This window comes from Aythya fuligula, chromosome 23 (genome assembly GCF_009819795.1).
Source record: "Aythya fuligula isolate bAytFul2 chromosome 23, bAytFul2.pri, whole genome shotgun sequence".
Lineage (NCBI taxonomy): Eukaryota > Metazoa > Chordata > Aves > Anseriformes > Anatidae > Aythya > Aythya fuligula.
The window spans coordinates 6804778-7071412 of NC_045581.1; the positions used below are offsets into that span (position 1 = coordinate 6804778).

General features: G+C 54.5%; 25 protein-coding genes across 36 annotated transcripts in view; 9 read left to right on the forward strand and 16 right to left on the reverse strand.

Annotated features, from left to right (window-relative positions):
• Positions 1-2632: 2632 nt before the first annotated feature.
• Positions 2633-10847, reverse strand: HEYL (hes related family bHLH transcription factor with YRPW motif like). Its single transcript, XM_032202444.1, has 5 exons — positions 10426-10847; positions 7522-7588; positions 7029-7112; positions 6554-6635; positions 2633-5079 (listed from the first exon to the last, which is right to left on the reverse strand). Exons 1-5 carry the CDS (start codon positions 10503-10505, stop codon positions 4412-4414), a joined length of 981 nt encoding a protein of 326 aa, XP_032058335.1. The 5' UTR covers positions 10506-10847; the 3' UTR covers positions 2633-4411.
• Positions 10848-22562: 11715 nt separating this feature from the next.
• On the reverse strand, positions 22563-33007 carry NT5C1A (5'-nucleotidase, cytosolic IA). Its single transcript, XM_032202226.1, has 6 exons — positions 32872-33007; positions 26901-27068; positions 25996-26125; positions 25665-25787; positions 25033-25217; positions 22563-24757 (listed from the first exon to the last, which is right to left on the reverse strand). The coding sequence occupies exons 1-6, from the start codon at positions 32974-32976 to the stop codon at positions 24392-24394; spliced, it is 1077 nt and encodes a 358-aa protein (XP_032058117.1). The 5' UTR covers positions 32977-33007; the 3' UTR covers positions 22563-24391.
• Positions 33008-34998: 1991 nt separating this feature from the next.
• On the reverse strand, positions 34999-37795 carry HPCAL4 (hippocalcin like 4). Its single transcript, XM_032202342.1, has 4 exons — positions 37740-37795; positions 35854-36023; positions 35516-35731; positions 34999-35295 (listed from the first exon to the last, which is right to left on the reverse strand). Exons 2-4 carry the CDS (start codon positions 36013-36015, stop codon positions 35098-35100), a joined length of 576 nt encoding a protein of 191 aa, XP_032058233.1. The 5' UTR covers positions 36016-36023; positions 37740-37795; the 3' UTR covers positions 34999-35097.
• A 1323-nt stretch (positions 37796-39118) lies between these two features.
• Positions 39119-46145, forward strand: LOC116498061 (protein FAM49A-like). Of its 3 annotated transcripts, none has more exons than XM_032202273.1 (12): positions 39119-39168; positions 41739-41817; positions 42266-42346; positions 43937-44058; positions 44126-44231; positions 44397-44533; positions 44724-44801; positions 44917-45033; positions 45203-45282; positions 45371-45497; positions 45683-45753; positions 45847-46145. In XM_032202273.1, exons 3-12 carry the CDS (start codon positions 42277-42279, stop codon positions 45908-45910), a joined length of 972 nt encoding a protein of 323 aa, XP_032058164.1. In that variant the 5' UTR covers positions 39119-39168; positions 41739-41817; positions 42266-42276; the 3' UTR covers positions 45911-46145. The 3 variants fall into 3 exon arrangements, with proteins under 3 accessions (XP_032058164.1, XP_032058163.1, XP_032058162.1); XM_032202272.1 differs by lacking the exon at positions 42266-42346 and adding an exon at positions 43499-43578; XM_032202271.1 differs by lacking the exons at positions 39119-39168; positions 41739-41817 and adding an exon at positions 43499-43578 and having other exon boundaries at positions 42284-42346.
• A 2469-nt stretch (positions 46146-48614) lies between these two features.
• On the reverse strand, positions 48615-60926 carry TRIT1 (tRNA isopentenyltransferase 1). The gene is made up of 11 exons (XM_032202491.1): positions 60765-60926; positions 57081-57221; positions 56550-56648; positions 56210-56358; positions 55256-55398; positions 54868-54979; positions 54475-54587; positions 53438-53515; positions 51937-52046; positions 51491-51608; positions 48615-49164 (listed from the first exon to the last, which is right to left on the reverse strand). The coding sequence occupies exons 1-11, from the start codon at positions 60924-60926 to the stop codon at positions 48938-48940; spliced, it is 1452 nt and encodes a 483-aa protein (XP_032058382.1). The 3' UTR covers positions 48615-48937.
• A 3074-nt stretch (positions 60927-64000) lies between these two features.
• MYCL (MYCL proto-oncogene, bHLH transcription factor) lies at positions 64001-66476 on the reverse strand. The gene is made up of 2 exons (XM_032202433.1): positions 65984-66476; positions 64001-64560 (listed from the first exon to the last, which is right to left on the reverse strand). The coding sequence occupies exons 1-2, from the start codon at positions 66474-66476 to the stop codon at positions 64001-64003; spliced, it is 1053 nt and encodes a 350-aa protein (XP_032058324.1).
• A 5110-nt stretch (positions 66477-71586) lies between these two features.
• Positions 71587-80035, forward strand: MFSD2A (major facilitator superfamily domain containing 2A). The gene is made up of 14 exons (XM_032202183.1): positions 71587-71676; positions 71817-71939; positions 72333-72457; positions 75490-75613; positions 75722-75800; positions 76254-76426; positions 76509-76599; positions 77161-77282; positions 77418-77501; positions 78225-78308; positions 78559-78671; positions 78836-78979; positions 79174-79350; positions 79600-80035. Exons 1-14 carry the CDS (start codon positions 71587-71589, stop codon positions 79655-79657), a joined length of 1587 nt encoding a protein of 528 aa, XP_032058074.1. The 3' UTR covers positions 79658-80035.
• Positions 80036-80366: 331 nt separating this feature from the next.
• On the forward strand, positions 80367-90897 carry CAP1 (cyclase associated actin cytoskeleton regulatory protein 1). Of its 3 annotated transcripts, none has more exons than XM_032202114.1 (13): positions 80367-80413; positions 84218-84329; positions 84493-84593; positions 85185-85262; positions 86759-86902; positions 87010-87095; positions 87629-87734; positions 87841-88018; positions 88693-88880; positions 89077-89200; positions 89301-89383; positions 89934-90077; positions 90445-90897. In XM_032202114.1, the coding sequence occupies exons 2-13, from the start codon at positions 84236-84238 to the stop codon at positions 90526-90528; spliced, it is 1410 nt and encodes a 469-aa protein (XP_032058005.1). In that variant the 5' UTR covers positions 80367-80413; positions 84218-84235; the 3' UTR covers positions 90529-90897. The 3 variants fall into 3 exon arrangements, with proteins under 3 accessions (XP_032058005.1, XP_032058007.1, XP_032058006.1); XM_032202116.1 differs by lacking the exon at positions 80367-80413 and adding an exon at positions 81250-81301; XM_032202115.1 differs by lacking the exon at positions 80367-80413 and adding an exon at positions 83933-83977.
• A 1558-nt stretch (positions 90898-92455) lies between these two features.
• On the reverse strand, positions 92456-96477 carry PPT1 (palmitoyl-protein thioesterase 1). Its single transcript, XM_032202117.1, has 9 exons — positions 96378-96477; positions 96185-96294; positions 95299-95426; positions 94958-95028; positions 94053-94155; positions 93887-93977; positions 93319-93417; positions 93074-93145; positions 92456-92646 (listed from the first exon to the last, which is right to left on the reverse strand). Exons 1-9 carry the CDS (start codon positions 96475-96477, stop codon positions 92524-92526), a joined length of 897 nt encoding a protein of 298 aa, XP_032058008.1. The 3' UTR covers positions 92456-92523.
• A 497-nt stretch (positions 96478-96974) lies between these two features.
• Positions 96975-99877, forward strand: RPL11 (ribosomal protein L11). Its single transcript, XM_032202118.1, has 6 exons — positions 96975-97005; positions 97287-97437; positions 97717-97823; positions 98219-98350; positions 99048-99158; positions 99802-99877. Exons 1-6 carry the CDS (start codon positions 97000-97002, stop codon positions 99829-99831), a joined length of 537 nt encoding a protein of 178 aa, XP_032058009.1. The 5' UTR covers positions 96975-96999; the 3' UTR covers positions 99832-99877.
• A 704-nt stretch (positions 99878-100581) lies between these two features.
• Positions 100582-110012, forward strand: ELOA (elongin A). 2 transcript variants are annotated; one of them, XM_032202113.1, is made up of 11 exons: positions 100582-100714; positions 102300-102356; positions 102911-103029; positions 103844-105059; positions 105979-106093; positions 106468-106620; positions 106841-106938; positions 107211-107391; positions 107838-107949; positions 108245-108396; positions 108995-110012. In XM_032202113.1, the coding sequence occupies exons 1-11, from the start codon at positions 100643-100645 to the stop codon at positions 109054-109056; spliced, it is 2337 nt and encodes a 778-aa protein (XP_032058004.1). In that variant the 5' UTR covers positions 100582-100642; the 3' UTR covers positions 109057-110012. The 2 variants fall into 2 exon arrangements, with proteins under 2 accessions (XP_032058004.1, XP_032058002.1); XM_032202111.1 differs by having other exon boundaries at positions 106465-106620; positions 108995-109415.
• A 677-nt stretch (positions 110013-110689) lies between these two features.
• On the forward strand, positions 110690-113416 carry PITHD1 (PITH domain containing 1). Its single transcript, XM_032202293.1, has 6 exons — positions 110690-110881; positions 110993-111036; positions 111128-111205; positions 112124-112228; positions 112746-112854; positions 113227-113416. The coding sequence occupies exons 1-6, from the start codon at positions 110690-110692 to the stop codon at positions 113326-113328; spliced, it is 630 nt and encodes a 209-aa protein (XP_032058184.1). The 3' UTR covers positions 113329-113416.
• A 191-nt stretch (positions 113417-113607) lies between these two features.
• On the forward strand, positions 113608-117864 carry LYPLA2 (lysophospholipase 2). Its single transcript, XM_032202435.1, has 10 exons — positions 113608-113658; positions 114016-114121; positions 114527-114558; positions 115117-115182; positions 115336-115383; positions 115565-115635; positions 115728-115801; positions 115888-115989; positions 116122-116298; positions 116437-117864. Exons 2-10 carry the CDS (start codon positions 114044-114046, stop codon positions 116485-116487), a joined length of 699 nt encoding a protein of 232 aa, XP_032058326.1. The 5' UTR covers positions 113608-113658; positions 114016-114043; the 3' UTR covers positions 116488-117864.
• A 1085-nt stretch (positions 117865-118949) lies between these two features.
• On the reverse strand, positions 118950-121451 carry GALE (UDP-galactose-4-epimerase). Its single transcript, XM_032202278.1, has 9 exons — positions 121327-121451; positions 120657-120772; positions 120298-120411; positions 120044-120220; positions 119750-119930; positions 119576-119661; positions 119375-119452; positions 119151-119265; positions 118950-119059 (listed from the first exon to the last, which is right to left on the reverse strand). Exons 1-9 carry the CDS (start codon positions 121445-121447, stop codon positions 119004-119006), a joined length of 1044 nt encoding a protein of 347 aa, XP_032058169.1. The 5' UTR covers positions 121448-121451; the 3' UTR covers positions 118950-119003.
• A 407-nt stretch (positions 121452-121858) lies between these two features.
• HMGCL (3-hydroxy-3-methylglutaryl-CoA lyase) lies at positions 121859-125229 on the reverse strand. The gene is made up of 9 exons (XM_032202219.1): positions 125165-125229; positions 124853-124936; positions 124669-124776; positions 124181-124276; positions 123639-123787; positions 123439-123502; positions 122923-123111; positions 122660-122785; positions 121859-122368 (listed from the first exon to the last, which is right to left on the reverse strand). The coding sequence occupies exons 1-9, from the start codon at positions 125216-125218 to the stop codon at positions 122267-122269; spliced, it is 972 nt and encodes a 323-aa protein (XP_032058110.1). The 5' UTR covers positions 125219-125229; the 3' UTR covers positions 121859-122266.
• A 637-nt stretch (positions 125230-125866) lies between these two features.
• On the reverse strand, positions 125867-130983 carry FUCA1 (alpha-L-fucosidase 1). Of its 2 annotated transcripts, none has more exons than XM_032202397.1 (8): positions 130620-130983; positions 129928-130062; positions 129556-129693; positions 128780-128885; positions 128114-128314; positions 127723-127910; positions 126784-126883; positions 125867-126105 (listed from the first exon to the last, which is right to left on the reverse strand). In XM_032202397.1, the coding sequence occupies exons 1-8, from the start codon at positions 130961-130963 to the stop codon at positions 125965-125967; spliced, it is 1353 nt and encodes a 450-aa protein (XP_032058288.1). In that variant the 5' UTR covers positions 130964-130983; the 3' UTR covers positions 125867-125964. The 2 variants fall into 2 exon arrangements, with proteins under 2 accessions (XP_032058288.1, XP_032058289.1); XM_032202398.1 differs by lacking the exon at positions 125867-126105 and adding an exon at positions 126131-126251.
• A 1160-nt stretch (positions 130984-132143) lies between these two features.
• On the reverse strand, positions 132144-133208 carry CNR2 (cannabinoid receptor 2). The gene has a single exon (XM_032202492.1). It carries the CDS (start codon positions 133206-133208, stop codon positions 132144-132146), a length of 1065 nt encoding a protein of 354 aa, XP_032058383.1.
• Positions 133209-138883: 5675 nt separating this feature from the next.
• PNRC2 (proline rich nuclear receptor coactivator 2) lies at positions 138884-142147 on the forward strand. The gene is made up of 3 exons (XM_032202300.1): positions 138884-138959; positions 139688-139893; positions 140668-142147. Exon 3 carries the CDS (start codon positions 140686-140688, stop codon positions 141109-141111), a length of 426 nt encoding a protein of 141 aa, XP_032058191.1. The 5' UTR covers positions 138884-138959; positions 139688-139893; positions 140668-140685; the 3' UTR covers positions 141112-142147.
• Positions 142148-143333: 1186 nt separating this feature from the next.
• On the reverse strand, positions 143334-153754 carry SRSF10 (serine and arginine rich splicing factor 10). Of its 5 annotated transcripts, XM_032202151.1 has the most exons (7): positions 153611-153752; positions 151875-151979; positions 150086-150189; positions 148274-148436; positions 147912-147965; positions 147639-147740; positions 143334-144543 (listed from the first exon to the last, which is right to left on the reverse strand). In XM_032202151.1, exons 1-7 carry the CDS (start codon positions 153673-153675, stop codon positions 144525-144527), a joined length of 612 nt encoding a protein of 203 aa, XP_032058042.1. In that variant the 5' UTR covers positions 153676-153752; the 3' UTR covers positions 143334-144524. The 5 variants fall into 5 exon arrangements, with proteins under 5 accessions (XP_032058042.1, XP_032058045.1, XP_032058043.1 ...); XM_032202154.1 differs by lacking the exon at positions 147639-147740 and having other exon boundaries at positions 147912-147962; XM_032202152.1 differs by lacking the exon at positions 147639-147740 and having other exon boundaries at positions 153611-153750.
• A 956-nt stretch (positions 153755-154710) lies between these two features.
• On the reverse strand, positions 154711-157114 carry LOC116498186 (fatty acid-binding protein, liver). The gene is made up of 4 exons (XM_032202443.1): positions 157048-157114; positions 155887-156059; positions 155505-155594; positions 154711-154761 (listed from the first exon to the last, which is right to left on the reverse strand). Exons 1-4 carry the CDS (start codon positions 157112-157114, stop codon positions 154711-154713), a joined length of 381 nt encoding a protein of 126 aa, XP_032058334.1.
• A 2010-nt stretch (positions 157115-159124) lies between these two features.
• Positions 159125-184177, reverse strand: MYOM3 (myomesin 3). Its single transcript, XM_032202301.1, has 37 exons — positions 184129-184177; positions 181925-182051; positions 181689-181763; positions 180805-180964; positions 180411-180568; positions 179509-179604; positions 178779-178867; positions 177547-177591; positions 177205-177345; positions 176008-176169; positions 175571-175712; positions 175279-175478; positions 174894-174947; positions 174438-174565; positions 173390-173573; positions 172330-172504; positions 171569-171690; positions 170744-170931; positions 170442-170568; positions 169769-169947; positions 169578-169692; positions 169204-169360; positions 168744-168853; positions 168202-168246; positions 167934-168070; positions 166160-166304; positions 164942-165001; positions 164179-164246; positions 163780-163890; positions 163083-163170; positions 162718-162756; positions 162417-162522; positions 161435-161598; positions 160778-160814; positions 160630-160652; positions 160484-160539; positions 159125-159421 (listed from the first exon to the last, which is right to left on the reverse strand). Exons 2-37 carry the CDS (start codon positions 182029-182031, stop codon positions 159125-159127), a joined length of 4290 nt encoding a protein of 1429 aa, XP_032058192.1. The 5' UTR covers positions 182032-182051; positions 184129-184177.
• Positions 184178-189233: 5056 nt separating this feature from the next.
• IL22RA1 (interleukin 22 receptor subunit alpha 1) lies at positions 189234-195137 on the reverse strand. The gene is made up of 7 exons (XM_032202493.1): positions 195053-195137; positions 193853-193985; positions 192981-193162; positions 191587-191771; positions 190983-191118; positions 190627-190748; positions 189234-190244 (listed from the first exon to the last, which is right to left on the reverse strand). Exons 1-7 carry the CDS (start codon positions 195135-195137, stop codon positions 189234-189236), a joined length of 1854 nt encoding a protein of 617 aa, XP_032058384.1.
• Positions 195138-199249: 4112 nt separating this feature from the next.
• IFNLR1 (interferon lambda receptor 1) lies at positions 199250-203832 on the reverse strand. The gene is made up of 7 exons (XM_032202439.1): positions 203775-203832; positions 202972-203095; positions 202540-202721; positions 201969-202111; positions 201276-201432; positions 200380-200504; positions 199250-200158 (listed from the first exon to the last, which is right to left on the reverse strand). Exons 1-7 carry the CDS (start codon positions 203830-203832, stop codon positions 199250-199252), a joined length of 1698 nt encoding a protein of 565 aa, XP_032058330.1.
• Positions 203833-244249: 40417 nt separating this feature from the next.
• Positions 244250-261420, forward strand: GRHL3 (grainyhead like transcription factor 3). Its single transcript, XM_032202348.1, has 15 exons — positions 244250-244330; positions 245035-245096; positions 246665-247001; positions 247297-247376; positions 249216-249369; positions 250347-250458; positions 251159-251253; positions 253017-253175; positions 253813-253891; positions 254308-254441; positions 255302-255336; positions 256067-256155; positions 256300-256385; positions 257423-257487; positions 261306-261420. Exons 1-15 carry the CDS (start codon positions 244265-244267, stop codon positions 261418-261420), a joined length of 1668 nt encoding a protein of 555 aa, XP_032058239.1. The 5' UTR covers positions 244250-244264.
• Positions 261421-264623: 3203 nt separating this feature from the next.
• STPG1 (sperm tail PG-rich repeat containing 1) overlaps positions 264624-266635 on the reverse strand; it is a 12182-nt gene continuing 10170 nt past the window's right edge. For both annotated transcript variants that reach the window (XM_032202080.1, XM_032202079.1), the window contains one exon: positions 264624-264763. In XM_032202080.1, coding sequence (XP_032057971.1) covers positions 264687-264763 — 77 coding nt within the window. In that variant the 3' untranslated portion in view covers positions 264624-264686. The remainder of the gene's footprint in view (positions 264764-266635) is intronic.

Here is a 266635-nt window from a genome sequence, read left to right on the forward strand (position 1 = left end):
TAGGCTCACAGACGTTGCCCCACAGCACAGCCCCGGGGGCACCGGGATCGGGACCGGGATCGGGACCGGGATCGGGATCGGGACCGGCACCGGGCCCGGGCCGCAGCCGCGCTCGCCCCCCCCCCCCGCACCCTCCCCGGTCGGTGCCGGGCCCGACCCCACTCACGCGCTGCGGCCCCGGCGAGCGAAGAGGCGGCGGCGGGCGGCGGGCGGCCCTTTATAGCCGCCGCCGCGGCCAGACGGGGCCCCGAGCGGCCGCCAGGGGGAGGCGGCGGCGGGCCCGGCCCGCAGGGAGCGACCCCTGCCGCCCGCTGCAGCGACGCCAGCGGGGGGGAGGACCGGGGCCCGCGCCGCCATTTCGGGGCCTCGGCTTCTCCCCGGCCCCGGCCCCGGCCCCGGCCCCGGCCCCTCAGGGCAGCCCCGTCCCGCACGAGCCCCCTGTGAGGATGAGGGGGAGCACAGGGGGCGAGGCAGCCCCTCCTGAAGGGTTTTTGGTCGCTGCTCCGAGCTGTGTTTTCTGAGGTGTGAGCGGCAGCTGGGGTTGTTCCCACAGAGATCTATTTTCTCTATTTTTCCTCGAATAAACGCCGGTGCTGCGCCAGCCCCTGTCATGTGCTGGCCTGGAGCAGGACCGAGGGTCCTCAGCATCTCCCCTGGGAACCAGCTGGGACAGGAGGGGGATTCGCCCCCCTGTGCCACCCCACAGCACCCAAATTGCCGCGGTTATCAGCTCCCGGCATCTTCAGCAGTGTGAGCACAGGACCCAGGGGTTCATCAGTGACCTTCAGGCACCAGCGCCACGCTGTTAAGGGGAACTAAGGCAGTTTGGTAGCTGCTCTGCTGTGACTTCAGCTCTGCATCACGTTGCCTTCAATTTGCTTTAAAAGCAGGATACAATTTTATCATGAAAGTGGGCTGTGATACCTATCCCTTCCAATGGGATAATTGAGAGGGGTAGAATAAAAGGTAATAACAGCAAAGCAGTGGTAATAATCCCCATTTTGCAATATTTGGTGTGATCCCACGGCCATGCCGCGTGGCTGAGCGTGCCTCGATCACCAGTGGTCATCATAAAAGACATTAAAAGACATCCCTTTTTTGATATTATTATTTTTCCAACAAGGATGGCGAGTTTTGAACCAATCTCTGCCCCTGAGCTCGGGATTTCTTCCAGCTTCGGGAAATTACCAGCAGAGGGCAGGCCGGGACTGCTCCAGGAGCCAAAAAACGCAGCGGGGCCGGGCAGGGAGCGCCTCTCCCCGGGGAGAAGGAGAGGAAGGGGAGCAGGGGCCGTGCGGGGGCAGCCCCGGGAGCAGCGAGGGGTGCTCAGCACCCTCAGCATCCTCAGCACCCTCAGCATCCTCAGCACCCTCAGCACCCTCAGCATCCTCAGCACCCTCAGCACCCTCAGCACCCTCAGCATCCTCAGCCCCGGTGCTGAGCCCCGGTGCTGAGCGCAGCCCACGCGTTCCCCGAGGCCTCCTCAGCGTGGTTTGTGCCTGAAGAATGAGGATGGAGAGGAGCGCTCGGAGAGTTTGGGGATTTCCCCTACAGGGTAGATCAAAAGTTGCCCGGCTGCGTTACGGGAGCCGTGCAGGCGAAGGAAAACCCTGGGAAAAAAAGCAAAGATGCGGTCCCGGGCTGCTGCTGTAATCACCCCGGCGCTGTGGGGAGAAAACCCCACGGGCCTGAACCCGTGCCCTCCCACCAGCTCCAGCTCCCGTTTGATCAGCAGCGATCAGGAAGTGGTTTTCTCACTGTCTCTGTTTTGTTTTACCACTGCAGCCCGCGGGGCTGGTTTGTATGCCTGCCTCCCACGGAGGGCAATTTGGTTCCTCTCCGGCTGAGGCCACGCCAGAGCCCCGAGCTCCCGCCGCCGCCTCCAGCCGGGTCGGGGCAGCCGATGTCAATGGCCCCATTATTGCTCGGGAAGCCTCTGTGCGCTTCCAGACGGATGCTGCGTTCCCCCCATCGCAGCTGCAGTCGCTCCCTTCCAGCAATTCCCAGCGCAGCACTTAAGGCAGGGATTTATGGGCGGTTTTGAAAGGCATTTTGGAGCGAGAAGGAGTTATGGGAAAGGAAGCTGAATTCCCACCATTCCCCAGAAAATTCTCCCAGCATCTTTCTCCACCAGGATCGTTTACTGGGCCTTTCCCCAGAACAGAGGCGAGCTCTCAGCTGTGGCTTGGTCCAAAGCGTTTCCCAACAGCCAGAAGCAGCGGGGGTTATTCTGGTCCTGCCTGCAAAGGGTCAGGAGACAGAGGCCAGCCCTCGGAGTCTGGCTGCGAGGCTCTGCTGGACCCGTCTGGTTCCCTGGTGTTTTTGTGATGCTGGGAGCTAGATGAACTGATCTGCTCCCAAACCACAGGTTATTGCCAATCTCGGGGCAAGTGCTGCCAAGTACCCCGCTGATTTCAGCTCGTGTAGTGGTTTGCAAAGTAAAAAGCCACGGGACCAGTCACAGTGAGTGGCAGCTATAAGGCAACCCGTGGGGATGTTACCGTAAAGCTAAACCTTACCCTTTTTCAACCTTAAGGGGGGAACAAAAGTTTACCTGCTGCAAGCTTGCGCTCATCCCGGCAGGCCTGCTTGGCAGGACAGCTGCACACCAACACATTTCACAACGAGGACAGGGGTTTGAAAGACTTTATTGGACACCTTTGCTGGGTGCCGCAGCGTGTGAATCTAACAGCTCTGCGCAGCGTGGAGCGAGGCCGGGCTACTTGCTGTGAGCATCCGGCCAGCCGCAGGAACAGCCGTGGCCCACGGGCCCTCCGCCGGCTCTGCTGAAGGGCAGTGCTGGTTCCCGGCCGCGCTGGCACTTCGGAACGGGGTGAGGAGAAGTAGCGGAGGCATTTCTGTGTGTTAAGTGCGATGAGGTTCATCAAAACGCCTGGGAGGGCCTGACTTTGACAACAGCAGCGGGTGCACACATCGACATGCACGCGGCAGATACGATCTGCAGGAACGTAGCCACCAGCTCGCCCGCGCGGTCTGACCGGCTGCGCCTTCGACCTGAGGCACGGGGAGTCTCTGCCCTTCGAGAGAGAGCTTCTCCCTCCTTTTGTAGCTCTTTGTGCTGACCTCCTCGGGTTTTTCTCTTTCCTCATCACAGCGCTGCAGAGGCGGGTGAGACTCCTCGGGGTGGGCACGGTCCTGCACGCCTGTCCCGGCGAGCGAAGGCACGGAGCCAGGGCACGGAGCCAGGGCACGCAGCCGCTCAGGTCAGACAAGGAGGAGCTCCCCAACCACCCCGAGGACCAGGGAGGCAGCACAGGAGCAGGGCAGCTCGAGAGCTTCTTGTCTGTTCCTTCCTGCCCGGAGGAGAGGGGATGGGAAGACAGCCTGAGGAGCCGCGGCATTTGCTGCATCAGATGTCTTGGGGCACGAGACAAGGCAGGAAAAAGCTCTCGGGAGCCAGACAAGTGCAGACCCAGGGCTTGCTGAGGTTTGCGCTGCAGCATCCGCGGGTTTTGGTCCTGGCCCGGGAAAGGGATGCGCAATGCGAGACCAAAACACAGTGCTGAAGAAAGGAAACATTGTGGGAGGAGAGGGCGAGGATGTGGGACTAAGAGAAAACAGGGGGGAGGCACTTCAAAGGCAGGCAGGGTCGACCCGCTCCCCCCGCTGCAGTCTCATGCTCAGCAGGGGACGGAGGCAAGGCAGCTCCGGCAGGGAGAGTGGCAGAGGGAAGTGCTTTTCTTCTCACTTTGGCGTCAGAGCCTTCCCCTGGGTCGCAGGCGTCCCTTTGAAACCCTGCACCTCGCCTCTTCGCACCTGGGTGCGGGGTGAGGGCTGCCGGAACCCCATGCTGGCAGCACTCGGCCAGGCCCTGGGAACCAGTGCTGCCCGGCCCCTGCCCCACACCGAGGGCACGTGAGCGGGAGCAGCTGGGAGGGCAGCGAGGAAATGGGGAGCTCAGCCAGCCCCATAGGGTACCAGCAGCACCCATCTCCCTGCACCAAAACCTGGTGCTGTGGCTGGGGACATGTTGTGGGGCAGCGGCACGAGCAGGGCTCCAGGGGAGCTCCGAGTCCCCGAGGAAGCGAGGCCGTGCTTTGAGGCTGGCTCTTTTCCAAGGGAGGGCAGTGCCCGGCTCCGCAGAGGGGTTTGCAGGAGGAGGGATGGGGCCGGGGTCTGTGGTGCCCCCTCCATCGCAGCCGGGAGCACGGCCACGTGCAGATGAGCGTGGGAGTGGATGGGAGTTACGTTTGTGGGCGCTGTGAGGGAGAGGACGAGCGGTGGCGAGGAAGGCGGTGTGAGGAGGGAGGCAGGGGACAGTAAGGAGAATTTTCTTTCTGGGTCCTTGGCTTCTGCAAAGCAGGAGAGATGCCTGGTCAGCTGGGTTTGTTCTCAGGCCTGCGGGCAGTGAGTGCTGAAGAACTCCCGTCTCCGAAGCGGGGGGGGGGGGTCAGAAAGCCCCGATCTCCGTCGCCCAGGAGCGGCAGATCCTGGATGCCCCCACCCTGATCCCGGGTCCCTGCACGGCGGCGCCCAAGGCCCCAGGCGCCGCGTAAGCCGGCGGAACGGGGACGCCGGCGGAGGCCGGTGAGAAGAGGAAGGTGGCGATCTGGCTGCCCTTGGACGAGCCCTCTCTCAGCACGCCCGTCGGCGACGGCATCCTGGGCACGGCCGCGACGGCTGCGGAGGAGCCCGCGCCGCGGGCCCTGCGGCTGGAAGAGGCCATCCTGCCGGCCAGGAGGCTCCGGCGGGACGGCAGCATGTCGCCGGGGACGCGGCGAAGGGGAGCCGGCCTGACGGCGGGGCTCGGGTAAGCCAGGGAGGACGCAGTCACAACGAGCGGAGCGGGGGCGGCCTCCCGTCGCGGGACCTGCACGGGGCCGGCGGCGCCGTGGAGGAAGGACCAGGGCCACGTCTGGATGGGCAGCAGGGAGGTGGCCACCGGCGACGGCTCCATTTCAGCCACGTAATTATTCAGGTGGGAGAGGAGTCGCAGCCGGATGGGGTCGGCGGTGTTTTGTCCCTCGAGGACGCCCAGGTACCTGACCACTTCAGTGAGGCACTCGCGGAAGCCGATGCTCCTGTAATCGACAGCCAGAGCTCGGGCGTCTAAGAAGCCTGCAGGGAGAGGACACGGGTGACGGTAAGTCCAAGCGGCGTGCAGGAATGTGCCTTAGTCTCACTACCCTCTCTAATGCACTGTGTATTTCACTTGAGGCACTTTGCTGCCGGGTGATACGACTGAAGCAGACAGCCAAGTGGGTGTCCGAGAGGACTGGACGCTCGCATGCGTGAGAACAGCACCCGCGGTTATCTCGTCGGGGTAAAACTGCCAGGGTCATGAAGCCTCTTACTGCAGCATGTGAGATGAGTAAGAGGTTTCCTTAGCCATGCTCAGGAAGGAAATTTTTATTTTTTTTCTTTTGGGCTCTATCAGTTATTGTTGCTGGAAACATGCCTGCGGGCTGGACGTGCGCTGGGTGCCTCTTTCAGAGACCCCCCCGGGCCTGGCAGAGCAGCGGATGCGAGCCTCCTCGCACACCTCAGCACCACTTTCCTCTGCCTGGGTCCCAGTCATGTCTGGCTGCAGGACACAGGACAGAGACAGAAGCAGGACTACCGAGATGAGAAAGCTCCAAGCCACAAAAAGAAAAAAAAATAATAAAATGCAAACAACAGCTGATTTTTAAGCTTCTTCTCCCTGCTTGGAGCTTCATGAGGCGGTAAGCAATAAAGCAGAGAATGTCACAGCACGGCAAAGCACTGGACCACTTTGCTTGCCGGGGTCTCTCGGGACAATACGGCCCTTTGTTGCAGTGCAGTCAAACTGAATATCTAAACAAATGTTCCAGACCAAGTTACTGCTCTGAACCAAAGCCTGGATGCCAGCAATGTCTCCGGCAAGCCAAAAGTGGGTGGTAAGCAAGCCAGAGGCTTCTTTACTGGAGCTGTGATCTCCATCCTGTTAACTGGAACAGGACAGAGGGGCTGTACAGAGGTCTCGGTACAAATGAGACCTTTGTTGAATTTCGCACAGGCTCCCCCTCTCTTCTTATAACAACCGAGAGACAAAAAAAAAGAAAAAAAAAAAAAAAAAAAAAAGAACAGAAAGAGACAGAGAGGGAAAAAAGCCTTGTTTATTTGCAGAGTCCCCACGCAGAATTCAGCCCCTGCAGGAAATGTGTCCCAAGGAGGAGGCACAGACTTTAATGCTGTTTTTTTGGAAGCAGGCTCTGTTTTTGGGGAGGACTCAAACTCTCTGAAACTGCTCTGTCCGGGCAGCTCTTAGTGGGGTGAGCAACAGCGGCAGCAGCACCGTCCCCGTGGGTCTGTGGGGTGCGCCACCCGCTCTGCCAAAGCGTGCCCGTGGGATGCTGACCCACAGCTTCCAGACCAAAAAACCAGCAGGCTGGGAAGCGTTCATCTGCCCCCCAGGAAAAATATCTCCCTCGGGAAGGAGGCAAGGCTGCGTTTGTGCTGGTGCTGGCTGGTACCAGCAAGACACGGCAGCACCGAGACGTTCCTTGCCAAGGGGGAATTTCCCGGGATGTCACCTTCAGCTCCCCTACACGCTTGTAGGAGCGGTTCTTACCTGCTCCTCCGGTGGCATGAAGCATTTTTAAGTGATCTACTGTCATTTGTAGAATTTCTGCCTTCTCCAGCTTGGAAGAGCCCTGTGAGTTGGGAAAAAAGAAAAGAGCAGTTCTTCGTTTTGTGGTCAGGGCTCTGCGCCTCTCCGCAGCACCTTCCTGAAGCCCTGGAGCACTCAGACACCCAGATCTGGGCAGTGGCTCAGGTTTTTTTTTAATCAAGTGAGGAGAAAATGGAGCTCCTTCCCATGACCGCCCAATGCAAATCGAAAAATCCCCATTTCTGTGCCTCTTCCAAGCCGCGAAACGCTGCCTGGGTTGAATTTATCCTCCCTAGAGCTCCTGAATATCATTAGTACATTTGTTAATGGTGCTTCACCACCCAGTTCCACCGCCTGCTCGCTCCCTGAAGGGAGGATGACGAGGGAAAGGCAGCAGCGCTCCGAGGGCGCTGCCCTGCCCCGGCTCGGCACGCACCTGCTTCTCGAAGGCGGTGGGCACCAGGCGCCGCAGCTCCGACAGGCTGCTGTTGATGCGGTCGCGGCGCCGCTTCTCGATGATCTGCAGGAGGTTCCCGAGCAGGGAGAGGAAACCACGGTCACTCAGGGGACACCACACAGGTTTAAGCACGCACTAGGAGCTACGGCGGGTTGGGAGGCACCTTGAGGAGGGCCACGTAAGTAAATGTGCTGGGCGGAAAAGCCGGGCAAAGCCTTGGCTGGCTGGTGCGGCAGCACCGGGTGAAACCTCCCTCCTCCCTCTCAGCTCGGAGGCCAGACCTCTGCAGGGAACCCGCAGGCATCGAGGGAGTGTCCCGCAGGGGACAGCACAGAGCCCTGCAGCCCCGCCACGTCCCCAGGGCGAGGACGAGGACGCGAGGACGTGCCAGCAGCGCCGCGCACCGAGCCGAGCCCGCGGCGGGGAGGCACAGCGCAGCGCAGCCACCCCAGCCCTGGGGAACGGGACTCACCCCTCTGCGCTTCTTCCTGGCCTGTATCTGAGACGTCGTAGTGGGAGACACGGACCTGGACACATGGCTGCGAAGGAAGAAGAGGGAAGAGTTCCTTGCGCTAGCTGGAGAGAAACCTCGGTTGCACATATGCTTTACACACGTTTGCCATCTGCAGTTTTCCCCCCGGAATCATGTTTTCTGTGGTTCCCATCTCATTTTTACCCACAACACAGAGCTCAGCAATTAAGGACGGGGAGCCAAGCACAGTTCGAATCCCACTCTCCCCCCGGGAGGCTCCCCCCAGCCCGATTTCTGCACCAGACGGCCCATCTGCTACCAGGCACACATCTCCTTCGACCTCAGCCCGTGCCGGTGGCTCGGGGAGGCTGGAAAAGCAGCGATCCCAGCCCCGGAGTCACGGCCTCTTGTCTCCACGCGCAAACCTCCCGGCCTCGTGTCTGAGCCTGCCCTGTCTGCAGGGCTCCGCGTCTCGGAGCCGCGATAGCTCCCGAGGCACCTGAGCTCCCACCCAGGCGGCAGCCGGGGGCTGCTCGGGGTGAGGCTGGCGGCGGCGCTGATGTGGTTTCTGAGGGCTGCCCGAGGAGCCGGTTCACACCGCGCCGGTCCTGGGGTGGGCTGCGGCGTCCCGACGGCACGGACGCCCCGAGCCAGAGGGAAAGGAGCCCGGCGGCTGCGGGGGGAAGCCAGCAGGAGGTGACGGGACAGAGACCTGGCCCCCAGCCACGGGAACTGGGTCTGGCTCAGGGGGCAGGGACGGGCTGCGAAGGGCCCCACAAACCGTCCCGTGCTGGCCGGGTGCTGGTGAGGCTGAAACCACCAAGGGTCACCAAGAGAGCCCCATGCAGGGACGCTAAGGGACGGCCAGGCAGCACCCCACAGCCCCAACCTGAAGTACAGGGCTGGGAAGGGACACTCGGGTTCACCCCGCCAAGTCCGAGGAGCTTTCGGTTTGTGGAGCATTTTAACCACAGTCTGCTAAGGACGCTTCTGCAGAGACAGTGCTGCTTGCACAGCAAGCCAAGAACGAGACCGAACTCAGCCCGTTAAAAATACATTTTGTTGGGCCCGAGCGAGGTGCTTTCACAAGTGGTTTTGCACCAGCAGACCACGCAACACGCTCTGCACCCTGCTCCACTCAGCTCCGTGCATCGCCCTGTTCCAGCGTCTGCTGGGTGGGCTCTGGGCAGAGGTGCTGGCTGCCTTCGCAAGCCCCAACACGCACTGCCCGTGCACACAGAGGCACACACGATGAGCACGCATGGGGTGGGAACGGGCCCTGCACAGACGCTGCGACACGTGCAGGGGGTACTGAATTCGCCCGGCAGCGCAGGAATGCAGAGCGTGCACTCAAGGAGTCCGCAGCAGTGAATTTTGAAACCCTCTCTGCAGAGCTGTCCGAACGTGTTGCTCATGGGGAACTGCAGTTCCAGATGTGGAACTAGCAGACCTCACTTACTGCGAAATACATTTTTAAAATATGTTTGACTGACAGATGTGAACCAGAGTTGATACTGAGACTAAATTCTCTGATGGTTAAAACTTCTGCCTTGCTGCTTGTTTGGTTTTGTAATTTACAGCACTGTTCTTTTGACTGCTTATTTGAAACAAAAAGAGAAAGAAAAAAAAAAAAGGAAAAAGAAAAAAAAAACAACCCAAGTAGTATCTTGCACTTCTGCAGTGACCCCGGAGCCTAAACTCACTGCACGCACAGTGAACCGTGGCTCACACCCGCAGTGACTCATCCCCGCTGTACGGGGAACTGGTTTGCCCGAACCACACAAACGATCGGTGATGGAGCTGGGAACCCCATCCAGACGCTGGCTCCCTCCCTCGGCCCTACTCGCCAGACCTCCCTCCCCACCTGGAAGTGTTTCATTTCGCCTGAGCCTCACGTCCCACGCAGGGCTGCATCGCTCCGCGCGCAGACCCAGCAGGGCAGGAGGGGTTCTTTCTGCCATGTGTTTGCGTGACATGAGCCACAATGCAAACGTACACAAATACCACCACACTGCAGCACTGCCTGCCTCTAAGGCTGACTCGAGAAGATGAACAGATGAGCAGCAACAGAGAGAGATCAAAAATTCACTGTTACTGCTCACCGAATTAAAGCATTATAGAAATTCCTCTGTTTTTGCCCAGCGGGGTACTACAGACTCAGGGTGCCGCAGCGATGCGAAGCGATGGGATGTCTTCCATGTGCACCAGGAAGGCAGGTTAAATATTGATGCACTTGGAAACTGCGAGGGGTCAGTGAACTCCTGCAGGGTACGGGTGTCAGGCGTGCCCGGCTCTGCCTGGGACCGCGTTGGTGTGAGTGAGTTTGGTCCCTTGAGAACCTGGGCTTGGCACCGGGCAGGGCGACTCCTCTGCCGGGGACAGCGGGCAGCAAAGGGGAATTAATTCATCCGGAGCCCTGCTGGACGCGGCAGGGGGCACTTGGCTACTGAAACAAGAGCTCAGAAGCCGCTGAATTTTGGACGGGGACAAATGACCGAGCCCTTCCTTCATCCCAGCTAGGGGATGGGGGCGGCAGCTCGGGGGCTGGTGGGACCGGGGTCCGCGGGGAGCCCCGCTCAGAGGGCGAGGGGAGCCGGGCACCCCCGGTGAAGGGGTGCCGGGAACCGGGCACCCCCCGCGGCCCCGAGCAGCAGAGGAGAATTAGGACGGCACCAGCCGGGGAAGCGCTCCCAGCGCGAAGCCGCCCCCGCTCCCTCCACGTCCCCCGGGCGCCTTCGGGTCCCCGGGCAGCGCTGGGGGCTCGGCCGAGCCGGGGGCTCCCCCCGCCGTGCGGCAGCGGCGTCTCCGCTGGAGCCCCCCGACCGATCCCGAGCCCCAGCCCCGTCGGCTCGATGTCCCCCAATCCCCTCGCCCCGTCCCCGCGCCCCCCGGGGCAGCCCCCACCTGTACTCCTCCTCCTTGCCCACGTCGATGGTGCCGTCCGACTCCGTGTCCGAGGAGCTCTCCTCGCACAGCCGCTTCATCCTGGCCGGGCTGCCCCGAGGGGCTGGGGGTGGTGTTGGCGGGGGGGGCTCGGATCGGATCGGATCGGCTCTGCCCGGCCCGGCCCGGCTCGTCCCGGCTCTGCTCGGCGGCCCCACGCGTGTCCCGCAGCCCTCGTGTCCGCGCCGTCCCGGTGCGGGGATCGCTCCGAGCGGCTCCCCCGGTGCGTGCCGGGCTCGGGGCGGCTCCTCCCCTGCGCTCTGCCTCTCACACCCCCGGCTCTGCCTCGCTCTGCTGCCGGCACGTCCCCAGCCTCCTGGTTAATGGGTTAATGAGACATCTCCCAGGAGTGACGGATTACGCGGCCGCGCCGGCGCTCCCAGGTTCCCAGGCCCCCCCGCACCCCCCTCCGCTCGCTGCTCGCCCTCCGGAGCCTTCCTGTAAAAGGCCGGGGCTGTGTGAACCGCCCCGTGGCCCCCTCTGCCCGCCGCCCCCCTCCCCACGGCCCCCCTTCCACCCGCCGCACGTTGGCCTCAGCCCCAGTTTAAAGGGACCAGTGACCTCACTGGCAACAGAAAACCGTGGGAAAGAGATGGGACTGATAAAGCCCGGAGTTGTTTCAGGGAAAAATCAACATCCAGCCCCACACGCACACACATGTCTGCCCGGCTCTGCGCGGCGCAGCCACTTCGGGAGCCTCGTGATTCAGATGGAAACCAGCTCGCTGCGAGCGCCGAGCTGTTTGAGGACGCCGCTCCGAGGGCCCTCGCCTGGGATTCATCACGGGCAGCGGCCGAGGGCCGGGAGGGCAGCGGTGGCACCGCGCTCCGAGGCATCGGGATGAGCCCGGCACCCCGGCACTGCTCCGTGGTGGTCCCCAGCGAGGACCCCTGCCACGCTCCCGCAGCCTTGGAGCATCTTCAAGTGCTCGTGGCACTGCCAGGGCATCCTAGACCTAACCCGTAAAACAAACCGACCAAAGCCCAGCTTTAGGTTTTATGAGGCTAGGATGAATTGCTGGTTTCTGTCTCGTCCCACAGCGCGGGAAACTTTGACCCGCAGCCCGGCACCTGGAGAGCATCCCGCTTCCCCTGAGCTTGCGGGGAGGAGGTAGGAGGCTGCTCGTCAGACCCTGCGCAGCTAAAATCCCCCAAGGCACCGAAAACGTGCGCATGTGGGAGAGAGAGCGGGGCGGGGGGAGAGAGCCGAGGTGGAGGTTCACAGTACAAAAATAACGCCTTTTATTTTGAAAAAAAATAATCGGCGCTGAGATCTGGCAGCACGTGGGTTTCCCAAAGCCTCTTGCAAAGACCGTGGCGGCGATAACAGCGCGTCGCCGCTCGGGCCAGCCAAGCCGCCCGCCGCCCGTCTCCCGTGCGCGGAGGCGCCTCGCCGCACGCTCCCTATCTGCCGCAGCCATCTCGGCCGGCTCACCCGCACCGCACGCGGTCCCCAGCACCTCTCCACCTCTCCAGCAGCTCCCTCGGAAGCCGAATGCCCTCGCCTGTCCCAGCAGGAGGGCAGAGAACGGAAGAGACGGAACCGAGGCGTCCTCCCTCCCAACCCGAAACCGAGCCGAACCAGCTGGCCGGTGAAAGGCTGACGTCTCCGAAGTGTTTGTAAACTGAAAGAATTAAAAGAAAACATTTGCTTTAAGTTATAACACATTGTTTCTACAATTCTGATGTTTTGTTGTAATTTTCACCATTGAAATTGATCGAGAAACCGAGCTGTTAGGAGCCTGCATTTCAAAATTAGAAGTGACTTTGAACCAGCAGAATTAGAACCGTATTATTCTGGCAATTTTGAGACCCACTCCCCCTCCCTTCCCAAAGTGATTTCGGTTAAAAATACATACATCTCCAAACTAAACTTCCCATAAACATGTGTTTTTGAGAGATTAATACTCTTTCCACTGATAAAACCATTTAAATGGGATCCAGAGATTGGTTATTTCAGGCTCTTGCTCATATCACACTGAGCCTGAACCGAGCGGAGCCCAGACCTGCCACGGAGGAACACTTTTCTTCTCCATTAGAAAGGAATTCACTGTCCAGACTCCGTCTTTTCTGGGCCTTGTCTAAGCATCATTATCTGGGTTCAATTGAAGTGTAATTGGCAACATGTTTTTCTAGGATTACACTTCATTATGAACAGAGCGGGGGCCCTGAAACCCACTTCTCCTGTAATTGGATCCGTTTTCCAGCCTGTGCTCCTGGAGAGCCGTTTATAATCGCCCCCAGCGAGCCCTGGGGGATGGCGAGAGCCATCTGAGCCACCCCAGGAGCAGCCCGGTGGGAGCGGGCCGAGACCCCTCACGGGTCAGTTCAGTGGAGACGACAGGGGAGGATTAAACGGGCTTAGCTGCGTGCTGGGGAAGCCAGGCTGCAGTCAGCATCGCCCAGCTGTCTGGCAGGGGAGAGCCCACAGACGTGTCCCACCGTGGCCAAGGGGGACGCAGGATTTGGGGGAGATGTGCCCCCACGGGGACGGCGTGGGAACGGGGCCTCTGCCCTGCCCTCCTCCCTCCGAGCGCCGTGCAAGCCGCTGCACGGTACGTTGTCTTTACATTCTCTTGCGGTGGCAAAGCCTGGCCCCAAGCACAGGCACAGCCAGCGGGTGGCCAACCCCTGCCCACGGCCACTTTGCTCTTCCCCGGGGAGCTACGTGCTCGGCCAAGCCAAGCCAGGGAATTACCAGCGGGAATCTCTCCCCTAGCCCTGCGTTATCAGCCCTGGGCCAGCATTCAGGGCTCCTTCCCCTCCTGCACGGTCTCTGGGAGCTCAGCAAGCATCGCTGCGGTGCCTGGCCCTGTCCCGGGACCCCAGGAGAGCCCCCAGGACTCTGGCGGTGGGTGAGAGCCGCCCCCCCTGCGGCTGGCTGCGCCTCGGCGAGGTGGGAGCAGCTTCCAGAGGACGGGTGTCACGAGGACGGGGCTAAGCCATCCATCACACCCAGCACTAATTGGCTACCCGGCTTCAGAGGCCAAGGAATAAGTGAGCTGCGAAGATTGATGTCCCTTCTCTGCAGCAGACAGAGCTCCCCGGGCCAGGGCTGCGGGTGGATCCCTGCCAGGGACCCGGGGCTGCCCAGCTCTGCCCGCGCCAGCTCCCGTCGGGGGGCGCGGGGCTGCAGCCCCCAGGCCGGCGGGGGGCTGCGGGTCAGCCCGGCCACCCACCCCCGTGCGGGGACCGCGTCCCCTCCCTCCCCTCCCTCCTCCTCAGCTCTGGGAAATGTCCCCGGAGAGCGGCCAGCTGTGAAAAGCTGCAGCAGCTGGAATGTGGGAGGGAGGGCAAGGCTTCTGCAGAGCCAGAGGCGGCGAGGAGCAGGACGTATCTGTTACCTCCCGGTGAACTGACACCTCTGCTTTAACCCCGTGCGTGCCTGGAATGCCCTGTCCGCACGTCTTCAGTCAACATCACCTCCTAACCTCAGGTCCCACCGCTGGCTGCCAGACCCACAGCTGTAATTTCAAAAGCAGAGGCCTCGCAGGGATGCTGGCCGGGATTCCTGGCTGCAGCGCTGCGGACGGGGCCGTCTTGTTCTGTGGCTAAGCAGAGGGATTCATCACATCACGGGCAGGAGAAACACGCAGGGCTTTCGGGAGGTGATTTGGGATGAAAGCATGTAGGTATGAATACGGTATCACCTCGTGCTTTGTCAGATGTGGAGCGCTGCCAGGAGAGGATTGTTTGCCGTGGCTGCGCTCCAAGCCAGAGGCACTACAATTGTTCGCCCCCCCCCCCAACTTCCCCAGCCCACGCAATTCAGAGCCGGCCCAGCCGACTGCTAGGGGCAGTCCAGGGGAGGGAAAAACAACATTTTCCCACAAACCCGCGGCCTCACCCTTCCCCAGGCAGGGACAGGGCAGATCCTGGATCTGCTCAGGGCCCGGCAGAGGCTCGGTGCTGCCCTCGCCGCCCCGGCACGGCCGTCTGCGTCCTCACGCCTACTGCCCCGCGGCGGGTCTGTGCCTGGCCAGGAATGCTGCCGGGCCTGGGGGAGCCCTGCCCGGCCTGGGGAGCCCGGCAAGCCCCATGGGACATGGCCACGAGGCTGCACCTGCCGGGCTGGCAACCGGGGCAATGCCCTCTGCAGGGGCTTCAGCCCCAAGTTGCTGCCTGCCCCCTGAGCCCATGCCCGGGGCACGCAGCCGAGTGCCCGATGTGCGGTGGCTCTGCCACCACGTCCACGGGTCGGCAGGGCTGGGGGTGGTCTGGGGACAGGACCTCATTCTTGTTCCAGAATAAGCGCATCCTGTTGGGGAGAATATCAGGCATTTTAGTCCTGACCGCCCTTCTGATGCCTCAGTTTCCCCACCCGTAATGATGCTATTGCACCAGGCACGCACTTCACGGCGAAGCAGCAATGGGTGACAATTAATATTGCAGCAAACCTGCTGACAGCCGGGGTCATTGGCTCACCCAGAAACCCAAGCCGAGGTCAGGGTTACACAGACAGGGCCCCAAAAATTACTGTGTAGACACAGGTCTGGAAAGAACGGTGTGGACACGGTGGGGGGCGGCGGTGCGGGGTGGTCTGCGTGGCCACGACAGCCCTGGGGGTGCGATGGGTTCCCTGGCTGCCGGCTGCTGCCTGCGCCAGTCCCGTCCCCGGGTGCTGGAAGGACACGGGTGGCCTCAGGGCTGCACCCGTGCTAAAGCAACAACAGGAGCTGGGATGGGAAAACCAGCCCCCGGTGAAGCTGGGCCCTGGCCTTCCCCTGGGGCCAGTCCCCAGGGCCCCGGGGAACACAATGCCTTTGTTTGTGACTTGGCCTGCACTGGGAGCCCTTCCCTCGCTCAGCCCCAAAAACACCAACCCTTCAAAAGGCCTGGTCCCCCTCCCTCCCCCCAGCAATGCTAATGTGCCAGGCCTCTTCTCATGAACCCTGGGAGAGATCAGGCTGGTAGACAGTTTCACCACTTGTTAAATGTGTGTTTAGCGATCTTGTGAGTAGACAAGAACAAATACAAACAAGCCGGGCTGGAGAGCCCCTGCCCCTCCGCCCTGCCTGGAACGCACCAGCCCAGAGCCTTTCTTCTCTAACCACTTCAAACTTTCATTTCTTCTGAAGCCACAACAAGGCACACTTTGTAAAGCAAATGAGTAAACAGCAACTTTCAGCTTAAAAGGAAAACAAGGGGGAGGGACTGTTTTTAATTACTGGATTTTTAAAAGGGCTTTATTCGGTTAATTGCTTTCTGTTGTAAAATGTTCTTCTGCGCACAGCCCTGGTTCTAGCTGCATTGCTGCTGGCCAGATGGCATTGCAGAGGTAATGACAGCATGTGCGTTCACTGCTTGGGTACACAAGTGCCTTTAACATTCACAGACATCCCCCCAAGCCCTCCCGGCCTCATGGAAATGACACGAGGCACCAAGTTTTGCTCAGACATGACCAGTGGTTTGGCGTGTCCGACTCACGGCACTTCCAAAGGACCGGAGGAAGAGCAATCGGCACGCACAGAAAAGCCTCTGCAGCATTTCAAGTCGAGTTCCCCAAAGGGCTAATTGCTGTTGATCGTCTTGGCTGCGGCGCGTTACCTTCCTCGGCTGGGGTAATAACTGCTGTTCGTGCGAGGTGCTGTGCTCGGCTCGGTCCTGCCCGACAGGGCGCCTGGCTTCCCGAGCAGGGGAGCGACAGCGCTGCGCCGTCTGGCACGGCACCAGCGTGCGTGTAGGCATGTGAGCACAGCCGCGTGCGTGCGCCTCGGTGCAGCAGCGCGGAACGGGTTCCAACTGTACCCCTGCTGATCACAACCATCTTGGAAGATACCCCGAGTCCCTGTGGAGACAGGGGGATTAAAAATAGAGAGCCAGCTAAGAGGTGCACGAAAGGACCTTGAGCGGGAACACCGCCAGCGCAGAGCTGTGAAGCTGTCGCTGTGCTGGGGACAGATGGCACGGGGACGGGACGGGAGCGGAGGCAGCGGGAGCCTCGTCTGCAGTTGGCTCAGCATCAGGCGGGGAAGAGCAAGGAAAGGAAATGGAGCAGGAACAGCCTTGGGCTCCGCACGCGTGGAGCTGCCAGGGCACCCCGTGGCTCTCCCTGCAGCCTGTGAGCTGCAGGGCTTTGCAGGAGGCCCCAGCCAGCGGGTGCCTCCCGGGGGGCTCAGCGCCGGTGCTGAGGAAGGTGGAGGCAGGCTGGTGGTCAGACACGGAGCTCACAGGCATGTGGGCGCTCTCCTGCCTTCTAACCTGAAAAACAGCACGAGGGAGTGTGCACGTGTGGGGCAGCGAGGCTGCAGAGATGACAGGGACGGGGCTCAGCCCCTGCTCCTCCACACCCTGGCAGCTGCTGGCTCAACCAAGGCAAGCTCGGAGCACAGCAACGGGGAAGGGCATGACTGAGGGGGCTTTCCAGCACCACCATCCTTCAGCCACAGGGGCCACAGGGTTGGGGATTGCAGAATTCAGGGCAGAGGCCCCTGGGGGAAGCCGCTGCACTACCGCTCCCTGCAGCCCTGCGAGCTCACGGCTCTCCTGCCTCAGCATCCCCCCTAACCTGCAGTGCTTCCAGCGTGGCTGCTTTGAACAGGCCATCTCCTTCCCCAAACCGACCACAGGCAAGGACATCAACTGCAGAGCGGGGCAGGAGGGAAGCACCCAGCCTCGCTTAGAGGCTCCCAGGAGCAGCGGCGGCAGCTGAGCGTGCGGGGAGCTCGCCGTGCCCGCGGCAGCTTTCCTGCCACGGAGAGCTTTTCCTGAGCCTGCCGCGGCGGGTGGGTCTGTTCCTGCCAGCAGCCAGCAGCTGGTGATGAATGCTCACTTTCTCTAATTGAATAGCAGGAAGTTAAATCTTGTTTCTTTGCCTTTCAGGCTGTCAGCTGGAACAATTGCCCACCTGTGGCACCACCCCGGGGATATAAATAAGGAACAAAACACAATGCTGCCAGAGGAATGGACTGCGTTCCCAGATCTCCTGATACTCTGTGCCATATTGTGTGCCCACATGAGAGAGGGAGAGAGGGATCCGCAGGCAGCCGCGCAGGCAGGGCTGTGGGAACGGGCTCGGGGTGTTGGGAGCGAACGCGCAGAAGGCACGCACAGAATGCAGCTGTGGCATGCCAGAAGGTGTGTGCACGAGCAAGCGTGTGCACAGGGGTTTGTGCACAGCTATCTAAGTACTCATGGGTCAGGACAACCACCAGAGATCCACTACCAGGCCAAAATCCCCTGCAGCAGCTGGGGTGGCTGCTGCTCCCGTCCTGCACGCCGAGCTCGTCCTGCAGCTGCTCTGCATCCCCGGCACCAGGCGCAGAGGCGAGGGCGTGCTGGGGGCTGCCCCGTGTGCTCGCTTTCCCGTTTCACCAAGCGCTCTGCCAAGCAGGCTGCAGAGCCGAGCGCTCCTTCCCGCAGCCGCGCTTTCCCTCGCCGCCACCCAGTGTGCTTCCCCGCCACCTCCTGCACTCGCACCATCAGTTCACAGCCGGGCCCCGCTCTCCGGGATGCTCCCGAGGCGGCCGCGGCAGCTGGGCCGAGCCTGGCGGTCACACACAGCTGGAGGGAGCCCGGCTGGGGGCGAGGATGGAGGAACCACCGTGCTGCAGACCCTCCGTGCACAGCAGGAGAGGGGGGGGGAGCACGTCTGGGAGGGCAGCGGGGAGACACCGGCACACACACACACACACACACAGGCCGACATTGTTGCCGTGAGAGGAAATTATTAATTTGCTGGGAATAAAGTCGGCATCGAGTCAAAAAAACCCATCCTCCCGGAGCGCCGGAGAAAAGCCTCTCCTCCCTCCCCCTCGCGCCCTCCCTGCGAGCGGCCCTGTCGCCTTTGTACTGCGAGACAGGCCCGACACAAGGGCGTCTGTCTGGGCACCACGTCCCCACGCCGGGATGAAACGCGGCCCGGGCTTCACCCAGACACGCCGAGGGCCCTCGCTCCCCCCGCGGGCTCGGGGCGCCCTGACCCGTGCTCCTGCCTCCCCGGCCCCGCGGCAGGGGGACGCGGCCGCGGCCCCCTCGCAGACAGCCCGCTGCCCGCCAGCCCTTTGTCAGTCGCTGTGGTAACAGCCGGGGCACAAATGCCGCTTCCCTGTTTGTTTTCCCCCTGCCTCCGTGGCGGGGGCGGCCGCAGCCTCCCTCCCTCCGGCTCCCCGAGCGGGAGCCGGGGTATTCAGGGCTCAGCAGCCTGAATGAAGCCAGATCCCTGGACGCATTCCTGTGGTTTTTTTTTTTTTTCTTCCTTTTTTCTCTTTATTCCTCCCTCCCCCCCCCCCCCTTCTTCTCCCTCGCTTGGCACAAGCTAAAGGATTCAAAAGGAAGCCAGGCTTGGCAGACACAGGGGGAGGAGGGAGTGGGGAGATGAAAGAAGGCCTCTCTCCAGCTTTCTCTTCCAGTTCCCACACTCAGCCCGGCGCAGAGCGCTCCTAATGATTCCCAGCCGCACCTGGAGGAGGCCGCCTGGCCGCCGAGGAAGCGGGGGCCTATTTATACAGCCAGCAGGAAAGGCCCCCAGCACCCCAGCCATGCTGTTTGGTGGCCCTGCAGCCCCGCAGCCCCACGGCCTGGCCACCCCGGGCTGCTCGGTGCCCGACACGGCCATCCCGCCACCGTCCCCAGGGTGGCCACCCTGCCATGCACCCGAGAGGTCCATTGTGCCATGGTGTCCAAGACAGTCGCCCTGCCTCTGCACCCAAACGGCAGCCATGCCGCAGCACCACCGTGCCCGAAATGGCTTCTCCGTGCCACGCCGGCACCTGCAGCCACGGTGCTGCATGTGGAAACTGGCGCTGAAAAGAACAAGAACGCGCCATGTTCCCAGCTCAGGGGGCTCCCAACAGCCGCCCTTCCCCATGGGGCGTGAACCCCAACGAGGCGGTGTGCTGGGGGCAGCGATGGCCACAGGGCTGGGGGCAGCGATGGCTGTGGGGGCAGTGATGACTGTGGGGGCAAGAGATGCGGGGCTGGGGGCAGCGATGTCCGTGGGGGCAGCAGTGGCCGTGGGGGTGATGGCTATGGGGCTGGGGGCAGCTCTCCCCAGCCGCCCTCCTGCAGGAGCGAGGACGCCCGTGGGGGTCCGCAGCCCCCGGCGCCCCCTCGCGGCCCCCTCCCGGCACCGCAGCCGGCCCCGGCCCGGGCCCCGCCGCAGCCCCGCTCGCTGCCGGTGCCGCCGGGGAAGGCTCCGCCGGCTCCGCAGCCCCCGGCCCCTGCCCAGGGAACGAAGGCTCCCGGTGCTGCCTGGCACCGTGCTGCCGGCGGAGCTTTTGGACGCAGCTTTTGCTGCAGGAATGGGAAAATGAGAGGAAACATCCCCAGCTCCATCTCCCTGCCCTGGGCAGAGCCAGAAAAATGAGGCTGGTTTTCAGTGCTCGGCTCCGCTGGTGGGAAGGGGACACAGCTGCCTGCACTTAGGGGGGCTTTGCCATGTGCGTTTTCTCCAGCCCCGGGGTTCTCCAGCCTCAGGGTTCCCTCAGCAGCACGGAACAAAGGAGGAGCTGAGCCCACTGCCAGGCTCCACACCTGGCTGAGCCCGGGCTGGGGGCAGGAGGAGCGGCAGAGCGACCCCCGCACCCCACCGAGGCCTCCTGCCAGGGGCCATGGATTTGACAGGAGCGCTCGCTGCGTGCTGCAGGGAGCCAGCGGGCGCGGGGCTGTCTCCTGGCAGAGGGACAGGCCTCCATCAGCGGGGCGAGGAGCAGCTCACACGCGTTCCCTTTGAGTCACCGCTTCGTTGGTGGCCTCCCCGGCGCAGGCGGCTCGGCCCCGCCAGCCCAGCACCGCTCGGAGAAACCATTTTAGGCTCCGGTGACAGAGGCATCAGCAAACACTGCTATAAATAGCGGTGTCGAAGGAACGAGGTGGTCAGGCCATCCAAATCCTGGCACAGCCCCACCAGCGCTGATAGCGAGTGCCCTTTGCTTGTTCTCCTGCCGCCAGGTCCTCTAATCTATTCTTCCAGCGCCGGGTGTTTCTGTCATCCTGTCACCGGCTCTCCCCTGCCCTGACATTTTACTCTCCGGCGATGGCTGCGGGTCCCTGGCCGCATGTGTTGGCTCCTGTTCTGTGCTCCAGAAAGGACATAAATGACGTGCACTGCGGGGACGAGGTGCAGCCCTGCCAGTGCAGCCTGTCCCTGCCAGCACTGCGGGGACAACCCTGCGTTTGCATGGCCCCTGCACGCCAGGGGGCACACGGGCATCACCACAGGGATATGGGGTTTCACTGCACTTAGGAGTACTCCTGGATTTCTGCTTTTCTTCTGCAAGGAGCAGGAGTCACCCTCCGGACCTGATGTTACCGCTGGATAATTCTGCGCTCTGTTACGGTGATGGGGAAACTGAGGCAGGGAGGTGTCAGGACCTGCCCTGCCTGCACTCTGCCCAACCTCCCTGCCGTGCAGCTGGTCATCGGGGCATCACACCCTCACCTACTGGCCCCACACGTTCTTGGGGTTAAATCGTGGGCTTGTCACGAAAAGCAGTTCTTACTGCTTACAGCCACAACCACCTTGTGAACATCTGCGCTGACAATAGCTGAGAGGCAGCATAATGCTCCCTCAGTTCTGCCTCCGCTTTCTCCTCCTCCATGTCCTTTATTTTAAAGCACTCTCACTGCAAAGCCCTTCGATGCCTGATGAAGGAAAAATCTCAGAAAACAGGCAACAGAAACAAAAACTCAGGCTGGCAGCACCCCAATGACAAACCCTCCCCCTTCCCTCCTTGCACAGCGCTGCCCCATGTCTCTCCGTGGCTCACGCTGGTCCCCAGGAGCTCTGGGTGGCCTTTGCACGGACGTCAGAGCCAGCTCCTGGTGTCTGCGTGGACATCCCGACCTCTCCGGGCTGGGTGGGTCCCTGGACTTCTGTGGGTGCAGTGGGGGACTTACTGGACTTACTGGTGCTGGAGTTTGATTTTCCCTCCAGGCAGCTGGAGGATGGAGGTGCAGAACTGGGGGTGGGCACAGGGAAAGCGCCCCCAGCAAACAAGTCTGCTGGAGAACATCCTGCTGAGGGCCATGCAGAGATGCTGCCCTGGGGGCTATGGACATTCCTCAGCTATATTTGGCGAGGGATGGAGAATTTGTTGCTTCCCCTTAACCCATCTGTTCTCTTTATTGGCGGGGAGGAGCCAACACCAGAACTGCAGTGTCGCTATTCGGATAAACCCGGTACTTCAGCAGCAATAAATCTCTTCTAAAAAGCTTTTGCTGCCTCCCACCTGTTGGATGGGAGAAGATCAAGTTGACAAAAGTCTTCTGCCAAATTGTATTTTTATCCAGGACTTCATCACCAGTCCTGGTTTCAATAAAAGCCCGTTCACGGAGCAGAGGGAGGTTTCACAGCACATCTCTCTGCCTTGGAATCCCACCACTCTCCAGCTCCCAGGTAGCTGCTTTTGTTACATTTTCTGAAATCCCTTAAGTCCCCAAAGGCCCTTTTTCCTCTAATCACCCCCATCCCTTCACCATAAAGCCTGGGAGGTCCCAAGCAGGGACCCCAGACTCTTGCTGCCTGCACCAGGGAGCCAAAATACCCATTGTGAGAACTGCAATAAAGTCAGGCTGGGACCAACACAGTTTATTACAGAAAAACACCCAAAGGGGTTTCATTATCGTAGCAGTTCGTTTACAAGAAGAAACACTGGAGAACAATGAGGTGAAACTCGCAGCAGTGACATGCAGCAGGGAAGTCCATTTGGTGGCCAGCGCGGAACAAAAGGCACGGCCGCACGGGCGGTCAGACACACAGCCAGCCCCAGCAGACGGCACGGGTGGGCACACGAGGACAGGACACAAGCAGCAAACCCACGCCCGCCGGTCAGTGGTGGAGGAGAAAAAACACGTCGGAAGCCACACGGGTGAAAGCAAACGGAGCAGCCATCGCGGGAAGGGAAAATCCTAAAATCCTCCCAGTGCAGGAGGGATGCAGGAGGTGCAAAGGGGGCTCGTCTCACCTGGGGAGCGTTTCCTGAGCCCCATGTCCCCCGAGCTGCCCTGGCAGCAGGCAGACCCTAAGCAGAGTCCCTAACACAGCTGCCCACACTGTGCTGCTGCCCTCAGGCTCGTGCCCAGCTCCCTGCACATCCCAAGGCCATCCCATCCCATCCCATCCCATCCCATCCCAGCAGCACCCTGCCTTGCCTCCCAAGGGCTCACTGGTGATGCCGTTCCCCTCGCAACATCACCTCCCGGTCTGGCAGGAGCCTCTGCGAGCTGAGCTTGGCCAGGCTTCCAAAATGGGGTCTTCAGGAAACACCTTGGAAATGTTTACTGGGAGGCCAGGCTGTTATCCTCCGCCTCTGCCAAAAAGGGCTGCGAGATACCGTTCAGATCCCAGTATCTGGGGTTCACATTAAAAAACAAAAAAAAACAGGACCTTTTTATAGACCTGTACATTAACAGATGTGTTACTGCAATACTCATTTCTTTCAAGCCTTCTTTTTGTTTGGATCTCAGACCTTCCTCCAAGGCATTTGTCACCCAGGTGTGACAAATAACAGTCTGTCAAGGTGAAGGAGTCGGGGAGTGGAAAAGTGCAATTTGTTTTTCACTGCTAGAGCAGGATTTAGTGCAATGAGAAAACAGTCTGCAGGGCCAATGAGGGTATCGTTAGCTTGTTGGGGTATTTGTCAGAAGCGCAATAACCGCCACTCCAGCCTCACTGCTGGGAAAGGCTGAGCTTTTAGCTGAAGCAAAGTCAAGCCAGGGGCAGACACATACCTGGGGAAACTTCAGCCCACAGAACTGGCGTTTGCAAAGTTGGAAGCAACTGAAAATACCATCTGATACCCATGGGCACCCTTTGTGCCCAACCGTGGCATGCTCTGCCTTGAAGAATTAAAAATAATAATAATAATAAAGCAAAACACAGCAGTGGTATTCTTCACATTTTCATCCTGAGTGTGTCCTTCGGGACATGGCTTTGTGCAGTAATGTCAGTGTCGTTTTCACAGGGATTTTGGAGCAGCACTCCAATTGGTTTCTCTTCCTGATTTTTAATCAGAGATTTGGTTCTTTCTCACAGCATCACGAGCAGAGGTGTCTATTTTAGGAAACACTAGAGGTTTTAAGAAGCTGAGGAGAAAAAGATTGCCAATTCCTACGGGCTCAGCTTAGAGAGGGGAAAAAATCCTTTAATTAAACCCCCAAGGCTGAAATTCTCTGCAGATTTATCTAAATGGACTTCAAATGATGTCCCTAATATGTTGGGGCCTGCTTTTACCTTAACTCAAGCCCTAGGCTTGTGTCTGCAGACCCTGGAAGGCACACGCAAGAGCTGGGCTTTGGATGTCTTACTGAGATGGTTTTTTCCGTGCCAACTCATCCAGCCCTGGAACCCACATTTAAAAACCTGGGCCCATAGCACGTTGGCCCAAAGCTCCAAGCAGATAAGTGTTTTGTTTTGTTTTTAATATGTGTTTGTTTCTATTTTTCTGAATTCCAGTGTATGAAAGAAAAGCTGTGCAGCTGACAAAACCTTGGTGGGAGGACAAAGCCATGAGAGGTTTTCTCCTTGGGGAGCAGGTGCCGGATCTCCCTTGGGTTTCCCAGCAAGGGAACAAAGTTAGGGGTTCACTTTACTGCAAAGGGACGGCATTTTGCTTCAAAGCTGCACAAAAGGTGGTTTTTTGTTTTTTTTTTTTTGTGTTCCTAACTTTCCAGTTCAACAGCTCACCCTGAACATTTGCTCTTTAAATCAAAACTTTTGGAAATCACCCGGGGTTTGAAGAAGGGTCAATAAGGTGAAACCTGCCCGGCCTGAGCAGCGCACAAAAACCAAGACCCGTCCTCGAGAGAAGCAAGTGCGGACGAAGGGGGAAGCGCCTCGCGGGAGGCAGCACGAGGGAAGGGGACAACGTCACGACACCGCAAAAACACTGAGGCTGAAGGAGGCTGCGGCAGCCTCCTCCTCCTCCTCCTCCTCCGCCTGCACCGGGCTCCTGCCGGGATCGGCCCAGCTCCGCGCGTGCTGTTCCCTACTTGCTGTTCTGGGGCTGCTTCTCCTGCGCCGGCCGCTTGTGCTTCTGGGCGACGCCGTAGGGGACGTGGGCAGCGACGGTGCCCATCTCCTTGGCTCCCTCCACGTGGAACATCTGGTCGTCGAAGAAGATGTGGGGCCGGATCTTCTTCAGCAGCGGCCCCTTGGGAGCCCCGGCCAGGAACAGCGCCTCGTCCGTCTCCAGGCCCCAGCTGCGCAGAGTCTTTAGGGCCCGGGCTCCCGAGCTGGCGGCGCTCCGGGCCGTCACCAGGTAGGTGCGAATGGGACACTCCATCCTCAGCCCCTTGGAGTAGAACTTCTTCTGCAGCTTCCCCAGGGCCTCCAGGAAGCCCTTCAGGGGTCCCTGCCGGAGCAAGAGGCAGCCGTCACTCCGAGACCACCGTGCTGACCCCTGCTCCCGACACCCAGTCCCACCAGGACTGGGCACACTTTCCAAGCCCTTCTCCCCACAGCCCCCCAGAAGTGGCACCGAGGGGCAGCCGGAGCCATCCCACAGCCCCAGTCTGGCAGTGCCAGCCCCCCAGCCCCATCGCACTCCCCGTGGTGCAGCCGTCCCTGCAGGCTGCCTCTCCCCCAGAGCCTTTTCTGGCTGCACCGTGCCAGGACGCCCAGCGCTACCTGTGCCAGAGGCTTGTTCTCGTGAGCCTTTTCATGCTCAAAGAACATATCCAGGCCGTGAGCCTTCACGATCTGCTCCGACTCATCCGAGAAGAGCACGGCGTCACCGTCGAACGCCACCCGCAGCTGGTTCTCCGACACCTCCAGGTCTTTGCTGGGGCTGAAGATGGTGGCTGCAGCAATCCCTGGGGACACGAAGCACACGGTGAGAGGTGGCACCTACCTGAGGACCCAGCCACACCGCTCGTCTGTTGAGGAGCAGAGCAAAACACAGCAGGCTGCAAGCAAACACAGGGAGGAAATGCACGCACCAAACAGCGCCTGCAGCTCGGCCCTGAGACCTCTCACAGCGAAAACAAGAACTGAAATGACAGTGCTCACTTTGCATGCAAGAATTAAAGGGGGAAGACAGCGCCTTTGCACCAGAAGAGCTGTGGAGCCCAAGGAAAGCCTTATCCCCATGGAAACTGGAGGCTCTTTGGAGCATCAAGGACATCCCATCCTTGATGGGACGTGGTGCAAGCCACCCCACCTGCACATCGACACGGGGACACCGGAGTTATCGCTCCTGGCACCGACCCCTGTGGGCTCTGGGCATCCCCCCCAAGCCCCAGGCTGGACCCCAGACTCACCCTCTTCAATGGCCCCACTCACTTTCTCGGCGTCGGAGGAGAGGTAGAGGTTGGTGTGGTAAGCCTTGAGGTAACAGATGGGGCTGTTCCCTCCCGTCATGCAGAACCTCTCGATGAACAGATCTGAGGGCAGGTGGACAGCGGGGTGAGCCCGGCTGCCCCCAAAAAGTGCCAGCTTCCACTCAGAGCCCAGGAAGATTGGGAGGAGCGGGCTCAGCACGCGGTTTGGTGGAAGAGACAGGAGCAAGCATCTCCTTAACCCGCTGCCCAGCCACAACACCCCCCCAAAAGCTGGCAGCACCTGCACGAGGATGCTTTGTGCTGAGCTCACCGTAGTGGTTGATGCTGTTGATCAGCCGCACCCCGACCTGCGCGTGGTTGTTGGTCATGAGGACGATGTCGAAGAGCTCCTCGCTGTCAGGGTAGAGCTCGCGCAGCTGCGTGTTCACTGCTTCCAGCGCCTGCAGCACCGGGGACAGGAGGGTCAGCGAGCCCCGGGCACGGCCCTGCCGCCCTCCTCACCGAGCACAACTCCTGGTCACCAAAACCAGGGACCTGCCCCAGCTGCGCCCTGAGCCACGAGCACACCAGCGAGTGGCTTCAGCTGGGAAAAAAGGGGCTGCACTGGGGAAAAAAAAATAAATCACACAGCCACCCTTCTACTGCCTGAAACAGGCTTCGAGTTTCTGATAGGAGCTGAGATTGCATCAGCTCAGAGTTACAGAGAAGGGCTTCTCAAGCAGTCAGGAAGGGAGTAAGTCTCTCCCCACCAAGGGGATTTGCTTATTCATTGGGAAAAGGTGAGAGATGGCTCCAGTGAGGGCCAGCAGAAGAAACTGCACCAAATCCAGCAAAACTGGGGCAGAAATTGGAAAACATATTTGAAATTTGAAATGCCTCATTTTGACATGTCAAAATTAGAAACTGGCCAACTGTGCAGCAGGACTAAATTCAGCCAATTTTATTGTCAGAGAGCGAGATGAAAATTCCCTAAATGGAAGCTTTAGATATGATCCAAAGAGATGATTTCTGCAATTCTCGGGCTCGTTGGCCAATCTGGAACACTCAGCATTCCCCCAGCCCTGGAAGCAGCACATCCTCGCCAGGTTTATCCACACTGCTTGCTGTGTGGGTATGTCCCTCATTTCCCATCCCTTCTGCGTGTGCAGCGCCCCGCTGTGCCCCCTCGCCCCAAAACTCGTGGGTGGGGTTCAGCTTACGCGGGCGGGTGCTCACCTTGACGAAGGGGAAGGCAGCCCCGGGGAGGAAGGGCTCGTTCTCATGGTCCAGCTGGTATTTCACGTAGGCCTCCACCCCTTGCTCGTTGTAAATCTTCTGCTCCTCCTCCATGCGGAAAAGCGCCCGCGACGACACCGCAATGGTGATGGCATTCTCAGGCTTTGGCTGCGTGCAAAGGGTGAGAGTGGGGGGCAGCCCACGCTGGTGGCCCCCCTGCTTGGAGGCAGCAGCCAGCCCCCACCAGGACAGCCCAGCCTCTTTGGGGTGGCTGCACTGACCAGGCAGCTGCCCCCCTCATCCTCCTCTGCTCCAGGGGAGAAGCCCTGCATGCACCCTGACGTGCTGTCCCCACGCACCCGAGGCCCCTTTTCTGAGGCTTGCACCGTGTTCAAGCTCTCCCATGGCCAACAGGCTCCTGGGACACGTCCAGACCCAAGGCGCCGCCCCAGGTGAACCACTTGACCCCGCGCAGAAGGAATTTGTGTGGCTTTTTCCTTCCTGCCAGGAAAAACCACACGCTGCGGCTCGGCCAGATCCACACTCCCGTGCTGCCGTCCAGATGTGACAAACAGCCCATGCCAGCTGAGCGTATAAACACACTCGATATAGTTATTGTGGGCGGAAACACGACAAACAGGTGGTGCGAGCAATGATTTATGAGTCATTATTATTAATGCTCGTGCACCTGATCCAACATCCACTGAAGTCAACAAGGGGCCGTCGGTGGGACTTGGCAGCCAGAGGGGGGCACCACAAAAGTCAGGCTCCTCTTGACCCCTGCCGGTCCTCCCTCTCCCCTTGGAAGGTGTTAATCCCCATCACCACCTGCAGTCTGAAAGCCAGGTCATTGCTGATGGCCAAGAAAAATCCCCTCTGCCAGCAGAGCGGATCCCAGGACGGAGGGCAGCAGAGGCAGCCCCGCTGCTGGGAGCGGCTCGGGGTGCTCGGGGACATCCCCGCAGGGAGCCCGTGAAATCCAGGCCGTCAGCACTGCGGAAACACCTCGCCCTCAGCTCCTCCGTGATTTCCAGGATCACGCAGCACATTGCCTGTGAGTAATCCCCCAGCGATGCCGCTTGCCCGGAGGCGGAGGGTGCCTTCTCCAGCCTGCTCCGCACACCCAGGTGCTCCAAAGTTCAGGCTCCCACCCTGCGGAGGGCTGGGCTTTGCGAGAACAGCAGCCTGGCAAGGACGAGCTGCCCCATCCGCACTGGGGACCTTCTCTCCCCGCAGGGCTGGGCCTGCCCCGGGGCTCGCTCTGCCCCACGCTGGCTCTGCCGATCCTGCCCGGCACAGACGCACCCAGCAGTGACTCACAGCAGCCCCCATGCCATTCCCAGCACTGCACCACCCCACAGGCAGCGCCCGGGGCCAGCCCTGCAGCGTGGTTGACGCCTCTCTGAAGCCGCATCAGTACCCAAAATCCCCAGCAAGCAGATTAAGCAGTGGGCGATTAGGACCAGATACAGATTAGCTCAGTCTGAGAACATCACTGTGACCAGAGGGACCCTTGTAGAGAAATAAAATCCCCTTTTGAGCCTGCTCTTTTGGGAAAGAGGCGTTTGTTGTTCTTTTTTTTTCCCAAACCAGACTTTTTTTTTCCCCCCAGCTTTTAGGTTGGATATCAGGAGAAGTTTCTGTACCGAAAAGGTTTTGCAGCCATGGAGTAGCCGCCACCATCCCTGGAGGTCTTCAAGAAACAGGTGGATGCAGAACTCAGGAGCATGGTCTAGTGGTGGACTTGTTAGCACTAGGTTAAAGGTTGGACTAGATGAGCTTAGAGGTCTCTTCCAACCTGAATGATCTGTGATTCTCTGAACAACCCCCAGGACACGCAGAGTTATTCAAGCACATGTGGGAGCAGAGCAGCAGCAGCAGCATCACCCCCAGGAGCGTCTCAACCCCACCGCACACTCAGCTGCCTGGTGGGTGTTAGCTATTAACTGATTATGGGCCAAATCTCAGCACTCTGCCTCACTAATTAATAACTCCGGTGTCATGGCCCATTTATTACCTGAAAATATTAATATTAATAACCTCTAAAGGCTTTGGGGCATCCGGCCGTTAGCCTTCAGCAAGGAGCGCGGCCGCTCCGCGCGGTGTCTCCGGGTAAGGAGAGGTTTGCTCCCGGTGGCAGCGCAGCGCCTCCTGCCCTGCCAGCCCAGCACCGACAGCAGCTCAGCGGCACGCACAGCACCCAGGCGTGCTGGGGGGCTGGATGTGTGTGCAGGGCCCCCGGGTGCCCGGCCCGAAGCTGCACCACGCTGCACACACCTTGCAGCGGCGGTGCCAAGAGCGCAGGCACCTTGCGCAACGGCAGCGGGCTGCTCAAGGTCCCTTCCCTGCCATTTAAAGGCACAAGCCTCCAGGAGGTTAATTTAAGAGGTAATAAACACAGCAATAAAAATAACCGTGAGCTCGGGGCCTTCCTCTGCCCCGGCGTGGGCTGCCGGAGCCCCAGCCACCTGCGGGAAGCCTTTGGGAACGGGACCTGCCAGATCCTGCTCGCGCCCGCCGAGGAGGCTTTGCCCCTTTGAGCACCTTCTGCAGGAAAAGCCTCGGCCAGGCACCAGCACAGCTCGCAGCCCCGGCAGCCCTGCTGCGCTCTGGGAAACGCTGACTGTTCGGGAACAAGGCAATTCTGCTCTGCAGGGAGGGGGGATGCATTCTGACATTGCTTTGAAATGGAGATTTCATTTGGAAGCGTTCCCTCCTCGAGGTTGTTTGGATGCATCTCCATCCCCGCTGTTACTGCAGATGGTCATTACCACGCTCGAGAAGTGGCTTTTGGGAAGTCACAGCACTATGGGAACCACAGCACCTCAACTCCTCCACCAGAGCTCTGTGAACAACCCAACAGCCCCCATTTTGCCTGTGAAACTCCACAGTTCTGGGAGAAAATACCCTTCATTTTAATAGAAAGCGTGCGCATCCCACAGCCCTTGCTGGGCTACGTTTAGTCCCACGAGGCTCGTGGAGCCTGCACAGGGCCCCATCCCGACACAGCCTCCAGCTCCAGCAGGTTTGGGCACCCCAAGTGCCCTCGGAGCAGCACCCAAGGTCATCCAAGGCTGGTTGCAGCCCAGTGCCCCACAAAACCCCCAGGAAGCGGCCGTGGGGCTCTGCTCAGCCAAATCCAGCTGAAGCTGTGCCTGGGGATTCAGGGTCAGCTCCTCTCCCCTCTTCCCTTCCCATGGGAAGCCACATCCAGCCCTGTCCTGAAGCTCCCCCAGGAGATGATTGAGGTGTTTAACAGAGGTGTGAGCAGGATGCAGGGGGGGGTAAGGTCCCATCATAACCCCGGGTGCATCTCTGGGCTCAGCCCAGACAGGAGGGACCCATGCCGACAGCCCAGCCCTTGGCACAGCCTCAAGGTCCAAACCCCACCCCAGACACAAGTGACCTCCCAACACGCTCCAGCTCCTCAAAGCACCAAACCCAGCCCAAACGCTTCAGTTTAGATGTAAAGGTGTGTCCTGCAGTGAGCAGAAACGCCACGTTTTCCTCCGCAGCCCCAACAGCTGGCAGGCCTTTAAACCGCCCTCCTAATCGCACGCAAATCCTGAGCGGCCCCCCAGGGATTAGAGGCAGACGTTTGGAAATCCCACACGTTCCCAGGCCACGCAGCGGAGCCGTGCCCTCCCAGCCCAGGTGCCCCCCGTGCCCCCAACACCGGCAACTCCCGCTGGCACCCCCCGAGGCCAGGCAGACCCAGCCTGCAGCCCGGTGCAGCAGGTAATTCTGCACCGCCTGGGGCTGATCCTGGTCCTGCGGGACAAACCTCTACCCAAAACCCTGGAGCGATGCTGCTGGCTCCTGGCTGGCTCCTGCAGAAGACCTGGTGGTGAAATTCAAGGCTTGGAGGTGAATTTTGGTGTGAAACTTGAACACAAAAGGGAAGCTGGGGTCAAGCACAGGTCTCCTTGCAAGCTAAAGCGTCCCAAAAGTCACTGCACCCAACACCTACGGAGAGCCCAGCACAGGAGGCACCCCGCTGGGCTGGATGGGTCCCCACGGGTGCAGGGGACTGGAGGGGCAGGGGACGAGGGGTACCCAGAGAAGGGGAGCAGCAAAGCACAGCTCCCAGCAGCCTGGCCTCTCCTCCCCACACGGTGTCACAGGAGATGCTGGGGGACATTTTCCACATTGCTGAAGGGTGACAAGGCTCACTGCTGACCTCCCCCAGCTGGCAGGAGCGAGGCTGGAGCAGGCGTGGGAGCCAGGGCGCGGGAAGAGCAGAGACCCCTGCAAAGCAGGGAGCCCCCCGGGCTCTGGGGATGCTGTGTTAGCCCATTCCCCAGCCAGGAACGTGCTCCCAAAAATGTACCCCAAATCACCCTGCCTCCTGCCAGCCCACCTGCAGGAGGCAGCAGGACAGGAGGACAGACAGACCCAGCAGCACCCGCAAGGGCACAGGCGGACGGCAGCAAACCTCATTTCCCGCAGGCACAAGGAAGCCCTGGGAGCTGCGAGCCCCCTGCTCAGGATCAGATTAAAGTTCAGGGCAATGGCTGGGATGTTTCTGAGTTTTCAGAACACATTATTTATAATGCAGAAAAGTGCTCAGCAGCCATCCATCACGGGGCACGACAGCTGCCTGGCAGGGCTGTGCAGCCCAGCTGTGTGCGAGGGCGGCCGAGGTGCCCGGCTGCGGGCACGGGGACGCAGCCTGTCCTGGGGAAGGGTGCGGGCATCGGCCCCCGTCCCGCACGGATGGGGGGCACAGCCCGACCTCGGGGCCTGAGCACCTGGATCCTGGCTCTGCCCCTGGTTTGCCAAGCGAGCAAACCACGCCATGCCCCGTGCCTCAGTTTCCCCCCACACACGGCAGAGACGGGCACGGTGGGCACCGAGCGTGCTGCCAGGAGAGGCTGAGGAGGAGCTCAGGCAAACGCCTGCAGGAGGCTGAGAGCGTGGGGTGGCAGAAAACCAGCTGCATCCCCCCCCATGCCAGCCTGCCCCTGTCCCACGGGCAGGGCGAGGTGACAGCACGGATCAGGGGTCCCCCACGGGGAAGCAGGGGGTGCCCCCACTTGGGGGCTGCAGAGCGGCCTCCTGGCCAGCTCCTCTCGCTGGGGGTCCCCCCCCAGGAGCCTCACCACCACAGGCCCTGCGTGCCCCAGGTCCCGTGGTAGCGGCCCCAGCAGTGCCCCCGCTCCGGTGCCCGCAGCTCGCAGGCAGTGGGGCCAGGGCCAGCCGGTGGCCGCCTCGCCAGGCTGCCAGCACAGCGCTGCCACGGCTATTCTGAGACACAGCACAGCTTCCAGAGCTCCCATTTTTAAACGCAGCAGGGCTCAGCTCTGGTTAGATAACGCAGGCTTTGCTCTAATCTCCCAGAGCGGGGGAGCCCACTTGGGGTGGCACCAGCGCCCCCAGGCAGGGATTCGTGCTCCGGGCTGTCCCCCTGCTGTGCCACGGCCACCTCCTGACCCTGGCCACCAGCTGGGTGCAGGGGACAGGCAGCTCGCAGGCACCGAGCAGCTCCACAAGGACATCTCAGCCCTGGGGGGACACAGGGACAGTCCGGGGACATGCAGGAACCCGGGGGATCGGGGGCTCTGGAGAGACCTCAGGCAGCCAGGGGCAACGCAGGGATGCCACGAAGGAGCGGGGGGCACCTGGAGACATCCAGGGCTTCCCCCGGGACCCTTAAGGAGACGGCCCCCTGGGGGGGGGGGACCAAAGGAAAACCGGAGAGACACAGGTGGAGCCCAGGGCACCTGGAGGAGACAGGGCACCCAAGGACCGCAGGGGACCTGGAGGAAGGGGGGGTGCTCAGAGGGGGACCTGGAGGAGATGGGGCACTCGGAGGGGGACCTGGAGGGAGAGGGGGCCGGAGGAGACGGGGCATGCAGGGGGAGCACCGCAGCCGGGGGGTATCGGGCAGCCACCCCCCTCCCCGGGCAGGGGGCTCCCTCCCCGGGCTGGGGGCCACCTCGGCGGCAGGGGCGCATCCCGGGGCTCTCACCGATTTGGGTTTCTTCTTGGGGGCGAGGTTGTCGTAGAAAGCCTTGGCGTCCTCCCAGGGCCGCCCCGCCGCGCCCGGTGCCCCGGCGGTGCCCGGCGGCTCCATGGCGCGGCGGCTCCGTGCGCACCGGGCGCTGCCGGCGGGGCGCTTTATAGGGCGGCCCGCGGAGCTCCGGGCTCCAACCCACCGGGTTAACCTCTTCGGCACCGGGCCCGCTGCCGCCGCCGCCCCGCACCCCCCCGGTCCCCGGTAACGGCCGGGCGGGGGCGCCCCGCAGCCGCCCCGGGGCACCGGCAGCCCCCGGGCAAGCAGGGACGGGGCCGGGGGGGGACGCGGAGGGGCGAGAGGCGGCACCGGGGAGCGCACCGGGGGGTGCTGCCGGTGCCGGCGATCCGCTGGGCTCAGCGCTCGGCCGGGGGCTCAGAGCCCAGCCCTCGGGGCCGCCCGTCGGGGAGCGCAGCCTCGCCCCGTGCCCGTGGCACGCTCCATGTCCCCAGGGCCCTCGCGGGTCTCCCCAGCAAATACCGGAGCTTCCTCGGGGGTGACACGGAGGGAAGCAGGAGCTTCACAGCCCAGGATCGCGGCGACTATTCTGGGAGCCCCCTCTGGAGCTCCAGCTCCTGCCCTTTCGCACGGCAACCCTGGCACAGGCCCAGGCTCCCAGACCCGTCCTCCCCCAGCGTGCAGCCCTGCACACACACACACACAGCCCAAATGCCCGGAGCTGCCCCCCAGCACCCCCCCTCTGCCTGCTCAGGACGCAGGGGATGTGGGTGCCACGCGGGGTGGAAGGAGCCGTGTGGCTGCGGGCACAGCAGGAGCCAAACCCAGCCCCTTAACCACGGAGAGACATTTACAGTTGGTGCGAGCTCCTCAGCAACAGGCCCCATCTCTGCAGGTTGCTGATGAAGAAGAAAGGCCAGAGGAGAGAATTGTGCTGGGAGGATGGGGGTGGAAGAGATGAGCAGCAACAGTCCCGGGGGTGATGGCACCGGCACGGGCCCAGGGCACTGCCACCAGCTCCCCCAGCAGTGCCCCTGAATAAAGGGGCAGCCAGGGTGCAGCTCCTGGGGGACAGGGGAGACCCAGATCAGGGCCAGGGCTGCCTGTTCCTACCCATGTCCTGCAGGATAACGTCATTCCCTTCCCCAAAGCTGCCTGCACAGCTGAGGGGTGACCTTTCCGTCCATCTTCATGGCTCTCCAGGCAGACCCCCCACCCCCCGCTGTCCAAGGGCCTCTCCATCTCCTGGATGGCACGGGCTCCCAGTAACCATTCAGGGGAACACCACACACGGGGCACATTTTATTTTTCCATTAAAAAAATAGATACCAAGTCCACAGCCTCCTAACAGACATTACAGACATCAACACCACAACGTGCAGACTAAACACCCTGACAACATCCCTGCCCTGGGCAGGAGGGACGGAGGCAGCAGGCTGGAACAGCAGGCACCACGTCACTTCTCAGGAAGGCCAGAAACTCCACAGGCACCCCAAACACCACCAGGGCAGTTTTGGAGGTCCCCCACTGGCCCCACCAGCTCCCACAGGCGATGGGATGGAAGGTGGCTTCTGGGATCAGACACTGGCCATGTCCAAGGGCGGATCTGGACACTTCTGCTCTTTCTGAAGTCCCCTCACCAGCCCTGGCCATTCCCAGCAGCAGAAGCAGAGGCAGCAAAGCTAAATCTGGACAAAGAAATGGGGGCTGCAGCTTCCTGGGGCCAGCCCCGAGCCCCCAGACAGCCCCACGGGGAGCTGCCAGCAAAGGAGAGAGCAGGGACAGGACCCGGAGCCTTCAGCCTCCCTGGAGGCACCACGAGCAATGGGGTCAGTGCACAGAGCTGCTCTCGGGTGGGATCAGGAATGGGGCCAGGCAGAGCAGTGGGGACAGCAGGCAGCGAGCAGCAGGGGCATGGGGGCGACCGGCCCGGGGAGCTGGGACCTCGCTGTCAGCCTCAGGGAGTCCAGCTCCAGGCCGGGAGAGGTCTGCTTGGAGAGGTCTGCTCTGGGGGCACCCCAAGCCAGTGGTGCCCAGGGCAGGCTCTGCCCATCGAGGGAGAGACACAGCCACCGAGGTGGCCAGGAGTGGAGGCAGAAGGGTGGCAGCAGGGACAGCGTGGGTCACAGCCGGGGCCAAGCGGGCACAGCAGAAAGAGGGGATGGAAACTGTCACGGGGAGCTGGGGTGGCCACAGCCCGTCCAGCCGGGAGCCCTCGGCGCCCTACTTCTGCATGTCGCACTGCAGGAGGAGGACGATGGAGGGGTCGCTCTTCGCTGCCTCCTTGAACTCCTCCAGGGAGATCTGGTCGTCCTTGTCCTTGTCCATCTTGGTGAAGATCTTGTCAACGCGCTGCTGGGGCGTCAGCCCGTCTTGGTTCATGCGCATCATGATCACAGTCCCCACCATCTTGTAAATGGCCTGCAGCGAGGAGAGGAGCACCAGGGGGGGAGCGTTGGGTGGGCACAAGGTGCCAGGACAAGGCAGGGGCAGGACGGCTGCCTCTCTGTGCCCTGCACAGCCACACCTGGGTGCTTTTCAGACAAGGTTTTGGACAGGAAAACCCATTCTTTGGTGGGCCCAATACCCGCGAAAAGCCTGGAACAACGCAAGCTACCCCCACTTATTTGAGCCCCGGTACCTCAATGATCTCCAGCATCTCCAGGCGTGTGATCATCCCGTCCCCGTCCAGGTCGTACATCTCAAAGGCCCAGTTGAGTTTCTGCTCAAAGGTCCCCCTGGAGGTGACAGACAGGGCACAGATGAACTCCCGGAAATCGATGGTCCCGTCGCCGTTCTTGTCAAAGGTGCGGAAAGCGTGCTGGGCAAACTTGGAGGCATCTCCGTAGGGAAAGAACTGCGGGGAGGAGAGGAGAGAGAGATCGAAACGGGGAGGGGAGCTGGGCGCAGAGGCTGCCCCAGCAGGGTCAGGGTGCTCCAGCCCCGCAGGCAGCGCGCAGGCCCCCAGCCCAAGCCCACCTTGATGTAGAGCTGCTGGAACTCCTCCAGGTTGAGGATGCCGGTGGGGCAGTCCTTCAGGAAGCCCTTGTACCACTGCTTCAGCTCCTGCTCGCTGAACTCCGTGCTCCTCACCAGGTCATCCAGCATCTCCGGGGCCAGCTTGCTGCTGTGCTTGCCCATGGCTGCGCCTGGCGGGGGAAACGCGGGGCTCCTGCGTGCCGGCCGTGATCCTGGGCCCTGCACTGCCCCGTCTGTCTGCTCTCTGCCCAATTTCACACCAGTGACCGCAGCACCAGGGCTGGGCTCAGCACCGACGCTCAGCCGTGGTCCTTTGCTGCAGGAGCTGCCCAACAGCAGCCCCCAGCACAGCCACGGCATCACCTCCAGTCCCCCCTTCAGGCTGCAGGAAGATGCTCAGAGAGCAATGAACACCCAGAATAGCTCCTCATGTGCTCCACCAGGCCACAACGGCCAGGCACCCCTCTAAGGATGGGACAACAACAACACGAGACTCTGCACACCAGGAGAGGGGCACAAGGTGGGGACATGTCCCTGCTGTGGCATCAAAGCAAGGACAAACCTCACCAGCACCGTGCAGCCTGCAGCACCCCGCTGGTGCCTGACCCTCGTTGAGGGGCAGCTCCGCAGCCTCGCCCCCCGTCCCTGGGGCTGCCCGCGGTGCAGCAGGGCGCTGCCGAGCCCATGGGTGCGTGGGCAGCAGGCGGAGCGGCTCCAAAACGCGCCGTGCCCGCTCCCACGCAGCCTTGGCTGCCGGCGCCGCTCAGCCCGAGCAGCAGATGGTTTGCTGAGCGCTCCCGGAGCTCCTCTCGCCGTAAAGTTGAGGAGAAGTTCACCTGGAGCCCGACCAAGCCCCGTTGTTGCCCTTTGCACAGCGGATTTCCTGGCCACGTGGGCTCGCGGGACCTGGGGGTGCCCTGGGATGGGCAGAAGCCCCCCCCCAGCACGATGCAGGCTCCTCGCCTTCGCCGCCAGCCCCGCTCCCAGCAGCTGAGGCTGTTTCCTGCCCAGCATCCCACCAGCATCTGTCACCGCCCGCGGCAGCGCTGAACCCACCAGCCCTCGGCAGCCAGAGCCCAGGAAGCGTCCGGACGCCCACGGAGCTCAGCGCTAACCCAGAGCCCCCCGGCACGGCTGCGGAGCTGCGCCAGCCTCCTGGCACCGCAGCCCAGCCCCAGGGACCCATTAACCCCTAGGATGTGCCATGCTCACGGCCCCCCCGGTGCCCTCTCAGCCACACAAGAGCTGCGGGAGGCTCCTCTTCCCAGGAGGGAGCAGCGAGGAGAACCTTTGCCAGCAGCACCGCACCTCAGGAGCTCCTCATCCTGCAAGTGAAGCCCCCAAAGAGGCCAGGGCACAAAGGCTCCTGTGGGACACAGACCCCGAGCACCCATCCCGCTCAGGACCCCGCACACACCGTGCCAGCCTGGGGGGCAGCAGCTGGGGCCAGAAGGGCCCTGGCACCCCTGACCCGACCGAACCCCCTCCTCTCACCGTACCGGTACCACCGTGGCCACTGGTTCCAGAAGAGGAGCCCTAAGGGGGTCGCTAAGGATGCCCCCCAGGCCGGCACCCTGGCAGCGCAGGGCACCCAGGGGGCTGTGCCCCCCAGCCGCACCCCAAGGAGGGAGCAGGGCTCGGAGCCCTGGGGATGGACGGGGCGGCCGGGCTGGGGCAGGGGCACTCGGGGGGGTGCTTGCCCCCCCCCGGGGGAGGCTCCGACCCCGACACCCTCCGGAGCCGGAGCCGGGTCCGGGGGCAGCGCTGCTCCCCGCCGCCTGCCCGACACCGGGGCCCGACGGCGGAGGGGGGGAAGCGGCTCCCGGCCCCGACGGCAGCCCCGTCCCGCCCCGGGGGGGGCGGCTCCCGACCCCCACGGCCCTTACCTGGCGGGCGGCGGCGCCGGGCAGGAGCGGAGCCGGTGCCGGTACCGGAGGGGCCGCGCTGCAGCCCCCGGCCCTGCCCCGCGCCGCTCCCGCCCCTCTTGTAGCCGCGGGTCGCCCGCCCCCCCCCACGGCATCGCCCACCCATTGGCTGGGAGAGCTGTCAATCAGCGGGGGGGGCGGTGGGGTGGGTTACTGGGGGGGGCGTACTGGGATGCTGGGAGGAGAAACTGGCACTGGGGTGCTGGGGGGGGCGGGTCTGGGCCGCCGGGGGGTGCTGGCCGCAGGCAGGGCTGGGACCCCCCCGCGGCCAGATGCAGCTCCCTTGGTGTGTCCGGGGCCGGATCCCCACCGGGACGGGGGGGGGGGCAGGATTTGGCCCCTCGGCACGGGCCGGGAGGGGCGGGGAGTGGGGGGCACCCGGGGACGGGGGCTGCGGCACCCGGGGGGGCCGACACCGGGCAGCCCGGGGGGGCCGCTCCCGCTCCCCGCTGCCGCAGCGACCCCCCCGGACCCCGGGTGTCCCCCCCCCTCCACTGCCCGGTGCCTCCCGGGCCCCTCAAGCCCCCCCCCAGCCCGGCCCCGGCGGCGGATGCGAAGGGCTGCAGCTTCCCCCAGCGGCTGCGGGCGGCACCGGCACGGCCCGGGGGGGGGGGCGAGCCCTCGGGGGGGGGCCGTGCCCTCGGGGGATGTGTCTGTGAGCCATGGGGTGCGCGGCCCCACAGAATCCCCCCCCCCCTTTTCCCGGTGCCCGGGGCTGTTCCAGCGCACCGCAGCCGCAGCCGGATCGTGCCCCGCGGGCAGGGCTGGGTGCCCCCCCCCCAAAAAAAAAACCTGCACCCGTGGGGGCGCTGGGGCTGGGGGCAGGGGCACCAGGGGGCCTCTCGCTGAGCCCCCCCTGATGCCCAGCACTGCCCTGGGAAGGGGAGGTTTGAGGTGTCAGGGTGGGCACACCCCGCGCTGGGGGTCCCCGGCCGGGCAGCTGAGCCCCCCCCCCGGCCCCACCGCCCCCCAGCCCCCGCCTGGCCCCGCTGCGGGGGTCGCGGCGCTGGGGCGGCCCCGACCCGGGGCGGTGCCGCTGCCCCCAGGGAAGGGACCGGGTGGAGGGGGGGAGCGATGCACGGGCAGCAGCAGCGAACGTGGGGGCTCCCCGTTCCCCCCTCCCCAAATTCACAGCCCCCCCCCCAACCCCCCCGCGGCCCGGGCAGGCCCCAGCGGTGGTGCTGCCGGCACGCAGCGGGTTAAGCGTCCCCGGCTCCTCGCACTCGAGACGTCACCGTCCCCGGTGGCGTGGGGGGGCCGGGAGCCATGGGGGGCTTTGTGGTGCAGCCGGCGCAGGGCTCGCACGCAGGCGGCGGGCGGCCCCCCCCCGGCACGGCGCTGCGGGAGCACCGCAGGCACCGCACGGCCGCCGCCCGCCCGCGCCGCCACGGTGAGCCGGGGGGGGGGGCCGGGGGGGAGCGGGGCCGGGGGGGGGGCCGAGGGGGGTGGCCGGGAGCAGCCCCCCCCCAGCATCACCCCCCCACCACCACCACCACCACCGGGCTGCCGCGGGAGCCCTGCGGGAAAACGGCCGCAGCGAGGCCCCCGCACCGCTGGGTTGGGGGGGGGGGGCTCGGTCCAGAGGGGTCCTCAAGGCGGGGGGGGGGCTCGGCCCCACCCTGGGGGCTCGCCGGGGGTCCCCCCCGCCGTGGGGCGCCCCGGGGTGAAGCCGCCGGGAACGGCTGCGGATGCGGCGGGGATGGGCGGGGGGCGAAGGGGGGGTGGGAGGGGGGGGCTCGGCGGTGGCACCCGGCTGGGGAAGGGGGGGGGCGAGGGGAAGCGACCCCCGGCACGGCCCCGAACCCAGCCCGCGGGTGGGGACGGCCCCGGTGGCCGGATCCGGAGCATCGCTGCCCCCCCGGTGATGGGCAGAGCACGGGGGGTTTGGGGGGGGGGGCAGGATCAGGCCCTGCCTGGGGCAACCCGGTCAAAGCGGGACGCCCCCCCCCCGGGGCAGGGGGCTCCTGGGGTGCGGGGAAGGGCCGGGAGGGAACCTGGGGCCACCCCGGGTGTGGCCGGGGGCTCCCCGCTGCCCCCAGCCCTGCCCCGCTCTCCATCAGCGCCCCTCGGGGCAGCCCCCCGTGGGGGGTGGGGGTCCGTCCTGGTGGGTTTGGGGTGTGTGTTCCCCTCGGGGCAGCCCCCCAGGAGGGGTCCATCCCGGTGGGTTTGGGACACGCGGTGCCCTCGGGGCAGCCTCGGGGCGAGGGGCAGCCGGCACGGGGGGGGCACCGCGGGGTGTGGGCAGGGGGTGAGGGCACGGCAAAAACCCGGCACTGAGCCCCAAACCTCACGGGGGACATGGGGAGAGCCCACAGGGGCCCAGCCCCGGCGCTGCCACACGTCCCCAACCCCCGGCACGGGGCTGAGGGGCTGCGGCCGTCCCCGTCCCCCCCAGCACCCAGCCCCACGCCAGGCCTCGCGCCCGGTGTCCCCATGGCAGGGGCCGTGGGGACCCGTCCGTGCCCCTCCCCGGGCACCGTGAGGATGTGGCGGTGACAAACCCCGGCCCTCGGCCGCTCTCGGCCTGTCAAGGACAAGCTGGGTGCGGGCAGAGGATGCCGATCACAGAATTTATGCAAATGCCCGAGCAGCGCCAGTGCGAGCCTCCCGCCTGCCCTGGGGGCTGCAGACCCCCCCCAGCCCCACCATACAGGGCCCAGCACCCCCCCAAAAAAACACCCGGAGGGACAAACCCCGGGGTCAGCACCCTGGGGCAGCCCTGGGGGGGCTTTGTGGGCACGGGCAGCGGCTGCCGGGGGGGAAACTGAGGCAGGGGGGGGCAGCGCTGCCCCCAGCGCCCCGCGCAGACCCCTGCCGGCAGCGGGCAGGAGGGGAGGCCGTGGAAAGCTCTCGGCAAGGCCTCGGGTTGCGCTGGAGCACGAGGTCCCAGCAGGCAGAAATTCATTTTCTCCTGAGGAAAATGGGCTTTCTGTCCGTCAGGGCCTGGCATGGATGCTCTACCCCCCTGCTGAGCGCCTACCAGGCCCAGGAGGAGGAGGAGGAGGAGGAGGAGGAGGAGGAGGAAGGCAGAGCCATCAGTGTCGCCGCTGAGGGGCTGCGGTGGGGCTGAGCAGGGGGTGCTGGGCTGGGGGGCCGCAGCCCCATCCCGGGCATGAGGCAGCCACATCCACCCCTCTGCTGTGGTCTCCTCCAGCTCCCCCCTCCCCGGCCGTATTAATTAGACCCAAGCGATTAATTACAACCTGCCGAATCCCAGTGCTGCTTCCCAGAGCCCGCTGACAGCAGGGATCAGAACCCAACCCAAACCCTCCCGCAGCCCCCGTGCCGGGAGCTGGACCCCCAGCGCCAGCCCCCCCTTAGGGCCTGGTACGGCTGCTTTTGCACAGCTGGAGGCTGGGTTTGGGGGGAGCCCCGCACCCTGCACGAGGGCTGGGCCACCCCAGGCACCCGCATGGTGCTGGAACCGGGGGGCTCAGGGGATGGGGGCGGCATCCCGGCACCCGCAGGATTTGGGGTGCAGCTCAGCAGCAGCATAAAGCGCCCCTCGTGCAACGCATGGAAAAGAGCAAACCCAACCAGCAGCACGGGGAAAGTCATCGCTGACATCTCTCGGCTCCCCAAGGCGGGCGATGGCCTGGCCCCAGGGTGCCTGCCCCGCACCCCAGGGTGTCCCCAAGCTGTCCCCGAGCCGTGGGGTCACCGCGAGGGGCGTGGGGGGCTGGGGATGCTCGGCCCGTGCCTGGTGAGCCTGGAGATGTGGTGGAGCGCACCGCACCTCTAGGAAGCGCTGGACGGCTTCCAAAACCACCGGCTGCTGGCAATGAACAAATAACGGAGGCAAATGAGGTGACGGCTGGCGGAGCGGCGTGCGGGGCCGCCGGGAAGGGCCACGCGCCTCCGCCGCCAACCGCCCCCGTGGCTGCCAGCCGGTGTCCCACGGCACCTCCCCGCCTGGTGGGGGCTGCTGGGGGGGTCCTGACCTCGTGCCTCCCCCCGCAGGTCCCTGCCGGCCCATGAAGTGATCCAGGCGCGTGGCACAGCCCCTGCTCCTGCCGTAGCCACCGCACCGGGCACCAAGGTAAGGACCCGGGGCCACGGCCGCGGGGGTGGGCGGGAGGTGCCAATGTGGGTGCCAGGCCCCCAGCCCGGGTCTGTGGGGCAGAAATCCCATCCCATCACGTAGGGACATGGGGTCACCCGCGGTGTCCCCTTGGTCCCGGCGGGCTGGGGGCCGGGCGCCTCGGCGGGGGCGGCGCGGCCAGCGGCACCCACAGGAAGCGCGACGCTTGCGAGCCCGCGCCCCGCTTCCCTCCCCGCCTCGAGAAATAGAAAGCAGAGCGGTGCCGGGACGGCGGCCCCGTTTCCGCAGCCTCGCAGCCGGGAGGGTGCAGTGGGGGCCGGGGGGGGCGCAGGGCCCGGCAGGGTGGGTGCAGGTAGGTGCCGTTGGCGGCGGGGGGCTCGGGGGGTCCGGGGTGTCCAGCGGCCGGTGCCGGTGCTGTTCCACTCTGTTTGTTTCTCTCGCTCAGGTCTGCTGGCCATGGGCAACCTGATAAAGGTATTGGGCAAAGATTTAGAAAACTGTCCTCATTTTTTCCTGGATTTTGAAAGTAAGTCCCGTGAGCAGGGCGGGCGTGGGGAGGGGACCAGGGCCACCGTGGTGGCTGCTCCCCAGAAGATGGGGACGGGCGCAGTGTCCCCGAGCAGCCCTGTGTCCCCACTCGCTCCCCGTGGGTCCTGCGTGGGGACACGTCCCCAGCAAGTGGCAGGGGTGCAGGGGACATCCCAGCAGCAGGACCTGGCCCAAGCGGCCCTATTGCCTGTTGCCATTTCAGCTGGTGGCACCGGGTGGTCGTACGGCACGTCCCCACCACCTCCATGGTGGGGACAGTGCGGGGCTGGGGACAGGAGGGGGGCAGGACGGATCCGTGCTGCCCACCAGGCCGGGGGGTGTTGGTGGCAGCCTGCACCCATGGGAAGGGGCTCGGGGACCCCAACCCAAGGTGGCCCAGGGCTAACTGGACCAGGGGAGCGTGGCCTGGGGTTGCTGCAGGCTGTGTGGGGATGTTACGGGGGTGCCTGGCTCGGTGCAGCTCTGTGGCCCCCCTTCCTGCCTCTCCCCCTCCTTCCTCCAGGGCTAGAGCTCAGAGCAAGACCGAGGGGTGTAAAAATAGTGCAGCAGCAACCACCAGCCCCGGCCCGGCGGGGAGAGGGTGTGTGCAGCTCGCTGCGTCCCCAGCACCGGCACATCCCAAAATAGCCACGGGGACCGGGGGGCTGGGGCCCTGCAGCCACCTCAGACCCAAGGCACGGGACCTGCCCGGCTCCCGGCGGGTCCTTTGGGTGCGTGCAGCCCGCGACCACCCCCAGCCCTCTCCAGCCCCCCCAACCCCAGGGGGATGGGGCTGTGGGTGCTCCCCAGGACCCCCGTTTTTGGGGCCAGCTCCGCAGCCAGAGGGGAGCCACCCGCAGCCACGACCGTGGGACTCGGCACCGCATCGCCCTCCTCGCCGGAGCCCGGCGGCTCTGTCCTCCCTTCGCTCCTTCCTCTCCATCACCCCATCCGCAGCGCCCATCTCCATCGGGGGGAAGAGGCTGCCGCCGGGGCCGGGAGCTCCGCGGGGTCACCGGGAGCGCCTCGAGCCCCCGGTGCTCGCGGGGAGGACGGGGCTCTCGCCGCCGCCGCCGCCCGCAGCCCAGCACCTCTTCCCCGAGCCCCACCTCACCACCATGCTTTTTTCCTCTTGTTTCTTCTCTTGCAGGTTTCACATGGGGAACCTTCTTAAAGTGTTGACTTATAACGAGCTTGACCAAGGCCCTAATTTTTTCCTTGACTTTGAAAGTGAGATGGGATTTTTATTTTCCTTTTCGTTTTACTTACTCTGAGTTCCACATCCACGCCATTTTGAGTTCCCGTCCCCGCCGCCCATCGCATCGCGCCCATCCCAGACGTCCTCCCCCTCCCCACTGTCCCAGGGGCTCCCCGGGGAGGGGGCTGCAGCCGCCGGGGCGGACCCAGGGCCGGGAGCTATCGCTCTGCCCCTCTCCCCCGTAGCCCCCTGCAGCCCTGGGGGCTCGGCCCGGGGCTGGGGGCCGCCGGGGGGGCCCAGGGCACCCGGTGTGCAGGCTGGCAGGGCTCCGGCTGCCCGGGCCCCGCTCAGAGCCCTCCGGGTTTCTCTCCCCGGGGCGCTGCCCTGCAGATGCGCAGCCGACGGAGGCCGAGACGGCGGTGTGGAACCAGGTGAACGCCGTGCTGGAGGAGGCGCAGGGCGTCCTGGCCGAGCTGCAGTCCTACACGGGCGCCGGGCAGGAGATCCGAGAGGTGGGTGCTGCCCCCCTGCCCGCCGCCCGCCCCGCGGCTCGGGGTGACCCCCCCCGCCCTCCCGCAGGCCATCCAGAACCCCGGGGACCTGCGGCTGCAGGAGAGGGCCTGGAGCGCCGTGTGCCCCCTGGTCGCCAAGCTGAAGCGCTTCTACGAGTTCTCCCTGCGGCTCGGTGAGGGCTCTGAGCCCCCGTTCCCCCCCCCTGCACCCCCTCCTGCATCCTGTGCCCCCCCCACAACGAGCAACTCCAGGGGTCCCCGTCCAGGAGGTGCCCTGCCCCGTGCCTCAGTTTCCCCAGCCGGAGCTGGGGCGGTGACCGGTGGTGCTTTGTCCTCAGAGAACGCCCTGCGCAGCCTGCTGGAGGCCCTCACCAGCCCCCCGTACGCCCCCACGCAGCACCTGGAGCGGGAGCAGGCCCTGGCCAAGCAGTTCGCTGAGATCCTGCACTTCACCCTCAGCTTCGACGAGCTCAAGGTACCCCCGTGCCCCCCGTGCCGGTCCCCCGGTGTCCCCACGCCCACCCCCGCAGCACTGCAGCTGATTTTTTGCACGGTGCCAAGATCCGAGGGCTGGGGGGGGGGCACTGCTGCCCCCAGACCACGGGGCTCAGCCCGGGGATGCCAAGACAGCCCCAGCCCCTAACGTGGACCCCCCCCCCCCCCAGATGACCAACCCCGCCATCCAGAACGACTTCAGCTACTACAGAAGGACCATCAGCCGAAATCGCATCAACAACCTGCAGGTGAGAGGCCGGTGCCCCCCCCCCCATCCCCCGGGAGTTGCCTTCCCCAAGCAGGGCTGGGGGTGTCTGGGCTGGGGGCAGCGGGTGCAGCCCCATCTCCCCCCGTCCCCTGCAGCTGGATGCGGAGAGCGAGGTGAACAACGAGATGGCCAACAGGATGTCCCTCTTCTACGCCGAGGCCACCCCCATGCTCAAAACCCTCAGCAACGCCACCACCAAGTTCGTCTCGGAGGTGAGCGGGGCTGGGGGGGCCACAGGGGGGGCAGAAGGCTCAAGGCAGCGGGGCCGAGCCCCCCTCTCCTGCTCCAGCTCCGTGCGGGGACCAGGCTGGGCTGGGGGGCCGGGCTGTGCCCCCCCGGGAGCTGTGAGGGTGACAGCCCCGGGGTCCTGCCTGGTTTCAGAACAAAACTCTCCCGATCGAGGACACGACCGACTGCCTGAGCACCATGGCCTGCGTCTGCAGGGTGATGCTGGAGACCCCGTGAGTACCCCGGGGGCGTTTCGGTTTCGGTGCTGGGGTCCCCGTGTTTCCCCCTCCCCAGGCTCACCCAGCCCCTCCCGTGGTGCAGGGAGTACCGCAGCCGCTTCACCAACACCGAGACCCTCCTCTTCTGCATGCGGGTGATGGTCGGCGTCATCATCCTCTATGACCACGTCCACCCCGTGGGGGCCTTTGCCAAGACCTCCAAAATCGATGTGAGTGGCGTGGGGATCCCAGGGGGTGCCACAGCCACCCTGCTCCTCCCAACGCAGCCGTGATGCCCGCGGGGTCCCTCCTGATGGAGGCCCCCTGGGGACATCCCCGGGCTGCTCGAGGGGAATTAGTCCCCCTGGGGGGGCCGTGGGCACCTCCCCTCACTGCCTCTCTTGCTCGGTGCCAGATGAAGGGGTGCATCAAGGTCCTGAAGGAGCAGCCCTCCACCAGCACCGAGGGGCTCCTGAACGCGCTGAGGTGAGCGGGGGGCCGGGGGACACGGGGCCACGGCTCCGGGGGCTGCAGGGGGAGCGGTTTGGGCCCCCCAAGGTGACCATCGCCATCCCCCAGGTACACCACCCGGCACCTCAACGACGACACCACGTCCAAGCAGGTCCGGGCCCTGCTGCAGTGAGCGCGGTGCCCGCGGCCACCAGCGCACGTCACCGAGTTATCTACGCCCATGACCATAGTGCTCGTCTGTACAGGGGGAGAAGGGACAGAATAAACACACAGAAACGTACAATTAAATCCAAACGGCCCGAGGACACCCCTACGGCCTCCCCCCCTCCCCCCTTCCTGGCCCCCTCCCATATCAGCAGCCGCTTCTGGGCACAGGCTGCGGGTGGCACCGCGGGGGCACAGCGCCCGGGGAGCCCGGGCTGGGGGTGCTGGGGCCGGGCAGGATGCGGCCCGGGGGGGGGCACAGCGATGGGGCTGGGGCTCGTTTTGGGGAGGGGGCTCGGGGCCGGAGTCGCCCCCATCCGTCCCCCCCCATCGTGGGGCGCGGGCATTGCTGCGGCTCGGCCCCACGCGGGCGATGTCCCGAGGAATTCAGTCGCCACTCACCTCTTCTTTTGTACATTTCTTTTATTTTTCTCTCTTTTTTTTTTTGGGTGTGAAATAAAATGGCATTTAACCCGTTCGTGGCCGGAGCGGGGCCGTCTCTGGTGCGTCCCGTCCCGGGCAGGTCCCGTCCCCATCCCCGTCCCCATCCCCGTCCCCGTCCCCCCCCCGTCTCTGCCGGTGCCCCGGGGCCGCCGGGGGGGGGCTGCTCCCCAGGGTCCCCCCCCCCCCCGCTGCCGGGGCTGTCCCCGGGCCAGCAGCCGCTGCCGGCAGGTGGCCCTGTGACACCGCACACAGACACACGGTGCCCCCCCCCCCCCCTCCTCGGACCGGCCCCACCGCGGGGGGGCCCCGGCGGCTTCAGGGCGGGGGATCGGGGGGGATCCCCCCGCGGCCCCCCCCGTGGCACCGGCACCCCCCGCAGGCCGGCCACCGCCTCTGGGGGCTGCTGCAGGAACCCCCCCGGGTGTCCCCCCCCGGGACCCCTCCCCGAGCCCTGCCGATGACAGCGCAGGACCCCCCCCGCCCCCCCGCTGTTGCACAACCTCGGCCAACGGCGCTTTTATTTTTAGGCTCTTGCGACACGGCCCCCCCCCAGCCCAGCCCCCCCAGCCCCGACCCCGCGCCCCCCCCCCCAGTCCCTGCAGGGCAGTGGGGACAGGATCGGGCCCTGCCACCAGCGGGGGCAGCAGGACGGGAGCAGCGAGGGGGAGCGGTGAGGGGGCCAAGGAGCCGTGGGGGTGTCAACCCCGCCCCGGGCTGAGCTGGGCATGGTGCAGCACAGAGCACCCAGGGGTGAAGGAGAGCCGGGAGGTGCTCTCCGTGCCACGGCACCTCCGGGACCCGGTCAGCCCCATGCCTGGCACCGAGCTCTGCTGGTGGCTGGGGACCCCCAAAAAACCCCAAACCCCATCACCCAGGTGCCAGCACCCCCAGGGCCCAGCTCTGCCCCCCCACGAGCCCTCATGCCCAGCGCTGGGCCCGGCCGGGCAGAGGCTGCAGGGGGGAGCCCCGCCACGCCACGCCAGGCCCGCAGGTTTCCTAATCCCGCTGTAATTAATGACCTTATCTTTGGCCAAAGCCATTTAGATTAAGTGGCTGGTGTGATGGGCTGGGTGGCTCCGGCTGCACAGATGGAGGAGCTGCGTTTGTCTGGGGATTAGCGGCGGGCAGATGGAGCGGGGCCGGTCCCTGGTTCCCCAGCCCCAAAGCGGGGGCCTGGCGGCAGCCCGAAACCCAAAACCACACCGACCTCCTCAGCAGGGCCCAGAGCCCAGCATGGAGCTGGAGGCAGCCCCTGCACGGAGCTCGGGCACAGGCCCCGAGCTGAGTCCTCCCCACGGCAGGCAGCGGCCTCGGCCCTGGAGAGCAAAATCGTAGCAGACGCTGGCCCTGGCTCTGCAGGAACACCAACCTGTGCTCAGCTGCCGCTGCACAGACCCAGCGACACCACCGTGGTGCCTGGCTCTGCACAACGCTGGCAGAGAACAGCAAACTCAAAAGTCCCCTCTGGTCTGAGCTGCCAACACACACGTATCAAGTGGCCCCAGGCAGCTGCCCCATTACAGAAATAATCCAGCGCTGGGGAACACGAGCCTGAGGCCAAACCTAATCCCCAGAGAGAGCGCGGCAGCAGCTCTGCCCGCAGCCCCTTCCCTCACGGGCTGAGAGGTCTCTTGCCTTGTGGTGATTCGTGAGCAGCTGAAGGAGAAATCTGTGCTCTCCCACCCCAAAACCTTCCCAGGAGGGACCATCGTGATTGCCCTTGCCAGAAGAATTCCACACGTCCTGGAAAGGGCCCTCGTGGCTTTCACCAGAGCGGCCCCTTGGGGAGCGAGGTGGTGCCGAGGGCGCTCGCGTCCTCCAGGAACAGCGCCGAGACAGCCCCGCGGCACGAGGAATGTGCTGCTCAGCAGCAGGGATTCAAATGCAGGGCCAGTTCCCTCTGCCAAACCACAGTGTAAACCCCTGGGAATTCAGCTCTAACTAGGACAGCCTCATCTGTTGCAAACCCGATGAGATCATTCCCAATTCCTGTTTAACAGGTGCCAGCTCTTTCTGCACCTGCTACGTGCATACGGAGCGCCCGGCCTCTGCCGAGCTGGGAACATCTGCTCGGCTCCTCCAGGAGCTGCAGGAAAGGTGACTGGGAGAAGGGGCCAGGGCTGGACATCCTCCCCTGGAGCAGGGAATCTGGGCCGGCTGAAAATAGAGAGCAAGAAAGCTGAACTTTTTAACAGGCAGGGGAACCTGCCATCATCTTGCGGCTTTATTTCCATATAAAAGCAAAAAAATATCCTCTCCACAGTAACGGCAGTAAGAACTCACTCAGCCCCTGAGCTGCACTCCTGGCCAAGCCGGGGGAGTGCAGGGTGTTTGTGTCCCTGAGAACAGCACATCCGCATGCCAGCGGGAGAGGCTCGACCCCCCCAAGGACAACGCTGCGATTCGGGCAGGAGTTAACGCTGCGCACGGGAGGACGCTCCCCGCAGCCTTGCCCCCAGCCCAGCCTTTTCCAGGTGCAGAAGCACAGAAACACAGCAGGACAAGGCCACGTGAGAGGCTCGGACACAGCCTCGGGTTGTCCCTTTGTCACTCACACACCCGCCTCGTCCCCCCGCGGTGTCTCAGCTCGCTCGGGCTGAGCCCACCCGGGGCCCGGTGCCTCCTCGCCGTCCCGGCTCCAAGCCCGTGGCACAGGCACGCTGCGCTCCTCGCCCGAGGTCTCGGTGCCCTCAGCATCCCCCCCTGCAGCACGGCTGGCAGCCTCCAGCTTCCTGCTCTTCTTCAGATGGTGCAGGTGGGATTTGGATCGCGTGTGAGCTGGGGGAAGAGGCAAACAAGCATTTAGCTCTGGAGCTTGGAGAAGAGAAGGCCCGAACTGAGCCCCAGCGGGTACAGAGCACCCTCCGTTCCCATTCTCCCACTCAAGGCCATTCCCACAAAAAAAATGAACTCCCCGGCCGTGCCCTGAATGTTTCTCAGGGCACTTCCAGGCCAAATAATCAGGGCACCGAGGGGAACAACCCTTTCAAGCCTTGTCACGAGCAGAGGAAGGACTGGGAGAGGGACAAACGCCCGGGCTGTACACAGAAAGCTCCAGACCGCCAGGGTTCAACACCCCAGCACCTCCGAGCCGAGACCCAAGCGCCGGGAGCAGAGAAGAAAGGCGAGTGTTACCCAACGGGCGGCACCTTGCAGGATGCAGGCGAGGTTGTGCAACTCGCCCCCAGCCCGTGGAGCGCCGCCAGGATCATTTGTAAGCCCAGCCCAGCCGCCTGCGCCACCGCAGCACGGGGATAACCCGCACGGCCACGGCGCCCGGAGCACAGCCCAGCTTTTGCATGGCTGCAGGGCACGGCTCGCAGCTACCGGGGCTCTGAGGGAACAGAGGCGTGACCCCGGGGAAGCAGCTTCTACTGACACACCGGGGGAGAGAGAGCTGCGTTTCTGCTTAAAATCACAGAGTTACGGGCAGCAAAACCTCCCGTATCGGTGGCATTATCTAAACAGAAGACGCTTTGTCTGAGCAGACCGATGTAACATCCTAGCAGGGCGGTTTTGCTGTTTCCAAGAGATCAGAGCAGCAATTAAAGAGCAAACTTTCCAAGCAGGGCCTTAATTAAACAAGGGTACGTGTTTGCCGAATCGAGGCCCCGAGGTGCTTTCCAGTCCTCCTTTTCTGCCAAAGGATGCAATGACATGCAAAGCTGCTGCTTTATCACAGCGCTGTAGGGTCACCCCCAGCCTGAAATGAAGTCTCACCTCTTGCAATTTGTTGCAAGCAACTCCAAAGCTTGCAGCGGCTGCAAAAAGCACTGATTTCAGCTGGTGCCTGGGGAGGCGTGCTCTTTGAAGTCCATACAAATTGCAAAGTTAGATAAAATGTAAAAACCTTCCAGAGCCAGCGAGGGACTGGGAAACAGTTCCCAGAACTATCTGTAACTTGTCCTAGGGAAGCAGACCAGATTGCAGATTGACTCAGCCCCCACTGCTGTTTTCACTTCCCTCTGAGCTCTCACATTTTGCAGTTACACCCAGGTTTGGGGCCATTTTTCTCCTGCCGTCTGAAGATTTGAGCCAAATTCAGCAAGATGCAGAGAACACCCAGTTGGGGTGGGGTCAGAAAGGTGTCCTCACCCAGGACCTGGAACAACATCCCCAGGGGGCTGGCTCTCACTGCTGGGGAGTTTGGGGTACCCTGAGGAATTCCAGCTCTGCCATAAACCCTGTGGAGCTGGCAGGCTGCAGGGATCCTGACCGCTTCCACAGCCCCCGGTTGTGGAGCAGGCAGAGCTTCTTCGGAGCACCTCGGAGCTAACGCAGCTCAGACTGGCTACAGCAATTAAACTGCTCTCGCTGTAACGAGCTCCCTGCTCTGAGCCACCTCCCAGCTGCTTTCGGCAGCTCCCCAGATCGATAGGGATAAACGGCTCGTTCAAAGCCTGGGCACAGTTTCTCTGTGCATTGTCTCTGCACTCGGGCAGCACGCGGAGATTTACCAGGTTCATTTCTGCTGCCAGCTTCTCGGCTGCTTTTTGTTTCTGGTTCTCAGCATGAGCCTCGCAGTGCAGATAAATTCACTGAGTTAATCTGATTCCAACTGAGCTCTTTTAAAAGTAAGTCTATTGAAAACAGAAAATCCTTCCCTATTGCCATTACAGCTAGGAATACCTTTTTTTCTTTTTGAAAAACACACAAATAGGAAGAATACACAAATAGGAAATATTGGAGCGTAACTGAGCTATTAAAAACATCAAGAAACTTCCGCTTTACGCAACAACGTTTTAGGGGGAATAAATTTGTTCCTTGCCTTTTGACAAAAGTATCTGAAGTGCCGAAAGGGGCCGGCAGCCCAGACTAAACACGGGCAGCTCGGAGGTTTGATGCCGCGCCGAGCCCCCCGCGTCTGGCAGGCTGGCAGCCGGGGAAGGGGGGCAGCCCGGCAGATGGCTGCTGTGGCACAGCTCCTGCTCCCCCCCCCCGACTTGCAAATGTCTGCTTTCACAGCCGGGCTGTAAACAGTCCTTGAAAGCCCAAGATCATGCGCCGAGGGTCGGCCGGCTGGGCACAGGCAGCCAAGGAAGCTGCCCTGCTCTGCAGAGAGCCTGGGCACAGCCCCGAGCCTTCCTCCCCCCCCGGGCCCTACCTGCCCACTCCCGGTCCCCGATGATGACCCTGTGGCAGAGCTCGCACACGCGGTGACGCCGTTTGTCCTCGTTCGCATCGAACTCCATCCTTACGGGCTCCGCTGGGGGCTGACGTCCCTGTGGGTTAAATAACACCCCAAATAACTTGCTATGGAGAGGACTTGCTGTGGCTGCGCTCGCTTTGGTTAGGATTCAGACTGAATTTTCTGTGCTCAGACACCAAGGCAGCGGGACAGGGGCTGCAGTTTTACCACGCAGGACAAGCGGAGTACTGAGCATTAGGAGAAATTCTCAGCTTCAGCACTGCCACTGCAGGTAACCAAAGCCCAGGGCTGGACACGCACACAGACAGCCCCAGCTGTGGGAGCTGAGTTATGGGGCCTGGAGCAACCGAAGTACGGGCTCCACAGCCACAGCTCGCACGTTAGCTCTGGCTATCCTGTACCTGGATGAAGCTCTCAACAATCTCCAGAGCAGGTTTCAGCACATCCTCCTCCCACCGCAAGTGATCAGACACCTCCAGGCCATACACCGGGGGCACGTTGGGGCCGGGACCTGCAGGGAGACAACGGCGGGTGGCTGCCAGCACCGCAGCCGGGGGCACCCAGCACCCCCAGCAGGGTCCCCAGGGGTCTGCGCTGTGCCACAGGGGATCTGTTCTGGCATCGAGCACTCAGAAGGGCACAGCACCAGCCTTTCTGGAGCCAGAATTAGCAGAGACCTCAGCTCGTGGGCAAACAGTGAGAACAGCTACGACCTAGGGTGAGCATCTGCACGGCTGCCTGCCTTCAGGACAGCGTTACAACAGCAGAGCACGCCGAGCAAACGCTTCAGCGCTACTGCAGCGCACTGCAGGCTGCAGAAGATCAAAAGCTAGATCCAGGCATGAAGCAAAGCTGTGCTGACAAGATGCACTCATGGAGCCTGAGTGGGGATCTGCTGGTGCAGGCTCCTGATCAGCTCACAGCTCAGAGCTGGAGCTGCCTGCAGGGGCCAACGCGCTCAGCTCACAGCAGCAGGGCACAGCAGGAGCCTTTCCCAGTGCCTCCACCTGCCCAGACAGTTTCAGAGCCACCCCTCTGGTCCCCCTGAGCCCAGCACGAGGGCACAGGGTGCTGGCTGCAGCCCCGCGAGGTGAGGAGGCTGCAGATGGGGAGCACCAGCTCCCACCAGCGATGTCGCCGCCCCACCACGGCTCCCCTGCCCGCAGCAATCAGCCCCGCAGGGACAAAGCCATCAAAGGGGCCGCGTGCCGGCCCCAGCAGGTGCTGCCTTTATTGCTGGCACCACCACCGGGCTCCCGACAGCGCCGATCTGCAGCACACCTGCCACCAGGAAGGTGAGCCACAGCCACCAAGCACACGGCTGCCGGAAAGCTTTTGCACCCAGATCAAAGCCTGTCTTTTGACTCACGTTCCCCCCCCTGCCTTTTTTTTTTTTTTTTTCTTGTTGTTGTTGTTGTTTTGCCCCCACCGAGCAGCTTTCAACAAGTGCCCGGCTCCCAGCTGCTGCTGCTGGCCCTGCTCCAAGGCTGGGGCTGGGGCAGGGCAGTCCTGCTGGCTCCCTGCCACTGCAGCCAGCGGGGCCCGGAGCAGCCCAGGGGCTCCCATTCCTAATCCCAGGGCAGCTGGCAGCTGGGCTTTTCGGCCGTGCAGGGGGCGAGCGTGTGGGTACTGCTGGGCACCCCCCCAGCCTCTTGGGAGCCATCGGGGGGAGGCTGCAGGGACACTGCGGCCATCGTCACCTGGGCACGGGGCTGAGCGTTCGCTTGCTTTGTTCTTGGGAGGGGGAAATCCTCCCTTGATGAGCACCCAGGTACGGGAGCAGCAGGGGGAAGGAGCTGGCTTTGTGAGCGTCCTGGGGTGAGAGGAACGTGCACAGCGCCACAGCCAGGTGGGAGATGTGAGGACAGAGGTGGCGAGGCAGCGCGGGGGCACAGCACTCACGTCTCAGGAAGCGGTTGCGGACCCATTTGTTCTGCCTCCGGGCGTACCTCTTGGTCACCTGCTTCAGGGCCTGGATCCCTTGGGAAACAGAGGAAGCAAAAAGCCTGGAGTTGGGCACAGCTCCACGAGCGGGGCGAGAAGAGGCTGCTGGATCCGGCACGGGGGGAGCACACGAAAGGAAGGTTTGTTCTGGGGGCACCGTGCTGCTGTGAGGGAAGGGTTTGTGGTGCCAGCTGGGAGGTCCCCAAGCCAGCAGCGAGCAGCAGTCACAGCAAAGCCACCAAACCCTGCCGGACAGAGCAGGGGCAGCCCAAAAGGGACGGACAAGGTGTCCCAGAGAGGGCCCAAAACCACTGCCCCAGAAGCTTGTAGCAGGTAGGACGACCTCTGAGGGCTGCACGGTTCTCCTGACACCTCACGGGAACACTTCTCTGCCCAGACAGAGCCCAGGACTCCTCGTTGTGTTTGCAGCAGGCCCAGAGGACGGTTTCCCACTGTGCAGCCTTTCAATATTTAGTGCCGGACTTATCGTATCCCTCTGTAATCTCCCCGTTCGCAGACACAACAAGCCCCCCCTGCACCAGACTTGTTTTCAAGCCCTTTATCACACCCATGGTTTCCTCGGCCTCCAGCTCCACTTGGCACCAAACCCTCCTCGACGGCCTGACGCTGCCCAGGACCGTGCTGAGCGGAGCAGCTCCCTCCTCCCCTAACAGCAGGGTCTGCCTGGACTTTCTGAGCTCTGTTTCATTTCTTCTCCCTAGCCCTGTTCTCCCCAGCAGTCGCCGCCCAGCCGGGATCCCCTCACCCACGTTACTGCCGCTCCAGATCGCAGCTCCCCCAGTGGGGCAGGAGGGAGGAATTGCTCTGGGGGTGCTCAGGGATGCTCTGGGGCACTGCAGTCCCTGCCCCTCGGGCCTCGAAGTGCAAACTGCGTGCAGGAAGGTGCAGCTCAGCCCCCGTGGGACCGGTCCCGGGTTTGAGCTCGGCTCCGTGTGGGGCAGGGGGATGGGGGGCACGCGGGGCGCTGCTCCCACCTCTCTGCAGCAGCAGGGCACTGGTCTCGGGCGAGCAGCTCCCTTCGCTGACGAGGTACTCGTGGAACTCCTTGAAGCCGATGGACTGGAAGATGCCGTGCTGGTAATCCTGGCTGGAGAGCAAGGCAACAGGCAGGGGTTAGGGCCGTCTCCTTCAGGACGGGGAGATCTCAGCCCTCCACAAACAGCCGGGATCCCTGCGTGCCGCCCAGCTCTGGTCTGGAGGAGGCCCGGGACAAATAAATCCAGAGCCGAGCCCCAGCAGGGGGCTGCTGTTTGGCCAGCCCTGGGCTAAGGACGGGCAGGGAAAGCCAGGGAGAGGAGCTGGCTGCTGCAAACCTGCCCAGGCAGGGAGGGGGGACTGGGAGCAGGGGGAGCTGGGGTCTCACCCACCGGTTTTCGGCCACCTTCTGTTGGTTGTAGCGGCGGTGGAAGTCCCGCAGCTCCTCCAGCAGCCCCGCGGCCAACATGTCATCCACACGCTGCTCCAGCCGCCGGTCCAGAGCTGGGAGGAGGAGGAGGAGGAGGAGGAGGAGGAGGAGGAGGGCAGGAGGTGCTGAGCTGTGCCCTTGGGGGGCCCAGAGCCGGACCTTCGGCACTCCCAGCCCAGCCGAGGAAGGCAGAGCCCAGCAGACGGGGGGAGCGACTCCCCTGCCGCTGCTGCTGGTGCCAAGGAATTGCTGCCTCGTGCAGGGAAGAGGCTGGGGCAGGAGCAGGGAGCCAGCCCTCGCCCCCGTCGCTGCGCCCACTCAGCCAGGGGCTGTGCACAGCCCACCCTCACCTGCCTGATCTGCATGGAGCCACAAGATACAAGAATTTGGGTATTTCAGGGGCCCCCCCAGGGGTCCTCCACCTTCCTCCTCCTGCTGCCGGTGCAGGATTTCACTGTGGGGGATCCCTGTCTCTTCAAACACTTGGAGGCTCCTGCAAGCAGAGACAGACAGAGCTCAGAGGCTGGGTGAGGACGAGCTTTCCCATTCCCCTAGCAGCCCCGGGGGCTGCAGCACAAGGAACCGCAGACACCCGCCGTGATCCAGCCCTCTCATGTGGGGGGGAGGGCAGGTTTCTGCCCCCTCCCGTGCCCGGCACCCTGAGCACACCCAGGTCCCGGGGGCACGGCGATGGCACCCCAGGAGCCCAGAGCGCAGCCACCCCCTCCTGCCTGGCAGCGGCACAAGCCCTGCAGGGGACGGGCCCCTGGCTCCAGCCCTTCCCTTCCCAGGCAGGGCTGCGGGGAAGGGCCCAGCGCTGCGGGAGGCTGCGAAGCTTCGCCCCAGCCCAGCCCCAGCCCTGCCAGGGGGGTGGAGGAAGGTGCACGGCGTGCCCCAGCCCTCCGTCCCCCCGCACCCACCGTGCGAACGGGGTGGGCGGCGTTCTGCTCCCCCCAGGCCAGGGCTCGGCCGGGATGGGCCCAAGGAAGCAGCAAGCCTGGTCTTGCTGCCCCTGCTGTTCCCACAGAGCTCAGGTATGTGACTGAGCCAGCACGGCAGCTTGCTCTTTAAATAGCTCCAGATAAACCCTGCTGCTGGGGAGCAGCCCCGCCGTGCACGAGGCGCTGTCCCGCACCCCAAGGGCAGCTCGGGCTGGGGGTAACAGGGCTGAGGGTCTGAGATCGGTGCTGCGAGGTCCTCAGCAGGCTCGGGGCACCCACTTGGGATGGGAGAGCCCCTCCTGCCGTGAGCCCAGGCACGCAGCTCCCTCGGGACGGGTGCCGTGCTGAGCACGCCGGGCTCACCTGGCCACTTTGCGCTTGTCGTGGGGGTGCAGCTTGGCCGCCATCTCAGGGTCCACCCGGCTCAGGCGGCGGTGGAGCTCCACAACGTCCAACTGCTCCAGCTCCTCCTTCCTGTCAGGGGCCGGGCTGGGGGCTGAGCTGGCCTTCTCCTGCGGGGCACAGGGCAGCCCTGAGCACAGCCGCTCACCTGCAGGCCTGCCAGCCCCCAGGACAGCCCCCAGCCCAGCCCCCAGGGGTGCAAGAGGAGCCTCTGGCTTTCCCTGCCCCCTTTGGCACAGGAGCACCATGCCCAGCCGTGGGCTCCCCCCTTCCCAGGGCTCTGGCAGCCCCAGCTCGGTACCTTGGTGCTGACGAGGACCTTCCAGAGCAAGGACTCGATGTAGTAGTTGGTTCCTCCCACAACAATCGGGATCTTGTCTCGGGCGAAGATGTCCTCAATGTGCCGCAGTCAGGGAGCACAAGCAGAGGCGCAGGGTGCGGAGGGCTGCAGGCAGCGCCTGCTGGGCCTGACCCCTGTGGCCACCCCACGACATTGGGGCCCAGACCCCCCCCCCCAGCCCACAGAGCCTCTGAGGCTGCAGAGCAGGGCCGTGGCTCGCCCTCATCCCCCACTCGTGCCACCAAGACTCAGGGACATGCAGGGACCGCCAGGGAGGGCAGCACCCGGCTCAGCACGGCTGGGCACAGTGAGGGGCCTGCCCAGGGCTGCAAGAAGCTCAGAGCCCCCCTTGCCAGAAGCATCCTCTGGAAACAAGTCAGCTCCCCCGAGGAGCCCAGGGCCGGGGCAAACACCGAGCTCCCTCTCAGGGCTGTCTGTGGAGGAGGGAAGCCCGAATCTGCCGGGCCAGGCAGCCCGCAGCTGGAAGGATATCAGAGCCACGGCTCTGTCCCTGAAATCCACCACCGTGTAGTTGGAGACGAGGGGATCCACAAAGCTGATCATGTGGTGCCTGCAGAGCTGCTGCTCCTGGGGAGAAACCTTGTTTGTGATGATGTCCAGGCCCTTGTACACCTGGGGAAGAGAAGAGCCCATTGCCCACCTCTGTGTGTGCGTCCCACGAAGCCCCCCTGGCCCTGCTCCTTCCCCCAGGCCCAACCCCAGCCTGCCCCCACCGCCCCCAGCCCCGTGAGGTCTCCGAGGAGCGGTGCAGGAGGCAGCAGGAGCCCCGTCCCCACAGGGCAGAGGGAACCCTGCCAGCTCCTGCCGGGGCCGGGATGCCTCTTCTGGTGCTTGGCTGAGTTGACAAAACATCAACAGGCAGGGACGGAGCCAGGACGCCCACAGTGGCCGTCCCGAGGGGCTGGCAGCAGGCAGGGGGCACACGGAGCCCTTCTTGCTGTGCAGGACACTGGCCTCACGCCAAGGCCCGTGGTGCCAGGCACAGGGAGGACGTGGGCAGCTCCCGGCCTGGGACAAACTGGGTGTGGGGAGAAGGGCCTGCAAACACCCGCAGCCATTGCCTCCTCCATCACTCAGGAGCAAATTTCCCCCTGATCCCCCTGAAGAGCTGCCAAGCCCCCAGCTGCAGCACGGCCCCCACCTGCTGCCACCCCCGGTCCCCGGCAGAAGGCCAAGGTGAGGCAGAGGTGACCCGGGCAGGAGGCGAGGAGCAGCGGCTGGGATGAACTGGGGTTACTGGGGCAGGGAAGCCCGAGCCCTGCTTGTCTCACGAGCTGGGGCGGCTCAGCCTGCGGCCGCTCCCTCCCTGCCTCTCCCACCGCAGCCTCGACCGTCCTGGAGAAAGGCTGCCCCGGGGGCAGGAAGCGAGGGGGGAGCGGGAGGGCAGGGAAATGCTCCTCTTTCTGCCCTGCAGACACCCGGCTGGCTCCAGGGGCCGGGAGGCAGCTCTGTGCCAACGTGCCCTGGGGCTGCCTGCAGCCTGGCCATCACCTGCCCATCCAGCCCAGGTCTCTGGTGGACACCAAAATCCCGATCCAAAGCCTTTGAACCCCACAAGCTTTGGCTCGGTGCCTTCCTGCCCCAGCTCTCCCAGCACCCCAGCTCCTGCTGCCTGCGGTCGCAGCCGATGCGCACCCCTAACCACACAGGCAGGGCTGGGGCTTGCACTTCGTGCTCAAATCCCCCAAGGTTCCCCTGGAGATTAAACACCGAGAGCCTCCCTGGATGTCTGGAAACAAGAGGAGGAGGAATGCGGTGTCTGTGTGGGCCGGGAGGGAACAAAGGCAGCCTTCACTCCCGCGCACAGCCTTCCCCCAGCTGGCCAGGCCGTGCTCCGAGCCCTCCTCCCTCCTGCCGCCCGCTTCTATTTCCAGCGAGCGGCCCAGATAAGCCCTCGGTGCTTCCTAAGGCCCCAAACAGATTAGCAGCAGCCCGGAGCAGCAGCCCTCCGAGCCACCGCGTGCAGGCTGAGGGCTAAAGATACTTAGCCCTGGCGGTGCCCTCCCACCTCTGCCACCGAGGGCCCAGCATCGAGAACCCTGAGCCATGCGGAGGGTGCGCAGCAGGGACCCCATAACGTGGCCACGCCAACCCCACAGCACCACGAGGGACCAGGGATGGCCCAGCTGGTTAGGGGCTGGAGGAAGGCCCCAAAGCATGCCCCAGGGTGAACGGGAGGCAAGGTTCGCCCCTTTCTCTGTGCCCTGCCATGAGGAAGCTGTCAGCAGAGCTTTCGCCAAAGCCCTTAAGACGTCCCGAGGTGACACACTGACTGACAAACACACCCAGCACACACAGCAGCCTCCAGAGGACCTCATCACCGCTCCGAGGGTGACACCTGGATGGGACAGAGGGACCAGGAAGAGACAGGACCCTCCAGTATGCTGGCACCACAACTGCTGTGCTCTCACCAGGAAGCGAGGCTGGATGCACCCTGCAGGGGAACGGCTTGCTGCTGCAGGGAGCTCCTGGGATGACAACCAGCACCAGAAAGGGCAAAAAGAGAGATTAAGGGGCCATCAGATTAACCAGGGCCGCGTGCAGGCAGCAGCTAAGTCTGGAACTTCACCACGGTGACCCACGGCGCTGACGAAGGCGCCCCGGAGACGGAGGGTGCCCTGCCAGCTATGCCAGCTCGAGCAGCTGCCCCCAGACACTGCCAGCGTCTGCCAGACCCCTGCGGGGTGCAGCCACGAATGCACAGAGGGGCTCGGGGCGACTCGGTCGGGGGCAGCTGTCGGCTGGGAGCGAGCAGTGGGGTTCCTTCGCCCCATGACTCCTCTGCGAGGACGCTGGTGCCAGCTCGGGGATGTGCAGCACCGAGACTTCTTCCCCAGGAATAAAGCTGCCCGGGAGGCAGACCCAGCTGGCTGCTGCGGCCGCCTGAGCAGGGCACGGCGGTTACTGGGGCACAGTGGGGGCGGCACGGCACGACGTGGTGTGCTGCTCGTGGCCGTGCCTGCAGGCAGCCGGGGGCTGGCCGAAGCCACACGGGAGGCAGGAAGATCCCAGGGGCTGCTTGGCTCTCGCTGTGCAGTCACACCAGGGGGAGATTAAAAGGGAAGGAGGACGAGAGCCACTCGGCCTGGGTGCCACTGGGCGCCTGCAGCCAGAGGCCTCCCAGTGCCTGCGTTCCCACAGAGGGCTCCGAAAAAAACAGAGCACAACACACACGCTTCAAAGCGTCCAGGGGCATGAAATAAGGGCCCATGGCACGCCTCCAGCCCCCGCCACCTCCACAGAGCTCGGGGAGCAGCACGAGCCTCATGGTCCCAGCAGAGCTGCCCCGGAACAGAGCGGGCATCCCGGCACCACAGCAGGCCCAAGTGAGAAAAATAATAATAAAAGTGTTGATTAGGAAGGAAAACACGTTGCTAAAACAGTAACACAATCCCCACGATGGCTGAACTCCACATTTTGTGATGAAGCTCTTAAATCTGAAAGCAATTAGAGGCAAAACACTGAGGCTCAGTTCCCTGCTCTACATCTAGGCGTCTTTTAAAGACCTCTGGGGATGGTGCCTGGACCACGTGCAGGGAAGGGGAGGCTGCAGGCCATGTCCCTGGCAAGCAGCAGGTTGTGATAATATTTTAATATTATTTTCCATATTTTGCTGACATCCTTTTGCTGAGTGAATGGGGAAAGGAGGATTGGCCTTTCGGCTGCTGCATCGAATCCTCACCCATCCCCACGTGCTGTCCCGTAGCACAGACCCGCTGCCAGCCCTGACCGAGCAGCACGCAAAGCACAACGCGGGGACACGGACTGCCACGTGTGCCCTATGGCTCTGCCCCAGGACTGCTGCAAACCTGCACACAGCACCCTAATTTAGTGGGAAGGATTGCTGCCAAGCCCCGCGTGGGTCCCCACACCCCAAGGTCCCCCCCAGCAGGAGCAGCCCCACGCGGATAACCCCACCAATGCTTCCCCCCAGCCAACACTCCCAGTTTTTATTCCCGAGTTAAAATCACAACACGTTTGCTTGCTTTTCCCCAAAAAACCTGCCTCTCCCACCCCCCTGCCGGCAAAACACGCTGCTAAACCCCCCAAACCACCCCCAAACCCCCCAAACTCCCCTCCCGGGACGCAGCGGCCGCGCTCCCGGAGCATCCCCCGGCACCGTCCCCACCGACCCCGGGCTCGGGGCCCCGGTACCTGCATGGAGTCGGCGCTGACGATCTCGCCGCCCAGGCGCAGCCCCAGCTGCACGGCCAGCGCCGACTTGCCGGTGCCGGTAGCGCCCAGGATCACCACGAGCGGCCGCGGAGGGCCCGGAGGAGCCCGGCCCGTGCACAACGCGGCCGCCGCCGCCGCCATAGCCCGGGCTGCCATAGGAACGGGCGGGCGGGACCGGGGGCGGGCCGGGGGAGGACGGGGAAGGACGGGGAAGGACGGGGAAGGAGGGCGGCCCCGGAGCCCTGCACCGCCCCGGGGCCCGGCCCTGCCCCGTTCCTGCCCGGGGCTCCGGCCGCTGCCCGCTCCCGGCCCCTTTCGGGTTCTGCCCTGGGCGGGGGGCAACTGGAGGGGGGAAGGATGCTATTGCCGTGGCAACGGGGCGAAGGGAAGGATGCTGCTGCCGTGGCAACAGGGCAGGAGAAGGATGCTATTGCCATGGCAACAGGGCGAGGGGAAGGATGCTGCTGCCGTGGCAACAGGGCAGGAGAAGGATGCTATTGCCATGGCAACAGGGCGAGGGGAAGGATGCTGCTGCCGTGGCAACAGGGCAGGGGAGATGGGGCTGTTGCCATAGCGACAGAGGAGCTCGCTGGCCTGGCAACCGGGAGGCAGAACTGGTCGCCACGGCAACACGGGGAGATGCGGAGGGGGCGGCTGTTCCCATGGCAACAGGGGCCGGAGAGGCAGGGATGCGTCGCCGAGGCAGCGGGGGGGGGATTTGGGCAGCATCCTCTGCCCTGGGACAGGATAGGGACACAGCTGTCTCCCCCCTCGCAGGCACTGCGGGTGTTGGCGCCTTGAGAAGCCGCCCCAAAAATTTGCCAGGATGAGCACGAAGGCGGGCACGGCCCCGCGGGGGTGCTGTGGGGTCCGAGAGTGAGTGAGGCACTGCACGGGTATGGCAATAAACCCCTGGGCAGCGCGAGCTGTGATGGCCACAGCCACCTGCAGGCAAGGGAGGACGAAAAGGCTGAGTTCCTTTGTGCACCTGACAGCACTTTGTCTGCTTTCTTACCACGACAATGTGATAACAGACCTCTGCTCTAGTAACCAGGGGAGTTTGGGGTAAATATAGACACGTACAGGGGCTTTAAACAGGAGAACTCAAAGGTTTGGGTAAAACCAAAACTGCTCCATCCAGTCTGAGAGCAGCTTTCCCTTGCTGATGGGCTCAGCTCAGGCACGGGATCTGCACACCACTTCCAAAAGAGAAACACTTTAACCATCCTGCATGCCTTCAGCACGAACAGAAAAAGTAAACCTGTCTGAAAACCTTACAGGGTGGGTCACCTTGAGCTGTGACCAGTGCACCGGTCTGTGAGTTGCAGCGCACACACCACGGAACTGAAGGGCCGGGTACATCGGGGCTTTGTTTCCTGCTCACAGGCGAGGTGTCAGATTTAGGTCACCCTGCTCGGTGCTCAAGCTGCAGCTCCCACGAGCACCTTTCAGTACAACCCTAACGCGCTCTGACATGGCACGATGCAACGCGCAGAGAGCGTGAAATATGGCAGGAAGCGAAGGGAGCGGGCATCCACGAGCTGCTGTGCAGAACCGCTGCGTTTCAAGGCTTGTTTCCCCTGGGGGACCGCGGCTCCTGCAGCAGCTCTCCCGACGTCTCAGCGGTAACAGGATCCCGGGTCCCTCCTGCACTTAGAGCAGGACTTTTGCCGCCAGCATGAATAAAACCCCGAAGCATCGAGCCCAGGGAAGGGGGGAGCACACACACATATATATAATTTCATCCACTCGGCAGATCCAGCTGTACAAAGTTCTCCCAGGCCCCTGGAAGCGAGGGGGTCGCCTTCCCCTCCCGGCTCCCCTATAGGGTTACGCAGCCCCAGCAGCGAGCACCAAGCCGGCCCCGAGCCCATTAGAGGGGTGTACGGTTACAGCAAGGCCCCCGAGCCCAGCGCAGGCTAAACCCACTTAAAAGGAGGAAAAAAGCCAGGTGTTTCGTCACCCCAGCCCCACCACCACAGCCACTCATTTCAATAGCCAGGAGAAAGCCGGGACACATCTCAGTGGGGCTGCCAAGCCCTGGTGCAAACCCCTTTGTGGGTTTGTGTAGGTGAGCAGCGGGACCCCCCCCAGCACAGCACCCCCCCAGCACAATGCATGGAAACCCGCAGCCACCTGCATGGAAAAAGCCAACCCAGGCTGTCTTTGCAACTTATTTATTTATGAAGTGTGAGGTAATGAAGAAAGTGCTAAATCCGACCACAGTGTTAACTCTAACGGTTCTCAGCAGGTCAGCGGGACCCGGCGGGGCCGTCCCTGCCAGCACCCCGGGGTGCCCCCCCATCGGGCACAGCCCAAAGCGCCGCCAGGGATTTTAAGCGGCTGCTGGCCAGGGGGTGCTCACAAGGATGGGGGGGAAACGAGGAAAAACCCCTGTTATTGCAAGAGGGTGGGATGGAGAGCTGCAAGGTGGGAAGCAGCCCCTGCCAGGACTCGGCTCAAGGGTCCAGCAGGAATGAGCCCCTTCCTGATCTCCATAAAGTGCAGCAGGACGGAGCCTTCCCTGACAGCAGGAGCCCCCCACCCCTCCAAAAAAGTTTTTTATATATATATAAAAAGCAAACTCTTTACCAATACTTCTCAAAAAGTGGTACAAAAATACAGTATAAAAACACAGCCTCCAGTATAAGACTCGCAGTTACAGCAGCAGGTTCTAGAACACAAAAATCCAAGACAAGCTACTGCACCAAGTGGTAGGAGAGTGAGGTACGGTCCAGCCGAGCCACGGGCACGCCACGAGCAAGGGGATCATGGCTGGGACACTGCTCAGAGCGGGTCGCATCCCGCTGGGATCCCCCTGAACACGCTGGGACCCACCGAAGCAGATTGTGGTGCTTTGGGGTGTTTAGGCAGGGTGGGGGCCTGGTGCAGCTCCCAGCAGGGCTGTTAGTGACCAGCAGCCGGGGGCTGCCAGCAAGGTGGAAGAGTGGAGCCCCTGAATCAGAGAAGTCACTTGAGGAAGCTTCACCAGGAGATGTCTCCCAGCTCTCAGTGCCCACAGGCAGCTGCAGGCAGGGGGGTGTCCCAGGGGGGCCCTACCTCCATCAGCAGCGCCGCAGCCGCCCCTTGTGCAGCGGCCACCACGCGCTCCTGCCCCCAGGAGCGAGAGTTCGACAGCTAACCAAAAATCAAAAATGTGCAAATTGAGAGGGACGCGGGGCTGGTGCGAGGGCCAGGGTGGGGGCGGGTTCGTGCTAGTGCCCCTTGAGGTGAGCAATCCGTCTGAGCAGCTGGCTCTGCTGCAGCCGCAGCTGCTGCTTCTCGGCCGCCATCCTCCTCTCGGCACTGATGAGCGACTGCAGGTACTCGGAGGACTTGCTCAGGATCACCACCTTGGGCGTCTTGGGGCAGCTGGCCAGCCCGGGCACCTGGTCCCGCAGCGCCAGGAAGCGCGAGCGCAGGTCGTTGCGCCGCTTGCGCTCCAGGTAGTTGTGGTTTTTCCTCTTGGCCACGTCCTCGCTGTCGGAGCCGGGGCTGGTGCCGGCTTTTGGCAAGCCGGGCTCGGGCAGCGTGCCAGGAGGGGTCGGCTCCGTGGTGCTGAGCGGCTCCTCCTCGTCCCGCCGGGGTGGCTCCGGCTGGGGACAGGTGTCTGGTGGCGAGCGGGCGGCGTAGTTGTGCTGCTGCTGGTGGATGGAGATGTGGAAGCGTTTCATGCAGGGGTCCAAGGGGTCGGCGCGCAGCGTGATGGTGACCGGCTGCCTCAGGCTGAGCGACTGCCTCTTCTCCACCGTCACCACGTCGATCTCCTCGCCTTCTGCTCAGAAGGGACACGGCAAAGAAATCCCTGTGAGTTGGGAGCCCCTCGTGGGCTCCCCACAGCACCATACACCCACCCCACCAATGTTTGGTGATGCTCTGCAAAAGCATCCCATGACCTCTGGCAGGGATTACACGACTTGGAGGCTCTCGCAGTGCCCCCACACCGGAGGATTTCCCTGCACATCCACACACCCCGAGCCCAGGCTGGGGCCTCGCTTCTGCACCAGGAGCAACGCGTGCAAAGCAGCAACAGGCGAGAAGTGCCCGAGCCCACCTGCGGGAGGGGTCAGCGGGATGCTGGGGGCCAGGACGGGCCCTAACCCCATGAGCAGCCCGCTCTGAGGCCCCCCCGTCCTGTCGGGGCTGTGGATGGGGCCGTGGGGCAGCGCTGCCCTTTGTTCCCCCGGCTCCTGCGACCCCCCGGGGCCCTCCCAAGCCGTGAGCCCCCTCGCAGCCGGGGCCAAGCCCCCGGGGGGCCAAGGGGAGCCCTTGGGGAGGGGGCAGCGGCGAGGCCCGAACACCCCCCAGCCCCCAACTCGCCCCCGCGCGGCCCCGCCACGTGCGCGCCCCCGTGCCCCCCATTCCCATTAATAAAAGTCGGGCAGCGAGGCCCCGCCCTCGGATGGCTCCCATTGGCTGCCCGGCGGTGCCGGCCCCACCCCGCCGGTCCCCCATTGGCCCCCGCGCCCGCCCGTCGGCGGGCATTGTTCGCACGCTGTTGCTTTTTGTTCGGCGCCCACGTGGCGAGGCCGGGCCGGGACCCCCGGCACCGGGACCCCCGCGCCCCCGGCCCCTGCCCCCGCCGGGCCGGGCTAAGCCTCTTAGGGCCGACCCGCTTACGGCCCGCGGGCCCCTAATGCCATTAGTGCCCGCCCCGCGCGGGGCGCCGCCGCCGGCAGATTTCTTAACGGGGTCACGGCACGGCGGGGCCGCGCTACCGGGCGGCTAACGGCGGGGGGGGCGGGACAGGACCGGTGCGCATCCCCCCCCCCCGGCCTCGGGAGGAGGGGGCGTAGGAAAGTCGGAGCTGGGGGCCCCGCACAGCCCCGGGGGTGCCGCAGCCGTCGGGGAGGTCCCGCCCGCCGCGGAGCAGCCCGGGGCTGCCTCGCCTTTTGGCCCGGGGGGGGCTGCGGCGGCTCCCACCGGCAGCAGAGCCCCCCCGCAGGGCCGGGGAAAACTTTCCCGAGCGAGGCGTGAGCTCGCCCCTCGCCAGCGGGGACGGCGAGCGGGGGGCCGGGGGGAGCCGCCTGCGGGGGGGGGCACGGAGCCACCGAGCGGGAGCCCCCTGGCAGGGGAGCGGCCGAAGGACCCCGCGTGGGGGGAGCCGGGCCCGGGGCTCGCCCGGAGCCCCCCCGAAGGCGCTGCCCCGCGGGAGGCCACGCGTGGGTGCGGGGGGAGCGCCGCGCCCCGCTCCTTACCGGAGTCGCTCTGCCCCTCGGATCCCGAGGATGCGGGGACCTTGCTGTCAGCCAGCGGGCAGAGGAAGACGGCGGCGGGGTCCACGCAGTCGCTCACCGAGCTGCTGAAGCCCAAATCCTGGCCGAAGGAGGGTTTGTGGGGGGCCGCCCTGGGCGGGCCCGGGGCGAGTTTCTCCGTCATGGCCTTCTCCAGGCGCTCCCGGGCCGAGAAGCCGCTCCACATGCAGTCCCGCAGGATGAAGGCGCTCAGGTTGCCGAAGATGGGGCCGGGGCCGAGCAGGTACTCGGGCTCCTCCGGCCGTGCCGGGCCGCCCGCCCGCTCCTCCGCGCCCCCTCCCCAGCATTTATCGCCGGGGGAGCCCAGGGGCGAGCGGGGGGGCGTGGGGACGAGCTCGAACTTCTTCCAGATGTCCTCGCTGGGCGCCGTGGAGCGGTGGAAATCCTCCCCGGCGTCGTGGTCGTAGAAGTAGTGCGGGGACGGGTCCCGCTCCATCTCGGCATGGGGGGGGTGGGGGCGGAACGGGGGCACCCCCGGGGCTCCCCCAGCCCAGCTCAGGCCGGGGGCGGCCCCCCCGCACCCAGCTCGCCCGGCGCTGCGGGTGGCGGCGGCGGCGCCGGCAGCGGGCACCGAGCCGGGACGGCGGGGCATTGTTCCCCCCCCTCTCTTATAGCCTGTCTGCGGCCGGCGGCCCCGCCCCTCGTCCAATCGTCGCACTTAGATTTGCATAAGGGGCGTGGCCCCGCCTCTCGCCCCCGCCCCCCCGGTGGCCGTGCCTCAGTTTCCCCGGGCGCGGGGCGCGGCGGAGCCCCCGGTGCGGCGAGGCCGGGCGCAGCTCGCTGGGGGGCAGATTCTTGCCCTGGACGCAAATTTGCACGATTCCAAACCAAATCGCGGCGCGGGGCGTGAGAATGGAGCAGGGCGGGCCTGAGGAGAGCAAGAGCATCACCGCGAGCCGCGGGGCTCCTGCATCCCATGGACCCCCCCCGGGGGAATGAGCTGCACCGGGCAGCACCGGGCGGGCTGCGGGGCGCTGGGGGGGCCGGGGCTGTCCCGCTGAGTGCAGCTCCCCTCCCGGCCCCGGGAGAGGTTGGGGTTCGGGGACCCCCTTACCAGCACTGCGGAGCTGGGATCCCTGCAGGGAACACCGGGGCTGGGGGCACCCGGGCCGAGGGGGGGGCGTGCAGCCCTGCCACCAAACTGGAGCTGGGGACAAGTTGTGGGAGGCTTCGCCCGCTGCCGGACAGCCCCGGGGGCCCCTTCCTGCCCACCTCGTACCTGCGCAGGCTGAGCCGGGAGCTTCGCCACCAGCTCCCACAGAGAGGAGGCCAAAATAAAGAGGGGGGGGGACACGGGAATGCCAGAAAACCGTCACTGGGAGCCGCGGAGATCGGCTCTCTGCTGGAACCTGAGAGGCAGGGCTGGGCACTCTCTGCCTCCTGGGGACGTCCCCGCCGGCAGCAGGGGGCACAGAGCTGGGAGCCAGGGGCTGCGCAGGGTGCAGCAGAGCTCTCTCCATGTGCAGCTCCCCCAGTTTGTGCCTCTCCAGCACCGAAGTCCTTCTAGAAAGGGCTACGAGCACCACGAAATGACAGCAGCGTTGTCACAGGTGTCACCACACAGCCTGGGATGAGCAGCTGCCCCCAGCACTCCCCCACCGCCCCGTGTCCCCGCAGCGTCCCGGCCCCACTGGACCCAGTCCCACAGCCCATGCAGGGGGCGGTTGGCAGTGTCCTGCTCAGCACCCAGGGGTGTCAGGGCTGCAGGATCGGTCCCAGCCAGCACCGCTAGGAGCCGTGGGGCTGGGGACGCGTCCCTGGCTGCATCCCTGGCCCCACAGAGAGCCATCGCCCCTGTCCAGGACCAGCACGGACCAGTGAGGCCAGCCCAAGTGCGGCCCCGCGTTGTCCTGCGTGGCCCGGTACAGCCCAGCACAGCCCAGAACGGAGCGGCAGAGCTCAGCGCTGCCCAGAATAGACCACAATGGTCCAGCACAGGTCGGCATCAGCCAGTACAGCCCAGGCCAACCCCACACGGACCTCCCCATCCCCTCCCCATCCCTCCCCATCCCGCCCCGGCCTGTCCCGGCCCGGCCCGGCCCGTCCCCTCGGGGCTCAGCAGCCGCCAGCGGCGGGCGCCGGGCGCCACCTGCCGGGATCGGGGCTCGGCTCCAGCCCCCAGAGCCCAGCTCCAGTCCCCAGTGCCAAGCTCCAGCTCCCAGTGCCCAGCTCCAGCTCCCAGCTCGGGCTCTGGGTGCCCCCAGCTGAGCAGGAGCAGGGTCTCGGGGGCTACGCACGGCTCCGTGCCTCAGTTTCCCCGCTGCCAAACCGGGGGACAGCCGGGGGGAGGCGGGGAGCAGGGCCTGCAGCGGGCACAGGGCTGGTGCCTGCCCCACTGCCCCGAGCATGGGGGATGCCCCAGAGCTGCCCCAGCCCCTTCCAGGCTGGGTTGGGGTGCAGCTGCACCTACAAAGCTTGGCCAGCCCCAAACACCTGGCTGGCACAGCAAGGGGGTGCTGAGCCTGGCAGGAGGGGGCTGGCAGAGGGAGAGACCCCACACACTGTGCTATGGGGTCCCAGTGATGGCCCCAGCACCCCACATGCCCTCCCACCCATTCAGAGCAGCCCTGAGCATCCCGATCCCCCCCACAGGCCCCGCACAGCCCAGGGAGTGCAGGGGAAGCCCCCCCTTTCTCTCCTAAACACATCTCCTTCAGCAGGCGCTGAGCTGCCAGGGGGCTGCGGAGCCTCCTCCTGCCCCTGTGCCACGGGGGCGAGCTGGGGACGGGGGCTCAGGGCTGGGGACAGAGCTGGCACTGCCCGGAGGCACCAGCAATGCTTCTCCGTCCTACAGCTCATGGCCACGTCTCCATCCCCCTCCCATTTCCTTCCCCCTCCCCGGTGGCCTCGGGACCTCTCCCGGTTTTCCCAGGGCGCGGCCGGAGCTCGGCCCAGCTTCAAGGAGCTGCGGATGCTTTGAGGGTGCGGAAGCACCGCTGGAGAGGGGCTGGAGGGGCCACGCAGCCCTTTGAGCCCAGCCTCACCAGGTGCTCGGCAAACACGATCTGAGAGCCTCTCGTGGCGCCAGCCCTGTGCCAGCTGTGCAAACAGGGGCGGGCGGGCGGGCGGCTGCTGCGGGGCATCCAGCAGGGCCAGGAGCTGCCACGGGCTGTGCAGGCTTCTCACCACGCTGCCCTGGGCTGGCACGGATCTGTAGGGGCTGCTGCAGCCCAGCCAGCAGCTGGCACAGCTCCAGTGTGCGACACCTCGGTGCCCTTTGGATCCCCGCTGACAGCAGGGCTGGACTTTGAAGCTCTGGACAGCAGCGTTTCCCCACGGGGCACCCCAGTGGGCACCCTGAGCTCCAGGCTCTGCCTCTGGCCAGCCCCATCCTGAAGCAGCCTTCGAGCCACCCTGCTGTCCCCACGGGGCTCCCAGGTCCCCAGGGGCAGCGAGGCTGCGAGCCCCCTACTAACGTGCCCCCCCAGCCCCCTCCTGTCCCCCCAGCGTTGCGACACGCTCCCCGGGTCCTGTGGGAGAGGTTTGGGCAGCGCAGGACGCGAGCTGCGTGCTGCCGTGCACCGCATCCCCTTTGTCCCCGTGGCCGTGGGGGCTGGCCAGGCCCTTGCGAAACGCCTGTCTGAGGCCCTGCGGGGTGCAGGAGCACCACAAAACACAGCCCGTGAAACACGGCCTGGCTGCACGGGGCCAGCGCTCAGAGCCCCAGGGAGCTGGGGCTGGGGCACGGCAACGCGCCCTGAATCCTGCAGGCAGCAAAGTCCAGCGAGCACAGAGGGAAACACGGCCCCAGCCCCGGCCCTGGCACCTCTTTGCCCCCCCAGGACACATCATGCCCATGGCACACCCTGCCCCACACCAAGAGGTGCCTCGAGCTCAGGGGGTGCCCTGCAGCTTGGCTGGGCTGTGCCCGAGCAGGGGAGTGGTGCCACTGCCAGCAGCAGCCTGTGCCCCCCGAGTGGCTCCAGGCTTGCTGCTGTCTGTCCCCAGCCTCCCCTTCCTGTCCCCTGTCCCCTGTCCCATCCTGTCCCTGTCTGGTTTCGGGTGTGCTCACACTTGCTCAGCCCGGCTCTGAGCCGTGCCAGACCCGTGACACACGCAGGCAGGGCGGCAGGCGTGGCAGCAGAGCCAGCACCCGGCAGAGCAGCCCTCAGCCCCATCCCTGTCCCCATCCCCGTCCCTGTCCCTGCTGCAGCCACATTCCTCGGGGCTGGCCCTCGGCAGCTCCTTTATTGTTGTGAGGATTCCCCGGAGCATCAGCCTGGGAGGAAGGTTCAGCATCCCCCCTCCCAGATATTGTGCGGGAGAAAATCCTCCTAATCCCGGGAAATCCTGGTCTTTCTGCCTCTCCTGCTTCAGACGCGAGGCAGGGCTGCGCCTACCTGGCAATCTCCCCACGAAAGGGCCGCTCATTGTTCTCCCAAAGCCTGCGCCTGCCCAGGAGGCAGCTCCAGCACTTAGCTCAAGGACAGGAATGCCGAAAGTGTTGGGAGTGCTCGGCCCCTCCAGGCACCCCGTGAGTGCCCTGTGCTCCCCCAAAAGGCGCTGTGGTGAGGGAAACTGAGGCACAGAGCGGGGTACTGCAGATCCTGGCTGATCACCCCCCCGCAGCAGATCCCTGCTTACACACGGCCGGGGAGCAGAGCACCCCAGGCACTGATCAGGCCATGGTGCTGCTGTGCTGGGTGCTGCTCTGGGTGCAGTGCTGGGTGCTGTGCCAGGTGCCACGCTGGGTGCTGTGCTGGGTGTCACCTTGGGTGCTGCTCTGGGTGCCACACCGGGTGTCACGCCGGCTGTGCTGTGTGGCCCCATCCCATGGCGCGGCTCGGTGCGATCTTTGGACCCGGATGGCCTGAGCAGAGCAGGGCTGGCGGCTGCCATGGAGGTGACACGGCGCTGGCACTTTGGTTTTGTTGGAAGGGGCCACCAGAGGCCAAGCCTCAGCCCCTGCCCTCGGCCTTCCCCTCGTGGGACGCCGCAGCACCCCGGGGTGCCTGGTGCCTGCTGCTGGGACCTCTGCGGCTCCCACTGCCAAGGCTGCTTCTGGAGCCCTCAATGTCTGGAAGTGTTTTAAACAAACAAACCACAAAGCCAAGTTCCTCACTGCCAGGCGATTCCAGGAACTGGCTCCTTAAGAGAATTAACTAACCTGGGGCTTCATGGCAAAATCGGGATCACACTCGCTGGTTTGGGAGGAGGGCACCGGGCGTTGAAGTGAGTGCATGTGTCTGCACGGGGGCTTCGTCCTGGTGCTTCTGAAGCGCCCCCATAACACCACCTCCCCTCTTGTTTCTCCCCATTTGGGGACTATTTGGGGCGATTCGAGCTGGAAGGGGCTTCTGAGGGGCGCCTCGTGCAACCCCTGCAAGGGACGGGGACAAAGGGGGGGACAGGGGCTGAGCGGGGGGGGGCAGCAGGAGGGGGCTGGGGGCTGGAGGAGGCGGCAGGAGGAGGAGGAGGAGGAGGAGGAGGAGGAGGAGGAGGAGGAGGAGGAGGCAGGGCCGGGGGGGGGCGGCGCAGCCGGGGCGGGGCGGTCCCGGTAGAAGCCGGCCGGGCGGCGGGGCCGGGCCCCATTCATCGCGCTCGGCATGGCCGGGGGCGGCGGCGCGGAGCGGGCCGGGGTCGCGGTGGCCGCCGCGGGGCTCCTGGCGCCCGCCCGCCGCCAGTCCCGACGCAGGGTGAGCCCCGTCCCCGTCCCGTCCCCGTCCCGTCCCCGTCCCGTCCCCGTCCCTTCCTTCCCGGTCCCTTCCCGGTCCCGTCCCCGTCCCTCCCGTCCCTCCCGTCCCGTCCCGGTGCCGCTGACCCCGCCGCGTTTCAGGAGTGCCGGGAGCGGCTGTCGGTGTGCAGCAAGCTGTGCTACGCCGTCGGAGGGGCCCCGTACCAGACCACGGGCTGCGCGCTCGGCTTCTTCCTGCAGATCTACCTCCTGGACGTGGCGCAGGTACGGGGGGGGCTGGGGGCTGCGGGGGGCTGGGGGCGAGCGGTCCCGGTCCTGGTCCCGGTCCCGGTCCGGTCCCGGTCCCGCCCGCGGCCGCCCCGTGCCTCAGTTTCCCCGGGCTGGGACCGGGACGCGGCCCCTGGGGAGCTGCGGGACCGGCGGGGGGGGGGGTCTGGGAGCCCCGGTACCGGCTGCTGGGACCCACCATGGGGCTGTGGGAGTGGGGAGGGCCCACATCGGTTTCCCCGGTCCTGTGGGGGGAGGCACAGAGGCCCTGGGACCTGATCCTGCTCCCCAACGGACACCAGGTCCCATGGGGGGGCAGCCAGAGGGGTCTTGGATATTGGCGGGGGCAGCCCGGGGGCTCTGCCCTCACGCAGGAACTCATCCCTGCAGCTGGACCCCTTCTATGCCTCCATCATCCTGTTCGTGGGGCGAGCCTGGGACGCCATCACGGACCCCTTGGTGGGCTTCTTCATCAGCAAAACCCCATGGACCCGCTTCGGCCGCCTCATGCCCTGGTAAGAGCCGCCTGCAGCGCCCGCTGCCCCTGCCCAGCACCGCCAGGTCCGTGTGGGGCAGCCCCTGCCCGCAGCCCCCTCACCCCAGTAGGGTGCTGAGTGCCCCACAGAGCCTGAGGTGCTGCCAGCAGCAGGGGGTTGCTGTGCCCTGTTATCCCCCCCCGGCCCCATATGAGCTGCATTGGGTTTTCCTCTGCTCCACTACTCCTGGAGCTGCTCCAGCCCCCGGAGCTGCCCTGGTGCCGTGCTCGGGCGCTGGGCTTGGCTCATGCGGCAGCCACCGACCTGTGCCCGGTGGCAGGGACACGTTGCCAGCAGAGCAGGTGGCATCGTGGCCGTGGGGAGGAGGGACAGGGGTGTGTGTGCCGACGTGGGGTGCTGGGGCACCAGCTGATGGTCACGAGGACGTGGCTCCAGCAGGAACAGCAGCGGTCCGGCCCCGGTGTCTGCACGTGGGTGCTCACACCACCACTGGGCGCTAACAGTGGGGCTAAAGGGGGGGTCGGGGCGGCTGGGGGTGTTCACAAAGCCCCGAAGGGACTGTGCGTGGGACGAGGCAGGACGTCCCCAAACACCTGCCCTGTGCGGGACAGCGAGCGTTGCGGTCCCAGGAGCAGGAGAAGGGCTGCAGGGCAATAATGCCCGAGTGCGGACCTGGTGGCACGTCCCGTGCCGAAATAACGCCCGCGGGATCGCCGAGATACAGCACAGCGAAGGGGCTGGGCAGGGGGGGTGCAATTAGAGCCCTTTCCCCCGCAGATTATACCCTCTGCTTCCAGGGCTCCCAGGAATAGCTCCGGGCAGCGGTGCCGGCTGTTGTTGGAGGCAGGCTGGGCGCATGGCCCGAAATAGCTTCCCCCCAGCCGCACGGGTCTGGGGCCGGAGATTAGCGCGGGGCTGGGCGTGCAGGATAGCCGCGCTCGGCCGCGGCTCCGCGCTCCCTAATCTCAAGGAGGGGGTGGGGACGGAGCCGCCGCATTCCTCCAAATGGCTCTCGCCTCGTTAAAATTAGCCAGAGCCTTCGCTGAGTGCCGGGCCCCTCGGCGGAGCTGGGCGAGGAGCGTGCAGGTGGTGGTCGGGGCTCGGGGTGAGAAGCTGAGGCCGACCTGGATGGGGCTGAGCTGCCCCCAGCTGGGTGGGTTTGGGGTCCCCTGGCTGTGTGGGGACGCGGCCGCCCTGGCTGCAGCCCTGCCTCAGTTTCCCTGTGTGTGAAGCCAGGAGCGTGGTGCTGTGGGACGTGGCTGTGGGACAGCCTCAGAGGCTGCTGCCCGTCCCCAAACCCTCGGTGTGCCCCGGTGTGGGTTTGCTGCCCGATGTCCTGCTGGGCTGCCCGGTGAGGCTGAGCCCGGCCGGGTGCCGGTGGCTCTGGCTCAAGGCACGGGGCTGCTCAAGATGGAGAGCGAGCTCAGATCGCCTCCCAGCCCTCCAGCTTTCTTCAGAAGTTCTCTTTCATCACGTTTCCTTCCGGCACCTCATCTCCTGGCTTTGCCCTCCCCTGCCCCATTCCCGGAGCCTTTTCCTGCTCCCCAACCCCCCCACCCGGCTTCCTGGTGACCCAAACTTTCCCTTGACGTGGAGGTGACCTCAGAGTTCCCGGTCAGCTCTGACCCCTGCCAGCTCCTCGTTTACAAACGGTTAAGCGCCAAGAAAGGGGCGTGCGAGCGCCACAAAGGAACACGCCATCACACGCGGCCAATGAGCGGGCGAACGCGCCGGGGCTGCCTCCTCCGAGCCGCTTAGCCGCCCTGCCCGGCCCGGGGTAACTCGCAGTCACTCGCCCCCGCGCCCTCCGGGGCTCAGCCGGGGCTCAGCGCCCTCGTCCCGGCGCTGGGGGCCCGCCAGGAGGTCCCGTGGGGGCTCAGGGCCGTGCGCGCGCTGGCAGCGTGGCAGCCGTGACGTGGTTCCCACGTGCGGGGTGACTCACTGAGACCCTCCCCAGCTCCACGGCTGCGCGGCTGCGAGCGCGGGAGAGGTGTGGCTGGGGCTGCTTCGCCCCTGTCCTCCCCCCCGGGGTGACGTGCACGTAAAAAAATGTGCATGTGTTGGGTCCTGCCGGGTCCTGTGCGGCGCGTCTGCCTGCTCTCCATCCATGGAGATTTGGTTTCGCACCGCCCCCCCCCCCACCCCCTCCAGCTTTAAATTTAAACTTTGCGTCCTGTACGTCAGCGGGGTGGAAAGATCTGCCTGTACCCTCGCTGCGGAGCGGCCGAGGGAGAGCCCTGACCTTGCGCAGCCCTGTCCCGCATCTGCTTCTGCTGGCTTAATTCTCGGACACAGCCTCCCTTCAGCAGTTTGTGGGGCACGGGGTGCTGGCAAATCCGCGAGCAAAACCGGCCTCCTAAACCGATCTGGACGCGGCCTCAAGGCTTGGATCAGTTCCTCAGGAGGAGGAGGGATTCCTCCCACCCCAGCGCCGGGGGACCCGGGAGCTTTCCCCGAGCCGTCCCCATCTGGGCTGCAGCGGGACGGGGGCTGCGGGATGCTCCGGGCGGCTTCTCGCTGCCACCCCCCCGCTGGCTGCCCCGCCAGGGCTGCCAAAAGCTCGGTGCTTGAGCAATCCCCCGCGAGCCCCAGCTGCACTTTGCGAGGAGGGAGGAGGCAGCCCGCTGCTCGCCCCGTCCAGGGGAATGGGGTGACGGGGGGACGCGGGCTCAGGGCCCCCAGCCCTGCGGGCAGCAGGAGGCGACTCCGTCCCGCTGCCTGCGGGGAGGGCCGGGGCCGGGCTGGAAGCCGAGGGCAGGAGCACGCCGATCCCCTCCGCTGCGGCGGGGAGGCTGCCGGGGCAGAAGCTGCTCTTCCCTGGAAGTCTGAGTCAGCCCTTTCCCCTCCCAGCCCCTGGGACCCGCAGCTGGGCTGCGTCACCCCCTGGCACCCACCTCCTACCGCGGGTTAGAGCGGGGGGGGCTGCCCGGGGCAGCTCGGGGACCCCCAAAATCAGGTGCCCGAGCCCCCACTGTCGGTGCAGTGGCAGGGGGAGCTGGGCCGATGGGTTTGCCGTGAGCTGGTGAGGCTGACGCTGTGTCCTCCCCAAGGATCATCTTCTCCACGCCGTTCGCTGTCATCTCCTACTTCCTCATCTGGTTCGTGCCGGACATCTCCAGGGGCCAGGTGATGTGGTACCTCGTCTTCTACTGCCTCTTCCAGACCCTCGTGACGGTGAGTCGGGCTCTGCGCCTGCCGGAGCGGACGGGGCACGCGGCGGACACCCCCTGAGCCCCGCGGTGCCCCCCGCTCCTGCCCTGAGCTCTCCCTGTGCCGCCGCAGTGCTTCCACGTGCCCTACTCGGCGCTCACCATGTTCATCAGCAGGGAGCAGAGCGAGAGGGACTCGGCCACCGCGTACCGTAAGCATTTCCTTCCCCTCCCCACCGTGCCCGGGGGGCAGCTGCTGGGGGCTGCCCTCGGCCAGGAGCTGGCAGGGCTCACCTCTCGCACCCCCACCCCGAGGTCTGGGGGGGACCAGCATCACCCAGGGCTGCTCCAGCCCTCCCCGCTCCCCTGTCCCCGCTCCTCCTGCTCACAGCCGAGTGCCCGGAGCAGGGGACGGCAGCCCCGAGCCCCTGAGATTTTCCTGCTGCTCTGCCCCGTAGCAGAGCCGGGCCCTGCTTCACCTCCCTGCCTCAGTTTCCCAGCAGCTGCTCTCCTGCCCTGCACACGCGGGGCCTTTCCCTCGGGTTTGGATGGAGCTGCAGGAGCGCTGTGCTGGTTCAGCCCCGCCGGCACAGGGCAGCAAATTGGGGAGGGGGCAGCAGGGGGGGGCTCGGAGCCCTGCGCTCAGTCCTGCTGCCTCCCCCCAGGCATGACGGTGGAGGTGCTGGGCACCGTGCTGGGCACCGCCATCCAGGGCCAGATCGTGGGCAAGGTGGTCACCCCCTGCATCCAGAGCCCCGTCTTCGTCAGTGAGAGCAACGCCTCGGCCTCCATGGGGGACGTGAACATGACGCACTACACCGGCTCGCTGACGGACATGGTGAGCCCAGGGCCCTGCCCTGCTCCCGGGCAGTGCCAGCTGCCGGCACGAGCCCTCCCTCACCGCTCCCCTTCTTGCGCAGAGGAACGCCTACATGGTCGCCGCGGGGGTCATCGGGGGGCTCTACATCCTCTGCGCCGTCATCCTGTCGGTGGGCGTGCGGGAGAAGAGAGGTGAGGCTGCAGGGGTGCGGGGAGGCACGGGGCTCCTGGAGGAGGGCTGCTGCACTGACCCGGCACGAGAGGCAAAGCCTGGAGCCTCTCATCCAGGGTCCCTCAGCCCCAAGGGGGGGGACAGGCAGCGCTGGGGTCCCCCAGGAGACCTGGGGAGGCTCTGCAGAGTGGCAGCGCTGTGGGCAGGAGCACAGAGCATCCCCGGCGTGTTGCAGCGCGGCCCCGAGGACTTAGCTCTGTGTGCTGGCAGATAAACCTTATCTCGCACAGCTTCAGCTGGCCAAGGTCGCTGGTGCCAGCTGGGGCATCCCCGAGTGAGGTGGGGTCCAAAGTCCGGAACTTTGTCCCTGCCATGCCTCTGCTCTGCGCCTGCTGCTTGTCCTGGGCAAATCAGCCCGGCCACCCCACGCCCCCCGGGGCCGAGGGACCCTGTGTGAGGCCGGGGGGTCCCTTCCCACATTGCAGGGAACTCAGCCACGTGGGGTGCTCTGCGGGCTCGGGGTGCTGCACCCCAGGGTGCTGTGCCCGTGGGTCTAATGCTGGGCTCGCTCTGCTCCCCAGAGTCCTCCGAGCTGCAGTCGGACGAGCCCGTCTCCTTCTTCCGGGGGCTGAAGCTGGTGATGAACCACGGCGCCTACATCAAGCTCATCACCGGCTTCCTCTTCACCTCGCTGGCCTTCATGGTGAGCGCCGCGGGGCTCAGGGGTGGTGGGAGCCCGGTGGGAGCCCGGTGGGCCGGGGATGTGGGGGGACAGCGGCCGCTGGGCTCTGCTCGGGGCCGGGGGTCTCCCCCTGACCGCTCTGCTCCTCCTTTGCAGCTGCTGGAGGGCAACTTCGCCCTCTTCTGCACCTACACCCTGGGCTTCCGCAACGAGTTCCAGAACATTCTCCTGGTCATCATGGTGCGTACGCTCCCCCCAGAGCCCCCTGGCTGGGGCAGTGTCAGGATGTTTGCGGTGGCATCCAGCATCTCCCCTGGGGGCTGGCACGGGGAGGGAGGCCGGGGGCTGCGGGGACAGCGACCGAAGGTCCCCCGGGAGCAGGGGAGGGAGAAGGAGCCGCCGAGTGTCCTGCGAAGGCCGTGCTGGCTGGCAGGAACAGCACCGCCTTTGTTCCCACATAAAGGCAGCCAGAGATGGGGAGGACAGGAGCCGTGGGGGCCTTTTGTCCGAATCTGGCCACTTATCTCCCTTCCCCCCGCCTGAGAACAGGAGCTCGGTGCTGGTGCCAGGACGGGGCACAGCAGCTCCTCGGGAGCCCTTTCCACCCTCCCGGCCCCGTGGGGTGGGGAGGTGCGAGGTGCCAGAGCCCTGCGGGACCTGGCTGCTGGCCACGCCGTGCACGCGGTGGTGGCCGGATCGGGCCCCTTCCCACGCCCGGGATCAGCCGAGCCCTCGCCCGTCCCTGCGGGCTGGTGCTGGCCTCGTGCCCATGCCAATCCCCGGCTCTCCTGACCCTGCGTGGGGCAGGCGAGGGATGGGGTGAGGGATGGGGTGAGCACGGAGCAGGCGGTGCAGCCACGTGCCAGCACCTGGAACCTGGGGTGCTGGGTGGGGGTGGGCCCAGGAGCTGTGCCCCTGGGGGGACCCAGGCCAGTGGGTGACCCCCTGGCCCCTCTTCTGTAGCTCTCGGCCACCTTGACCATCCCCTTCTGGCAGTGGTTCCTCACCCGCTTCGGGAAGAAGACTGCTGTCTACGTGGGCATCGCGGTGAGTGGGAGCCCTCCAGCATGGCTGCGGCCTCTCCCCGTGGGCGAGTGGTGCTGAGACCCTCCTGGGGGGGTCAGAGCTGGGCAGGGGCTGCGGCCACCCCATCCCAGTGCCTGCCCCTCGTCCTGTGCTGTCACAGACGGGGCTGAGGCCGGTGGAGGTGGCTGCAGGCTCCGGCAGCACCGCTGCTCCCCGGCCATGCCTGGGCCGGGTGCCATGGAGGCTGACCTGGGATCTGTCCCCCCTGCAGCCTGCCATCCCCTTCCTCATCCTGGTGGTTCTCCTGCCCCGTAACCTCGTCGTCACCTACATCGTGGCCGTGGCGGCCGGGATCAGTGTGGCGGCCACCTTCCTCCTGCCCTGGTGAGTGCAGGTCCCGGTGCCGCCCTGTGCCAGGAGCGGGGCAGGTGCTCCCCGGTCCTCGGGGGGATCTGGGGACGGTTTCAGCCCCAGAGGGGGGATCTTGGAGGGAGATGCTCCCGGCAGGGACGGGCGGAGCGCTGTGCTCAGCACCCTGCCCTGCGCAGGTCCATGCTCCCGGATGTCGTAGACGACTTCAAGCTGCAGCACCCCGAGTCCCGCGGCCACGAAGCCATCTTCTTCTCCTTCTACGTCTTCTTCACCAAGTTCACCTCGGGGGTCTCCCTGGGCATCTCCACGCTCAGCCTCGAGTGAGTTCTTGTGCCGAGGGGCAGGGAGGCCGCTCTTGTGCCCCCACCCAGGGGTCCCTGCTCCCCAAAGGGGGTGTGTGTGTTTTGGGGCTGTGTTTGTGTGTGTGTCGGGGGTGCTTAAATCCCATGGAGCTCCCTGCAGGGAGCAGGCTGCCTCCTGCAAGCCTTCTGCCTGAAGACCCCTTTGTGCACAGCTTCGCAGGGTACCAGACCCGGGGCTGCTCCCAGCCCAACGAGGTCAACTTCACGCTGAAGATGCTGGTGTCGGCCGTGCCCGTGGGCCTGATCCTGCTGGGCCTGCTCCTCTTCAACCTGTACCCCATCAACGAGGAGAAGCGGAGGGAAAACAAGAAAGCCCTGCAGGACCTGAGGTGAGCGGCGGCTCCGGGACCCGGTGTGGGGCGTGCGGGGGCAGGATCAGGCCCGGACCGGTCGGGAATGCTGCGGGAGCCGTGGGCGGCGGGGTGAGCAGCGCTGCCTCTCCCAATCCTGGGCTCCAGAGAGGTGGCGTGAAGGGCTCGGACCAGCGCGGCGCCCGCCCCGCTTGTGAAGGGCTGCACGGGGCCGTGAGGCAGCGCCAGGCCTTGCTTCACGCCCCCTTCCCCGCGATTTCTCCCCAGGGAGGAGAGCAACAGCAGCTCCGAGTCGGACAACACAGAGCTCCCCAGCGTCGTGTGACGGCGCCGCCAGCTCTGCGCCCGTCTGGGCCTGGGCCCGCAGAGAGCCGGTAGTGTACATTACACGGAGACCCCGGGGGGCTCCCCTGCCCCATGGGACGGTGCTGGTCCCACGGATGGTGCTGGTCCCACAGATGGTGCTGGTCCCAAGGGACGGCCCCGGTCCCGGGGGGCACGGAGCGGCGCGGGGCCGCGGCCGGGGGATGGTTGGTGTACATTACACTGTCGGTGTGACCGCGCCGAGGACGTGGGCTCACCTCTGCTGTCTGTACATATGACACTAATTTAGAAAACTGTTTTTTTTTTTTTTTTTTTTTTTTTTTTTTTATGGAGCTGAATTAACTTAATGATGTAAATATTAAACTGGTTTCTATTTGTACGTGTCTGTGCAGAATCTGAACTCCAGGGGCTGTTAATACGGATTCACACAAACGGGGGGGAAGGCTGCAGGCTGTGGGGGGGTGTCTGGCTGCTGTTCTGGGGGTGTCAGCCCCAGCCGGGTCCCTGTGCAGGGATTGGGGTCGGTGGCGGTGCCCGGCAGCCCCTTGCCCCCCTGCAGCTCCTTGCGTGGTGCCTGGCCGAGCAGCCCAACAAAGGCCCTATTATTTTCCCTCTTTCAAGAGGGAAGGGGGGCGGAGGGAGGAATGATATGAAAGTGCTGGCTGCGGGATCGGGGACCTGGGGCTGGCAGCAGCTGGGGAGCGGGGAGCAGGGCCTGCGGGTGACACCCAACACTTCCTCCCCGGCGCTGATCTCTGTGGGTATTTATACCTTGCTCTCACATTCCCCTCTCCAAGCAGAAATCCCAGCCCTGCCGTCCCCTCAGCAGGGGCAGGGAAGGGCCCAGGGCTGGGTGAGGACAGCTGGGAGCTGGGGCTGTTGCCTTGAAACGTGTGTCACCAACGGGGAACGAGTGGGGTCAGCACCCAAAGTCCCTCTGCAGGGCCCTGGGGCTCAGGGCTTGTGTTTTCTTCCACTTCTGGGTACCGGGATGGAGCCGGGGCTGTAAAAGAGGGAAAAGGCGACAGGGCTGGGAGTGCTGAAAGGGGTCCTGCTGCCACCAAGGCCTGGGCCAGGGGAAGGAGCTGGAGGGGACAGGTCCCACGGAACCAGGGGAGGCAGCCCCGGCCCCGCAAAGAGCTCCAGGGCCCCGGCCGGGTGTGCGAGGAGCCGAGCTGCTCCTTGGCACGGCTGCTGCCGGGGGATGCGCGGTGCCACCGTCCCCTGGGGTTTGAAAAATCGCCACTGCTTTTCTTTTTCCAAGTGTTTTGACAGAAAGCAGGGACATGCCATTCTTTGCCTCCTATTTTCTGTCTCTGTGGGATTCACAAGGAGTTTCTGCTCAAGATTTTTTTTTAATATTTTTGCAGCCAGCTGAAAGGACTAAAAGCATCCTGAGCTTGAACCCGGGCCCGGACATTCCTGGCTGAGCCACCTCCTCTCGTTGGGGCTTTTAAGAAAATGGATGGGGAGGAAAAAAACGGCCATGGGAGGTGACAGCACCGAGCCCTGGGCAGCTCTCCAGCCCCGAGGCGAAGCCCACGTCCTGCAGCCGTGATCACCGGGGGCTGTGTGATCACGGAGGGCTGTGATTACCGGGGGCTGCCGCTCCAGGCACGAAGAAACCCCCGGGCACGGGCAGCGGGTGCGGAGAAACCGGGGCTGGGCACGGGACGGAGCCGCTCCCCGCAGCACCGGGGGGCCCGGGGGGGTCTGCCAGGGTTGGGCCGTGCGCCCCGTGCCTCCCCCGGGGCCTCCGGTCTGGCTGTAAGCCCCTCCGACCCCCGGGTGGGCGGCGCGGGGACCCCCGGGGGGCTCGGTCCGGGCTGCGGGCACGGAACCGGGCACACGGCGGGGGCTCGGCGGGGCTGCGGAGCCCGCAGGCGGCGGGGGGGACGCGGGGACGGGGTGCGAGCGCTGCCGGTGCGGCCTCCCGGGGTCGCCGTGCCCCTGTGCCCCCCGGCCGCGGTCACCCCCGGGCAGCGCCCCCGGGGCCGGGGCCGGGCTGGGGGGAGGCGGCCGCGAGCTCCCCCCGCGGGCCGGGCCCGGCCCTGCCGCCGCCGCGAGGCCCCGCCCCCAAACCGAGGCCCCGCCCCTAAACCGAGGCCCCCGCCCCCAAACCGAATCCCCGCCCCTGCCCCGCCCCTCGCCCCCACCCGCCAATGGCGAGGCGCGGACCGTCGAGGCCCCGCCCCTCCGCTCGCGCCGCGCCGGGCCGTGCGCACTTCCGGCGCGCGGGGCGGGGGCCGGAAGCGGCGGGCGAGGGGGGTGCTGGGCGGCGGCGGCGGCGGAGCGGCAGCGGCGGGAGGTGAGCGGGGGGGGGCGGGGGGAGGGCTCCGGGCAGGCCCCGAGCAGGCCCCGGTGATGGGCACGGAGCGTGGGCGGATCCCCGGGGCCGTACCGGGGCCGGGGCCGTGTCCGGGGGCGCGCCGAGCCCCTCCTGGGCCTGGGGGCGGCGGCCGGGCCCCGCCTCGCCCCCGGCAGCGCCTCCGCGGGGAGCGGGGGGGCGGCCCCGGGGCCCGACGGGGTCGGTGCGGGCGGCGGCAGCAGCCCCGGGGGCAGCTCGGCCTCGGAGCTGCACCGGGGGCATTTAACGGGCCCCGTTCCCGGGGGTCGCCGCTTCCCCGCTCCGCGACCGGCCCCTGGGAGCCCCTCCCGGGATCCCCCCCCCCTCCTGCGGGGCGGCAGCTTCCCGGGGCCGCCCGTGCGGTTCCCGGCGGCGCCTCCTCCCCGCTCGGTGCGGGTCCTCCCCCGCAGACCGCCCGGCCTTGGGGCCGCCCGGTGCCCGTGCTGGGATTTTTTTCCCCGCTCGGTGCCGGTCCCGGGTCGCAGGCCCCGGTTGGCGGCGTCAGTGGGGCTCCGGCCCGGCCCCGGCCCCTTCCTGCTCCGCCCGGGCGGGGTCCGCAGCTGGGAGCGGGGCAAAGAGCGTGGGGAGGGCGAGGCGGGGGGGAGCGGGGCTGGTGTCAGCTGCGGGGCCCGGCACTGCCCTGCCCGTAGCCCTGCCCCCGGTGCCCGTTTCCCCGGTGACTCTCCTGGCATCTCGTCCCGGTGCTGCCCGTTAACCACAGATGAATCCCCCGGGCGGCAGCAGGCTCGCACCCAGCCCTGGGCTCGCGGCTTCCGCCAGGGGAACCCCCGGGGGCCCAGGAAGGACGCGTGGGGGGTGGGGGAAGGAGCCGGGGGCTGCAGGGTCGCTTCCTCTTCTGAAGGCACCGATCCCACGGCACGGCCGGGCCCGGGGCTGCTCTCACGGCGAGCCCTGTGTCACGGCAGCCCGTGTCCCAGCCCTGGGGGCTGCCCTGCGCTGGGCGCTGTGCTCGCTGTAACGCCCCCCCCGCGGTGTGCAGCTCGTGACCAGCACCGGGGCTGATTAGATTAGAGCCCGGTGGGGATCAGCGGAGCAGAAAGCAGCTCCCTGCGCCCCCCTGGCCTTCCCCATGGCCCCAGGGAGCGCCCCATGCCCTGCCGAGCTCCGGGGGCACGCGGGAGCTTCCCCAGTGGGCGGCTCTTTGGGGACAAAACACTGCCTTTAGCGAGTGGGGGGGGGGCAGAGCCCTGCTCTTGGCTGCGCTCCCGTTGTGGACGTGGGCCCCGCTCCGGATGCGTCCCCGGCTGCAGCAGAGCGCTGACGATCCTGCGGTCGGGGTTTCTACACTGTGCGGAGCCAAAAAAAGGCTTTCATTGCTGCTGATCGCACGGGCGGCCGCCCACGAGGTCCGGCCCCTCCGAGCTCACAGCTCCTGGAAGCCGCCACTGCCTGGTCCTGCACAGAGCAGGGCAGGGAAGCGGAGCCTTCCCCACAGAGCCTTCCCCACAGAGCCTCCCCCCCGGGGCCTCGCCGCTGCCGTGGGCGGGCAGGGCTGAGAACGGCTCCTTTGGTGCCGCTCGTGCCTAACGCTGGGCTGGGCTGAGGGGGCTTGGGAGGAGAAGCCAAGCAGCAGCGAGAGCCACGGGCACAGCTCGTGAGGGGTTGCTGCTCTCAGCTCCTTGTGCCGAAGCAGCTTTCCTGTGCGGTTCAGATCCCCCGGCTGGTGGCAGGGAGGCCGAGCAGGGGCAGCCCGGCTCGGTGCGTGCCGAGCGGTGCCGGGGCTACAAACACCCCGGGGAGGCGTTCAAGGCTCCGGGAGGTCCCCGCGGGCTCCTTTGCAGAATGAAAGCACCTCGGCCCTGCAGAGCCCCGGGCTCCTCCCAGCGGAGCGCTGCTGTGTGATTTGCTGGGCGCTCACAACCGGGGCTTTGCCCAGTAAGCAGCCGCGGGAGGCTGGGCGCAGACCTTTGTTTCCCTGCACTGTCAGCTCGGAGCTCCCGCAGCCTTATAAGGGTAAGGAGCAGCGGGACGGGGAGGATGTGGCCTTTAAGGAGCGCCTGCGGCGATACCAAACGGCCTCGTGCGTGGCTGCTCACGGCCAAACAGCCCTGCCAACGCCCGGCTGCGTCACCGGGGCTCGGGGCCGGGTGGGATCCCTTCTGGGGCTGGCAGGGCTGGTAGCTGGCAGCCGACAAACACCGGGCACGCGGCTCTCCTGCTGCTGGAAGATGCGAACACGTTGTGTGCCTGCAGGTCGTGGACAGAGCAGGCATGGAGAGGCTGGTGGAGCGGCTGGAGAAGGCCGTGCAGCGCCTGGAGACGGTGTGCCAAGGCCCCGGCATGTGTGGAGACGGCTCCTCCCAGGGTAAGGCACCGCGGGGCTGCGGCTGCTGCCTGAGAGGAGAACTTCCTGCGGGTGCAGCACTTCCCCTGCTGCGCTCACTGCGTGTTGGGGGGCCTGCTGCCCCCTCCCCAGGCTGTGGTGATACCCACACGGTGATACCCGTGCTCTGTGTCCTTCCCCGCAGGCGTGGCTCAGTACGTGCAGGCGTTCGATGCCCTTCTGGCCGGCCCGGTGGCTGAGTACATGAAGATCAGCAAAGAAGTTGGCGGGGATGTGCAGAAGCACGTAAGGAATCGCTCTCTTCTCCCTCCACTCTGAGCAGCTGCTGCTTGCCCCTCGGGGCCGGGTTTGCTGTCAGTGCCTGCGTTCCTTTAGCGCTGTGTTGAGGGATGCCAATAACCCATAAGGATTCGGGAAGGTGCCCAGATAACCTCAGCAGTTTGCCACCTGTGCGTGCTGTGAATCACCCCCCTCAGACCTCGGGGAGTTGGGCACTCGGCCCTCTCCTTGCAGGCCGTGGTGTGTGCTTGCAGGCAGCCTGCACGCTGCCCAGCCACCGCTGCTGGATTCCCCTTAGTGCTCCCTGAGGGATGCCTCCAGGACGTGCTGCTGTCAGACAGACACATCACACGTGCCTTCACTACCAGAAATCCAGAGGCCAGGAGAATGATTTGGCCCAGCACCGTGATGTGTGTGGGGTTAATGGTGGCAGCTCTGCACTGCTGGCTGCTAACCTCACCTGCCCGGCGTGCCCGGTGTCCGGGATCGGCACAGCCGCTTCCCTGTAGGCGAGGAGTGAGGGGCAGCAGGAGCTCGAGTGACTGCTGGTGTTAGGCTGGGTACGAGGGAAGCTGTGTCACGTTTCTTTGTTCTCAGGCTGAGATGGTTCACGCAGGCTTGATGAGCGAGAGGTCTGTGCTGGTGACGGCATCGCAGCACCAGCAGCCAGCAGAGGTAAGTGGGAAATCTCCTCAGGAAACTTGGGTGCCCCTACCTGAGGGTGGGGGGTGGCTGCGGTTTGAGGGTGATCTGGGGCATTTTGGTTGCTCCAAAAGAGGAACCAGAGGCTCAGAGATGCCTGGATCCATGCGGCACTTGCTGAAGGTGTGAACTGCTGTGGGTGCTCGCCCAGTGCTGGGCAGGATTCCAGAGGCTGCTGCTGAGAGCTGCAGAACTGGCGTTTCCCAGCCATTAAAGCACGAGGCTGTGTCTGTCAGAGCAGTTTGGGAACATCACCTCGCAGCTTCCATCCCTCTCAGATTCCACCTGGCACCGGGCAATCTCTGCTCCCCAGGATGCAGAGCAGCCAGGAGCCAGTGGGGTCTGAGAGGTGCTGCTCGTTCTGTGGCACTCACAGACCTTCAGGTGTGAAGCTCCTGATGCAGAACAGACTCCTGTCTCTCTCGAACGGTGTCTGGATGACAGCCAGGCTTCTAGGGTTGGTTTGTCCTCAGCAAATAATTTAACACTGCCCTAGGCTGCCACCTCAGCAGGATGTGTGACCGAGCCTCTGATTCTGCGTGCGTTGGCTTTTCCCTGCTGGGAATTGTTTCTCCACGAGCAGCAGGATCCCACCTCGCTTTTCTTTGCAGTCATTGCCTGGCTCAGTCATGGCTTCTTGATCACTTGGTAGTGGTGCTGGGCTGGAGCTAGTTAAAGCTGCTCAAAGTGTAGCCTGGCCAGCGGTCCTTGGGACCTCTCTGTTTTCATCTGAGCAGCACGACAGATAGCAAAGAGGAAGTCAAAGCTCGCAAAGCAAGTTTTGCCCAAATTTGGCCCTCACTGCTGCCACCGCAAGGACACTTCCTGATCGTAAAGGAAAGAGAAGTCGCCTAAAAGGCAGCTCTGGAAACATGTAGCTGTTTGCCCTCAAAAGACTTCTGAGCACTCGCATTCATCATTCTGAGTGAACAGCATGTAAACAATTCTTACCGTTCAAATATTAAAGGCTTGGATCGACTTGAGAAGTAATTTGGATCCTGAAGTCTGGCCTGAGAGGTTTGTGGAGAATCTCCTGTGACTCTGACTAATGCAGGCTGCAGGTCTCAAACTGCCTGCAGAGCACCCCCTGCTCTAAGGGCTTAGGAAGGAGAGGGAAAATTTGACAAACTGTCTTAGAAGAAAAGAATACAGGGAAGGCAAATGCTATTTCTGTCCTTGTTACTAACGAGCTTTGTCAGTGTTTCTTGGATCGCACATGAGTCACAGTTCTTGGCGTTCTCCCATGGTGCCAACCCAGCTGGGAGCTGTGACTTCAGCCCTGGAGGGGCTGGGTCCTGGGACCACGCTGGGCTCAGGGGAGGGCCAGGCCTGGGCAGGAGCCGTGGCAGCACCGTGGCCCAGTTGGAGTCTTCCTCTGAATGACCAGCAGCCTGGCTGGGCCGCCTGTGAACACGTGGCACTGCTCCAGAGCAGCACTGATGTTCTTAATTGTTGTCCCTCTTGTGCAGAATGTGTTCTCGGCACTTCTGAAGCCGATTTCAGAGCAAATCCAGGCGGTGCAGAATTTCAGGGAGAAGAACCGTGGTAGCAAACTGTTCAACCACTTGTCGGCAGTCAGCGAGAGCATCCCGGCGCTGGGCTGGGTGGCCATGGTAAGGGCTGCACTGGGAGCTGCTCTCCTGGGGCGGGTGGGAAGAGTGGCTCCCTGCTGAGCCAGCCCCCTCAGCTGCTTCGTGCCAACGTCTTTGTTCTTCTTTAGGCTCCGAAGCCTGGTCCTTACGTAAAAGAAATGACTGATGCTGCCATGTTTTACACCAACCGGATCCTTAAGGAGTACAAGGATGTGTAAGTTCGCCTTTTCTCTTCCAGACATCACTGAAACAGCTACGGGCTGTACGGGGTTCACCGCAGTACCTAACCACAGCTGCCTCGGGCTTCAATCCATTCCTCTTGCTTTACGGGCAGGGTGTGTTTATAAAGCCTCCTTCAGCTGTTCTCTCCTGATCCTTAGGGCCGAGATTCCTTGCGTTCACGTTGCAGCTGGAATCTCAGCAGCAGCTGTACTGCTCTTCTTGCCTCAGCATCGGCTGGTGGCTGAGCTGCTCCCCAGGGCAGTGAGCTCGGGGCAGTCTCGTTAGGATTACCAGAGCCCTCAATTAAAATACGCCACCGTGCAGAGCCAGGCCTCTGGCCTCCTGCCTGCAGGTGCAAGATTAATCCTGAAGCTGGAACTCGGTGCTCAGGTGTGAGATTTCTGTGCCAGTCCAGCTGGGTCCTGCCTGCAGCCCGAGAGGGAGGGATGTAAAGATCTCTGTATAGTCCGTGGGTTCTGATGGTAAACGCGCCTGCTGCCTCCTCACGATCTCCTTGCATCCTAGAGATAAAAAGCAAGTGGACTGGGTGAAAGCTTACCTGAGTATCTGGACAGAGCTGCAGGCCTACATCAAAGAGTATCACACCACGGGGCTGACCTGGAGCAAAACAGTAAGTGCTGCCTGCGTCTGCAGGGCTCCCCGGGCGGGTGTTGCGTGGTTATTGCAGCAGACATGGAGCTTGTGCAACGGCCTCTCCTCTTGCTGGCCTCTTTCAGGGTCCTGTAGCAACAGAAGGGGCTAAAGCGCCATCCGCTCCCCCCGCAGGGGCTGCGCCGCCCCCCCCGGGCCCTCCTCCCCCTCCTGCTCCTGCCCCCACGGGCTCCAGCACCGACGACTCTGCCTCCCGCTCGGCGCTCTTCGCCCAGATCAACCGGGGGGAAGGCATCACAGCAGGTGAGTGGCGCAGGGCAGGGCAGGGCGGCCACCAGCAGGACGCTGCTGTGCTGCGGGTCCCACCAGGCTGGCCTTTCGGATCCCTGTTTTGCTGCTGGCCCTGAACACACCTGTTTCTGGGAGGGAGGCTCAAAACAAAAGGCCATCTGCTCTGAGCAGGAGGCTGGGAGCCAGGAGCGGCCCTGAGGCAACTCGCAAGGACAAAGGGAGCCCGGCTGAGTTGTTCTCAGCCTCGTCTGTCAAGGGGAGCAAGAGATGAATTGCTATTTGGGATGGAGGGGGCGGGGGGGGGGCTCTCCAGTTGCATACCTGTCCTGTCCAGTACCAAAGGTGCGGTTTCACACCTCACATCTGCACAAACCTCCCCTTGGTGTGCTGCCTGGCTGGCATCAGGACAGATGTGGCACAGGTGAGCTGCTTGGCTCAAGGCTTCTTCCAGCTGCAGAGTGGAACAGCAGGGGGCCTTCTGGTCCCACACAACGTCCTCATCAACGTGCTTCAGGGTTTCTGGCTTCCTCTTTCACTTGTCACTCGTGGCTGGGCTCAGCTTAGGCCCAAACTCAAGAATTTATCTGTGTTCTGAAAAATGTCATCATGCTGCTTACTGATCTCTGGTGTTTGGGAAACTGCACTACCAGTGGAGAGCTGGAGCTCAGGCTTGATTTCTTTTGCAGGCTTAAGACATGTTTCAGATGACATGAAGACCCACAAGAATCCAGCACTGAAGAACCAAGGAGGTCCCATAAGAAGTGGACCCAAACCTTTCACTGCTCCCAAACCAGCCTGTAGTGCTAATCCTTCCCAAAAAACCTCTCCGAAGCAACCTGCATTGCTAGAATTAGAGGGCAAAAAGTGGAGAGTGGTGAGTGCCTGGCATCGGTATGTGTGGGTGGGAGCTTACAGCAGGGAAGGGGGCTCCTGAAGACCTTTTGTGTAAGATTCATCAGCCTGCTGTTGCATGCAATGAATTCCCTTTTAAAAGGGCTCCACTACCCTGCTGTGCTTATGGATGAATTGGTCTCTTCTAAAAATAAAGCACGTTTTCCTCTCCTTTTCAGGAAAACCATGAGAATGCCGCTAACCTGGTAATCAGCGATACAGAACTGAAGCAAGTAGCTTACGTCTTCAAGTGCACAAATAGTACACTCCAAATCAAAGGCAAGATCAACTCCATCACCCTTGGTAAGCAGAGCAACCCTGAAAACTGCTGCTCCGTGCTGGTCTGTTTGCGGAAGGCTGAATCTCCCCAACCTTTTTGTGAGCTGCTGTCTTGTCTTTGCAGATAACTGCAAGAAGCTGGGTCTGGTGTTCGATGACGTGGTGGGCATCGTAGAGATCATAAACAGCAGGGACGTTAAAGTTCAGGTGAGTGTCTGCGTCCTGCTCTCTGCCCGGGGAGTGATGCTGCACTGCACAGCAGGGCTCCGGTAGCATCTGCTGCTCTCGGTAGCTGAATTTCCAGAACAGGAATTTGCACCTGTGGAGAAGGCTCATGAAACGCCTTCTGTTCTACTGCTCTGCAGCTGAGCCTGCCCAGCCCTCGGGAAAAGGGCTGAGATTTGTCTCAATGAGCTGCTTCAGGGATCTAAATAAAAGATCCGTCTCTGTGAGGCAGGCTGCAGGATCTGGCTGCCAAAGTAGGAGGCGAGCAGGAGAATGAATGTGTTCTGATTCCAGTTTTGGTATCTGATTTGGGATGGGCAGCTTGCCCAGCCTTTCCTTTGGTTTTGTTCTTAAAAGACCAGAACGAGAAATAACCCTGGGTTACTGCCAGAAGTGTGGGTACTTGAGCTCAGTGTGACGCTGGTGGGGAACTGGAGTCAGACCTCTTGCCTTGAAAACCGCTGCAAAAAGAAAAATGTGGCTGCCCACTTCCTGCTGATGCTCCTCTCACTGCTGCTTTGTTCGCCGCTAGGTAATGGGTAAAGTGCCAACAATCTCCATCAACAAAACCGACGGCTGCCACGTGTACCTGAGCAAGAACTCCCTAGACTGCGAAATCGTCAGTGCCAAGTCATCGGAGATGAACGTCCTTATTCCCACGGAGGGCGGTGACTTTGTAAGTGTTATTTGTGCACTCGCTGGGGATGGGGGTCTGCTAGAGGAGGGGGAAGGCGTGACGCTTTGAGACCCGCGGGGAATAGCAGCTGCAGTGAGGTCTGGAGGTACAGTTCTAGCCTTGGGGGGTTGCGGATGGTGATTGGAGGCTAAAATAGCAAACCAAGCTGTTTGTCTGTACGCTGGGACTCCTGCTGTTTGGTGAGGGTTTCCTCTGCCTCAAGATCCCTGGGGGGCAGAACAGGAAGCGTTTGGTGCAGGAGGGGACGTGGCATAGACATAGACAAGTGCCTAAAGCAGTGGAACCAGCTGCTAGTTTCGGTCCCAGAGGAAATGTGTGACCACAGATTTCTGTTTTCACCCTCCAGACTGAATTCCCTGTCCCAGAACAGTTCAAGACGGTGTGGAACGGTCAGAAGCTGGTTACCACTGTGACGGAAATTGCTGGCTAAGCAGAACAGCTCCAAGGCTCACGCCCTCCCCTGGCCCTGCTGTGGGACAAATCTGCTTTCAGATGATTCTCTTAGATTTCTTGTACCTTTCTGCTCTCAAACTGCTTCTCTTCTACCCGAGAGACACAGCTACCTGCCGTCACTGAGATACCTCTGGCTGGGATGTGGTACAGGTGGCGGGTCAGTTATTGTCCACATCTATTAGCAGGAAGGTGTATTTCCCCCCTCCCCTCGTCTGATCTAACTGCACCAATTGATCGTGTCAGATTTTGGGTGAACTTCACAGCCAGTACTGGCGGTTGGCTTTCAGAGTGTTGTTCGGGTTTTGTTTTAATTTTTGTATTGCCTTTAAGCAAACTGTTCACGTGAGAGAGGAGTGTTGTCCCCTTTTTAACAAATACTCTTGTCTGTTGGGGTCCAGAAGTACGCGGTTGCCATTGCAAATGTCTGAAGCTCCTGGAGGCTGCTGCTTCCAGCCCTACCTACTAATCAGTGGCATTACAGGACATGGCAATGGCTTTGTTGGACCAAAGGCTGAGGACTTGGGCCATAGCATTCTACCTTGACTTCCCTTTCATCATTCCTACTAGCTCAGTGCGTTTCTGACTGTGCCATGACAGGAGGCTTTTTATTCACCAGTGCCACAGGAAGGCTGCGGTGGAGCCGCTGCAGTTTTCCCCCCCGGCAGTCTGGCTGGTAGCTTGGAGCTGAGCTCTCACCTCTTCCCGTGAGCCCTCCACCCTCAAGGGAATCTTTACCCCAGGGCTTCCTGCTGGGAGCAGCTGAACTCAGGTTCAGCGTTCCAGGACGGTTCTGAACCCGGCCCCTCCTGCAGGGGCAGGGTCTCCTCCATTCCAGGTCAGTAGTGCAGTGTTACCCCTACCCAGGTTGGATCGCGTTGGTTCATCGCTCTCCTCCTCCTCTGCAATCAGTCACCCCTGCGTGACTCCCCCCAGCCTCCCCTTCCCCCTTGCTTGGCTCTTTCCGTCGGTGGAAGCTCGCAGCCTCTGTTCCAGGGCCCTGGAGCAGAGTGATGGATCCACCCCACAGTACTGTACTGACCCACAAAGGGAGCTGCACGTGCTTTGACCTTCATTTTTCCAATGCCTCGGGTGGCATAAGCATATCGTAAATGCATTTCCTTGGTAAAGTGTCAATGTTCTTTTTCTCTAGGACAAAACTTACAAAAAAAATATGCAATTTTTTATTTTAAGACTGTCCTGTGACTTGTACTCGTCTTCTCCTGAGGCTTGTGAAAAATAAAAACCTTTCTTATGTACTTAAGATTATACAGATGATAGAATAAAGTTAATGCCAACTTGCTCATTAGAGTGTCTCCTGCTTGCTCTTCTTGGAGGCAGAAGAGGACTTGGGGGACGCGATGCCCCTTGCTGCTCAGCCCTGCCTGGGTTGCCCCAGGGGGTCCCGGCCTTTCCTCAGCTCTCCTTGACTCACGGCAGCAGTTGTCACACTGCACCTCTTGTGTCAGGTGGTTGGATGTAAAGGTCTTTATTGATTTCAGTTGTACAAAAGTGCATAAAAGAAGCCATTAGTTGAAAATGGTTCAAGCTGTTAATACCCACTTAAAACTCCCCTTTCCCCAGAACCCCCTAAACGTGGTCTCTTTCCCCAGCCTGACTGATCTCTCCCCTGTGTACGGCCACCTAAGTCTATGGGGTTCTCCCCTCAGGAGGGGCTGCGTTCCTGCACTAGTGCCTGGTTAATACTGACAGTGCTCCTGGAGAGGAGCAGGGAGCTGGGACTTCAACCTCTCAAGCAGCTCGGTTCTCTCACCCTCACCACCTGCCCAGCCCGACCACTGCTCTGGTTGGGGCACGGAGTGCTTCAGCAGCAGTGCGGGGCTCAGCCCTGAGATTCATTTCCCCACCCCCCCACCCCTTCCCCCATCTCCCTGCAGCCTTGTCCAGCAGTGCTCGTGCACGTTAACTACGGGGAGCCCCCCAAGGTGCTCCCCCACGGTGCCTCCCCCCAGGCTCACTGGAGGAAGGGGAGGATGGTGGCACAGAACCACTGCTCCGAGAACTGCAGGTGCTCCCCCTCCACCCCCAGGAACAGCAGCTTCCCGGCTTTGTCCATCTCCTGCAGCCCGAGGCGGTCCTGAAAAGAGAAGGGGGCTGAGAGCATCCCGAGGGCTGCAGCAGCAGCTGGGGAGCCCCTCAGGGAGCCCCTCAGGGAGCAGCGCTGCCAGCCACAGGCTGCTGCAGCACGAGGGGCTGGCAGGCTGGAGCAGCTTCCACCTCTGAGCTTAAAGTTTCTCCTCAGAGAGGGGAAAAGGTCACTTCTGGTTTACAACAAGGCTTGAAAAAGAAGCAAAGCCCATTAAACACCTGTGGAAAGGGAGCTTGAGCCAGGTGTGAAACCACCACCAGGGACCGGCCTGGAGGGAAACGGCTCCTGGCAAGGGGAGGCCGTGCCCCAGGATCAGCGGAGATGTGAGAGGAGCAGGACTGGGGCGTTCAGAGCTCCTGGAGGCCCTGGGGAATCGAGTGGCACCTGCAGAAAGCTCTGCCGCAGCAGAACCTACCTCTGTGTACAGCAGCGTCTCCCTCAGCGGAATCGTCTCCTTGGCTTGGCCGCTTTTGTAAAACCCAAACCACTGCCAGGAGAAACAGAGGGGAACAGTCACCAACGGGCTCCCAGAAGGCAAAATGGACTTCCTGGCTTCCTCTGCGCTCAGCCTGCCCCTCAGAGCTCTGCCACCGAAGGGCAGAGCAGAGCTGAGCAAGAACCAAAACCCGCCTGAAAGCAGCCCCTGCCCTGCTGCCTCACCTCAGAGATCGGCGGGTCGACCATCGTGTCGTTGAGAAATTTCACCATCACAAACCTCTTCAGAGCCATCAGGTTCTTCTTGTACGTCTCATTGACGCCCTGGGTGAGAGCAGCACAGAAGGGCCTGAGTCACTGAGCGGCCCCCACAAAGTTCCCCCAGGGAACCCGCCTGCTCCAACTGCACCAGCAGTTGGGAGCCCCAGCCCACACCAGCCTGGGAGGCAGGAAGGCGCTGTGCTGTGCTGTGCTCTGCCTTTGCTCTGCTCACAGCGTTCAGCCCTGTCTCCAGGCTGTAAGAAGGGGCCGGAGCTCTGCTGCCTGCCAGGGGAGGGCGAGGGGTCGCCCCGGGAAAGGTGCTGGGTGGGCCGGGCACTTGGTGCGTCCTCCCAGCGAGCAGTGCCAGGAGCTGCTCTGGCTCTGGTTTCTGTCACAAACCTGCCAGGGCACGCACCGTGTACGCTCCTGGGGTGCAGGGCAGAAAACGCTCCCTTTGAACTCCGTGGAGAACACCAAGGAGCTCGCTGCTGCTGCCGCCCTGCTGGGATTAACGCACGGGGCAGCTGCGTACCCTCTCCTGGTTAATGTCAGCCAAGAAGATGCTGCTCTTCCTGTAGTCCTCCTCCCTCAAAGGGTCGTGCCAGTACTCCGCCTGCACCAAACTGGGAAGAGAAACCAGAGATCGGACCAGGAACCCGGAGCTTCTCACGCCTCTGCAGCCCGACGAGCGAACTCACTGCTCCTGCACAGCCGGCGTGTAGGCGCCCAGATCCAGCGTCTTCCGGATCCAGTCGCAGATGTGGGAGCTCTCCCCGGGGCAGCGCGGGAAGCCGAACACGCCTGGGGGACGGGGACATCACGTAACAGCCGCTGAGCCGGGCTGCAATCCCTTAATCCCCCCGGCTGGTAAAGAACCGGCCTCTTACGGAGGGGTGGCAGGAATTAGCAGGGGATCAGGAGGCCGTTAATCCCCCGATCTCGTTAGACATTCCTCCTGCCCCGGGCACTAACGAGCAGAGGCAGTGGCTGATGTTCTTGGGCTGAGGTTACTGCTCTGGAGGCTGGGGGCATGCAGGGGGGCAGAACGTTTCTCCAGCTCGCCTCGCGCCTTCCCTGGGGGTGTGGGGATGGTTCCCTACAACTCCCCCGCCCCACGCTACAGAGAAAGAGACCCAAGCCACGGAACGTCCCAGGGGAGACCACGTGAGATCTACCCCCAGCTACCCTCACCTGCACACTCCCTAAATACGCCTCACGCTGCCTCTTCTGTCCACTGCTCAGAGCACCTCCCCTTCCCCAGGGCTTCAGCCTTGCACGTGCCGGTTTTAGAACACCCCGAGACCCAGCAGGTTTAGGGGCACCACGAGGCTTCGCTGTGTACCCAGACATTTCTCCAGGCACAACTAACCCCACGCGCTTCCAAAGCATGTGGGAATCCTACTGAGCAGCCATCTCCTTACAAACCTCCCTGCTCAGTGCCAGTCAAGCCAGAAGGTAACGACTGAGCCAAAGGCGGCCACCGTGTTTGGAGAGCAAAGGGACAGCCTGATTCCGGCTGTTTCTCAGGAGGACGTCACACACCTCGCTCCTGCTGCCAACAAGAGCCCCCCGCCCATCCCAAGACAGGGTAAGAGGACGCTACCTTGGTGCTGCCCCCCAACGGAGATCAGATTGAGCATGGGAGGGGAAGGACACCTCTGGGCCACCGCCCTCCTGCGGAGAAAGGAGGAGCCGAGTCAGCACCACGAGCACCCGGCCATGATCACTGCTCAGCGTGGGCTCAGGCACCGGGGCCATGTTTGCCTGGAGAATCAATCACGCCTTGCTGCAGCCTCCTCCTGGAGTCTCCCCTCCTTTAGAGGGCTCCTGCCTTTAGGAAGGGATTTGTCCATCTACATCCGCTCAGTAGTTCAGGAGAATTTGATTTTAAAACCGAACCCCCCCCAAAAAAGCACTGGAGGCAGAACAGAAACATCAGCTTACAGGAACTGCCCTCCCTGGGAGAAGCCGATGGCGTTGTAGCCTCCTTTCAGGTGAGGGTCCGCGGCGAGCTGCCCGCACACCTCCCTCACTTGGTCGTTCGCGTTCATGAAGAAGCTGTTCTCCACGTCCTGGCAGCCAGATGAGGAAGCACAGCTGGTACCTTTACCATGGCTTAGGTTATTTTCATTTCTGCAAACTGAGCACTAAAAGCTCCACTTGTGAAAGAGCCCTTCACCTTCACGAGATGATGGAAACAGAATTCAGGCCCTGAGACTTCCCATCAGCACAGTGTTCTTCCTGCTCTGCCTGCAAAACTGCCTCCTCCAGAGCAGGGACACTTCCCCAAACTTCTTCCCAATTTCAGCTCCTTCAGATCGTGTTTTACACATTATGTACAGACCAACCCCCACCTGCCCTTTCCAGGTCCCAGTGAATAACACACACTGCTCCTTACTCTGACAGACCACGTAAAGAAACTTAGTGAGGCTCCGCAGAACAGACACAGAGGCGCAGCAGCAGCCTGTGTCTGTCACACTGGAGCTGAGCAGTGAGCGTGTCCCCTGGAATCACACAGGGTGCCGGGACGAGGCTTTAACCTGGGCGTTCCCCACGCCCTGCACTGCCTGGGACGGTTCCAATCAGCGCTAATGAGGACGCCCAGCAGGGGCTGTGCACACTGACCCGATTCAGGGACGGGGGTTGGTTTTCCCCAGCTCCTTCCTGCAGGGATTGTCCCGGTGCCGTTGGTTTCTACCCGTCCGGCCGGTTCCCTCTCGAGGCACCCAATTACCGGGGGTACCCAATTACCAACAATTACCGGGGCCCCCCTGCGGCCCCCCCCGTGGCCGGGTCTCGGCCTGCGCCCACCCCCAGCCCCCCCCGCTACCTGCAGGGCCGAGGCTCCGAGGCGCAGGGACAGCACGTAGGTGCCGGGCAGGCGGCGCTGCAGCAGCCCGCGGATGTAGCCCATGCTGCGGGGGTTGCAGCAGCTGTCACCTGCAAGGGAACGGCGCTGTCACGGCCCGGCTCGGCCCGGTGCGGTCCCGGAGCCGTCCCGGAGCCGTGCGGTGCCCACCCACCCATGCCGTGCCACAGCACCACGGGCGGGGCCGCGTGGCCCAGGCCCAGGCCCAGCCCCAGCCCCAGCAGCATCGGCACCACCACACCGAGCGCCGCCATCTTGAATGGTCACGTGACACGCGCGGCGCGCTGGTCATGCGGCGGTGGGCGTGGTCTGAGCAGAGCTGGGGGCGTGGCCTGAGGAGACGGGCGGGACTTGTCGATGGGGCGTGGTTTTCGTGGGTGGGCGGGGTCTGAGCGGATCGAGGGCGGGGCCTGTGTCGGTGGGCGGGGCCGGCAGCGGCTGCGCGTGGCGGTTCCCGCCCACAGCCCCCGGTGGGGGCCGGGGGGGGGGGTCCCAGTGCCAGGTCCTGAGGATCCCGGCGGCCCCACAGGGCAGGGGGATGCTGGGGGGGGGCACAAAGCGCCCCCAGGACCCTGCGGGACCCCCCCAGCTCCCCCGGGACCCTCAGGGCCCGCGCCGCCGCCTCACGAAATGGCGGCGGGGGCGCGCGGTTGCCGGGCAACGAGCCCGGGAGGGGGAGGGGGGGCGGGGCGGGGCCGGCCTCCGGCCGCCAGGGGGCGCTGCCGCCCCATAAGGCCCCGCGGCGGGGCGGGGCCCGCCTCTTCCCCGCCTCCGCCATGGCGGTGAGTAGCGGCCGCCGCGGGCAGGGCCGGGCCTGCAGCCGCCATCCGCCGCCATCCGCCCTCGGCGGGGCCTCTCCGCGCCGCCGCCCGACGGGAGGGAGCGGGGGGAGCCGCGGGGAGGGAGCGGGGAGGGAAGGGGCCGGCGGGGAGCCCCGCGGGGCCGGCCGCCATGGGTAGGCCGCGGGGGCGGGGAGCGGCCGGGCCCTGTGCCCGGTGCCCGTGCCCGGCGCCCGGTGCCCGGTGCCCGTGCCCGGCCTGACCCCGCCGCCGTTTCTCCGTAGCAAGACCAGGGTGAGAAGGAGAACCCCATGCGCGAGCTGCGCATCCGCAAGCTGTGCCTCAACATCTGCGTCGGGGAGAGCGGCGACCGCCTCACCCGCGCCGCCAAGGTGCTGGAGCAGCTGACCGGGCAGACACCCGTCTTCTCCAAGGGTGAGCCGGGGCCGGGGGGGGGCTGCTGCGGGCCACCGGGGCTGAGCCGGGAGGGGAGCCCCGCTCCCAGGCCTGCCGGGGCGGGCTGGGGGCCGGGCAGTTCGGGGCTGTGCCCATCAGGCTGGGGGTGGCTGCAGCTCTGCCCCCGTCGCACAGGATTTCCCGTTGTCGCGGGGCTTTTTGCTTCTCAGTGATTTCCCAGGTGCCTGTGAGCCAGCTCCGAGTCCCCAGGAGGGGATTCTCGGAGCAGCCTCTGAGTGTCGTTGTTGCTGCCCGCAGCGCGGTACACCGTCAGGTCCTTCGGCATCAGGAGGAACGAGAAGATTGCCGTTCATTGCACGGTTCGTGGGGCCAAAGCAGAGGAGATTCTGGAGAAGGGGTTAAAGGTGAGCAGTGGGGCCGGGTCTTTGGCTTGTGAAAGAACAAAATTTAAACTGTTATCGGTTGAAAATAGGCTTTGAAATGCTGCAGCTGGTCTGGTTACGGGTCAGTTGTGGATTTAAGGGTTGGGGCGGCATCTCTGATCCCCAGGCTGCTGGGTTTGCATTGGTTCTCTGCTTGGCTGCTGTTCCTTCCTTATTTAAGAGCGGGTTGGTGCAGTTGCTGCTATCTGTGGAGATTCTGTCTGCTGCTGTGCTTCCTGAGCACGCTGTAGGATAAAAATTTTGGGGGTGAAGGCTTAATAGCACGTAAGCGAGTTGTGGGTCTGGTAGCAGTTAGAACACGCAGGACTTGTGTCTGCAGTCAATAACAAAATGCTGACCGGTAACCCGTGTTTCAGGTGCGAGAATATGAGTTGAGAAAAAACAACTTCTCAGACACTGGGAACTTTGGCTTTGGCATACAGGAGCACATCGACCTGGGCATCAAATACGATCCCAGTATCGGTATCTACGGCTTGGACTTCTATGTGGTGCGTATCCCCCACTTTGTGTTCTCCGGGTTTGTGTGAAAGCTGCTGAAGGAACCTGGGCTGGCAGTTGGCTCTTGTTAACGCTGCTGGAAGGTGGAAAGGTGTCAACAAAAGCCGTGCCTCAGCTGGGGCTCACGGGGCTGCTGTGAGACCCCCGATCCGTGGTGTCTGCAGAGACAAATACAGGGAAAAGTGCCAGGAGGTTAGGAAGGGAAAAGCAGCAGTGTGGGGACGGCGGGAGGGGACTTCGAGGCTGAAGGACGGGGCTGTGCCTGCGCTGCTCCCCGGTTCACGAGGTGGTGGGGGGCAGACAGCAGTGGCTGGCACGTTGAGCTCTCCTCCTGCTCTGCCCCACGGAGCTGTTCCCTGCTCTGCACCGCTCCGTGTGCCTCTGCTGGAGAGCTGAGCCCTGAGGGTGTGGAGCAGCGCGTCTGCCCCGTGCACGTTGGGTTAGCCGTGTCTGTGTGCGGGGCTGTCCGGCCGAGGAGCTGCCCACGGGGGCTCAGCTGCCTGCTCGGAGTTACTCACACTTCAGTTTACGTTGGGGCTGGGGAAGATGATGCTTTAAGACCTGAACATGACCCAGAGAGTGAGATGTCACGGGTTTGGGAGCTCTGGGCTTCCTTCCTAGCACTGTGCTTGTGTTAATGAAGCAAATCAATGCCAGAATGACACGGTGCCGCTGCTCTCCTGGCAGGTGCTGGGCAGGCCTGGTTTCAGCATCGCTGACAAGAAGCGCAGAACCGGCAACATCGGGGCCAAGCACAGGATCGGGAAGGAGGAAGCCATGCGCTGGTTTCAGCAGAAGGTAGGGCCCGGCCTCGTGGCTTCCAGCCCGAGAGATCCCAGCAAGTGTCAGCAAAACGCGTGGCTGCTGTGCCCTTCCCTGCGGAGGGGGTGCAGCGAGGCTCTGGGCAGGACGTTAATCGCTGCTGAATGGTTCGGATGGAGCAACCCAATAAAACCAGCACTGGGGTTTGGCTGCCTGCAGCTCTCCCTGCCTGGATTGTGAGTGGGGGATGTCAGAAGGTTGAGATTTGTGGAAATGGGCCACTGGTGGCTTTTTTTTGAAGAGGTGGAAGGGGTGAGCAGCCGCTCTGGTAGCTCTTCATGAGCCACGCTGCTCCAGCCTGCAGTGGTCCTGCCCTGCAGAGGGGGAACCCAGCCTGCTCCTGCTGAGCTCTGCTCCACACCTCAGCTCGGTTCTGCCAGATGAGGGGCTGGAATGGGGCTGAGTTAATTCTGGTCAGATCCAACTTGCTTGGCTGGCCTGGTGAGCAGGGGTCGGTGCTCTTCTGAACAAAGCCCCCCTGAGAAACTCACAGCGGGGCGGTTAGCTCAGGGGGTGCTGAACCTCCGGGCTGCCTGCTTGGGGTGCGGCTGGTGCCCGTTTTTCCCCGGGGGGCCGTGCCTCTCCCAGCCTCACGTGGTTGTTTCTCCTTTCCTCGCAGTACGATGGCATCATCCTTCCCGGCAAATGAAGAGCTCCTGTTACCAAAAAGCAAATAAAGTTTTATAACTCCCAAACTCCTGGTGTGCGCTTTGTGGGGGCTCTCCCTGGCCTGGGAAGCTGCTGGGACGTGCACTGGGGCAGCAGGACGAGGGGGGCTGCGACACCGAGTGCTTGAGGGGGGCTCCCGGCCCCGAGGAGCGGGTGTTGGGCCTGCACTGGTTGTGCTCTCTGCCTCTGTACTGCCCTACGGCACGGGCACTGCAGAGAAATGCCCTGAGAAAGGTAAAAGGGGAGAAAATTGACTACAAAAAAAAACATCCAGCTCTTGGGTGCTCCCAGATCCCGGTCTGAAGCTTGGCAGTGGCCTCAGCCCCAACACACGGGTGGTTAAGGCTGGGCACGGAGCGGGGGGCACCGTGTGCTCCTCCCGGCATTCAGACACCTCCACAAAACCACGGAGAAAGGAGAAAATTTGGTAAAAGCCCCTTGCAGGAGGTGAGCAGGGAGCAGGGGCACGGAGCTGCCCGCGGGCCCCGCGCCGGACCCGGGGGGGGCAGCTCCGGGCCCAGGCCCCGCCCCCTCCCCGTGCCCCGCCCCCTGGCGCTGTTGGGGGCGGGGCCGGGCTCTCCCCGCCCGCTGCCAGCCCCCGCCGTGGCGCCAGGCCCCAAGATGGCGCCGTGGCGGCTCTGCCCTCAGCCTCCATGGCCGCCGCCGCCGGGCAGCGCGACGCCACTTCCGCTTCCCGCCCGCACCCAAGATGGCGGCGGCGGCCGGGAGGCGCCGTGTGGCGAGCGGGCGGTGAAGCCGCTTCCGGCGCCGCGGCCCGGCCAGCAGTCAACATGGCGGAGTCGGTGCTGGAAGTCGTGGGCCGGCTGCAGTCGCGGCTCGCGGGGAGCTCCGAGCCCAAGAAGGTGCCGGGGGAGAGGGCCGGGGGGGGCCGGGGGCGGCTGGCGATGACCCGGGGGGGCGGCGGGGCCGAGCCCGGGGCGCGGCGGGGCCGGGGGCCGCGGGAGGCGGCGGCCCCGGGCGGAGCGGGGCCGGGCCTCGGCGGGGGGGGGGTCCTGGGAGGCCCCGGGGGTGCTGCCGGGCCCCTCCCGGAGCCCCGCTCCCGGTGCCCCGCGGCCGCCCCTGGGGCCCTGCGAGCCGTGGGGCCGAACCGGCCGCCCCCCGGCCCCCCCCGGGCCCGTCTCTGCCCGGGGGGGGCCCGGCCCGGCCCGGTCTCGGCCTCCCACAGCGCTGGCGGAGCTGTGCCCGGTGCCGTGCGGGGCTGGGGGGGGTCTGTGGGGGAAAACAACTGCACCGAGCTGGGAAAACGGCACCGGGCGCTGCCAACGTGGCTCGGACGGGGTGCCCGGGGGGCTGGGCACCTGGGCTGCCCCGGGGTGGTCTCTGCCCTCAGCAGGGGGGTGCCGGGGTTGGGGGGGGCAGAGGCAGCACGGGCAGGAGGGTGGCGCGGGCGAGGGGGTTGGGGACCGGCCCCTGTGAGCGGTGTAACGGGGGCTGAGCGGCTGCTGGAGGGAGGAACCGATCTGCCCACGGTAAAGCTCTGTCAGCTGGGGGTACCTGCACGCGGTTTGCACAGCTTCAGTTTTTGGCTGACTGAGCCGAGCTTTGCCCCGCGCTGGGTTTCCCAGCCCCGTCCCTGCCTGGTGCTGCCGGGCCGGGCTCCTGCACGGTGCCAGGGCAGGTCCGGTGTCACGGCCGTCAGCTCGGTGCCGTACGGGCAGTGCGGGCACCAAATGCCGGGTTTCCTGCGGCACCCCCAGGTTTGCAGCCTGGCCGAGAGTTCTGCCAGCTCCGAGCTGTGTGAGCACTCCTGGTGCAGGGGTGAGTGCTCAGCGCTGACATGGAGCCGCCCATGCAGAGGCAGCAGCAGCGTGCCCAGCGTGTGGGGCAGCGTGGGGGCAGGCAGGGCCTCGGGATGGGAGCTGGCGTCCTGCTCTGGGGCTCGGGGAAGGGAAAGGAGGGGGCTGCAAGGGCTCGGCTGCCTCCAGCTGCCTGCAGGCAGCAGCTGAGAGCTGAGGGGCTGCCAGTGGTGCCGGCCCAGGGAGCGTCCGCAGAGGAGCTGGGGGGTTCCTGAGGTCTTCAAGAGCATCTGGAAATCCTCCCCAGTTTGCAGAGCTCCAGGAAGGTCTCACCTGTGTCACTTTCCCCCTCCCCTTGCCAAGGGACCCGACTCTCAGCACCATTCTGGGGGTGAGGTGTGGTGCCTCTGCTCCCCGTGCCGTAAGCCAGCCAGGATGCCGTCCTCTGTGTAGGAAGGGCTCCGACCTGGGTGTTCCAAGGTTCTCAGAGGCTCTCCCAGGTGAAGAGACGATTTCTTTACGGTTTGTCCCTGTGTTCAGCTCCCTGAGGGCTTGGTTTGGAGGCAGTGACCAGTCGCCTGCTGCTCGGGTCCGTGCGATGAGCTCCCGTGCAGCGCAGGGCTTTATTCCTTACCCATCACAGTTTGTGGCTCTGTGACAAGCCTGAACCCTTCCCTTCTTGTCTCTGCAGCTGCTGAAAAGTCTGAAGAGGCTGTCGGAGCTGCCCATCACAGTTGATATCCTCGTGGTAAGAGCTGTGAAACCCCTCGTGCTCTCACCGTGTCTGCTGGGTGCCGGTAGCTGCGCTCCTGGAGCAGGGCGCGCTGCACGAGCCTCCTGCTGCAACGCGGGGTCCCAGAGCTGCTGCTGCTGGTTGGGTTCTCACAACGCCAGGCACAAAGCGAGTGTGGGGCTGCAGGGGGCAGGGCGTGGTTCTGGTCTCCCAAAAGCTGGATCGGGGCGTGGGGGGCAGAGCAGTCCCTAACTCCGTGCCACTCCGGTCACCGGTAGGAGCTGCGAAGCCCTGGAAGCATCAGTGCCTTCAAACAGTTATGGGAAATAGGAAGGTAGCTTATTAAACTAAGTCATGAGCGTTTGATTAAGGCAGACTTGTTTCCTTTACAGAACTGTAGTAAAGTGTACAATGTCTGCTGAAACCGTACCGCGTTGCGTGGTGCCTGTGCTGCTCCTGCAGGGAAGCTCGGTTCTGCCTGGCGGGGATAGGTAGCGCTTGGTAGGACGCTCAGCGGAGGTGAGGGTGGGTTGTGCCGGGGTGAATTCATGTCTTGGCTCTCTCTGAAGGAGACGGGCGTGGGGAAGACAGTGAACGGCCTGCGGAAACACGAGCTGGTGGGAGACTTCGCCAAGAACCTGGTGGCCAGGTGGAAGAAGCTGGTGCCGGTCCCGCAGGAGGCAGACAGGTGGGTGAGCCCGCTCGGTTGGCTGCACGGTGAGCTCTGCGGAGGCTTTGCAGTGGAGGTTAGGAACTGCTCTGGCAGAGCTTGTAGTGTGTGAGCTCTGCGGGCCCTTCTGTCTGGGCTCGGGGTACAGCTCCTGCCCGCGGCAGCCACGGGGCACTGGGTTCTGGCAGCTGCAGCTCGGAGGGAAGGCAGGGCCCCAGTTTTATGTGAGAGCAGTTTGATGGGGAGATTAACGGCAGAGGCCGAGAGAGGCCCTCGCTGAGGCAGGAGGTGCAGTCAGCTCCCTGCCCGCTTCGCCGTGCCCAGGAGAGGGGAGGGAGTTCCAGGCCCAGGGCAGCGGCTGGCTCTGGGAGAAGGCTGCTGTGTGCCCGAATCCCATGGAAAAGGAAAGCTGAGGCCAGCAGCCACACTGCGGTGACAAAGCCGTGCTGAAAGCTGCAGTGAGATCGTTTCAGTGTGGCTGATAAAGAGCCGGTTACTGATGGTGGCTTGGGCGGCTCCGGTATCCCTGCAGGCTGTCAGTGGTGACCTGGAGGCCGTGCACTGGGCTGTGGGGGTGCTGAGAGGTCTCGTGCACGTTTGTCTCTGCTCGTCTCTGGCCCTAATAGAAGTGCTTCCCCAGCTCCTGCTCCAGACGTGTAGTTCCTAAAGCCCTGAGCAGTGCCGTGACGGGGACAGGAATGCTCCTGCCACAGAAGTGCCAAACCCAATTTTAGTCCCCTCGAGCAGATTCCCAGCCCTGCTGTCCGTGGTGTAGCTCTTTTTGTTCACACTGAGACCTTTCCCTAACTCGTTTGTTCTCCCACCCCTTTAGGAATAACCTGGACTCTGAAGACCGTGACTACGAGAGGAACAGCTCAAGGAAAAAACGAGAACCTTCCCCCAGGGAGGATGAGGAACACGACCAGGACTATTCAGAGCCTTTCCAGCCCTCCTGCAGCCAGTCCTATAGCCCAGAGCACAGGGAAAAGAAGTCCAAAAGGTATTCGGGGCCTGAGAGGGCCCACGAGACTTATGACTATAGCAGCCAGGAGGATAAGGGATGGAGCAGATCTTCCCCAGTGCTCTCTTCAGATCAAGAGTACTCAGACTATGGACACGCTGCGTCTCCTGCGCCCAGCGAGAGCCCTCAGGACATGGACACAGACCCGTACGCCTCCGAGGAGCAGGAAGAACCTGCGGGATTTCATCAGAAGGCTGGGAAAGGCCACGGCTTTCAGGAGAAGCTTGGGGGAGGCCGAGAGAGGAACCCCGGGGAGTCCCACGACAAAGGGAGCGTGAGTCGGAACAAAGAGCACAAGGCTTCTCACAAGGAGAGGCAGCGACTCGACGGCCGGCTGGAGGACAGGACCTCTGCCTTCAGCCCGGAAAGGTCGCACAAGGCGGCCTTTAAAGAGCAGCTCCGAGAGAGCCCCGTGGCGGGGTGCAGCAAGGAGAAGCAGAGGACGTCGGACGGCACCAGGAAGGAGAAGGGCCGAGAAAGCAGCTCCTCCAGGAAGGAGAAGCTGCATGTGCAGCCGCACCTGGAAGAGTCCCCGGACAACCACGTGAAGAAGAGGAAGCACCAGGACCCCGAGAAAAGCAAGGTGGAAAAATCCAAGCCGGGCCTGGAGACATCGAGCAGGGAGCGGGAGAAACGGAAAGCTGAGAGTGACTCCTCAAACAGGGTGAAAGAGAAGGGGGGTTCTGGGAGCTTAAAAACTTCCGAGGGGAAGCACAAAGCCTCTGAGGCGGACAAAAAATCTGTGGGCTTTTCCTCAAGTTTTGGGGAAGGGGAAGTGGAGGATGAGTTTGAACAACCCACGATGTCCTTTGAGTCGTACCTCAGTTATGACCAGCCCCAGAAAAAGAAAAAGAAAGTGGCCAAGCCCTCCGTGCCAGCCGGGGACAAAGACCAAGGGCACAGCAAACAGAACGGATCCAAAGCCAGTACCAAGAGCTCGAGCTCGAGTCGGAAGAGCCCAAGCCACAAACGGACGAGTGAGAAAAAGGCAGAGAAGAAACAACCAGAGGCTCCTAAACCAAACAGGGTAAGGCTCGGAAGGATCCCAGGGGAGTGACACAGATGGGGTCGGGGTCGGCTGTCCTCGGCCCTCTGCTGTCTGGGGCTCGTTATCTCCCCCCGAGGTGCTGGGCAGTGCTGTGCATCGGGCTAAAACTGTCAGTTTGTGTTATCTTCGTCAGTGCTGCAGTTTTGTTAACTAAATCTGTTGGTCTGAAGAAATGGGAGAATTGGTGATACAATGCAGCTGGTTCTAGAAGCCTGACCCTGTGTGAGAACCTGGCAACCAAGGCGTGCTTCTGTCTGTTCCTTGCCTCCTGGATGCCAAGGCTGTGTGTAGAAGCACGGGTTAGAGTGTAAAACCATTCCTACTTAGCCTTTTTACTCAACTTTGAAACTTTTTGGAGTAAACTCCTCCAAAAGTGTTAATCTTAGCAGCATTTCACAATCCTCCCTTGCCGTTCGTTCTAACAAGCATTCAGTGCAGAGGCTCCAGCTTTTCCCCCGGTGCGTGAGGTTCCCCTCCCCTCCACCACTGCTGAACCTTCTGTAGGAGGGGAGGAGGAAGGAAAGAGACGGGACAGGTGAGCGAGTGCTTGGGTCAGGAGCTTTTGGCAGCTTCCTCTTCTGTGTTTTTGTTGTGTTTTTTTTAACCTTTGCATTGTTCATCTGACCGGGGCTCTTGTCAGAGTCCTTCAGTGCTGAATTCAGCAGGTGAGGCTGTTACAGAGGGTTCTGGGTGGTTCCCACCCTGCATTTTGGCTCCGTGTGGCAGCGCAGGCAGTCACAGCGATGTGGCAGGAGCACTGCCCACCCGGGCTGCTCCCTGGAGCCGGCTGAGCAGCGCCGTGCTTACCTGGGGCACCAAACTGAGTGCAGGTCCTGCTGGGCTGCGCTGGCAGGGCCTAACGCTCACGGCTTACTGCGTGTCCGTCCTCTCCCCCCAGATCCTCTTAGATGTGGTGCCAACGTTGCCAGACATCCCGCTGCCCCCCATCCAGGCCAACTACCGCCCTCTCCCCTCAATCGAGTCCATCACCTGCTCCCAGACGAAAAGGAAAGGTAGGGTGGGAGGAAATGGGTTTGGGACGGGCTGCAGGCAGGGGGAGGGTGGCAGCTGGGCTCGGCTCGTGCTGGGGGCCGGTGCCCTGTCTGATGCCCGGAGCCTGGGCTGGAGCAGTCGAAAGCCTCAGAGGGGCCTTCGGAGCTCCTCTGCTCCCCCTGCCCGACCACCTCAGGGAGATATTTGCTGACCCTCCCTGGGGCTTTGGCCTCACTCTCCCTGAAGTGGTGGCAGGGCTCCGGGAGGACTCGGTCCTTGTTGGGTCCATCAGTCTGCTTCTGGCTGGCTCTGGCTCGTCCCCTGTGCCGTTCGTCGGGGTGGGAGCTTTGTTCCTCTGTGCCTTCCTCACTCCGAGCCTTGCTCCTTCCAGCAGTGTCCTCGCCAGTGGAGGAGAGCGAGGCAGGCTTCACGGGCCGACGGCTGAATTCGAAGATGCAGGTGTACTCGGGCTCCAAAACCGCCTACCTCCCGAAGATGATGACTCTGCACGAGCAGTGCATCAGGGTCCTCAGCAACAACATCGACTGTGAGTACGGTTCCTGCTCTGTGCTCCTCACCCTGCCCTCGCTCCCCACTGAAGTCCCGGTGCCTCGTGTGTGTCACACCTGCAGTTCCTTTTCCCTCCCCCCGTGCTGGGTGGCAGCGTGCAGCACTGCTGGCTTTTCTACTGCGTTTCGGGGTATCGAGCCCTTTCCTCGGCAAGGAAGGAGCGGGATAAATACTGTGTGCATCTTGCTTCTCTCTAGCAATCTATGAAGTGGGTGGTGTCCCTTTCTCAGTGCTGGAGCCAGTGTTGGAGAGATGCACCCCAGAGCAACTGTACCGCATCGAGGAATGCAATCATGTGAGTGCCTTGGCCTGGGGCAGGGATGCTGACACGCGGACGAGCTGTTCTGTCCTGTCTGTGGTAGCAGAATGGCAAAGAACAACGTGCTCCAAAAGTGTGAATTCTCCTGCTCGAGTCACAACTTCCCAGATTTGCCATCTGCTGTGGGCTGGCCCCAAGCCCCCTGCCTGCTGTGGTGCTCCAGTGGTGCTGAGGGAGGGGAGGGGTGGTGGAGACAGGGAAATGGAGGTGTCAGGAAGGATCCTGGGTTACCTGTGGGTGTGTTTCAGGTTCTCATCGAGGATACGGATCAGCTGTGGCACAATCACTGTCTCCGAGACTTCAAGAACGAGAAGCCAGAGGAGTTTGAGTCCTGGCGGGAGATGTACCTCCGCCTGCACGACGCACGGGAGCAGCGGCTGCTCATGCTGGCACGGAACATCGGCTCCGCTCACGCCAACAAGCCCAAAGGTGGCGTGGGGCTGAAGGGCCTGGGGAACAGCCGGGTGTGTGGGAATGCTGCTGGGGGGTCCTTTGTGGGGAAGGTCTCTCAGGGTGGCTGCTTTGAATCTAGTCCAAGTCAGGAGTTGTTTAACTCCTGTTCAACATGTGGCGGCCCTTGCTTAATGGCTTAGCAGGTTCCAGAGCTCTCCCATGGTGTGGGCAGGCAGGGCAGTGTTTTACGGCAAGGACAAATTTGTTTTGGTGAACAGAATGAGAACAGCTGGCCTCGGTCTGACCCGTCACAGGCAGTGTGACTGCAAGGGTGCAGACCTGAGGAGGAGGCTCTGAGCTGAGCTGTGGGGATGGACGAGCTGGGGAAAGGTGCTGGGAGCTTGCTGCAGTGAGACAGATACCAAAGAGCCTCCTTTGTGTCAGGCTGGATCTCAGCACTGTTTCCTTCTGGACGCCTGTAGGCAGAGTGGCCAAAATGGCCTTTGTGAACTCCGCGGTGAAGCCACCTCGGGACGTGCGGAGACGACAGGAGAAGTTTGGGACCGGAGGGGCTCTTCTGCCGGAGAAGACCAAGTGAGTGTTTCCCAGCAGCACTGACTGTTTGGGGCCTTTTCTCCTCTGGGCTTCTGCCAGCTTCCCCCTGACCCCTGCCTCTTGGCAAGAAAGGAAATTGTGTGTTTGGGGGATCCTTCTGCAGTAAGCTTGTGACTGTAACAGCCTCTTTCTTGCTGGGAAGGGCTGAGGTCCTGGTTGGTGCTGGCTCCACGCAGCAGCAGCCGTGCTGCTGTCAGCAGTGGGGCTGGTGTGTGAATGGCTGCAGCAAAGCCCAGGAACACCTCCACTGAAATGTCCTGTCTCTGTGTTTCAGAGTAAAACCAGTCTTCTGCACATCTGGCAAAAGCCACGCTCGTGTGAGCGAGGAGCAGTCCTACGACGGGCCCAGCACCAGCAGTGCCCATTCTGTCCCGTCGTCAGGTAGCACCTTCCCCTCCTACGACCCCAGGAAGCCACCAGTGAAGAGTGAGTACCAGCCACGGGATGTCCCTGGTGTCTGCAGCTCCTCCCTTAGGCGTGCAGGAATCTGCTGCTGCTGCAGAGCAATGCAGGCTGTGCCCGGGGGCTGGTGCCGGGAGCCTCCCCTCTCCACGAGGGGGAGCAGGGTGAAGCCTTTTCAAACTTCATTCACAAGAAGCGTAGGGAAGCAGCTGGAGTCAGGGTGTGGAGGTTTGGGTTTGCTTTTGGGCTCTCCAGAAGTCCTGGCAGCGCCTAAGGAAGCCGATGCTCCTGTGTGTCTGCCTTACTCACCTGCTTGTCCCCGATGGCTGCATCAGCCTGTCCCTAAGGGTCCCAGCGAGGCCAGGAGCCTGCACGTTGCCCTGTGCTTTGTGTCCATGCAGCTCTTTGTGATAAGGACACTGTGGTGCTGCTCCTCTGGGAAGGCAGCAGCGAGTTTAACCAAGGCTCTGTTGCCGCGGTGCCGAAAGCAGCGTGGGCCCTCCTGGGTCTGAGACCCGAAAATAGGACGGGAGCCGTCAGGGCACAGCGCTGCACGCCTCCCGTCTGCTTTCCTCGCCTCACCTCCGCTTTAACGTTGGTTTCCTTTTCTTCTCTTTTGCAGAAATTGCACCCATGATGGCAAAGACTATCAAAGCTTTTAAAAATAGATTCTCTCGGAGATAAGTTTGCAGCGCAGAGCTGGGAAATTCCCTCTCGTGGGGAAGTGGCACTGAAGGGGAAGCAGGTACCCGAACAGCCCAGGTCCCTTGAACTCTGCGGAGGCTGCAGCTGCTGGGAGAGGCTTCGATCTGCACAAGATGACAGCACAGTATTTTATCTTTTATTCTTGTCCCTTCCTCTGTGTCAAGCCCACTTCCCTTCTCCCTGACATCCCGTTTCTGGCCTTGTCTTCTGTCAAAAGAAGGGTGTACAGAATCTCCAGACGTGAGGAAATGTGAAGTCTTGGCACCTGCTGAGAGTGGGAAATCCAGAGACTATTTACTATTTAACCTCCTAATAAATTATGAAAAGGTTTTAATTAATCCCTTGCCCCCCTAGCCCACCGGTACTATTTATGTTGCTCCCAGTAGTCTCCCCCCTCCCGGCCCAGCCCGAGGGCCGCCCTTCCTGGCCAGCGGGCAGGAATCGGCCGGGTGGGCGCTGGGGGCCGCGGGGAGCCGCTCCCTGGGGCCTTTCCCCGCGGCCTCGAACCTGCAGGGCCCCGGCTGCCCCCGGGCTGTCCGGGACAGGTGGCAGTGGTGGCCCTTTGCTCATCGCTCCTTTGGCAAGCGCATCACGTCCCGAGGCTTTGCTCTCTGATCGTATATCTTAATAAACTCGTAGCTCTCCACCTTCTCTCTGCTGGTCCTGTAGATCTCGTACAGAGCTCACGGTGGTGCAGGGGTGCGGGGAGCCCCCGGGGCTCTTCCTCTGCTGCTGTCGTCTTCTGCTGGCTGCCGGGAATAAAACCTTGAGGGGTTGGGGAGAAATCTCTGTGCACCGATGAACGTTTTAACTTTTTTAATTTGGAGGGAGTGGACTTTGTCTGCCTCTGGAACTGAAAATGTTTTTAAAATATTACTGCAGGCATTGTTTGCCTCTTTTAATGGAAAGAAGGAATAAATTTATCTTGTTTTCTGTGTGGGACTGGGCAGGATTCATTTTCAGTGTGGGAGCTGGCGCTTACATCCCGTGCTGCCCCTGTGCGTTTGCTTGGGAAGCAGCGAGGGGCTCAGCCTCTGAACCGACCCCCGCTGGGCTGGAGGTGGGTAACGGGGGGGGGGGGGCTGCCCTCACCGGGACGGGCCCCATGGTGGGAGCTGCAGGCGGGTGGCTGTGCTCGGTGCCACAGGAGCTCCGCGAGGACGGGCGGGGTGAGCGCCCTGGCCCTGGGGGTGCCGGGGGGCACCGGGGGGGGTTCAGGATGGATTCAGGACGCGTGGGGCTGTGACGGGGGGAGCCGGAACCCCCCGGGCAGAGGGGAAGCCCCAAATTGTGTCCTGTAACGGGTGGGGGCCTGCTGGGGGCCGGGGCCTGCCCGGGGGGCAGCCCGGGGGGGCTGAGGCTGGGGGCGGCCGGGGCCCGGCTCTGCTCGGGGCCCTGCCCTGGGGGCGGGGGGGCTGTGGGGGGGGGCAGGGAGGGGGCGGGGCCTCGGGAGGGGGCGTGGAAATGGGAACGTGGGCGGGGCGTGAGGTGGGCGGGGTTTAGGGCTGGGGGCGTGGAGGCTGTGGGCGGAGTGAGTACGGGGTGGGCGGGGCGTGGAAGGGATGGGCGTGGTTTTGCTGTGGGCGGGGCTCGGTGTGGGCGGGGCGTGGCCATGGCGCAGGGTCCCGCGCACGGCCCTGGGCGCTGCTGCTGCTGCGGGGAGGGGGGCGGCGGGGCGGGGGGCGCGGGCTGGGGGCTGCACCTGCGGATCGACCGGCAGCGCCTGCACTGCCTCAACGAGCGGCGCGACGGCAGCGGGGCCCTCGTCTTCCGCGCCTGGGAGGAGCGCGGAGACCGCACCAAGGTGCGGCCGGGCCGGGAGGGGGGGTCCTGGGAGGGGGGTCCCGGGGCTGCGCCGTGCCCGGGTCCCGTTATGAGCCCCCCCCCCCTCCCCGCCCCGCTCCTGTCCCCGCAGTTCGTGGAGAGCGATGAGGACGCGGAGCTGCTCTTCAACGTGCCGTGAGTGCGGGCCCGGCAGGACCGGGCCGGGGAGGGGCGGGGTGGGGGGCACGGGGGGGGCAGCGCCGAGACCCCCCGCGTCTCCCCCCAGGTTCACCGGCAACGTCAAGCTGAAAGGCGTCATCGTCATGGGCGAGGACGACGGCTCGCACCCGGCGGAGATGCGGCTGTAAGTCCCGAGGGTGGGCGCTGCCAGGGAGACCCCCGGCACGGGGGGGCTGAGAACGGAGCCAGGACCTGCACGGGGAGACCGCGGCTGCTCGCTGAGCATTGCTCCAGAAAAGGAGCGCTAATTGGGATTAGAAATCAATAGGCAAAACGTTAGAAATCAATAGGCAAAACGCTGCCTGCGTGCCCACAGGGGACCAGCTGCTGGGCTGCAGGAGGGTGAATGGGCCGGGGAGGGGAAGGGTCATGCTGCAGGAGGGGAGGGCCGTGGCAGTGTCCTGCCCCAGGTGAGGCCTGCGGGGCTCTGCCCAGCCCTGCCTTGGTTCCTGCAGGGGGGGGCTCCTCACTGCTGCTTTTTTTTTCCTTATGAACGAGCACTGAGCATGCCGTTCTTGCTGGGGGGGGGGGGGAGCCACCACTGTCAGGTTGTTGCCCTTCACCGTGCCATGAACATGGATGTGAAGCGCCGTCAGGGCTTGTTTTGCACATGGGAGCAGGACAAGAGGCTCCTGGTCCTGCTCTTGGTCTCTTTTACTCCTTTGTAACAACCAAAAATGCCGGCGCTGCGCTCGGCTGTAACTCGCTACCAGCTGAGGAGCAGGAACTGGTGCCCAGCCCCGTACTGGGGCGGCCGCTCCCCCGTAGCAGAGCCTGGGCTCCTTCACGTTCCCACGCGTGCTGACATCTGCGTCTCCTCAGCTTTGCTCCTCGCTCTCTTGCTGGGTATTTCTGCAGGGCAGTGAGTGTTCTGGAACATGATGATGCATTGTGGTGGCGTTGGTAATTCCTCCTGTAGTAGGCAGAGCAAGTCCGGCGGGTTACTGTGGAGAAGAGTCCGGGTAGTGCTAATGAACGGGGAGGAAACCAATTAGTTGATGTGCACTTAATAACTTCCTGGCCTTCCTTCCTCTCTTCCCAGGTTCAAGAACATTCCTCACATGTCCTTCGATGATGCAGCCAGGGAACCGGACCAGATGTTCAGCCTGAACCGGGACCCCACGGGCGAGCTGGAGTACCCCACCAAGTACGGGGGCGGGCGGGCGGGTGTTGCCCCCTTGCAGCCCGCTGACGAGTGGCTGGGCTTCAGCAAAGTGTCAGCGGGGGCAGTTCCCTCCCTTGCAGCTCCCTGCTGCCCACCACAGACTTTTTCTCCCCTGGCTCTGTCCTGCCCTTGTCGGGTGAGAGCTGCGGTCCCCAGGCGTGGCAGATCCTCCCACAGCACGGTGGTGCCCCCTGCTCATGGCTCATGGCCCAGGCTCTGTGGGGAGCAGAACTGTCCCAGTGTCCTGCCCCCAGTGACAGCTCATCGCTGCCCGGGGTGATACCTGCGCACCCCAAGGATGAGGGAAGCTGCTCCTTCCTCCTGCCCCCTCCCTCATTTGCCCCCAGGTCTGACTTGGATGTGGTGGGAGCGATGCTCAGAGCCCAGCTGGGGCCAGGGCCTCACGCGGGGAGGAGGCGGCAGCACAGCAAACACAGCCTGTGCCTGTGCCTGTACCTCTACCTGTAGGCAGAGCTTTTCAGGCCGCCTTTCCTTGCAGAGTTGCCCGTTTCTCCAGCGTGAGCCACCTCTCCATCCACTTCCCGAAGAACTTCGGGGCAGAGACAACAAAAATATTTTATATAGGCCTCAAGGGAGACTGGACAGAGGTGGGTGAGGGCAGGGCTGGGCTCGGGGTGTAAGGGGGGAGCCTGAATGGGGCAACTGGGGTAAGGGGGGAGCCGTGAGGGGGCTCCTGGTGTAAGGGGGGAGCCTGAGTGGGGCAACTGCTGTAAGGGGGGAGCTTTAATGGGGCTACGGGGGTAAGGGGGGAGCTGTAAGGGGGGCTCCTGGTGTAAGGGGAGCTTGGAGGCACAGCTCACAGCGGGCTCTGGCTGAGGAGGGGGCGGGTGGCACGGCGAGGGGTGCGGGCCGGGGGTGGGCAGCGGGTGGGGGGCAGCGCCGGGTGCCGGTGGGTCCAGGGGTGCCGCTCGGTGCCGGTGTGTCCGGTGTGTCGGTGCCTCCCGGCCGTGTCCCCGCAGGCGGCCCGGCAGGAGGTGACGATCTGCAGCTACGAGGCGGCGCCCAACCCGGCCGACCACCGGCTGCAGCAGGTCACCCCCCAGGCGCACCTCATCTCCTAGCGGCCGGGGGAGGGGGGGGGGGGGGGGGCCCGGTACCGGCCCCGGTGCCGCCCCCCCCCTCGCTGCCAATAAAGGAACCGGGCTCGGAGCCGCCGCTGTGGCCTCGTCTCCCGCGCGCGGCGGGGCCGGGGGGGGGCCGGGGGGTGGGAGGGGACCGGGGGGATCCCGGGGGGGGGGTCCCGGTGCTGCAGGTGCCGGCTGGGGGCGGGGTCTGAGGGCCAAGATGGCCGCGCCCAGGGGGGGTTGGTGCGTCACTTCCGCCGCGCTGCGGGCGGAAGTTCCGGTGGGAGCGCGGCGGCGAGCCGGGAGCGCGGCGGGGCCCGGGCCGAGGTGCGGGGGGCGGGGGGGGGGGCGCGGGGGGGGCACCGGGGGGCGGCGGGCACGGGAGCGGCGCTGCCCCCACCCCCCCCTCCCCCCACACCCCTCACAACGGGCCCGGGGCGCCCCGAGCGGGGCCGGGAGCTGCGGCCGGGCCGGGCCGGGCCCCCCCCAGGGCTGGGCCCTGCCGGGACCGGGGCAGCCCCGGGCGGGGGGAGGAAGGAAAGGGGGGAGGGGAGGGGGGGGGCGGCCGGGAGCGGGGGGGCTCCGGGGGTCGGGGCCGCGCTGCGGGGGGCGCTCGGGGGGTGCCGCTGGAGCGGGGCCGTCCCGGGGCCGTTCCCCGGCCTCAGCCGCGCCCCCGTCCCGCAGGTGCCGGTGTGGCCGCCCGTCTCGGTGTATGTGCGGCAACAACATGTCTGTCCCCCTGCTCGCCGACGCCGTCACTGTCTCAGGGGCAGAGCGGGAGACGGCCGCGGTGAGCGGGGCGCTGCGGGGGGCGGGGGGGGGGGGGCCCGGGGCCTCCGGGAGCTGCCGAGAGGGGCCCGGGGCCGGAGGGGGGGGGGGGGAGGGGGCGGCCGACCCCTGGGTGGGAGCTGGGGCCCGGCCCAGTGCAGAGGCAGCGGGCACTGGGAGCACTGGGGGCACTGGGGGATGGGCTCTGTGGGGTTGTGGTGGGCAGGGGGGGGGCGCGGTGCTGGTGCTGCTGTGCCGGTTCCGCCCGTAACGCTCAGAGCTGCCCGGACGTGTCAGCAGCTCCGGCTAATTGCTGCCTGAGGCTCTGCTAATTAGTGACTGCGTGGCCTTTTGCCACATCCTGCAGCACCCCTGCCTCTCTCCCGGCACGCCAGCTCATTCTTTTGTTTTTCTGCTTAATTTTTAGGTCATTTTCCTACACGGCCTGGGAGACACGGGGTGAGTGCTGCTGGAGCTGCGGCGTGCTGGGGGTGGGCCCGGGGGCAGCTCGGGGCCGGGGCTCTGATCTCAGCCTCCGCAGCCCAACCGATCCCTAACGGGGCTCTGACCCGATCCCTAACGGGGACCCTCTGCCCGGCGGCTGCCTGCACTCAGCTGGAACATTTATGACGCCGGCAGCCCCCCGTGGGGACTTTCTGTGCTCGTTAGGACGAGCAGATAACACCACGGCGTTCCCGTGCCTGGGAGGGCTGGGAGCTGGCAGGAACAAAAGGCTGCTCCCTGCATGGGGGGTTTGTCCCCGCTCCTCCCTCGCTGGTGGCAGCCCCTCTGCCTCCGGCTGCTGGGCTCTGCCTCTGCCCTGCTGCTGAGGGCTGGGCTGGGGGCTCCTGGGGGCTCCGGGCTGTTGGGGGGGGTTGGGGCCACTACAGCCGCGTCAGGGCCGGGCGTTGGCAGCCTTGGAGAAAAGCTGTCCTGGGGGAAACCCCTCAAATTCGCCAGCGTCCTCCGGAGTGCTCAGCCCAGCCCTGATCTCCCTCCTCTTCTCTCTCCCCCCAGGCACAGCTGGGCCGATGCCCTCTCCTCCATCCGCCTCCCCTACGTGAAATACATCTGCCCGCACGCGTAAGTGCTTGGCCAGGGGCTCGGGGGGCCTGGGGGATCCCCCTGGGACCTGCGGGTGCTCCCTGCAGCCCCTGGGGCAGACGTCCTGCGGCCCCTGCCCCCGTTTGTTTCTCTGACCTTGGAGCTGACCCCCCCCAACTTCTGTCCCTGCAGGCCCCGGATCCCCGTAACCCTCAACATGAAGATGGTGATGCCCTCCTGGTCAGTGCTGGGGGGGTCTCCTGGAGCGGGAGGGAGCCTTTGGGGGTGTTTTGGGGAGTGAGGGATGGGACTGAAGAGCCGAAACCCAACCTCCTGCAGGGGCTGGGAAGGGCAGAGCCCCAGCTCCCTCCTGCCCCATGCTGGTGGCTGGGATCGGGGCTGACCCCGCTGCTCCCCCCAGGTTTGACCTGATGGGTCTGACTCCGGACGCGCCCGAGGATGAAGCTGGGATCAAGAAAGCTGCAGAAAACAGTAAGGGGTTTGGGGGGGGGGAGCGGGGAGCAGCGGGGTGCCCCTCAGCACCTCCCCCATGTACCTCTCCTTTATCTCTCTGCCTTGCCCAGTTAAAGCAATCATCGAGCACGAGATGAAGAACGGGATCCCAGCCAACCGCATCATCCTGGGGGGCTTCTCGCAGGTGAGAGGGGCTGCGGGGGGGGAGCTCGGCCCCCTCCTCCCTTCCCGCAGCCCTGGGGGGTCGCTGACACCCCCATCCTGCTGCAGGGCGGCGCGCTGTCCCTCTACACGGCGCTCACCTGCCAGCACCAGCTGGCCGGCATCGTGGCGCTCAGCTGCTGGCTCCCTCTGCACAAAGCCTTCCCGCAGGTACCTGCACTGCCCCCACGGCTCTGTTTTGGGGTGTGGGGGCTCCCCTCGGCTCTCCGGAGCTGGAGGCAGGAGCTGCCCGCGGCGGGGGCTTCGTCCCACCCCCCTTTCCCTCTCTCTCCCCCGTGGCAGGCGGCGAGCAGCGGGGTGAACAAGGACATCGCCATCCTGCAGTGCCACGGGGAGCTGGACCCCATGATCCCCGTGCGCTTCGGGGCCCTCACGGCCGAGAAGCTGAAATCCGTCGTCACCCCCGCCAAGGTGCAGTTCAAAACCTACCCCGGGGTGATGCACAGCTCCTGCCCGCAGGTCAGTGCCCAGGGGAGGGGAGGGGACGGGATGGGAGGGGGCTGCCGGGGGTGGGGGAGGGCTCCCAGCCGGGTGGGGCCCGGCCGAGCCCAGCCCCCGAAGCCCCCGAAGCCCCCAGCCCGGGCCGTGCGCTCGCAGGAGATGCTGGCGGTGAAGGAGTTCATCGAGAAGCTGCTGCCCCGGATCTGAGCGGAGCCGCCCCAGGCGGTCACAGGGGAGGACGCCGAGGCCACCGCTCTGCCCCCCGGGACCCGACCGCTGCACACGGAAGCCATGGCACCCCCGGCACCCCCCCGGCACCCCCCGACCCCGCTCCTGGTGCCCGGGGGTGCCCGTCCCTCCCCGCCGAGCCCGGAGTTCTTTGAGGTGCGGCTCCGGTGGCCTCCCCTCTGCTCCTCTCACTGCCGGTGGTGTCGGGGGGGGGGTTCCCGTTCAGGCACTGCCGGGCAGGGGCCGGGTGAGATTTTTTTTGTTATTTGTTTTCTTTTGTACCAGTGTTAGGGGCAGCGGGGGCGCGGGGCAGGGCCGGGCACCCTCGGGGGCTCCTCCTCTGCCCTCGGCCTCGCTCAGGTGCCTCGCGGGTTTTGGGTCAGAGCTCAGGAACCCGGGACTCTCCTGCCACTGCCCCAAGGCCCAGGGAGAGGCTCTGCCCCGGGCTGGCAGGGAGGTGTCTGCGGGGCTCAGGCCCCGGCCCTGTCGCACACGCACACTGCCCCGGGCTCACCCTGCAGCCCTGCAGATAATCACCTTCCTCCTCCTCCTCCTCTCGTTGCTTTTACAATCTTCTCCTCAGCCCTGGGGGGGGGGCTGGGGGCTTCTCCCCCTCCCTGTGCCCAGCTCGGTGCCCCCGGCCAGCTCCCTGCCCTCTCTTGCTGCTACTTCTCCTTCTCCTTCCCCTCGGAGCCGGGGCTGGCTGGGGGCAGGGGAGAGGCGAGGGGGGGCTCCTGGCCGTGGCTCCCAGCCCTCCCGGGGGGCTGCCCCGTGCCCGGGCCGAGGCCGTGGCCCCGTTGGCTCCCCGCAAACAATCAGCGGCTGCCCGGGGCCGAGCCCCTCACCCAGCTGGCTGGGAGCGGCCGCCCGGGCTGGGGGTCCGTGGCAGCCCTCGGGGGGCTCCGGGGGGGCTCCCGGCTGCCCCCTGCCCTCCCTCTCGCTGCTGAGCGGCGCTGCTGCCCCTCACCTCTCCTCTCCTCTCACCTCTCCTCCCTGGGCTGAGCCCACGGCACCGCTGGGCCCCGCGGGGCTGGAGCTGGAAATGTCTTTTAACAAAAATAAAAAGAGAAAAAAGCCCCCCGGGGCTGGGGGCCGCGGCTCTGCTGTGCCCCCCGGCTCTGGGGGGCGATGCCCGGGCCCTGTCAGGACCAGGCAGGCACCTCCTGGGGGGTGAGGGCTTCGGGGGGGCTCCAGCAAATCAATCCCCCCCCCTGTCCGGGGAGCCGGCTCTGCCCGACCCCCCCCCATTTCCTGGGTTGTTTCGGGCTTCGTTTCCCCGGGGAAGTCTCAAACCAGCAAAGCTGCTGCTGGCAGCGGGGGGAGCGCGGCCCCTCCCCGTGCTTGGGCTGGGGGCTGGGGGCTGGGGGCTGGCGCCTCCTCGGCTTTGTGTGGAGCTGCTGCAGCCCCGGGGGGGGGCAGCGAGGGGCTGGCAGGGACGGGACCACAGCTCCCCCCCCCCCAAATAAACCCACCTGGGACCAGGAGCCGTGCTGGGACCACGGGAGGGGGGCGGCTCCTCCATTCCTCACCACTGCTTTCTTCTCCCCTCCTGCCCCCCCCCTTTTTTTTTTCCCCCCTCCCCTCCTCGTCTTCCTTGTACATGTTTGGGGTTTTTGTGTGTGTTCCACAGCGTCAGACACGGTTCAATAAACCAGAAACCTCTCCCAGCTCCGTGCCTTTTGTCCCCCGCGCCCCCTCGGTGCCCCTCCCGCAGCTCCCCCCGTGCCCCCCGGCCCCGAGCTGCCTCAGAAAGATAGAAAGTTTATTCAGCAACAAATCAAAAGCTGGACTCATAATTTACCATAAGTTATGAATCAAAGGGGCAGCGCGCCGGGCTGGCCGCTGCCCTAATAAATAGGATCCGGATTTGCCCGCAGAGCTCAGCCTGGTCCCTTTGGCACCGTGATTCCCGCAGCAGCTTCTCGGGCCCCGCAGCAGCAGAAGGAGCCCCCGGAGCCCCCCCAGCCGTGGGCAGGGGCTCCTCGGGCCCCACCAGCACACCCGGGAGGTGAGAGTTGGTCCCCAACACCACAGGGGAGGGCAGGAGGAGGACGGGGAGGCCCCCAGCAGCCAGCAGGGCCCCGGGGCTGGAGGGGGGGCCCCGTGGTGGCCCCCTGGGGCTGGCCGAGGGGGACGGGGGCAGCTGAGGGTGGGCAGCACCGCCCGGCCCCCGCCTCGTGCCCTTTCCTGAGCCTCACCCTTGGCACTGTTTGGGCGGCTTCCTGGGCGCTTTCTGGTCCCAGCCCAGCGCCGCCTCCTTGCTGGGCCCCCAAGAGCCCCCCCGGGGCACTTCCAGGAGGGGATTTGGTGCCCTGGGGGCCTCGCGCCTGTGGGGCCGCTCCCTGAGCTGCTGAGGACCTGGGTGGGAAGGAAAAGGAGGAGGAGGAGGAGGAAGGGGGGAGCCCGCGGCCGCTCCTGCCCCCCTGCCCCGGGTGTGGGGCAGGTTGGGGGGGGGCAGGACCCGCACCCGGGCTGGGGGAGCCCCGCGGCAGGGCTCAGTTCTTGCTGAAGCCCGTGGGGTTCTGCAGCTGCCACCGCCACAGGTCCTCGCCTGCACCGGGGGGAGAGAGGCAGTGAGAGACGGGGAGGGGGGCACAGCGCGGTGGGGAGGGGGGCGCAGTGAGGGGGGGGGGGGCTCTTACACATCTTGTCCAGGCCGAAGGCCGCCTTCCAGCCCAGCTCGCGCTCGGCAAGCTCGGGGTTGGCGTAGCACGAGGCCACGTCGCCCTCCCGCCGGCCCGTGATCTTGTACTTGATCTGCAGGGAGGGACAGCAGCGCCGTGGGGCTGGGGGCTCTGCGGGGGGGGCACTGCTGCAGGCGGGGGGGGGGCTGGGGGTGGCGATGGAGGCTGCGCTCAGCCCTTACCTCCCTCCCCGAGGCTTTCTCCATGGCGCGGACCATCTGCAGCACCGAGTAGCCAGTGCCGGTGCCGAGGTTGTAGACCTGGCAGGAGGACGGGGGGGGGGGCTCATCAGCTCCTGCTGGGGGGGCTGGGAGGGGGTCTGGGTCCCTCTCCTCCCACCCGGGGCCGAGAGCCCGGCCCAGGCCCAGCCCCGCTGCCGGTACCTTGCAGCCGCAGTTCTCCTTCAGCTTCTTCAGCGCGGCGATATGGCCCTGGGCCAAATCCACGACGTGGATGTAATCCCTGACACCTGCCGGGACAGGCGGTGAGCGCGAGGCTCTGCCCCGGGAGGGGTTGGCTCTGCCCCCCCCCCCCGGCCCTGCCCTTCGGGGACGCACCGGTTCCGTCGATGGTCTCGTAGTCGTTCCCAAACACGCTCAGGAACTCGCGGCGCCCCACTGCCACCTGTGCCACGTAGGGCATGAGGTTGTTGGGGATGCCCTGAGGATCTTCCCCGATCATGCCGGACTCGTGGGCACCGATAGGGTTGAAGTAGCGCAGGAGCACGGCGTTCCAGTCCTAGGGGAGCGCACGGACGGGGCTGCAGGTCTCCGGGCAGCCCCAGCCCCAGCCCCTTTTGGGGTAGAAACCCCCCAGGTCGCAGCCCCGGGGTCCCCGCAGCAGCTCCTCACCTTGTCTGCCTTGCAGACGTCTCGAATCATCTCCTCGATGAAGTACTTGGATTTGCCGTAGGGGTTGGTGCAGCCTCCGACCGGGTGCTTCTCATCCAGCGGCAGGTACTGGGGGTCCCCGTAGACGGTGGCGGAGCTGCTGAACACGATGTTCTTCACGCCGTGAGCTTTCATGGCCTGCGGGAGGGCACCGGCCGCTGCTGAGGCTGCCGGCTCCACGCCCGGCCCGGCCACGTGGCGCTGCCTCGGCTCACCTCCAGCAGGCGGATGGTGCCGGTGAGGTTCACCCGGTAATACTCCAGCGGCTGCTGCACGGACTCGCCCACGGCCTTCAGCCCCGCGAAGTGCACCACGGCCGAGAAGCGGTGCTGGGGGGGGGGGGAGGCACCGCCTGAGGGCCGTGGGGCAGCCCCCAGGGGGGGTCTCACTGCGGCCCCACGGCTGTGGGATGCGGGGAGGGGTCTGCCCCACCGGGACAAAGCCCCCCCAAGAGGCAGCAGCCACCCGGTGCCCCCCCCCAGAGCCTCCCCCGGCAGCCCCGGGGGCCGTTTGGTGCCCGCAGCCCCCCGCAGCCCCCCTGAGCCCCCCGCAGCCCCCCGCGCCCCCACCCCACCTTGCTGAAGAGCTCCTGCAGCGCGGCCCCGTCGGTGACATCGAGCTCGTGGAAGGCGATGGGGCGGCGGGCCAGGAGCTGAACGCGGCGAAGGCTCTCGGGGAGCCCGTCCGGGCCTGGGGGAGGCGGGAGGTAACGGGGGGGCAATGGGGGGGGGAATGGGGTAACGGGGGCAATGGGGTAACTGGGGGTAACAGGGGGGCAATGAGGGGGTAATGGTGGGTAACAGGGGAAATGGGGGAGTAATGGGAAGGTGACGGGGTAGCAGAGGGGTACCGGGGGGGTACCGGGGGGGTAATGGGGAGGTAGTGGGGGGGGAAAGGGGGGAAATGGGGCAATGGGAGTGTAACGGGGGGGACACCGGGGGGGTAACGGGGGGAAATGGGGGTGTAATGGGAAGGTAATGGGGTAACAGAGGGCAACGGGGGGGCACTGGGGAGGAACGGGGGGAACGGGGGGAACAGTGGGGGGAGGTAACACGGGGGGACGGGGGGGGGGCGGGGGGGTAATGGGGGTACCGGGGGGGTACCGGGGGTAACGGAGGTGTAGGAGGGGTACCGGGAAGGTAACGGGGGGGTAACGGGGAGAGGAGGTAACACGGGGGGGGTCCCGGAGGGTCCCGGGGGTAACGGGGAAGGTCCCGGGGGTGCCGGGGGTGCCCGCGCCGCACCTGCGATGGCGTTGTGCAGGTTGTCCACCACCACGGGCTCGTAGCCCGCCTGTGCGAGCTGCAGCACGCAGTGGCTGCCGATGAACCCGGCGCCGCCGGTGACCAGCACGGGCTCCGCCATGGCCGCCACGTCCCGACCCCGCCGGCACCAAGCGGGGCGGGGCCGGGGGCGGAGCGAGGCCACCCACGGCGCTGCACGGACCCCCCCCCCCGCCCCGCCCCCCTCGCCGCCCCCGCGCCCCCCCGGGGCCGGCCCCGTCCCTTTCCCCCCCCTCCCGGTGCCGGGCGCGGCCCCTTTAAGGCCCGGCCGCCCCCCCCTTCCCCCCCGCTCTCCATGGCAACGTGGCACCGCCACGGGGCGCGCATGCGCGGAGGACCCGGCCCGGCGGTGGCAGCGAGGCCCCGCAGCGCCCCCTGGCGGCCGGAACCGGAAACGGCCGCGGAGTCCCCGTCCCCGTCCCGTCCCCCCCGGACAGCAGCGGGAGCCGGGCCGGGAGCGGCACCGCGCGGGCACCGGAGCTTTATTGCCACCAACACCGCGCACAGCGCCGACCGCGGACAGCGGGGCCCTGCCCCAACCCCCCCCGGTCCCTCCCGTGCAGCCTGAGGAGGCCGCGGGGTGCCCGGGCCTGGAGGCGCCTCAGCAGCTGCTCGGCCCCGCGCTGCGGGGGCACCGGAGGCCGCCCGGGGCTGGGCCCTGGGCCCTGCTCCCCATCCGAGGCAGGGCGCGGCCGTCTCTGCCCTGCTGGGCATGTCTGAGGGCTCAGTGGGGCAGTGCCCGTGTCCATGCCCGTGTCCATGTCCATTCCTTCACAGCACCCAGCGGCTGCTCTCGGGGCTGAGTCCAAGGCACACGGAGGAGGTAGCGGCACACAAGGGAGGCTCGGCCGGCCCCAGGGCTGCGCTTTCTGCACGCCCCACGGCCACGCCTGGTCCCACGTCACAGCCTGCAGGAGGCCTGGGACACCTTGGAGTTGGTTCTCCTGTTCAGCGCGTTGCAAATGAACGTTCCCGTGTCCATCAGCTTCTGCAGGTCCACGCCCTTCAGGGAACAAGAGACAGCAGGGCTGTTGGTGCCAGCGCTGCCCCCTGAAGCTGCCCAGTACGGACTGGCACCGCTGGGACAGAGCAGCAGGGGCAGAGGCCCTCCCTGTGATCCTGACAGATCAGATGGCACAGCACGGGAAAGGGGCCAGGACATGCTCCCAGCATGGGGGGGCTGCTGTGGCACTGCGGGCCCAGAGCCTGCACCTCCTGCACTGGGGCTCTCCGGGCCAGGCTCTGCAGCCCCGCTCCAACCCCAACAGCTGCCCCGTGAGAGGCTCTCGCTTACCGTGTGGATGCCCAGGCCGTTCAGCATGTACACCAAGTCCTCCGTAGCAACGTTTCCCGATGCTCCCTTGGCATAGGGGCAGCCTCCAAGGCCAGCAACAGAAGCATCGACCACGCTCACACCCATCTGCAGGCAAAACCGTTCTCAGGAAACTGCCCTCAATGAAAGGGCAAATCATAGTCCTGCTCCTGAATCCTCTGGCTCAGAAGCAAGCAAAGAAGAACCCTGAGGGAGGATGCAGTGCTGCAAGGTAAGGAGCTTACCTGAAGTGCTACCAAGATGTTGGCAAGAGCCTGCCCGTAGGTATCGTGGCAGTGGACAGCGAGAGCCCCCACTGGCACCTCCTTCATGACCGCCGTCAGCATCTCCCTCATGCTCCCCGGGGTCCCGATGCCAATGGTGTCACCGAGGGAGATCTCGTAGCACCCCATCGAGTACATCTTCTTGGAGACCTGTCCCAAAGCCAAGACTCGTACTGAGAGGGCAGCTTTATCGTGACTTTCCCCCAAGCTGGATGCCCACCGTGCAGAGCATGCTCCTCTGGAGCACAACAGCTGAGGTTCCTCTGGGAACTGAACACTCCGGGTCCACCTCCCGGAATCCCCCGTCCGCATCAGCCAGACCCTTCTGTGTGGCAGCACAGACCGGGGGCATTCACAGCTTCCTCCCCGTCTTTGTTTAAATGGCTCAGTGCGTCCCCCAGCCCCCAGGGTCCCACCCACGTGTTTATAACTGAGTCAAAAATCTCACGGAAATTCTGGTTCGATTTATCAGCTCACCTCTGCAACTTTAGCTGCAGAAATCTTCCCTTCGTAGGGACACCCAAGGACACAGGAAACATACCTGTAGTTAAAAAAAAAAAAAAAAAAAAAGTAACTTTTAACCAGAGAACTGAAGTGAGATTACACAAGCCTCATAGCCACGTGCTGCTCAAACTGTGAAGCATTTTGGGCTCTCTATGCACAGCGGGACTCCTCACCCCCGGACAGGAATGCTGGCAGCTCGTGCAGCGCTCATCACTTCGCTGAACCTCTCCAGGCTCTCCTCTATGGAGCAGTTGATGTTCTTCTTGGTGAAGAGCTCGGACGCTGCTCCAAAGATGGAAACCTCCTTGGCCCCTGCTGCCACCTGCAGCAGAAAGCATTAAAGTGAGACAATTTATCTTCAAGAGAAGTGACCAGCACGACCAGCGCTGCAGTTCTCCCATTTTATAAAATCAGTTTTTCCTCCCAGCTCCTCCCTGGACAACCTAATTCTTTCCTCAGTTCATTCCACAGCAAAACCACGAGACAGCCTGGTTTTTACAATGACTTCAAGGAAAACATCCTGGGGTATTCTCTACCAGAGCCAACAGGTTTCTGTTAGTCCCCCAGCTGAGCAATTCCTTGCTCAAGGAACTGTAAGATGAAACTGCTCCCTACAGGAATGCAAGGGGCTGCCCAGCCTCCACCCCAGCTGAAACGTTCCTGCACAGGGAGCCCTGCACAGGACGCTGCCAGCGTTAACGCTGTGAGCTCTTACCGCTGCCTGAAATCCTTTCAGGTTCGGGGTCAGCACAGGGTAACTGACACCAGGCAACTTCTTGATCCCCTGCATGACTTCAGTGTGGTCGGCCATCTGCAAAGGGAACGCCGACAGATTTCTAACGGTGTCGACACACTTGTCAGCCACTTGCACAGGTTAGAAAACACTTTCTGAAATTCATTTTTTAAGAACGGGAACAGCGATACGCAGAACGGGGGGAATTTGGCCTCTAGAGAGCCCACAGCACGGCACACTTGGACGGGCCAAAGGGCAGCCACCGGCCCGGCCAGGGTCAACACGCGGCTGTGTGTGAGCCTGCGCTGTTCCCCCGGGAGCAAAGGGACGGTGCACAACACCACATTTTTTAGGCTTTTTTAAGCCTTTATCTGGCTTTTCTGCTCCTTCCTCATCACAGACACAGTGCTGAAGGCCTGGGGGGTGGGGGGTGTCTGCTCCCCGCGCTGCCGCCCCCCCGGGGCACTGACCTGGGGCACCCAGCGCGGGGACACGAAGCTGGTGGCCTCGATGACCGGCAGCCCGGTCTGGGACAGCATGTCGATCAGACCGATCTTCACCGCCGTCGGCACGATGCTCTGCGGGCAAAGGGGGGGTCAGCGGGGGGGGGTCAGCCCCGTGCCCGCCCCCCGCCTGCCCGGTGCCCGCCGTTACCTGCTCGTTCTGCAGCCCGTCGCGGGGCCCGACCTCCACCACCTTCACGCGGGCCGGGAGGGCGCCGGCGGCCGCGGCGCTGATCTGGGGGCAGGGACGGGAGCGGCGTGAGCGGAGCGGGGCCGGGGCCCGACCCCGTCCCGGTCCCGGTGCCCGTCCCGGTCCCTACCCCACTCCCGGTCCCGGTCCTCCTCCCGGTTCCAGATCCCCGGTCCCCGTCCCATTCCCCTGTGCCTGTCCCAGTCCCGTTCCCGTGTTCCCAGTCCCGGTCCCGGTCCCGGTCCCGGTCCCGGTCCCGCCCCCGCCCCGCACCGGCCGCCTGGCCCCTGCCCAGCGGCTCAGCAGCAGTCTCCGCGCCGCCGCCATGGCTGCCGCCCCCCACGTGACCGCGCCGTCACGTGTCCCAGCGCGGGGGGCGGGGCGGTCACGTGGCGGCGGCGCGCACCGCTCCCCCCGCCCCGCCCCTCCCCGCCCCGCCCCTCCCGTACCTGGCCCCGGGCGGCCTCGCGGGGCGGCGGCGGCACCGGGCAGCGCGGCATGGGGGGGGCGGCGGCACCGGGACCGGAGAACGGGAGGGCTGGGAGCTGGGAGCCGGGACCCGCTGTGGCTGTGGCTGCCGCCGCTGTGTGCTCGGGGTCCGGCCGTGCTGCTCCCGGTCTGCCCCCGCCGCCCGCAGCCGTCCCTTTATAGGCGGCCCCGGTGCCGGCGGCGCTGAGCAAACAGCCCCGTGTTTGCACGGCCACGGCCCCCGCCCCCCCCCGCCCGCCCTCCCCCGCCACGGCTCGGCCCCCCCGGAGCGGGCACGGCGGGGGGGCCCTGGCAGCTGCCGGGGGGCTCGGCTGCAACCCGACTGCCCCCCCTGATCCCCACCCGCTGCCCCCCGCCAGCAGCACGCTGCAGAAGGCAGCCCAGAGAGACTGACAGTGACTGACAGACAGACAGACTGACAGACAGACAGACAGACTGACAGACAGACAGACAGACTGACAGACAGCGCGGGTAGAAGCACAATTCTCTCCGGAGAAAAGCAATTTATTCAACAGTGAATGAAAAACCAGCTTAGACTTAACCCAAGAGGCAGGCGGGGGGGAGCTGCGGGCAGGACGCGGCCGTCACTGCACCCCCTGGAGCCTGAGGGCCCAGCCCGGCTGTGTGGACAGGGGAGATGGGGGCAGGGGCGGCAGCGTCACGAGCAGTCCTTTGCCCGGGGCCTTCTGCCACTGCAGAGCCCCTGCAAAACCCAACATCGACACCTGCAGAGAAGGGCAGGGCACACGCTCAGCTGGGGCTCCCACAGGCGCTCCCCATCTGGTCACCCCGGTACACCCAGCGCGCGTTTCAGGCCGTGTCACACTCCCCACGTGTTAGAAGCCGCCTGCACATTGCCCCCCGTCGCTCACTGTGTACAAAGGCAACACGGAGGGTGTTTTGGGCCAAGCTTTGGCTGTAGTTTGTTTGGTTTTGGCTGTTGTGTTGTGTTTTTTTTTTTTTTCTTTCACCTGCGAGGCTTCACCCCTGTTTGTCTAGGGCAAAGGGCACCCCGGCATTTGCGTCACTCCCACACTCACAACTCGGGGGTCAGTGTACCCGATCCCAATTGGGGATGTAATGCCCGTGATCCCTGCTATGTGTGGGGCCTCTCACTGACCTCATCTCCCGAAGGGGAGAGGTGTTCCTACCTGTTCCATGGCAGGGCACAAGCCTCTCCTGCCCGGTCCTACCCAGTGCTCCGCGCTGAACAGTGACAAACCCTGCATGACCCGGGATGCTGCAAGAGTCTGGGTGAAGCCATCCCAGAGCAAGGAGGAAGGGATGCCACATGCCGTGTTCTCCCCAGTTTCCCAGTGAAGTCAGGCTGGGCCTTCCCACCCCACAGCTTCCCAAGATGGGCTCTCACAGTGCACTCTCTCTCGTTTCCTCAGGTTCCTTACTTGTGTGGCTGGGGATGGAGTGGGTGAGGACAGCTGCAGCACGTTGTCCTGAGGCCAGACCAGAAAAATGGCATAGACAACTGGTCCCTTAGAAGTGTACCTAGGAGAGCAAGAGTTCAGCTAGGTGAAAAGCCCACAGGGGAGAGAGCCCCACAAGCCTGACCTTTCCCCACAGCACGAGAACAGCAGCTCACCTACTGGCACCGTGCAGGGGTCACCTACTTTCCTCTCATTCCAAAATCTGTCGCTTTGAACCCACCACTTAGCCAGCAAGCACTGGCTGATGAAACCTAAACAAAGTCCACGCACGCTTCCTAAAAGCGAGTGTCATCTGTCCTTTCATCAGCCTGAGGTCAGCAGAGCAGACGTGCTGTCGTGTGCTGATCTTTTCATTGCTCTGCATTTCTAGGCTGAACACACTTGAGCACACTCAGAACTCACAGCTCCGTTCTGTAGCACCTCTGGCTCTTGGTTCGCTCACTGTGCTCTTCTCAGCAAGCACAACAGTTGGGTAACAGTACGCAGTACTATTATATAACAACCTGAAAGCAAATATCACTGCATTTACGGACTACATGCATTTAAACAAACCACATTTGTGCAATTCCAGCTAGCCACGAGCACTACTTAAACAGTCCTGACAGCAACAGCGTAGGAGTTTTTTTCAAGGGAACAATTGTTTTGTAAAATCACATAAGACAGCTGAAGCCCTGATTTTCACCCTTTTCTTTCCAGCAAGATATTTCTTAGGTAACACCCTGGGGCAGTAACCCTGGGGCAGTAAGTGCGCACCCCAGCTGCAGGACATTACCTAAAAGCCATCTGCTCCTGATGGCAACGCTTCGGCAATGCCAAGTTTAATGACCAATAAAGAAAGCCCAGCTTCTGTAACCCGAGCTGGAGCAGCTGCAGGATGGTCCTGAGCAATGGAGTCCTTACCAGACAGTGCCTGTGTCCTCCACCTGTACTCTCCATGGCTTCGATTCATAAATTGCCTCCCCGTTAGTGTCCAGCCACCTCCCGAGGGCCAGAAGCCTTTCTTGGAAGATGGGAGCTATCACTCCTTCCTTTGTCGGGCCCACATTGAGAAGGTAGTTGCCTCCAAAACTCACAGTTTTCACTAGCTCCTGTGGCAGATAAACAAAGGTAACAAACTGAATTATCTTCACTTCTGACAGCAAAGAAACCTGAGGAGTGCTTTGTCCTCCTCGAGCGCTCCTTTATCTCCGCCTGCTTGTACGAAACACGACAACTCCTTCTGTGAGTAACAGGATGAAGGAAATCTGCAATTCTCAGTGACTTCCCTACATTTTAATTTCAGGTTTCTTACCTCGATGATACTTGCTTCATCCATTAACTCATCAATGTGCATGTTGCTCCGATAGCCCCAGGAAAGCTTGTCAATGGAGGAGCACATCTCCCATTTGTGAGCCGGCAAGGTCCCTGGTTTGTATTTGTCAGCACAATTGTAGTAGCCTCCATGGTGGCAAGAGCAGTTATTACACCAACGGTCGTTCACAACAACAGTGTCCTAGAAGAAGGAAACATAACTCAGCAGGAAGAATGCTTTGTCTTGGATGTTCCAGTTTGCCTTTATCCCTCCCAAGTTACTTTAGGCATCTAAGCTAGGAGCCTAAGTACTTAACATACACACGTGCATAAGTAATCAAGAGAGAGAGAGAGAGGATCCTCCAGAAGGCTGAATACCTCTCTGGAAGAATGTCTCTCTATTCACTCAAGCAGAAATCAAGGGAATAAGGTTCCTGGTCTCTGAGCCTTCCACACGTGCTGTAAAGGAAAAGGCTTGTGTGTTCTGCTTCAGGATATGATTTGGATCCTAGAGGCTTCTCTTGGAAGCACAGTGTGGACTTTCTACTTTTGGTGAAAGAATAAAAGAGGTTTGGCACCTGTCAAGAAGGTTTCTGATCGCATTCGTATCTCACTGCTGCCAGACCTTCCATACCTATAGAATACCACGGGCAGCTGAAAGAAGTACCTTGACAGGACTGTCATTGTAAAGCCAGGCAAGGAAAGAGGTAGAATTCCAGTATGAGTCCGGAGCTTCCCAGTCTCCATCTGACCAAATCAAATCCGGTTTATACCTGACAGAGAGAGGAACATCACTTCAGAACGGCTTATTTGCTCCTACCCCAAAGAAAGCGTGTCACAGCACGGTGTTTCTTGCCTCTGGAGTCTGCTTTCACTTCCTATTGTCTGACATTACCAGGAGGTTCATGCTATCACTTCCTGCTTCAGAAAAAGCTTTAAGCAAAGCTCTTGCAGCAGCAAAGAAAGATGATCACAGCTCAAAGTACGGGATGCAGTTCTTCCAAAACGAGAAGAGTGCATCTCAAAGGCAATTGTGAGGCACGTTCTCTACTTGGTACAAGGGGTACTGTGAGCAACAGGTGTCCAAGCCGGGTATTCTAATCAGCATGGGAAAGCAAAGCAAGGACATAAACTCACAGTGAAATCGCTCTCCTACTCTAACAAATAGCTTGCTCCACTTTCAAAGCTACTCTGCAAAAAGGTAGTATGAAAGGGCATTTCTCTTGCACAAAAATTTGCCCCTACCTTACTTTAAGTCAGACTGCCAAAGAGCAAATGTGAACCCTTTTTCTAATTACCTCAAATCATCGCTGCTAAGTAAATAGATTTGCCTTGGCAAAAATTAACATTTGTCAACAATCTTCTCTGCATCCACTTCGCAACTTTCTCTACAGAACGGAAACCAGGAAATGCTCTTGAATCCTGACTGGTTACAGCTCTTACTTTAGGACAAGATCGTAAAGTTCTGGCATTGTCTTCTTCAAAACGAAGTTCTGGGTCTTGAAGCCACTTTCTTTGTCAGCTAGGTAGAGCGGATTAAACCACTCTAACAGAGAATGATACAGTCCGTAGCGTATGTTGCTGAAGAATAGAAAACAGAGAGGAAAGAGTTAGTCTGGCAGTAAGGACTGAGAATCAGTGGCAGATATATGATATAGTGGCAGTAAGAATAATTACCGTCAATATTATTTCAGTTTCATGACTTTGCAAGCACTACTGTTTTCATATTAAACATATCATTTTCAGCTGTTTGCTGAGAACAGCCATGAGATTTCAGTGCAGACAGACGACAAGAACAGCAAAGCTTGGCTCTACCTCTCCCTGAGGGCTTGTCCCAGCTCTCCTACAAGGTCACGGTGGGGCCCCGTATCCACAGAATTCCAGTTCCAGGACACGGGTGACCCCCAGTTGGTGAAGCCTTCATGATGCTTCGTGGTCAGCACCACGTACCTGAGGGGAAATGGCAGCTGATCACGATGACAAAGGAGCTATCTCAGACATGTCCAGGCCTCACTGACAAATCTGATACCTATACAGGCAAGGGACGGAATAACCGTGCTGCGAGGAGTGCTCTTTGGAAGTCCCTTTCATTGCCCTTAAGATGTAGGAGAAATGACAAGAACAGGAGATGTTTTAAATGGATTGTGATGCTGGAAAAGGCTGAACAACGAGACTTTGCAAGTCAGAGCGGCCAGCGCCTCCCCACCCTGGGCACGACCTGCCCGGGACCTCCAGGTGCTGCTCTGGGCCCCCCGTCCCCTCAGGGTGTTCAGACACAGCCCCCATCCCCTCGGGGATCCCCAGACCTGGTCCCATCCCCTCAGGGCCCCCCAGACACCGCCTCCATCCCTTCAGGGACCCCTGGCCCCATCCCCTCGGGGACCCCCAGACCTGGCCCCATCCCCTCAGGGACCCCCGGCCCCATCCCCTCAGGGATCCCCAGTCCCTCAGGGCCCCCCAGCCCCAGCCCCATCCCCTCGGGGCCCGCAGCCGGTCCCGGCGCTGACCTGGCCCCTGCCCGCTGGAAGAGCCGCGCCCAGCGGCGGGGCTGGAAGTCGTGGGCCGTGAAGCGAGGGGCGAAGTCGGCGTAGTCGGTGCCGGGCGGGTAGCGCTGCCTCACGAAGCGCTCGTAGTCGGCGCGGCGCTCGCCCCGCCAGTGCCACCAGAACCACTCGGAGCCCCAGGCGGGCACGGAGAACACCCCCCAGTGCACGAACACCCCCACCTTGGCCCGGTCGAACCAGGCGGGCAGCGGCCTCGCGTCCAGGCTGCCCCAGTCGGGGCTGTAGCGCCCCGCGGCCGCCGCCGGGCCCAGCGCCGCCGCCAGCCACAGCAGCGGCCCCGCCGCCATCCCCGCCCCGGGACGCGGCTCCGAGGCGGCGGCCGGCCGCGGGGTGGCGGCCGCCTTCCCCTTCCCTTCCCCTTCCCTTCCCTTCCCTTCCCCTTCCCCTCCCCTCCTTGCCCTTCTCTTCGCCTCCCGGCCCGGCCCCCTCAGCGCGCCCCCTCCTCGGGCCGGCCGCGAGCCCCTCGCCCCCCGGGCAGAGCCCAACGGCCCCGGGGCTGGGCCCGGCCCGGTGGCGGCCCCGGCGGTTCCGCGGCCCCGGCTGCGCCTTGAGGAGCCGGCCGGGGCCTCCCCCAGTTCCTCCTGCCGGGTGGAAGCCCCCGGGGCTCCGCGCCGCAGGTTGGGGAGGTTGGGACGAGGCTGCAGGGCTCGAGCAGGGTTTCACGTTCACGTTTAATCACACAGCTTCCAGCACTGTCTGTGAGGCACGGGTCGGCTTCCCATCAGCTGCCTGCAGGAAACGTGCCTGCAGCATCCCGCGGGTGTCACGACTTCATGGACACAGTCCCCGAGCCCCGGGGCTTGTGGCAAGGCAGCCCTGGCACCACTCCCGCTGTTCCCTCCTGCCTCTGCCGGGGCACCAAGGCCTCTTGTCACCTTTTGCCACCTTTTGTCACTTTTTGCCACCTCTTGTCACCGTGTTGCTACCACCGAGCGCCCCGGCACAAGGCTGTTTCCACAGCTGCTGTGCTCCCAGCGAGGTGCTGTGAGTGCTTTGCTGGTGGCACTTGTACAAATCACGCTGCTGCTGTCCGTGGGTGCTCAGAGGTGTTTGTGGCGGCTGGGGACCGCTGGAGAACCTGGAGGTCTGTGGAGTGTTGCACCCGAATACAGATACATTTCAAGGGAGAATGTAAGAACTGAATGTAAGAAAAATGGGTTAGGAGGCTACTGGTGGACAGATTGGGGGCCAGGCAGGACGAGCTGCCACCAAACACCTGGATTTGCTGTTTTGGGGTCTGACGTTACCCACTGCCTCGCTGCTCTCACCGTAACGCGGCACCAGCAGCCCAGGGACTGGCAGTCCGGGCACTTCATGTCCCAGTGTCCCAGAATAACATCAGCAGGAGCTGGGGCCATGCCAGGCACCCCCAGGACCTCCATAAGAAGAGAAAAGAAAAGCAATCCAAAAGAAAAATGATGCAGAGGCTCCCCCCAGCCTGAGCGCTGACTTCCCACTGCTGCCTCCCTACGTTACGTGCACCTCATCCTCGCAGACGGTTTCTGCCATGGAGGACTTGTGGCCACTGTCCCCTTCTGGGTTGTCGTCCGTGCCCCTCAGCCGCCTCTTGAAGCGGAAAAAGACCGCCCTGAGGGAGGAGAACAGCTCCTTGCTCCGCAGGGCGTAAATGATGGGGTTCACCATGGAATTGAGCAGGCAGAGGGTGCTGCAGAAGGCAAACACCTTGCGCAGGTGATCGGTAAGCTTGGCGAAGATGCTGTAGATCATGAGAATGAGGACCGGCGACCAGCACAGCACAAGGACGGTCAGCACCATGACGAGGGTCTTGGCCAGCATGACGTCCATCCTCATCCTGCTGTTCTGCTTTCCCACCTGCGCCTGGTGCTTCCCCATGTACGCCACGTGCTGGTGAGCCCTCCACAGCACGTGTGCGTAGGCGTAGACGATGCACCCCAGCAGGGCCATGACGAGGCAGACCCAGCTGGACAGGTAGTTGTCATCCACAAAGGGGAACAGCTCGGAGCAGGTCGAGTTGAGCGTGCAGCAGTTCCAGCCCAGGATGGGCAGGGAGGCGGTGGTCACGCACATCGCCCACAGCACCCCCAGGGCTGCCCACGCTCTCTTCCTCGTCACAAGGAGCTTGTATTCGGAGGGCCGGCTGATGGAGACGTAGCGGTCCAGGGCTGTCAGCAGCAGGCTGCTCAGGGACGCTGTGAAGGACGTGTTGACCCCTCCCAGCTTCAGCAGGAACAGCTCTTTAGAGGAATCGGTTTCATTAAGGACGTGGAAGTTAACAAAACTGATGACAAAGATGATGCTGGCCAGGAGGTCAGCCAAGGCCAGGCTGCTGATAAAGATGTAGGAAGGCTTCCTCCTGGTCCCAGGGGAGGAGAAGATCAGGTACAGCACCACAGAGTTCTCAAAGATGCACAGCGTCCCAAAGAGGCCGCAAAGCGTGGCGATGCTTATCTTCTGTGCCTGGGTGCTGAGGACCATGAAGCACTCCATGAGCATGGCGTTCACACTACATTTGGAGGAGGCATTTTCAAATGTTTTATTACAGATATCCATTGTACTCAGCTGGAGCCAGGAGCTTGCAGGGAGCGTTTCAGCTTCCTTCTGCACTTCAGGTGCTCTGAAAAAGACCAAGGGCAAGGTGAGGGACAACACCTACAGGAGCACAACGAGCAATAAGCTCAGCCCCCAGGGACATCCCTCTGTTTATGCAGGAGAAGAGCCTGGTGCAAGATACTTTCAGGTCCCCAGACCAAATGTGCCCCGGGCCAGCTCTGAGCGAGGCTCTGGGGCTCGGGGCTGGCAGCACGGGAAGGGGCTCCCGGTGGTGCTGGGCTGTGGCTGGGACAGGGCCAGGCTGGGGGAGGACGAGGGGCGCTGCCCACTGCCTCACAACAGGGGAACGAGGTCACCCCGAGTGGGTTAGAGCAGGCGAGGAGGCGGCTCTGGGACACGCTGCCACTGCCTGGTTAGCAGCGCGGGGTGCTGTGTGCTGATGCGCTGCCAGCTCGTACCCCAGCGGTGTAAAAACCCTCGGGACAGAAACCCCAACAGCACCCGGCTGGCTTCCCGCAGCCAGGATCCCAAATCCAGGCCAAGGGGCCAGGAGTTGCCACTGCTGGAGGACAGCACCGCGCCGGCAGCGTTCCCCTTCTTGAAGGCAGAAAAGGCACCGTCACTGCCTGCCCTCGGCTCTTTCAGAAGGGAAAATGTCCAAACAGCGCGAGGCAGCGCAGGCCGGCCGTGGGACAGTGGCTGCTGGGCTCCAGGCACCGGTAACCGACCGCCTGCGGCTGCTCCGCGTGGTGTCCGGGGTTCAGCAGTGACGGCAGCCGCCCCTGGAGGCTACAACCACCAGCAAATGACCACCGTGCTGGAAAACCCTGCCTGCAGCGCAGCGGAGTGCCAGGTGTGGTGCTTTTGTTACTTCCTTCCCCTTGGTTAGCCGGTCGCTGACCGCCACCACTGTTCCTGTGCTGCAAACCCCTGCGAGGCTGCCCGGGGCTCGCTCAGAAGAGCCCAGCCCCGCACGTCGGGGCTCGGACATCAGCGGCTGCAGGGCCTTCGGTCGCACGTTGCAGCCGGAACGTTTCAGTCCTGATGTGCATTTCTTGGCACGTCGGAGCAGGGGGGGCCTGGACTTTGGGCTGCCGTGTCGCCCAGCGTTGCGGCAAGCCTCCCCGTGCTTACGTCAGGCCCTGCCATGGGGCAATCGCACGGGAGCAGAGATGTTGCACTCCAACCCAGCACTCCTGCTTCCTGCAGCTCTTCTCAGAAACATTACGAGTGCAGCAGTAATTAGTAGCTGCTGGTGTTAAACCTGAGCACCAGAGAGATGCTGCGCAGCCAGAGGCACTGCGACGTATCTCGGGGCTCACCGGGGCAGCAGCTGCCTCCCCGAGTACCTCAAACTCCCCCGGCCAAACCCGAGCATCCAAACCAAGACAGCTCTTAATTAAGCAAACTCCAGCATCACCGTGCCATGTGTTCACTGCAGCCAGCACTCCCAGGACTACCTTAAGCTCCCAGCCTCTGCACTTATTCAGTGTCCAAAGAACACACCGAGGAGCTTGGAAACAAGCGAACAGCAGGCAAGGGATGGAAGGAGAGCAAAATGCTGCCCCTCGTGTCACGGCGCTTAGGGAGGGAATTTGGTTGTAACAGCAAACCACCTCCTGCTCTGCCTGTCCTGCACAGCTCTGCCACTAAGCTGCCATAATGCAGATAAGCCCCTAGGTTCAAAACGCAGGTACTGTGCTGGGCTCGTAGCAACCAGCCCGGCAGCCCAGCCCTCCTCTCCCCACATCTGTTGTGTCTCCGGCTGAATGACAAGGACGAGTCTCTGCAGTTCTGTCTGAGCTTCCCCAGTCTTCCTTCAGCTCCTGTGTCTGCGAGGGAACGCACAGGGCTTTGCTCCAGCACAAGGTCTGCTCGGTGGCAGAGGCTCCACGACCTCAGAACATGGGCCGAGCCAAGCGCCCATCTCCTTGTGCGGTCTGGCCCTTTTTCCATCACCAGTATTTCTGAGAGAGTTGGTCTTTACAACAAAATGCAGCACTCACATCGTATGAACAGGTGAAGTGATTTATCTGAAAACCTTTGAAATTAATTTCTTTCACATTTCACTTGCTGAAAAAGCAAAATATTGTTTGCTTTACAAATATTCTCACTTGTATACAATTTCTTGTTTTAGTGGCAGGAGAAGTTTTGGCACGGTAGCTGCTCACCCCGGCTTGTCCCTCTGCCTGCACCGAGCAATGCCCGCAGCTCCCTGCCTGAAGCCAGGAACTCTCTGGCACAGGTGCTGCACCGAGGACTATTTGCTTTGTTTTCAGAGTCACGATTTGTTCACGTGTGACTGCACAGTGACAGCGTTCAGAGCACACAGGTGCACGGCCACAGAGCAATGACACGAGTGCCAGCGCCGGTACCAAGCATGGCAAAGCTGCTGCTCTGCTGAAACCACCCCACACAGGGAGCCACCACCACCAGCCAGCGCTGAGCACTCAGCCTGGGAGCTCAGAACCAGACTCAGGTTTGGGAGGCAAGCCTCTGGCATAGCCAATGTGAACGTTTCCTAAAACCAGCTCTAAAGAGTCAGTCTGCAACCCGCTGTTTAAACACTTACCTTTTTTGTTCTTGCTAAGAAAGCATTCATCCAAAAACCATTTTCGCACTCTGTGTTGCGCATGGCACCGCAGTTCATCCCCGGTATCAGCGGGAATCTCCCCGACAAGCCCTCGGTGGCAGAGCCTCCCCAGGCTGTGTGCGTGCGTCAGCGCTGCGGGCTCCCAGGTAGGGTGCCTCTCACCGTGAGAAAGAGGATCCTGGGCTGCAGGATGTCCCTTGGGGCAGCGAGTGCAGCCACTCACCTTCTCACGCCTACGCCTCGGCTGCAGACGGCCGGGGGCTTCCCACCCTCGGGCTCCCAGGGCAGCTCGTGCAGCTGCGGACGGTGCCTGCTTCCCCCTCCCGTCACATCGCTTCTGGTTTCATCTGGGCTCCTGGGCACCATTCCCTCTGATCCCCCCGGGCTGCGAATCCATCAGTGCAAACCCTCGGTCTGGTTTCTTGCTCTCTCTCTCACATCGTTTTGGTGTAAGCGTGTTTCTTTCCTTCCCACTTCCCCTCTGGCTCTGGTGTTCTGCCTCTGCCTGACAGCACCCCGCAGCCCCCGTTTGCTCAGCCCCCGAGTCCCCGTGCACACGCAGTGGCTGAGGAGAGCGACTTCCAGGATCTTTCCCTGATTTCTAAGGGAAGGTGGGAGAGGAGGGGAAGGACGAGAGCCTGGAAGCAGACATGGAACAGGCGGTGTTGTGGGTGTGCAGGGCTGCGGGCAGGCTGGGGAGGCCGCGGGCCCGGCCCCACCGGCAGCCGGAACCCCCCCGGGTCACAGCCGCTGCTCCGTGCCCGCCGCCGGGATGCGCTCCGGGAGGGTTTTCTCCCTGCAAACGCCAGGGCGAGGAACCGGGCTCCGCCGCACCGCCACGGCCCGCGGACCCCCGGCGGACCCCTCCGGACCCCCCCCGGCTGCGGAGGGCGAGCCCCGGCCCCGGCCGCCCCCGAGCCCCCCCGCAGCCCCGGGCGCGCTCCGCGGCGCTCGGCTGCCCCCGCCCGGCGGAGCGGGGAGCCCCGGCCCCCACGGGCCCCTCTGCCCCCTCCGGCCCTTCCCTTTCTGCCCCCAGCAGCACCCAGGGCTCCTTGGAGCGGCCCCGGGCTCCTGACCCCCGCTCGGGGGCCGCAGGGACTCCCCGAGGCAGAGCCGTGGGGGCAGCGCAGCTACAGCAGCCTGGGGGGGGGCGGGGGTCACTGCCCCAGCCCAAGAGGCCGCTTAGGGTCGCACAGCGCTCCTCACGGTGACTGCAAGGAGATAATTGCTGTTCCACAGCGAGCTTCCCACTCCTCGCAGCCCCAGGGCGATTTGTTTGCCTGCACCCTCTGCCCATGGAGCTGGGGGGCTGAGGGGCACCGCACGGCCCCCCACGTGTCCCGGTGCTGCTGTGGGGCTGTGAGCGGGGTCCGGCTCAGCAGCGGCTGGGGCGGCTGTGAGGGGGCAGTTGGGACCTGCAGAATTGTGGCTGTGCTCCTGGGAGCACTGCAAGTTTTTATTTCTCAGAATTTGGTGTGTGCCAAATGTGGGAAATGAAGAGCGGCTCATGGCTGGGGGGAGAGGCAGCGCTAGCACTGATAAGGGGCCAGAGAGATGGCGTGGCTTCGTGCTGCACCCCGAGAGGAAACACTTAGAGGAAAAACCAAATGACTGCCTTCTGCGTGTTGTGGCTCACATGAGTGAAGTGTGGCTTCTCTGCTCTGGCCATGCAAGCAGAGCCTGTGCTGAGAACCACCTGGGTGTGTGTTGTGAGGTGGGCTGAGGGTGAGAATGCTTTTCCTGCTGATAGGATGTGAGAGCTGTATTGATTTAACTGGGCCGGGGCCTCTCCGGGCCTTGGTGACTCGCTGCTGGTGTGGGTTTCGGCAGGGAGCTGTCAGACAGCGGGTGGGACGGGTGGGACTCGGGAGGCACTGCTGGCTGTGCCTGTACAAAGCTCCGACACCGAGCTGCAATGAAGCCGCTTCAGAGCAGACTTTTTAATCTCCCTGGGCACCAAATCTCAGGGCTCCAGCGAGTGGGGTGTGTGCGGTGCCGCTGCTCGGTGCTGGTGTCAGCGGTGCCAAGGAGAAACCTCCGGCTCTGGAGGCAACGAGCTTGGGTAGTGCTGGACATGGACCTGAATCGCATCCACAGCAGCTTATATAGAAAGTACCTTTAGGTATCCTGCCTCTGTTTTCTTTAAAAATTTACAAGGAGCTTTAAGCTATTGGAGTAAAAGGTTTCGTTAGATTGTTGGGCTGCTTGCCTTGTACCTCCCAACAGTTCTCTGGAGAAATTCAAATACCCATCTAGTTCCCGTGGATTGCTTTGAGAACCAAAGGTCCTCTGCCCAAATAGAATAAAGGGTATTGTAAACGTTACCCCGTGTTTAATATTTTCATGTGGAATTTTAAGAAAAGATAAACCGAGCAATTCCCACATGAAAAAACAAACAAACAAACCAACCCCTTAGGTTGTCACCCTGGTTAACGTTTGCCTCAGGTGATACCAACGGGGACATGGACTGGTTCCAGGTGTGTCACCGGACGCTTCACAACGCCCAGATCTTTACTTTTTGTGGCATTTTTAAAGCCAAGCGCCAGCAGCAGGTTGTCACCCGTGGGGTAAAACTGGGGCAATGGCTCGCCGGGCACATAACGAATAATTCATCCGCCTGTTCCGCCCCGGGGGGAGCTTTTTTGACGGTTTTTGCTGTTTTTGACACTGAAAATCCCCCAAAACCCCTTCTGAGGGGCTGAGGAAGGCGCGCAGGGGAGCGCAGCTGCAGCCCCCGCCCGGGGCTCTGCGGTGAAACCCGGGGCCGCCCCGTGAGGCGCCCTCAGCGGGCCGGGGCCGCGCTCCCGCCGTGCCCCGCGGCGGGGGGATTCAAACGGAGGCCCCGCCCCGCCCGGCGCCCATCTGCCCCCGTCGCCCCGGCAACGGGCGGGGCGGGGCCCGCATTGGCTGAGGGCGCACGCCGCGCGCTGCCATTGGCTGGCGCGGGAGGGGCGGGGGGAGCAGGGCGCGGCGCAGGGCCGCGGCCGCCATTTTGTGTGGCCGAGCGAGCAGCGGCGGGGCCGGCGGAGCGGCGCTGCTGGGGGGGGCGGCGGGACGGGACGGGACGGGACGGGACGGGACGGGACGTGGCGGCGGGCGAGCGGAGGAGGCGGTTCCGAGAGGCCCGCGGTGTGCGCGGAGGAGGCGGACAGAAGTCGGTAAGGGACGGCAGCGGCGCGGCTGGGCCGGGCGCTGCAGCCGCCATGTTGTGTGCGCCCCGGGGCCGGGGCCGGGGAGCGCCGGGACCGACGGCCCCGGGGTTTGGGGGGGGAGGTGCCCCCTTCCCGCTGGGCTGCCTGAGGCCGCGGGGCGGCGGGGGTCGGAGGGGGCCTGGGGGGGGCCCTACGGTCTGAGCGGGAGGGGAGGTAACGGCAGGGCCGGCGGGGAGCCGGGTGGGGACCGAAACCGGGAGAACAGCGCGGGGAGAGGCCGGGGAGCTCCGCCGGGGGGGCTGCGGGCGGGCCGGGGCCGGGCGTTCCGGGGGTTCCTTTCCCCTCGAGCCATCCTGAAGGGCCGGCCCACAAGGATTTAATCCCCGAGTGTTTTTAGCTGTATTTGACCTTTTTTTTTTTTTTTTTTTTTTTTCCGCACGTACCAGGAAGAGGGTAAAGTTACTGCTTGCCTCCCCTTAATATTTATTAGCAGATACCTAGAGCATGATTGAAATTTCTGGGGGATGTGAAGCACAATGGTGAGGTTAACTTACATAGATGAAGATTACTGTGGTTTAAAAAAGAACAAACACAAACGTTTTAAACATATTGTCAGCTTTAACAATGAAGGTGCAACTGACTGTTAATTCTGTGAATTTCAGCTGCTTTTGATAACTTTCACAAGGGAAAAGTTTTTTTCTAATCTGACACCAACTCCTTTCTCATTTATGCAGTTGGACTTCTTCCCTTGGAGCTTCAGTGCCGAGAATCCGATGTTGGGCTCGGCTACCTGGCTGAATACAGCAGATCATCCCATGAAAACTTCTATTCCTAGCCAAAGGAAGGAGTCCAGTGAAAGGCACCACCTACTTTTTCAGGCTTGGAAGCAAGAAAGGGGACAAGAGTTGGACGGTGTGGAATCTGAGAAAGCCACTGAAAGGTAAATGGAGCTTGGAGGAAATAGTATGTTGTAGGAGAGTCAGCATGAAGGTGCCTTGTGTGATAGCATCTGTCTGTCTGCTTCACAAGTCCAGTTCTGAACGGCTGCTTTCCATTTGAGCTTGTTTTCAATCTGTCTTCCCCAAACACGCTCAAGTCTGTCTCTGTACACTACCCTCTACCCTCCTGCCCCCATCTCCCTCCAGAAGAAGTTTGGGAAGTGGATTTCCCCCCTTCCTTGCTGCGATTTCATCACCTTGCTGTGGTTTGCTGTGTAATGCCTAAGTGAGTATCAGGAGTCATCACGGTCTCTCTTGGATTTACCAGAAAGACCGGGGAGTGGCTTTATCAGTGCAGACTTCATTCAGATCTTCAGGTACAACAAAAGCTTGGTTTGAATGTCGTCAGGATTTAATACCGGTGCCTTACATCTGCTGCTGTGTTTTGTGAGCAATGTTTCTTTCACATTCTCCCAGCAGCATCTCTTGCTGTGGAGAAAAGCAGCGTTATGTTCAGCAGCTGCGCTGTCTGGAAGCAGCTTTTCCATAGCCCGGTGGTCTGCGAGTGCTGCCGAAGGGAACTGGTGTACAGAGTTCCTGAAGGTTTGATTCACAATGTACTGGTCAGCTGTTAGCAGCAGAATTGTCAAGACAAGCCCTTGTAGCCACTCGGTGTCTTCCGCTGGGAAGATGTGCTACACTGTAGTTCTTCTTTTTCCTTAAAATTTATCAGTTTTGAAAAACAAAAATCCAAACTTTTCCTTGCTTTTTTGCAGGTGACATTTAAGTTGAAGATGGGTGGTGGAGAGAGATTCAACATTCCAGCTCCCCAGTCCAGAAATATTACCAAGAACCATCAACAACTTAAAAACAGGCAGAAGAGTAAAGACCAGAATTCACAAATGAAGATGAACCACATGAAGAAAGAAAGAGGACATGGATGCAATTCATCATCTGGTGCATGGCAGGCCATGCAGAAAGGGGGAAAGAACAATGCTCATTTCCCCAAAAATCAAAATCGGAGTCCTAATTTATCAAATCGTAACCTGTTTTTCACTCCTCAGACCAATCAGAACTACGCTGGAGCAAAGTTTAGTGAGCCACCCTCACCAAGTGTTCTTCCCAAGCCACCAAGTCACTGGGTACCTGTTTCTTTTAAACCTTCTGATAAAGAAATGATGACATTTCAGCTTAAAACATTACTTAAAGTCCAGGCTTGAGATGGAAATCTTCATATTTTAAAGTTATTTAAAATTATTTAAATTTACAGGGTTTCACATTTGAGAATAGTTATTTGTAAATGTAGAGGCACAGGTAAGCAGAATTAGATGTTCTTGTTACATATAGTTAGTTGCAACAGAAGGGACTGGGTAGGGAAGTTTACATTATTCTAGTGTTTTACCTCAAAAGTTAAGTGCTCTGCAATAGGCATTTTCCCTAGAATCACTTTAACCAAATCCTGAGCTGTCACATTTATTACATTTACTGTAAATGGGATTGTCTCTCAAAATTGGAATTATGACTCCTTTTTGTTTAGGGCATTAGAAAACCAGCTTTTACCTAACTTAATGCAGCATTAACTGAAAAAAAATGCACTGAAAGCTTTAGTCAGGTATTTTGCCATTCAGACTTGTGTCAAATTTGCTACTTAAAACTGCAGAGCAGAATTTCCTAGCAGAGGGGAGTTTTTAACCTAGGTACTAGTGAAAATAATTACTAGTACTGGTGATTATTGTCCTTTCAGTAATACCTGTGAGCTTTATTTGGCACTCAAGCCTGTGACTGAAATTTAGATCTAGGAATCTCATGCATGTTCTCAAAAAGATGGAAGAACACAAGTAGCAGATGTGTATTTCAGTCTCTCTCCAGCTGTAGCTGTACTGCATTGGAATCTCAAGTCAGACTGTGCCAATTAGGAACATACTTTGCTTTGCCAGATGACTGCCAAAAAAGTCCAAAAAAATTGTTCATACTGATTGCACTGCTAATTGTGAAAAAGCTGGAGCAATTCTTAAGTGAGTCTTCAATGGGTTGTCCTTAACAATTGCTTTCAGTTGCCGTATCTTGTGGCAGGTATAAAATGTTCTCATAGGGAAAAAAGAGCCATGTAAATAAATGTAAAACGTTGTAGCATATGTAAATTTATGCTGGGCTTTCCTGCACAGAAGTATTTTTAGTATAAAACCACTGAATGTAAGATGACCATGCTGAGTACATGGCCTGATTTAAAAAAAAAATATTTTGTTAAAAAAAAAATACAAACTGTAAAAGGACATTTCTTCACTTGATACACAGTGAATGCATACATTTTATTTTGTTGTGAGCTCATTTTTAAAGTAATTCAGTGCTAAAGAGGCTTATTTTTAGTTTTGTAGTAAAATTAAAAAAGCTCACTTTTCAGATACTGATTTTTGAATGCATAGGAGAAGTACTGTTAAAATGTTAAAAAAATGTTTAAAATGTTAAGGTACTGTTAAAACGTTCATTTCTAAAGTTAATGCTACAACATTTTGTAATAGTATTTACTAAAACTTGTGAAGTTTGGATGTCAACATGCAGATTTCAGTGCTATCACAATTCAGTTGATCCTGTAATAGAAATAAACTGAACTGTGATAGTCTGAGGTTCTGCAACAATCCAGAAAGTGGTTTAGTTTGAAAGGGAGCTCTGCAGATCGTGGAATGTTACTGAAGATGTTTTCCTATGCATTCAAAATATATTGGCAGCTGGTTGAATGTTTACAAATCTATTCTTTCATTGGCAGTCTTTAAACTTTGTGACCTGGACCTTCACCAGTGTAAGAGCTGTATCCCAGTTAGATTGTGTATGCTCTATTTCAAATTGTCAATTACTGTGTATGTACAAATTGGTAACAAAAAGTTAAATAAAAATTCTTCTTCCCCCACCCTCCCAAGCCTTTATTTTCAGATGGTAGTAGAGAAATGGGATTGCGTTGTTCTGGCATTCAAAGAGCTCTATAAAGCACTGACATTTAAGAATACCAATTAATGTACCCAATGCCACCACTCTTACTGGTGAGTGGCCCCAAACCAGAGGATTGCAAAAAGCATCAGCAACCTTAGAAACCCAGGTGAGCGATCCATGCGTCTCTTTAGGCTATGACTGTCTGAAGAACCTGGAAATTACTTAACAATGAAGGAGGTTTCTTCAGTGCCAGGCCTCTCATCCATTCCTGCCAGCAATTGGCAAGCAACAGGCTTGAGAATTACTGCCCAGGAAAGCTGCACTCAGGAGCTAGAGGCGCTACTCTGGGAGTGCAACTGAGGCACAGCTGAGTACAGCTGCAGTCCTGCTCTGCCGCCTCCGGTCACTGGCTCAAGCCCTCTGAGCTAGAGGAAACACCCTTGGTTATTTCAGTGCTTGGTTGACAGTCTGCAACAGACTACAGCTGTATTAATCAAGTCAGAAGGTGCTCTCAAGATATAGTCAAAACTTGTACATTTTATTCCCAATTCACAGGGTTATTTGCACAGATGGAACACAAAACTCAAGAAGAAAGGATGTGTATGAATAAAACAGCATCTTTTGATCAAACACACTACAGGGTACATAGTCTTCCCTTCCTATAATAGTCTCATCAGTAAGAGCATCTGTAGACAATTATTATAGCAATGGACTACAAACTTTTTAAGCAAGTTACAAGATAAATGGAGAAAACCAGCAATTATTAATGGGTGATTATGTCCTAAAAATGTGTAAATTTATTCCTTTGTATTTCAAAAATGCTATCTGCAACATTCCTGCCAAAAATTATGTAGCAGTGCTGCAATGTATATCAATCCAATTACCCTTCTCTGAACAGACTTCAAGCTGTTACCCCAGACTAAACAAGGAAAAAGAAAAAGCTCTTTCCAAGAGCAGAGCTCAAAATAACATTTAAATTGAAGATTTCCACTTTGAATAAAGCCATTATACTGTACATTTAAACATCTTTAGAAGACAGAAAGGATAACATTTAGCTTTCAGAGACCAGTCTATCATAGTCCCTAATTTAAACACCCAGCTACTTAACCACTAAATTTAAGATTTTTAATTATGAGTTGGGTGCGTGGACTTTTAGTGAAAAAGAAGTTCCAATAGAGCCTTCTATTACTGCTGAGATAAATCAATACGCTGCAGACACTTTGGAGCACAGCATTACTTTCAGCAGAATTTGTACATACTACTTCAATTCTACAAATTTTGCAGGAATGACAAAATCTAGTTTACCACAGAAAAACATAATTCCCACCATTCTTGAGACTCCAAAAGAAAGATGCCTATACATGATCTTTTGTAGCCTGCTTATGTTCTTGCATTCCAGCTGTGCATAACCTGCGGGTAGCTTGCACAAGACAGGCTACTGCTGTTTTAGAGCAGGCACAGGTACCTGCATCAAGGAAGGGAGATGTTATCTAGATGGGCTGTGGCTTGACTTGCGTGAATGCGTAAACATTCCCTGCCCTTTTGGCCACATCCTGCTAACTCGTCCCCAACTGAAAGGCCCACAGAACAGCTTCTTCACAATTTTTCCATGGGAGCAAGAACTAGGACAACATCTTTATTCATGCACTCTTGAAACATCGTGGGTTTGTGTTCGGCTTTTCTGGCTTGTTCATATACACAAGTCAAGTCAAAGTTTAGTCCTACCTCTGGGAGAGAAAGAAAGAACCATCAGAACTGTCAGATACTACATTATACTTGCAATGAATTGGATTTTTAAAACAAAAAAATAAACTGTGCTATACACAAATGTTGAGGCACACAATATAAGGACATGCTGACACAACAGTTAAGGTATGTCACTGTTACTCTTCAGTCACAAATCAGAACCTCAGCCTGGACCACAAAGATGTTCTTCCTCCCCACCGATCCAGCGGTAGTTCTGGCTGGACTAACATGGGAACCCTGATTACAGCAACCCCCTGCAGGTTTCTGACTAAAGCATTACCACACACTCCCAAGAGATCGGTGGACCACTTCTAAGTGGAATCTTAGTTCTGAAGACTGTATTAATTCACAGAAGCCTAAAGAGTGTGGGTTTTCTGCTGTTACAAGACACTTCTATGCACGGCTACAAGAAAATCACAGCTCAGCTTCAGAAATGTAAGAGTGGGCTTACCAAAGCATTTAAGTGTTCCTCAGAATTGTTTTATTCAGTGGCTCAAGAAGGGCTAGCTGTATGTACCACATGTGCCAAGAGGCAACTCGAGTTCTAAATGTCAAAGTTCTACAACTTTGTAGAGAACCATTGCTGACACTTTTTTAGGCAGCGTGTAAAATGATAAGCTGTTACTAGAAATTTGATTCTAAATGAATCTTCAATCATTGACTTTTAGTAATTCATAACCTGTCTGTTAACATCTGAATTATAACCATAGGGAAGTTCATCCAGCAATAATGGAAGTTAATGGAAAAAGAAACGTCAATATATTAGACTGAAACATTTGCTTGTTGTTCTTATTTTGTCTAATACCCCTTTAAAAATATGAAATATTTATTCAGACATCAAACAAATTCCTGACTTTACTGAAATACCATAGTAAGGATTTTACTCCGTAAGGGATGCATAGCTCTATGCCTAACCATGCTCTGGAGTCAAATTCTAAAGCTACAATAATTCCAGTGGATCAGCATTTCCTTCATTTTTTTATTACAGCATGTTTGCTAAATTTACAGCAAGCAGAAAATAAGCTGGGTCTTTAGTTATTTTGATCAAAACATTGATGTTTTAAAGGTAGTACACAATATTTGTTAAAAAGAACATATAAAAATACCTTTTTAGAAGCCTCTATAAGAAAGGAAATACAAAGTTTAATCCCACAACTTTCCTCTGCTAGAGCTGCACACTACTGCTACAGTTTTAAATAGACTTTATGCCGTTTTTAAACTATACATCCAGGAAAGTCTACAAAATTAAAGGAACGTGCATATAAATGATTGCATAGCAGAACATGAACATTAACTGCAAACAGTAAAGAAAAAAGTTAGAAATACTATCAAACGTACAAAGGTTCCTAGAATCAATTCCCTAAGCACGTTCCACTGCTAATATTTAAAAGCCATCTGCATTTCTTCAAAGGCCCTGCTGAACACACTAGAACCAAACCCTAAAACATTTCTCTAAAAAGGAACTTTTTAAAATCCATGTCATTATATGCTACTACACAGACAGCACAGAACACTAGGTGTTTGATGCTGGCTTTTGAAGGTAAATAGAAAAAAATGCCAAAAGCCATTTTCATAACAAAATATCTTGCCTTCTAGAGAAATACTGGTAAGATTACACACCGGTTTTGTTATTTTTCACATTCAATTTACTAAATATACTGTATTAGTGAAACTAAATATCTAGAGATGCAGCTCTTGTTCATATCCAACTTTAAACACTTGTTCTTGAGTAAAACGAAACCTTGTAACCAGTCCACTAGTTGTTCTGAGGAAGAAGTGATTTAGACTTGCTCGACTAAATACTTTTTGATGTGTAAAAGCAAGCCTTTGTTACTCAAGAAGAGAGATGGCTACAGTTTTATACCTATGAATACACCAACTAACCACAGGAGTCATTGGCATAGAAGTTTAGTTCTTATATACTGTACACACACAACTTGAAACAATCTACTTGTATCTAACAGCAGGAAAACTAAGCAATTTCGTGGTTAACTGCTCACTAAAATTTAGAATAGATACAAAAACTGCTTAAAATGTACACACAACCTAATATTTAGTTGCTCTGTCATTTGCTGAAATCTGAATTTAATTTTCCATTTCGAGGTGTTTTTCCCCCCTTACACGCTTAGCAGCCAGGCCCAAAGCAGTGAAGCCTCTATGCTGACAAGTCACAACACTGCACGCTCTCTGAACGAGCTTCCGAGACTAACTCTCTCCTTGTGTAGTCTATGCAACGTTAGTACCATCTCTCCAGATGGCAGGGTTGAAGAGAAATTTCAAAAATCTCTCTCCACAGAGCTCCATTTACCAACCTACTTGTGTCACTGGGCATGGAGAACACAGAAACCTGCCTTTGAACAATGGAAACATAAAATCACCAGTCTGCATGTCACAGCAGTCAGTGTTGCACTACAGCTGTCCAGTTTTCCATTTCACCACAAAGTTCAGCATTAAAGAACAAGTTAAACAGTTGGTTTAACTGTTCAGCACAAACTGGTACCAATTTCTACGGGTAGGACATTTTCAATAGGACAATGTTGCAAATTACGATCAATCAAGTCATCACCAATATCTAAGCATTAAAAATGCAAATCTTTACAAAAATATACATAGAGACACCACAATCAATTCAGTAGCTGCCCATAACATGTAACCAGGACATTCTTTCTCTCTCTCTCTCTCCCTCTCTCTCTCCCCCTCTGTCTCAGTGGCTTCTCAACACTGTTTCAATTTTAACCATTGTCTGCTACAGGGAAAACTGACAAAAAGTTTTTTGTTGTTGTTGTTTTAGCACTGTTGCAACATTGTATTCCTGATAACTTAAGTAAACTGAACTGTGTGTAAATGAATCTTACATGCCTAAAACCAACACGGATACAGTTAGTGGCCACTGGACTTGGGACTAGTCCAAGACCTTGATCTGGATTTTGACCTAGATCTAGAATGTGATCTTGACTGTGATTTGGATCTAGCTGGTTCTTTTTTTCTCGACTCCTTTTCATATCTTGAGCTGGACTTATAGTGTGTTTTAGAATCTGTTTTAGAGGTGCCTCTAGATTTGGTGTGAGATGCAGACCTAGACCGTGATTTAGCCTTCATTTCTTTCTTGGGCTGTGACTTGGATCGTGATCTTGAATTGGACTTAGATCTTGAAAAAGATCGATTGCGGTGTTTGAACCTATCAGAATAAAGGGGAGAGAGGAGATTTGAATGTAAAAACACTATTCTTAGACATCTAGTACATTAAAAATTGTTTACCATTTTTTGCAGGAGAAACTTTTTTTAAACCTACAGTTAAAGGAATACAGTGCTCTAGTTTTCAATTTAAATGGTGTAAAAATTATTTTACCTATCATTGTCCGAATGGCTCCTGCTACGACGAGGTCTTCCAGTAGGTCTACTGCTAGAAAGGTATATCAGAAAAAGTAAACGGTGACAAATACCTATGTATGTACGCATGCAAGTGATCAATATATATTTTTTGAAATGTGCATTTGCTTTTAGTTATTCTTCAATGAAGCAGAAAATCATTTCATTCAATAATTCTGATTTGATGTAGCATGCAAGTATGTAACTCCCACAAGCAATTTACAAAGGGAATATAGAAAAAGAATATAAAAAATTTAATGATTATTTAATATAATATTCAGTGTGTTGTTTCTCCTCCAACAGACTGCCGCGTAGTTGAAGCTAAACACACACTGCACTTACTTTCTGGGACTATATGATCTTCTGTAGCTGTAATCAAAAGAACGACTCCTAGATCGTCTCCTTTCGTAACTCCGACTTCTGGATCGCCTGTATCTGTCATAGTCATCGTAACGAGAAGAACTGTATAGGTTTCTCCCTTCCTTGGCTTTCATTTGATTTGGTGCTGTAAAAAATAGCAATATTTAAGATTTCAAGTTAAAGTACCCTATTTTCCCTTGAATGACAGTACTAATGCTATTCATATACACTTTATGTTTAGTAAAAATCCTCATTCACGTCTCTAGAAAAGATGATTGTAAAAGGAACAGGAAAAAACAGATGAGAATGCTGTACAGCACTTGGATTTTGCTGCTTTAAATGCCGCAGCTTTGTGAGTATTATCAACCTAAGAGGGGAAAAACAAACAAAAAAACACAAAACAACCACCGAACTCAAACCAGAACAAAACCCATCAAAAACAGTAAGAAAAGAGCAGTGCTCCACACCGCCAGAACACAGACTTGACTGAAGTGATTTGAGGCCACCTGACAAACCAAACCCACGACTGAAACATTCTAACATTCCTGAATTTTCTTAAGTGGCAGCTAACAGTGAGTTAACCACCCGTTTGACTACACAGTGCCATGCATTACACTTGACCCAGCCTTCTTTAATTATTGAAAGCCAACTTATACCGAGGCAGCAATCGATGCCACACAAAGGAGCTGGATTCTAAAAGTAGCCCTCTTCCCTATACAACAATGCACATTCACTGTGTAGCTTGAATATTAAAATAATTAGAATTAAATTAGAAGTCTTCTGTTTTCTCAAAGCAGCACAGCTATTCTTCTGTCTGTATTAAATCTGATTTTCATTCAATTGCAAAAGCCACGGTCAATGTATTTTAAATACATCATGCTATAATAAACATTACCTGCCCTACCAGCTAAAATTTTTATGTTTTAACTGTTCCAGTTGACAACAGGAAAGTAGATTTAATTATTTTTTTTTGTTTAGAAACTTAAAAGAAATCCCAGTGTTTACATATAGGACAGAAGTTTCTTCTTCAGAGCATGATTTCCACTGAGTTCAACAGAAGTTGAAATGGTACATTCAAGGACTACCTTGATAGTTTTAACTGAAAGATCTTTATGGCACTCTTATTCCTGAGCTGAACATGAATATTATAGTCCTGTTTTAGACCAACAGGTATCTGTTATATAAAAAGAAACATGCTTTTGGTAAATATATGTATCTATCTCTATATTAAGAATACATACATGAATAACAGATAAAAGATGTAAACTGCCTTTACAATTAACTTCAGAAAATAAGACTTCTCTTCCAAGTTGAAATGAGATACCTTGTCTTTTTTTTTTAATATCCTGAAGCCAAATGAAAATGAAGACATTACCTCAATCCTGGAAACTGGACTGCACTGGGAAACGTCAAAGAATCACGAACACACTTCAACACAATATAAACATCACAACACAATTGAGCTACTCATTTTGATAGGGAGTTTTTGACAGTGTGTTCCTGCAAAGTAGCTTGACAAAGCTGCACAGAGAGTTAAGTATCTTCAGCTAGCAATAATCATACTGCATTGACTGCTGTACTTAGTTATCTGTTTTTAATTAAAACGAAAGACGTTAATAAGGTCCTTTTAAATCCAAACCATCTTATGATTCTATAACAGTTATTGGATAAAAAGCAAAACCATCTACATACTATTTATATGCAAGTAGAAACTGTTCCCAACAATTACTAACATGTGTAATGTCATCTGGCACTAAACACATCCTGATGAAATACGCACGAGGAGGCACTTACTCTTCCGATCACCCTGCGCAAACTGGATTTCTATCTGTCGACCACAAATCCACTTTCGGTCCAAATTATGAAGAGCATCTTCTGCATCGCGGACATCTTCAAATGTGGTGAGTGTTAAGGTACTTGGGAATTTGAGTAGTTTACAGATTTGGTATTCAAAAAAAAAGTCAGATATTTTCTAGTTTTGTAGCCCATTATTTCTGGCTATTTTGTTCATAGTAGCCCACACTGTAGCAATTTTTAAGTTAGCCACCAATGATTGAGAACTACGATAAAAAAACCCTCACAATATGGCCATGAAGTTATCCATCAGCAAGCAATTGCTATGCAATATCCACTTGTAAGGAAGAAAGAGAATCCTTCCCAAGATACATTATTTGTTAATGGTTATTCAGTTCTCTGCACTACATCCACTTTATGGAAAAAAATAGTTCTTAAATTGGTAGGCATGCTAACAGGAAGCAAATCGATACGTGTCTATTCATTTTAGAATTGCGAGGAAGCTTTTCTTTTTAGCCACCAGTTGATTTTTAGGTTCAAGTTACGTAATACCAAGGACATATATACAGACTTCCAGCAGCCTGAGATAAAAGCATGTAACAGAACTACCAACTGCTCTACCAATCAGGCCCAACGCTCAGTAACACGATCATTACTAATTTTGATCTGTGCGATTGATCACTACTTCAATTCACACAACTTCTAGCAACATGGTCTGGAAGAATGAATTGCCTTCCTCCTGATAGGCACTCCGCTCATGATCAGCATCATCTGTGCAGAACACAAACTGCAGGAACACGCATCTGGATAAACCAAAACGAACGCATTTTCAGTCAAGACCACAGTTACAACAGTACCCACCAGAGAAATATTACAGGTTTTGTCAACGGACTAAACCAGAATCATTCAAATTACTGCTTACGTGACAAACAGAAGAAAAACTGTTATTCTGTAGGATACATCAGGTATGACTCCTTTAATCTTGGCCACCATTCAACTTCATCTTGACCTTTAACTCTTTAAGGGCTTGTCAGAAGGACTTGTCATGAGATGCTTGGCCAAAAATGACAGATGGCTTTATCTTTAACTTTGAAAAACAACCTTTTCCCCCTTTTGCAGATAAAGCGAAGCTTTGTCTCCCATTATGGCTTGTCCTTCTTCCAGCTTTTCTGTATTTTTTCTTTTCCCAAACTGTCCCTTCTCTTCAAGCCTGATCCTTAAGAGGTCTTTGGCTTGTCTACTTGCCTCAATTGTTGAACTCTACTCTAAAGGTTCTTTCATGCTTTCTCTTTGGGGTCGCCATTACTGTACAGCTTTACACTCTGAGGCAACAACAGAGGACAGCAAATTAGGGGACAATATTAAAGAAAGAAGTTCACCTCATTTTTTATACAATCTGCTTTTGATTGATTGCAGTTCCCATTTGTTAAATTAACAACGAATACTAGCCACAGTTTGCTACGCACAAGTTTACTTACATAGCAGTTATAATAAAAACTTGGTAGACAATTTTGAATCAGCGATAAATTTTCATTTAAATCACAGCATATCAATTTCAGAGACATAAGCAAGCTTTTATATTACTGGACTTGATTTAAGTTTTGCAAAAAGGCAAAGCAAATGGTAGATAAGTTAATCTTCAAAAATAATGAGACACCACAACAGAAGACACTTATCAGATACAACACAGAAGTAAACTGCTTTTTCATTTAGATTTGTTACCTCTTACACAAACTTGAATTTCAAACTTCAACACCCCTCACTAATCAGCCATCTGAAGAAAGGATATTGAACATAAGCAAATCCTCTGGGACGACGAGTGTAGAAGTCAAGTGGAACGTATACATCAACTATAGGCCCGTAACGACCAAACTCACGGCGCAAGTCTTCAGACCTAGAACATCACAAATATCTCATGTCTTCTCACTATTAAAGGTGTTAAGAAACATCCGCTAAATAAATAATAAAAAATCTACCCTCAGTATGACCACCCATCTTTTTGGAAGCTCCTGGTACAGAATGCATGTAAAAATATATTCGGGGGGGGGAAGTGTTTTAGTCATTCGTTGTTAAGCAACACACCGGGCTTTCCTAAGACACTGTCAAGCCTCAGGATGCTTGAGGTGACCCTGAGATTTTCAGCCCTGTGTTCAGCATAACTCAGTAATAGAAGCGCAAACTGAGATGAGAAGTGACAGACATCAGCAAGATCAGTGCAAAGATGGGCAGAAAGTCCAAAGAAGGATCTAAGAGTTAAGCATAGCATAACCTATTAACGTGGATTTTACAGCATGTAAACATTACTTGTACCATCCAAAGAAAAAGCTTAATAATAGTTCAGTGGCACGAAGTGATTTCCATAGGATTATCAATACTCACAACCACTTCAAACAGAACAGAACTGAGTGAGCAACCACTCATGCCCTCAGGTCAGCTGTTCCGAAGATGTGGCTTTAGAGAGTGGAGTGCAAAACCCTTCCCCAGATCGGTAACTGCACTTGGAATAACTCCCGTCTCTTCACTGGGAAGGTTCCTTAGTTACTTCAGCTTCTTTACATATCTATTCCTGTGCCATTTTACGACAATAATCTGTATGAGGAAGACTGATGTATGATGTTATTTATGTGACAGGGAAGAGTTACTGATGTTTCTCATCCGTTAGGAAAAAATCCATGCTGTTCATAGTCAATGACTGCAGGAGGCAACTGAAACAACCAGCTTCAGGATCCCCCAATGAGACCATCTCTAAAAAGAACGCACCATTTCACTGAAGCTTAAAGCCTGAATGGGAGGCACGCTGTTTATAAAAAAAAGTTTGAAAGTCTTCTTTCCTGACTCTGCCTGTGAGGAAAAGTTCTCCTGGCACTGAACGCGAACTGACCCAAGAAATACCACTTTTAACTTGAGGCTATTTATATTTTTAATCATTATATGGCTCCTAGCTCTTTCCATTATGCCTTCGCTGTTGTTATTTGCCGAACACCTTTGGTGCAAGCAGCAGGTTTAAGAACTGGGGCTCTCATTGTAAGCACCGAGGCCCCGCAGGACCCTCCGCAGCAGCTCCAACTCGTGCGCCCGCTCCGGACCGGCGCGCTCTGGGGATGCCTCACGGGCGGTAACAAACGCGAAGGGGAGCCGATAAACTGCAGGGGCGAACAGAGAGGCCTAGCGGCTTACCGGGAACATCCGAGCACCGAACCCGGCAGTGCGGGCTGTTTGACTGTCCCGATTCATTACAAGTCACCGCCCCGAGCCGCTCCGTTCGTCCGGCCGCGTGCCGGGGCAGGGGGCGGGCGGCGAGCGGCGCCCACGGCCGCGGGGACGGCGGCGGCCACGCGGCCACCCGCCCGGCCTTCCCCCCCCGCCGGGGGCTCGCTCCCAGCTTTGTTCGCGGGGGCCGAGCACGGAGCGCGGCGGGCGGGGGCTGCGGGTCCCCTCCCCACCCCCCCCCATCCCCTCGCATCCCGCTCCGCGGCCTAGCCCGCCCGCCGCGGCCCGCGCGGCCCCGCGCCCGCCCCCCCTCACCGGGTGTCGTCGGCCACGTTCCGCACGAAGAGCGAGGTGTTGGGGGGCCGCAGGTAGCGCGACATGGCGGCGGCGGCGGCGGCGCGGCGGGGGGGGGCGGCGAGCGGCAGGGCCCGGGCGCTGCGGGGAGCCGAGCGGCTGAGGCGACCCCTGCGAGCTGCACGCAGCGCCGCCGCCGCCCGCCCGCCCGCCTCTCGCGAGACTTCCCGCGGGGCTTCCGGCGAGAGCTCGGCGCGAGGCGCGGCGCGCGAGGGAAGGGGCCGCCGGCGCCAAAAGCGGCCCCGCCCGCACTGCGCATGCCGCCTGGGCCCGCCGGGAGCCCGCGCGCACGCGCGGAGCGGCGCCGCCCGCCCTCGGCCGCGGCCAGAGCGGGAGCGGCCTCGCCCGCCCCGCGCATGCGCCTCGCTGCGCCCCGGCGGCGGCTGGCTTTTCCCGCCCAAAGTGGGGGAAGCGCGCGCGCGGCCCTGCTGGCGGCGGCGGGGCGGGGGCTGAGGCCCCGCCCCTACGAGACGACCACGCCCCCATGGCTTGGCCCTGCCCCTATGCACGGCCCCGCCCCTATGAGATGCCCCCGCCCCTATGGGATGGCCCCGCCCCACTCTGAGGAGCCGGCCCCGCCCCGCCCTGAGGGGCGGCCCCACCCCCCGCGGCCCGCCTGTGTTTGGGCTGAGAATCGGGGATTTTGGGGCTGTGTTGTCAAAGATGTGCCCCTGCCCCTGCGCACGGAGCGCCTCGGCTTTGTTTTGCCGCTCTGGGCGCTGCCCCTCCTGGTACAGCTGTGACACACTGAGCCCTCACAGCGCCCCTGTCCCTGTCCCCACACGTTGTAAGCACGGCAACGGGAACCCAACGCGTTCACCCAGTGCATGAGGAGGGAGGAAGCGTTTATCTCCCTGCCGCCCTTACCCCAGCAGGGCCCAGGCTCGGCAGGGCGCTGACGGAGGGGCTGGGGGGCTCGTGGCAGGACGGGAAGGGGTTGGTGAGGACGGACCGGCCACAGCGCAACGCGCACTGTGCCTGCAGATAGCAAAGAGCAGGCCTTAGGGAAAGGGCACTTTATTTTAGGTAGGTAGAGGTGTCACGAGGAAGACGATCGGCGTTTAAACTCTCTTGCTTCTTCTGACAAGCGTTACTCCACCAACAGTTATAGTCTGTAGGGGACAAACACACAACTTGCTTTTCATTTGGGCTTTAGGATGCCTATTTACAGCTAAGTGACTAGAAGTTTCTGTATTTCATTTATAAATCCATCTTATTCCACAAGAATATTCCACAGAGCCTAGTAGAAGTTTCAGTGCCTGCCTATAAGTACAGGTGTAACAAAGTATATAGTATATAGTGCAGGAAAGACAGGCTTCCCATAACAGAAATCCACCATCCCAAACAGTGATGTGTTATTTTGCCACGTGTTTTGCTTAGTTTTAGAAAAGTAGTTTGAAACACTCAAATTGATCTTAGGAAGTTGCATGTCCAAAAGACATAACCTTAATGTAGTCAGCTCGCATTCTGGTAGTCTTTTCTAAAAAGGTCTGCTTGGGTAATTTGATGAGCTTAACTCTAGAGAAAAGCTCTTTGTCAGTGATAAATCATCTAGAACTTACTAAAGGACTTTGAAGAAGTGTCAGTGGGCCAACTGTATTGTCATCTACAGGAATTTATAAGGAGTCTTTCTACCTAATGCTCCCCAGCTAAAGCCTTTCACTCTCCAGTGCTTAGAATTGTTCCCAGGATAATAGTTCTCAAAAGCATCTGCAAGGAATTCTGCAAGTAATAAAGCAGTTTGGGGGCCAGCATTTTTTTTTTAAATGTGTTGAGCCCACGCTTAAGAGCTAATCAACACAGAATGTTTTCCCTTCAGCATTCCTTTAATGCACCGTTATTTTCTAACACTTACCTCCACCATTTCATTTCCTTTAACTTCTTGCTCATGAGAGAATTTATCTGATTTGCACACAAGCTTCCCATTTACTAGGTTCACCGTGCACTGTTGAAGCAGATAGAAAACATAAAAAATTGAAGATTTAATGAAATTCAATTAGACATAGATAGGAAATCAATGTAGATGATACCGATGCTTCATAATTACGTCTGCTAATTTAAGCAGGAGGTCACAGTATTTTAATAAGAGTTTTAGAAGAAACATTTCTGTTTGTTGAAATGATAGATGTATGCATGTTTTTTTTTGGTAATGGAAGTGATACAAACAGGCTTCACTCATGCACAGAAAGTGAAGTATAAAGATGAATAGAAATGCGCTTGTTCCTGAAATTTGTTACCTTTAGCTTTTTGCCATCCATAGTAGTAATGTCAGCTTCTTTTCCAAGTGTAAATGAGTTAGTTACAGATTGCTTGGGTGTTTTTGACGTCACCACAAAGTCGTCTCCTTTTTGCTGTATTTCAACAACAGGCTTAATATCTCTAGCGACTTTGATAATATCTTCTGACAGTGCTGTGAAAAAAGGCAAAAAAGTTACTTTTTCTGTTATGACGTAGTGCATCAATATGAAATAGCCAATTCTTTTCTCTGATCAAGGTGCAGAAGGTACAAACCAATGACAGAAAATGATGTCCAAGGTAAAAGGCAAATCCTGTTTTGGATTCCTCACTTCTTGATGGACGTTCTGTTCCATTCCATCTAGTCTGTGCAGATTTAGATACTGTAGTGATTAATACTGTGTGAGAATGTTTTGTTTCTTTCAGGAATGGCTCCTCACAGCATGACATTTCTCTGTGACTAACACTATGTGTGTTATTCAGTTTCCCTCATCTCTTTCCAGGGAGGCTGGAGATGACAGTTATCTGTCTGGCTGGAGCTGCAACAGTGCAGGTACCTCAAACTACCTTAACAGGGTGTCTCTAGCATGACTTGAAGGTGTCATCTTTAGCAGGAAATGGGTTGCTGTAGGCATCACACTGCAGAGCTAGGCTTTTCAACTGTATCTGAGTTTTTTCTACTGAACATCTCTTACTTTTAAAAACATGTGAATCTTTTTGCCAAGACTGTCAAGAGGATAAGTGCATTTTTATTAATGCTGGCACCTATTAAATCATAACTACAAAGTCAATTCTTTATAGATTATGAAACAGCTATCACATACATTAATCAGTAATGCTAGGGAAAGTGCCCCCTTGACTAAAGCACATTGGAAATCTGTATGTCATTGACAAATTGATTCTAGTTAAATGTATTAGTAAAATTATGTGTTAACCAAAATAAGTCATTTTCTCATATACCTCTTTTTTAATGAGGGACTGGTGTTAAGACTGCTTCTTTTCATTTTCAAATCAGATGTAATAGACTTACCTGATAGGGAGCAGTTTGCCACACAAACAAAAGAAAAAAAAAACAAGCACATAGAAATACTGTAATAAAAGATGCTATGCAAAACATGTGTTGCAAATCAAGGAAATTGTTTCAGAAGTAACTTGACACTTACCAAGAGCTTTCAGAAACTCTTCATAGTTCTCCTGAGCATAGACCTGCCAGGTTCCACTGAATGCCATTATGGAAGATACAACGCAGTGTGGGGGCAGTGATGCTAACAGGAAAATGAGGGCTCTCCCTGGTCACTCAGATGCTATTTATGGAAAGGGTAAGGCCAGCCCAAACTGTGAGATGATCAGCTAATTATTAACAGTGAAGTAACAATTATTAATCGTTTATTTGTTCTTAATGATCATAACCTCTCGTTCATTCTGCTTTCTACAAAGTCCTACCTTGACCGACCCTTTTGGGATGTACTGTTTATTGTGGGTCATTGAACTCAGGTAATTATTCATAATTGTTGTAAAGTGTTACATCGATTAATTTGTTTTCTTTTTGTTCACAGCTTCTAAATTAAATGCATTTTCTGTGGTTTAGATAGAATTCTTCAGATAAAATGGCATAATGTAAAATAGATGTGAGGTAACTACTGTCGTAGGGTAGGAACCTCCTAATCATCACAATATTCAGTACTACAGGCACTTGGAACTTACAAGGTGGGAATAAAACCCACAACTATTTCTTCCAAAATTATGGTCCTCCAATCACTGGATGGCAGGGAGTCTCGTTGGGGTGGGACAGTCAGTTATGATTTTGTCCAGTAGATGTCAGTAACGTGCATCTAAATCTGTATTAAATGTAGTTTTTTTTTTTTTTTTTTTTAGTCATTGCATACATAGAAAATTAAAGGTAAAATAAAATATGGAACATTGCTTGGAGACTGAAATGAAAGGAGTAAATGTAATGTGTTACTTTTCTTCGCACCAACTGTACCAAGAATTCTTCAGTCATTATAGACAGTGAGTGATATTCCTTGCTGTCTGTGCAAGAATGGTTGTTGATTTTGGAAGGCATTCACTAGATTGTGTGTCTTGCAATTATATTGCTTAATTCAAATAGAGCCTATATCCCAGGGGTAGCTGACCTTTCTAAGTTAACTTTTGTTACTCTATACAGGTCAGTAATTCTTCTATTTGAACAGGAAAACAATTCTGATCTTTTTCTTACAAATTAACATTATTATTATTATTAGCAAATAAGAATTCAGACACAAAGAGCCAGTTGCCCATAGTGTAGGAAATGGTTATATTCAAGCCTATTTTACTTCTAATTCTGATTAGCAGACAGCATCTGAGGCTCTAAGAAAACTTGTGCTCCAATTCTGATTTATTTGCTGAATAAATGACTGTAGCTGTATGGCTCTGTCAGGAATACAGTCAGTCTTTCTCTCTCCCAGACATGGTTTTACTGGTAGGAGCTGGGAGTGTAGGTATCGCTTTAGAGCATTTGAGAGCCCACACTTTCTTCTGCATTCGTAACAGTCCAACGTAACTAATAAACATAAAAGTTGTTTAATTCTAAAGAATATAGGTGTGCTGGAGGATGGAAGGATCTGGGTCCAACTTTGTGGACTTTCACTCAATCCTCTTGTGTAAGCGTATTGCTGCGTGTCAGTGCAGAGAGAAGCTGAACGTGTTCCTCTGTGAAGCACCAGGCCTCGTTTTCTTCCCGTATGGCTTAAGTCTGTGAAGGCGAATACTTCAAGACTTTCACACAGTACTTATGAAAATTCTTCACTTCTAACTCATTTCAAAATGGATGTACTGATGACAGTGCTAAGGTGTCACTCAGGTTATAAGTTTAATAATATAGACATAAACATTGCTCAGCTACAAGATAATCAGTAACACATGAGGATTTAATACAAAAACAAACAACAACACACACACACAAAAAAAGAACAAAAACCCTCTACTAAAGGCCTAGTTTTCATGCGCATGAATCCTCTGGAATTTCCCACACAACATAACTTGGCAGGAAAGCGTTTTCTCTGTAAAGTGAGCATGCAAGTGTGTGTATGCACCCACACACAAGTGAGAATTGTTTTCTAGCAACCATCAAAATAAAAATACTAAAATAATACTGAAATAAAAATGGAGATATGAGACTGAATTTTAGGGTGGAGACATTCGAGTGAATCCAAAGGAGTCAAATTTCTTTTAATTTCAATGAGATATAGTTGCTTTAATTCATTTAGGCTTTCTCATTACAGTTTCCACCTGGGTCTTTTCATCTGTTCCTACTGGTATCTCTCCATGCTTATAGACGCTGATAGTAACCTGCCCTGTTTCAGAGCCATATTTGTTCTTGACATAGATGCTGTATTTTCCTGTGTCTTCATTGCAGACTTTCTCTATGGTAATTGTGACAACTGTCCCCTTCACATCCATTTTGTAACGATCTTTAAAGACGATAACCTTCTCATTTTTGAACCAAGTGATTTCTGGGTAAGGATCTCCAGATACACAGCAAGTTAAACACAGGGTCTGTTGTAAAACAGAGAGATTACAAACATGTAATTGAGCAAAGAAATTCATTGTTGTGAGATTAAGAAAAATAAAAATCAAGATCAGGAGAAGTCCACCAGGGCTGCTTATTGACTGTATTGTGCATTATGGGTTATATTATATGATGTGTTCGTCAAATAGCACACGTACTTTTATCTCAGGTCTTTGTTTTATAAACTGAGAGTGATGACTCCTGAAAGATAACTATTATTTAAAAATGTTTATTTTTAAAGTTGTTACTTTGCAATTGCATTTAATTGGCTGTCTAGTTTGTGGCTATAAGAAATGGTGGTCCTTAATTAAATTTTATTGCTGTTCTGTGCAGCTTCTATGGAACTAGAAAATTCTTATGATATTGACTTTCACAACCTTGGTAATAAAGTGTCAGAAATGACCTGAGGCGTTTTAAGCACTTGGCAAATTCTTCTAGGTTTTTAGTAGGTGAGATTCCAGGACTGTCCATTTCCTTTTCCTGATATCTTCCAGTATAATCAGGATCAACCTAAGTTCACGGGGCCTGACTAATATTTGTGCTGCTGTCTTTTTACAACTTTCTTACACCATGAAGTGGCACTTAAATAGACACATGGTGAATTTGCAATTACTTTACAGACTTGTTACTTATTTTGCCTGTGTAGTAGTAAATGGGAATGTGACCCAGAAATGTAGGTATCAAGTTTATATAATGGGAAAAACCAGGTTCAGCACTTAACCCCTGGACTAGTTGTATTTTATGGGAAGACAACAGAAAGGATCTAACTGGGAATCAGACCTAGAAAGCATCTGTTACACCTGTGACCTGACAGAAGATTCTGTGCCAGGGAAAGCACCTGTAAGTGCAGAAGCACGTGCACATTCGGAAGCACATCAACAACAAATGGGACTGACACAGGTGGCACAGAGGGTACCACTTTGCTCCTTCAGCAGTAGTTCTGGAAAGCTCCTGGAACCGCACAGGAAGGAGACGGCAGGAGCCTTCTCCCAGCAGTCCTTCTCGTGTCTGTGCAAGGCCCAGTTACACGGACAGTTACTCAATATTACCTTGTCCTCCATGATGGTGGCAACATCTGGCAGACCTTGAACAACTCTGGCACGACCTGGGAATAAGCAAATACGACCTTTTAGTTTTACTTATCAGTGTACCACTTGGCTGTGTTTGGCAGAAGGAAGGAAATTCATTCACTTACACTTTTCTGCTACTGCTGCTTCTCTGAAAATGAAGAGAGAGAGATAAAATTATAGCGGTTTTATTTATTAGGCCTTGTATTCTCAGTATAGAATATGACACCTGAAATAGATTAGTTTGGCTGTGAAAATAGTTAGGCAGAAACTTACTTTAGCCTTCTGTGCTCAGCCAGGGCATCTTCAAAGGCTGCAAGGAAAGAAATGTTTTTAGGGAAAGTTGCTGTTTATTTCTTTTGACAGTAGGTTTAATGTAATGCATTGGGTTTGGAAATGCAGGTATTTGTGTGCACAGCTACATCTAATTAACTATGACTTATACATTATACATGCCTTAAGGAAGTAAGAATGTACTTATAAAGTACTGAAATAAGTGGAGCCTGATATTCCCTTTCCTCAGAAGGAAAAGAATCCTTTGGACTGTTTGGAAAAGCCTTTGTAAACCTGAAGCAATGTTCTCTTTTCCAGGGTGCTGCTTGTAAGCTCTGGCAGCCTCGGGGGAATCCCACATGTCCCGGGAGCAGCTGTCCTCCCACTCATCCTTCCCCCAGCAGCTCCTTATGCTCTGGCAGCAAGGTGCCCTAAAGACTTGGGTCCCTTCTGCTGCTCCATTCTCCTCTCCTCAGGTTTCCTTTGACTTTTATGGGCAGTTCATTGTCTTTCTGAACCCAGTTTCGTAGCATGTTGTCATGGAACCAAACCTCCAGCTCAAACACGAGAGAGAGGAATTGCTGCCAATGGTTTGAAGGAATCCTGGAGAGCAGCTCAGGTAGATCTGATTCCCGTGGCCGTGCTGTTGACTCAGTTTACCTTGCCCAGACAAGTCCGTTGACAGCTTGTGAGTGTCATTCCCATCAAATAACTCCAGGACGTATTTTCCCTTATCTGCATCTGTGGGGTTCAGGATGTGAAGCCAGATCTGATTCATCGTGCTCCCAGCTTTCAGTCTGTCACGACTTTCCACTTGCTTCTCCCTAAGCAAACAGATTATATAATTTCAATACTATTTAGCAGAGCTGCATAAATTAGAGTGATAACTTTCTGTTAGTCCTAAACCACTTAGAACAAGAAGGTGGGAGTCAGGACCTCACTGCGCATTTCATGGAGAGTTACGGACTCACTCACTTGAAAATCTCACTGGGCATCTATCTCTGTGTTTGGGCAGTTTGCCAAAGCTCTACAAACCCTACAATAGACCTCCTGATTCTTATGGACGAGAATAAATAGGATGTAGGCATCATACACATTTAGCCCTTAAACATCATACAAGAAGGCCAATTTTTAATATGTCTGTAGGAGATGTGTAATAAAAAGGCATTTCTCTATTTGACCAAGATGTTATGAGGCTAAATTAGCTCATGTTTGGAAAGAATGTTGTAACGTTTGGGAATATTTGTTTCTCACAGTGGGGTAATATGGTTTATGGAAGTGTAAGATAGTAGACATAAAGGACTTGGGAAAAAATGACAGATTCCTTTCCTGTTTGTAACCAAGGTGGCTGTAACTGAGCGGTACCTTAAATTATTATTCTAGTAAAGATGACCACTTGTAAATATTTATGCAATGCTAAGATAAAAATAGCACGACTTGTTTATTTTGGAATTCCCAGACATGATTCAGATTTCAGAGAGAGTTGTGGTTTTCAGTCTTTACCCTGATAAATCTCCCATTGCCTTAGAAAATAAGGATTCAGGCCTAAGATGCTTAATTTTTATGATAAAAAAGCAACATTTTTATGATGTACAAGCAACAGTACCCCCACAAGCCTTGCAAATGTCTTTTGGGGACTTACTTGTGATACCAGGTTGTTTTCATGTAGTCTGTGTAGTACTTCACATCCGTGTAGATTTTGATGCCTTCTTCAGTAGGCTGAATTTTCAGAGGTGAAGCAGAAAGAGCTGATAGTATAATTGAAAAACTGAAATTGAGGAGGACATCCAAGAATATCCATGTAATTTTACATGCTATGCAAACAAAATCCCAAGCAACATATTAACATTTCTCTCTGGAGAATGTGGCTAGCTGAACGTTCAACTTGCCCAAATTTTCCCCCTGCTGTAATTACTGGACCAGCTGAGGAGAAAGGGACGTACCGCTGATCCTGCACAGCTCCTTCAGGAGGTCTTCAAAGGCTGCAAAGACATAACGATATTTAACTAACCATGCACTACTTAGCAGATCACATCTGATCTACTAACTTAATTTCATTATGTTTAGAATATATCAGTTATTCTTTGTCTTCTTCTGTTGCAAAGCTTACTGGGTATGGGGGTTTTGTCACCAGTTTGTTTATTTTTAGATGCTGTATTTTTTACTGTATTTAGATGCTCCTATCTTCCTTAGCACTCAACATCTGCAGTTGAAGACGTGGTAGCAAGTTATGAAATTTGTTTTTAGATCCAAAATGAATCCAGGCAGGTGTGTATGTGTAATATTGCCATATACAAGGTTCTCTTACATCCTTTTGTGAGATCAAGTTGGGTGTAGTCTTCTCCTCGGTCATCTGAAACAAGTGCTTTGTACTGGCCCTCATCTGCTTTGGTTATCTGTCAAATACGTATGTACATAGATAATAATAAAACAGGACAAAACAACAACAAAAAAGGACAATGGAATCTTCACATATTATTGAAATAAGGCAGGACTTCGAAAATGCAGAGAGCTGAGATTTTCGTCTTCCCTGGATTGAGGCTGGACTGATCAGAAAGGATGGCAAAAGAAGAAAGTGGGATTCAAGTTAGCCATGCAGAGATCTGCACCACCACGCTGCCTTTCCTCAGCTGTAGTCCCCTGAGGCAGAGTTGAGACTACAGCGGGCATTAACTCAGCATGTCTGGCCTTCTCTGCAGGTTAAGCCTTAAATTTCATTCAGTCATTTCAGTAATGAGCACAGTAACTTTTTTTTTTTTCTTTGACTAAAGTTTGTCTCCAGAATGGGCAACAAATCTTGCTCAGAAAACCTGCAGAGCCCACACTTAAACTTTTCACAGCCACTCACTGCTAAAAACATCTAATTCAGCTGGCTATAGCATTAATTCTTCTTTCATTTAGTGGGCACTACCCAAAACACAAATTGAACGTTACGTGTAAGATAACCCTATGTTTGCACGTTGACGTGACTGCCAGTGCTGCTGAGTTGCTTTTATGTTTTTCACCTTTTTAACACAAAGAGTTCCTATCCCAGTCTGTGGATCAAACACGCCGCCTGTTCGTGCCTTCTTATTGAAGAACCACTGGAAGCTGGTGTCCTTTCTCAGGTTCGTTGCCTGTTTAAAGTCAAGGTTTAGAAGTCAGGTTCTCAAGTGTATTTTATTTCTGAATGCCAACATGCCCTGATGCAAAACATCACTTGCATTACAGGATTGGTGTAAGAATTCTGGAAACTTCCTTCTTTATTGAAAATTCTGTCCAAGATATACTATCTCTTACCCTTCATTGGTCTGCAAATAACCATTTAAAGGAGCATTGTTTGTTCCCATCCCTTAAATTTCGCACTTAAAATTTAATGCTAAAGGAATTCAGGCTGTGCAGTTGCATCACAGAGATGTACGTACCTTGCAGGTAAGGAGTACTTCACAGCTCTCGGTAACCTTCCATCTCAAATTCTCTATAAAATACGGGCCTATAAAAGAAAATAAGTGTTTTTTTGCTGTACAGTTCCACAGCTCCTGATTAGCTACAGAAATGCCCCCATCTAGTGGCGAATCCCAGCAGTGGTGCTCGTTGGGAGAGTTTCATGCTTTTTAGTTTTGCATACACCAGGCACCAGTTTACAGCACACAATTTTTGCTGCTCTTGTGATGTCCTAAGGCAACAGATCTTATGTTTGTTGAGGAATCATACCTTAAAATGATGTTAGTGTTGATGCCTAGGATGCCTTTACTGAATGACAGCTTTGCATGCAGTCAGTGTGGGATATGAGAGAGATTTTCTGAGCGAAGTGCAACAGAATAGACAAGTTGTATACTTTCTAATTTTTCTTCCTGAATATTCCTGTAGGGGTAAACTGAGGGGAAAGTTGCTTTATACACAGCTTAAACTTATACTGTGCATCTCTGAAGACAGGCGGCTGTGCCCCTGGCCCTCTCTGGTACGGCAGCTGCTGGTGGATACTTGTATCCCAGTTGGAAGGGGATGATCGTCTTTCCAACTGTAAGATTTTTTTTTTTTTTTTTCTCTGAAACTGTTTTATAAACTTTCTTATCCATGAATGTAAGATGGGGGATAAAGTGAAAGTGGGACACATGATCTTTTTAAACATGTCTAGAGAACCTTGTTTACTTCTCTGGTAAGTCATTAACCTTCAGCTTATCTTACCCTGCTTTTTCTTCCATTCTCTCCGTTTTGCATCAGCCTCCTCTGCGACTTTAGCAAAACCTGTAAGAACAGTAATTGTCAAAGTCAACAAAAGCACCTGTTTCTTAGTATAACGCTAGAGATTTCTGGTTGCAAAGGGTGCTATCATAAGAGCTCTGATAGATGTTTGTAAGGTGTCCTAGTACCGGTTACCTCTGGCCTCACAGAACCTTGAGCAGATCAGTACCATCCTTTTCTTGATTGTACTGGTTGCCGAGTCTGTGATATTTATCGTCATGAACAGAAGGATCTTTGGAGACCTGAGCATTATGCATTTAGGAAATGAAATAGGACTTTTGACCATACAAAAATATAGGCTAGAAACCCTGAAATTAAAATGTTTTAAAAGTAGGAAACACAAAGGAAGGCAGAGAGCATAAAATTTACCTCACTTTTAGACAACTGTATGCAACTTGAGGTTTCTCTACTTCTTTCATCATCACTAAAGAAAAACGTGCACTTACAGAGCACAAGTCAAGCTCATTTTCTATTCTGAACTTAACGTGTGCTGGATCACCCCATGAGAGCCTGGTTGTAAGGTTGCTTGAAATCATCAAATTGTTTGCAAGAACTGAAGATGGAGATAGAGAGTGTATGGGGAAGAATTTGAATGCTAATCTTGTTGCTTCCTGTTTTTAATTTATTGAAGAGTCTCTCTGTACTAGCACATACAAGGACCCTGCATGTTTCATGTTTATCTTTCTTTGTTGCTTGGACTTGCCTTCATTACAATTGACACTAGTTTCTTTATTGCATTTGGTTTGATGCAACTGACCAGCTGTTAAATACGCTGAATTTTCAACCTGATCCTGTCCTGAAATAAATAGGTACGTATCATAATACTTGCCATACAGTTTGCTGCCAAGATACAGGCAGTTTGACATAGCAAGATAATAATGTAAGACATTTGGAAACAATAACTAAACTAGATTCACTAGATGTTTTACTTTAGCAGATCATTTTTATCATCAGGGACCCTATTTGTAAGACCAAAAGCTTCAATTTATGTTAAAGAGAAGAGAAATACAGATTATTTCTTACACAATTGACTTTAAATGTATGCTAAAATTTGTTCTCCGCATTCCCAGTGTGCCAGTATAGCTGTCAGAAATACTTTAGTGCCTCGAAAAATTTCCACTCAGCATGGCAGTCTATATTTGATACTGAATTTCCACTTACGTTCATCCAAAAGAACTAGGGTGAATTGATTTTTAGCTTTTCCATCTTGCAGCTGGGCTGTGTACATCCCTTTATCATCATCACAGAAATTCTGGATTATCAGTTCTACCAGACCTTTTCCTTTGACAAAGTTTATTTTATGTGTCTGTGTAAAACAAAGCAAATAAGATAAATTAAATAGCTTTTCCACAGAGGAGCAGTTCCAAGGCTAGATCCTGGCACATCTTTCACAAGACACTCAGACACCAGAGTCCCATTATGTATGTATCCTCATATATTTCCCTCATCCTACAGGTGTAATGAGGCCACTGCACTCTGGTATTCTGTGTTCTGTGATTCATCTATTCTTTGCTTGTGCACTTAGGCACAGCAGAATTGCATGCAGCAGAGCTTTTCTCCAGGAGGAAGTTTCTGTTAAAACCACACAACACAATGCATTCTTTCTTGTTGCGTATTACAGAGTTTTCACCCTGCCAGGATCTCTATGATTTTTAGTATAATGCAAGTAATCACATATTTGGGCAATTATAAGTAATATTGCCACCCTCTGACACCGTGCAACCACTACTGAATCTTTTACACACACACCCCGAAACCTGCCAGACACTTACATGTAAATACCTTAAATGTAAATACCATCCTTAGGCCTCACCTTCTTGTTTGCTCTAGGCAAATATTATTGTTACAAAAAGCCTGGCAAACACTTTGTAATCACGCATTACTATGTCAGTTCTCCAGTGTAGAAAAGACAGTTCTTATAATAGGCAAAAGTCTTCAATAAATTCACTACACATTGCTTTAAAAAACCAGCCCTCCCCCCAAAACCAGGAACGATTGTAATAAAAGCTCTGAAAATCTTTGGTGTACTCCTATCCCTTTGTTGTATCTGTGGTGGTTTTTTGTTTTGTTTTGCTTTTTTGTTATCTTGGCATTGCTACACTGCATTTTAACTGACAGGCACGTGATTTATGGTGTTCTTCATTCTCAACTGTTCTCCATTCTGCTCCAGTCATTCCAAATGCTTTTTAAATGTTAAAATATTAACTTGATATGGGAAGACAAGGAAGAGGCTAGAACTCTTTTGAAAAAATATATCAGAAGGTAGGAGTGTATTGTAACATGTGATGCAGTGTTATTTCCAGTTATTTCCAGAGCAATAAATCACTTTCATCTGCTCTTAGAATTCATTATCTGTATGCAGTTCAAAGAGTGAGGGTGGATACCTTGCAGCTTTGCTTGTTAAAATAGAAGAAAAAATATCCTGCCTCATTGTCAGAGATGGTATATTTCTTTACCATCCTCTTAAATGAGTTCAGATCGTTCACTAAGAGGAAGCTCTCAGTCCTGCACAGGTGCATCTAGTATCAGATGAATGGGACATGGCTGGGCTTTGTTGGAAAATGCATGTGTAAAAGGGAAATCTGCTGCAGCACAGTTGACAGAGGCAGCTTCTCATGGTGGGAGGAGTGCTGGCTAAGGAGAAGGTGTTCTCTGCATCTTACCACTGAGGTTTCTGCTGGCCGTAGCACTGAGGAGGACTGCCCTGCCTTTAACTGAGCGTCAGTCCTGTGGCTGTGCATGCTACTAAGGCCAGACAGCTTGAGAAGCAGACAGTTGGCTTTCTGCTTATGTGGGAAATCAAGGCACAGAGCCTCCCAAAAGCACACATCAAAATGTCTGATGGTAATTTAGAAAGTGTGGGATGTGCCCAGTTGGTCTACTTCCCTGTTCAGCAAGGGGAAAGTAAGTCAGAATTAAAAATACCCAAACGTACTGGAGTACTTTTAAGCTCCTTCTCATTGAAGATTAAATGCAGTTCTGCGTTTGGTGACAGCTTTTCAACCTCCAGCCACAGCCGCACTTCTCCTTTCTCCAGAACATCAACATTCCACCCAGATATCAGCTTTATCACTGGAAAACAAAGAGAACCACCAAGGGGAATTCATATATAAACCACAGAACTTGGCTCAGCCAGGATTATGCCAGAGTTCCCCTTTCAGAATCTATCTATATGGTAGTGGCCTCAGCCTGGTTCAACTTACACGGGTTCCTGATTTCATGGCTACGTTTCAGTAACTTGTCCAGGTCTGAAATGCAAAGAATAAGAAATCATTTAGACTAGTACAACTAGGCCAAATCAAAATCATTATATAAATTGGGCTTAATTTGTCAATGAACTTTGTTTATGTCAAGAAGAAGATAATAAGTACAAAACATTCCATAGCAGGGAGGGCCTGAAGTGGTGGTGAAGACAGTTCTTAGTTATGTCCAAACAGAACGTTGGTTCTATCAACTTGAGAAATATTTTAAAGTTTTAAATAACTGTGATAGTGTAGCTGTGTGTGAAATCTGAACTCTAATGGAAAAACGACCTTCCAGGACTATGGTATCTTTCTGTAGGGGACTGGAAAAGAAACTGCCCTTCGGCCTTCAGGGAATGAGAAACATCTTTCTAATGATACCCCTATCATCAAGTGACATCAGTCACTTACTATTCCTCTAGGAGAAGCTTTCCTCCAAACATCTCCATACTAGAAAATTATGGCACATTAGATTTTGGTGCTTGTTAATTATCAGTTTTTACCTTCTTTTGTTAAAGTGCAGCTGGCAGAGATATCTTCATCTACATCTGTGACCTCCACTGAATATACCCCCAAGTCCTTTTCTGATGGGTTTGTCAGTATAAGCTTAGATCTTGAAAGTAATAATAGAAAAAATATTTTGTTTAAAATTTATGCTTTTTGTAAAAGAATACAATACATTTGATACATCTGGAACATCACATGTACGTGACACTGAGAAGCAAGGCAAAAGCATGAACAATACGAGGGATGTTATTTCCCTTCTGTGACCTGACCATTTCCCTGCCTGCCCCATTCCACAGACAGCAGAGCTGGGAATCGGGGAGATTTGCAGAAGTTCACCAGTTTACTTGTATATTGGGAGGAGAGGGAAACCTTTGCCCTCACATTTTTCTCTGTGTTTAAGGCATTCTTTATTCCACAGTCCACAATTCATTTTCTCAGTGTGCATAATGTACTCACTTATTGCCCTTCTCTTCAGTCCGAACTCTGTCAGCATCTGGTGGTCCTTCATAGTCCTTTGACCAGATAAATTCAGAAGAGTCATTCTTCTCAGGAGCTTCAAAAGCCATATAAATGAGACCCTCTTCATCAACCCCAAGTTCGATTTCATTTGTGCCTGTATGACAAAAGCAAACAAAGGAAAAAATAACACTGCAAAACATCCCTTATCAAAACAGGTAACATCTGGACATCCGGCTTAAAGACCAGAGAGTGTACAGCTAGAGTAATTTAATTTGGGCAGATTAATTTGCTAATCTTTATTTTGACTCAGGCTTTTTCTTGCTATGGAACATGTAGCTAATATTTAAAATCTCACCACTTCAGTTTCATACCAGGCTTGGTTTTAGCCACCACAGGATCCGAGGGGAGCGAAGGGGGCCCAATTCCAGCCTTGTTCAGTGCTCTTACTCTGAAGATAAAGCATTTCCCTGTCTCTAGATCTGAAACCTGTAGGAACCAGGGACTGGAATTAACATAAGGCTGAATGAGAAGCGACATTTGGATAGTAAGTGCACATACAGACCTTCATGTGGGTGGTGGCTACGGGCTGCTTGTTTATTTGCTTCCATTCCTCTGACCCTTCCTCACACACATCCACGTAGTATCCTGTAACTGGACCTGCACCTGTGTACAGCGGGGCTTGCCAGTGTAGCATCAGGGACGAGTCTCTTACTTCTGTGAACTTCACGTCATAAGGAGGGCCTGTCCAGAGAAGAGTGGGCTGTCAAGCAATAACATTAGAAATGCAAGCAGGCGCACATCGTTTGAGTTTGAGATCAGAAAGCAAAGCTTTTTGTTAAAAAGTGAATAGTGGGCCCACAGGTGGTGCTTTCTATGCTATTCAACCATACAAGTTCTAGAAACATAGGTTCTAGGGGAAAAAAAAGCATACATCAGCTGGTTTGATGTTATGTGCTCTGGTGTAATATACAAAGATGTTAGGGTATTTGATCCAGATTCTTCATTCTCTGGAAACAATATTATTAAAAATACCTTGATGCTAGACGTGTGTAATGCAGAAATAATATGCTACATCTGAATCAAAAGGTCCCCAGAAGTGTTTGTGTGCATCTGTACACCGGGACCCAGCTGTGTACAGATTTAGTCTTCAGAAGTCCCTCGGAGTCACAGAAGAGTGAGAAGATACCTGGTGTAGCTGGTGATACTCTTCTGCCTGTTCTTTTTGTGAGAGGTACCTGGTTCTGGCATTGTCCATTCCTCACACTTGAACGCGTCGCTGGGTTCAGACACTTCCCCAACACCAGCCATGTTCACTGCACAAGCCCGGAATTCATAGAGGTGCCCTTCCTTGAGGTTGCCAACCTTTGGGTTCAGAAGCACAAAGAGATTATTGGCATGGCCTTGCATGGTAGCACTCTTATGAGGCATGGGGAAAGTTCTGGACTAGAGGAAGTAGAGGAAGAGCAGCTCATCTCGTGTTGGAGCTAGGGTTCCCACTACGCATGAGGAAGCTCAGTATTATATCTGAAATTCATACCGTGTAAACTCGTTGGGGAATTGGCTGAATGTTGACTTCATGCCAGTCGAGTTCAGATGTATCGTGCTGGTCTAGGAAGTAGCCCAGAAGCTTTGTTCCTCCTCGGCGCTTCGGGGGCTTCCAGCCGATGGTCATCTCGCTCTTCCCACAGCTCAGCAGCACGAACCCGCGGGGCGCGGACGGCCGGGCTGCACAGTGAAGGGAAGGAGGAAGGACGGCGGTGTTCAGTGCGGGCTTGGGGTCTGGGGACTGGGGAAGGAGGTGTACGCATTGGGTAAAGCAGGGAGAGGAGAGCCCTGTGTGTGCAGAGCAGATGTGACGCTATTTATATTAAGGCTCCTTAATATCACTTTTACAGCGTAAAAGGATTGAGAAGTGAGCAGATTCCTATTCAGATGCCACAAGAAAAGTCATGGAAATGTTTCAGGGCATTTCTTGCATGTCACTTTATATTTTGTCTGTTAGGAAAGATAAACACAGTGAGTTGGTATAAAGGTGAAGGCTGAGGGTCAGCTCCTGTCTTAACGTGGTGGGTAGGTCTTTGTGATTGCTCTGGAGAAATTCACATTGCTGATTTCAAGACATCGGCAAAACTGCACTTAAAACGTTCACTTGTACCAGTACCAAATGAATACTGTAAGCGTTAACACACTCCTTTGTCAAAATGCTAATTAACTTTGCTCACCCCAACATGTATAATTAGTAACAGAACCAGTGCTTATCTGCTCGCTGTTATTACCACTGTGTGTCACAATAGCTATGTATGATAGATACATCTTGGAGGGGGTTATTTTTTGTGTGTATGTGTATGTATATACTATTTACCAATAGCTGGCCTGACAACAATAGGATCCGTCTCCGGTGAGCTTTCGCTTAGTCCAGCCTCGCTGACAGATTTCACACAGAAGACATACTCCTTTCCAGGCTGCAGCCCAGGAACAGTAAATCTAGGAGAGAAAATTACTGTGTTTGTATCTGACTCTTCAGAGTACAGGTAAACAGTCCTCTGAACAGACAGCAATATATTTTAATAAGGCGATGTTCCTTGCAAAGCCATGATTTGCCGTTACAGATTAAAGAGCACTGTGCCACATAAAACGGCTACCGATAAATCGGACAGTAAGTACAGATCAGATACCGAGAGGTGCAATGCTGCTGTCTGGCACTGCCAGTAGAATAAATAGGAATTCTAATGGACTTTTTGGTTGACATGTGGCCCCCACAGTTAGAGAGGTTTTCTGAATCCCCTGTGTGAGTGACACCAACTTACTCTCTGGAAAGCAGGCAGAAAAATGGAATGTGGTTCTGCTGGTCATGCCACAAGGTCTGTCTTCTGCAGACCCAGAGCCTGAAGATGCACACAGACCTTGCTGTCAGTCTGGCTTTGGATGTAAAAGTAAGACTGGGCATTTCAGCATGTGAGCAATACTTCATGCTAAAAGAGGACGTGGTGTTTGCGTGTGTGCATGCCTGTGTGTGCAGAGAAGGAAGTTCTTTTTTTATCTGAAATACGACTCCAGCCATACACAGAGGAATCCGAGCTGGCACCCTGTCTTCTCTCAGTGCAGTATAACAACTGAACTCACTCGTTACATGTCACAGGCTTATTATTGACGGTTTGCCATCCTTCTGTCCCAGTTTCCCGACAATATATGTAGTAGCCAAGAGGCTCCAGACCATCCTTTAACTTATCCCACTGCAAAACAACAGATGTCTTGGTGTCTCTGAAAGCTAAAACCTGAGAAGGTGGTGGCAGAGTAGCTACAAAAGAAAAAAATGAAAACAGAAAAATAGTTTATAGTTTATAAGTAAAAAACTTATAAATTCAAAGGTTCTCATAAGTGAGTTGAGCTGTATTATGTATTCATCTTTTCCAGAGCTTCACTTTCAAATCAGAGCAAAATACCATAGACATTGTCCTGGTCCACAGCCTAAGTGTTTATGTTTGGGTTTGTGATTCCTCATACTCATGTACACCTACGTAACCTCTGAATCAGTGTGCAAACGAGACTCGTATATTAACTCTCACATGACTCCACTGTGAAACGGGACCTGCTTCACTCTTGACAAAAAGGACAGCATTAATGAATACTGGGGGAGCTTTAATATGAGGATAAATAAAATATAAGAGAAAGAGATAGTCCTCTCTGTGTAATGGAAACATGTGCATGAGTCTTTGCATCTCTTACTGTCATGTTATTCCTGGGAAGGAAACAGAACAAGTCAGCCCTTCAGGGACTGCTCCTTTCTCTGAAGCCCCCAAGACAGGCTCCTTCAGCAAGCACAGCTGTATCGTTCCTTCTGACACGGGCCTGTGCAGCCTCGTTTTTTTTTTGTTTTTTTTTTTTTTTAGAGTGCTGGAAGCATACTTGGACTAAACACAGGCTTCAACTGTCCCTTACTTAATTAAATGTAATTCTCCCATCATTGCTTGGTTAGATTTACACTGCACTGACCAACTGCAAAGTAATTAAACAAGCATTTAAGGCATTAAGAGATTTCCTGCTATCAAAGCAACTGCTGTGTAATAATATAACATGAAATTTAAAGGAAGCAGGGTGGGGGCAGGGGGAACCCACACATGAATTTCATAGTACATCTCCTTTTCCATATCATTAGTGTAGTGCACATTAGTGAAATAATTACCCAGTTTGGCTCCAGCAGTTATGGGTTCACTGGGCAGGGATGGCTCACTGATTCCGTACTTGTTAACGGATCGCACGCGGAAGCAATATGATTTTCCCTTAACAAGATCAAAGAGTGCAAATCTTGGGGAATTAACTGGTGTATCCAGATTAACCATTTGCCAGGAGTTGCTGCCTACAATTGACTGTAAAGAAAAAGGTGATGATTTTCAACTTGTGAAAGTTTAAAACCCTTCTGAGGAATAACAAAGTCAATCTTTATAGGAAAGTATTAAACAACCAACCAACCAACACCAAAATAGAGATGATATACTTCTTGTTGATAAACTCAAACTTTTCTTCCATGGCAACAGAGGGCCCCTTTGCAACAGAAATGGTACAGCAGGTGGGAAATGAATACATATAGAAGGAAATCAGTAGGAGATACTAATTAATTAGCAAAGGGGTTAGAGGGGAACAGCAAAGTGAACTACTGTGCAGTTCTTCACGGCTCTTCCCCTCCTAGGGGCCCATAGGGCAGGAACAGTCCTGTTACAACTCCGCTACCACTGTATGGTGTAAAACTCACTAACTTATTCTTTGCTAATTATTGCTATGTAAGTTGGTGTCAGAGTCAGGATCATGGCTCTAGTAAGCTGTGGAGCTGGAGAGAGGCCGAGAAAGTTCTGCAGTCCCCTGTGCAGTGAGCAGTGCTGGTGAAGCAGAGGCAGCTTCCCCTTAGAGCAGCCTTTCAGGGCGTCTCACCCTAGTAAGGGACTGACCACATTTCCAGGATAGCAGGGCAATTCAGCTCCTTTGCCTCCCTTCTACTTTGTGCCAAGGTTTTCAGGAGAAACATGATTATTTTATTTTTTTTAAGATGGGAGGAAACCTCTCCCTTAGAAGCGGTGACAAATTATTTTCACTGACTACTGTACGCATCCACCAGCAGTTATTAACAGTCAATAAATGTCAATAAATATTGGCCTGTGCTATAGGCCATATGAGAAATAAACAGTTCTGTTCAGGAGTAGCAGCAGTTTCCCTTCCATGTGATAATATTTTCTTACCTTTTCCACGTAGTAATTCAGTGGCTCTCTGCCTCTTGGGTCTGGTTCATCCCAGGCCAAAGCCACATAATCTTCTCTGACCTCACTTGCGTGAACATTGGTGGGTGGCAAAGGAACTTTAATGTGTCCTATGGGAAGTCAGAATAGAATATGCTTTAGTTATAATGTAGCAGAAAAGTGTTCTTTTAAAACAGATTATGTTTTCCCACTTTAAAGTAAGATTTTTTTAGTATAGAAGAAGAGACTTTGCTCAGTCAGATAATGACTGGATGAGGGGGAATGGTTTTAAACTAAAAGAGAGGAGATTTAGATTAGACGTTAAAGAGGGTGCTTTCCATTCCTTGTGCGGCTTGCAGTTATGTTTTACCATGTCCTGAGTCATGTTAGTACTGATCTCGTTGCTCTATAACAATCTTTTCTCTCTGAGACAATGGCTCAGTATAAATGTGAACATACCTTCCAGGTCATCCTTGAAAATTTCTATCTTCCTGCCTTCGTCATATGGAATAACTGGAATGTTAAACAGGACAGCGTTATCCAGTAAGAGATACAGAACTGTGTCAAAATGCTTGGAGCTTGTCAGAAAAGACAGATCAGACCGTGTAATTTAATTATATGCATAGTTGTATACATTTCATCACACATTTAATGAAACGTCCCAAGAGTGGTTGATCTTTTCTGTTTCAGAATAGTACTGAGGTGGGTTTAGCAAACGCACAGCACGGCAGTATGTTGCAATGAGGTTTGTGAGAATGAGGCGAATCTGGACAAACTGCATTCATTTATACCTGCAGCCTCACATTGTACCTGCAGAGCACATGTTCCTGGTTTCAGAACGTACCTGTCACTCTCTTGTCCTTGCTGGGGTCATACGTTGTAACTGGAGCGCTGGTTTTTGAAGGATGACTGATGCCGGCTTTATTGACAGCCTTTACTCGGAACTGGTATGTTTGTCCTTCAGTGAGGCCCAGGACCGGGTATCTGCAGGTTTTCACAGGCCTGTCATTGCACGGGACCCACTCCTCTGACCCGGCAACACACCTGGAAAGGAACACAGCCTGTGGAGTTCCTGCGGGTCTTTGTCCACAACATAACGATGAGCTTTCCTGCTCTGGGATGGCCAACATACAGACCTTTCAATAAAATATCCGAGGATTGGGCTTCCTCCATTATCACTGGGTGCTACCCAAGAAAGAATCAAGCAATCTTTATTTACGTCATGGCATTTCACATTGAGTGGGGATCCGGGTGCACCAGGCGTTTCTGCTGCGGCATCTGTGGAAACAGCAAGTTACGGTGGTCAAGGTTTTTTCTTCTCTGTACTAAAACTTGACCTCAGTAACTTGATTTTAACTTGATTTACTGAGTGAAAGGGCCTACATCTCAGTAATGCAAGTCATATTTTCTAGAACCTTAATCACAACTCAAAACAGGATTTGGACATTCTATTAATTGTACCCATGCACATAATTGGGACACGTTTTCTTGAGAATGAGGCTGTGAAATCCTTTATGCCAAGGTATTAGGAAAGGAGCTTTTTGTTCCAGGTAGGACAGTATCCTGATAATACCTCTAACAAACACGTAAGTGGTCTGCTCCTTATATCCATCCAGTGAGGGGACGCGGATAGTGTAAAATCCCTCGTCTTCTTTGTGAGCACATGACACTGTCAGAGAAGCTTCCCGGTCTTGGTACTTTAATTTATGACATTCTGAGTTCTGCAGCAACTCACCTGTGAAGCATGAAAAGAGGTAAAGGATCTCCACTTGAACTGGTGGAGTCAGGATCACTGTATTTCCAAATGTGAAAACAAAACCAAAAATAACAACAAAACAGAGCAAGAAAAGGAGTCTGCGAGACAATTCTGCTGCTATGATTGTTGTGTGTCTGAGATACAGTCCTGGACTCTGATCCTACTTGGTGGCTGTCCCTCTGTGTTCTCTTTGTACACAAAACACAGCGCAGAAAGAGTGGACCTTATCCTGAAGAGCTTGTAATGAAAGCAATAAAGAGAAAATAAAATGCAGCTTTAAACAAATTGAGTAAAAGGTGCTCTTCACACCAGGTAAATGGATGTTCTGAGGTTTGCCAAATATTTTACCAGCTCTGCCTGAGAACACATTGCCATGTAGCCTGCAGGATCTTCTGCCTGAGTAGCCCTCAAACCCCAGAAAGCAGGATGGAACATGCTATACATTTTGCATATATTTATCAAATCCGGAATTGCTCAGAAATACAAACTATAGCCAAATTCTCCTCAGATCACTAAAACTCAATAGGTCCTGTTATTTTTGTGGCTGATTATGGTGTAAGTGCCGACATGGTAAGAGGCATCTTAATTTGCTGCCTCTGCTTTCCAAAACTTAATAACACAAAGAATTACCAGTCTGGCTAAGACAGACGTCCTTGTCTGGCAGCAGAGCAACACAGGATAGTCGGAAGGTGTTTTTTTTCTCCATCTTTTCAGTGACTTAACAGCAAACACTTTGAGCTACCACTGTATAGAACTAGGGCTCTTAAACTATTCTTACAAGCAGAAATAAGTCATTACCTCCAAACCATTGTAGTGCTGTCATCCTTTTACAAGTGAGGAAAGCATGCCAATTAAATAATAGCACCTATAGCTTGAGAAGAGCTGAGAGCAGCTCATGAATTCAGAATTCTAATTCTCTTCTGTAAACATTAGATCACAGCTGTGAAATTAAATGGTATATTGAGATGTGTATATGTATACAAGCTTATATGAGCTTAGCTATTGAATACAAACCATCTCTGAACCAGGCAATGTCTCGCTGATGTTCAAGTAAATCAGAGGAGAAGTAACAGGAGAGGGTGAATGGCTCCTTTTCTCTTGAAAATAAGGGTTTCATTGAAAAGGCAAAATCTGCCTCTCTGGCGATAAGGGATCCTATGAAATTAAAACAAATTTCAGCATGAGCAAGACTTCACAGAGTCTTCTTTCTTGTAGTTTTTTTATTATATTAAGAGTGGTATCTGAGCCTTGCACTTTTCATTTGCAATCAAGCTAATAGGAAAAACTGTAGCTCAGAAAAGCCAGCTTGCTTCAGGATATAAGTCAAAGAAATAATAGTAATAGCCATTTACTTACTTCTGTATATTTCTGAATCAAATCCCGACTCTTTACCATAATATTCTATAAGACAAGAAGGAAATACCTTTAGGAAATTTCATGCCAGTGTTTATCTTCCCCTCAGATGTGTACAACGATATCAGCACATTTTAAAATAAAATTCTTGAGTCACATTCTTCTGTGTGCATATGCATCTCCAAATGGTATTCAGATGTGATCAAAATACAGCATGCAAAGAGTAAAGATGATAATAAAATAACCCATGTCAGAGCCAAGAATATATTACAGCACCACCAACAAATACACTATCTAAAGCAAAAAAGACCCCTGGGTTTGCAGTTCATTCAGCCAGACACCTCTCATGGCACAACCTTTGAGGTCTCCAAAGCAAACCTCTTCACCTCCTATTCATGTTACCATTTAAATTGCTCCCTTGACTCTCAGTCCCACTGGAGGCATTTAGTTGTCTGCAATTCTGTAGGTCTATTTTTTTTTTAAATGACAAAATTTTTATCTATATGTGGTTATATAGAGAGAGGAAGTATGAGCAGCTAAACTATGATCCTTTGAGACTTCATTGCATATTTCTTAAAGCTTTATATAATTTAAATTTTTAAGTAGCGGTGGTTTACTTTTTTCACCACATCTGAATTTGGCTTGTGCCAGTCTCCAGACAGTCTATGCCAGTTACTGTATTTGCTCCTGGTGGTTACTGATTTGAGAGAGGGGTACGGTATTCCATGTAGTATTGCACCAAGAGATCCACATGAAAGTCACAGCAAGTGTTAACCAATTTCTTTCTTAATTTTTGAAATGCAAGACACTCCTTCCAATCCTGTTATGTATTGTAGTCATTGAGTATGTTTGGCTGTTTTAGATCAGTCCAGAAAAAAAAAACAAGTTTCTAAATTTAGTACAAATTCAGCACAGTAGAAAGACAGCTGTGTCCATATGGAATCTGAAAGATTTTGCCTGAGATCAAAAGTGATGGAGAAAGGGAAGTTGTTTTAAGAGCCATTACATATTGATTGGTGGTTGCTAAAAATTAGTTTATTTAGTTATGCTTTTCCCCCACTAATACATGAGAGGAATTTTCCTATCTTATTGACAGAGTTCTCACTTCTTTCTCTGTTTTTCCAGAGTGCTCTTTTTCTTTTTTTTTTAAAATTGATTTAACATACAGAATTGAAACTATTTTGAAGAATCTCAAGGATTTGAAAATTTAAAACTAAAAAACATTTTCTACTTACTCCTGACGAGCACTGTAGCAAATGAATAAGCCTCGCCGTACTGATTCTTAATTTCAACACTATATTCAGCAGAATCTTCCATGGAGCATCTGAAAAAATATTTCCCCTTCATTTAAGGTTTCAATCATTATTCATACTTTACAGGACAAAAGTTAGAAGCAGATGGTTGCTTTTCATCAAGAAAGTGTCTTTCCTTTTGACTGTGGATATTACTTATATATATATATATATTATTTTTTTTTTAATACACACAAGCAGAAGATTTCACGTTATGAGCAAGCAAAAGACCTGTAGAACGCTAAGCTCCAGTGAAGATATGCAGGAATATTTATCACCTATATAGGTCACAGGGTTGTTGAGCTGATGTCATTTTGATTACATTGATCAGGTAATTGGTCAATGTAGCAATTCATATTGGTATGTTTGCTTGTGAAGTGCTCCTAATGTGCAGGGCACTACCCTTAATGACAATGTTTTGGCCATGCCTAAAAAAAAGGAGTAAAAATTAATAAGGCTGTGAGATTTCTGTAAAAAAATTTAAACCTTCTGAACCATTGATATCACTCACTGATAGCAAAGGCTTAGCTCAAATACAACACACTAAAGTCAAGCAGGGTCAGATGCCAGAAGAATTATCCTTTTTGTTTAGCATACACAGACTGGATGTTTCAGGAGAACAGGTCTTACTCAACTGAAAAAAACACCTCACAAACAAGAGTATATCCATTACCTGCTGATCTGCAGGGTCAACATCCCAAACTTGTTTTTTATCTTGTATTTTCCTGCTGGGGCTAGGCGAAGATCGATAGGGACTCCGTTTTTATACCTAGTTGAACACAAAGGTGACACAAAGGTGCTGAGGAAGGGATGAAGAGACTGGCTGGTAAAATTAACACCTTATTTTAAAATTAGTGACAGTCAAACACGACAGAGGTACAGAGGAGTAGACAAGTGCTTAGGCAGCCTCTTGCAGTTGTCTGCCTGCGAAGTCAGCAGTAATCCAAAGGTTTGCATGCTTCAAAGCTTCCATGGGAGGAATGGTCAATCACTTTAACAAACTGATCAAAGAACACTCTGCCAATTGTTTTCTGAGGCAATCTTTCATTTATTTCTGTCCTTCTGTTATTAATGGTTATTAACACTGCAGTCAGGCCTGGTACATAACTCTTCCTTTCCTGCATGCTGATAAATAAGCAGGGCTGAGTAAGTAAAAGAGTTGGTTCGGTTTTCACAAATTGTAGGACTGATGGCATCAAAGCCAGAACTTGTGTGGTACCCAAGGTAGCCAAGACTTGCTGGTGTGCGTATGCAGGGTGAATTAGTGCTGGCAGGAGATTCTGGTTTCCGAGCACCAAGGGAAGCAGGGAGATCAATGTGGACATCAGTCCCATCCCAAAGGAGCCCCATAGGACTGCTGACTGTCTTCAGGGCCCACTAAATACCTCACGTCTGTACCAGTCCTAACAGTCAAACTGAAGAAGGGACCTAAACTGAAAGTATTTTCTGTGATCCTTAAGCTCTCCCTTCCTCCTTTCTGTGAGGACCCAGATGTTGCTCCTCCAGTTGCCCCTGAAATGCACACACTTCGTCAACCACGCGGGCAGGATGAGTTGTTGGTATCAGCGGACATACCAGGTAACCTGTGGGGGTGGCGAAGCCAGGACTGTGCACGCCAGTGTCACTTCCATCCTCTCCCACACAGCGTGTACCCGGAGGGGGATCCAGAACATAGGAGGGCGCCCAGAACGCAGCTCGATGTAGTCCTTCTCCATCTGTGCCTTCTCTACAGCCTGTGACAAAGATAGACTAAATAAAGGCAATGGAAAGGGATTATTTCCAATTACACAAACACTTTTACACAAGGGACATGTACAATAATGCTTCAGGGGCAGGAGTCTTGTCCTTATTGCTGATGGTATAGAGGTTGTCCCAACACCTGTTTAGGATCTTCTCCAGAATGCTACTTTGTGTTGGCAATTACAACCCTGTTGGCATTTCTGCTATCAATAGAGACATCTTTTCTGACCTTCCTCCGAAGGGCCTTCCGGTCAGCTCTCACACGCAGCAGCCTGCAGTTCCTAATAACCTCCTTTTCCAGCTTTTCCATCTCATTTCCAAACCGAACCCTCTTTTGCCCCCTCTGCTCAAGCTCTAGGATGGCAGCTTCTCTTCTTAGCTTGTGATCTCTGCAAGAGTATATTAAAAGCCAACAAATTTTAGGATAATGCTTTATATTTATTTTTGCATTGTTTTATAGTACATAGTTTTGTTTAAATCTAAACAAGTATTAAGGACAGAAACATCGGTTTTTATTTACAATGGGGTATGATGACAGGCAATTGTGTGTCATAAAAGCGAACAATGCTACCACGAGATATAATAGTATAATGAATCAAGAAGGGAATCCACTATTTGACCACTTTTAATCCCATATGGGTAATTGGCAGAAGGATTAAAGAGAAGAGGGGTGCTCATTACGTAGGTTGTTCAGCCCTCACAGAAGATGGACAGCAGGATCGCTGCCAAGATTTTCTGGAAAGAGGGGTGAGTTCCTCTGTTACCATTAATATTAATACATATACAGATATTAATACAGATACAGATATTAATCTGACTCTGTATCTTCAATTTATTCCTATGAAATATAGTTTCTCTTAAGCCCTGGCTTATGAGGGCTCATCAGCACAGGTACCAAGGCAATGTAATTTAGTTTCCTGCATTTTTGTAGAGGTCTGTTTATTTATTTATTTATTTATTTATTTATTATTATTATTATTATTATTATTATTAAAGGAAGAACACTTGATTGAACCTGGTCTTTTTGATTCCAATGAAATGAGCTGGAACCTGTGACCCCTATACAAAGGCGATACAATGCTTGTATTTGAGTTATAATGATTTCTGACTTACTGTGGTATCTCAGAGGTCAGTGCAAGGGCAGCTGCTATGGATAACTCTGAAAGGCTGAATGTCTCTTCTTCCTCACTTCCAGAGGCAGACACACATAAAAAGAATCCAGACAAATGTCCATAATTTCATAAATTCAAAATTCAACAAATCTGTGAGTGTTTGGTACTGAGTGTAATGCTGTAGAAAGTCCTGTCTGGACAGGATTTGCTCAAACTATCCCTGTCTGTGTGGCTTACCTGGTTTTGAACCTTTTCTTTCTAGTTGTGGAGGTCATTTGCAAGCTCTGTTTCCTTTCCTCCTTTTGCTCCTCCTCTCTGTGGTGGAAAAAGGTTCGACTTCCCATGCTGGAAATGAACTTTCTTGCTGGAATAGAGTAAAACAGAAAGTGGCTTTCAAAGCTTAACAGTATTGCTTTCAGTTACCGTTAAATCCTTGCTTTGCTTTGATGTTCAAGGACCATGAAAGAAAGTTCATGTAATACTACCTTCTGGCATTTGAACTATGAAAGAAGTTTGTTTTGTGATGGTTCAGTGAAAAATGGAATCAGATGATCAAATTAATAAGTCTTTATAGGCAGCTGAGGTTGTAACAGAACAGAAGGCAGGCAACATTTTATGGGCAGATTTGTTTTCCAAAGGCTGATGCTCTAAAGCTGCTGGATCTTCCAGGGTGTTCCATTAGATCAGACCCCCAATATAGCATGCAGGCAAATGAGGAGCATCATGAGAAGGGAGATCAGAGGGACATAGAAGATCAGGGATAAAATAAGATATGGGACATTAGATAGTGAGATACAGAGGAAAAGTTTAGAAAATAAGCAGATTTTCAGTCTAGAAACTATTACAGGGGTATCTGATGCCAGATAGCCTGTGACCTGACATCCAGATTGCAGTTGCACCGTGTTCTGACCTTGCCTGGATGTGCCAGGCGTTGGATAAGGCAGCACTGCTGCATCACAGGCAGCTGTGTGGGAATTGCTTGGTGTCTGTGACAACTGGAAAATTCAAGTGGGTTTTCTGAAACTGATCTTTTGCAGACACGGATCAATTCTTCACTCCAAATATCCCATCTGTGTATCTTAAGCTGCTGGCAGTTCCAGTCAATACTTCAATGGGATAATGCTTTATCCAGTCCTCTGAGTGCCTCCTGCTTCTTCTTAGGTCTTGTAAAAAGTTGGTAAACTGTGAAGAAAGCTAGCATCCTTCAAACACTAGCCGTAATGGAGTTGCTCAGTAAACAGCAGGACCCTCCCCAGAGGGAGCAGAGAAGCCTGCCCAGAGAGATCCCCCTCTTGCAGGTGAAATGTGGGGAGCAAGCAGCAGCTCTTGGCTGCCTTCCACCTCCAGCATTAGCTGCTAAAGGACCGTGCTGTTGCTGCAGCCCCTCTTCTGGGAATAAAGTGTACTGCTTTTAGGCACTGGATAATGAGTGGGCATTAATCAGAAGTGATTTTTAACAGGGTATTCCCCCGTACCTCCTTATGTCTTGCAAGAGGTTCGGAGACCGACAGCACATGCTGTAAACTGCACAGATTTTCAAGCTCTAGGAGCTTATGTTACTTTATGAAAGCACATTGGCTCTTTGGAAGTGTAATCATTGCTGAATAATATTCATTCAAACATACTTGTAAATCTTTCCTTTGCTCACGCTCTATTGTTGAAATTTTCTCTTGACAAATTTTTCAATATATTTAAGTTTTATTGCTTTCTAACCCTTAAACAATTAAAAATACACCCCTGACAACTTTTTCCAGGAATATGATTTTCTGTTAATGTAAACAAATCGCGTAGAAACTGTCCATGGAAAAGCAGAGTTGTATGGAAAAGCACAGTTATGGTAAATGCAAAATATTCCCAAATGCATATGAAAATACAGATTTCCTCAGTAGATGCTAACTTTGGATGAAACAAAGAAGCATTTGCAAATATAAAAAGTGAAAATAAAACATCTGTGTGGAAAAAATATCTTTTTAATTTCCTAGAATACTACTCTCTTCTGACTATTGCAGCTGTACAATGACTACTGTGCATCAGGTCTCTGTTTCTACGTTCATGAATAGTTACTGTTCCAAAATCATGATTAATATATACTACATCCAATTATTCCCTGGAAAATTTTCAGTGCTCTATAATCTGGTGTTTGTTACGAAGATACAGAGTTCTGATCTACAAAAGCTTACACTTTTCAATCCAAATGTATGCATTTTTTTCTGAACAGATCAATAAACAGAATAGACACTTGTGAGAAAAAAAAAATATTTTCATAAGAACAACACTGAAAAAACAGTAAAGACACTCTAAAGCAGATACAATCACAAAGCACAGTCTGTCTCTGAGGTGCAATACAAACAAAGTGATCATACAAAATAGCTGATGCTGCTATAAAGATCTTTTAAAATCTTGCTATAAACAGTAGCTTATTTACAGATAAACAAACTCACCCTGTGAAGACTACAGTGAGAGTGCCTGTCCTCATGCAAGAGAAAGGACAAAGGAGCGTTTCCTTTTCCCTGTTGACGACACTAAGAATGACTCTCCCCAAAAGAATGTTCCCCATGTTTGAGTGCCCATCCTCGAGCCTTAAATATAGCATCCTACCATGCCATCGCAGTGACAATGGGGAGACCCATGCGGGGGTTACACTGCTTGAGCCGTGCACTGCAGTGACAACTAATCACAAACTCTTTTTTGTTTGGTCAAATAATTGCCATTGCCAAATGATATAAGGAAAGACAGGTGCCTCCAAAATTCAGGCATCAGAGCATTGTATTATCCTCTGCTTCCTTAGGATAGATGTTCGCGAAGCAACTAAAATGAATAATGAATGTTTTAACCTCCTCCAGGATTTTCCCTTGGGTCAACATTGCCATTGCTGCATAATGGACTGAAATCGTTTATTTTGACATCACTTTAGTGAATGCCAACCGCAGGCAAATTATGTCAGTGTATAATTAGATCAGAGCTAACAACAGTTCATGTATTTAGGTTGGCTGTGATTATTTTATGTTCCTTTTTACAGGCAAAGGAGGGCTCAATGCTACCACAACAGTGAGCTTACACATCCATCTGCCCACGGCAGTATCTGGGAGGCTGGAGTAGGGTAAAAGAACAGAAACTGCTGCTTTTCCATGTGTTTATGATCGGCTTGCAGTTTCAGCATTTGGAATAAACCCTTCTCAGCAACGTGAGCAGCGGGTGGTATTTTCTGTGATATCAGGAGAAAGGAAGGCTTGCAAGTAAAGCTCTGCAGCTGCAATGCCAGTTTGTTAGCCAGGTATTCTGCATCTGATTAGATGAGAGGGCAGTGCACCAGCAGTGGGCTTCGCCGAGTGGCCAGAAGGCAGTAAAGAGGATCTGTAAAAAATAACATTGCTGTATAGGGTGTAGCTGCAGGTCTTTTCAGCCCAATGCCCTGTCTCTTGACAGAGGCCTGTAGCTTTTTCTGAGCTGAGCACCCACCATGCTTTATTGCTGCTAATAGACCCATCCCTGTTAATTAGTGTAATGATTCTGGTCTTCACAAGACTTTGTGGAAACGAGTCCCAACATCACATCTGGCAAGGTTTTGAGTCACCCTGATTGTATCAGTAGGATCCACCTGTGTTTGCTTCACCATCCAAGGGAAGCAAAGCTGAACTCCAGCAGGATTGGCACTGGAACAAGGGCTTCTGTGGGAAAAGTTTATTTGGTGGCTGCCTCAGACATCCAAATAAAGCAGTAAACAGATATTCCTGGGCAGGAACAGCTGAGCACATTTTGGTATAAACGAAGCTGTCAAAACGAAGGAACACTTTTCTCATTGGTTTTTAACCATTGCACGACCATTTGGGTGCTTTCCTGAATTTGGTATTATGAGAAGAAATGGGTAATTATGGCCTGTTCTGCTTAACATTAATAATTTCTTTCATCCTTGTCATATCAACCCTCTGTTATGTGTTTTAAGGAGAAAAGACCAGTCATGCTCTCCTCATATGGAAGCTGTTTCAAACCTTTGACCGCTTTGTTACCTTTTTCTTAGAAAAATCTCTTGTCTTCATGTCTCACTTCTCTCATTGTCTCAGTCTGAAAAGACATGCATGGATGTCTTTCATCCTCTGAACCTGCAAGTGTAAGGCCACTGCTTAGCACCGAGATCCATCTGTGGTGCAGGCTCCTTCACGCAGTTCTGCTGCACCGTACCTCCCATCTCCAGCAGCAGGACTGCTTGGCCACCGTGATGCTGGAGACAAGCTGTAAGGTCTGCTCAGTCAGGGTCCTGGTGCTTTAAAAGCTGCCCCTCAACTCTGCTTCATCCCGTCTCCAGAATTTGGAGCTCCCTATTTGTTCCTTCAGCAAGGTTTTCCTCAAAGAACATGTTAAAAAATCACCCATGATTTCAGATGGTCTTCCACCAGTACAGCTCCAAAAGGCAAAACAGGTAACAGGGGAAAAAGCGAGCCTCACCCCGCAGCGACGTGTTTGCCCCCGTGCAAGCTCCCCGGCGAGCTACGAGCAGGGCTTGGGGAACAGCAAAGTGACAGCTCCCAGATTTAGCTGAGAAGACAAAGAGCAACGCGAGGCTCTAGGGTTACAGCAGCCACCTGCTGCGCCGATGTCCTTGTGACAACTGGAGCTGCAGCGCTCACCTGTCATCATCGTGACATCTGCCTAGGAGCAGGCACGGTCTTTGTCCTAAGGCAGTTCTCTGTTTTGTTATCTCGGGCTATCAGCACCGCTGTCTGGAAACGTCAAGATGAATGAGGAGCAGTCTCTTGGTTGGTACAGATGGCTTGCATGGGATGACCTTTGAGACAATGTTGAAATCATGCTGCTTATCTGGAAATGTTCTTACACCGAACGAGAGGGAGATAATTAGATCCTGCTATAGCTGTTTGCTGTGATGCACTTTGAAACAAACAAGGCCATCAATTTGATTATGAAAAGCAGTGAAGTGGAAGGCAATAAGGTCAGCATGTGTTGGTGGGGGATGGATGAGCATTTTGCTTGTGCAGCTGCAGTAAAGCTAAATAGCATCAACATCTTTTTCCAAGCTTTTCCAAAAAGAAATGGTTTTAGAAAATATGATCTTCCTCTTAAATCCAAGAGGTGACTCATGAGACAAGAAGCAATCTCCTCCTGCTTAGTACAGCAAGGCCTAAAAGATAAATATTGACGTAGCCATGGTCATGGCAGGAAGTTGAGAATATTGCTGTAGGAGATCACCTCCTTACGACATGGTGCAGAGAGTGCCTCTCTTGACCACATTCCTTGCTCATACTGTAGGGGTAGAACAGATGAGGACAGGAGAGAGCTAGGCTGTGAGGCTTTAGACCATTCTGCCATACACAGCCTTTATCAACTTGTATAGTCAAAGGCAATGGAGCTTTTAAGGTATTTAAGTGCCTGAAGAAGAGACTGACATCCTGATGTGGCATACTTTGCATATTTAGGCACCTACATTAAGTCTAAAACTCCAGTCCTAGGTTTCACTGCCTTAGCTGCATGTGTCCTCTTGAGGCACCAAAATGACACGTTTGTTAAGGGCTGTGACATGATCAGGCCCTGTGGTGGGGGCTGCAGAGAGATTGGAGAAGGTTGTTAAGTAACAAATACTGTATTTTTTAGCAGTATCTTCAAATGCTCTAAGGCCCCCTTCGTTTCCACACTGTGCTGCCCATACTGACGCTGCACCGAGGATTGGGTTTCACAACACGAGCCAAAATATTGGCGTTGTGGCATTTGGTTATTCCCTGAGTAGCATCACTGGGAATGTTGTTGACACAGGATACATAGCCTACAGCAACCCTGAATAAAGGCCCTGGCATCACGGCCTTGAAATGCCGCCTCTCCAGGGGGCAGTTAGCGGGGCAGGACAGTACCCGGGCCTCACATGGCCTGGAAGCCACAGAGCTGGGCTGCTGCAACTCCTGCAACTGCTACGTTTCTCTTACCACATCCCTCATTTCATCTCTTGGCCTCATATGACATTGCCACAGTGCTTTGTTTGTTACTGATGCTGGAGTTAGGGCCTGAATCTTTACCTGTGAAGTTTGGCATTCTTACGGTTAGTTCTTTAATCCTGGGTTGAATCATCAAAACCCCTTTACTTCATAAAGCTACAGTTTATTAGCAAAATCATACCAAGAAAGTGGAATTTAACCTTTGGCCTCAGCTTCTCCAGACTGAGAAAACACCTAAGTGCACTCGTGGTGAGAACAGCTGAGTTTTTGCTTCTGGTCAGCCTTCCCCGTGCAGTGCTCAGGGAGTGCTTCCAGTGAGTACTTCCCCATACTATTCAAAACCTGGCTTATTCTTACATGTGGTTTCAGTTCTTCTGAAAACCTGAGGTCATCAGACACGTGCACTTATTCACCGCACCAGTGGAAATCGACAGGCTGAACTACACTCTCTTCTTAATGAAAAACAATTGCCATCTCTGTTCCCCAGGTAAATACCATTTAGCTTGCTTTTGGCAAAGCTGCAGCCCTAAAGGAATTTGGCTGTCAGCTTATGTTGGTTTCGCTTCATTTCAGCCCTAGAGGTGGCTGTGCTGGTAACAGAGGTAGAGGAGACCTCTGCAGTTGTAGATTCCTCTCCATCATTCACATGGAGCATGTTCCTCACTGGTAGTGCCAGGGAAGGATGGGAGGAAGCAGCTCAACACCTCCCTGGTCTCCGTGGTAGATTACAGAGAGTAATGCACTCAGTATTCATTCAGGGTTCATGGGGCTGAACTGAGACTGGTGTAAATCCTTGTGTTCCTGCCTATGTGGAGTGTGAGCCTCGCCGCTTTGTCCCTGGGGATTTCTAAGGAAGAAGAGAATGGGTGACTATTTCATGAGAAAGAAAGCAGCAGCAGTTGAAAAATACGTCAGGGCTGGGCCAAGAGTGCATCATTCTGCTGTACAGACAAAAGTTTTCATCTTTCTACAATCATTAAAGAGCACAGCAGAATAGAGGGCATTTAGTTTCTCAGAACTGCTGCATCAGGAGCTATTACCACAGTTTCAATGACTGCTTTAAAGGCAAAGTCCATTCTATGGAAGTAGCTTTGCAAGAATCATACATGTATATCCAAGGGTAGAACACAAATATATATTTCATTTTTTTACTGTACCACATTGTTTTAATTCTTTTAGCTTTGCATACATCTGCACTTTAATTTCTTCGAAGCATGGGTATATTTTGGACCTGGCTGTTTGGTGTTGGTAAAGAACAAATACAGTTTCTATTGTGAACTTAGCCAAGATTTCAGGAAACTGAATCTGGAATTTGAACTTGAATCCTAACTCAGCTTGAAAGTAGTCCAATTCATAACCAGTCTGAAGAATATCCACAGAGTGAAGATGTACTAATTAAGTGCTAAGATACAGTATCATAGCATACCAGGGAGTAATAATATTAGTAAGGTACCAGAGCCCATGAGAGAACAATAGTGGGAACAGCTCAGTGCCCTGTTACAATACATCCGAGATTAGCTATGTTTATTTGCCTTGTACTGTTTTCAGGATATGTTACTATGTTATGTAAGCAAACAGAATCTGGATTTTGATATTATTATCTTTTCTTAATAAAATTCTGCATTTTCATCTTCTTGATCCCACAGTACTTTCAGGTTCAGGTCTTTGAACAGTGTAGTGAGAGAAAAGCCATTACCCCGGTCTGAGATAGTGTCCTGGGACAGAACATTATCCAGTTTAGTGCAGCTAAGATCCTTTGCTGCTGTAAACTTCTGTGTTTCTTGAGTTTCTTGGAAGTAAAATTTATTTTCAGGATGTGACACTGAACCTGATGGCATCCACCACTCCGTGTTGCTCTCCCCAGGGAAACTGTTGCCAGTACTGACCGAGAGGAGGAGAGCTGCTGATGGAGATGGCAGAGATTCGTCCTCTGAAACCTGGTCCCCATCAACCGTAACCGAAGACAACAACAGCGGCAGTTCTGCTGTCTGCTGTCTATAGCATCCTCCTTGTCCCACCAAAGACAGCGCCAGCTGGGGTACGTGCACTTTATTTTCAGTCCCGTCAGTCTGCAACAGCAGCTGCTGCGTTTGCCCAGGGCTCTGCTGCACGAGAGCTGGCTCCCCCGCGTCACTGCTGCCCCACAGTGCCACGTTTGGCCTCTGTTCTTTATAACTCCAGTGGCTGCAGCTTTTGCCCAGCACCTGGTTTACAAGCTTCACAGCAGCAAAGCTATCTGGAGAAACTTCCTTTAGCACTTGGTTTGGGTGCAAATTGTTCTTGTCAATATGGTCCATGCCATCGACACACACCCCGTAGGTCAGGGGGAGGCTGGAGACGCTTTGCTCGGCTCTCTGGGGAGCGTAAGCAGGACTTGTGCTTGCCGGGCAGGGTGGCTGAGCGGGCAGCTGGGACGCCTGCACGTCAGCCTGGTGCTGGTAGGTAGCTTCTGGTGGGCAGAGGGGTCGTGGTGGCTCCAGGGCTCTGTCCAGATGCTGGCTGATCTGTGCTAACTGCACTTCAGGGATGAGAAGCGAAGGTTTGGATAAATTGATGGGCTTTATGATATGCTCCACCGTCAGTGTGAGAGGCTGGAATGATGAAATCCCTCTGAAGTCCTGTTGAAATAGACAGACAAACATGAGCTATTAACAAGAAGTCTGCGACTTTGAAGGTTTACTTTAGATTCTTAAAAAATTAAAAGCCTTGCTCTCCTTTAGGAATGATATAAACAATTTATTTCATTTATTAGAATAACCAAGATCCTTCAAATCTGCAGGCATCTTTGGCGTCTTACATTACAACTCCCTGCAAGAAATTTTCTCTATGTGTGTAAGGATGACCAAATTAAAACTGCCAGCAGTCTGCAGTGAATGCAGTGAATGCCCAAACAATGCCCTTGCATGCACATTCATCCTCCTCAGTTAGTGCTGTTTTCAGGTGCATTTGCATGGTCCTGAGTGGTTTAAAGTTCTGCTGCAATGGTTTAAGAATACTTACCAAAGACATAGGCTGTGCACTGTGCTGCTTGACATATTTATAGATCACGTAGCTAATTGCAGCAAACACCAGCCCGGCACAGAATCCGAGTGCAACAAAGCAGTAGAGAAGCCACGTGGTGTCTGGTTAGTGAGGGAAAGAACAAAGTGAAAATGTAGCTTCAGAGCATTGGTTTGGAAAAAATGCATGGCATCATCTAAATGATCTCATAGGATTCGATTTTTAAATTAGGAAACTTTGCATTGGTTCAGAATGTTTAGTAAGGACATGATATTTAGCACCAGCTAAAAACTGGCCTCTTTTGTGCACCCAATAGCCTAGGTAGACTTTTAGCTGAGCAGAGTTAACAGCCTCACCTGGTAGAGTTTTCACCCGAAATCCTTGGGATTTGCTGCTTCTCTCACGGAGGTATATGTACACTGTTCCATTATATTCCGTGTCTGGGTCCAAGTTGATAACTTCAAATTCTTTGTTGTGCTCATTCTTTATCCACTATTTAAAATAAAGGAAAATGCTACATTTTAGAAAGATAAAATACATACAATTTCCTCAACTCAGATTGCAGAATTCAGCATATTTAAGTTACTAATAGCGTGCTACAGCACTGTAATAATTCTGTATATATGGAATTCTAAATACACAATTTCCTTTCTACTATTACTGCATTTAGTTTTTGCATTTCACTTCATTCATACTTGAACTATGTCACTTTATTTTTCCGTCACTGTCAGCTTTACTTTTTGTTACTGATACTATAATGTGGTGGACTTTAGTTTCATTTCCAAAATTTTAGAGGAATGCTTAAAGTTCCTCTTGTCTGCTGAAAGTCAAAGACACAGTTTCTTTCCCTTGTGCATCAGAAATCTCCTCTATCATGTACCAGTTCTGATGTCCTTCTCCACGTTATGCAAAATGTGATTTACAAAAGTCAGTGGCTAGTGGCCTGAGGTTGTACTTTACCTTTTGGTGTGTCCGTTGGTTGAACAGTGTTAAGTGATAATCAACAGGACCAGATTTGCTATAAATGTCCTCTATGGTTAGCTGGTGGCCATCCTCACCTCTCAGCGGAGTATAGGGGGGCCGTATAAGAAACTTTATGGACCGTACATAAGGAATATACTCTAATTCTGGTGCTCCAATAACAGCTAGAAAAGACAGAACAGGAAGTGTCAATTGTTAAGATTAAAGCTAATATGTTATCAGAGTGTTTTATACACATCTTATGCACACAGCAGACTGACTGTAAATGATTATGCCTGTGTATAATCAAAAAAGTATTTGGGCTGCATTTTGTTGACCACAGAAAAATCAGGAAAAGGGGGATAATGCCTTTCCTCAGGGTTCTGCCCCGTTTAGCCAGTGTTTGTCTCTAGAAATTCCTTCCTCAGGCTTTTCCTTAGGACCCTGCTCTCACTGTTTCTGTGTTGGTTCCTTTTCCTGCACAGAAGCATCCTCCCTCGTGTGTTTGTGCTGAGCTGAGTGTGGGATCCCACCACAGGGCACTCAGCTAACTGCTACCTACGTTCCTATTCCCATCCTGCTTCAGATTTTGCCTTTAGAGCAGTTCAGGTCTTGGGTGTTGAAACTTATCTTCAGTGAAGGGTATGCACAACGCAGAACACAGAGGTTTAACACAATCCATATTTAAAAGCAGCACTCAGTACTCCTTCAAGTAGCTTAAAATAGTCAAAAGAATGGCTTTGGGGAATAGGGTCACCTCACGAGGAGCATTAAAGCTTATGCTGCAATGCGAAGTGAATGTTTTGTGATCAAAGCAACTACGTGGCTCTTTCATGGCTTATTTCATGCAAAGATCTGAAGGCTCTTCATAGCCACTGACTGCAAATGCCACCCTGAATTATTCTTGACAAGTATTCAGTACACAGAGCAAGCAAGCGGACGTCCAGAGGGTGTGGTGTTTGTGGTGCAGCTCACTTGGGGCTGGGAGCACTGAGCATCAGTTGGTCTGGCTGCTTATCCTGGTGTGTTGGAGTTCACATTTCCTAGCTCCTATGGCTGCATTACTGGCTGTCCTCAGGTTGCCCATCACGTCTCTTACTAAGTTCCTGCCTGTCTTCAACCTTAAGAGCAGTTCTTCCTTCTAGCACATCTGGCTTTTCCCCTTCTCTAATTGTACTCTGCGTCAGACCTCAGGGCTGGCCCTGCCCATTTGCTCACTTGTCTCTTTGCCCAACAGCATGCCTTCTTCAGGACTGGAAAGCTTTCACTCCCATCCTAGCAAGCACAGAGTCTCGCAATACTAAAATTAGAGGAAACACTGTCCTAAACATCAGTGAGACTAGAGATGAATCCCCAACAAGCAGGATGTAGTAGATTTCAGCAGAGGTACATACTCTCTTTTCTGGGTTCAAATCTTTCTGAGCGCACCCAGCTGGAGGAGCAGTAGTTCTGGCCAGCGGCCCTCACCCTGGCGTAGTAGTGCTCGGTGAAGTTTTCTGTTTCACGAGTGAGATTGCAGAAAGGCTGTGTGATGTTCTGGCACTCACGCTTGTTAAGCCAGACTTTCTCTCCATACCTTAGACAGGACAAAATAGCTTTTAGTCTGATTGGTATAGCAGATGCAATACAATCCTCTGGAATGATATAGACAGGCTGCTTTGCCAACTACTAGTAGATTTTAAATTAATTATTGCGATTAACAAGTGGCTGGGAATGAAATGGCAGAGAAACCTCCCCTGGCCTATAGCCCTTAATCCATTCCCACTGGTGTTTCTGTGTGGATAAGGCTTTGAGGAAGTGCAGCTCCTTTCAAGGCGCACACAAGAGTGTCCTTCAGTCGGTGACTCCGGGGTTTTTTGCTCGGTCTGGCACTGAATGACTGCATGCAAATTCATTGCTGACTTCGCAAACTACCCAAATGCAACAAAGCTATTGTGTAGCACTGGTCTGATTTCTTTTAGCTCTAGTGACTGACCCGGAGGAAGGCAATTGCTATTACCTGTATTTACAGGTGAGGAAACTGCAGAATAGAGAGAAGTTGCTGAGACAAAGCTCTGTAGTGGAGTAAAACGGGCAAGCCATGGTGTAAAAGTATTTGCTTAACTAAGCATCATCCACCAGTTTAAATAATCCTGTCCTTTACTGAGTTCTTGCCTAAGCAGAACCATTTCCACGAAAGCAAGACAAGCAGCAGAAACAGCAAAATCTACTCAGAACAGTGGCTGCAAGAACAACAGAATTCCAAAAAGAAGCAAATTTCACATACTGCTTATACTGGACATCATATACTGTGCCAGGGGGAATGTCTGCTTCAGTTTCCCATGTCAGGATGTTCTCAAAGTTTGTAGAAGAAAATGCTGCACGTTTCAGACATGATGACCTCTCTGTAGTCGCAATGCCTAGGGTAGCAAAGAAACTGGTATTAAAATGCATATTCTGGCATCTCAGCCCTCAGGTGAGCATGGATCCAGCACTGCTCAGCCATTTGGTGAACAGAATCATATCACAGAATGGCTTGGGTTGGAAGGGACCTCAAAGGTCATCCAGTTCCAAACCCCCTGCCATAGGGCAGGGATGCCACCCACTAGATCAGGTTGCCCAGGGCCTCATCCAACCTGGTCTTGAACGCCTCCAGGGATGGGGCAGCCACAACCTCTCTGGGAAACCTGTTCCAGTGCCTCATTGCCCTCTGAGTGAAGAATCTCCTCCTAATCTCTGGTCTAAATCTCCCATCTTTTAGTTTAAAACCATTCTCCTTTGTCCAGCCATTATCTGATTGAGCAAAGAGTCGCTCTCCATCTTTTTTATAAGGCCCCTTTAAGTGCTGAAAGGTCGCAGTGAGGACCCTGGAGCCTTCCCTTCTGCAGGCTGAACAGCAGGCATGCCACTTCCAGGTCGCTAGAGAGGGGCTGCAGAGCAGAAGCTTGAACAGAACAGGAACTCAGATCACGCACACATCACCATGTAGGCTTTGCAGATTGTTGACTCATCCCAAAGGAATCTATGTCAGGAATTTTTACAGAAGGGCCTCAAAAACTAAGACTCAGAAAGAGAATCCAGGATTTTCTTATCAGGTTTCTTTTAAAGCAGTTAAATGGCTAGAAAACTAGGAACAATAACCTGTTTCCAAGCTAGATTCAAATCTGTGAATGCCACCACTTCTGCCCAGACTCAGGGAAGTAGTGTGTTTAGATCAGTCTCATATCACTGCAGATGTGATGGCCATTAGCCGCTCATGGTCCATGTTTTATGGGATGGAGACTGCCTGTGCAGAGTGACACTCGACAGACCTGAGACCTGGACTCTGATCTGGGTGTGCCAGGGTGAGGGCAAACAGCTCCTGGCTCCCTGCAGACCAAGTTGCGTGCCTCTTCCCACGGAGGATGGGCTCTAGATTTACGAAGCTGAAATGTCCCTTGCCCTGGCAAACATGCCCTTGTTTGGGGATGTTTGAGCAGAACGCCACCATGATCCACCTGCAGCAACCTGGCTATGAGCAGCTGCTGCAGTGTCCTGGAGATTTCGGGGTCCCTCCTGTAACCAGAACACATGGTGCCACATTTCCGCAAGGCTGATTCACAGGACCTTGGGCAGTAACCTTCAGAATCTATGAGCTCTGTAAATCTGAATTATAGACACGTCCTCAAAGTTATGCAGTTTATACATTACTTTTAACCCTTGCTTTGCAGTACTGATAAACTCCTTGAACTAATGGAGCTTCAGCCTGCTCTTGTTGGAAATGAACAGTCCAGTTACTGTTCTTGTAAACAGACACACACAATCAACGCAACCCCACTGAAAAAAACTGTGATAAACAGGTAGAAGTAGCAGCATTTTACAGATGGGAAAATTTAGGACCAGACTGGGGGGGACTTGGACAAGATTGCACTGAACAGTTGTGGTAGAGCAGGGACTAAAACATGCCAGTCCCTGGATCTTCCCCAAGCTTTCCCTCCAGCTGCTTCAATGGAGAACTGTGTGGCAGCAGTTTGACCTATTGTGCTGTACAGGAGGAGAATTAGTCAGAAAGACACAGATCCAGTTATCAGTCTTGTTGGGTAAGGCATTTTGGCAGGGAAGCAACACAGAAATAGGCTCAGGTCTACTCCAAATGCTAGCTGAGCACAGCCTCCTCCTTTGGCGGCACAAAGCGGGTGGGTTTCCCTGTCTGGTCACCTTGAGACCGAGTCACCAGTACCCCGATCGTATCAGATGTAGGAAATCTCCATCTTCCCACCTTTATCCATACTAAAACATGGTTATGCAAACCAGTGTAACACAAGCACAATCAGCATGGGCAGGAAGAACCATGATATTTTGGTGTGAAAGTCCCCCTGCTTCAGAAGTTTCTGTAGGCACCTTCCCTACTGTGTAAGGTCATAGACACATACTCAGAAAAGCAGAGCAGAAGCAGATGAATGCTAAGGTTCCCTGCTGAGAAGCTGTCATTCGAAAACATAGCAAGTTTATGCTTGATTCACCCAGGAGTGGGTTTGCCACATTTGGTTTAGGATTGAATGGCTTTTAGGGACATATTATTTGTTTGTACCCCTTTTAAAATTAGGGCTGATTGTGTGTATCTGTGTAAGACACAGGGGGTGATCCAAAATCCCCTGAAGTCAGAGAATATCCTTTACTTCTGTAGGATTTGGGTTGCATTAAGCCAGTGGCAAACACTTTGGATTGAGGGAATCATTTCTTCTCCCTACTAATCCTTAAAGCACTGAGCACACCAACAATACTTTGAAAATATTAAAAGGAAAGAGCTTTTGAACAACCTCAAACAACAGCTCATTCTCTAGGTCTTGTTTCAGGGCAAATGACTGAACTGCTTCCCATACTACATGCCCAAACTGAAACACCCGCGGTCAGTGATAGGAAAGAAGTCAGAACTTACCGACCACTGAACACACAGCCAAGACGATCAGAAATTTCTTCATGAATAGCTAAGCAAGCCGGGCTGGGAGAACAGGCAGTGGATCCTGTGTGCAGATGAATCACCTTTTACAACAGCTAAATTCTTGCTTGTGAGGCTGAGTTGGATTTGTTGCCCAGTAACAGGCTGCGGAGCTGCTATCCCGCCTGCATTCTCATCTGAGATCACCAGCTGAAGACCTGTGCGCATGTGTAAGCACAGGAGAGAGAACAGCAGAGTGACAACAGGAACACCTCACCCCCTCTGAGTATACACACCTAACTGTACAAAGGTGCACGAGCCAGAGGCTTAGAAAATCCCCGGGTTTTTCTTGAAAGAGAGCCAAATGCCATTTTCCTGATAAAGAGCTTCCTGCCTAAAAGCCCTCACTGAGGTTTCTCAGTTTTGGGGTTTGCTTTTCTGGTTGGATAGCTTTGACTGTTTGGAACTCTAGAAGTTAATATTTAGTGCCGTGCTCGTAGCTGATTTTATAACTGCTGCAAACAACACACCTATTTCCTCAAGAAATACCTTTGGGTATTTTGTTAAAATGAGAGTCAGGCAGATCATTAGTTTTTAAGCTCTTCTATTGTTCGTGCTGGGCATGGGTGGGAGCCAACTGACTAACGCTCAGCCCTGGGCAGAGCACAGGCTCCTCAGGTGTGCCAGGGCCTGCGCACTGCCAGGTGGCTGCAGAGGTTCTTCACGTGGTGAAGGAAAGGGGAGGTGACCTTTCTGCAGCAGGAGCATATCTGACCCCAGTTGCTTCATAGCTTTTCTCAGAGGCAGTTGTAGACCTACAGTTAATTTTAGTGGCTGCTTAGATGAGCAATGGTCAGATTTTTGGAGGACTGGATCATATCTCTTGATGAGAATGGAGAGCTTTCCTTGTCACACAGCTACAGGCTCTAAGTAGGATGGAGGATACGGAATGACTGCTCGAGCAGAGGTGGCTCTGGCTGCCCCTCGTCCCTTTCCAGTGGAAAGCAGGTCTCAAGCCCTGGCAAAAGATCTAGGAGTGGGATGCTGCCCCCACCAGTACAGCTCTCCTGCCTGCAGCCTTCTCCCCAGCTTCCATCCTGAGAAGACCTGGACAAGACCAAGAACTGGTCACGGGCCCTGTTTGCAGAGCTGTGACATGTCCAAATCATTTTGTAGAGGTTACACAACTTCTGAGCTTCCTGGAAACCAAAGCCTAGGGGGTTTTCTTGATTGCACAAGAAAATGGGTGGTAATTATATTTGGATGATCTATCTCTTTCTAAATTGACAGGAGGCATTACAGTACAGGATGTACCTAAGGATACTCTGGGAGAAATGGGTAAGAAAAAAAAGTAGAATTCTAGTTGATTAATCTTTTCTACCACCTCCATTTTTATTTTTAATTTGGGATCTTATTGTGTCTTGCTTTCCTCTTCAAAGCAGTACCCAACACCTCATATAACCCCCTACCTCTTTCTGATGTTGTTCTCCCAATTCTCTAAAGATGTCAATATTAATAGCCCCAATCAACACCTTTCCCTCATCTGAGACAACTCTCTCTGAATGCAGAGAATGGCTATTGTGTGACTCCCTCTTTCTGTAAATGCTTTGTTTTCCTCCTTTTACTGGGGAAAAAAATGGGAAAATATGTTTCTGTGGGATGTGAAGGGTGCACATGAAAAATACTCTGCAAAAGTCAGTATCAATGTCAAGAGTGGTCCTGTCCCTCCTGTGACTTTTGTAGGTGGACTTCCTATTTGATTCTGTGCTTACAGAGACAGCCACGCTCCTGGTCGTTCAGTGACCAAGATAGAGACCTAGCCAAGAAGTTTCACAGAACTTCACTCGGACAAAAGCAGTAGAAATGGGATGCCCATGATGGGGTCCTGCTTTCAAATATGCTTTTCAAGATGAGCTGCAGTCACCCCTTGCAGTTCTGGGAAACATAAACACACACACACACAGTTATCTATGAAAATATTATTTCCTCTGCATGCAGCAGCTCTCATTCTGCACAGCAGGGGCAATCAGTACGTATATATACATTTGTATAAAAAAGCAAAATAAATAAACAAACATGCTGCACATTTCTCACTTTGACTTCAGTTCACTCCACTGAAACATAGAAGGTGATCTCTGTAGATTGAGAGGGAGATCTTTTCATCCCATAAAAGCAAAGGTTGCTAAATGTCTCTGTAAGGTGCTTCCAGCCAAGCAGGAGTGCAGTTTTGCCATTATACAGAAGCAAATGTGATGTTCGGTGTTTTCATCCTGGTTCAAACCAACATGCGGGCACAACACGCTGCATTTTCAGAACCCATCTGATGGTTTCACACAGGGTTATGTTTTTGCCATCTCAGAAATATTTTTGCCTTTCACAACTCACATGTAAAAGTTACCTTGCTCTCAAGTGAGCACAAGGCACTGTGTGTTAGCTGCGTGATAGCTCCATGAGGTACCACACATGCCTCACTCTGGCTGGGTTCAGATAGCGTGCCTTGTGCCGTGGTTTCAATGCTGTCTCACATCTGAGAGGCACGGGGAATGTCCATTAGTTATGTTGCAGTAAAAATACACCTCCTCTGTCCCTAAAGCCGTATCCTTGATAGGCCAGACATCAATAGAAAAAATTCCATGTAGACAAATAAATAAATAAATAAACACAGCACTGACAGTTATTTGTCCTTGTTCTCGTCTAGGTACCCTTGCCCAGGTATCTAGAGTTCTCTACCACTTTCCAGGCACACCACAGAACTTCAGGGGTACTCTAGCTTCTTCCCATGTAATGTGTGTGCTGATAGCCTTTTAATTTAAACTCTTGATTATATTTTCCCTCCATATTTGAAGTTCCAAATGCATCACTTAGTACTGTGGATGCAGGAGGTGTCCCTTCTATAAAATGATCGCTGTCACAGTCACTTGCAATACCTTCATCTTCTGCCACCTGTAAGGTCTGAAAGCAGATGAGTTGCTCCATGCTGGGATCCACACTGAGCTGTGACTTCTCCCTGACCTGGACGGGCAGATCAGCTAGTGGTTTCTGGTGACACGTGGTGACGTGCTGATGCTTCCTGTGCAGGCACTGCTCGTCAGCAGGAAGGCTGGCACAAATCCTGTTCAGCGGTGTTTGGAGGGGGGTCATTTCCAGGCAGTCCTCCGGGTCTGTATCATGCTGTCCGTGTTCCTCGGGACTTGGGAATCTCACGTCAGTGAGGGATATTCTTCCCAAAGAGGAGCTGTGAGGAAGGGATGCCTTTTCACTTCCATGGGATCCTGAGGTGTCCACTTCATTCTGTCTCACTGGAAAGAAAGAGAAACCCGAGGCCGTGAAGTCCAGCACAGATCCGCTGTCCACAGAGAGACCGCCAGATGTGGAGTCCATGCCTGTTTCTGGCCCAGCAGTTCTGGACGGCTGGTACTTCAGGCATCGCTTTGGAAAGTGACGCATTTCAGTGTATGGGATGAAAGTCCTGCTGTCTTCTTCATCTTCCTCCTCCTCTTCTGATGACGATGACGACAAGAAAGAAGTCATACATGGTAGGTTGTTTCTTGGTGACGTTCTGTTTTTCTTCCCTTGTGACACTGGCTGCTCTGTGCAGGTCAGAGAGTCCACGAGGAACTGCTCACGGAGCTCACAGTGAAAGGGTGGTCCAGCAACTTTATAATTAGATAAATCCTACCAGGGAAAAGAAACAAGACAGATCAGAGAGTTGGTGGTGCTTTTAAAAGAGAAGTTTGGACATAGGATATGCCAGAACCAAAGCTGCCTTATAACGGTATTTCTGAATGCAGAACTGAGAAATGTGGCACACATGCAGCTCCTCCACTCCTCCCCAGCCACCCTCCGAAAATCAGCCAGACATCAAGTCGGGCGGCAGCCCAGCCTCTGGGCCGTACCAAAGCACGAGGCAGCTTCTTGTGCTTAGCGTCTTGTTTCAGCAGCCAGGCGATGAAGACACTTGCCAGAAGGACAGGGAAAACAAACACAGGAATCATGGCAGAGTATGGGAGCTTCCATTCCACTGCTGAAAAAGAGCAAAATAATCTCCTTTATTCTTTGTTATTTTTTTCTTTTTTTTTTTCTTTTTTTTTTTTTTCTTTCAACATAAACAGGCTGAGTCTAATTTTTTACCAGAGCATGCTATCAAAAGTAGCTTCATTTTCTCCATAATCTCTGAGGAGAAACTGGTTATTTCACTAAGGTCAGAGCTTTGGATGCTGGACCCTGTAGATCACTTCTGGCATCATCTTCATAGCAATGTTACTAAGTTTTTTTTTCAGTTGATAACATTTTAAGCAAACTAAAGTGATGGTAAATTTAAATAATGGGCTCTTATTCTTAGCTTTTCTTTTAGAAGTCTCAGAAAATGTTATGGCTTGAGAGCCTTATTTTACAAATTAAGATAACAGATTTGCCTAAGACCAGCCTCTAAGCCAGAGTCACAGATAGAAATGAATGTTGATACCAGCCAGTGCCTTACTTAGAGCAGGTCAAAAATGAGACTTTATTAACTTTTTTTTTTTTTTTTTTAGGAGAAATTTGATAATTCCCAAAATTTCAGCGTGACCATAACTCGAGTATAATATTTCAAGATTTTCTGGAAATACATTAAAGGTGGAATTTTTTAATGAAAACATTTCTATAGAAAGCAGTCACCTTTCACCAGAAAATCCAACCAATCTGTTTAACTGGAAGGCTTTGTTGTTGTTGTTGAAAAGCTAGATTTGATGGAAATCTTTGACTTAGCCCTACTCCCATTTGACATCTTAACACATCCTTCCTTGGGACATACCTTTACGGTTTAAAAGCATGCACACTGGTTGGGAGAATTTGCTGTACTTGAAGCCAATGCTTTGGAAGGAGGATCTGGCACTCAAGCAGTAGTTGCCTCTAAGCGCAGTGGTGTCGATAGTCACTGTATTCTTCCTAAAGATACTTTCGTATTGCTTCTGTTTAGAAACAAAAAGAACAGATGGTTAGAAAAATGATTCTTTCATTATTCAGATGCTGCTTCTCTACTTTTTGAGCCTATGATTCTCTTCATCATACTGCATGGCTCCAGTGGTTAGGTGTGTGGAGTGGCACTTGCTACAAAAAGCAAGCATCTCTCCTAGGCCTTATGGTTTCTTGGGTGGGATTTCAGGTGGGTTATGTTCTTTGCTGCCACAGCTACACTGTTAGCAGTACCTGAACTAGCTGTTTTAAACCTCAGATATTTCTCTATTATGCTGACTGTGGTGTAGCCTCACCATCACATTTTCTCTGATAAAAATAGGCATAGAATAAGAGAGGGAGTTACTGATAAAATAAGGATGCCGACTGTAATGCACTCATTTCTTCTCTGGCTTTAGTTTGACTCTGGTTTGACCATTTCAGTTTCTCTAGGCCCTGGATCCAGTCACTCTCTGCCTAGTATTTTGCAGCCATTTCAATTCAGCTGGGCATCATTCCTCCACTTCATCTAAGCAATGCCACTTCTACTGACCTTGTCTTCAGATCCAGCTTCCCAAAGGTTCAAGTCATACATCCAGGAGAAACTCTCCACACAGGTGGCCAAAGGGAAGGTGGCATTCACATGGAGTACGTTCTCCTGTACGTTCACATTTAGCACTGGGGGAGCCAGTTCCACTGTAAATGATCAATCAGACATAAGAATAGTGCTTGCTTACATCATAATTTCACAGAAGTAATATTTTATGTGATTGATCTAAACTTCTAGCTAATATCCTGTGATGGACATGAAGGAAGAAAGAAGGCAAAGGAATACCTTTTTTAAAAAAATTGATTTAATATACCCCTGCTGGTGCTGTCTTTCCACTGTGGAGAGCTTGAAACCAGCTTGTTTACCTACAGCACTGATGAAACAAATTCTGATACCTGCTACAAACTATTTTCAAATCATTGTGGCTTGTTGTTTGTGCACTCTCAAATCTGGTATTCATAAAGCTGCCTCTTACTCTTTGTCTTTCTTCTGTATGTGGTTTAACTGATTTGCTCAAGCAAGCACTGTTGTTGGGGTGTCCTTTCAGCCAGGCTGTAACCCAACAGGCACTCACCATCCAAATAGTATTCCTTGAATTGGGATTCTACCCATGGCGACTGGAGTTTTCCAGAAATAGCTTTCACTCGAGCCCGGAATTTAATGAAGAAGTTTGGAAGTACACAAGTCAGGTTGCAAGAGGTACTGTGGATATTTTTACAATGACGAACCTTTATCCATTTGTCCATGCGTTCCTGGCTAAAAGAAGAAACAAACATCACAATATTAAGCATGCTGTTTTGTTGTACTTCATAGAGCAAGAGAAGGAAGTGTTTTGCAGGAAAGACACCAAATCTTGCTCAGAGTTCAGAGTTTCCAGACAGATAAGGATTGGTTTTGGTGAAAGAATGCAGTCAGATCACCGATAGTAATGCCATTGCTAAACGTACATCCACAGATGTTTGCATTGTGCCATACTTTCGATGAGACATCCTTGATAAGCACTTACCTTTCATACCTCACAGTGTATGCCACATCTGGTGGAGATCCTTCTCCTGGAGTCCATGTCAAAATCATGTCAAAATCTTTTGACAGTAACGTAACATTCTGAGGAGGGGGAAGCTGAATATGACCTAATTGAAAGGGACAATTATGTAATGATTAAGCAGGGCTCTGGGGATAGAAAATATCACCTGTTTTTGATCAAGGTGCTTTCAAAATTGTTCTAAGCAGCTCAATTAATTTTTAACTGTAAACTGGTTTTGGAAACAGGTATGTCTGTGTCGTAGTTGTGTTTTCCTCATCTCTCATAAAATGTCTTCATCTCAACAGCTTTCAGAATTAGGACCTAAGTGTGGGAAATCCATCCAATTCTATAATTTTAGCAGCTTCTCCCATGGTCTCACCATGGTCTCCCTGCGATCCGGTTTACAACCCCACAAGTTCCAGCCTGACTCCCTTGTGCTCCCACCTCCGAGCCCCTAGACGAGGCAGACACAACTGGGTCACAGCACTCAGGCCCAGTTCTCCCAAGGCAGACTGTACCACAAGTACAGCAAGATGCAGCACGCAGGCTTGCCAGTGTGCTTTCTGGCACTAATTATTTGCGGCAGGTAAATACATCGCTACTCTTCAACTAGACGTGTTCTGTAGACAGATTTTGAAACGCCATTTCTTTACAGCAGAATATTTTACTTGATGTGGGTCATTCCCACTCTCACTGCTTAAAACTTCTCTGTGTATGTCTTTCCTCTGACAAGCAAAGCCCCATAGCATGGCGAAATGCAAGTAACAAAGCCAGCAGTACTGTACCTCTCGGCTGCCACAGGAAGCACAGTGCTGCCAGGACTCTGATCCTCCAAGCAGACATGCTGAAGCAGAACTTTTCCACTTGTAATATATTTCTTTTCTTGCTACCTTTTCATCATCTTTTTTCCTGTATTAAGTTGTATGACTTGTGGAAGAGCATGTAGTTAATTAACTGCACCGAAGCACGCAGCCTTACTTCCTGGTACAACCCACGTACAGGACTGCACAGTGAGCCAAGAAGGGAGCAGGGGTGAAGCTGCTTTTGATGAAAGCAAAAATGTCGTAAAGATTGTGGTACAACGCCCTCCCGTGTAACTTACCTGATCTCTTTGTCACAGGCTGTGTGCAAAAGGAACACGGTGCTAGCCTTCTCTTGTGAGGCACTTCATAAGAAAATTGACCTTTGGAATTTGCTTGTTTGGCCATCAAATATTAATAGAAATCAAATAAGGTTTTATTGCACAAAATATCTGATAATAACCTAGCAATAATAAAAACAGTAAGCAGTAGTGTGTGATACTATGTTAGTCTTGTGTTTATAAGAAGCCAAGGATTTTCTCTCAATTTATGTTATGAGTTTAAGATTATTTTTTACAAGTTATAGATTTACTCCGCTTTACAGTGGAGAAAGCAAAGTGCAGAACTGGGGCAGGGATCTGCCCCATACACAGTATGGGGGAACGAAAGGATGAGGATCCCTTTGATAAAGGCTGTGTTTTGTTGGATGCCAGTGCTGCTGTCGTTTTACTTCAGTTATCACTTATCAATTATTTGTCATCACCCCCAAATTATCAGTCAAGATCAGGACCAGTTGTCAGGACTGTGCCAACACACAGATGGTTCTTGGCCCCTGCACTTCCAAATCGATGAGCCTGTCCGCTGCTGACCTTGGCATTTGCAGCTATGAAACTCTTGAGGTATTTGTATTTTCAACAACTCCTTTAAACTCCAGAGCTCTCCTGGAGCAAAGCTGAGTTCCTAAGTTGCTGCCGGTGCAGCCTCATACATCTTCCCCTAGCAAAGTCATGGAGACAGCAGTTTTGTTCGGTGCATGTCAGAAACACAGCAGGAGAGGTCCTGGTACAGCTGTGAGCTACGCCACTGAGTGCAGTGTGTGCAGGGCCATGTACTTGGACATGCTGTGCTGCTGCATCCTGTGAGCAGTGAGAGCAGGGAAACAGCCCGACCACGTGTGCTGTTTGGTTAGCCAGACTGCTCCCCTGCTGTTCGCATCACAGCCACCTCCAGGCCTGTGCTGTGGGGAAAGGAAAGGAAAAATGATATTACTGCACAGAAAATAACACCAGCACAGAGAAGATGGGCTTTTCTGGGTCTTCCCCAGATGGGAGGCTCACCAAGCCCAGCAGGTGGCCTCATGCCATCCCCTGTGGCTGTCTGGTTCTGGGTACTATGTGGGAGAGCGGCTGATGGAGCTGGGGTTTGTACTGGTGGAAGCTTGTATATTTACCAGGGAGGAATCAAATGCCTCATTTCCCCGAGCACACTATGATTCAAGCCATAGGAGGAGACCCTGCTACAAGTTTCTTTGATCACAACTTTCTCCAAAAATCTGTTTCTTCATAGCACAGGCCTCTGCAACTGTAGTTTTCTTGTTCATTGGCTCTTTTGCTACCTCTGTTTAATTTATATGAAATTTCTCTTTCTCGCACATACACACAAAACCCTACAACACTGGCAGCCTCCCTCTTTTCTCTTTTCTTTTCTTTTCTTTTCTTTTCTTTTCTTTTCTTTTCTTTTCTTTTCTTTTCTTTTCTTTTCTTTTCTTTTCTTTTCTTTTCTTTTCTTTTCTTTTCTTTTTCTTTTTCTTTTTCTTTTTCTACCTGTTGATGTTTTGTGCACATGATGCATACATTAATTTAGTCTTTGCCTATGGCCTGTATTTTGAGGTGTGTTCTTGCTGTTCAACTACCTAGTCCATAAAGAAACGTTTCCCACTTACCTTTATGGAAGAATGGTAGTTCCCAAATTCCAGTGAAACATTTTGCATAGGAATTTGCTGATCAATAGGAGAGGAAGATTTGCAAATGTGTTTCATCAAGGCAGACTTCTGCTGGCACCCTGAAGGATTTCCCCTGCTGGCGACTTGCCTGGTTATATTTTTGGCAGGTGGGTATCCAGGCTTCTGCGGCTTTCAGTATCTCCTGCCCAGAGAAGGGGGTTCTGGCTCCTTTTCCTTTCCTGGGGAATTCTGAAATGTTTGGGTTTTGCTCTGAACTGGAGTGAATGCAAATTTAAGATAGCAAAATACTGCATAGTGCAGATGAAACATTGCTCTCCTGATTTCTGAGGCCAGATCCCCTGCGCATTCATTGCAGGAGAGCTGCAGTGGGAGTACCTTTGCAGTTTTTGCCTTATCCTTGCCACTCCACCTCCATCCACACCACATTTCGGACAGAGGTAGTGGAGTCCTTGTCACTGGCAGTTTTTTATGGTGATTCAGGTCGAGTTTGGTAATGAAGCTGGGGAGCAGACCCTGGTTGTTGAGGACTCTCACGGGGATCCTTGCCACATGCAGGGCCCACAGTCCAGCAGCGTGTGCTGTGTGCAGGACCCGCAGGGTGGCACCTGGGGGTCTGTGCCCCTCCGGAGTCCTCAGAAGGAGGGGATGCTTTTCCTACCATCACAGACACCCGGCTGGGAAATAGATTGCACGAGGTTACCTACATCTCAGTTTACTACAGGGCTTGGCTAGTTTAGGAGGAAAAACAAAGGCAAAGTGTCTGGAGGGTCCAAGCTCTGCTCGCCTCCAGCACCACGACCCAGCGCCCCCCCCCCGCTCCCTGCAGCAGCCGAACAAACGGGGGGCGACCCGGGGCCGGCCCCGCTCCGGGGAGTGCCTGCCCTGAGACCGGGGCTGTCTGTCGCGACAGGTCTCGTGTCGCGGGGGGGCCGTGCCGCGAGGTGTCGCTGCCTCTCAGCTCCGCGCCGCAGTGGCACCACGGGAACCCCAGCCGCTGATCCGTACGCGAAAATGAACGAACATTTCTCAATCACAGCTTAGAGGAGGGAGCAGACGGTGACCTGCCACCACTCGCAGCACACCTGACATTTCTGAGGTGCTCGCACATTTCCAGCACCACCACGCTGAAGGACTGGGGGAATGTTTTCAGTATTTCTTCAAACACGAACCAACCTTCTGAGCAGCTTCTGCATGGTGTCTTCTCCGGTTGATTTTGTTTCTTTCTGAAATATTCTTCTCTTCCAGCTGTCATTGCCTTGTGCTAGGTGAGAGCACTCAGGCTAGGAGAATGTTGCCAGCAGGGAGGTGCGGTTGTCACAGACACGCTGGACACTGGAAATCTCAGGCAATCTGAGTGACATTTCCCTGTAGTTCTTGGTGGGTGATTTGACAAATTTTTCAAGAGAACATGATCCAGATAAAAATTATTTTAAAAGGAGATTTTGGCTGAGAACCTGGTAAATGGGTGACTAAGACCTTTAGTCATTCAGACTCAAAGCTCTTTAAATGGTCTTTTCCTTTCCTGCTGTTTAATTAACGTCTCTGCTTCGCTCAGGGCGTGATGCTGCAAACACTGCTGGCAGCGCCTCCTGTCTGCGCTGCTCCTGCGGCTGAGCTCCCTGCTCGTGGCTTATGGAGCAGCCCTTGCCCCACATGGCATTTCTTCGTTTGCAGCTGAGGTGCTGGCACCTCGCTCCCTCTGACAGCATCCAGCTCTTTGGCAGTTCTGCAGGAGGCTCTGCAGCAAAGGCGTTCAAAGCATCAGGAGCACGAGGCACGGGAACAGCCCCAGCCCCCCCCGAGCAGCTGCAGCTGTGGCTTTGGCGTGGGGTGCACGGCACAGAGTCTGAGAGAAGGAGAGATGTGAAGTGACAGCCAGAGACTGTCAATGGCAAGGAGCTCTAGCAGCAAGCCTGGTCCTGTCTTTATTGAGCTAGCTGGGTGAACTTGAACCTTCTCGCTCATCCCTGGAAAACCTTTTTGTTGAATGCTCAGCTCTGACCTGGAACTGGGGATACTTGAACTTCTGCAGCTCAGGAAGTGTTTTCCTTTCTGTGCTTAGAAAGAACGATTTGCTATTGGTAATTAAGAGGTTAAAAAGTCCACAAGGCTGAGCAATGCCAAATAATAGAATGCAGCAGTGTCCCCCTGACCCAGACAGGCATCTGGGGAACCTGTCATCAGGAGAAAATAAGAGAATGGGCTTGATTTGTTTTTTAACCCAAGTCTGAAAAGACTTAGATTGAAAAGCAAAAGCAAAAACAAAACCTTAAAATGTTCCCCATACAAGTGCTATGAATCATTTCATGATTTTTTTTTTTTCCTAGGGCAGGGTTTTTAAAGGAACTCAGGGCCTTTCCTGTACACAGTAGCCAGAGCTGACAGAGCTCCAGATACAAGGCTCACAAGCACCTGACAGTCTGTTCCTGCAGGGTAAGGGGAGTACAGTGATCCTGTGATGAGCTGGACCCTGTAGGCCAACCCTTGTGTAAATCCTGGACTCGTGTCCCAGCCCATTACACTGCCGTACTGCAGTGGGTACTAGGGGAGGTCAGGCAAGGCCTCGGGAGCTGCCTAAGGAGAGCGCTGCCTCAGACCTGCGGAGGCAGCAGTAGTGCTGGGCCAGCAGGCCACCCTCCCGTGTAAGCCTCGATACCGTTAGCGCTGCAGTCGGGCAGAACGGATGCTGCGGTGGCACCGAGGGAGGAGACAACTTCAGAGTGGTCCCAGCAAAATGCAGGAGCTCAGGCTGGATGGGCCAGTGCTGATCTGGGGGAAAGTGGGGGCTTCACCCGCACCGCTTGGGAGGGAAGCTGCCCAAACCATGCTTGGTTTCAGACGGGTCTTCCCCTGTTTCAGAGAGAGATGGTAAGGTGCGTGCCTGTACCCGGAGGGAACAACCTTCCCCTCATCTCTTCTCCTGTAGCAGGGATCTTGTCCATCCTACCTGCTTTATCATCTAGCAGGTGCAAATCTGCAGAGATTATTTTCTTCCTCAGCAAAGAGGAGCCTCTGCTGAGTAAGGCAAAACCCCTGTGTTCACAGAGTGAAATCATTCTCTCCAACAGGTTTGTTTGTTTGTTCACAGCAAATGAACACGCAGAAGAGTCTTGGGTGCATGTTTAAGGAATGTCAAGAGGGGTTTGCCCTCTCCTGTAGCAGCGGTTACTCATGCTGCAGCTCTGAGCTGACTTTGTCGTTACCTTCCCTGTGACCTGCTTTTTGTTTGCAGCCCTGTGGTGTGCAAACACAGTGCTGCTTTACTGAAACACTCCTGTCACAACCCTCCCTGGGCAGCTGTGTAACGTTAAAGGCAACCACTTGCCTCTTGAGCAAGTGCAGCAGTTCTGTCAGGTGCCAGTCCGCTGATCGCCCACGTCCTGCAGCGACTGGCAGGGGCAACGGCTCATCCCTGTCCCCTTGGTTGGACCTGGTGCTACTCTTCTGCCACAGGTGCCTTCAACAGAGCAGTTACGTGGATCTCAGTTAAAGTCCAAACTACAATAAACTTATTTTGGGCCCCAGCCTGAAGTCAGACAGACCTCTCCCATCCTTTCTGCCTCCCTGAGCAGTGGGGCAGCGGTGTGGGATGATGCTGTTAGCCAGTGGACTTGAGTCAATAGACTTTTATGCTTCTTCTCTTGTGTTTCTTGAAACCTGTCCTTTCCCCTTTACAGTGCCTTTTTATTCATGCTGAAAGCAGTTAGGGAGCTTGCCTGGACATGCAGTAACGGCGAAACTCCAGTGCACACAGAGTAAAACATGTGCTAGCCCACAAGGTGCAGATATAACAACACGGGAACCTCCTGGGGGCACCGTGCCTCCCGAAACCCCTAGCTCTCACCGATCAGCGTGGGAAAAGTGGTGGGGACCCTGCATGTTCCAACAGAGAGAGAGACTTAATTCTGGCAACCTGTCTGTTGTACTCTCTGAGCCAAACTGTGCTCTTGGGGGTCATCCCACAGGCTTCAGAGCTTGTCCCTCTTTGGGAGCATTTCCTTACTGTGTGCCGTGATGGCACCCTGCCTAATTTGAGAGGTTTCTCTGTGGGCTCAGGACGGCAGGATGCCAGTACATTGGCCCTGGTTGTGAAACTCTTCCCCTGCCTGGCAGGGGGATGCAGGGATCTATCTCTACGTAGCCCTTTCAAGCAGGAAATACAAAAGTCTTGTGTATTTCACCTAGGAGAAGAGTGAGTGCACATGCTGGGTGGGGGAATATGACATGGGGAAGTTGTGTATGTTCTGTGTCTCTGACTTGAACACCATCAGAAGGTGAGCTGGGGCAGAAGGGGATGTGCAGGAGTCTGAGGAGCACGGTGCCGTGAGAGGTGCCCTCTTCTGCGAGATGCTCCCCTGCAGCCATGAGTGGCAGCAGCTGCGCTTCCTGGTGGGGAGGGAGCCGCTGTTTGAATGTTTGCAATGTTTTGCATTGCAGTATTTGGATGCCAAAGCTATACAGTGCCGTAAAAGTTAATTAGCCAGATAACTAATTAAAGACTTCTCCCTTTTATTGTTGCCAACTTGCAATTCAGAAAGGGGCTTGTGTCAAAGTAGATGCAACCACACACCCCAGTGAAAGAAGCGATAAAGCATTGAAGATCCAATTAACCATTCGGGGGACTGGTGCGGGAAAACCCCATCCCTGTCTGGGGGGAAGAAGTGTCCCAGTCACATGCAGGGCCAGCACAACTGACCTGGCTTTGAATACCTCTCCGGGGAGGCTGCTGCTCTGCAGGGAGGCTTACAGGCTGCAACTGTGTGCAGGACAGGATTTCCAGGTGCCAACAGGCACTGTGGCGGTGGAAGGGTCCCTGGAAGGGTGACATCCTCAGGGACCAAATCAGATCTCCACAGCAAAGGTCTGGGATGTGTGCTGGCAGGGCTGTGAGCTGAGGGAGGGCGTGCGGGAGGCTGTGAGGACATGAGATAGGCTCTGGTGCTGGCTGCGCTGCTGTCCAAGAGGGACCTGCCTGCCGAGGGCTGCCCCTGGAGCGGGCGAGGATCTCAGCAGGTGTGCAATGTCTGGGCCTGTCACCTTTCCACGGGTCACTGCAGAGGAGATTTGTGACATCTTTTTGTTAAACCAAACCGAACATCAACAGCGACACGACGTCAATCAAACCAGGCAGCTTTACAGTGGTGTAAGGGTGTGCTTCCCATCGCCCGGCAGTGTCCTGCGCGGCCAGTCCCTGGGGTCACTTTGGCCCAGGGGGACACACAGCGAGCAGGTGGAGGGTGGAAGACCCACGGTGAGGTTCAGGCTCTCCGTGCTGGCCACCAGCCAGGAGACGTGCTGTAACTCAGTGGCACTGGGCCCAGAATTTCCAGGAGGGCTGAGCTCCTGTCTGAGATCCGGACAGGGGCCCACATTTCCACCAGCGCTTCACACGTGCTGGGTGCACACAGGGTCTGGGCTCTTGTGAAATCCCAGCCTGGCTGAGGGTGGCTGAGTGTTTGAAATTCCACCAAGCTGCCCAGCCCTCCCTCCCCTCTGAAAAAGAGGGGAATTGAGCAATTTCAGCCAGCGTTCCTTGTCTGCGGAGCTCACGTACTCTGCAGAGCGGGCTCACAGAGGATGATGCCGGTTTCACCCAGCAAGCTGCTGCCTTGCAGAGAGGGGCAGGGAGCAGGGAGTGTTTTAAGACTCGTAGTTCTGATGACATGACTGCTGAGATCAGTCCCCCAGAACACATTTACACCAGATGAGGATCTGGCCAGAGTCCCGATACTGGGAGAATATGCTTCCCACCCCCGCTGCTATCAGGCCCAGCCCTCAGATGACAAGAATTTAATTTAAAGGCTCAATCTCTTGTCTGAACAGCTCCCTCCCTCCCCCACTCTGATGGGAGGAAAAGCTTCGGAGAGGCATCCAGGCGAGTGGGAAAGCTTTGGAGAGAGCTGTCTCTTGCCCTTTAGCCATCCAGAGAGGAAGAGCTCATCTGAATGAAATGAGGATCAATCAGAGAGAGGCATGGGAAAAGCTGGGAAAATGAGCCTCCAGTGATGTATATTCATGGGGGGGAAAACCTCCCCCAGACATGCAGAAGCTTTGATGAAAACCCTCCCAGCTGTGCTGAGCCTTTGAAGTGACAAAGCAGAAGTGCATTCACGATTACCCAAGAGATAGAAGCAGATGAGTTCTCAATCAGCTGAATCCTTGTATTTAGGATACACTTTAATGCTTACTTTTTATAACTCCTTCCAAAATTAATGAGAATCATCTGCGCTGTGCCCCGTCATTCCTTTCCCCTGCTTCCTCCCCACCCCACCCCAGATAACCTACAAAGCCAGAATCACATGCCCAGCGGGCAGGGGATGAGGTGGCTGTGGTGTCTTGTGCGCCAAACAAGATCTGGGAAGAGTCCTGAACCACCAGAAGGAAACAAAAGACTAATGGCAATGGGTCACTTTTTTACTGAAAAGTAAGTTTCTGTAATCTCTCCACATAGCTTGCGTAGAAGTACTCAAGTACTTGTGTAGAAGTGGCACTCCAGATCACCAGCATGGACTGGTAGCACCTGTGGTCTGAGGAGCTGAACCTCCTCCGAGCAGAGACAAGCACCCAAACCTTGATGGAGCTGTTGAAGGTTCTTTCTTTCTTGTTGCTGGCAGGTTTCTCCATTCAGAACCACACTGGAAAGGTCAGTTCCTGCTGAAAACTTGCTCAGAAATGCACTTCCACCTGGCCTTTGCTTACCTCAGCTGTGTGATGTGCTCAACACAAAGTGCTCCTGCGTTCCTCTGTGACAAACCTCATGGAGTAACCAGGAACCCCAAACCCAGGCCATTTCTCCCTTGCAGTGGCCTGAGAAGCAGGTGGCTTGCTTGCATTTACACTTGATGGAAACAGACAGATGCAGTCAGCCGAGTCGCGTATGTTTAGCACACTTCGAGGTGCGTTGGCAGCTTCGGATGATCAAAGCCTGTCTTGTGATGCAGTGGCATCACCGGGGAGTTTTCTTTTAACTCTATCAGATAAGTTGAAAGAAAGTCAGTCAGTTGGCTTTTGTGTTGTAAGAAACCAATCTGAGAATGGTCAGAGACAAAAAAAAAAAAAAAAAAAAAAAAATTGCTCAAGAGTTCAGTTAACTGAGAGCCTCAGCATTGCCAAGGCTGAGGTGGGACTTGCACGTGTTTCTGGTTCTTGTGGTACTCGTGTTCCCTGATTTCACTTTCTGAAGTGATTTTATGAGTTTGCAGCTGAACTGGAAACATCCAGTGCTAGTGATTTGAAACAGGAGCTCTTAATCCTTGAGAATTAGCCTAAAATCTCCTCTGGTGGCCTGCTGCAAGGATGAGCCTCCACCCTAGAGGATGGCTCTTCCCAGGCTTGCTATTTCTCTTCAGTACTAATGGCAGCTGGGTGCGTGTAGCCAGCAATGAGGAAGTGTCTTCACCAGGAGTCTTTGTGCCCCTAAGAATGTGTTTGCATTAAAAATATATGTTTCTTACACAGAGTTCTCTTTGCAGGATGGTGCAGGCTGTGTCTAGTGTTCAACTATCAGGTGAGGCAGGTGTGGTGACACGTAACCTTTATGACCAGGTTTGAGGGAAACCTGTACAGGCACTAACTTCAGTCCACAGATGTCTCAGTATGGTTGTGACAGAGCCAAGGAAGTGTGCTGAGAGAGAAGAAACAAAGCTGTTTATGCTGTGAATCCTGATGACTGAGCAGGAGGCAGCACGGTCTAGCGGAAAGGCATCAGCCTCAGGTTTGTCTGAGCTGCATTCTCCTCATGGAGCTCTCATGGCTCTGAGCAAGAGGTGTCCCTTCCTGAGCACAGTTTGCCTTCCCTCTTCCCTCTTGTTTCCTACAATTACAGCCAGCTTGGGTGGGATGTGCACCAGAAGAGGTGGGGTGGAGCTCTCGCCTCTGCTGACATTGCTGATAAAGGAGTGAAAGTGATGGTGGAAACCGGCCTGTGGTGCAGCACCGCAGCCTGGGGAGCCCAAGCTGCGCTGTGCCCACCTCCTCCAGGAGGTCCAAACGCCTCTTGCCTGGCTGCCAGTAGCCACCACGGGTCTGGCTCACGGAACAGAGACCCTCCTTCCCAGCACGCCTCCTCCAAGCAGGTTCTTTACACCGGGGAGAAGTGACTCTTTGTCTGCCTTGTCTCCCACCCTCTCACAGCATCTGTTGGGAACGGCTCGGGCTTTGTCTGCCCTGAGGTGTGCTCATGCATGTGAAGATCTTTAGCAAGGCATGAGATACTTTCCCCTTACATGAGCCAACAAAAATGTCACGTCTTGGGAAAATGAAATGAAATCTAATGCGTCATCTTTCCTGCTGGGCAGCAAATGCAGTCCTGGGGGAGCTTTTAAAGGGCCCCACATCTGCAGTAGGTGGGTGAATTGCTAACCTTTCTTGAAAGGACCTAAGGGGAAAAAACAGGACTCAGTGTTTCAGTTATTTTTGTGTTGTGTTTCTACACACAAAGACAACATTAGATCCCTGCCCTGAGTTCTGCTTAGCCCAAACACAGAAGTGGGGCAGTTTAATCCTCCTCATGTTTGTTCATACTCTCCAGACTGAGTTACAAGACTGGGGAGTGCGTGCTCAGTCCAGGTGGGTTAGCCAGGGAGGTAAGAGTTTTTTCAGCTCCAGGAGAGTAACTTTGTTTTTTGTCAAGTTATTGTCAAATTATCCAAGGACCAATGGTATGTTTGTATTGCTCAGTACTATGCAGCATCAACTGTAACTTCTAAAGGATCTGTATAAGGGCCTTGAACTCAGGAAAACTAAGTGTCTTTTCTGCCTGTTTCCTGTAGTCACTGCTAAACAATGTGAGGGATTACAAAATGCCTGCCTGCATCAACAAACAGCAGTAAGCAGTGCTTGACAATGCTGTCCGTGGAAGCCCATTACCTCCTCTAATTAATCCTCACTTCATTAGCCAGAAAGAAGGCCACTCATGGGCGCGTGGGCGTGATGAGGATGCGGCCGCGGTCGCTCCTCTCCTGTTTGCTGTTCCTGTGGCCCAAACAAACAGACCCGCCCCGAGCGCTGCGTGGGTTCAGCAGCGAGTGCAGCTGAGCAGAGTGCTCTCACCACTGCGTTTTCTCAATGGGGATCAAAATTTGCTTCAGCCGTGGTTCTCCTGGCTTTCTTTAGGCACGGAGAGGAAACCACTACCATGGGTAGTAGTGAGGCTCCCCATGAGCGCAAGTGCTTCTTGAGCTGCAGGAGAGCCCAGTGTTTCTTGAGCTGCAGGAGAGCCCAGTGCCTGCCAGCAGCCCATGCCCTCTACATCCCATTTAATTCCACCCTTACCCCAGGAACCGCTGGGGCAGGAGACCTTTTGCCCACGTCTGGCCCCCACTGAATGCTAGTTCGAAGTGAGACGGAATTTTGCCTGCATTAAAAGTAGGAGTCAGGGCCTTCCACTGTGCTGTCCCTGCGATGATTTGACAACCCACAGGTTTCTGCTCTCAAACCTCTCTGTGCAAAGACCTTGGTGGGCACCTTTGGGAAGGAGCATAGCACCCAGCTGTGCTATGGCTTTCCTCTGGTCTCTGCCTGAAGACAACCACTCAGTGCTGCATGACAGCTCCACCGGAGCAGCAGGATTCACGAAAGCAGCTTGCAATGAGCTGCCTGTTGTGAAAGAGGATTTTTAGCAGACAAACCTGTAGTTATGAAATGAAGTCTGCCTCAAATATAACAGAGGAGGATCATAGAGGCAGTTACTATAATTACAGCTAATGATACTTACACTTACCCATACGTTAGTTCCATATAAACCTTTTTTATTCCCTGTGCAAACAATGAATAATTAGCAGCCTCTATCACAGCCTTTTTAAGAGCTACGTCATGTTCCCTGGGACAAAGACCATCTCTGAACAGCACCTAGCATGCCGGGATTATAGGGTGTTGAGTGCCACTGTAATAAAAGCATGTCAAAATTGCCAGTGAATTCATTAGGAGCAGGAGGGACAAGTTATCTGCAGGGAGAAACTGTTCCCAGTAGACATTTTTGATAGCTTTTTATTGGTAGTGTAGTTTTCTAGGGGGTTATTTCATTCTATAGAGGGAATCTGTTTTAGGCTTGTTTCTTTTGCCACTGAAATTGTAAGGCCTTTGTTTTGGGGTTCTGATGGGAGACAGTTTTGCTATTTCAGGGCTTCAAAGGGTTTTGGCATTCATCTACACTTGCTTCCCTATCATGCACCTTTGATGCAGTTCCCTTACCTCTGCTTCAGCAGCTGCTTGCATTACGTGAGTGAAATGTCTCTCTCAGCCCTGACTAGGCATCAGGCATGCACTTGTGAAAACAACACACAATTTTTCTGCCCAACGTCATTTTTGCTCCAGACAAAATTGGATTTATTGCATAATAAATATGTTCACTGGAGCTAAGGTGAGGTGGTGGTTAAAAACAACTGCGGTGTGCATAGCCTTTCAGACCACCAAAGCCCAGCCCTCCGGTTTGTGCTGATGCATTACGGCTGACAGCAGTAATTTTTAGTGACAGCTACAGAAACGTCCTTAGGGAAAATACAGCAGTGATGGAAGTTTCCTGTGGGAAAGAAGGCTTTTCTTTTCTTTTCTTTTCTTTTTTTTTTTTTTTTTTTTAAACACGCTTTCACCTTTTCTTTATATAATTTTTTAACCTCCTTTCTTTAGATTCTTCGCAGGCATTCAAAACCTTTTAATCCCGCTAATTTCACCATGACATAAGGTCAGTCCATGATTTATGAGGAATAATCAGCGTCTTTTAGGATCAGACCTGAATGGCCGTGCTTTCCAACTGTATTGGATCTAAATGGCAAGCCAGCTGCGGTCTGTATTTGTTGCAATGCTTGGAAGACCACACCTCTGTATGAAACACCGTCTTTTGCATAGCAACTGATACTGTGAGCTAAACTGGATTGCACAATTTAGACTCTAATCTTGACTGGAAAGATAGCATCAGTTCTGAGTCAGAACTATATTTTCCCGTATCTCAGAGACAGGATATTTTTGCACAGCAAATGGCAAAATTTACATGTATGTAAATGTATGTAGTCTTGGTCCCACCGCTCTGAGTGAGGCCTGGGTCAGGCCAGGCTCCCACTGCATGCAAATGGCTGTTTGTGCGTCGCAGTCTGAACAAAGGCTGGCTCGCGGGATCTCTCAGCCCAAGTGCAACCACTACAAGAAGGAATTGCAGTAAACAAAGGGGAGGAGACTCTGTGGGGAGGAGGAAGGTTACGACAGCAAGATCCTGAGATTCACCTGTTGTTCTAAACCATTTAGTTGGGTCATAGTCCAGAACCAAAAATTTTCATTGAAAAAACATTGCTAAGTGATAACATTACACCTCCTTACATGATTTGTAAATTGTGATCATGTCACAGCAAGGAAATGACTAAGTAAATAAGTGCCCATGGTTTGGGCTGTATTTATGGGGATGGGCGCGAGCCATCTTGAACCTCTGTCCATACCCTGAGCCAACCGAATCTGAAGTCGTTTGAGCCTGGAAGTCCATCAGCCTTATTAGCATCATGGGAACTTGTGCTAACAAGCAAAAACTTGCTACAAATATTAACCGCTTTTTTCTCTCAGTTTTTCTAATTGATGAGAATGATCTAATTAAACTTAAAGACAGAGTTTTTGGCCAGGATGTAGCTTGAAATTTGTTGTTTCTGAATCACGTCTAGAGGCGTGCTTGAGGATATTGCTCCCAAAAGCATCTTTGTTTTTTTCAGCTGCAGCAGCTGGTTTACTAAAGATAACACCTTTCACTACAAATCTTGCCTTGCTTAAGCACGCTGTGAAATCCTGGTTCCACTGCCCTCAGCAGGAGCTGTATTGAATAATGCCTCTTGCTGCAAATCCTGCCTTGGTTAAACATGCTGGGAAATCTTGAAATTGACAGTTCTGCTCTTTGCTTCACGTCAGGATTTCTGCTATGTAGAGAAGGGTACTTCAGTGTCACATCATGTCCTGAACTCTGACTTGAAAATTACTCATCTTTTTAACTGTTTTGGCTCTTACAGCCTTGATAACCTTCTCAAAATATGTTCTTTTAAGGAAATGGTAAAATCAAAGAAAACAATTTATAATTTACTGACTTGCCCTTGAGTGTTTTGCTAGTAATGGTGACTATTATCTCTTGATAATAAGGTATGTGTATCTTAATGGGAAACTTAATTGCTATTGTAGTAGTGTGTGTGATCCCAGGACCTCCTGGGCTAAGTGCTGGACCAGCTGAGAACAGAGGGCAGTCCACATCCAAGAGAGTACAGATGCAGCGGGATGTGTCATGATTATGTCCGTGTGGGATTTTTGCTTCTCATTTGAAAAACGTTTTTCTTTGATTATATTTTTTTTTCAGATTTTATTTTATTCAGGACAGTGACTAAGATATTCATGCTGTAATCAATACGTGTGTTTTTATATTTGATTATAATGTGCTTGTAATGTGAGAAGTATAAGGTTAATGGCACATGTAGCAATCCAGTGCTTTGTTTCTAATTGGTGTAGTTGTGCAGAGGAAATGACAAACATTCATGTTGCTGTCACTGTGTGCGTCTGGATTAAGCTCTCAGCTGGTGTAATTGTTGCCCGATATGACAAGGGCATGCGCTGACTTTAACTCACAAAGAAGCTGACTTGGGTCTTTTTGGGAGACATTTTAGCAATGTTTAGCAATGCTAAGATGTTGGCTTTTTTTTTTTTTTTTTTTCTCTTTTTTTTTTTTTTTTTCTCAGCAGATACCATGTTGTGGATCCAATTATCTAAATATCTGAACCATCCCTGTATTTTTAACAGGCTAACCTCCAAGTAAACTGTTGCAGTTCAGGACTGGTGTCATGGACGAGATGGAGGCAAGGAGTTTTCCTCAAAATCCTGTAGGAAACTGCGGCAGAGCCCCTGTTAACGTGCTGGGTTAACACTGCAGGCGCCTCACTCCCTCTGGGCTGTAAGCGCTCTGGGTGCAGATTTACTCAAGGCTTGAGCCCGCTGATCAGGGAATACTACAGTTACTTTAATTGTGACAGCTAAGTGCCCGGATTTCGATGAGGCCCAGTGTATTCATTAGAAATTGCTAGTTATTACCATTAATAATACACTGAAATTAATTACTGGGAAGAAAAATAATATCCATGCTGATCTATACACGTGAATGATGGTAGATGCCTTCAGCGGCACTTTCTTTTGCCATTCATACTGTTTTCCTGGAGAGACTGGGGTTTCCAGGTAATTTCAAGAGTGACATTTTAATGTATTTATCTGAGGTAACTCATTCCCCTCTGCAGGCCCACCTCCAAGCAACAAAGCAGGAGAAAATAACTGCTCAACCGCCCCTTAATCCACTAAGAGTAAAGGAATAGACACTGAACTAGCCTGACAGGAATGATGACCAGCAGAGCAAACAGCTGGGGGCCCCGGGGGGAAATCTGCCAGGCTTTGGCCATAAAACCACCTAATGCCTCTGTATCTGAGTGCCCTCAGTGCTGCTGGCAGTGTTACGGGGCACGGGATGCTGTTGTGCCCATTTGCTAGACCCGGGGTCCTGTAGTCTGGGTTTGCAGGCTACTCGTTACGGGGGTGCTGGGAGTGAGATTGCAAAGTGGCATCAAACAAATTTAGGTCTGGGAATAAGATTCCCGGGAAGCTCAGCTTTGTACCACTTCAGGACTGTGCAGCCCATCGTTCTCCCACTGTGAAATGGGAGGCATCCTCTGAAAGCACGTGTGTGTATGTGTGCACTTGTGTGTGTGCTTGCGTGTCCAAACACTAGGACAACGAGGACTATTTCAGAGAGAGCACAATACTGAAATTGTAATCGGTGAATTTAAAGTGGCCCTGAGTCAAAGTAGACTGACAATTAGGAGACAGTTTTGCCCACTAGAGATGACTACGTTTTGGAACATTCCAGCAAACTTTATGCCCAGCAAACTTCATTCTGCATGAACAGATTGGCAGTGTTCAGGGGGAAGGGGAACCCAGAAAGAACCACAGATTTTGCTCCCCAGTCTTTAGCCAGCAAATGTGGAAATTTTAAAATCAGTTCCACTGATGTATTATTACACTTGCCTGTATAATGGCACTGGATAGTCTGCTGCAGCTCAGAGCCAAAACACAGTGGTTTGGCATATCCCTTTTCTTTTTTCTATGTCTGATCTGTCTCTCTCCGGTCCTTGGAAAGCATCTCTGTTGATTCCTTAGGGTCCCAGAGCTGGACTCACCTCCGATGTCCTTTTTATTTCATTATAATGCTGTTGCCTGCTTATGCGTTCTGTATCCTTACCAAATCAAGCCAGTGACCTGTCCAGTGCAGTATCTTTTTTTACCATCAGCAGCCAATGCGTGGTATTTCCACGGATGGTGAAACGCCTACAGAATGCACCCAGCTACTTGAGCAATGCTGTGCATGGGAAGAAAAATTCCTCTGTTGTCCCTAGAGGCCACCAGCACATGCCCTAAAGCAGGAGGTTTCATTACCCCTATTTTTTTTTTTTTTTCTCTTTTGGCTTATATGACTGCCAGTGTTATTTGCAGTCATAAAATTTTCCAGCCCCAGTATGAAACCCAGTCAGCGTTGTTTGTCTCAGTTGTCTTCCTACGGCTGCAAATTCCTCTGCTCTGCAATGCGCTGGATGCAGCTATTTCCTTTAGGAGCCCGCCATGTGCTGCCCTGTAATTTTACGCAGAGCCCGCTGTTTCCCACAGGCTCTGGTTGAGGGTGCTCAGTGCCTTGCAGGATGGAGCTCGCTGCCTGGGGCTGGCCTTAGCACTACCAGGTCCAAGAAGAGACGCACGGGAACAGGAGGAGTCACGGCTTTGGGGCAGTGCAGGAGCTGCTTGCTTTGCCCATCCCCATGGCTCTGCTGGACAAGGGTGCAGCTTTTGCAGTGCCCGCCACAAGCCGTGCAGCCCTGCTGAGAGCTCCCTGAACGATCTGTCCACAGCACTTGCCAAGGAAATTTGACTGTATCTCCACCTGTCGTTGTTGGTCTTTAAATGAGCCTTACACATTCAAAAGTCAGGAAGTACACTGCAGAAATGCTGGGGCTCAATTAGTTTTATTTGTTCTGTGGTTCCAGATTTTATTTTTTCAGTTAGCAAGAATGATATTTTTTTTTTTTTCAGATGAAATGGATTTTTCCAAAATAAAAGGTTTGCAGACTATGGGTCTATATGAAAGCAAACAGCAAATAGCTATGAAACATTAAGACAATCATGTGAAGATGAATCTTGTGAAGGTGACAATTTTGACAATCTTTAAGACAATCTTGTGAAGGTGAAGCACTTCTGCCCCTGCAGCACACGAGGCTTTGTTTCTTGTCGTTTCCCTCTTTGCTGCTGGCAGAGGAGAGCAGAGGGGTGGCTGTCCTCCATCTGCTTTCCTCTGGGCTCTGGCAAGGATCACGGGATCAGCCTGTGCTGATCCTCGCTGCAAGGCACCAGTTTCATTCCCACCTACACGGCCGGGGAAGAAGTCCTTCTCCCTGAGGCCCCAATGGCGGAGACGTGGGGAGCCCTCGCCTGGCACCCAGCCTCCTGCTGGGGCCGCGCATCCCCTGCCTGGTGCAGCGCGGCCTCACTGCAGAGGCCACGTCACAGCCGTGCTGGGCTGGCACCTGGGGAAGATCTGAGGCTGCACTGACACACACCGGGCGAGTCAGAGTGAATCTGAGCCTGGTTTTCCTCTGAAAAGCACGCGTATTCATTGCCAGAGACCCACCAGGCTTCATAGGAGCAGACTATAACGAATACTAGTGCTAAGGGGGTGTAAAGCAGGCAGACAGTCCGTCCTTTCTGTCTTTAGTGCCAGAAGCACAAACAGAAGTACTTGGGTACAATGTTTTTACTTTCATCAGGATGCTACAAATGTGAAGGGGCCCCTGTTAGATCGTTCGCAGAGATAACTCGGAACATGTAAATAAATCCATCCCTGTCTCTTCAGAGATCCCAACTCAGATGTTGCATGCTGTAAACTCCAGCATTTGTAGCTCGCATTTACATGATCAGATGGGGAAGGGAGGCAGGTTAGTAACAAAGGGTGCAGCTGCCTGCCCCACATACTGTCTCCAAGATCAACAGATTCCTTTACCCCCTGAGGTGCTGGAGTCTTTAATCTAAAGCTCCATGGAGATGCTCTGTGCAATTAGCACCTATGCTTATTACTCCCTCTTGCTCCATTCTTACCCCAAAGCTCTCTAGATAAAAGAGAAGACTTTTAAAGCTCAAAGTTTTCTGTGGCAGTTTCCTGCTTTGTGCAGTTTTACCCCGCCTCTCCTTTCCCCATGGCTCTGAGAATCTCCCAGGCTTGTTTGTGGTTTTTCTTTTTCACAGGAAGTTCAAACCCTCCTTTCTCCTATTAGGATTGTCCATAATTCCATCTCTACACATCCATTTTGCCATCCTTGAAGTGTTTTTTTTTTTTTTTTTTTTTTTTTTTTTTTTTTTACACCTTCCTGCATCCCAGTGCCCAACTAGTTATCTTTTTTCCCTCACTGTGTGGCTGCTCATCTGTTTATTTGCAAAACTGGATGGAGGTCTTCTAAGAACAGATATTTTCATTTAATTTCCATCCGCCCTCGCTCCAAAGAGAGGCAGAAACTTAGCATGAGGAAGATTTTAGGAGCTTTTTTTTCCTAGTCCCAACCAGAATCTGAAAACAGTGTGGCAGGAACCAATAGTGCTTGTTATCTTGGCTCTGCTGCACTCTCACGCTGTACTCTTGGGCAAGATGCTTCACCTTTCATCCTATTTTCCCCAGCTATCGATAGACATAATCATCTGGGTTTATATATCTCCCAGGGATGCTGTTAGCTTTAATTAGATGGTCCCTGTAGAGTACTTCCAATATGCAGCTTTCTATGGCAAAACTAACTTGCTGGAGCAAAAACATGTTGGTGTAAATCCTGGCTTTTCCTAAGAAGCTGAGTGAAGGGTACGATATGTGCTGGAGAAGCAATTAAAGGGACAGGAATCATTTTGTTTTAGCCACAGACTCCTAGGAGACTTGTATAACTTCTGGTGAGCCTGCAGATGGTGACTGAGAAAAGGAAGTGGTTGGTTGGTTTAAACTCTGTATTTAATATACAGAATAATGGAAAATTTGTAGAGATTCTTGTCAAAAAATGTTGGAAACTTCTGATAGCTAGAAATAGGTCAACACTGGCTAGAAGAAGTCAACAAAGACTTGTTCAAACTTTCATGTGAGTTCCTTTGTGACTGTACACCTGTGGGGTAGTCTAGGGATGGGTCAGCTCCCGAGAATAATCCTGGAACTAGTGAATTTTAAGGAGGTCTGATTTTAATTCATATACTTTAGTTTCTGTGGTTTACATCAAAAGACACCAAAATGCTGGGAAAACCTCCGGAGCAGCCACACCTCAGTTTTGAGAAGGGCAGTTCATTCACACCTACTTCACTGTTCTTCCTTTTAAGCTACATTAATTGTTTTAATAAACAAAACAGTTTTCTTTCTAGAGCATTCTGATCTTTTAGCTGCTACTCATTTAAGCGGTGTCTCTATATACTGTGAAATTCCCTATCCCTTGCTTTCCTCTGTCTGACTCCATCTGTAGATTTTCATTGAGCTTGAGATGGGCAGGAAAGAAAAGAATTATAGGAGTCCAGATAATTCTGTCCTGTGCATCCTCAGCAGCATTCACTTCTCCCTGAGCTGCCCAAATCCTACACCTGGACACCCATATTGCGCAGGTAACCATGAAAAGGGGGAATCAGGTGGCTAGTTACCTGATTTGTATGCACAAATGGACATTTTTCGGTGTGAATGCAGCTTCTTAGAAATATAACTGGTTAAGGGTATTTATTTTTAAAATATTCCATCAATTTCTTCTGTCACTTTCACTTACTGCAAATTAGAGTCAATCCAATTAAGTTGGAATAGTTGCCTCAATACAAACTAGCAAGAGCAAGAAGAGAATTGGGTTTGTTGTCTATGTGATGGTTTTCACTAGAGAAAAAAATCAGCATGCGCCATGCTGGGATAGTTGTCTTTGCTGCATGTTTGAGATATTTCCCATTCTATGTATAGGAAATACTTGAGCAAAGTCAACAAGCAGGTAGTCAGCATGCGTTTCGCTTTAGATGCCACCACTATAGCTGTGTGTTATGCTGACGGAGTGAATTCCAGATGGAGCTTGGAGAAGTGATGATTAATTTCCAGCAGTTCCGAGGAGGAAATTATACTCGTTAAATCAATCTAGGCGAATTTCAGCTCTTGCTTAAAAGACACCCTAATTGCATCGGTGAATTCAGAATGAACTGTAGTACAGTGTGCAGGAAGTTCACACACCCCTTGTACTATCATTAATGATTGCAAAAGAGTCTGAAATGTTTACTCACTCGGCCAATAACATGTTTGTGTTCTTTTTTTTTTTTTTTTTGACCTTATTTAATTGCAACGGTAAGAGGGTGAGTATATGGCTAAACAGCAGCCATCCTGTGCTGTTGAGGCGGGACAATGCACCGAGAGAGCCCTGGCAGGGTGTCTGGTCTCACTGCCCCACAGCAGGGCAAAATCAGCCATCCCACTCCCTTCATGACACCAACTTGCTGTCTAGCTCTGTGCTTGAGAACATCAGTCATGGTTTGTGCTTATGTTCAGCCTGCCCTACTTTGCTCTGCCATTAACTATGGAGAGGTGATGGGACGGGATGAGCCCTTTGTGGCGACGGGCCGTGCAGCCAGCCCGCGCCCCGCTCTCATTCCACTGAACCTTTCCTTTCCCAGAAGCAGCGTCAACAAGACATCTAATTTATTAGCTGTGCAGGGTCACTTATTGGCATCAAATTAATATGAGTTAACTTCACTTCACAAGGAGCCTGTGGAGAAGGAAAGCAGCCAAGGAATGAAGCAGCCAAGTTCCATGGCTCTGTGACTCAGCGGGTTGCAATTAGGCCACGCAGGGGAGCGGGAGGGGTGGCCGCTGTCTCTTGCCACTGCAGTCTTGCTGGGGATGACAGCTGAGCTGCTTCAGGTTCCTCTGTCGGTGCTTAATTCTGCCTGTTGTGCTCTGGGCACAGGCCGGGGGGCAATTTTCGAACAGCTGCTCCCATTCCATCCTCCTGTGTGCCCTCCTGCGAGACAGCAACATGCAGAGGGGCCGAGGTGGACTTTTGTCAGGGGCAGGTAGGTTGTGTGTGGTCCCTGTCACTTTATGGGGCTTGGGTAAACAACAATCGCTTTGTTATGTGCTGAATAGGAAATTTAGTCCCAAATTAGCACTAATGTAAGGTCATTTAACCCTTATGGGAGGTCTTTGAAAAATCATAATAGAGCCACGGAGGAGTTAGGACAAACCAGCCACAGAGCCCAGCGAGGTTTTGTGCAAGATTGACAAAGTGCACTATTATTATGCTGAGACAGGGTCAAAAATGTAAATAGTCCGAGACCAGCAGAGAGAAGCTTTCCTCCTGCTGGGATGATTATTTCTGGAACAGGTGCTGCTCCCAAATCCCCATGCAATGGCTACAAGCTCCCCATGTTACTCCTGCAGGGTTTCAAGCCAGGAGAATTAGAAGTGAATTGGAGCCAGGGTGAGTGTCAGCACCTCTCAATCCAGCGTATTCATTGACATAATGGCTGCTGGGTCAGGGCAGCTCTTCCTGCAATTTCTTTGTCCAGCCCTTGAAATGAGAGCTAGCCTTTAATTGCCACTGAAAATAACTGTGTGTGGCTTGTCTGGGACATGTAGCAGCCTGCGAGTGAATGGAAGCTCTTAGAGGTGTGCTGGTGTCCTCCTTTCTCGGGCAGCGTTGGGCGAGGGCCGGGTGAACGCTTGCAGCCGGCCTCGCTCCGTCAGCAGGAGCGGTATTTGCCGCTGGTCCCGGCTGGTGAAGCGGAGTCCAGAGGTGGGGGGCACTTTGCTTTGCTTTCAGGCAAAGTCTCTGTCTCTGCCTTCACGGGGACTTTTGCACTGTGCCATGTTGTGAGGGAAAGGCGTGTCGGTGCACAGCGGTGGGAGACTTCTCCAGATTCACAATAGCACTGGGTGGGTGAGGCTGGCGCTGCGGTGTGTGCGGGGAGATCGGAGGCCGCAGTCAGACCGGGGGCAGTCCAGACCCCTGAAGCTGTGTGTTGGCAATGAGTAGAGCTGAAGGTTTTAACCAACCAGCTCGATTTTGGCAGTATTAAGCGCATCTGAAGTTTCCATATGGCGTATGCCCACCTTAAGTGCAAAACTCATGAGAGAAACCTCGATCACCTTTTTCTGGTGAAAACCTGGCTGTGTTTCCCGGAATGCCAGTGAGTTCTGGCTCTCTAATCCCAGCCTCCCCAGGATGATTCCCCAGGTGCTTGTTGAGAAACACCTTTTGCCAAGGAGTCGGCAGGACCGGAAGCTCCAGATCCCTTCTCATCTGGAAAGGCAATCAGACGAAATGCCAAGCCCAGGGGGCAAAATTTCGGTCCTGGTGCCAGTCTTGCTTATTACATATCTGGGTTCTGCAGCCTGGTAGACTTTCAACATATAATTTATTTGCTTCTCAACATCCCTGCAGTTATTAAAAGCATCGTACTCAGAACTGCCACCCAAGGTTTCTCTAATTAGTACATCTGCCTTTCGGGGCAATTTTGGATTGTTCGTTTTATGGCTTGACCTCAGGCAGCAAATGGCCAGAATTTGATTTGGGTTCATGCTACCCAGGGGAGCTGCCCGGGGTCTGTAGGACACGGAAGTTCACAGGGAGAGAGGATCTGATGCTGCAGGGATGGGCTCTGTACCAACATCAGCCAAATGTCATGCTCGGGCCAAGGGGGAGCAGTCTCCAGAGGCCCTTGCCTGCACACTGCCACCCAATGCCAGTCCCCCTTGAGAGGCTCTGCAACGGGCAGATTTGCCTTGTGTGGAGGAAAAGAGCAATCCAAAGTCCAAAGCCATAGAAAACCTCCCTTGGGAAGGCTCACGGCGGCCCTGTGCTACCCCGTTTGGCCCTCACCTGCACCCAGCCTTCAGCTTTATCTCTCAACTGAGCTCAGAATATGGCTTCTCCCAGGACTGGCCCACATTGAGTCTTTCTAGTTTGTCCTAAAATGATTTTGTTCTATGCTGAAAATCAGAGCGGCAAGTGCTGACCTCATCAGCGGCAATTAATCCTAAAGCTACAGTAGGACCTCACAGGGAAACATCTTGCTGTCATGCTATAAATCCTTCAGGTCCAGATAAAATAGTAACTTCCTTTCTGTGCCTTTCTAGGACTTGGCTGTGCTTGGGTTTGGGCCACAAGTTCCAGTTCCGGCTCCAGCAGAGACATGGCTTATGCTGGCGCAGTAGTTTGTTTGATCTTGTTTCAAACTGGGGTAAAAATGCATTGCTATAAGTCACATCTCCACTAGTGGTTTGCGTGGGTGACTAGACACTCAGGGTAGGCAAATTTTTCTAAGACTTGCATCAAATTACTTGCTGTACGGTCATGGCTCCAAATCCCATGAGAGCCCAGGGTGGCATCTGTCCAAGCACAGGACTGCCCAGACAGGCCTCCCGCTGGAACAGGCACAGAGGTTGTGCGAGGCAAAGCTCAGGCACACCGATGTGCAGCCAGCAGTGCTTTGGTCTCCACTTCTATGCAGCTGCCTCAGGTATGAGCTATGGCAACAGGTCCTCCCTGAATATCAGTGATGAGGGCTGATGCTGCTCAAACCAGCATCAGAGGTTTGCAGGTAAATCGTATTCGCCGTTCCCAGGAAGCCTACCTGGCCATCAGTGCCTGGTATCTGGGTGCTCTGTAGTATTTATGGGAAAATACGGCAGCATCAGCTTAGAAGAGAGGCTGATCCTCAGATCCTGAAGTAAAACAAGATTGAGTGATTTAGAAAAGCTAAAGCAGCAGTTTGTTTTGTAATAGGTATGTGCTTCTTGCAGCAGGCATCTTCTATGGGGAAGGAAAATCCCCAAGCCCCTGAGGGCCAGCAGCCCCTGTGTGCTAACTGCCACCCAAGGTAATCTTGGTGCATCTCTTTAAATGTTGCAAAACTACCTGATATTTTTCCACTCCATGGGACAACTGGTACCTTGCAATGAACTTTCTGTTAATCCCCCCCAGCCTCCTGCCCTGGGAAGGGAGTCCCACCCCTACAGAGGCAGACTGAAAGCAAACTCATCTGCTGGGTTTGCTGTGTAGGAAGGCTTGTGGATTACCAAATGCTGGACAATTTAGAAAGGATCTAATAAATTCATATGAGGTTTGGTTAGATTTGTTGTCTGAGAGGGAGATGCACTGGTATGATATAAGTTTAGGTTTCATTTAAGATGGAAAGGTTTTTCACCTTAGATGTTGGATTATGGCCTAGCCAGGAAAAGAACAATTTGAGCAGGTGCAGCATGTCAGAATTAAGTGGGCCTTTACTTGATATCAAATATAATAGACAGGTACCAGCTAGAAGCAGAGAGCTCGCCCAGTACCAGAGGGTGGAGTAGATGGGTGTCTGTTTTTTTCTCTCCTAGTCTTCAGAGCCATAAGGAGTCTATCTCCACCATGCTGGCTGAGTTTCAGGGTTTCTCCAAGATGCCATGCGCCTTCTCACATGCTGTAGCTCTGATGGGGAAAGACAAGAAGGAGCCCAGGAGCCCTGCAGCCTTTGCTCCTTTGACAGAGGCATCAGCAGGACAAGGACTGCAGCACATCGGTGCTGGCAGGTGAGGACACCTGGCTGGGATTCCCTCCGTCCCTGCCAGGTCACAGATTCATCCAGAGCTGGATGCGGCTGTCGTGTGGATGGAGAGGGGCTGGGCACTGAGGAGACTGGGCCCAAGGGCCCTCATGAAGCTTTCCCCACAGCGTTTCTCTCTGTGGGCACCAAAGTGGTGTGCGGCACCAAAGAGGAGCCAGAGAGCCCCTGACTGACTCGTGCTGTCAAACGAAGATGGCATCCTGCAGCAGCTCCTCTGAACTGTGCTTGCACTATAAGATAGTCTGAAAACTCACATTTTTCCTTTTGCCAGCCCAGAACTATAATTTTTACGGGAGGCTTCAGCACTACCAGCTTTGCTTGGGCTTTGCTGTAGCACCGACAGGCAGTCATGGGCTCTGGTGTTTTGCAAGGGGGGCTCTTTCCCCTTTGATGGCAGTGTGTTAGCATGACAAAACTGGAGCCCTTGGGGAGGGAGCAGGGCCAACGCTGGGCTTGTTTGCTAGAGATTTTCAAAGGGGAATCCCTCCCTGCCTGTAAATATCTGAGAACAGAGCTCCAGGTACCAGGTGCTTCTCCCACATGAAGCTGCTCAGAACTGTGCTGTGCACAGCACCAGCCAGCGAGACGATAGCTCAGTGACTCACGCAGGCCCTTTGGCAGGGGTTTCCAGTTTTCTCAGTGGAAATGAGATTCAGTTCCCACAGTTGATGTACCAAGCCCCTGCCCAGCCTCACTACTTTTCCCCTCCCTCCACGTTTGCCTTTTTATTTGAATGCTTCGGGAGCGGAAGGTGGCTCCGAACCAGGCCTGGGATCTAAGCACGGGAATCTCAACTCCAGGGACAATTTTAGAGTCAAATCAAGATTGCAGAGCCAACTTCTTCTTCCTTTTCTCTGTAAATAATCAGGTTCAACAGCTGCTTTCTCAGTGTATTGTGGGAAAGTCAGCTCCTGCCAAAATGCTGAGATGGAGAAAGGCAGGATGACCACTGCTGTGTGCCAGTTGTGGCCATCCCTAAACATCCCCTGTACCAGGGTGCCATGACTGGTTGAGTAAGGATGGGTACAGAACAGAAGAGAAAAACAATTAAAATTTGCAATGTGCTTGGATGATTCTAATATGACCAGCCTGAGCACTAATCTGTCATGAACTGTGGTCCTGCCTGGACTAAAATCCTGACTCTTTTGCCCTCACAGCCACTCAGCAATGCATTTGCCAAGCACTCAGAGCCTTCCGTAAGTGAGAAAAAGTGAAGCTAAGAGAAGCTGGCTGAGGCTGTGGGTCATGTTTGTTTATTTAATCTGAAGGTGGCTGCCCTGAAGACTCTTTGTTGGGTCAGTTGTTTGCAACCCAAACTTGTCACTGCGTAAAAACTGGTAGAACTAGATAAAGGGAACAGGAATTGTCCTATAGCCCCGTGGGCTACAACAGGTAATAACAACCCGGCCTGGCTCTGTTAAAGACATGTGAGCATTGGGTCATATTGTTCAGTGGTATGGGAACCCAGCAGGGCCAGCCAGCTTCCCGGACACCCTGCAGATACTGGTGTTCACCTAACTGGAAAAGAGCTGCTGGGAAGGGTCAGCGAGGGGTTCATCTCTCTTGCTCACTTCAGAAAATTGAATTCTTTCTGTACTTTTCCTCATTATTGCTATGACAATAGCACTACAAAGTGCCTTTTCATGGCCACTGTTGTGCTATGTGTTGTACAAACAGCAAAAGGGCTGTCCTGCCAGACCCAGGCTTGCAGCCCAAGGAAGTTCTGGTTCAGTTTTTTGTTCTGGCTTCTTTAGAAAAAGGATCTAGGAGGCAGGAGCCTCACTGGGTAGCACTGTCTGGTCTGGATATCAAAGGTTTATAAAAACATTTATGGCGCAAGCTATGTTTTCCTTGGAAAAGCACCTGAAGAAGCCACATCTCCCTTTGGAGAACAGCTCACTTTAACCTGCTTCAGGCTGCTTCCACTTACTGCATATTAATTGTTGAAGTATTTTAATAACACTTGGTCAAGCACAGCTGAAATTCCTGGCACATTGCGGGACAACTGGAAAGGATATTTGACAGCTGTCGGTGGGAAAAGCCATGTATCCCAAGGAATAAGAGCCCTTGCTTTGAGGTTACATGCATGTTACGTGGAAAAGAAGCCAGACTGGGAACAGGGAGTGCGAAATGACTTATCCAAGGTCACACTGCAAATTGGTGGCGGAGGGTGGAATAGGACCATCAGGGTGGCATGTCACAGGGCTGCACTACGCCTCGGGCCGCTCCTGCAGATGCAGACCCAGCCGGCTCCTGGCGCAGCAGCGGCATCTGAGGGCAAGCACTGGAGACCTGGTGAGTGATGCTGTCCTCGGTCATCGAGCTGCTGATCTATTGCTGATGAAATGCAGCTAATCACAGCTTGCCCATGGATGTTTAAAGAGGATTTAACAATCCAAACACAATGCAACCCTGTTGCCTTAGAGAGGGTGTAGCTGTGAGCAGAATTTGGCCCTCTCTTTTAAACTTTGCAGTTTGTCTTGACTGCTTCATGCTTTATTTTTAGAGCATCATAAAGAGCTTTTGTTCCAAGGTATATTTAACAGGGGAGTGGAAGGGAAGTGGGAGGGTTTTGTGCATAGAGAATGTATCTCTTGGTCTCCTTCTTCTAACCCACCCCCTCACCAGATACTCTTGGAGGGTGGGGTATAAAAAAAAAATTAAAAAAAAAAAAAAATTAAAAATACTGAAATCATAGTCAAAGGGATTGTCTAGGCATCCAGGCCTGGAGGCCTGTCAGGTGCCATGAAGCACACATTATCAGAAGAACACCATGGTGCCCAAGAGGATGGCAGGGGCCAGGCAGGAGCTGGCAGGCGCCTGTCCCTAACTCTCCCTGGGCACTGACCCCTTGCCCGGTGCCGTCCTCCACAGCCGGCAGTGGGGTAACCCTGGCTGGGGGGCGTCTGGGGGGGTCCCTCTGTGGGAATGGTGGTGGTAACGTTTCACCTGGCCTCAGAAAAGTACCCGAGAGCAAAGCCCAGCTGGCATTGCCGCACAGATAGATGTGTGGTGCTGACACAAAGGGGACGTTTTTGGTGTGAGACATTTTAACGAGGCGCCGTAACTCCTGGAGGCTGGGAGAGTGCCTTGGTGCTTTGGGTAGGTGCATAGCTAATTGCATAAGAAATAAGACTGCATGCGAGAATGAGCACGCATGTGCCTAGCTAGCAAAGTTTCCCTGTCTGCCATTGCAGTAAGCTCGTTGCAGGAAAAAGATGACGTTCTGGATCAGTGGCAGCAAAGGAAAGGAGAAACTTAACGCTTAAAAACAGAGGCAGGAAAACTGAGAGAGACAGTTGCAGCTGCCCTTTTGGAGCCCCACTGAATTTTTTCAAAGGAGAATCTGTGCTTCTGTCCCTTCTGCCAGTCCATCCCAGCTTCCCAAGGAACCCTGTGGCTTCTCCAGCAGACTCCAGCGACAGTGATGCCAGACAGGGCACACAGCCTCACTGCTGACTGGCAGGCAGTTCCCAGAGCCCACTAAGCCCAGACTGCTCCTGCTTGCCCCTGCTTCCATCTGAGCCATGGCAAGAGAGCTGCAAGTGCAGCAGGGTGGGCTTACAGCCTGTGAGGCAGGAGCAGGGCTCCCTGGCTCTTTCATCAGCTGGTTACAGGGCTTAGCTTCGGGATCCTGCAGGCGTCTGGTGATTTCATTGTCCTCCTGTCCCCTGTCGCAGAGCAGCCGACAGTATCATCCGTGCTGTTATGCAAAAAGCAGAGTCTGAACGCCTGAACATTTCCTTCCGGACATGGATTTGACCTAGTCATGGTCGTGCTGAGGCCCACAGGGCACCTTTCACTAAGGCAAAGCGTGTCAGCTTTGTCAGATACATTTCTCCCTTTCTTCTTTGACACAGGTTTTTTCTCAGGGAGGTCAGAATCCCGTGCCCTGCCATCCCCCTGCCTGGTCTGGCTCAGCTCAGTTTTCCCCTCCTTCACTTTTGTTGCTGGAATCTGGTAAATCTCTCTAAAAGGCTTGAAGAAACTTGGAGGTCCCCTAAGGGGATGTTGCACCTCTTTGCACTACCCAGAGCCAGTGGAATACTCCCTGGCTAGATCCAAGTAAAGGACAAATACCCAGGTCTACAGCCCCAATTTTCATGAACTTGCCAAGGTTTTTGATTCTGGCTTAGATTGGCTTTGATTCAGCCCTCATTCACCTGGCCTTTGGGTATCGCACTACCCCCTGTTGAAGGCTTTGGCAACCAGTGCTCTCCACACCTTTGGCTTTTGTTCCCTGAACATGGGCCCTGGCTGCTCGGGTGGCGCGGTGGGGCCAGGGCCCACAGCCGACCCCAGCAGCACCAGGGTCCGTCTGGCTGCACTTGGAGCTGGTGTAAGGCCAGGAGCCGTATAGGTGTGCTCGAAGGGTGTTGTACCCAAATTATTATGCTCTCTCCATGTCTGCCTGTGCAGACATGCCTTACGCCTGCCTGAGTGGGCTGGGAAGGCCATTTGCCACCAAACCGGGGGAGCTGAAGACTTACAAGTGTTCTCCTCTCCTGTATTCATCTGCTGGTGCTGGGCACCAAGTGGGACAGATTCAGTGAGACAGAGTGATGGGGGATGAGAATGAGTGGTGGAAGCCTTTCTTTTTCCTTTTGTTTTAAGGCTTGTATCAACTTGTCTCGTTAAATCCTCTCCTGCCTTCCAAATCGAGTCAACGTGAGTCACCCGCTGGGCCCATCCTTTGCCTCCTCATTGCAACACGGATGACAGAAACCGTCCAACAGGAGCGCTTGAATCCATGATGAGTTTTGTTCTATTGCATAAATCTTTTCACCCCTTGCAGGTGAGTTGCTCCAGAGTTATTGCCTGAGTGGTATTCCTGCAGACAGTTCCCAAATGGCGTGTGTCCGGGCTCCTCGCTGCAACATTACCGTCCGAGCTGTGAAGGCAGGACAGCGTGTGAGGGTGGTACGGAGAAGGGTTCTCCCACAGACCTGCTCTGTACGTATCCACTGTAATGGAAAAGATCCCCTGAGTCAGTGGCTTCGCTGCATGTCTTGGCATCTAACAGTCTGTATTTTTAAAATTAATTTTTAAGGAAAAAAAAAAACACAAACCTCCACAAACTTCCTGGAGTGAGCTGCTAAGAGAAGGTGAGAAAAGCAAAAAGAAGCTTAGTCTGTAGGTACAATTACCATTTAGGAATGAGAGGAAACAAAGAGGCTTTTCTTCTTCCTTAATTTATTCCTGTATATATATGTATGCATTTTTGTCTGTATATTTATATATAAAGAAACAGCAAAGGACAAATCAGCCCCCAGATTCCGAAAAATGACAGCTCTTTGGCATTGCAGCACATGGAACACGTCCACCAAACTGAAACTAATTATCACAGAGATGAATAACCGAATCCACTCCTTTCTTTATCGCATCTTCTTTCCCCTGGGGGCTTCTCCCTCGTCCCCGCCCTCCTCCAGCCTCGCAGGCCGGCACGCAGAGGGTTACGGGCTGCACCTGTCTAGGTGTACCTGTCCCACGGCACCTGTGCCCGCAGCCAATCCGCGCCGCGCCGCCAGCCTACCTGTCAGCAAAATACCTGCACGCGAAACCTCGACATAAATCAAACACTGCGCTTCGCAGGCAATGTCTGTGCTTAGCAGGTACTAGCAGGGAGAAGTCGTCAGAATTTACCGTCCGCAAAGATTTGGAAACGTGGGGAAATATGTCTAACGAACTCGAGTAAGTAGAGGTTGTTTTATTTACCTGGTCCCCCTGTGTGTAGGCTGAGGGCTTTTTCTCAGGCTTGGTTAAGGACTTTAGGTCTGAATGAACTGGACTCCTCGGGTTAATCTGTCCAGCTGTTAGCAAATGGAAGTGAAAAAATGGACGGGAACTTTTTTCAGGCTTTCTGTCCCTCGCTAACCTGTTGCTGCTCTTAAGAGAAATTGCTTCATTTCTTGAGAGAAATTGTTGTTATTTAAGAGAGTTTTTTAAATCATGATTTTTTTTTTTAATTTTATTTTTTTTCCTCCAGACTAAAACTTAACACTTTAGGTTTTTGTCTAGAGGCAACTCTGTTCTGCCTCAGTCCAACAAAATCTAACGTATGCTACAGTGATCCTATGTTGTGTTTTTTTTTTTTTTGTTTTTTTTTTTTGTAGAGAATACCTTCCAAAGTATTTACTAGTTTTGGATGAGTTTCTAGCATTTTTTGTTTTGTTTTGTTGTTTTTTTTTTGGGGGGGAAGTAAGGGCATAAGAGAGGGGAGCACATTAAAGTGAATGGATTCACATTATTCTATCAAGTAATAGAATTGTTACAAACAGTAACTGATTGTATTCATTTATTTTGATTTTTTATTATTTTTATATATTTTTTTTTGAAATCAAGGAAAAGCATTTAACATTTTGCTGATTCTGTATAACTCTTCCCTCTTATCTTGGGACCTCCAAAATATTTTGGACTTTGGATACGGATGGTTATGCATTTGCCTAGCATGCCTTGCACCTCTGGAATATGAGCAAAGGAATGTCATAATAGCATGACATGATGTGCTAAAGGCTGGTGGTATATTGAACTGTGATATAGAAAATTAGTGAATGCTACTGTCAATCTAGTCTTAGAAAGCTATCTAGTTATGTAGCCCCATATGAAATAAATCAAGAAATGTATTAATAATAAAATTTATTAAAAATATACACACAGATATGTGTATATCTGGGTACAGATACAGTGCTTCAAAAGGTTTATTTTGAAAGAAAAAGCACGTACCTGTATATGTTTACAAGCCTGACGGAGGTATTGTGACAGCTAATCTCTTAATAACTGAGAGCCCTGAAAAGGTGCAGCACTGATTATTATTTTATGTAAATACTGGGATCCGTATGCTTGGATCGATTAAGAATCAGTGACTTAAATTTTCACCTTTGAACTCTTTGAGTAATTTATAGTTGGTGTTTTTTAAACTTAGAGTCAGGCCATGTGGTTTACTCTCAAAATGCTAAAGAGCGTTTCTGTGTGTACACAGAGCATTGCAGAATTAGATTGATGTATTACTAATTACGGACTGGGGCATTATGTTACCTGATGAATTACATGGTTGCTTGACTCTTCTCTTTCTAACGGACTGTTAACCCCTGTGCCTTTCACATGAGAAAGGGGGAACTGATGGGAGTAGCATCCCTTTTGTGATTCAGATCTCAGCGCCAGAGACTGATAAAGATGCAGAGGTTGCTATCTGCTTGCAGTCCGTAGCACAGATCTGCATGGAGCTTTGGTTACCTCGGTAGGTAAAAGGCTCTGCAATGTTAGTCGAGATTGAGCCCGCAGACACATTCACAGATCTCTGAAAACCCCGCTTTAGTTCACTAGTCCACAGCTGGGGAAAATTTGTCTGGGAAGTGCAAACAAGTGGGCCTTGCAGACAGGTGGGCCCTGCAGGCAGCGTGTGCTGGTGCTGCACTGTGGGGCAGGTACCTGCGAGCTCTCCCAGAAAGAAATCGTGAGCACAAAGGTCCTGAAGGGCCTCACTGCAAAGCTCCGCTGACCAGGGAGCAGGATGCCAAAGGCCCAGCCACCAGGTTTGGGCAGTTTTGGGTGCTGTGCCTTGGTGGGCAGGAAGCACTTGGGGGGAAGACGAGCGCTGTGAAGAGCTGCTGGGCCATGGGACTGGCGCAGTCGTTGTTCACCTCTGTACAACACCTGGGCCAAAGTCATACAGGGGCAGCTTTGTGGACACCAGTGGAAGGAAAGGGCTCTGGGGACAGTTTCTGAGGATCTGGTAAGGGCAGCGGTGCCTGTCTGTCCGTCTGGCAGAGATGAGGCTCTTTTACGCAGCCCCCACAACAAGCTGAGCTGTGCATGTGCCCAGATGTAGCCGACTGTCAGGAACCTGTGGTATCCCTGAGGACTGGTGCTGTCACCCAAAATGACAGGGAGAACCATCTCTCATCTTTCCCTTTGCAACTTTAATTTCTCAGAAAGGACTGGGAAGAGACTAGCATGGCATGAGAGAATGAGATGTTTTGCCTATTATAAAATATTCTAACTGATAATTTCCATAGTCTTCTATATTGAACTTATGTCTAATGCTGCAATGCGTGGGCTTGAAGGAGTTAACCAGGAGTTACTCCCAGTTGTGGTTTTGTGGTCGAAACCATGATCGCCAGAAGCAAATTTTTGTCATGCATAAGGTGTGTTATTAAAACTTGAGTTATGCTCCTGGTGAATGAAAAGTTAAAGCCCTTTTATAAAATCCTGGCAGTAAAGCACACAAGGGATAACCGTGCTGAAGCAATGTACACTTTCAAGGGAGATGTGTTTTTTTCTTTATTTATTTTTTAATTATATAAAGAGAAAGAGAGATTTGTAAATTAAAGAAACAACAACCAAATAGCTGCTATGCAATTCAAAACAAAGAAGTAAAAGCTCTCTGAATAAACTCTAGACTCAAAGCAGAGATAAATCAACATTTACATAGTATCTCTGCTTTGATGCTTTGGGTCACATTTTCAATTGATTGGTACACCAGCATACTTCCAATGAAATTTGTTGAACAAAGACAGTTACAGTGATGGGGATCTGCTCCCACTTGTCCAGTCTGGCGTTCGAGTTGTTGATCAGCACAAAGTGTTTATCCGGAAATGCACTTACACGGACCTGCACCTGCGAGCGCTTCGCTTCAGCTGACTGGCAGAGACCGCTCCCGATCTGTGCCTCGGGTCCTCCCGTAGTGTGTTCAAGGATGGCGAAGGCAACAGCCGAAAAGTCCATTAACCAGGAACTGAGTTAACATCTGATTATGTTCTGGCTGAAACTCTGTTGCTAATACCCAAGTTTCAAAGGCTCAGAAGATAAGACAATGTGATGGCTTGTTTGTTGTTATTCCTCTAGGTGTTACGTTTTTCTGGCTGGTGGCTGTGGTTATGGGTGAGAGTAGCAAGGTGTTAGACCCTGTGAAACATATGATCCAAAGTGGTCCTTGTTCATAACCAGAAGTATTCAGAGGAAAGGGGCAGGGGTCATTTACCAAGATACTTGGCTCCCAGGTGCCAGCCACCTAGTGTATTAAATTTTTGTTTCTTCTCTTTATTCTGTCTCTGCCAAGCATCCAAGCTGTGATGCTTACTCTCAAGAAATGCATTATTTAATGGGATTATACCTAGAATGAAATGAATCATCCTTGTTTGGCAAAAGTATTGTTCAAAACACATCATGAACTTTTTTGATTAAATAGCAAAGTGAGAGGCTTGCCTGGCCTTGGGGACATATGTTCAGAGGGTACTCTTGCGGCCAAGCACATTACAGGAGATCTTGCCAGCTGAGTGAGAACTGGCCAGCCTGAAAAGTCCCTCCAGGATAGGAAGAAAGGGAAAAGCAAATGGGGAGAGCCGACCTGGGCTGCCTCTCCCCAGGTTTGCAGAGAGATTAGAGTGCAGCTGAAGAAGGTTCGTCTGCTGCCAGACATCAGGCAAGGAGGTGGGCAGGGGAGCGGGGTGCATCAGGTGAGGCTTGTGGCAGCTCTCCTGCCCTGACACACGCTTCCTGTATCCTCTTGGGCAACTCACTGGAGAACTCATCTCACCCACCTTCAGCCAGCTGCAGTCCAGGTGCCAAGTTTGTTAGCTGACTGAGTTTGCAGTCAGCAGGAAGAGCCCAGCACAGCCCAGCCTAAAATGGGTGGACTGAACTGTCCTGTTGGCTCTCAGAACATGAAGGAGGCCTGAGACTCAACATGTAACTCTGAAAAAGCAAATTTTTGGTAAGCTTAATATTAGTCTCTGCTCTTACTGCATTCTGAAGTGAGTGCTGAGCATCAGACAGGAAAATGTAACTCCAGGAGACAGCCCCATTATTAAGTGTGTAACTGCAGGATCCTCTGTCAGGATGTGACGAGGGAAGTACAGAAGCTTGAGTAAAACTGGGCTCTGTTCTCTGTCTGGGATCCTAGGCCCTGCTACAGTGCAAACAACATGTAATTGCTACATTAAAACCTGATTACCTGAAGAGCAGGAGAAAACAAACAAACTTTGTCTCAAAAGATTGCATATTACTTTATTGCTACCATTGTTTTTTTTCATCCAAGTCTTGTAAAGCTGTGATTTGTATTTATTTATTATTTCTTAAAAGTCACATCTCTTGGAGTGAGGTGAACAGATGAGAATTAAGAAGTAAAATAGCCAGTAGCTAGGTTGTTGGATGTGGAAGCTCTGGAAGGAAATCTGTAAGCACTGAAAACAAAAGCAGTAACTGGAAGCACCCAATTCTCCAAGTTATGAAGCCCTCCTTGTCATTTGTAAGCCTTCTCACGGTGTTGGAAGGACTGGGAGCTTCAATACAGTGTGTGCGTGTGTGTTAGGTGTTGGTGGAGGGGAAGGTTTGTGTTCATGAATACATGTACACACAAGGTGTCTCCTTATCTGTCTACAGGGAAAATAAGAGAGTAGAAGTTTAGAGCAGGGTTTCAGACATGCCAGGTGACAGCAGACGTTCACTCAGAGGCCCTTGTTCAGGGCCTGTTTGTTGTGTTCTCCCTTTGAAGGCAGATCACCCTGAAACTCGGGCGCCTCAAAACTGAAGCATCAGACATCACAAAGCAGCTCCTGAAAAAAAAAGTAGTTGCAATTCCTGAACTGCAAACTGATTCTGTGCTGTAATTTGTTATGTTAGGCAGGAAAGGCACTAAAACACGAATCATTTGTGAAATATGATTGTGTGGGTGGATAGCTCAAGGATGATGTTATCAGGTAAAACAATACCAGCTGGTGTTCCCCCAGCATCATTCAACACCGAATCGTCGGTGGAACCCTTCAGGCTAGCAAGGCAGGAACCAGTCCAGTGCTTGTGAGGTTTATAGCAGAGATTCGGATCTAGTTCTGTTCCTTCACCTTCACTGAGCATCCTTGGACAAGTCGTTGTAATGTCAGTTCCCGTTCCTCTGTTTCTCCTCCTGTGATAGTAAATAGCTCCAAAAGCATGGAGTTAGGCTGGTGAAAAATGGAAGAACTTTGAGGTTGGATCTAGGGTTTATGGTTTGTTCCTGGCAAGTCACTCGGGCATACCGTCTCCTGGAAGGTTTGTCTGTGGGCTCAGGCTGCAAACCGCTCCAAGTGGCTTCAGCTCCACGGGCGAGCTGGGGAGGGGGCTGCATCCTGGAGCCAGGCAGGGCTCTCGGCCCCCAGTGTCTGCCCACGAGGCACGGCGCCTTCCCCCTGTCCCACTGTCTGTGAGTGAAACAGAGCTGAGGGATGGCTAGGAGACATCTGGCTGTGGTGCCAGGCTCAGTGCTGCACTGCCAGAGGCTGATCATGCAAGTGAAATGCCCCTGAAGAAATCCAGTGGCCCAGGGTGCATTTTCACCCAGTTGCCAGTGAAAATACTTCAGGCCTGTAGGCAGGGGAGGTCAGGGCCCTGAGATTCAAGGTCTCTTAGGTCTTTCACACCTGAGAATCGACACTGTATTGTACTTGGCATCTAGGCGACATTTCTCATCGTTAGTCTGTGTGTTTCTTTGTTTTTCTTTCCTGGCTCTGTCTCTCTCTGGATTTTTGCCCGACTGTGACAGTACACATGCAGATAGTTGTACGGCTGCATTGTCTTTAGATACGCTTTTATTAAACTTGTGAAGATAGAGTAAAAATCAGAATATAGCTCAGAAGTTTGGATTTATAAACTAGGCTGTTCTATGGGATGCTGTTCTTCCTCTGCAAGGGGGCCTGATTTACAGGCTAACATCTCCACCCTGAGAAAGCAGACATAGTAAATGCTGCTGCTTTTGTCCTGCTCTCCCAGGTGTAGCAGGGATCTACTGATGAGAGACTCTTGGGAAGCATCAGGGTTATCTCATTAGGGAGGTGAGTTCAATGCACAAAACCAGGGCTAATAATAGCCCCCGTGTGCATGGCCTGGGATATCTCTGAAGTCCTATGGGCTAGGGTCTCTGTTATGAGGCTTGGAATTCCTGCTGCTGGTTGCCATGGGTTCCCCATTCCTTTGACAACTTGATGTTTCCCTGTAGCCATCAGCATCTGACATGGCCAATATTTAGGTTGCAACCTAATCAGTTATGGGGAGAGAACAAAGACAAGCAACACAAAGCTTAAAGGCCAGCAAAACCACCCACTGAAACCCAATAAAAGGCAAAAGGAATACAAGTGTTTCTTTCCTGCTTGGCTGATCTCCCCACCTGGACCCTTTGGGCATATTCTCCTGTTTCAGCATAACCTTGAGTGTTTATTCATAATCAGGAGGCCACTGTTATGGAAGACTTGACAGATAAATTGGGGAAACACGGATTGGGTGGGATGGAGCATGGAAAGGAGGCTGGTATCACCTTATGGCAAATTCTAAACTGTTTGGAAACAAATAGACTGCTCTCTTCCTAAAATCATGCCCTGCTTTGCACATGACCCTGAGGCCCCAGTGGGGTGAGTCTGTGCACACAAGAAGGGAGGCTGCTGGGCCCATGTGTTTGTGTTTCACCAGCCGATCCGCGCTTTGTCTGCACTGCTGCACCAAGGCAACTGCCTGTCAAAGGAACGTTTGTTTTGCCAAACAGAGCAGACAGTTTGCAGTGGACAAACATGGTATAACTGCATGGAAGAAGCATCACAGGGAGTGATGAAAGTGAAGTTCACATGTGTTTGGATCTGGATTTGAATCCAGATCTTTCCTGTGTCTCTACTTCGCATAGATTGCTAATGCTGAGTTGGAGGTAGGGTGTAGAAACGAACCAACGTGATGGCATGCTATGGCTGCATGAACTGATGTGCATCTGATGTCAAAAAGGTGCCTCTAAACGTGTCATCATATCTGCTGATCTCCTCACATCACCCTCTTTCTTTAGGCACTGGTAAAACCACCACACTAACCCTGTTGGTTCTTTGGAATAAGGTCAGAGCAGTCTGCTCTGGAAAAGTAAGGTGGGATGGGGTCTGTGTTGGGTCTCATCTGCAGAACTGCCCCAGCTGCAGGGTTCTGTCTGAGACAATAGTTGGCTCTACAAAAATTAATTTCAGTGACTGTTAGGTATCATATGAACCCATATGGAAGAAACAAAGTGGAATAAAGAGGATGCCCATAATGTCAACTTGGTCCAGGTCCCCAGCTGGGTGAATCAGTGCAAGCTCCCTGGGACCGATGCAGTTGCCAGAGCGTGGCAGGAGCCACTGTGTTGGCTGGGCTGTTGGCCCCCTGGCTTCCAGGGGCTTTTCCAGTCCCTTCTTTCTGCTGGAGTTTGCTGCTTCTGTAATGGGAGTAACATAAGGCAACATGTGCTCACATTCTAGGTCTCCTCCAGTTTAGTGCATGCATTGGGGCTTTAAGAAAGCACCTTTAATTTAACAGATTTTGGGTAGGGTGGGTTTTCTGTTGTGCCACCTCTGCTACAGAGACAGTTTCTCCTAGAAAAGGCATGAGGTGGGCAGGGATGAGGTATCAATGTCTACAAGCATCATAGCCAGGGCTACCCAGCAAAGCCAGAAATCACATGTGGAAATAAGATGTAGGTTCCTATGGGACCTTTCAAACTTGTATTCTTTGTAAGCTGGACACAGCTGCAAGTGGTTGTGATCTCGAGCTCCCCCACCCATGTTCCTCTGCCTCCAAAGTGTAGACAAGGTGATAAAATCCTAAAACAGCAGCTGCTCATGCTTATGGTGGTTGTGCCACGCCGGACAGACAAAGCGGGGAGGCAGAATGGAGTCGCAGAACAAGGAGTGCCTTGGTTGAGAGCTTGGGTGAGGGAGAAGAAAGCTCCAAATCATTTTTCCTGGTAATATCTGTGCTTTTTTAAGCTCCTGAATGCTTTGTTGCTACATCCTACCATGGTGTGTTTATCTATGTTGATTACAAGTGATAGGAGTGGAGTCTCACCCTGAGAGCAAGCTCTGTTGCTGCCTATTCTTCCTTGAGAAGATCGGATTGAGAATGGGTGAGGATTCCTGTCCAGACAGGACTGAACAGCCCATCGCCAAGTCGACAGCAGTGAAATCTGAGTCACGCCGATTGCTCGCCTTGGAGACAGCAGCGGCACTGAAGGGGAGGGAGGGCTGCGTGAGAAATGCTAAAGACAACGAAACTCACAAAACACCTGGTGAAGTTTCATGCATGAGGTGAAACCGGTGCTAGCGCATCATCACGGCGTGCGAGGGAGAAGAGGAGCGAGCTCAGCATCGCCGTTATTCCGGGGCGCGATGGGAGCTGGCAGAGGACAGACCTGCCACCAGGAAGCTGCTGCTCTCTCTGCCAGCCTGAGCCCAGGTCCCTGCCACCAGTGAGCATTGAAACCAGTGAGAATGGGGTGCCCTTACTGGCTTACTGTGCAGGAGCCAGGCTGCCTTAGCTGGGCTCTCAGGGAGAACGTCAGGGTCACGTCTGCACCCCTCCAGTTTCCAGCCCATGAGCATCTGCCGAGCACCTGGCTCTTCACTCTGTCGGCTCACACTAAACGGGCTGGCAGTGCCTATCCTGGTTGGCAGTAATTGGGAGTTTCAGAGATGCCAAATTCCTTTCAAGATAAATTATTGTTCTCCAAGTGATTCACTTAAAATTCAAGCCCAGGCCTCATTACAAACGTATGGAGAGTAAGGTAATGGAAACATATTATTCCTTATAAAAATGACATTGAAGTGCAATACTCATTACCTGAATTCCTGTGCATTTTCTTTGCCTTCCCATAGAAAATTTAGCAATTGAAAATGTTCTGCTCTTGGCAACTTTGAAGATTTAAAGCCATTTTACTTCTTATTTTTCTAAGCCTCTTCCACTAACAAAAAAAAAAAGATGTTTCCATTTGATGAAAAAGTCATTTCTGACTGCAAAGCTTGTTTGTTTTCTTATGGTGTGTGCAATGAGCTGTGGTGGTGACACCGTGTACACGTGGCTGATGGACGTGACAGGAGCACAGCCCTGATTCAGCCTCTCCTGAGTGGGGTGAACCTGCAGCACGGAGCACCCAGGGGATGTGTGGAAGCACTTCTGTGCTGCCTGCTAGTAGGATTTGCTGGAGGAAAGGGAAAGATGACCAATATTTGGGTAATTATGTACCTGACAGTTTATTAACATAAGATGGAGAGACCCAGAGAAAGTACCAGTAGAGAGAAGAGGCAGGACGTTTTTTTTGTATGTTGTTTCTCAGCACATGTAGTCCCATCCATCTGTCATGTAGTTTTAGTGGAAGGATGTTGTGATTTGCCTGTCTACTTCCCTCAAAGTGAAATCATTTACTAATGATTGAAAAACAAAACAAAACAACAGCAACAACAACAACAAAACAACTTAGAATGGAGCTAAATTTTAAATCCATAAACAGCAAAGAAAAATGAGTTTTGTTTTCTTCTGGGTAGGTCAAGTTCTCTGAACGCTGGGTGATATTTTGTGGTCTGCACTGGCCTTTACCTCAAAGTTCACAGAACAATTTTACAAAGTTTCCTGATCATATTGCATCCGGGTCACTGACCAACATCCTACCCTGACAGCACGTGCTCTGGCTGGCCAGTACATGTGTGTATGGGGGGAGCAGCCGCAGATGTTGAGGTGTTTTTGCATCCTTGGGGCAGGAGGAGGGATGCAGAAGTACATCTGCCTCTGTGCAGCCCGCCAGAGACACTCTGGCCTATTTTTGACAATAGCTACAGGCAGGATTAGGAGTCCCAAGGAGGCTGGGAGTTAAGCACCAGGAAAGCAGCCCTTCTCCACTCCAGCAGTGCCTTTGGGAAGCCCTTCATGTGTTCAGCTGGGTGGCATGGAAATTTCTGTGGAAAATTAGTATTCTTCATCCCTTGCTTCCTCTGTCTGGCTTAGTTTTAGATCTGTGCGCCTGATGAAGAATGACACCATGAACTTCCAGAAGTTCTCCTACACCAGTGAAGATGAAGCCTGGAAAACCTACCTGGAGAACCCCCTGACTGCAGCCACCAAGGCGATGATGAGGGTGAATGGAGATGATGACAGCGTGGCTGCCCTGAGCCTCCTCTATGACTACTACATGGTATGTTCCTATTGGGGCTGGGTGTCTTGGGGGAGTCTGTCCCAGAGGAAGAGTGTGAAGGTAAAACACGCTGAGCCACCTGAGGAGAGCACCCACCTCTTGAACTCTTTGTTGTTCGTACAGTGATCCCTGTATAATGCCCACAGGCATAGAGTGCCACTATTATCCCCAGTGCACAGATGGAAAACTGAGGCATGAAAGAGCCTCACACTGTAGAACGAAACCAGAACAGGGTGGAAGACTGAAACTGGGTGTCTTGAGTCTCAGGCTGGTGTTCTTTTTACATGACAGCGTTCTTGTAAGAAATAGGTATGCTTTGAGAGACATGAAGTTAAAACAACAATGTGCTTTGCAGACCCTAGCAGCTTAATTTTTTCCAGTGCTGCTGCAGGATGGGGCTTAGTGAAACGTGGGCAGGATTTACACCTAATTGAAACCAATAAGACTGATGTTCCTATTCAGCTGGGTGTTTTCAAAAGTCATTCCCAGGACAAGATGGTGTGGCTTGCCTAAAGTTACCTTGGGAGTCCGTGGTAGAACCAGCAGGAGAGCCCAGGTCTCCTGTGTCCTCGCCCAGTGTTTATTATTCACGCAGTGTTTTATCTATGAGACTTCACTTGCCACACAGACAAGGCTAATTTTGCTTCTGCTTTCCATGAATAAAATCTGACAATAAACAAACTCTTTGTTCTGCCTTGTTCTAGGTCCCAAAGGAGAAGAGGATTCTTCCGTCTGGTATGATGGGACGCAATGAACTAGGAAAGAGGTTAGCTTCATTTTTGCTCTCTATAGCAGTCTAATTCTCCTGCTGCTGCTTGCATGCATGATGGGTCTTTTAGCTTGCATAAAATAAACATCAAAGCACGGTGTTATTACCAACAACAGTGGAGGTTATTAACCCTGAGACATATATTAAAATTCTTTAGGCCAAATCCCAAGCAGGTATAAATTGAGCTACACCCATTTACACAACTGAGGATCTGTCTAGCTGTGTTCAGAGTAGTTGCACTGATTTGCAGTAGCTAAAGAATTTATTTAAAGAATTTATTTCCTATTTTGTTCCAGTTGGAAAGGGAAAAGGGAATAAGCATTGGCAGTGAGAAGGGAATGATGAAGTTCTCTTCTGTTCACTGGGCTGATAGGGATTTCTGTTCCAATTGCTTCTAGTCTCCCAGGATTCTCTTCCAGTGACTCCCATTTGTCCTTTGAGGTTTTCAGATAATTAACTATGAAATTAATAACTCATTTGCCACTATGAGTTCAGTTCCTCTTCCTGGATGCTGTATACTTTGGCAACCTTTTCTGGTTGTCTGTTGTTAACTATCTGACAGAATAAGCCTCTTAAATGATACTTCATTTCTTCTACATAAGTAGGCCAAGTTAAGCTGTTTTCTCCTCTCTGAAAGGCCACTGCATTCTGAACAGTATTTATAGCAGTGGAATGTTTTTTTATTAACTACATAGATTTCACCATATACCTGAAGGTGAAGGTCTCAAGGCAGAGTGGGTGGGAGCTACGCAATCAGCTTTATTTCCTTTAGGAAAGCTCATGCTGCCAAGAGGTGCGAGGGTTGATAATGTGGGGATTGGTTTGTTTTCTGAGCATGGTAACAGGGGCAATAAACCACCTCTTCCCACCTGAGCAAGGGCTGCAGAGCCAGCAGGATCACAGTCACTGCTGCAGAAGGGATCAGTTCTTGGGATGCTGCACCAAGGGATAGTTTGTGTGTGCGGCAGGAATGCATTTTGTCCATGTCTTTATCACCTGATAGCTCCTATACTTGGTCTCTTCTGATTTGAAGCTTGAGCCATACATCTCATTGCTAATATTGCAACCTTTCACTCATCTCATGATCTGTGGGAGTTTTGCCTCCTAAGTTCCTGGAGTTGTGTCAACTAGTGCAAGTCAGCTTTCTTAAAAAATAAAATAAATTCATTGCCAATGAGCCCTGAAAAGACCACCTAGCAGTTATATTCTGTATCTTCCCTGCTGCTCTGAGTGTTTAATAGCCTAAATAAAGAAGTGATGGATGTAGGCCCTGGATCTGCAGCTCCTAACAACGTCTAAACCATATTTTCTGATTCTGTGTGATCATCCTTTATCTGCTGAGCACCTCTGGCTCTTGCTGATTGCACTGAGAGGTGTGTGAGTGAGTGGAGACTCTTGGGCCTGTCAGATCTCCTGTATCAAGCGGGAGATGTACGCTGCTGACTCAAGGTCAGCTGGCAGCTAGACTGTGCAGTTTGCTTCCCAGCAGTGCATTAAGGCATTTGCATCTTGCTGGGGTTGTCCACCCTCTTCCCTGGTTTGAGACGGGATCCTTTTTCCACCAGGCACTGCCATGGAATGGAATACGACCCAGAGATCGCATCCTTTGATGGCTCAGCCCATCTCATGAAGCTCTTGTCTGAAAACACTTCCATGACCCAAGAATATTGTGAGCCACAGAAGAAGAATGGCTTAAATCTTGAAGGCATCCCTACTCCTCACAAACCAGCCATGCTTCCACCAGGTGTTAGCAAGCTGGATGCCACACCGGACACCTACATGGTCCCTCCAGCGGATGTATACGACAACAGCTCATTGAACTCCCTCTTCGAGACCATCCCTGTGGCCCCAGCACAGCAGAGGTGGCAGCCAGACAGCACTTTCAAAGAGGATCCCCAGGAGGTCAGAGCTGTTGGTTGCATGCTGTCAGTGCAGCCCAGGGGGTACTGCGTGACACTGTCTCTAATTTGGGGTTTGCTCATGCTGGAGTCAGTGGGAGCTTTGCTTTTGCATTACAAGCTTGATGCCATTTGCATTGAATTACTGGGGGGTTTACACTGATTTTAGAAGTAAGATAAGACTTTGAAATGAGGCTCCGTGTTTTAACAGAGGCCTCTGTTGTAATGACTGGAGAAGGTGAATCAACAAAGCAATATAAGTTTCTAGTTTTGACTGTTTTGTTTCCACTTTTCTACAGTCGCTTCTCTTCAGTGATATCCTCAAACCCCAGCCAGAGCCACCTTGCCCTGAGAGTTACGCTACGGACAGTGTTAAGAGGTAACTGCCAGTCCATGACCTTTGGGTTTCCAGGGCACTTGGCTGTGTATGTTTCCTGGGGAAAGACCGCAGCCCTTTCCTTGCCCCAGTACCAGTGTTGGCAGGGACCATAGCAAATTTAGAGATGTCACAGTTTTTCATGCCTGTCCCTGGTGTCTTAGAAGCAAGTTGCTCTTCCATGACATTTTAGACACAGAAGTTTATGAATTTTAGTGTGTGAAATTTGAAGCAGGGATAAGGATTTGAAATGTTTCATTGAAAAGGGATCAAACCCAGTCTTAAATTCAAGTTACTAGATGGATTTGGGCCAGCTCATGCTTTTAGTGTGGTTCAGATTGTACTCTGTTGGCCAACCTGGTGTAAATCCAGTGCCAATTGTTTTCACTGCTGTGGTCACATCTCCTTAGCACCTTAGCCCAAGTGAAGATGTGGCACTGAGGTCTCCCATGTGAGGGTTTGTTGGGTGCTACAACCCCCTTTCTGGGACCACTGCACGGTTCCTGTGTAGATCCAGGTGGCTGCACCATCCTTCTACAAACTACTTGGAATGGGGGTAAATGACAAAGAAAATGAGGATGTCAGCTGATAAGGGTGAAAAACAGCCTCCTCCTAATCTAAAGTATAGGTTCTTACTTAGGGTTTAGCACTGTTAGTGAACATTTATTACATGCCACTGCATCTCATTCCTAAAACATGAGAGAGATTCCATCCTCTTCCATCCCTCTCTCAGGCAGAGCTTTTCTGCTCTAGATATCATTTCAAATCTCCAAGTAGGTAGCATTATTCCACCTCCCACTTTTTATTTGCCTCCTGAATCACCTGGCTCAGTGACTCAGCTGCCAGACGTGGGGATTTTCACACAGACATCAGCTCACGCTCATGAGTGAGAGGCTTTCTGTTTGCTGTTTATTCCTGTACTGAAGTTCTCTGGCTCTCCTGGCTCTAGATAAGAGGAGTTGCCAAGTCTGTCTTCAGAGATGGCATCACTGGGGAGGTGGGAGCAGGAAAAAGAGTTGGTGACTAAACAGGAATATGATGATCTTCAACTCCCAGGCAGCTCAAGGGTCTGTGTGAAAGCTTGTGTACAGGTGATGGCTTGCACAGGTTCCCCACAGAAGAAACGTTTGAGCTGTAGCATCGTGGTTTGAATGCTCATAGGTGCTGGTGAATGTCCAAGAGCGGGCCTTCTGGAAAAATCAGGCTCCTCTTTTAAATTTGCCTGTCAACAGTTATGCCTTCCTCTGTGTAACACTACTGATATTTTCTGTAAAGACTAAAGGTACTGTCCATGAAACTGAGAGTTACAAGCTGGGCTTCTAAATCATTTTTAACCACCTGGATAAACAAGCAGATGTCAGTGACCTGCAGGTCCTCCTGTTTCTATAGGACCCATTAGGACACAGTCCTCCTGGGTCAGCCACTTGTGGGTGTGAATTTGGAGACAGTAATCTGAGTTCAGGACATTTTAAAAGTCTCATCACAAGTACCTATTTCGGTTTGGTTTGGTCCAGGCTTTTGACTGTGCAGTGGTTCTGTAGCCATCCACAGAAGTATACTGGTTACAATAATATATTGGTGTTTTTTTTAAGCAGAAACAAAAACAAAAGGTAAAATGAGGATATTGGATAAGTGCTGTTCCCCAGAGTGTTGGAAGGATCACTATGTGCTGAGCTGCAAGGTGCTTGACCACAGCTGTGAGATGGGGAGTAGGGCAGACTTCTACGTGTGCGGTGTCTGTTGCCTGTAAAGATGGAGACTTGCATTTGTTTTGCTTTTGAAGTGAAACAGCAGTCCGTGCTTATTCATCATACTCATCATTCTCTCTTTGTTCCATACAAGTGACTTTGAATACACTCTGGGGTCGCCCAAAGCAATTCACATAAAATCTGGGGACTCTCCCATGGCCTACCTCAACAAAGGACAGTTCTACCCCATCACACTGCGGACAGCTGGAGACAGCAAATGTTTACACTTGTCCTCAAATAAAGTGAAGGTAAGAGACAAGCTGACAATTTTGCTGACACATGCTATAATCAGACATCCAGCAATTGTGCTGGCCTGGGAACAGACCTGAACATGAAGAGTAATGGCTTTGTGGCTCATGTTGGCTTAAAGTAATGAATGGGATGGATTCACTCATAGCAAACTAATCCTCTGATCCACAGCAACAGCTTGCATGTTACCTGTCAATTGAAACCTTTCAGTCAGGACAGAGATGCACAACATGCCTCCCTAGTTGATGGTTGGCTGGGGGCTCTGGTGGGAAGGTTGCCCAGAGAAGTTGTGGATGCTCCATCCCTAAAAGTGGCCAGGCTGAATGAGACTTTGAACAACCTCATCTAGTGGAAGGTTCCCTACCCATGGCACAGGCATTGGAACTAGATGAACTTTAAGGTTCTTTCCAACCCAATCCATTTGAGGGTTTATGAAGACTTCAGTACTGGAAACAAGTGCCCTATCTTGATTCTGGGATGTGTGTCAAGGCTTCAGAGTCACCCCCAAGTCTAAGCTGAGCTTGAGCTCCCACCAAAGAAATATGGTCCTCCAACCCTGAGAGGTATCTAGGGGCTAGACTTTGGACATCTCAAGACTTGCAGGATTTTTGAAACTGAGAATGTGTAGGAAAAGATCTTCTAGAGTGTCTCAGTTTAATACCTACTGCAGCATTACTAACAATTTCCCAATGCAGGATGCTTGCATGCCTTGGAGTTGGTGGAAACACACAGGCACTGCAAGCAGGGGGCATAGAGGGCACCTTGGTTCTGCTCTTGGCTCTGTGGCTGCCTGTCTGTATGATCATGGTCAAGTCCCTTCCTCTGTCTGCCTTAGGTCCCCCAGCAATAAAACATTAGCAGTGACACTAAGCTGTCCTTGACCAGTGCATGTATGCACTGGATGGAGAGGGCAGTGAGGGCACCAAGCATTATCTTGCTGTGTGTACTGATATGGGATATCCTCACTGTGTTTCAGAGTGTTGTGATGATTGTTTTTGACAATGAAAAGATACCGACGGAGCAGCTCAAGTTCTGGAAGCACTGGCACTCCCGCCAGCCCACAGCCAAGCAGAGAGTCATTGACGTTGGTATGAGCATGGCTGTCAGACTGTGATGGCTGGGTGGGGTTGATAACTTCTAGCAGCAGTTCACTGAATTTCCAATACACAATAACATGGTTGCAGCTCAAAAATCTGGCCTGGGGGAAATCAGGGAGGAGCAGGCTGGTCTGCTGGCTTCAGATCCTTTCTGTCTGGTGATCTTTTGGGGATTTAAGATGGTGTTTGCCAAGTGTAGGGACATAAGTGAGGAGCTCAAGATACATCAAAAAGAGCCTCAGTCAGAGGAACAGAGGCTGCTAAATTATTTTGGCTCTTACAGTTGTGACCTATGTCCTCTTGGAGTCTAGAAATCTGAGCTAGAAAAGGCTTTGGTACTGCTTGTCCTTCACTGCCAGCATACAGGGTTTACAGTGAGTTTTGCTGGGCCAGAGAGATGTTTTGCCTGTCCAGCACAGCATCTTTCTGAGCACCATGCCAAGCACCTCGTGGCTCGGAACAAGACATGTTTGTTTGAATTCAGAACCAATGTATGCTGACTTTGCATAAAATCACTACTCAAATAGCAGTCAACAGCCAGGACCTTCGAGTCATTTCTGGCCTTAGTTATGCACACTAAAATTTATCCAGTGGTCAGTCAGTGGGAGGCAGGCATTTGGGGAGTGGAAAGCCTAGGGAATGCAAACAGTTTTGTAGCCAGAGTATAAGCTGCTTCTTCATTGCATTTCAGCTGACTGCAAAGAAAACTTCAACACGGTTCAGAACATTGAGGAGTTAGCCTACAACGCGCTCTCCTTTGTGTGGAACGTTCATGAAGAAGCAAAGGTACAACCTGCCCGTGGAAGGGAAGTGGGAAGCCGTGGTCTGCAGCAAAACTGTAGCCGGCTTTCTGACAGCCCAGCCATGCTCCCCCTGCTTCTCAGCTGAAAGGCAGAGTTTCAAATCCAAACAATGCCATTCCACTGGCCCCAAGTAGTGTTTGTCTGCCAGGACAGCAGGGAAGGACACCGTGCTTGTGTGTGTGTTTAAGCATTGCCATTAGCTAATAAACATTCTAGCTACACCTGAGACTGACTCAGAGATGTTATTTTAGTGCTGATGGATAACTGAAGAAAACTCTTTGCAGCAGATAGCCTAGATGAGGGCTCTACTCACATGTGGGTGAAATGTATTTGAATAAACCACAGCTTAGGGAACAAAGACCCTCCTTTCAAGGCAGCATTTTGATGCATAAATGACTGACCACCCTTTTGTGAGTTGTGTGATGTGGAAGGGAGCCAGGCAGGTCACAAGATCCCTTTTGACCTTAAAATCTGCAAGGCTTATATTGACATCTTTCCTGTGTAGTGAAAGAAGAGCTCTCTTCTGCATCTCTTCAGAGTCTCTTGTTAGCGCTTTGCTATTTAGTGTGAATTGAAAAGAGCATATTAAAAAAAAAAAAAAAAAAAGAAAAAAAAGGAAAGAACTAAGAAAAAAAGAAAAGCATAAATCCTGTCTCTCTGAAACTGGTAGCTTGGGAAAACTCTGGTTTGCTTTGGGATTTCATTAAGTCATTCTTTTAGCCCAAAGGCGACCTTGGTCTTTTACAACCCAGGAGGTTAACAAATGTCTTCAAGGCAAAGTTGTCAGAAATGGAAATATGTCAGGTATGTGGCAAGCCCTCAGGGGTACCTCAGTAAAACTGGATTTAACTCTTAGCAGAAACTCTGTACATGCACTGGCCTGGGGCTAGTGAAGGTGAGACTTCAGAGACCTGCAAGGGCTGGGGGGGTGGATCAGGTATTTGGGTCGTCTGTGGCACCTGTTACCTCTCTTTGTGCAATTAAACTTCACACCACAGATAAGTGGTTTCTTTTCTATATGCAGGTATTGACTAGATCTGACACTAGGTTTCAGGACTGTAATCTTCAGCCAAAGCCCTGCTAAAGGAGCTGTGTGGGCTTCACCAGCTGCAGATCTGTCCCGAGAGCCCAGGGGAAATTTCAGGGTCACACAAATGAGTTGGCATTGTGGAGATACAGTGTGAATTATGTCTGTGCTCAGCTTTTCTTCATAAATTCCCATTGGAGGTAACTCCATTCTAGTGAAAGGAGACCAGCGTAGGATGAATATTTATTTAACTAACAGCAATGATCTGTAATTCCTCGAGTTGAAGCCTAGCCTTGCTCCCTTCCTCCAGGGCATTGCTGTCTGAGGGTCCCTTGTTCAACTAAAAGATCAGAAATATCAGCAAGAATATCCCCAGGCAGACTTTGCATCTGATCTGAAGCTTCCCTGAACTGATGGGAGTGGATAGCTGAAGTGGTAATAGAGACAATCAGGGATGTAACAGAGTGCAGTATGATAAAGGGTGAGCTGTCCATGCAACCAAGCTCTTTCTCCTGGACAGCCGGCATAGGTGATGTGGGATAGTGCAGCTAGAAAGGACCTGTAGGTGGGAAACCAGCAGCCCATGTGCATGGCCAAGGCTAGGGGGGTTGGAAGCATGTCTCAGGAGCTGCTTTTGTTCCTATCCCCTGTTCTTATTTCTGTTTGAGGCTAATGTTTTAAGCATCAACAAGCTATATCAAATCTGTTCCTATTTGCAGGTATTTATTGGGGTAAATTGCCTGAGCACCGACTTCTCCTCCCAGAAAGGAGTGAAAGGTGTCCCACTGAACCTCCAGATAGACACCTACGACTATGGCAATGGAACCAGCCAGCTGGTGCACCGTGCTGTCTGCCAGATTAAGATATTCTGTGATAAGGTAGAACATTGCTTTTCCACCAGGTTGTCTGAGAGGAATTTTAAGCTGCAGTGACTCCACAAGAATAAAAAGAAAGGTGGTTGGAGGTTAGAGCAGCATAGCAGACAGAGCTGAAGAACAAAGATTGTTTGGCCCCCTCAGATGAGAGAGACAGGACAGCTGGGATGTGTCTGCACTACCGAGGCCTTTACAGAACAGGGTCCTGAGAAAGTTTTCTTCATATCAGACCTACATAGGACTGTGCCTCATAATTAATGTCTAATTCTGACAAGTTCTTAAAAAGCAGAAAAGATTAGAATCTCCCTTAGAGGTTCTTCCCCAGCCTCAGATATCTTCTAACAGAAACATTTTGCACAGCTATTTTTGTCCACAGTTTTCATTCATAAAATTTATTTTTTATTATTTATTTATTTATTTATTTATTTTTACATATTTTTTTAATGTATAAGTATCAGAAAGTGCACACTTACCTCCTTTTTCTGGGTGGTCTGTAGCAGGTCTCTGAGATGATTATTTTTCATAAAGGCTGCCTTTACTTCAATGTGCTTGCCACCCAGAGATGGCCAGTAAACCCTCTATTGCCAATGCTATGTTAAAATTTTTCAATGCCCTAATTTTTGCCTCATCTTCCCCACAGGGAGCAGAGAGAAAGATGCGGGATGATGAACGGAAACAGTTCAGAAGGAAAGGAAAATGCCTGGACTCCAATAACAATGGTCAGTGCTGGTGTTTGTTACCTGATCTGAAGCGTGTTGAAATTCCTGTAAGCCTGTCCGTTAACTTCCATGAAATCTGTCCCTGGGTATTGCCAGGCCTGATGAAATCAGCACTATCCAGAAACAACTTGTCAGCCAGGTCCCTGCCTGGTCTCCTCCTACCAAGCGTCTCAAAGCCTCTTATCAATACTAACCAACATTTCTGAATTGTCTTGGGGTCTTGGCAGGGAGCCTTCCCAGGGGAGACAGCAGTGGGCTAACCCTAAAGGCCTGGGTCTGCTGGGTCCCATCTACAGATGGGAGATATTTCTAATGTTTCTGCTGGGAGACCTTGGGCGGGCACTTTCCCCACTCTGCATGTAGTTGCCTCTTAAATAGCCATCTGAACAGAGATGAACTGGACTTTCCATTTGTAGGTCTGAAAGGCTGTTTGCTCTCCGGCTTCAGAGGGAATGAAATCACATTCCTGAGGCCAGAGACTGACCTCGAAACCCAGCCAGTCCTGTTTATCCCCAATGTCCATTTTTCAAACCAGCAGAGGTGTGGCACGGTAAGTCCCTTCAAAAAACAACTTGTTGCCCTCATCAACCAGTCACCCCCATCATTTCCAAACTGATCAGTCCCCCAGACATGACTTGCGTTATGTAAAAAAGAGAAAATCAAACCACAGCTCTTCATTGGAAATTGGTGAACTTGAAGACATAGCTTTGGTCTGGATAGTCATGCAACAGTGATAGGCAAGACAACCTTCCCAGGTACCTTCCAGCCAGATTTTATTCCTGTGATTTACACACATTATCTGGAACTTCCACCGAAGACTGGAGTAGTGGGAAAAATATTGGCAGAGAATAAACTATTGAAAATGCAGGCATATCAGTCCCTGCATGTGTGGGACATCTCTCACTTCTCCTCTGCCCATCTATCTGCCCTTGAGCCTGAGAAATCCTAGACTCAGCCTTCTTCAGAGCTCATCAATATTTCCTCAGAAAACAATGTCTCAGTTTGTCAAAACTGGGGGAAAAGCCATCTGTGACAATACTTTAGCATCCCGCTGCAGTGTCTGCTCTACTGATGTATCACATCAAAAAAAGGGACTGGAAGAATTTGGTTTGCAATAGAAGAACTGACCAAGAAATGGCTGGTCCTTGATCCCAAGAAGATGATGAGATTTGATCTGCTTTTTGGTGTAGCTAGATACATGTTTAAGTGTGTCCTAGACAGAGGAGGAGAACCTAGATAGGGCTTTATATCAGTTTTTATTTAGTCTAAGAAACACATATAGATGTTTAATTGCCTTCTCAAGGAAAAATGGATGGATTGGGAGGAAGGGAATCGCATTAAAACATCATGTTGTCCCTCACCAGTGGTACTGTGTATGCTAAAAGATCAATGTTTCCTTTCCATTTCAAGGTGCTCCCTCCTGCTGTTCCCAACTCTTCAAACAGGTAATTTTGCAGCAATTTGCCTTTCCTGTCCATCTGCTACTCTATTGCTTTGGGAACATTATGGTGGTTTAATATCTATAGGCAGCACAATATCTATAGGTGTAAAATAACAGAGCAGAGTGTCTCCCTGAAGCCCTTGAATGTCAAAATATGTGTGAAACCTTGGCTTAGAATGGACTAAAGGGATGCAGAAACACAGATACACTTCCCCTGTCAGTGTCACACTCCAACATGAGTCTGGTCTCTGACTCTCCTGCTGTTCTTATAGAGACAAAGTTTGAAAGACAAAAAAAAAAAAATCACAGAACTATCACTGAAGGGTTCACATAACCAGAAGCAGTTACTGCTGTAAAAGAATTTGGAATGAAGTAGAAATCACACTTGCAATGTGTTTAGAGTGGGGAGAACCAGATATTTACCGTAGGCTTGATCCACTGTCATTATATCAATAGAGAACAAGAACATGAAGGACATGAAGGTGCAAAAGGATTTTTTTTTTTTATGATGTGATACCAAAACCACTGCCTACATTCACTGACCTCCCTCTATGCATTAGACAGGAAGTTGCAGCTGTGGTAGATACTCTGCTGCCATAATTACAGAACCAATATTTAATTGTGGGATGTTTGTTGGAATAATCAGTTGTTCAATCAAAAGTAGAATTGCTGGAATTGTTTTGTTTGCTACTATTGTTCTGTTTTCCTGAGAGTATTGTGTTCCTTTTGCTTAGGCTGCCCTTGAAACGGAGTGGTACCTCATTCACAGATGAGTTTGACCCGATACCTCCAAAGCAAACCAAGGAAGAAGATCCTCAGAGAGGTAAGCCTTGGGATGGGAACTGTTCTTGAATGCCGTGTGTCACTTGATTAAAGTAACTCTTGATCCTGAATTATATGAAGCCACATAACTCTGAAAACATGCTGAAAAGAGCCCTGATTCGATGCTATGCTTTATCTGTTTCAGTGTTGTTGTATGTGCGGAGGGAGTCAGAGGAAGTGTTTGATGCTCTTATGTTGAAGACACCAGATCTCCAGGGCCTCAGAACAGCTGTAAGTGTTTTCTAAAAATCGTGGCACACTGCAGATAGTAGGGTGCTGGTACTTGACATATAAGAAACTGGATATAAGACTGCTTATATCTGATGCCTGCTTTCTTCTGAGAATGGAAATGGAAATTGTGAGTACAGGTGAATTCTACACACAGCTCCTGGCTTGGGCTACATGTCGTTAGTGCTCCAGAGGGGAAAAACACACTGTCTGAAGCCAGTTCTGGCTTTGTGCTGGAATTCCCTGTGTTGTGTTTGAGGAGCACACAGGCATATTTCTGTGATGATTATCAGCAGCGTCCCTGATAACCTACCTCTCTTTGGGGATTACTGGGAAGGAAACAAACAATAAATCTCCCAGATTTGGGATGGCTTTATGGCTGCACTTTAGGTTCTGTTGGTTTTACAAACTTTTAAAAATAGAGTTTGAAAAATGTCAGCACAGAAGATTCAGAGGATTCTTTGCCATCTCCTCCTTCCCCCATTCCTCACCACAGAGAGTCAAAAAACTCTACAGAAAATGCTTGTGCACAGGCTACAAAACTCCCCTTCCACCCAAGCTTCCTAAGACTGTAACTGTACTTGCCTAGGAGAGCTCTGCAGGAAATCATCGCAGGTCAGATAAAACCTAAGCAGTAGCTGCAGTCAGATGCATCCACAGCAGACACGAACGCTTTCTGTAGCATTTTCTTTCACCTTCAGATGCATTATATAACAAAAAGCTGTGTTCTCTATGCCCAGCAGTCCCAAATAGGCCAGGGAATGAAAGAACGAAAACAAAGATTATTTCCCAAGGTTCGTGGCCTGTCAGTAGCCATCGGAAAGAGAACCAAGACCAAGCTAAAGCCTGCTATCTGCTCATTACAAGACACGAACATGTTCAAATTGTCATGTTCACATCATCGCTTCAGACTTTTTTCTTGAGTAAAAATGAGGGGGAATCCTTTGCTGCTGAATAGCCCTAGCTCAGTGTTATCTTTGATTTTTATGATAGGAATTTCAGTTTACAAGTACAAAAAATTGCCCTGTTTTCTCTCACAGATTTCAGAAAAATATGGGCTGCCTGAAGAAAGCATTTATAAAGTCTACAAAAAATGCAAAAGAGGGTAAGCTAATCTCTCATCTGCTTTTATGCTGTGCCTCTAAAACCCCATTCTCTTTGGAATCCTACCATAGGCTGAAATAGCATTTTAACAAGATAATAAAAAGTCAAGCCATGTGGGGTCTGTGCTATTTGGAGCATATAAAACTCAGATCTTTCAGGGCTTTAAAGATTTGGGATAGTGCTTGTTTGTATTATATATGTGTGGAGTGTAAAGTCTCTCAAGGAAAGGAAGCTGGATGAAGGAGGAATTGTTTGGGTAGTTTAATGGGTGATCCCTTATGTCTCATTCTGAAAGCCTGAGGTTTTAGAGAACTTATCTTACTGCCATCAGAGAAGTATAAATCTTTGCTTCTCCAAACCAAATGCCTAAGTGTCCCTGGCTCAGAAACAGATCTTAGAGCTAAATAAAAGTGTGGACAGCCCCAGTAGAGACAAGGGGCAATCTGAAAGGATTGTCTGTTCCCAGCTTTGCCATCCCATCCCCAGACCGGGGGGGTCAGTAGGAAACTGACATTGACTTTGGGAGGTGGATCAGACCCTCCTAGGCCTAGGCACAGGTGGCTCTTGCGCAGCCAAGTACAGAAATGCAGGTCCTGCTTGAGAGACCTGCCACGTGCTGCTAGGAGACAGGTGGAGCTCTGCAGGGAGTGGGCAAATGAGGTTTGCAGTAAATGTGGAATGGCTTCTCAAGTGATTCCAATGTGGTCTTTATTATTGACTGATCCATGTGGATCTCCCCCATGGCTGAGAGGGAACGGTGCTGGTTTGCATGAGCTGAGGACCAGTTGTTGAGTCTTCTGTGGAGGGCAGCAGTCTTGCTGTGGAGCAAAGTGCTACTTTCAGAAATGTTTTCTGGACTGATGAATTCCTTCTGGGTCATGCCTATCTCTGGCAGAAAATTCTCCCTTCAGCTGATGGAAAGGGAAAGACTCATAAATTCCCAAGCTTATTTTCATAAAGCTAAATCCAGAGTTCTTCTTGCAGAACAAGTGTGATACAATCAGGCTTTGCAAGCACCACTGACAGCCTGGGAGATGAACTCATTGTTGTTGCTGGCCTTGGTCCAAATTCTGAGCATGGGGAGAGACAAGCAGAAAAGCAAGGCTGATGACAGGTCCTGCATCGTGCAGTCCCATGTTCTCACTAGCATGGCCCCCCTGAGTTTCTCCTCCATGCTGTGATGTGGTGTCACTGAAGTGGGAAACCAGTACAGTCCCCTCACCCGTAAATCCACCATCAAGCAACCTTTCTGAGTTCAGGAGAGTTCTTAAATGTGGTCTGAATTTTAAGCCTCTTGCACCTGCTCCTGAACTCAGGTCCCTTTGTACTGTCAGATGCTGCTCATCCGATATCCCTAGAAATGGAAAAGACAAAGATCAGCACTGAGAGCCCCAAGAGAGGGGTTGTCCCATACACCTCCCAACAGACCGTGCCTCGAGTCTGGTTTCAATGAACAACTGCGAGTGACAAGGTGGTCAGTTTGTTATTGCAGTCTCCAACTTCAGGACTGAGCCAAAGCTCAGGTGTGTCAGCTGTGGTGGTGGCTTGTGATGTGGCCATTACAGGTCATCAGACTGTCATCAGGTTTCTGAACCAGCTGACTGTGAGCCACAGCACTGCAAGAGAGATCCAAGCACTGATGAGTTTGCAGGTGGACCAGGAAATGGCACTGCTTCAGGGGAGAGGCCACCCTTACTTTGTTTTGCTTTGGTTTTGGTCATTATTTGATCTGATAAGTAGTGAATGTGGTTTAATAATGATTGGGAGGGAAAACAGGCAGGTGTCTTTTCCATCTTTTCCACAGAATGGAGAAGCAAAGAAGTATCTCATGAAAAGAAAAGGCAACACCTGGGAATTAGACCCAAAACATATTTTGACAGTGTAATGAAAGCTGGACCTGATGCCATGGATTGCTGAAGTGTGGGGAAAATACAAACTTTTCTCCAGTCTGCTGGATGGCAGGGTCAGACACTGCTTCCTGCTCCCCCAGATTTAATTTTCCCTTGAATGATTTTATCCTGTTGCTCCACCCTAAACAGTCTTCTCTTGGTAATTACAGCTTGAGGGACAGATCTTCATCTGATTTAAATTAGTGAATCTCAGTGGTACAACCTGGGTTGATAGTAGGTGAGGACCTACTATCAGCCTGGGCTTTCTTAGTGTGATGTCCTCATTCAGATGAACTTAATCTCAGGGTTACTCAAGAGCAATAATGACTGATTTAGTATCTTGTTGAGGTCTGGACTGGAAAAAACAATACAGGGCTCAGATTTGTAATCAATACTCCCCTGAATCTTCTGTGGTTTGGAAATCTGATGGAAGCACAGTAGCAAGAGGCACAGGTGACTTCTCTGGCTTCCTGCGCTAAGCCAGGAAAGGCTGGAGCTGCTCTGTTGCAAGCCGTTTAGTGATGAGCTGCCCTTTGGGGATCCACTGTCCCTCTCTGCAGGCACCCATCCGAGACCAGACTCCTGGGGCCCAGGGGAAAAGAGAGGCTCCTGTGGGGGTGGAGGAGCAGGACCCCATCGCTGGCACATTGTGTGCTTGGGGTTTGGCAGTACAGTGGCAGGTACAGTGGCAGCAACGTGCAGTTGCCTCCTTTCGTCTCGGCTGGCTGCCTTCGTGGGTGAGAGATGTCACCCGGGTGGATGTGGTGTGAGGGCAGAGCTCCCACCCGCACTGCTGCACACGCGAGGCGCGCCGTGCCAGGGCTCTGAGCCTACCCCTGCGTGCGGTGGTGGAAGGGGAGCAGCCAGCTGCTGCGACCCACAGAGGGTCACCAGGGCCCCGTGTTTGAGCTGGTTAAACTGTTAGATGCTCGATCTTTCGTTTTTATTGTTTTTAATCTTGGCTTCTGGAGCATTACACAATTAATGCTATTGCTCCATTAATGACCCCAGCAGGAACCTGGAGGGGATTTGCTTTCTGCAAAGAAAGATAATTTGTTCTCTTTGTTTCCTCCAAACAATTACAAATTTCACATCTGATTTATGGGAAAACAGTGGGGTGATGCAAAACTGCCCCGTTACTTCCATTGCAATAACGAAAGGCTCTTGCCTGGCACAGAACTGCAGTCCCGGGTTTAAGTCAGCTCTTGAAATGTTTCCTTCTCCCCATCTCTCCGTGTGATTGAGCCTAGGTCGGAGAAGCTGCACGATCTGCAGCAGGGTTGGAGGTGTGCCCCAGAGCACAGGGAGGAACTTGCCAGCGGCTGGCCCAGCTGGCTCCACACGCTCTCTGCGTGTGTTCCTCGTGGAAAGGGCTCCCAGGCAATGCTGAGGGCATGTCTGCATGGGAGGTTGTTCTGGAACAGAAGGGCATCCTATTCCAAACCACTTATATCTGCTTCCAAAGCAGTCTCAGCTTGTTCAGAATAATGCACCCCTAAAAACACCCAGGCAAGAAGTGAGGAGTGAGCAGTTCTGCTCCAAATTCACGCCCTCCTGTAATCCAGATTAATTTGCCTGTGTAGCAAACACTGGGCCTAGGCATGTTGAGGGTAGAATTGCAAAAAGCACTGCAGGATGTTTCTTTGTGTTGTTTCGGAGCTTCAATGCCCTGAGCTTTCCAGACCAGGAGAGGCAGATGCTGTGGGGCCGTGATGCCGGGAGCGGCCCAGCTCCTGCAGCAACGCGGCGCTGACGGAGCAGTGACGGGGGGTGTGGGTGATTTTTTAACACAAACTTCGTGTGGAGAAATTTCAGGGAGGGTCACCCCGTGCCACAAGGCTTTGTGGGGACCCTGAGCACACAGTACTCAAATTCCAACAAGGCTTTTCAACGTGCTGTGTCTGACCCAGACATCCTCACTGTCCTGTAGGATCCTGGTGAACATGGACAACAACATCATCCAGCACTACAGCAACCATATGGCTTTTCTCTTGGACATGGTGGAAGCAGAAGACAAGATCCAGGTCATCCTCAAGGAGCTATAAAGAGCCGCAGGCAGCACTTACTGGGACTTCTCTCAAAGACGGCAAGTTTGACCCAACAGAGCTCAGCCTAGGGCCTCGATTTGTTGCCTTTACTTGAATACACTGCCTCTGGGGAGGGACTCGGCCTCACGGTGCCTGGCCAGAGACTGCTTGGAAGATCTGTTACTGATGTGAACGTGGAACTTCTCTCTACTGAGTTTATTATTATTATTATTATTTTATATTTTATTTTATTTTATTCTCTTCTGGCAATGGGCCTGACCTTCTGTTTTACAGCTGGGAACATGCAGCTACACTAAGATGGCTGTCAGAACCCAGGCAGCGGCAGGGGACTGCCTCTGCTCACTGTTTGCCTTAGCCCATGACTGATCCAGCCATAGGCTTTGGCTTTCTCCCAAACCATCAGTCATGCAGAACCTTCAAACCATTTCCAGCAGAGCTGAGCCCAGCTCTGACCTTTTCTGTCCACAGAGACTTTCACAGATGCATTTAAAACTCACTGTTGAACGGACACTGCCTGCTCCCACACCCCCCACCCTGCTGCGTCTCTGATTGTAAATACCACAAAGGCCTCCATAGCCCTTGTTTATACATTTCTGATGTATTGTTCCTTTTATATTTTATATATGTATAAATATGCATTGTTTTATATTTGACTCAGTACAGTGACACAGAGCATTTCAAACACAGGCTGCTTCACATTTCTCCGTGAACTCCTTTTGTAACTGTGTTGTTGGTTTTGTTGTTTTGGATATTCCATAATAATAAAGGTTCAAAGACAGAAAGTGAACTGTTTTCACCCAGCTCTGGAGGTCTGAGTTGGGAAGGCCTTCAGGAAGGGCTGGGTAGGAGCCAGGGCAGAGAGGTGACCTTGGAGGCACAGAAAGGGCTTGATGTTGGTTGTGCATCACATGCTGTTGAACAGCTCAAGAAGACTGTCAGCCTAAACTGCCCCTTCATAAAGGGGTGCGAGGCAGCAAATGCTGCCTGTCTGTGTACAGCTGCAGCAACAGCTCCCGTCAGGCACGCAGACCCACAGCTGGGCTTTCCTCCCAGGTCTGTGCTGGTTGCTGCAGACGTGCCGTCACGGTGCTGCGGGCGGGTGGAGGTGACTGAGCAGTTCTGGGCACATCCCTTTGATGGAGGGATAAACGCTCAGAGGGGTTACCTGCCACAGATCTGCTGAAATTTTAAGCAAGTCAAAAAGAAAGGCCCCTTTTAATTCTGCTCACAGGAGGAGCAGCGCAGCCTCCATCTGTTGGGCAAGGCAGTGTTACCAGGTAGCCAGCTGAGTACCTTCCTCCACCTGTGCTGCACTGGCTGCCCGAACTCCTCTCACCTGCTGCCTCTCAAACACCAAGCTTCCACCACAGTGTCTCCTGTGCTAAAAATTGTCTGCAACTGCTTTTTGGTTTAAAAATAAATTATATATATATATATCAAGGGGGAGTCTTCCATTTTCCCATGAATCCTCTGATGGTTGAGATCTGTGGACTTTCCTCTTTCTTTATCTGCTTCAATCCTCTGCTTTTCCTGTCTATATCAAAGTGAAATGAATGTGAGTCCTATAATCAGACAAGAGTCCCACTGTGAAGGGGATTTTGAAATGTTGAAATATGTCAGGATGGTGAATTTTTGATTACTTAATTGTTGTTATCATTATGAGGAGGGCCTCTTAGATGAGACTCAGATAAGTCTGAAGGCTTATCAACCTTTGACGATCTCTTCTGGCACTCTACACTCCTTCATCTTCATATCATAAACTCCTTCTTCAACAGGATTTCTCTGATTCAGTGTTAGTGCTTCAGGTCTGGGCCTACAGTCTTACTATAGCAGAATTTCAGCTCAAGTTAAAAACAGGCACACTAAGAGCTCCCCAGTGTTTAGTAAAGATGGCTGTGAAACTGACAGGTGCTCTCATCATCCTGACACATCAGGCAGGCCCAGGGACTCGGCTCTGCTGTCCTCAGGGGGATCTCTGCAGCAGGACTCCTGGTGCTGGGCACCCTGCCGCTGCTGTCTGTGCAGGGCTGGTCCTGGGGAGGGCGGGTGGGCACTGCCTGACCGATGGGTAAGTGCTGGCTGCTGAGGGAAGAACACAGGTTTACGGCTGCTTGTGGGAGAGGGAGCATACAGCACCCCTAGAGACAAATCTCTCCTAAGTTCTGCAGTGTGAGAACTGCCCTGGCTGGTGCTAAGCTTGTCTGCACCATTCAAATTACTTCCCTTTCTGCTCATGAGAAGGAGGCAAAGGACTGGGTAATTCTTCCTGTGCAGGTCCTGAGTTAGCCTGAATTTGCTTGGTTTTAAATCACAGTAACTCCACCGTGTGCGGGGAATGCTGGTTGATTCATGCCAACGTCAGCGCAGGTACAGTCACCGCCCCCTGCCACCACTGCTGAGGGTGGGTGTTTTGCTGACTGGCTTAGTATCGTTCATCCCTTCCAGCAAAGGCGAGTTGCTGTAGAGGTTGCGTAAAGCAGAGCTCCCAAATATGTGAAAGCATTCTTGACTCTTTGCCCGGAGCCCACCAGTTCCTTTTGAAGATTAAGATACGAGTGATGAAGGCGATTCACCTCTGAGTGAGCAAAGGTCGTGTGAAAGTATGAACCCACTTGTGTTTTGCAAAGGCCTTACACTGACAAATGAGAGAAGCTTCCTCTGGAGCAGTATCTGCTCTGGACAGTCAGCAGCTGGTTTGTGCTGACTCTTGACTGGCTTGTAAAATGTACCTGGCAGGTGTGCAGCAGAGAGTGTCTGTGCACACGTGCGTGCACACCCACGCTGGGCTCTGCGTTCTGTGCAGGCAGTGTGCTTCAGCTGCACCAAGGCCTGGTGCTGGCAAACCCAAGTGTCCATCCCCTGAGCAAGCACGCAGCAGAGGTGTAGGATTTGCCCACACTGCCCTTTTCACATATTTCAACCCTAATAAAAAAGGACTCTCCAGCCAGGGCAATGTCTCCTATGGGCATGGTCAGTTTCCACCACCTATTTTTTGGTTTATCAGATGATAGCACCAAGAGGAGTTTTTCCGCAACTCTCAATAATTGTAGTAATTATTCAACACAAAGAAAATTGGAAGCTTTTATGTCAGCTTTAGCTAATATCTTCCATTATACAGCACCAAGTACCACCAATTAGCTGCTGGACTATCAGCCAGCCAACCACGGCAGGCTGAGGACAGCACTGTGAGTTAGCATGCACTTTGCAGAGTTTGAAAGAAGTCCTGTTCGAGGAGCTTTGCTCTGGTGTCTGGGTTCCGCTGCTCACAGCACTGGGACCCACTTCTGATCATAGTTGTAGATGAAGGAATACTTCCCAAGTGCTCTGGGTGAATAAGCACCTGCAAAGACAGATATGCATTAATGAAAAAAAAAAAAAAAAGAGAGAGAGAGAGAAACATAGCAGTGTGTGAGCTGAATTTTGCAAGAGCTCTGGTATCCACAGTGCTGGGTGGAGGGCTCTGCTGTTCAGCTGTACAAATAACACCCGGTTTCTATGTCTTTATTCATGCTTATTCATTCCTTGCATCATCAACCAAGCAGCTGAGGATCTTGGTGTGTGGTGTGATTCTCCATTGCTATGAAGGGCAAAACAGCATCCTGTGTTTTGTTAAAACACCCACACATCACGTTTGGAGATTCCCTGGCACCGTGTTGGATATCGGAAAGGATCAAAGACACAGGAAACTGAAACTGTTTCACATCTGTTTCACAATGTGGAAAGCTTTAATGAAGTCACTGAGGGGTCCCCTCCACTCTGCTTTTTCACATTCTTCCTGAAAAATTCCTTGGATTTGTATAAAATTTCTGATTTATGAGAAAGGTACTAAAATCCTCAGCCTGTGTGAATGACCTGGTATCTTCTGTAAAGTGTCTCTGGCCATAGAATTTTGTGCTAACATTTGGTGTACTTTGGGGTAGTTTTAGTATGTTGAAGGTTGTCTTGACTGTAAATTTAACTGTGACTCCAATGTAAGGGATTACCCAGATTTCCTGAAACACTGAGCCACTGGCTCCAAAGGAGCCCAGGCATCAACAACCAGTGAATAACCAGCCTTTATTAAAGTTGTTGCTTTTTATCAGCTACCAGCTGATTTAGTTCTGACGTATTTTACACCTTCCTCTAGTTCTATTCCTTGTGGTCTAGTGCTGAATATTTCTGTACATGTATTTCTGTGGGAAGGGCTTAAGTCACCTCTAATCTCATGACTTGGAGTTTTGATCCTGTGGAATTTTCTTCCCCACTTTTCAGATTGGGCTAGAAAGAAGATGCGTGTGTGTTTTGTTGTTGTTCTTGTGGTGTTTGTTTGTTTTTTCCTAACAACAAAGAGAAGACCGCATGCATGGTTATGCGATGCTGGTGTATCCTTGTCCTTTTCATGCACTAACATGGTATTGCATAGGTTTCTAATCAATTTGGCATGAAGGACTGATGAAAATGACAGATGGCATTTCTTCACCATCTGCAGAAGGTATCTGTAGTACATTCCCTCCCTCTTTAATTAACTTGGTAACCATCCTCAGTAATTTTGGGCCAGATTTTCAGCGTAAATAAACTGGCCTAGCTCTGTACCTTTAACTGAGACAGACTAATTTACTCTGGCTGGGGATCTTGTCCTAGCTTAGTCAGCAGAACAGCTCTCAGGGAGCTGGCATGTTGACACAGTACCTTGCAAGTCTGGGATATGATCTGGATGGAGCTCCAGTAAAGCCCATTACCCCAGTTTGTGCTGCCTCAAGAGCCCTGGAGAGACTAATGCAACCAGCATGTTCTCTTGCTCTCCGTGGATGGTACAAATTCTGTATCTAGGAACGTTCATATGTTAGTAGTAACAGCAGTATTACTATTGACTGCTTTTCCAGTCCTTTGGTAATCACCTAGAAGAACTTCAGAATCTTAGAAGAAATAAACAGGGCAAGAAGTATGAGTCTTAACTGAAAAAAAAATAATGTTATTCATGCCTAGAGACAATCAGCAAACGGGATACATTCCACCAGGGCCGAGCTGAGCTCCACCTCCGCCCCATGACTAGCTCCCTGCCTGTATATGAAAGAACTGCTCTGCACAAGGAGACTGCAGCAGGATTTGTCCCTGTATCTGCCTCCCTTATCAGTGCTAATGGCAGAGGGTCAAAATTCGGGCATGCTTCCTGGTGCAAGCTGTCCCTTTGCCATTGAGGAACAGCTCCCACTGCAAGCACTGCTGGCAGGGT

What these genes read in the sequence shown, in the direction of transcription:
- HEYL (XM_032202444.1), bottom strand. Translation starts at nt 10,505, where the DNA reads ATGAAGCGGCTGTGCGAGGAGAGCTCCTCGGACACGGAGTCGGACGGC. An exon ending in CCACCGCCTTCGAGAAGCAG is followed by an intron (nt 6,636 to 7,028) that starts GTGCGTGCCGAG and finishes CCCAACTCACAG; the next exon opens with GGCTCTTCCAAGCTGGAGAA. An exon ending in TCATGCCACCGGAGGAGCAG is followed by an intron (nt 5,080 to 6,553) that starts GTAAGAACCGCT and finishes CTCTCCCTGCAG; the next exon opens with GCTTCTTAGACGCCCGAGCT.
- NT5C1A (XM_032202226.1), bottom strand. Translation starts at nt 32,976, where the DNA reads ATGGAGCCGCCGGGCACCGCCGGGGCACCGGGCGCGGCGGGGCGGCCC. An exon ending in CAACAGCATCAACCACTACG is followed by an intron (nt 25,788 to 25,995) that starts GTGAGCTCAGCA and finishes ACCTGCCCTCAG; the next exon opens with ATCTGTTCATCGAGAGGTTC. An exon ending in GAGTGGGGCCATTGAAGAGG is followed by an intron (nt 25,218 to 25,664) that starts GTGAGTCTGGGG and finishes TCGTGTCCCCAG; the next exon opens with GGATTGCTGCAGCCACCATC.
- HPCAL4 (XM_032202342.1), bottom strand. Translation starts at nt 36,015, where the DNA reads ATGGGCAAGCACAGCAGCAAGCTGGCCCCGGAGATGCTGGATGACCTG. An exon ending in TCCAGCAGCTCTACATCAAG is followed by an intron (nt 35,732 to 35,853) that starts GTGGGCTTGGGC and finishes TCCTCCCCGCAG; the next exon opens with TTCTTTCCCTACGGAGATGC. An exon ending in AGATGCTGGAGATCATTGAG is followed by an intron (nt 35,296 to 35,515) that starts GTACCGGGGCTC and finishes TCCTCGCTGCAG; the next exon opens with GCCATTTACAAGATGGTGGG.
- LOC116498061 (XM_032202272.1), top strand. Translation starts at nt 43,506, where the DNA reads ATGGGGAACCTTCTTAAAGTGTTGACTTATAACGAGCTTGACCAAGGC. An exon ending in CCACCAAGTTCGTCTCGGAG is followed by an intron (nt 45,034 to 45,202) that starts GTGAGCGGGGCT and finishes GCCTGGTTTCAG; the next exon opens with AACAAAACTCTCCCGATCGA. An exon ending in CCAAGACCTCCAAAATCGAT is followed by an intron (nt 45,498 to 45,682) that starts GTGAGTGGCGTG and finishes GCTCGGTGCCAG; the next exon opens with ATGAAGGGGTGCATCAAGGT.
- TRIT1 (XM_032202491.1), bottom strand. Translation starts at nt 60,926, where the DNA reads ATGGCGGCGGCGGCGGCCGCGTTGTGCACGGGCCGGGCTCCTCCGGGC. An exon ending in TCAGCGCCGACTCCATGCAG is followed by an intron (nt 57,222 to 60,764) that starts GTACCGGGGCCC and finishes TCTCTTCCCCAG; the next exon opens with GTGTACAAGGGCCTGGACAT. An exon ending in AGGTCCTCGTCAGCACCAAG is followed by an intron (nt 56,359 to 56,549) that starts GTACCGAGCTGG and finishes TGTGCCCCGCAG; the next exon opens with GAGAAGGCCAGCTCAGCCCC.
- MYCL (XM_032202433.1), bottom strand. Translation starts at nt 66,476, where the DNA reads ATGGAGCGGGACCCGTCCCCGCACTACTTCTACGACCACGACGCCGGG. An exon ending in CGAGGGGCAGAGCGACTCCG is followed by an intron (nt 64,561 to 65,983) that starts GTAAGGAGCGGG and finishes CCTTCTGAGCAG; the next exon opens with AAGGCGAGGAGATCGACGTG.
- MFSD2A (XM_032202183.1), top strand. Translation starts at nt 71,587, where the DNA reads ATGGCCGGGGGCGGCGGCGCGGAGCGGGCCGGGGTCGCGGTGGCCGCC. An exon ending in CCGGCTCGCTGACGGACATG is followed by an intron (nt 76,427 to 76,508) that starts GTGAGCCCAGGG and finishes CTTCTTGCGCAG; the next exon opens with AGGAACGCCTACATGGTCGC. An exon ending in CTGTCTACGTGGGCATCGCG is followed by an intron (nt 78,309 to 78,558) that starts GTGAGTGGGAGC and finishes TCCCCCCTGCAG; the next exon opens with CCTGCCATCCCCTTCCTCAT.
- CAP1 (XM_032202114.1), top strand. Translation starts at nt 84,236, where the DNA reads ATGGAGAGGCTGGTGGAGCGGCTGGAGAAGGCCGTGCAGCGCCTGGAG. An exon ending in AGGGCAAAAAGTGGAGAGTG is followed by an intron (nt 88,881 to 89,076) that starts GTGAGTGCCTGG and finishes TCTCCTTTTCAG; the next exon opens with GAAAACCATGAGAATGCCGC. An exon ending in GCAGGGACGTTAAAGTTCAG is followed by an intron (nt 89,384 to 89,933) that starts GTGAGTGTCTGC and finishes GTTCGCCGCTAG; the next exon opens with GTAATGGGTAAAGTGCCAAC.
- PPT1 (XM_032202117.1), bottom strand. Translation starts at nt 96,477, where the DNA reads ATGGCGGCGCTCGGTGTGGTGGTGCCGATGCTGCTGGGGCTGGGGCTG. An exon ending in GGTGCTGTGGCACGGCATGG is followed by an intron (nt 96,295 to 96,377) that starts GTGGGTGGGCAC and finishes GTTCCCTTGCAG; the next exon opens with GTGACAGCTGCTGCAACCCC. An exon ending in ACGCCGGCTGTGCAGGAGCA is followed by an intron (nt 93,978 to 94,052) that starts GTGAGTTCGCTC and finishes TTCTCTTCCCAG; the next exon opens with TTTGGTGCAGGCGGAGTACT.
- RPL11 (XM_032202118.1), top strand. An exon ending in GACACCCGTCTTCTCCAAGG is followed by an intron (nt 97,438 to 97,716) that starts GTGAGCCGGGGC and finishes TGCTGCCCGCAG; the next exon opens with CGCGGTACACCGTCAGGTCC. An exon ending in TTCTGGAGAAGGGGTTAAAG is followed by an intron (nt 97,824 to 98,218) that starts GTGAGCAGTGGG and finishes CCCGTGTTTCAG; the next exon opens with GTGCGAGAATATGAGTTGAG.
- ELOA (XM_032202111.1), top strand. Translation starts at nt 100,643, where the DNA reads ATGGCGGAGTCGGTGCTGGAAGTCGTGGGCCGGCTGCAGTCGCGGCTC. An exon ending in GGAGCTCCGAGCCCAAGAAG is followed by an intron (nt 100,715 to 102,299) that starts GTGCCGGGGGAG and finishes TTGTCTCTGCAG; the next exon opens with CTGCTGAAAAGTCTGAAGAG. An exon ending in CCTCAGCAACAACATCGACT is followed by an intron (nt 106,621 to 106,840) that starts GTGAGTACGGTT and finishes GCTTCTCTCTAG; the next exon opens with CAATCTATGAAGTGGGTGGT.
- PITHD1 (XM_032202293.1), top strand. Translation starts at nt 110,690, where the DNA reads ATGGCGCAGGGTCCCGCGCACGGCCCTGGGCGCTGCTGCTGCTGCGGG. An exon ending in GAGCTGCTCTTCAACGTGCC is followed by an intron (nt 111,037 to 111,127) that starts GTGAGTGCGGGC and finishes GTCTCCCCCCAG; the next exon opens with GTTCACCGGCAACGTCAAGC. An exon ending in TCAAGGGAGACTGGACAGAG is followed by an intron (nt 112,855 to 113,226) that starts GTGGGTGAGGGC and finishes GTGTCCCCGCAG; the next exon opens with GCGGCCCGGCAGGAGGTGAC.
- LYPLA2 (XM_032202435.1), top strand. Translation starts at nt 114,044, where the DNA reads ATGTGCGGCAACAACATGTCTGTCCCCCTGCTCGCCGACGCCGTCACT. An exon ending in CACGGCCTGGGAGACACGGG is followed by an intron (nt 114,559 to 115,116) that starts GTGAGTGCTGCT and finishes CTCTCCCCCCAG; the next exon opens with GCACAGCTGGGCCGATGCCC. An exon ending in AAATACATCTGCCCGCACGC is followed by an intron (nt 115,183 to 115,335) that starts GTAAGTGCTTGG and finishes CTGTCCCTGCAG; the next exon opens with GCCCCGGATCCCCGTAACCC.
- GALE (XM_032202278.1), bottom strand. Translation starts at nt 121,447, where the DNA reads ATGGCGGAGCCCGTGCTGGTCACCGGCGGCGCCGGGTTCATCGGCAGC. An exon ending in CGAGACCATCGACGGAACCG is followed by an intron (nt 119,662 to 119,749) that starts GTGCGTCCCCGA and finishes CTGTCCCGGCAG; the next exon opens with GTGTCAGGGATTACATCCAC. An exon ending in AGAAAGCCTCGGGGAGGGAG is followed by an intron (nt 119,266 to 119,374) that starts GTAAGGGCTGAG and finishes CCCTCCCTGCAG; the next exon opens with ATCAAGTACAAGATCACGGG.
- HMGCL (XM_032202219.1), bottom strand. Translation starts at nt 125,218, where the DNA reads ATGGCGGCGGCGCGGAGACTGCTGCTGAGCCGCTGGGCAGGGGCCAGG. An exon ending in ACGGGCTGCAGAACGAGCAG is followed by an intron (nt 124,777 to 124,852) that starts GTAACGGCGGGC and finishes CTTTGCCCGCAG; the next exon opens with AGCATCGTGCCGACGGCGGT. An exon ending in ACGGCCTGGGCATCCACACG is followed by an intron (nt 122,369 to 122,659) that starts GTAAGCGAGAGC and finishes TGTTCCCTGAAG; the next exon opens with GGCGTGGACCTGCAGAAGCT.
- FUCA1 (XM_032202397.1), bottom strand. Translation starts at nt 130,963, where the DNA reads ATGGCGGCGGGGCCGCTGCTGTGGCTGGCGGCGGCGCTGGGCCCGGCG. An exon ending in TTCCAGCGGGCAGGGGCCAG is followed by an intron (nt 130,063 to 130,619) that starts GTCAGCGCCGGG and finishes ATTTCCCCTCAG; the next exon opens with GTACGTGGTGCTGACCACGA. An exon ending in CTCCATCCCCAGCCACACAA is followed by an intron (nt 126,106 to 126,783) that starts GTAAGGAACCTG and finishes CCTTCTCTGCAG; the next exon opens with GTGTCGATGTTGGGTTTTGC.
- CNR2 (XM_032202492.1), bottom strand. Translation starts at nt 133,208, where the DNA reads ATGGATATCTGTAATAAAACATTTGAAAATGCCTCCTCCAAATGTAGT.
- PNRC2 (XM_032202300.1), top strand. Translation starts at nt 140,686, where the DNA reads ATGGGTGGTGGAGAGAGATTCAACATTCCAGCTCCCCAGTCCAGAAAT.
- SRSF10 (XM_032202149.1), bottom strand. Translation starts at nt 153,675, where the DNA reads ATGTCGCGCTACCTGCGGCCCCCCAACACCTCGCTCTTCGTGCGGAAC. An exon ending in AACGTGGCCGACGACACCCG is followed by an intron (nt 151,980 to 153,610) that starts GTGAGGGGGGGC and finishes GTGATGTTCTAG; the next exon opens with GTCTGAAGACTTGCGCCGTG. An exon ending in TGCGCAGGGTGATCGGAAGA is followed by an intron (nt 148,437 to 150,085) that starts GTAAGTGCCTCC and finishes TATTTTTTACAG; the next exon opens with CACCAAATCAAATGAAAGCC.
- LOC116498186 (XM_032202443.1), bottom strand. Translation starts at nt 157,114, where the DNA reads ATGGCATTCAGTGGAACCTGGCAGGTCTATGCTCAGGAGAACTATGAA. An exon ending in TGGATGGCAAAAAGCTAAAG is followed by an intron (nt 155,595 to 155,886) that starts GTAACAAATTTC and finishes CTGCTTCAACAG; the next exon opens with TGCACGGTGAACCTAGTAAA. An exon ending in AAGGAAATGAAATGGTGGAG is followed by an intron (nt 154,762 to 155,504) that starts GTAAGTGTTAGA and finishes TGTCCCCTACAG; the next exon opens with ACTATAACTGTTGGTGGAGT.
- MYOM3 (XM_032202301.1), bottom strand. Translation starts at nt 182,031, where the DNA reads ATGGGAAGTCGAACCTTTTTCCACCACAGAGAGGAGGAGCAAAAGGAG. An exon ending in TGATTCAGAAATATACAGAA is followed by an intron (nt 177,346 to 177,546) that starts GTAAGTAAATGG and finishes TTAATTTCATAG; the next exon opens with GATCCCTTATCGCCAGAGAG. An exon ending in CTGCACTTTAACAAAAGAAG is followed by an intron (nt 168,247 to 168,743) that starts GTAAAAACTGAT and finishes TTTGCATTTCAG; the next exon opens with ACCTGGACAAGTTACTGAAA.
- IL22RA1 (XM_032202493.1), bottom strand. Translation starts at nt 195,137, where the DNA reads ATGTGTTCTGGTTACAGGAGGGACCCCGAAATCTCCAGGACACTGCAG. An exon ending in TATGATGTCCAGTATAAGCA is followed by an intron (nt 193,163 to 193,852) that starts GTATGTGAAATT and finishes GTCCTGTCTAAG; the next exon opens with GTATGGAGAGAAAGTCTGGC. An exon ending in GTGCACAGCCTATGTCTTTG is followed by an intron (nt 190,245 to 190,626) that starts GTAAGTATTCTT and finishes CTATTTCAACAG; the next exon opens with GACTTCAGAGGGATTTCATC.
- IFNLR1 (XM_032202439.1), bottom strand. Translation starts at nt 203,832, where the DNA reads ATGTCTGCTTGGAGGATCAGAGTCCTGGCAGCACTGTGCTTCCTGTGG. An exon ending in CAAGGAATACTATTTGGATG is followed by an intron (nt 202,112 to 202,539) that starts GTGAGTGCCTGT and finishes GATCATTTACAG; the next exon opens with TGGAACTGGCTCCCCCAGTG. An exon ending in AGAAGCTGCCTCGTGCTTTG is followed by an intron (nt 200,159 to 200,379) that starts GTACGGCCCAGA and finishes TTTCCCTGGTAG; the next exon opens with GATTTATCTAATTATAAAGT.
- GRHL3 (XM_032202348.1), top strand. Translation starts at nt 244,265, where the DNA reads ATGATGAGGGTGAATGGAGATGATGACAGCGTGGCTGCCCTGAGCCTC. An exon ending in TTAAGATATTCTGTGATAAG is followed by an intron (nt 253,176 to 253,812) that starts GTAGAACATTGC and finishes TCTTCCCCACAG; the next exon opens with GGAGCAGAGAGAAAGATGCG. An exon ending in GTTCCCAACTCTTCAAACAG is followed by an intron (nt 255,337 to 256,066) that starts GTAATTTTGCAG and finishes CCTTTTGCTTAG; the next exon opens with GCTGCCCTTGAAACGGAGTG.